This window comes from Lithobates pipiens, unplaced genomic scaffold, assembly GCF_037356315.1.
Source record: "Lithobates pipiens isolate NorthernLeopardFrog02 unplaced genomic scaffold, aLitPip1_a1.2 Scaffold_16, whole genome shotgun sequence".
NCBI lineage: Eukaryota > Metazoa > Chordata > Amphibia > Anura > Ranidae > Lithobates > Lithobates pipiens.
The window spans coordinates 221,100,741-221,389,098 of NW_027507748.1; the positions used below are offsets into that span (position 1 = coordinate 221,100,741).

Below are 288,358 nucleotides of genomic sequence, written 5' to 3' on the forward strand. Positions count from 1 at the left end.
GCTGCATTAGTGTCACTGGTGCCGCTAGGTAGCTAGTTATTTTTTTAGGTTCACTGCCAGGTTTTTATAGCGTTAGGTACCCCCATATACTACCCAATAAAGGTTTTAACCCCCTGATTTCCCCTAAAGTTAAACCTTTCACCAGCGATCACCGCATAAGTGTCACTGGTGACGCTGGATAGCCAGTTAGTTATTTAGGTTCCCCGTCAGGTTTTTATATAGCGTCCGGGACCCCCATATACTACCTAATAAAGGTTTTAACCCCCTGATTGCCCCCAGGTAACCCTTTCACCAGTGATCACCGTATAAGTGTTTTGGGTGACTCTGGTTAGTTAGTTAGCTTTTTATAGCATCAGGGCAGCCACCATTTATTACCCAATAAAGGTTTAACCCCCTGATCACCCGGCGGGTGATATCAATTAGGTTTTAGGGTCAGGGTCTGCGTCACCCCAGGCAGCGCTAGGTTAGTGCCAGTAGCGCTAACACCCACGAGCAAAGCATACACCTCCCGTAGTGGTATAGTATCTGAACAGATCAATATCTGATCTGATCAGATCTATACTAGCATCCCCGGCAGTTTAGGGTTCCAAAAAAACACACATCAATGTATGTCTGCATATTTATAATACATGGTGTGTTTTTTGTTTTGTTTTTTTTAGGTGATGTGGAAGAAGAATCTCATTGGGGAGATAATGGGGTGCAATCGCGATTTAGAGAATATACAGAAAAACATCAATGATGTTCAACAAAAAATGAAGAACATCATTGATGTTTTGGGGAGAGTCTGAAACACCCCAAACAAGCTAGCATCGTTTTAAAATTTTCAAAAACACTTTTATATTTTAAAAAAAGCCAAACAGATGGGGGATAAATGTACGTGTTTTGTGGGTGCAACCCCTTCCTTTCTACTAAACTGGCTGAGATGATGGTTTTGCACGTCCAAAACATGTACATTGATACCCCATGATGGGAGATAGCACATGTTGACATTAGGCATGGGATCACTAGGAAACTGGCCACTTTTTTATTTTCAATTTGTGTGCATCTTCCAAATTTGGCTTTTCCAGAGGTGACACCCCATCTGATGAAGGCAGTATAAGCACAGTTTCTACATACTCATGTCTGACATTGTCTTCACTTTTCAAAGTTGAACTTTGTAAGTTCCTGTGTTCTATATGTTATGCTTTGATACATGACTGTTTACACAAAAACACCAAGTTATAAAAATGTTACCCAAAATAATGTTTTCTATACACCAAATATGTTGGTTTGTTGTAAAACCATTTTCTAAACGCACATGTGAATGTGCTTTGAGTAAAAAGTAAAAAAAAGTTAAATTATCAACAATGTGTGGCTTCCTTTTTGCAATGGGCGGCACAGTGGTGTAGTGGTTAGCACTCTCGCCTAGCAGTAAGAAGGGTCGCTGGTTCGAATCCCAACCACGACACTACCTGCCTGGAGTTTGCACTAACTATGTAACTATGTAATGCGCAAAAGCAGTATTTGTAGTAAAGTTGTTGTTTTCTGTGGCAATGGGTGTTATTTACTGAAGGCAAATCCACTTTGCACTCCAAGTGCAGTTTCAGGTGCACTTGTAGTGAATAGTGGATTTGCCTTTAGCAAATAACACCCACAGTGATGTTTAAATTTCCCCAATCATGCCATTTTCTAGACCCCACATATTCTGCCATGGTGCTGAAAATTAGCAATATTTTTGTCAGTAATGCACTACATACATTATCAACAAAAACAAGGTGCGTGTGTAGCAGACCCACAACATAATAAGATTATCTGAAGAAGAGACTGCGCTGCTTTAACTGGTAATTGCGCGGTCATGCAATGTTGTACCCAAACAAAATTTGCGTCCTTTTTTTCCCACAAATAGAGCTTTCTTTTAAAGGTATTTGACTGACTCTACGATTTTTAATATTTTGCGATATAAACGTAAAAAGACTGGAAATTTTGAAAAAAAATGATATTTTCTACTTTTTGTTATTAGAAAAATCCAATAAACTCAATTTTAGTCATACATTTAGGCCAAAATTTATTCAGCCACATGTCTTTGGTAAAAAAAAAGTCAATAACTGTATATTTATTGGTTTGCGCAAAAGTTGTCACGTCTACAAACTAAGGTACATTTTCTGGAATTTACGCAGCTTTTAGTTTATGACTGCCTCATTTCTTGAGGTGCTAAAATGGCAGGGCAGTACAAAACCCCCCCAAATGACCCTATTTTGGAAAGTAGACACCCTAAGGAAATTGATGAGAGGCATGTTGAGCCCATTGAATATTTTATTTTTTTGCCTCAAGCGATTGAATAATGACAAAAAAATATTATTATTTTTTTTTACAAAAAGTTGTCACTAAATGATATGATGCTCCCACATGCCATGGTTATATGTGGAATTGCACCCCAAAATACATTCTGCTGCTTCTCCTGAGTACGGTGATACCACATGTGGTCAACTTTTTGGAAGCCTAGCCGCGTACGGGGCCCCGAAAGCCAAGCACCGCTTTCAGGATTTCTAAGGGCATACATTTGTAATTTCACTCCTCACTACCTATCACAGTTTTGAAGGCCATAAAATACCAAGATGGCACAAAACCCCCCATTTTAGAAAGTAGACACCCCAAGCTATTTGCTGAGAAGCATGTTGAGTCCATGGAATATTTTATATTTTGCCACAAGTTGCGGGAAAATTACAAACTTTATTATTTTTTTTTTTTCACAAAGTTGTCACTAAATGATATATTGCTCACACATGCCATGGGCATATGTGAAATTACACAACAAAATAAATTCTGCTGCTTCTCTTGAGTGCGGGGATACCACATGTGTGGGACTTTTTGGGAGCCTAGCCACGTGCGGGGCCCCGAAATCCAAGTACCGCCTTCAGGCTTTCTAAGGGCGTACATTTTTGATTTCACTCCTCACCACCTATTACAGTTGTGAAGGCCATAAAATGCCAAGATGGCACAAAACCCCCACACAAATGACCTCATTTTAGAAAGTAGACACCCCAAGCTATTTGCTGAGAGGCATGTTGAGTCCATGGAATATTTTATATTTTTCCACAAGTTGCGGGAATAGGACAAACTTTTTTCTATTTTATTTTTTTTTGCCCCTCAAACATGCCATGGGCATATGTGGAATCACACCCCAAAATAAATTCTGCTGCTTCTCCTGAGTATGGGGATACCACATGTGTGGGACTTTTTGGGAGCCTAGCCGCGTACGGGGCCCCCGAAATCCAAGCACCACCTTCAGGATTTCTAAGGGCGTAAATTTTTGATTGGCTGCATTCTCAGGTTCCCTGTTGGGACAGGAGAGCCTGAGAAAACCATGGAAGACGGTGGGGGGGGGGGGGAACATTCCCTCCCACTGAATGTAAAAGCAGTCTAGAGGCTAATTAGCCACTAGGATTGCTTTTAAATAAAAGCCTACCGCTGGCTGAAAAGAATGATACCAAGATGATACCTAAACCTGCAGGCATCATTCTGGTATAAGCACTCAAAGTCCAGCAACATACCAGTACGTTGCTGGAACTGGTTGGGCATATATTGTAATTTTTTTTTCATGCAGCCTGTGGGCTGAACGAAAAAAAAATATTGATTGGTGGGTATGCCCACCATTAAAATACCTCCCTTCATCCACCCACTTCTAATGGTGGGCATACATGCACCATTTATATATGCCGAAGCATGGGGGCATCCTCCCGCAAAAGTTAGGAGCAAATTGCTCCTCCACCCCTTCTGCCCCCATGCTTCGGCATATACAGGGTATGCTCTTTTTTTAACTGTGGTAGTGAAATCACCTCCGACAGTGCTGGAGTCACGGCTTTATGTATCGTGGGAGCAAACGCTGTTGCTGTCAAGATAAATAAATCCGCGCTGCAGCAGAATGGCGTACCTGCTAAGCAAATGATGGTTAACAATAAAACAAAGTAACATTACAGTATAACAGTAGGACTTACCATACCTGCAAAGCAAATACAGAAAAAAAATAAAAATAGGAAAAAATAAAACATTTAAAACGCAACCTGTGCCTAAAATATATATATGCCGAAGCATGGGGGCATCCTTCCGCAAAAGGTAGGAGCAAATCGCTCCTCTACCCCTGCTGCCCCCATGCTTCGGCATATATGCTCTTTTTTTTAACTGTGGTGGTGAAATCACCTCCAACAGCGCTGCAGTCAAGGCTTTATGTATCGTGGGAGCAAACGCTGTTGCTGTCAAGATAAATAAATCCACGTTACAGTTGAATGGTGTACCTGAAAACAAAAAATGGTTAACAATAAAACATTGCAGAATAGAATACAGTACAAAGGAGCAGAACAATAGAGAGAGAGAACAATAAAATGACAACTATTTTTGTTTTTTTTATTTTATATATTTTTGGGGTTTTTATTTATTTTTTATTTATTTTTTCTATACACTTTTTTATGTAACTTTAACAGTTCTGTTGTAACGGTTCCAGCGGTTTGGGTCTCTCAAAATGCGATGGCATCTTGGGAGACCCTGTGAACGTGTGCCTAGCCTGTGCAATGCTGTACCCTACTCTAAAACTCAACTAGTTCATGGTAGCTTTCAAAACATTCACCAATGCAAAGACCAGGATTGTCAGGACAGAGGGGACAATAATGACGGGTGTCACGCCTGTATCCGGGCTTTCTGCAGACACAACATTTTCTTTGGGGGGCTCGTTGGGTAGGGGTATGCAGGAGGACATAAGGATAATGCCTCTCATGCAGCCGGCTTACTGCATTTGGTTGGGGAAGGTGAGGTGGAGCACCGCCTGGATACAGAAGGGCTCTGACGATATCCTCCTGGAATTTAAGGAAGGATCCAGTCCGTCCTGAAGCTTTGTGTAGCACATAAGCATTCAGCATAGCAAATTAGAATAAATAAACAGACACTTTTTTGTACCAGCGTCTGGCCTTACGGGCAACTAGGTACGGCGCCAACAACTGGTCATTGAGGTCCACCCCTCCCATATTAAGGTTATATTTGTGGACACAGAGGGGTTTCTCCACAACACCAGTCGCCGTATGAATTTGGATCGTCATGTCTGCATGAAGGGAGGTAAGAACGAAAACATTCTTATTATCCCTCCACTTCATAGCAAGCAAATTTTTACACCGCAAGCAGGCTCTCTCCCCCAGCCTAAGATGAGAATCTACAAGCCGCTGGGGAAAGCCCCGGCAATTAGGTCGCACGGTGCCACATGCTCCAATCTGCTGATCAAACAAGTGACTAAACAGTGGCACACTTGTGTAATAATTGTCCACATATAAATGGTACCCCTTTCCGAATAAGGGTGACACCATGTCCCACACTATCTTGCCAGCGCTTCTTATGTAGTCAGGGCAGTTCTCCGGCTCTATGTGACTATCTTTACCCTCATAAACCATAAAACTACGTGTATAGCCTGTGGCCCTGTCACAGAGCTTATACGCCTTGACCCCGTATCTGGAACGCTTGTTGGGAATGTATTGTTTGAATGACAAGCGACCAGAAACCTTAATCAGGGACTCAAAGCAGACAACTTGATGGGGAGTAAACAAGTCTGCAAAACGTTGGTTGAAGTGGTTTATGAGGGGCCAAATTTTGTAGAGCCGATCGTATGCAGGGTCTCCATGAGGACAACAGAGTTCATTGTCGTTGAAGTGCATGAACCGCAAAATCTGCTCGTATCGTGCCCTGGACATGGAAGCAGAGAACACGTGCATATGGTGAATTGGGTCAGTGGACCAATATGACCGCAACTCACTCTTTTTGGTTATGCCCATGTTAAGGGAGAAGCGCCCAGAAAGATCTTAAATTCGGGAAACCGTAATTGGTTTCCAATGTCTGGCAAGGGCGGACCGGGGAATAGTGGCGATGTGTTGACCAGCTTACAAATTGCTTTGGTCCACAATAGATCTATAGAGATCTTCGGTGAAAAACAGTGAGTAAAAATCAAGTTTCCACGTTAATGCCAGGTTGGCCAGTGAATGGGGGAAGTACGGGTTCTGCAGAAGTGGTGGGCACCCAATCAGGATTGGAAAATTCTGCAGGAAGGGCACTATGGGTACGACGGGCCTGTCTTTGTCTTCGTCTTGGTGGCAGTGGGACACTACTTGTGCTTGCGACCTCGCCAGCTTGAACTGCACTTATGGGACTCGCCACGTCACCACGTGCTACTGCAGTGCTGGATGTACGTCCAGGGTGTACTAGGCCGCTGGTGCTTGCCAGTTCACCAGAAGGATGAGCGGCTCTAGTACGTCTCTGCTCCATACGAGGGACCTGCGGTTCCTTCACCTCAACAACAGAAGAAGTTCGGGATCGGGTACGCCTGCCCTTAACAGGGACCTCATCTCCGTCGTCAGAGCTATCTGTCATGGAGCCGCTGTCCTCTACAGGATCGTATTCTGAGCCTGACTGACAGATGAGTGACTTCCTCTTCACTATTTGTCATGCTCAGAAATGTGTAGGCCTCTTCACTAGTGTACCTTCGCTTTGCCATTTTGGGCTCTAAATTTAGTGGTACACTAGTGAGACTCACAGGTAAAAAAGCACCTAGGCTGTCAGCGACTGTATCAAAACGCTACAAAAAAAACTGTTAGCGATCGCAGGGATCAAGCCTGACTCGGTGAACGCTGCAGTTATGTGTGTTGTGTTTTGTAAGTGACAGTGATCGATCGATACTGCACTTGGGTGGGCTGGGCTGGGCTTGGCGGAGGGGCTAAACGCAGGTGCTAGCAGGTATCTGGGCTGATCCCGCTAACAATGCGTTTTTGGGAAACCTAAACTGCTGGCGACGCTAATATAGTTCTGATCAGATCAGATATTGATCTGTTCAAATACTATATTACTAAGGGAGGTGTATGCTTTGCGCGTGGGTGTTAGCGGTACTGGCACTAACCTGACGCTGCCTGGGGCGACGCAGACCCTATCTGACCCTCAAACCTAACTTATATCACCCGCCGGGTGATCAGTGGGTTAAACCTTTATTAGGTAATAAATGGCGGGTGCCCTGAAACTATAAAAAAATAACTAACCAACCAGCGTCACCCGTAACAGTTATATGGTGATCACTGGTGAAAGGGTTAACTAGGGGGCAATCAGGGGGTTAAAACCTTTATGCGGCAGTATATGGGGGTCCCTGACACTATAAAAAACTGCGGCGAACCTAAATACCTAATTGCCTAACTAGCGTCACCTGTGACACTAATACAGCGATCAGAAAAACGATCACTTTTTAGTGACACTGGCGACGGGGGTGATCACGGGGTTAAACCTTTATTGGGGGGGTTAGGGGGGTACCCTAGACCTAAAGGGGGCTAACCCTAATTGCCCTAACAGTTATTGCAGTCACAAATGACACCAATGCAATAATAAAAAAAAAAAAATGCAATTGGTGTCACTGTGACTGGGGGTGCAGGGGTGATTGGGGGGGTGATCGGGGGGTGAAGGGGGGGTGAAAGTGTGCCTGGTGTGTTCTACTGTGTAGTGTAGTGTTAGGTGCAACTCACTGATCCTCTCTCCTCAGTGCCGGAACGAAAAAGACCGACACGAGGAGAGATTACATCACTTCCTCTGCCTGTGTTTACATTACAGGAGAGGAAGTGATGTAGTGCTAGCATTTCATTCGTCAGGAGCGATTGCCGATTGCGAGGGGGTGGCCATGAATGAATGGCCGCCCCCTCATCCCGGATCGCTCCTGCACGGAATCCGACTGCTGCTGGGGGGGGGGGGGGGCCCGATCAGGAAGGCATGGACGTACCTGTATGCCAATATGCCTGCCCGTGCCATTCTGCCGACGTACATCGGCGTGCGGCAGTCGGCAACTGGTTAAATACATAGAATGTGATGTTAAAGGAGAAAACTTGCCTTCATATAGTCCTTCTGCAGAACCTGAATGATGGCAGAACAGGTCTCTGGAATAATGATTCCCAGAGCCTGGGGGGAGATGCCTGTCGAGAACTTGAGGTCCTGAAGGCTTCTCCCTGTCGCCAAGTAGCGCAACGTGGCGATGAGCCTCTGCTCCGGAGTGATGGCTTGCCGCATGCAGGTATCCTGCCTGCTGATATAAGGGGACAGCAAAGCCAGCAGACGGTGAAAAACGGGGTCCGTCATCCGGAGATAATTTCTGAAATCATCAGGATTATTCTCCCGGATCTCACGAAGCAAAGGCATGCGCGAGAACTGGTCACGCTGGCGCAACCAATTCTTGGTCCACAAACTCCTCCTCGCCCTGTTCATGGATCGGGCTTGTGTCAAAGCTAAAAGCCCAGCACCAAGCCCCTGCACAGCACAAACTCTACGATGAGTACGTACACGAAACTTGGCTTGAAAACGGTCAGCTGGTCAGAACGGACAACAGAAAGCACCGATAAAGAGCAAGGCCTGAAAGAACGAACTGAAAACCAGAAAGGAGCAGACAATAATCAACGAAAATCAAAGCGTACTATACCAAGATATAGTCCACAATGAGCAACAAATGCTAACTGACTACACTCACTGATAAGCAGATACACACCGACAAGCACAAACTGAAGAGCAGTAATGATCTGAAGCACAAATCTGAAAAGCACGAATCGTCTCTAACCAAACTTTCTACTAACACGCGATAAACACGAGATCAGCAAAAGGAGCCCAAAGGGTGCCGGACGTGGTGCTGAACTTCCCCTTTCTAGTCCCGTCGTGCGTGGCTTGCGTCACCGCGTTCTTGACAACCGGAAATTCCAACAACTTAGTCCAACCGTGTGTATGCAACACCACTTCTGGAATAAATCCGTCGGAATTTATTCGACGGATTTGGTTGTCAGAATGTCCGACCGTGTGTACAAGGGCTTACACTAGTTTCCCCTCCATACGGCACATCAAAGCCAAAGAGGAAATTAGGAAAGCTTCCATCTTCCAGCTAACCATCAAACTCAAAAAAAATAAAGACATCACGACTTTGTTTCCCAGGAGCTCAACTCTAGGCAACACCTATGACATATGGTTCCCTAGACTTTTCGTTTTTTGACAATCAACACAGTCAAGAAACCTGCATTTTTGATTTTAGGGATGCTATAGCTCAGATGGCATACCTCTGGATGCTGGAGTGTACACTAAAAATTAAGGTTAAATTTGCCCTCAGGCAGTGGCTGTGTGTCCATATAGGGCGCTGGAGTGCCGCCCCCTCTCTCCTGCACAGCTCTAATCACCATAGATAGATTCATGCGTTGCATACCCTATTCAGATGTCCAGCCCAATTTTCAGGCACCGGGCATCCGAATTACAGCGGCGGGGTGTTTTTTGGAAGCACCTGATTAGAGCCATAGGCTCTAATATGCGCCCAAAAAGGTGAACAGAGGGCTCACTCAGCTGTGTGTTAGCAAAGCAAAGGAATTCGCCTCTCAGCCAATCAGGTTGCCAGGTCTGTTACCGGTCACCTGATTGGCTCAAACGTCAGGCGCTGCGATTGGACGTCTGAGAGAGGACGGAAGAAGACATGGAGGACGCGCTGGAGACCGCTGCCGACCCGACAGGTAAAGGCAGCATCTGATGGGGCATGCTGGCAGCATCTGATGGGGCACGCTGGCGGCATCTGATGGGGCACGCTGGCGGCATCTGAGGGAGCAGACTGGCGGCATCTGAGGGTGCACACTGGCGGCATCTGATGGGGCACACTGGCGGCATCTGATGGGGCACACTGGCGGCATTTGATGGGCACAGTAGTGGCAATTGATGGGCACACTGGCAGAAATTGATGGGCGCAGTGTCAGTAATTGATGGGCACAGTGGCTGCATTTGATGGAACAGTGGCTACATTTGATGGGCACAGTGGCTGCGTTTGATCGCACAGTTGCTGCGTTTGATGGGCACAGTGGCTGCGTTTGATGGGCACAGTGGCTGTGTTTGATGGGCACAGTGGCTGCGTTTGATGGGCACAGTGGCTGCGTTTGATGGCACCGTAGCTGCAATTGATTTATTTTATTTTTTTTGGTTTGTCTGTGCCCCCAAAAATTTTGAGCATCAGCCGCCAATGCCCTCAGGGTTCTAGACTTAGAAGTCTCAATGTTTAAAACGGTTTAGCATTATCAAACATAATTTACGAGTAAGCTTCCACTTTTCACTGGTTCTGAAACACAATACATAATGGCCTGGGATGGTTCACAACTATATAAAAATAAGAATTGAACATAGGAAGGAATGACCTTGTGGGTAATGAAAAAGCTTTAATGAACATTAAAAAATATTGCATTCACAATCATAGAAGTGGTGCATATAGATAGTCTCCTGGGAAAAGAGGTCACTTCATTAGGCCTCCGTGGCCAGCAATAGGGGTGTGTGCGAGAGAGAAAAATACAAGCACATTGTCCATTAACAAGGAAGGAGGACCCGATTAAAACTGGTATTAGACATGGGCGCCGTCCAAAAATTTGTTTCGTTCTGTTCCGTTTAGTTTCGTAATAAAATTAATTCGTAGTTCGTATTTCGTGTCTGAAATTCCATTCTGTTTCGTACGAAATACGAATTTTCGTACGAACATTCTTTACGATGAATTTAAAGGCAAAAACATTGCTCATTATGCTTATTATGACTTGCAGAAGACTTCTGTGATAGAAGTCAATGTAAGGCCGCGTACACACGGGCGGACTGTCTGACGGACTTGGTCCGCTGAAACGTGTTTCAGCGGACAGTCCGCTCGTGTGTGGGCTTCAGCGGACTTTTTCAGCGGACAGTCTGGCGGACTAAGTCTTTCGGAATTTTCCCGTAATACAGTCCGTCCAACTTTGGTTTCAGCGGACAGTCCGCTCGTGAGTAGGCTAGTTGGACGGACTAAGTATGGCGCATGCTCAGAAAGGATTTACACGGCCGAAGGTTGCATTGCAGTGTATTGGACGTCGTATTTCTAGTCCCGTCGTACGTGCTGTACATGTCATCGCGCAAGCTTTCAACGGACTGTCTGTTCATCGTGTGTGGTCAAGTCTGTTCATTCAAAAGTAGGACGGACTGTCTGTCGGACTTAGTTGGACGGACAATCCTCTCGTGTGTACGCGGCCTAAGTTGCCTGAAGACATCAGTGAAGGACTTTCATCCTCTCTGGGCAGGCTGCCAAGAAAAGAACAAAATGATACAATATTTCTTCTTCAATGGGCTGAACTCCCTGTGTAGAAGTTCTCAGTTTAACCATTTAAAGACTAAATCTTTTCTGACACTTGTTGCTTACAAGTAAAAATCCAATATTTTCTGCTTGAAAATCCCTCAGAAGCCCCAAAAATTATATATATATTTTTTAGCAGAGACCCTAGGGAATAAAATAGCAGTTGTTGCAATATTTTATGTGACGCGGTATTTGCGCAGAGGTCTTTCAAACACAAGTTAGCCCTTTTTTTTCCGGTCGACCTCTAGAGAGCACTGACATTAGCAGCGTGACATACAGCAATGACACCTGCACCGTGATAAAGTGATCTGACACCAGCACCGTGACACAACACATGTATGAGGTGAATCTGGGATCGACAACTACAAGCATTCTTTTTTTATATGTGAAATTCTGAAAATGCAGGAATCTTGAGATAATGGAGGCGAGGGAAGGTCAGGGTAGGCAAAGAAAAGGGTGCAGGAGATGATCACCAGCACCAGCACCCTGATATAGAGCACTGACACCTGCACCGTGATAGAGTGATCTGACACCAGCACCGTGACATAACACATGTATGAGGTGAATCTGGTATCGACAACTACAAGCATTCTTTTTTTATATGTGAAATTCTGAAAATGCAGGAATCTTGACATAATGGAGGCGAGGGAAGGTCAGGGTAGGCAAATAATCATCTCCTGCACCCTCTTCTTTGCCTACCCTGACCTTCCCTCGCCTCCATTATCTCAAGATTCCTGAATTTTCAGAATTTCACATATAAAAAAAGAATGCTTTTAGTTGTCGATCCCAGATTCACCTCATACATGTGTTATGTCACGGTGCTGGTGTCAGATCACTATCACTCATTTGCGACCCATATCATGGCCCGCTTATCAGCAGGTATTCGCAGGTACCTACCACCAAACCGCCCCCCCCCCCCCCGTCAACAACAACTTGTTTAAATTTAATTTAATCTCTGCTATAGAGCATGTATTGTTAAATCTTCCTTGACAGGCTTTGTGAGCAAGGATTTAGAATATTTAAATCCCAAATGTATGGTATGATCACCGATCATACAGGTTGCAGAATGCAGATATATATATGATTTACAGGTTGCAGAATGCAGTAATGTGCGACTTACAGGTTGCAGAATGCAGATATGTGCGACTTACAGAATGCAGATATGTGTAATTTACAGTTTGCAGAATGCAGTTATGTGTGATTTGCAGAATGCAGATATGTGCAATTTACAGGTTGCAAAATGCAGATATGTGCAATTCACAGATTGCAGAATGCAGATATGTGCAATTTACAGGTTGCAGAATGCACATATGTGTAATTTACAGGTTGCAGAATGCACATGTGCGATTAACAGGTTTCAGAATGCAAATATGTATAATTTACAGGTTGCAGAATGCAGTTATGTACGATGTACAGGTTGCAGAATGCAGATATGTGCGATTTACATAATGCAGATATGTGCGATTTACAGGTTTCAGAATGCATATATGTGCGATTCACAGGTTGCAGATATGTGCGATTTACAGAATGTGGAAATGTGCGATTTACAGGTTGCATATATATATATGCAATTTACAGTTTGCTGAATGCAGTTATGTGTGATTTACAGGTTTCAGAATGCAGATGTGTGAATTACAGGTTTCAGAATGCAGTTATGTGCGATTTACAGAATGCAGATATGTATGATTTACAGGTTGCAAAATGCAGATATGTGCGATTTACAGGTTTCAGAATGCAGATATGTATGATTCACAGGTTGCAGAGTGCATATATGTGCGAGTTACAGGTTACCTTAGTAGAGATCTGCGTATAATGTGCAGCCTGGTATATGATGTGCAGAGCCCTGTGTATAATGTGTAGCCTGATATATGATGTGCAGAGCCCTGTGTATAATGTGCAGCCTGGTATATGATGTGGATTCTATAAGGGGAGTGGCTTGTGAGAAGTGGGAGGGACCAAATGTGGAGGGACGGGGTCTTGCGCCCCTCCATCCTAAAACTTCACTAGCCGCCACTGCCTGTATGGACTCCCTAAAGTACACAAGGAAGTTGCCCCTCTAGGACTGAATGTTGGCAGCATCAATTCTGTCACATTAAACATTGATGAATATCTGTCTATTAAGTCTCATTCACACGGGCATAACTAACAGTACACTGTCTGCATTTAGGGATATACTCCCGCGCAGCTGTAAAATTAGGACCAGCATTGTCCTTGAAGCCGCTGAGTCCCAATAGACAATTATTGGGACTGCCTACATACGGATGCATGGAACACCAGTGCATCCCGTGCAGGTAAAGATTTTCCTTCACACGACTTTATGGATAGGTAGACGTGAAAAGTGAAACCAACCGTCCCTAAACGACAGTCATATACATGTGTAGTGGTACCCCCGTATGTCACCCTGCCCAGCCAGGCACACAGTTCTCATACACCGAGACAAAAAAACAGTCCTTGAACTTTGTTTGTATTTTTATTGAGGGAATTTAACTTGGATGGGGATTGGATAATCATGAGATAATAAGAAAAACAGTGCAGCTGTTCATATGCAAAAGTATAAGCACCAAAATAAAGTGTCCATAATCATGCAAATATCTCCATGCAGGTGAATCCGTGAGAGATCTCTACCACTTGAGTCACTAGCAGCTCACCTCCCAACGTGGACCCCTGAGAATAGGGTCTTATTATGTCTTCTTATTATGTCTTTATGGGATTTGATTTATTGACCCTTATGCCCTGTACACACAATAGGATTTTCCGACAACAAAATCCATGTTTTTTTCCGACGGATGTTGGCTCAAACTTGTCTTGCGTACACAAGGTCACACAAAGTTGGTCGTTCCTCAGTCCTCTCAGACGTGCCTCCCCAAGTCCTCCCCTGACTGTGTCACTCACCAGCTCTCTTGGCTGTGACCTGTTGTTCCTCCCTGGAGACTTACCTGGCAGTGCTCTCTCCTGCTGTCCTCTCTTGCTCCTCCTGTGCCCCCAGTCCAGGACACCTTAGACGTCCAGTCTGCCACCCAAGCCCCAGGCCCAAGGTCACCCCCCCCCCCCCCCAGACTGAGGAGCTCCCTCAAAAGGCCATGACAGCCTAGCACTCCATCTCTAGCTTCCTCCCGAACAACTCATCCCCCAGCTGGGCTGACTCTGAGCATTTGCAGAAGCCTGCCCCCTGCCAATCCAAGTTGAGGATTGGTCAGGGCTCCTCAAAACACCCCAAGCAGCTTCACCTCCCCTCTCCTCTTCCCTTTCCAGAATATTCTAGAAGTACAAGATGTAAACTGACCACGCTAGCATGGACTGGCAGCTATTGTACCATGGTCAGTTTACTCTAAGGTGTAGTGGCACAGGCAGGATCAACCAGGTAAAACAGAACAGTGGCAGGGAGAAATGTATTAATAACATGACAGATCACATTAAACACAACTGGCAGTGCAATTTTTTTTTTAATTTTACAAAAGCTAAGTAAAGTAAAGTAAGTAAAGTAATTTAAGTAAATTACAGGAAGTTACTTCGAAAGATGACTGCCTCCTTATTAGAATCAATGTAGAGGGTCTCTTTACCTCTATTCCCCATGAATAGGGTAAATATGCGGTTTCAGTGATCCTAGATCAGCATTATTGGAAGTCAGGGCATCACAATGAGTTCCTACTGGAGCAAAGCATTCAGTACATTGCACAGAATAACAAATTACCCGTTTTGTCACAAGGAAAGGAGGGCACAACGGACTCTGACAGGAATAGTTATGCACTGCTAGAGCACCCTTCTGTGTGAGGAGAAAAGCTAATTAATAACCATAGCCCGTCGGTCCCAGACACAAAGAAACACACTGGATATCCCCTGGAACACAGAGGTAACGTTTGGGGCAAAATTATGGTGTTGGGAAGCATCCGCACTAAAAACAAAAATCCCTCCATTAAAGAAACCAAAGCACACACTGCAGCTAAAATGGCTTCCTCCTCAAAAAAAAATAAAAAAAAATGGCTTCCTCCTCAAAAGCCTCAGTGCTCTCACAGAAGCAGTAGCCTATACAAATAACTTCTCCTGGTGAGTCAGGCTCAGAAACAAAATGACTTACAGTCTATTCCTCATGATTCCCCTGCCTCTCCAGCACTTTTCAGGCAATTTGAAAAAATGCTTAAAGCGGTTTGGTACCTAAAAATGAAACTTCATATTATTAAAATCACCAGATATAATACTTACCTAAATGAACCCTGAAAAAAAAAAATATTCTTTACTTACCTTTTATTTCAGATGTTTCTGCTGACTTCCGGGTTGTCCTCCCGTGGGAGTAGGCGTGGTTATTGTCCTCGCAATGGTCCCTGGGAAATTTCTAAGCTATTTCCCAAGAATCCATGGGGGGACAATGAAATTGCGAAATCTCGTGAGATTTCGTTAGGACGCCGGTCACGTGATGAGGGCGTGTCCGAATTTGCCATTTTTAAAGTGGGCAGGCAGCTGTATCTGCCATTACCACCATTGCACACTGAGCATGCGCGAGATGGAGCGGAGCATGCTGGGAGCCGAGCGTCATCGAGAAACAGGAAGTAAATGCCTGTGGGCTTCAGACGCCCACACTTAAAATGGAAAACGCCAGAGCACTTTTTTAAAAGTCATCCCGAGGAAAAGAATCGTCGTGCCGGGGGTCAAAAAAACGCCGGACGTGGATGCTAAGCGAAGGTAGCAGTCGCCCACCTGTAACACAGGTAAGAAAAAAAAAAAAAAAAAGAGCGGAATCCCGCTTTAACTTCTGAGGCAAACTTCAGAACATATCACTAAAAGCCTCACAAAAGAGATAAGAGAGCTGGGTAGCCACACTGAAGAGCTGGAAACAAGAGTGGATGAAATAGAAATTTCAGCACAGGAATACATGTCTGAACTGGATAGTCTTAAGGAGGAAAATCTAGCTTTACGATCAAAATTAGAAGATTTTGAGAATAGTGCTAGACGCTTCAATATTAGAATCAGAGGTATCCCAGAGTCAGTGACAGACCTGCAAACTACCATTACTGCCTTATTTCAGGAACTTCTGCCTACATTGTCAGCAGAACGTTTTGAAATGCATAGAATCCATAGTACTCTTGCACCTAAAAAAGCAGACGGTCCCCCAGGCGATATAATCGCGAAGTTTCATTTTTATCGCACTAAGGAGAATCTGCTAGCGGCAGCAAGAGAAAGAAATGAACTATCTTTTCAAGGACAGAAGTACCAGCTATTTGCTGTTCTCTCTCAACTCACTATAAACAAACGCAGAGCAATGAAACCCCTACTACTGATATTACAAAATCATCACAAAAACTATCAATGGGGATTCCCCTTTTCTTTACGATTCGCATACAAAGGCTCAAAATTCATCTGCAGATCAGAGGCAGAACTACAGCAAACTCTACAAAATCTGCATTTAATGGATACCATGTCTGATCTTGATTCCCCACGCAGACGATCAGCGTCAGCATCTTTACAAAAATCCTCCAAACTTTCTGGAAATAACGGAAATCATTCCCACTCTCACAAAAGAAGTCGTTTGGATTTCCCTCCTCAGCAAACTGAAGAAACCATGGACTGAACAATTTAAGCTGTTCCCCTGACTCGCTATATATATATATATATATATATATATATATATATATATATATATATATATATATATATATATATATATATATATATATATATATATATATATATATATTTGAATCATAACTTACCTACCCACTATTCACCTTTTCACATACCCATTAATTTTGAAACCCGGATGAAAACTCACTTGACTTCCTAAATTCAAAACATAATATTGCAACGCCTAATATGAGTCTACTTGTTATGATATAGAACATAATTATATAATTTAAATATTAAATATATATATTTAAATATATATCCATATACTTATGTATTGAACATGTGTAGTTAAACATATAAGTTGGCTCAAATATGAACATGATCGGCTAAATGAACGTTTATTTGCTTAATGCTATGTTCACATTTAATTCCCCTTTCCCCCATATATTACATAAATATATATATTTATTTGATTTATTTATTTATTTTGTGACCAATCCCTTCCAGACTAATTGGAAGGTCTTATTTAATTTTATTCTATTTTATTTTATCTTTGGGGGTGGGGGGAGGGGGAAGGGAAAAGAAGGAAATAATGTATAAATAAAAAAAAAGGTAAAAACAAAAACAAAAAAGGGGAAGGAAAAGAAGAAAAAAATAATAAAAAAATAAAATAAGGGGAAGGAGGGTTGGGGTGAAGAGAAAGGGATAGGGAGAGGGAAAAGATGAAGGAAAAAAAAAAAAAGAGAAGGAAGGGTAAAATGAAACAGGAAAAGAGTGATCATCCAAGGTTGCCGACCGGTCTTTTCATTTAATTAAGTTATTAATAAAATTAAATAAGAATTTTTTGTTCTGCTCTGTTCTAATATATTTAGTCTCCCTTCCCCCCTTCCCCCATTCCTCCTCCTCTGTAATTAGACTCTAAAAGACAATGTGGTAGGTCTTATCTTATTTTATCTTTAAAATCATCTCCTAAGGTTACTGACTGGTCATGTTATTTTACTAAGTTATTAAGATTTACTATGAGATCTAGGTTTTGTTCTGATTTAGCATATTCAAATTTTTACTAGATGGTTACCTTAACCACTTCAATACAGGGCACTTAAACACCTTCCTGCCCAGACCAATTTTGAGCTTTCAGCGCTGTCGCACTTTGAATGACAATTGCGCGGTCATGCTACACTGTACCCAAATGAAATTTTTATATTTTTTTCCCCACAAATAGAGCTTTCTTTTGGTGGTATTTGATCACCTCTACGGTTTTTATTTTTTGCGCTACAAATAAAAAAATACCGAAAATTTTGAAAAAAAATATGTTTTTTTTTTGTTTCAGTTTCAAAACTTTGTAAACAAGTAAGTTTTTTCCTTCACTGATGGGGCTACATTGATGGGCACTGATAAGGCGGCACTGATGGGCACCAATGATGTGGCACCAATGAAGTGGCACTGATGAGTTGGCAATGATGGACACTGATATGTGGCACTGATGGGCACTGATAGGCGGCACTGATGGGTGACACGGATGGGCACTGATAGGTGGCACAAATTGGCATGGATGGGTGGCACGGATGGACATGGATAGGCGGCACAGATGGGCATGGGTGGGCACCGATAGGTGGCACGGATGGGCACTGATAGGCGGCACAGGTGGGCACTGATAGACGGCACAGGTGGGCACTGATAGGCGGCACAGGTGGGCACTGATAGGCGGCATTGTATTGTTATACTGTACTAATGGATGCCAATCAGTGCCAAACAATAATGCATGCCAATCAGTGATGCCCATTGTGGGCACTGATTGGCATCCATTGTGGCACTGACTGGCATCCCTGGTGGTCTAGGGAGGATTACCTTTTGCTGGGCATCCCTGGTGGTCTGGTGGCGTCCCTGGTGGTCCAGTGTGGGCATCCTCGGGGGGCTGTGCTGATAATCGATCAGCACAGACCCCCCCTGTCAGAGGAGCAGCCGATCAGCTCTCCTCTACTCGCGTCTGACAGACGCTAGCAAGGAAAAGCCGATCACCGGCTCTTTCTATTTACACTGTGATCAGCCGTGATTGGACACGGCTGATCATGTGGTAAAGAGTCTGCGTCGGAGACTCTTTACCGAGATCGTAGTTGCCGGGTGTCAGACTGATACCCCGCAACAACGATCGCCGCGATGCGCGCCCCCGGGGGCGCACAGCGGCTCATAATCCTGATCATGTCATATGACGTCCGATCAGGATTATGCAACCACTTTGCCACCGTCAATTGCCTATAGGGCGGGCGGCAAGAGGTTAATTGAGATCCATATTATTCCATCTATTCTAGGAATATATCCCAACACCAAGCGGGTTTTATTTGTATTAATTTTATGTCAAATAATTTCGCATTTTCTTGTTTCTTGTTTTGTTAAAATAATTATAATAGGGCTTTTCTACCTCACACAGAAGTTCAGTGTGCCCCAATTAGTCCTCCTCGTCCGCCCATACATAATATGTGGGCGGATGACACAGGCTACATTCCCCCTGATGGTGGCCTATTCCCCCCATCACGGGTAAACCCTACTTTTCATTGCATGCTTTTATGCATCTTGTCTAACTTTATCCTTTTTATTTTCAGTTTTCTCTATCTCTCTATACTCCTAACAGCTTTAGTCTCTCCTCCTTATCCCCTCTTTGGGTCCACACGGGTCAATTCATCCAGTCAGACACTAACAGACGATAGTGAGCATTACCTTTCGAATCATTTATTATGGCACCTTTAAACATTCTTTCCCTGAATGTTCAGGGAATCAACATACCACAAAAAAAGAACAAAAACATTTCGTTCTTTTCAAGCTAAGAAGGCTCATATAATATGCCAACAAGAAACTCACTTTACAGAAAATTCTACTCCTAAATATATGAGTCCTTTTTACCCTCAAGTCTTTACAGCCTTGGCCAGCGTCAAAAAAAGAGTTACCCTTATAGTCTTCCACAGATCTACCCCGTTCTTAATCAAATCAGAAATTAAAGGCCCTGAGGGGCGTTATCTCATTATTAATGGTCACATTATGGATAATGCGGTAACGATAGTATCATACTACGCTCCTAATAGACAACCAAACCCATTTTTTTCACACTTATTACAAGTAGTAAATAGTAAAATGGGTACGGTCATCACATGCAGTGACTCTAACCTAGGTCCTCCTCCCGTTTCTAGATAAATCGCCTTATATGCCCTATTGCAACTCAAGCAATCAATCATTTTCTAAACTACTCTCTCAATACTACTATTCTCACCCACATAAGATATTCACGCGTATAAATCAAATTTTTCTAACCACAGCTATGATACTGGAAATTCTTACATCCAACATAATCCCCATCCCCTGGTCAGACCACAATGCAGTATACACCACAATATCCTCTACCATCCCCAAAGCCCATGACCCAACATGGTACCTCCCTGACGTCATACTTAAAAACCTCTTACATAGTCTTTAATACCTTGTTCAATTATTTGACTATCTACAATATAACACTAACCCAGAGGTTTCTCTGCTTACCTTATGGGAAGCGCATAAGCCCGTGGTACGGGGATTGATCCAACGACAAATGGCACTGATTAAAAGAGAACGCATTAGCCTAACACGAAAATTAGAAACCAACTTTAACACTGCTTTTGCTTCATTTCAAAACAACCCTTCCTCTAAATCAAAAGAACAATTGGAAAAAGCCAGACTAGAATATGATCTATTCTCAACAGAATTAGCAGATAAGACACTACACAGATCAAAACACATGTTCTACATGAAATCAAACAAACCTAATACCCTTCTAGCAAGCGCGCTGAAATCTATCTACAGACAATCAAAGCCAATCAGACTTAAACTATCAAATAACACTTACACGAGTAATCCTCTTAAAATCGTTCAAAAATTCCGTAAATATTTATCATCATTATATTCAGAATCAAAGGAATTCAACCAGTCTGATGCTGATAACTTCTTCTCTAAAATAAATCTTACTAAACTTACACACATACACACACCCACACAAAAATCTTGCTGGAAGAACGCATAACATCAGCAGAAGTTGTGAAAACCATTAAAAAGAATTTAAAATAAACAAAAGTCCTGGCCCAGATGGATATTCAGCCTTATATTATAAAACATTTTCTGAAACTCTTTCACCTATATTAGAGGAAGCATTCAACACTCTAATAGACGTGAATCATTATCTATTATTTGCATGATCCCCAAAACCCACTCAGATAATACATCTTGCTCAAACTTCCATCCTATTTCCCTCTTAAATCAAGACATTAGAATCTTAGCAAAAATCCTAGCTACCCTCCTTAGCAAGATAATTGGTGAAATCATTCATAATGACCAAGTAGGATTTATGCCAACAAGGCAGGCAAGTGATAATGTATGTCGAGCAACCCTCTTGGCATACATAGCTAAAAAAAGACATAAGAAAAGCCTTTGATTCAGTAACCTGGCCATATTTACATTACACTCTCCAGAAATGGGGATTTGGCCCCCACTTCACTAGTTGGATAACAGCTCTTTATAACAAACCCCAAGCCTACGTAAAATATGCAGGATATAAAACGGAAAAATTTAATATAGAAAGAGGCACTCGACAGGGTTGTCCACTTTACCCCTTAATATTTGCCCTTTTAATAGAACCTTTAGCTCAATACCTTAGATTACAGCCAACAATCACTGGAATAGAACTAGGTGGAATTCATCATAAACTTAGCTTATTTGCTGACAATATTTTATTGTTTCTGTCATCTCCCCAAGTTTCAGGCCCAAATCTAATACCTATTCTCAACATATTTGCTGCCATATCAGGGCTACAGATAAACTCAAAAAAAAATGTATAGCATTAAATATATCACTTTCAACAATAGAACTAACCTCAGCAAAAGTAACACTCCCTTTCACATGGGCAGCAAATTCAATTCTGTTTTTAGGCATTCACCTTACAGCCTCTTTATCAGGCTTATACTCTGCTAATTACCATAACATTTTAAAACACATTACAATTCTAATGAACAGTTGGTCCCACCTTTATCGATCTCCAATATATTATGGTTACATTCCAAAAATCATCTTGGCTTAAGTAATCCTATTACTAAACATTACTTATCCCTCTGGGACAGGCTTAAATTCAAATATAAATTGCAATCTTCACACAACCCCCTCCTCTCCTTCTTCAAAAATCCAACATTTTACCCTGCATGGATTTATCCTCTCTCTTTTAAAGCATGGTCTTCTTTAGGTATAGTGAACTTCCACAACTTTGTTAACTCGTCATATTTTATCCCTTTTCCATCTCTCTGTGAAGCACATGGTATTCCTCAATCAGAATTGTTCCGATACTTACAAATAAAAAATTTCTTCACACCTAATACCATTTCTGATGTACCTTTGACCCACTTAACCAGTTTTGAATCCACATGCAAGAACGACCCACATGCTAGAGGACGAATTTCCTCCCTCTACTCTCAATTACTAATACATTCTGATAAAGATATACCTAGTTATGTGCAAAAATGGGAGGAGGACTTGGAATACAATCTAGACGAGGCAGAGTGGATTAAAATTTTGTCCACAATTAAATCTTCCTCCCCTAATGTACTAGCCATGGAAACCAACTATAAGGTACTAACTCGGTGGTACTTAGTACCTGCCAAAAATCGCTAAATTTACCCCTGGATACTCAGATCACTGTTTTTGGGGCTGTTTGGAAAAAGGTACATATAAACACATTTGGTGGTCCTGACCAATAGTACAGACATTTTGGAAAGAAATATTTACATATGCCTCCAAAATGTTCAATATTATCCTTCATCCTAACCCTACAACGACACTACTATGCCTAAAACCAGGAGTGTCTAACTCATGCTCAATTTAAACTATTTGTATTTTTGCTCACAGCAGCAAAACAAACTGTGGCGAAAGCTTGGAAAACCCCCTCTTTAGAGTTGGCAGAGACCAAAGAAAGAATTAATAATTTTACATGTGAAAATGGCTGCTATTGAACAAAACCAAATACCTAAATTTTGTAAATTATGGCAGCCTTGGTTAGAACATTGCTTACCATTATCATTCAATGATACTGTTTTATGGCCATGGTAGATAATTTAAACTCATGCTAACAATACTAGTTGGACTGTGACTTCTAGATCGACCCGGTGGACCCCTCTTTTCATTTATTTTACCTTTTTCACTCTTTACCTTATGCTTTCTCTCTACTTTGTTTCTCTTTACACCTTATGATTTAGCTATACCTTCGGTTACAAAGAAATCATTATTAATGTAACATATTTCATTGTATCAAGATTATTCAGGAAATCTTTATTTAGTTTTTTCATACTCTTAAATATTACATAATATTTGAATGTCTTCATCAATGTTGGTTTAATTCATAATTGTTAACCAATTACTTCAATTTTTTACAATGCTTAACCTCACGATCAATTCTATAATTGTAAGCACATATGATTACTACATAAGTATTCTGAATTGTACAATAATCAATATTAATTTATTGTACTCAATTTCATTGAACTTAATAAAGTATTTTTGACAAGGAGATAGTAACAACAAACAGAGAGGGAACTCTGGTGCAGGAAACATGAGCACACTGACTATCCCCTATTTTTTTATGCATCTGCATCATTTTTCATGTGCAGGAGTGACAGCTGCTCCAATGAGTTAAACATAACTATTGGTGCAACATTTTGCCCTGTTTGTGCTGTTTCTGTGCCAAATTTAAAGCAGAACTATACTCACCTTGAATCCATGCACAACCCCCTGCCGATCACTGACATCTCAGATTTTTTAAATCAAAAACAGTAAGCATACATACAGTCAGAAGACATGTGCAGCAAGGTATATCAGAACCACAACATTTGTAATGTGTCAGATTATAGCTGTACAGGTATAAATAATCTGGGCTACTATCAGCATGTAACCCAAATATTAAACTGTGCTGCAGGTCACAATTAATTAAATGAGCATTTATTGACCTGTGTATACCAAGTATATTAATGAACGATTGTCAAACATGGATTTTGATAAAACAAAAGAACTAATAGAGATATAACCCTACACCCCAAAAGGCATAGGGTTGTCTAAACAACCTAACTTAACAGATGCTTAATACTTCCACCATGGTACCTCCCGCAGCCCCCCCTGGGTATATGGCATATTTTGAAATATAGTACCCCCAAACCCCTCTGTCTTATAATTACATTTGCAATAATCTGTCCAACACTAATTGGGTTGGGCCTAGTCCTGGGGTATCCAACCATGGTTGCCACATCGAATAAAAAATTTTTAAGGACATTACGATGTTGGTAAGTACGTTTTGCACGGACTAATGCCGCATACACACGATCTGAATTCCGGCCAGAAAAAGACCAATGAGAGCTTTTCATCGGAAAATGCAACCGTGTATGCTCCATCGGAATTTAGCTGTCCGAATTTCCGCCAGCCAAAAATTGATAGCATGTTCTCAATTTGCCCGACGGAAAAACTTTCTATCGGTAATTTGGTAACACGTCAGAAATCACGCATGCTCAGATTCAACCTACGAGACAGAAGCTATTGGCTACTGGATATTGAACTTCCTTTTTCTAGTCACGTCGTATGTGTTGTACGTCACCGCGTTATAAACAATCGGAATTTGATGTGACTGTGTATAGGCAAGACAGCTTGAGCTGAATTCTGTCGGAATTCCGTAGGAATCCTGTTGGGAAAAGCATCAGAGATTTTTCCGACGAGAATTCCGATCGTGTGTACGCGGCATGAAAGTCTATTTACCAGTTCCACCCATTGTGCGCCAGTTGGCACCCTCGAGGTAATCCAATATCTCGCAATTGCTTTGCGAGCTATATATAATAATCGTAGCACAGCAATATGCTCGTTGGGTGATAATGAGGGTGTCTCCAGGGCACCGAGTAGGCACTCAACCGGATCTTATAGGACTGGGAACTGGTATACTTGTGAAATAGTGTTGAGGACATACTGCCAGTATCTGAAGAGCTTTGGACACTTCCACATCATGTGTAATAGATCACCATTGTGGCACTATTTCGGGCATAGTGGAGTTTCTCTAAATCCCCATTTGTGTAGTCTAGCTGGGGTTCTATATACCCTATGTAGTAAGTATAGATGGGATAGACTCTGCGATGCGGAAACTGATACTAAAGGTGCAGATGTCAGACATATTTCCAAGGTGTCTCCATCAATAGGCCCAAGGTCTCGTTCCCAACCCTTTCAGCAAGGAAGTTTGTTAGCATCATGGGTGGAGTTGATCAATCTAGCACATATCCTGGAGATCATACCCTTCCTCTCATCTGTCAGCAGTACATCATTCATCAATGGATGCACCATTGACCCGAGTGGAGAAATCCTACCCTCACATTGGATTGTGTGCTTCAATTGGAGGTATTTGTAAAATTGGTTCCTGTGAAGGGAAAATTCCTCTCTGATATCTGCAAAGGATTTGAGTATGTCCCCAGTAAACAGTTGTGTAATGTAATGAATACCTGCTTCCTCCCAGGGGCGAAAATCCTCAAGTTTAAAAATTTCTTTAAAATATATATTTCTCCATATGGGAGTGAAGGAATATACTCCCCTTATTTTAAGGAGAGATCCGATATACTTCCATAGCATATTCAGTAATAAGCCAAGGCTGACAGACTAGATCCATTGGGTACCAACAGTGATCTAATCGGGTCTGATAAATTTACACTCCCCCAATTACCTAGATGTTGTATCTGAAAAGCTATGAAATAAATAATATCTGGGGTGTGGCACTGCCCCGTCTCCCTGATCTTTCGCTAGTTGTAAGGAGTTTAGGCTAATCTGCGCAGGTTTGTTACCCCAGATTAAGTCTCTAAACTGTGCGTCTATTTGAGTGAACCACTTACCGTATATACTCGAGTATAAGCCGAGATTTTCAGCCTCTTTTTTGAGGCTGAAAGTGCCCCCCTCGGCTTATACTCGAGTCATCGCTGTCTGCCCGCTCGATCAGCGTGTCGAGCAGACAGACAGCGGCCATTCTATTCAAAAGCCGCGCCTCCGGCTCCGCCTTCGCCTGTGATAGGCGGAACACTGAATTTCCCAGCAGCCTGTGTTCCGCCTATCACGGACATCGTATCATCCTCGTACTACGGACGAGGATGATACGACGTCTGTGATAGGCGGAACACAGGCTGCTGGGAAATTCAGTGTTCCGCCTATCACAGGCGAAGGCGGCGGCGCAGCTTTTGAACTTTACAATGGCCGCCGACGAAGAGGGCACGGGACGGCACGGCACAGGACGGGACGGGACGGGGGCAAGGCAAGGCAAGGCAAGGCACGACACGGGACGGGACGGATGCAAGGAGGCAAGGCACGGCACGGGACGGAACGGAGGCAAGGAGGCAAGGCACGGGACGGAGGCTCGGGACAAAGGTAGGCTGGACACACACACACACACACACACACACACACACACACACACACACACACACACGGATGGAGACACACACAGGGATGGATGGATGGATGGATGGAGACACACACACACACAGGGATGGATGGATGGATGGATGGAGACACACACACACAGGGATGGATGGATGGATGGACACACACACACAGGGATGGATGGATGGATGGACACACAGGGATGGATGGACGGACACACAGGGATGGACGGACACACAGGGATGGACGGACACACAGGGATGGACGGACACACACACAGGGATGGACAGGCATGTCTCACCCTCGGCTTATACACGAGTCAATAAGTTTGCCAGTTTTTTTGGGGGTAAATTGGGGGCCTCGGCTTATATTCGGGTCGGCCTATACTCGAGTATATACGGTATGTGTTATCCATATAGGAAAATTGTGTAATATATATAGGAGTTGTGGGGCCCATATCATTTTAGTTAGGTTGACCCTCCCGGTCACTGTAAGAGGTAACTTTTTCCATACGGAGCATTTGAATTTAAATTTTTTAAGTAGTGGGACCAGATTCAGCACAAGGTATTGAGTAGGGTCTGGGGTCACTTGTACGCCTAAGTAGCGAAATTCCTCAACTACCACTATATCCTCAGCGCATTCAGGTAGGGGGCTCAATAAGGGGTCAAGGGGCATAAGTACCGACTTGTTCCAATTTATGCTGAAACCCGACAGCTTTCCAAAGTCAGCTATCAAGCTCATCACATTCTTCAAAGAACTGTCCGTGTCTCCCAAGTAGATCAGGGTGTCGTCCGCGTTGTCGTCCATTTATGCGCATTCTTGCTGATGGAGAACTATATAGCAACTGAACCCATCTTAAAAAAGCTGTACCTACTCCAAATCTAGCCAACACCTCCCAAAGATAGGGCCATTTGACGCCATCAAATGCTTTGGTGGCTTCCAGAGAAGATGGCCCTATTACCTGGGTTGTCAGTGGGGATCTGTAACTTAAGAAATAATATACGCAGATTCTGAGATGTGGATCTTGCCGGTATGAAACCGGATTGATTCCTGTGGATCACCAGTTGTATACATTTGGCCAATCTGTTCGCCAGAACCCTGGCAAACAGCTTGACATCAAAGGTCAGTAGTAATATGGACCTATACGAGTCCGGTAATAAAGCATCTTTGCCAGGTTTTAGCAGTACTATTATAAGGGCCTCATTCATGGAGGCAGGGACAGATCCTGTTTCAAAGACCTTATTGTAGACTTTAGAAGTGTTCGGATGAGTTGTGCATTATGCCGTTTATACACCTCCGATGGGAGGCCATCCATCCTGGGTGCCCGGCCGTTTTGTGTATGAGCCAGTGCCTCTAAGCCCCTGTACACACGGTCGGAGATTTCGACAACCAAATCCGTCGGATCTTGTCCGAAACTGTTGCATACACACGGTCGGACAAAGTTGTCGAAAAATCCGATCTTTCAGAACGTGATGACGTAATTTCATTACGATGGGACTACATTCAGGCTAGTAGCCAATAGCTTTGATGTAGGAATTTGATCTGAGCATGCGTGGCACTTGGTCCGATCAAAATTCTCTACACATGATCGGAGTATGTCCGACCGGCCCAGTTGGTCGGGAAATATTTCCAACAAGTTGGAAAATTGGGTCCGATGGATATTCAGACGGAATCAGTCCGATGCATACCACACACAGTCGGATTATCCGACAACACGGTCCGATAGGACACATTCCAACGGATTCTCCGACCGTGTGTACAAGGGCTAACAGATCCTCCTCTGTCAGAGGAGCACTGAGTAGGGCAGAGTCTGAAGCAGACAAGCGGGTATGGGATTTTTGTCTAAAAATGAGCAGATATCCTCCTGGGAGGTTTGGACCTTGGAGGAATAAACATTTTGAAAAAATTGTTTAAATACGTCTATTATGGCTTCAGCATGGTAATCCCTGTGTGTCAGTCACCACCTCTATGTGTGAGGATGACTGTTGCGATTTGGCCAGCATTGCCAACATATGTCCTGTATTCTCCCCTTCCTCAAAGTGGATTTGCCGTAAAAATTATCTTTTGTTTTCTGCTAGTTGTGAAGATAGGTCCCTGAGCATGGTTTGAGCTGCTAAACATGTTCTTTTTGTGCCATCAGTTGGGTCTGCCACATAGTTAGTTTCTGCAGACTGTGCTTCAGCTAGAACTGTCGTCTCTCATTTTTTAGTGGAGGTTTTAATCTGGGAAATCACACAATGTAGAAATGCTTTAGCTGTATCCCACACCATGTCTATAGTCGCTGAGTCTATGTTATCTCTAAAAAAGTTTGTGAGAAGTTCTGGTATCGGGTCAGGATCTGGGATAAGGGATAGCCAGAAGGGATTAAGTTTCCATAGGGTATTACCTTTAGCTATACCCGTTTGTATATCTATCGATAATGGGGAGTGATCCGAGACCTGTCTGGGGTGATATTGTGAATGTGCAACCAATGGTACTAGGACGGGCATGCACGGAAAGCGTGACATAAAGTCTCCCAAGTTTTTGAGGGGGCTAGTTGAGAATGGAGGAGGAATATACAACCCTGCTAATATACATTTAATCCCATAAAGGGACTTTATTGCTGGTGTTCTCTAATACAGGCATCTGCAGGAGCTAAAGTGGGTGTTGTGCGCCTCCAGCACAGTATACACCTGTAGCTACCCTTTATTGCTGGTGTTCTCTAATACAGGCATCTGCAGGAGTTAAAGCGGGTGTTGTGTGCCTCCTGCACAGTATACACTACCCAATTGCTAGTTTTCTCCTCTCTCTGTGGGCCATTACTATGTCTGGAAGGCCAACAAGGAGAGGCCGACAGTCACAAGCCAATAAAAGAGGGCAAGCAGGCTTTGTGTCTAGAGACAACAGTGCTGGTCGTGGACGCGGTGCATCGCCATCAGCACGTGGCCATGGGACACGCTTTTCCTTATTTTCGGCAGCTGGACATGTTGAGCCGCATCATGCCGAAGACTTGGTAGAGCGGATGACCAAGCCCTCCTCATCCTCCTCATCCTCTCTCACCCAGGCTCAAGGTACTAGCAAAGCAGCTGCCAACGCGTCCTCTTCTCTCATCTCAATGTCATCAGTCACTCCTTCCCTAGACCCACCATGTCCTCCTGAGGAGTCCCCCGAACTGTTTGAGCACAGGGTTGGGTACATGCTCCAGGAGGATGCCCAGCGTTTTGAAGGCTCTGATGATGATACCCAGCTAGAGGAAGGCAGTAGCGTGAGCGCAGAGAGAGGGGATGCTCAAGAAGGACAGCAATCTGGCAGTCATGTTCCACCAGCTGCAGCATACTGCCAGGTTTGCTCCAGTGATGAAGAGTGAGAGGACGATGAGGTCACTGATTCCACATGGCTGCCTGATAGGAGAGAGGTGGAGGAGGAGGCACATCTCCAACGAGGCAGGATGCCCTCCGGGGGCCAGCTTAGGGGCACCGACTGAATCACACCGCAGAGTTTCCCCTTTGCAGGGCACTGGCTCTGCGCATTATTTCAAAAGTTCTTTGGTGTGGGCCTTTGAGACGAGTGCATCAGATCGCACTGCTGCTATTTGCAGCATATGTCTCAAGTGTACCTCGCGTCGCCAAAACATCAGCTGCTTGGGCACCACATGCTTGACCAGGCATATATTGACCTGCCATGCAGTTCGTTGGCAAGCGTATCTTAAAGACCCACACCAAAGAACAAAGCGGACCTCTCCTTGCTCCTCATCAGCTGAGATCTCCAACCCCACTAGACCTTCAGTCCTCTCTGAAACCTGCACTGAGGGGAATGAAGGTGTAGAATTAGGTGTGTCACAGCCAAGTACTTGCCGGCACTTTGCTAGCAGTACACCCACGTCCGATTGTAGCAGGCTAATTTCCCTGCCCCAGCTGCTGGACCGTTGAAAGAAGTTCACTCCCAGCCATCCACATGCCCAGCGGTTGAATGCTAGTTTGGCTAAATTGCTAGCACTTCAACTGCTGACTTTTCAGTTGGTAGACTTGGCCCTCTTCCGTGAGTTTTGCAATGTGCGATTTTTCATTGGCAGGACCCTAAACTGCACTTTTTCTAACGGAAGGCGATTCCAGCTCTCTACCGGCATGTGGAAGGCAATGTCCAAGCCTCGCTGGATAGGGCGGTCAGCGGTAAAGTGCATATTACCGCTGACTCATGGTCCAGCAGGCATGGACAGGGATGTTGTCTATCCTTCACGGGTCATTGGGTCACTCTTCTGGCAGCTGGGAAGGATGCAGGACAAGGTGCAGTAGTATTGAAGGTTGTTCCCCCACCACGCATCCAAAATGCTACTACTGGTTGTGACACACCTCTCTCCTCCACCCCCTCCTCTTCTTCTTCCTCCATGGCCTCTTCCAGTGCTTTGTCCTCAGAACCAGCATTGCTCCGTAGGCATTCAAGGGGCTACGCAAGTGCGCAGGCAAAAAGATGCCATGCCGTGCTTGCGCTGGTTTGTTTGGGGGACAGGAGCCACACTGGGGCAGATATTTTGTCAGCTCTGCAGGGGCAGGCCGAGAGGTGGTTGACACCACGCTAGCTTAAGCCAGGAATGGTGGTTTGCAACAATGGCACCAACCTCCTCTCCGCCCTCCGACAGGGACAACTAACCCATGTGCCCTGTGTGGCTCACGTCCTTAACCTGGTGGTACAGCGGTTCTTGGGCAGGTACCCGGGCTTACAGGATGTCCTGAGGCAGGCCAGGAAAGTCTGTGTGCATTTCTGCTGATCATTTAATGCCAGTGCTTGGCTGGCTGAGCTCCAAAAGGAGTTGAACCTGCCCAAGAACAGCCTTATATGTGACATGCCCACCAGGTGGAACTCAACGTTGGCCATGCTGCAGCGGCTGCACACGCAGCAGAGGGCCATCAATGAGTACCTGTGCGACTACGGCACCAGGACAGGGTCAGGCGAGCTTGGTTTTTTTCTCACCATGCCAGTGGGGCATGATCAGGGATGCATGCACTGTCCTGTCACCATTTGAGGAGGCCACGAGGATGGTGAGCAGTGACAGTGCATGCATCAGTGACACTGTACCTCTTGTCCACCTGTTGGAGAACACGCTGCGTGGAATAATGGACAGGGCACTTGAGGCAGAACAGAGGCAGGAAGAGGAGGACTTCCTTGTCTCTAAAAGACCCCCTTTATCCAGACAGTGTTCCTGCTGTCCCACCCATCACACAGGAAGAGGATGAGGAGGAGGCTTGTGTCAGCATGGAGGTGGAGCCTGACACTCAGCATTAGCAGCAGCAGCAGTCTTTTGGGGATGATTTACAGTCCCAAGAAACACGTGGACTTGTAGGTGGCTGGGAGGAGGTGGCTGCGGATCATGTTGTCCTTAGTGACCCAGAGGACACCGGACCAAATGCCTCAGCTAAACTATGCTGCATGGCCTCCCTGATCCTGCAAAGCCTGCGGAAGGATCCTCGTATTCTTCGGATCAAGGAGAGGGACCATTACTGGCTGGCCACTCTCCTTGATCCACAGTACAAGGGTAAGGTTGCGGACCTTATCTTGCCATCGCAGAGGGAGCAGAGGATGAGACATCTCTAGGAGGCCTTGCAGAAAGGTCTGTGCAACGCGTTCCCAGAGACTGGGAGGTTACAAACTCCTGGTCCTGGACAACGTGTTGCTGAGGCTTCGGTTAGTCACAGAAGGAGCGGTGGAGAAGATGGCCATCTGACGGATGCGTTCAGACAATTTTTTAGTCTGCAGCCCCAAGGTATGATCGGTTCCAGCAACCATCGCCAGCGTCTGATTTACATGGTGCAGGAATACCTAGGGGCAAGGTCAGACTTGGACACATTTCCCATCGAAAATCCTCTGGCTTACTGGGTCTTGAGGATGGATCACTGGCCAGAGCTTGCACATTATGCAATTGAGCTACTGGCCTGTCCTGCATCCAGCATTCTTTCGGAACGCACCTTCAGTGCTGCTGGAGGCTTTGTAACCGATCACAGGGTGCCCCTGTCCACCGACTCGGTTGATCGACTGACCTTCATGAAGAAGAATCGGTCTTGGATCACCACCAGCTACCAAGCACCTGAAGCTGATGTAACCAAATTTTTTTTTAAGTGTTGCATCCCTTCAAGACTGCCTATGCTGATGCTGAGTGACTATCCTGTTATGTTGACTGACTATCCTCTTCCTCCTCAATGATCCTGCTGATAGCTTGGAAGAACATTTTTGGTTCTGGGTGACGCCACCAGCCCAATTTTTCAGCCCCTGTTTAACAGGGGCATGTAATTACAATTTTGGATGCAATGCTTTGCAGCAGGGCTCATTCTTGCACTCCAACTAGAGTATATGGGAGAGGTTGCAGTGTCATGGCACCAGCACGGGTGCCTAAGGCCCAATTTTTCAGTCCCTGTTTAACAGGGGCATGTAATACAATATTTGATGCAATGCTTTGCAGCAGGGCTCATTCTTGCACTCCAACTAGAGTATATGGGAGAGGTTACAGTGTCGTGCCACCAGCACCAGTGCCTAAGGCCCAATTTTTCAGCCTCTGTTTAACAGGGGTATGCAATTACAATTCTTGATATAATTTTTCACAGCAGGGCCCGTTCCTGCGCCCACCGAGTGTAACTGTGAGGACGGCCCAAAAAATTATACAGAAGAGGGAAGGGGGCTCTCAGTGGATCAAAATATTCTAGTGTGGTGGTCTCATCCCTGATACATTTTGAACAAAAAAATTCCCCCTATATAAATGGGATTATAAGTGACCACCAACACCACACACAAATCAAAAACATAAATATTTTATTAACAAATACAGAACAAAAGATACACATAAATACATTAAAACCAGAGGGACTAAGCAAACAGTGTCCCAATAGTGTAGCAAAATGTTATAAACACATAATTACATAAAAAAACAACCAATAAATATTAATCATACTCTAAGCTGATGACCCCACACCTGATGCGTTTCTAGTTGCTGAAAACTTTCCTCAGGGGTGAAGAGCAAAAAGTTGGGTGGTAAGTTGATAATTCTACAACATAGAAGAACACAATCTTACACAAATTTGCAAAAAATGTGCTAGCATGAATAAGAATGGGGGGGGGGAGAAAAAAAAGGGGGCATATAAAGTATAATCAAGAGATAACCCACCTGAGATATTAAATCAAAGATAGATGTATTGGGACCATTTCATACAAATGCCTGTCATTGGTTTGTGTGGCTTTGTCCCAGACTGGTATTTGGCCATGACTACTTCCCTTTTGGTCCACCCTTCCTATGCAAAATTATAAAGAAACATACAGGTGGCTACCAAAGGATGTCTAGAGGTGTCTGGGAGGGTCGCCCTGTATAAAAGAGAGCCTACACCCCATAAAATCAACAGAAGAGATCAAAAGGATTCCATAGAGCCATCTCTCAGATTCCTGTCCAAGCTACCATCAAATATTCAAATAGCCCTATACCACCTAGTAGTTTGGACAAAATAGAATGAACTGAACCAATATGATCCAGATATACGTAGATCACAGATGGCCCAGCCTCCACCATAGAAAAAAAAAAGGCCACAACATGCAGGCATAAAGATGTACTTAAGAGAACAAAAAATCAATCAGTGAAAGACAGACAGAGGTGTGCTGGATAGTGAGGATAGCCAACAAAAACTCTATTACAAACAATCGCTTACCCAATCTTCTGTGTAAAGAAAATACGGCTTGCACAAATCTGTAGGTGCCTCAATTCTCATATACAAAAGGTTTTACTCAAAATAAGCAAAAAGCCTCAATAGGCTCAAGATTTGCAAAGAGAATGTGCCCGCAGTAGAGACTGAAGCCAGAGGCTCGGCAATGCGGCCCATAGATTAATTGACCTATAAAGAGAAATAGCTTTAAAAATGTATCCTCCAGATGAAAGCACAGTGGGGCAAACAGGAATACTCCCAAAAATACTCACAAGTCACAGAGTTTTTCCATGTATGTGGCAAAGGGATGTAGAAACATTGACTACTGACCACAGAGTATAAGTATACCCCAGTGGCCCTTAATTAATTAGTTAACTAAAATCATCTGTGTGAGATGAAGTGCACAGTGCTTTGAAAGCCTATTTTTGTTCCTTAGACTGCATCCTATGCTGACACCTCGAATACATGGGGGAGGAGCCGGAGATGCCGCATCGCATTAAGATCCCACATTGTCCTTTCCATAGAGCCAATCAGCCAAAGGAGCTGCGCTAAACGGGCAGACAGCGAATCCGCCAGTGCGTTCCATTACCTGGAGCGCACGCTTCAGGCAATGGAACCAGTTACCAGTACGCGAAAAGTATACACCCCTCTATAGCCCATCATTATTTGCACTAATGTTGTCACAGAGACAGGTGAAGTGAGGAGATCTCTCTTTAATGGTGTCACTGAGACAGGAAGTGAGGGGATCTCTTCAATGGTGTCACAGAGACAGGAAGTGAGGCGGTATCTCTTCAAGGGTGTCACAAAGACAGGAAGTGAGAAGATATCTCTTCAATGGTGTCACAGAGACAGGAAGTGGGGCGGTATCTCTTCAATGGTGTCAGAGACAGGAAGTGAGGTGACACCTCTTCAATGGTGTCACAGAGACAATAAGTGAAGAGACATCTCTTCAATGGTGTCACAAAGACAGGAAGTGAAAAGACGTCTCTTCAATGGTGTCACAGAGGCAGGAAGTGAGGAGGTATCTCTTCAATGGTGTCACAGAGACAGAAAGTGAGGTGATACCTCTTCAATGGTGTCACAGAGACAAGAAGTGAAGATATATCTCTTCAATGGTGTCACGGGGACAGGAAGTGAGGGGATATCTCTTTAATGGTGTCACAGAGACAGGAAGCGACAAATAACAAAATAAAAAAAAACCCTTGCCAGATTTTCATATCCGTTTAACCGTTGTAATATTTTAGTGTAAATTACCAGTACCCGAAAAGTATGCACCCCTCTATGGCCAGGGCTGGACTTACAATTGGGCTTGACTGGGCTTAAGCCCATGGGCCCCGCCCAATAGGGGGCCCGCAGGCCCCACAGAGATGCATAGCCGAGTGTACTCAGGTCGGCTCTGCTCACAGTCACGCCCAGTCCCGCCCTATGATGGACATAACACAGGGACTGGGTGTTACTGTGAGCCGGCCGAGTACACTCGGCTACTCTTGGCTCCGCTCAGGACTGCGAGAGGACCCATGAGCCTCCGAGAGGACCCCAGAGACATTTTTAAATTTCAAGACTGCAATAACAAGGCTGCAAATGACAAGGCTGCAAATGACACCGGGGCAAGTCTGCAAATGAGAAGGCTACACTGACAAGGCTACAATGACACTGGACAAGGCTGCAGATGGATGGCCAAGGCTGCAGATGGACACTGATAAGGCTGCGTCGATGGGCATTTAAATGTAATTTTTTTCCTTAAACTTCCCTCCTAAAAGTTTTTTCCCTTAAAATTCCCTCCTAAACTTGGGGTGTGTGTTTTACGCCGAAAAATACAGTAATGTATAGAAGGTAGGGCCTGAAAGTGACTCAAGCCCAGGGGCCCCCACTACCCTAACTCCTGCTCTGTCTATGGCACACCATTATTTGCACTAGAAACAAGGCAGATAATGAGAAAGGTGGAGGAAACAGGGCCGACACGGTCAGACAAAACGCACCTCTGCACAAAAACGCAGGTCCAAAACTAAATTACACCGACTATAAGCCATCCCATGTGCCTGAGGTAAAGTCTTCCAAAAAGTGTTTGAAACTGACACATTCGTTGAGGCCTGGTGGACTAGTGGCACATAAGTCCACTATCCACCTCGTTTCTCCTTGTAGCAGGATCTTGTCCCAATCACCTCCTCTGGGATTGGGATGGACACGATCCAGCGCAATAAACTTAATCCTAGGGAAGTTGCCTGAGTGTATATCGCGTACATGGCGGCCTAGAGTCAGGTCTGGATTACAAGTGTGCATGCTTAGTACGTGTCTACTCATACGTTTGCATAGTGGCTGCTTTGTTTTTCCCACATAGAAACAGCCACATGAGCATGTTAGTAGGTAGACTACCCCGTGTGTACGGCAATTTGCAAAGTGAAGAGGCTTAAAAAGCTTCCCATTGGGTAAGTAAATTTTCTGATCCATATTAATAAATTGGCATTGGGGGCATCCTCCACATCTGAAGGAGCCCCGCCGTTTGCAAGGGTCACCTCTGAACTCCCCCATATATTCACTGCTTACCAACCGGTCTTTCAATGACCGGGAGCGTCTGAAAGTAATAGAAGGGTTTTTGGGAATAAATTGCCTAATTACGGGATCGATGGAAAGAATATGCCAATGTCTTCTCATAATTCTCTGTATGGACCTGTGTTGAGCAGTGTACGTCATGATTAACCTAGTCGGCCCAGATATCTCTTTGTTAGAAGTGGTGTTTGTCACATTGTCCTTAAGTAGATTACATCTGTCCTGTGTACAGGCTCGCCTAAAGTCTTTCTTTAGACATGTACGGGAATAACCCCTTTGTAATAATCGTTGTTGGAGCTTTTTGGATTCGATCATAAAAGTGGAGTCCTCTGTGCAATTCCTTTGAATTCTCAAATATTGAGAATACGGAATTGATCTTATTAAAGGGGCTGGGTGGGAACTGGTTGCAAAGAGTATCGTATTCCCTGCGGTTTCTTTTCGGTGTAAAGAGCTAACCAGATGCCCCTGGGAGTTCTTTGAAATAGTTAAATCTAAAAAATTAACCCTGACCCGATCGCACGTCATGGTAAATTTCAAATTGAAAGTGTTGTCCTCCATGGCCCTCATACATCAGGTTAAGGCCTCAAAGGGGTCATTCCAAACGAAAATGATATCGTCAATATATCAATACCAAATAAGTATTTGGTCACAGAGTGCCTGATCCGATGAGAGGAAGAAGTTCTCCCATTCCCCCAGATACAGTTTGGCATAAGAGGGGGCACAGCAGGTCCCCATAGCCACCCTCTGTATCTGGAGGAAATAGGATCCATGGAAAGCAAATGCGTTGTGTGACAAAATTAATTCCAGTCCCTGCAAGATAAAATGGTGTAGAGGCTTATCGTCTCTGTGGGATTGGGAAAGAAAGTGTTGTATGACTTCAAGGCCTTTGTTGTGAGGAATCAAACAGTAGAGTGCCTCCACATCCACAGTGACCAAAAAAGCATCCTCGGGGATGTGAAGGCCCTCCAACTGTTGTAGCAGATGTGTTGTATCCCTAAGGTAGGAGGGCAAGTTAGTCACTAGATGGCAAAGTTGTTCGTCAATGTACCTGCTTAGGTTTTCGGAGATACTGCCTTTGCCTGAAACAATAGGCCTACCCGGTGGATTTATAAGGTCTTTGTGGACCTTGGGGAGGCTGTAAAACGTTGGAATCTTGGAGTGTTTTGTTCAAATAAATTCCCATGTTGTTTGTGTAATAATGTTATTAACATATGCTTGATCCACTAGTAAGAACAATTTGTCGAATTTTTCAATACAGGTTTTTGAGATTGGTTGATACCATTCTTTGTTTGATAACATTTTCTGACACATATTGAGATATTGAATATTGTCCATAACTATGATATTACCTTTATCAGATGGCTTTATAGTTATTTGGTGTTTTTTTTCTAGTGTGGCTAGTGCCCTTCTCTCAGATTCGGAAAGGTTGTCTGTGCGTGATCTTTTAGGTAGTTTAGAAAGGTCTTTCGTCACCATTGTTACAAAGGCTTTCAAATTGATGTTTTGGGCCAAAGGAAGGAACTTATTTGACTTCTTCAAAGAGGATTTGCCCTAAATCCCTGTTGTAGTTGGGGGTGATGGTAGTCATTAAAAGCTTATCAAGATCGATGGAGTCAATCACCTCCCTATGCTCTTGTTCCTCCAGCAAGGACAACAGATCATCCAAAGCCTGCTTCTCCTTCTCATGAGAAATTTTGTTTGGTTGTGGTTTGGTGTACAAATACTTCAAAATCAATTTCCGTGCAAATAATTGCATGTCCTTGATGGCTTCAAAGATGTCCATGTTGGAGGAAGGGCAGAAAGTAAGGCCTTTACTCAACAAGGTCCTTTCATCCACTGATAGTTCGTATTTGAAAAGATTAATCACATTTAAAGTTTTGTCTGATATGGGATCCCCCATTTGTTGTCATTGTGTTTCTATGTTATCATTCCTCCCACTTGTATTTGGGGATTCGCCTATCGGGCACCCCAGTGTAGATGTACCACTCCTTGTATTCCCTGACCTCAAGGTACGATCCGTCCCCCCCAAGGTTTGTGTGCCTCCGGGGCCTTCCATAACTTGTTTTTTACTATTTCCCAACATGGGTTCAGGTGATCCCCCTTTTAGTTTATTAACTGCTTTCTTTGAAGTTTGAGAACATGTGGAGGATAAGGTGTTGAGAGATGAGTTAGAACCCATCTCCCCCTCCTTATGTTTGTAAGAATTTTTGATCTGTCTAGAGAATGGCTTGTTGTTGTCACCCTTGAGGTTTCCGGGGAAGCCAGCGGTAGGCCTTTCCTTCAATAAAGACGACCTTATCTCTCCAAAATTTATTTTCCTTTAGAGAGATGGAATCCTTAACCAGCAAATCTATATGTGTTTTAATGCATTCCTCCTGTTCCCTATACCAAGATGCTTCCTTAGACATTTCCAATTTTATATACAATTATTCAATCTCCTTCTCCAATACACTTATCCATTTTTGATACTCCTCCACTTTACACTGGTGTAAATTAGTTTCCCACTTCTTTTTGAAGGTATTATCCAAATTATCCAAAGTCGGAAAAATTTGGATCCTCAGACCTAGAGGATTGATATCGTCTTCTATATAGTTCTCATTCATGCTAGCACATTTTTTGCAAATTTGTGTAAGATTGTGTTCTTCTATGTTGTAGAATTATCAACTTACCACCCAACTTTTTGCTCTTTACCCCTGAGGAAAGTTTTCAGCAACTAGAAACGTGTCGGGTGTGGGGTCATCAGCTTAGAGTATGATTAATATTTATTGGTTTTTTTTTTTTATGTAATTGTGTGTTTATAACATTTTGCTACACCATTGGGACACTGTTTGCTTAGTGGTCCCTCTGGTTTTAATGTATTTATGTGTATCTTTTGTTCTGTATTTGTTAATAAAATATTTATGTTTTTGATTTGTGTGTGGTGTTGGTGGTCACTTATAATCCCATTTATATAGGGGGATTTTATTTGTTCAAAAAATTATACAGGGGTGATAACCCTTCCCTATGTTTTCCAAAAAGCTTAAAAATAGATTTTTTGACTGGAGCTACACTTTAAAAATGTACCAGTTCAAAATTACAAACAGATTCTACTTAACACAACAAACCTACACAGTCCCTGTCTTGTTTTCACCACCTGTATACTGCTGTTCTGAGTATATAGGGCCTTGGGGCCCCACGCCTTTCCTTTTTTTAATTTAGGTACGGAGTTCCCCTTAATATCCGTACAAGACCCAAAGGGGCTGGTAATGTGCAGGGGGGGGGGGCTACCCATGCCATTTTTTTCTCAATGATTTTCATCCGTATTGCCGGAACCAGACATGACATTAAAACCGCAAACAGTTTTAAATTACTTTTTTTCCGTTAAATGTCATTTTGTGCAGGGACTGTTCTAAACACGGGAAACACGTGCCACTAAACACGGGAAACACGTGCCACTTCACAGGCATACTATAGACGTCCCCCAGGCACAATATTTAAAGGAATATTTCACTATATTTTTTTCACTTTAATCGTCATTAAAATCAGTGCTCTCGAAAAAACTGCAGTTTTTAAAAAAAAAATTGGCATTGACCCATGTCCCCTGGGGAAGGAGCCGGGTCCCCAAACCCTTTTTAGGAAAATATATTGCATATTAGCCATTAAAATTAGCACTTTTTATTTTGAATGTTCGAGTCCCATAGACTTCAATGGAGTTCTAAAGTTCGCACGAATTTTCGGTCCATTCGAAAGTTCTGGTGCGAACCGAACCGGGGGGTGTTCGGCATATCCCTATTTCTGTGTACAAAAGGCACAATTCGTTTTATATACTGTTTATTGGATCTGTTCATTGCAAAAGACTGCAAATGTTTTTAATGTTTGTAACTTATTTTTATAAACACTATTAGTATTAGTGTAGCACTATTCTTTTTACTTTCTGCGGTTACTGAGGTATGATGGTGCCACCTGTATAGTATTTAGGAGCAGTCATTAGAATCTGTGATTAGGACAGGATCTTTAACAAGCGCTAGTGCCTCCAGTCAATTGAGGCTTGTGAATAGCAAGTGAAATCCCAGGTGAGAAATGTATCATCCACATGGACAGTAATCAACACAGCGTTGTATTTGAAAGTCCAGGTATTGAAGAAATAACATTCAGTGAACTATCCGACATAAGGTATTTTCCAAAGAGGTCCAGCCTGAGCTTGTTTGGCTGGGCTTTTCCTATGGGTCACAGGATTGCAATTAGTTTTGCACTCCTGTGACCCTTTTTCAGTGGAGAGCGGTCTGAAGTCTGCTCTCTGCTGACGTCACCGGAATCAGTCCATTTATAGCAATCTCAGCCTCTCAGCCAGTCTCTAAGATGGCTGCTCCCCACCCTTCCACAGCTCAGCACTCAAATGAGCATGGAGGAGCAGAGCAGGAGAGCTTCTGACTGACAGGCAGCTGCTCTCTGCTTGGGGAGGTGAGAACCCAGTGGCTCCGTTCTTAGTGAAGAAGCAGCGGGGGTACAGATGCAGCATCATCTCTTCTTGATGACCTCATCCTGAGAGAGAGAGAGAGAGAATAGAAGCCATATTGGAAAAGGGCAGAACAAGAGTAAGGCTGACCGCTTCTCCCAGGCTTCGCCAGGGTAGGGGGGGGTTTGGCCACCCAGCGAATCCTTGGGAGTGAGGGTTCGGCCGCCCGCCCGCTTCTCCCGGTGGTCCGCCAGGAAGAGGGGTTGGCCACCTGTCAGCTGCTTATTGTATGATCCGGCCACCGCCCCCCTTCTCCCGGGGGCTCGCCGGGGAGGGGGGTTTTGGCCAACCGCCGGCTCCGCTTGTTGATAGTTCAGCCACCCGCCCGCTTCTCCCGAGGGTTTGGCCGCCTGACAGCTCCTCTACCTGCACTAGGCTGCAGTGTCTGAGGGGCTTGCCGGGAATTTTCATTATTTTTTCCCATGTTATGCTTGTATAATTCGGCCCAGGGATACAGGTGGGCATATAGAGATGCATCTCACTGTACGCTTGACAGGCTCTGCAGTAGTTCACATGTGAGCAATTACGGTCCTCATGTTTTTCTCGTGCGACTTCGGTCTTGTGCGACTGCATTCTCGTGCGATTGCGTTCTCGTGCGATTACGTTCTCGTGCAATTGTGTTCTCGTGCAATTGCGTTCTCGTGCGGTTACGCTCTCATGCAATTACGTCCTCATGCGATTCACATTCTCATACAATTATGTTCTCATTCGATTTACGTTCTCATGCAATTACATCCTCATGCGATTCACATTCTCATACAATTATGTTCTCATGCAATTATGTTCTCATTCGATTTACGTTCTCATTCGATTTACGTTCACATGCATTATGTTCTCATGCAATTTATGTTCTCAAGCAATTACGTTCTCATGCAATTATGTTCTTATGTGTGATTCACATTCTCATGGGCGGTACATTTTCATGCAATGTACGTGTTCATGGAAATTATGGTTCTTAGGCAATTTACATTCCAATGTGATGTACACGGTTAGGTTCTCATGTGGTGAACATTCTCATAAGGTTACGTTCTTATGGGGGTTGTTCTTGTGCAATTTATGGTTGTCATGCAATATATATTTCGCAGGTTTTTACGTTTCTCATGCAATTTACGGTTTCTTACGCAATTTACGGTTTCGCATGCAATTGGCGTTTCTCATGCAATTTATGGTTTATGCAATTCACGGTTTTCATGCAGTTGACTTTTTCATGAAATTTACGGTTCTTACGCAATTTTGTTTTTCATGCGATTTGGGTCTTTCATGTGATTTGCTTTTCTCATGAAGTTGGAGTTTCTCATGCAATTTACGGTTTTCCATGCAATTTTACGGTTTCTCATACAATTTGCGTTTCTCATGCATTTGTTATCAGGTTCTTGAGCAAGGTGTGGTGCTCGGTGTTGGTTTATACCAGCTTCTTGTGTTATATATGTCAAACTCTGGGATGGTCCTCTGCTGCCTTTCCTAGCGCTCCCCCTTCTGCAGCTAAGTTAATACTCTCATTGCCGCCACTCCAAGTTAGACGTTAATTCATTGTGTAATCTGGTTGTTAAGCTTTCATCCTACTGTGTTATTTTTTTGCCCCCTTTTAGGCATACTGACTGGCACACTTCAGGTCTATGTTCTTTGTTCCTTTCCATACTATCCACAGAATGACTCAGAGTACAAGTGTAAGGCTGACCGCAGGGCAGCCTGTGATTGTAAGAGGAGTCAGGCTGCATAAAGCCTGCCCTCCTCTGCCTCCTCCTTTTGTGGACGCTGGCTCTCGTGTCCCACCCACCCATTCCCTTTTTTCTTTTATTTTCATTCATTACATTTCATACTTAGGTATGCCCCCTTTTAGGCATACTGACCACGTGACCCCGGTACACTTCAGGTCTATGTTCTTTGTTGCTCTTTGTTCCTTTCCATACTATCCACAGAATGACTCAGAGTACAAACAGGAGTATACACTTAGCAAATGGGCAAAGAAATTATCATCACTACACTCTCCCCCTGCTGAAAATCCTTCTGACACGGCAAGGATATACACATAAAACAGCAACAAAACATAGCAAAAGTTAACATCGTTGTCACCTTCTGCAGACCACTTCTCCAGAAGCAATCTATTACAGAGAGAAGCTGCAAAGAAAATATGGTTAGTAACAAATAGGCATCTTGCTAACCAGTCTAGAATGAGCTGCAATCATGTCCATCAGAACATGAGGTTGTACATAGTTCTGTACAGCATAGCAGGGTCTTCCCAAGGTGTCATAAGTAAACATTGGTGGAGGTCATTAAAGCGGTATTTCAGCTGTAGAAAAATGTTTTTAAAAGTCAGCAGTTAAATAAAAAAGGAGCTGCTGACTTTTAATAAGGAGACTTACCTTTCCAGGGCGCCTGCGATGTTGGCCGCCGAGGCCGACATGTCCCTCGGCTCTCGGGTCCCAGCGCCGCCGTCCTCGCTAAGGGAAACAGGCAGTGGAGCCTTGCGGCTTCACTGCCCATTTCCTACTGCGAATGTGCGAGTCGCACGGCGCTTTGTGAATGGGACGCGTTGTGTTAGGGAACACACGGTTCCCAGAACACAGCGTGCCCCATTACCCAGAAGACAACGCAGAGGAGGAGAGAAGACCGAAGATCACAGAGGAGCAGGAACAAGGCACATTAGGAAGACTGCCTAGCAACAGGGATTTCTGACCAGGTAATTTTTTTTTTCTCAAATGTTTTTTTTTACATTTTTTTAAGAATATTAATGCTCTTTTTTTTTTTAAGGGTGGCCCTCCACTTTAAACACGATCTCCTCTCCTCAAGCCCTCGGGGATTACTCCAGATAACACTGGGGCAGCATTAGTGGAACTGTAGGCACAACGTTGTGGGCTATTGGTTCAAAAACAGGAGTATCTGGGTTCAGACCTCCCCTCTGAGGGAGGCTTCTATCAGTAATAGGTGAAGGAACCTGTACAGGAGAGTCTGGTCAAGGTGTAAACCAGTCACTGTCATCACTCTGGCCTCCACTGTCTGCATAATGCACATCATTAGAATCTGTAGCAATATCAGATTGTGGCTCCTCATCAGCAGTAGCAACTTGTGGTACTGGAAGCATGTGATTCTTATGCCAGGCTTTGAGCCGACCCGCAGGCAGGGCCATCTTTAAGGCAGGGCAAAAGGGGCATCTGCCCTGGGCCCTGTCATTATTGTGGGGCCCAAAGCAGCTCCTGATACTTGCCAACTATCCCATTTGAAATTCCCTTGTCCCTTGATGTGTTAGTCCTGTGCTGTGTCCTGATATCTCAGTGTGAAGTGCTGCTACTAATGCTGCCCAGTTCTGCTCTATTGTGTACAGACGACTCACCTGCAGACCCTGTGTTTACATGTAAATAGCAGCAGCATTCCTATGTAAATAGCAGCAGCATTCATATGTAAATATCTGCATCCGGCAACATAGATAGGTAAATAAAAGTGGCATTCATATGTATATCATGCCCCCTGCAGTGAGGAAATGATGTGCTGTAACCTCTAGCAACCAATCAGTGAGCAGTGTTACTGTGTACAGTAATCTCTAGCAACCAATCAACAAGCAGAAATCATGTACTGTAACCTCTAGAAAATAATCAGTGAGCCATAATGTGTGCTGCAACCTCTAGCAACCAGTCAGTAAGCAGTAATGATACACTGTAATCTCTGGCAACCAATCGCAATTGTTGCCTGATCTGATACAGTAAACTAATTTTAAGTCTAGCTGCTATTTATTGTATGTCTCAGAGCAGGTGGAGAGCCAAATTGTATGGGGGGGAGGGGGGCCCATGAAAACATTTGCCCAGGATCCAATCAATATTAAAGACGGCCCTGATTGTGAGGGTGACAAAAGTGTCAACCCCAGGCCTTTCATCTGGCGTCTCTTAACCTTACTCCTTTTATCCATCTTGGAGCTGTTTCTTCTCGGGGTTCCCAGCTGGCTCCTTCACTGAGACCACTGAAAGTTTCCCACCTTCTGGTTTGAGAATAACTTCTGTAACACTTTCAAGAGTTCTGCATTCTCTTCCTTCTGTGGGAACTGCTCCTTGAAATGTACTGGTTCCCTACACTGGAAATACTTCCAAATATCAGTCTTCTTGGCCTGAACTTTCACTTGAGCTTCCATAACATACATCAAAGCCTGTTGTCTCAGGTCATTGAGCTTGGGCCACCTGCACAGGCAACTTGGCAGGGGTAGATTTAGGTGTAGTTTTCAGGCACTCCCCCCACTATTACTCCTTGTTGCTATCCTCTTCTTGCACACCGGTATCCACTCGAGCTGGCTGAGCTGTTACCTTCTCTGCCTTTTGGGAGACCTTCGTCACAACTCGTGACCCTTGATTTTTCTCATCCAGCAAAGCTTCTTCATCTCTGACTAGCTTCATCAACTCTGGATAAGTTGGAGCCCCTTGTGTTCCCTTTAGCAACAATTGGATGATTTGGCCTTTCAAGTCTGACTTTATCAGCTTCCCAAGGATCAATCCCCTTTTTCAGAATAATCTGACGCAGAATTCGATCCACTCTGACAAAAGATTTCTAACAATCTCTCTCCTCGACACTGGTGTGTACGTTCGAACTTGTACATCAAATCAGGTAGCTTCTCCACTCTCCCATAAATTGCCCACAAGGCCTCAATGTAATCCACAGCCACACAATCTGGTTTTCCCCTCTTCAGGCTCCGGATAATGTCAGCTGCTGAGGCTTTCACTAATTCGCTGTCTCTTTACTGCCTCAGGCACATTCCACTCTTTTGTTGCTTGCATAGCTTGGTCCATCCAACTGTCAAACTCTTCCTCTCCCCTGGGTGTGGAAACACGGCCCGAGAAGTATTGCAGTTTCCAATATCCCTGATGAGCAGAGATGTTGTGACTATCAGGCTCTCGACCAATTGGCTCACATCAGTGTAGAAGGAAGCCAGGGGCATCTCTACCGTCAGATCATCTGTAGCTGGGCAATCTGCAGCCTCTGAGGCTGGTCTCCCTGATCCCAGCTGGGAAAGGGCTTCCTCCAGGTCACTTGCTGACAGCAGTGGGATCACTTGAGCCTCTAGGCCAGTGATGGCGAACCTTGGCACCCCTGATGTTTTGGAACTACATTTCCCATGATGCTCAAACACTCTGCAGTGCAGTTGAGCATCATGGGACATGTAGTTCCAAAACATCTGGAGTGCCAAGGTTCGCCAATCGCCATCACTGCTCTAGGTCTTTTGCCAAACTGACAGCACTCTTCTGAAACCCAGCTGGAACACTCTCTCACCATTTTAAGATAATGTAAGTGTAATTGTCATCATACTCTGGTTTTAGGTCTATAAGATAGGACCCTTGCTCCGGGAAAGCTTTCCTTATCAACTGTTGCACCTCTTTGTCAGTCCACCCCACGCTGGGCATTCTCAAGACTGTGGTTTGCTCCAATCAACTCCCATGTTCTCGACCCCAGTCAGTGGCGGCAACAAGTATCAGCAAGGTAGTGAGATTGTCATGGTCTGGGGCTGCATGAGTTCATCGAGGGAACCATGAATGTCAACAATGAATGTCAACATGTACTGTGACTTACTGAAGCAGTCTTCAAACATGATAACGACCCCAATTACACCTCCAAGACGACCACTGCCTTGCTAAAGAAGCTGAGGGTAAAGGTGATGGACTGGCCAAGCGTGTCTCCAGACCGAAACCCTATTGATCATCTGTGAGGTATTCTCAAAACGGAAGGTGGAGGAGCACAAGGTCTCCAACATCCACTAGCTCCATGATGTCATCATGGAGGAGTGGAAGAGAACTTTAGTGGCAACCTGTGAAGCTCTGGTTAACTCCATGCCCAAGAGGGTTAAGGCAGTGCTGGAAAATAATGATGGCCACAAAAAATATTTACACTTTGGGCCCAATTTGGACATTTTCTCTCAGGAGTGTACTCAATTTTGTTTCCAGCAGTTTAAACGTGGCTGTATGTTGAGTTTTTTTGAGGGGACAGCAAATTTACACTGTTATACAAGCTATACACTCACTACATTACATTGCAGCAAAGTGTAATTTCTTTAGCGTTGTCACATGAAAAGATATAAAACATTTACAAAAATGTGAGGGGTGTACTCACTTTTATGAGATACTGTATACCTTTTATGTGTATATAATTCTAGTTTTGATATTATTTGTCCCATTATCTAGTTCACAGTATATTTCTTCACATAATTTTTTTATTCAAAAAATAAATTGTAACCTCCCCTGTTGTGTTACATAAGGTTGCCTGTCTATCCCATTCACTATGCTTGACAAAGACGCGTGGCTGCTGCAACACACGCAGCATACATGCTCAGAAACGAGTCGCTTTCCTCTCTGCACACAAAGCCTCGCTTTAGGTGGGAGATTCTACTGCACGGTTGTTTACAATCAGCGGATTCCAGCAAGGACTCTATGCTTTGCAGCTCCACGAGCGAAGGCACCTGACTGTTCACCGCTCTTACATTTAGGGATACCTCTACACACAGTTGTGCCTGCTAAACTCCATTCACATAAACCAGCGGAAGATTGGAGGAACCCTGACTCTTACCTATCCTTCTCCTGGGATGTTCTACTTACAGATGTGCTCTCTTTTATCTTCACCTATGTGAGTTGGCAATTGTATGTTACAATTAAAGTGTTTTCAACTTCTACACTTAGAGGCGCCTCTCTCCTTTTTTTATACATGGTATTTACAAATTACCCACAACAACCATATTTACAATACAATGCAAGTATAGCGTTAGGTTACCCATTAACTTCAGGTTTGCTCATGGTGACTGCCATGTGTTCCCATACAAAAGAGCTTGGTGACCAAGCATTATATCCTCCACCCCCCTCCTTGCTGTACTGTGGATAATATAATTCTCCCTAATTGGTCACTGTACCTAGAAAATGTATAAGGGGCACAGCCTGATTGGATGAGTCAAAAAAGGAAAAAAACAAGGAGGGGGAGGCACTGAGTGTAGTATTAAAAATTATGACTTTAATAGGATAACATTAAAAACACTTACAAGATGATAGAAGATGCAAGCTCATCAAAGTAAAGTGCAGTCCTGGCATTCCACATGGCTCTGTGGGTCCCACCGCTCTTCCGCATAGCTGGAAAGGAATGGTCAGATGGCTGGAATGGATCACAGTGTTTCTCCAGGAGCAATGAACCAGGAATCTCCACACTGACCAGCATGGACCGTGGGACAGGAATTGATGTCACCGGCGTCAGATTGGACCAAGGCAGGGCTGAAATCGTGTCAATCAGGGCTGAAGTGGTCCAATGATTTTAATACTACACTCAGGTCGGCGCCTCCCCCTCCCTGTTTTTTTCTTACATGTTTTTCAGAGTTCCGGACACACTCTGAAGGATGGCTGCCTTCCTTTTTAACCCTTAATATCCTTTTCTTCTCCAACCACCCGACCTATGGATACATCACCATCCAGCTATTACAGCTACAGACTATACTCCTAAGAATTACTCCATTTGGAGCGCCAGATAAACACTGACTATACTGCTGGATGAGTCAAAGAAGGCTGCTGTTTACTAGACATGTGCATTCGTTTTCGTCCGAATGCATTTTCGTCCGAATTTCAGGTATTTTCATTTTCGTTTTGACAAACCATAATGAAAGCACAGAATCCGAAAAACGAAAGATCCAACATGAATAAATGCTTTATTTTCGTTGTTACAACAGTTCGATATAGAATAGGAGATTCGACGTGACTCTGACAATAACAATCTGTGTCTATAGAACCTGTGGTCGAATGTGCCTAACCTTACCTCTATTAGTCCAAGATTATATAGAGAAAATATTCGACAGAGAGAAAAGATTCTGCAAGTTACTGTCCTAAAAAGTGTTTGAGGACCCGAGTCCTGCCCCAGGGGACATGTATCAATGCAAAAAAAAGTTTTAAAAAACGGCAGTTTTTTCGGGGGCAGTGATTTTAATAATGATTAAAGTGAAACAATAAAAGTGTAATATTCCTCTAAATTTCGTACCTGGGGGTGTCTATAGTATGTCTGTGAAGGGGCGCATATTTCTGGTGCTTAGTACTGTCCCTGCACAATGTGTCATTTATGCAGGAAAAAAAGTCCTTTAAAATCACTTGCAGCTATTATGAATTGTCGGCTCCGTAATACAGAAAACACTCATTGAAAGTCATTGATAAAATAAATAAATAAAAAAGCGTGGGGGTCCCCCAAATTCAATTACCAGGCCCTTCAGGTCTGGTATGGATATTAAGGGGAACCCCGCGTCAAATTTAAAAAAAAATTGCTGGGGGGGGGGTCCCCCTAAAAATCCATACCAGGCCCTTTATCCGAGCACGCAACCTGGCAGGCTGCAGGAAAAGAGGGGGGGCGAGAGAGTGCCCCCTCCCTCCCTCCTGAACTGTACCAGGCCTCATGCCCTCAACATTGGGAGGATGCTTTGGGGGTCTGTGACCCCTCAAAGCACCTTGTCCCCATGTTGATGTGGAGAACGGCCTCATCCCCACAACCCTGGCCGGTGGTTGTGGGGGTCTGCGGGCGGGGGGCTTATCAGAATCTGGAAGCCTCCTTTAACAAGGGGACCCCCAGATCCCGGTCCCCCCTGTTTGAAATGGTAAGGGGGTACAAAAGTACCCCTACCATTTCACAAAGAAAGTGTAAAAAATAATTAAATAAGACAAACACACATTTGAAAAATTCCTTTATTAAAAATAAAAAATAAAATTTAAAAAAAGATTCCAGCGGTGGTAATCCACTCTTGCTATCCAGCGATGGATGAGCATCTCTCCAGCGATGGCTGATCTGATCCAGCGCAGCGAATCCATCCATCTTCTGTCTCCACGGAGGAGACACTGTGGGGATCCCGGCAGCCTAACGTTTGTTATATGCGGAGGGCAGGGCCACCCTTCACCTGACCCCACCCCCCTCTGACGCAAGGGGAAACCCCGTGACGTATGGGTGACCTCACCCCCTCTGATGTAACAGGCAGGTTTCTGTTACATCAGAGGGGGCAGGGTCGCTCTCTCGTCCCCCCCTCTTTTCCTGCAGCCTGCCAGGTTGCGTGCCCGGATAAAGGGTCTGGTATGGATTTTTAGGGGGACCCCCACGTCAATTTTTTTTAAAATTTGATGCAGGGTTCCCCTTAACCACTTCCCACCCGGCCAATGCATATATACGGCCGGGTGGGAGCCGTCTACTCCTGATAGGACGTTCAGGAACGTCATTCAGGAGTTGCGGGATCGCGCGCCCGCGCAGCGGCGCGATCCCGATGTGCTCGTGTCACCCGGACACGGAACATCTCAGATCGGCAGGAGGGCTCTGTGATTGGCCCTCCTGATCACATGACGGCCGTGTCCAATCACGGCCGTCATGTGATGTAAACAAACAGCCGGTTGCTAGGCAATCGGCTCTCCTCTCCTCACACGGAAGTCACCGCTGAGGAGAGGAGAGCAGAACGCTGCAGCCGGCTGATGATCAGTGAGTATGGGCTGCTTTTTACAGCTTTTTACTCACTGATCATCAGTGTAGTGTAAACACACAACACACCACACAGTACAAACACAGTCCCCACATATGTCCCCAAAACACACATGTCCCCAAAACATACATGTCCCCAAATAATAAAAACACATGTCCCTAATAATAAAAACATGTCCCCCACATATGTCCCACTAAAATCACATGTCCCAATGATTATCTGCACACATATGTACGTGATCACCTGCACACATATGTACATGATCATTTGCGTACATATGTCCGTGATCACACAAACCAATTATTATACACTTAACGGAATTTTTTTTACCAAAAACATGTAGCAGAATACATTTTGGCTTAAATTTATGACAAAATTTGATTTTATTGGATTTCTTTTCAAATAGAAAAAAGAAAATATTGTTTTTTTTCCAAATTTCCGCTATTTTTGCGCTTATATCGCAAAAAAAAAAAACAGAGTCGTAAATAAATAACACCAAAATAAAGCTCTATTTGTGCGAACAAAATGATAACAATTTCATTTGGGTACAGTGTAGCATGACCGCGCAATTGTCACTGAAAGCGCTAGAGCGCTGAAAGCTGAAAATTGGGCTGGGAAGGAAGGGGGTGAAAGTGCCCTGTATTGTAGTGGTTAATATCCATACCAGACCTAAAGGGCCTGGTAATTGAATTTGGGGGACCCCCACGCTTTTTTTAAAAAAATTTCTTTTTATCAATGACTTTCAATGAGTGTTCTCTGTATTACGGAGCCGACAATTCATAATAGCTGTGAGTGCTTTTAAAGGACTTTTTTTCCTGCATAAATTACACGTTGTGCAGGGACAGTTCTAAGCACCAGAAACATGCGCCCTTTCACAGGCATACTATAGAGTAGTATGAAATTTAAAGGACTATTACACTTTTATTGTTTCACTTTAATCATTATTAAAATCACTGCTCCCGAAAAAACTGCAGTTTTTAAATCTTTTTTGCATTGATCCATGTCCCTTGGGGCAGGACCCAGGTCCCCAAACACTTTTTAGGACAGTAACTTGCATATTAGCCTTTAAAATTAGCACTTTAGATTTTTGAACGTTGGAGTCCCATAGACTTTAATAGGGTTTTAAAGTTCACACGAAGTATGCTATATACTAGCTCCGTCGAATCTTCTTTATACATTCGACAGACACCATAAGCCTTCAAAGACAGATTCGACCGTAATTCATGTGGATTTTTGGACTAATGCAATTTTTGAATGAAAAACGAAATAAATAAAAACGAATTTCGGGAGCAACTAAATAAATTAATTTTTCGGACGAAAACTAAATTCCGAAACAAAATATTTTACTCTGCACATGTCTACTGTTTACCACTCATGTAAGATGTGATAAGGGAGAACAAAAGGCCAACCCTTGAAGTTGAACTAATTACAGTAACACCAACACAACACTCAATACTTTAAATATATTTCAGTTAGAAGGAAATATATTTAATTATAATATTATTAATATCAGTTGATGGAGATTTCACATAAACTCATGCTCTAACAGAAAACCAATGCAGCCAGCATCACAAAGAACTGGTAAGCTTCAATATAATACTTTTTTTGGTTTACATTTAATTTAACTGCTCACACTCAGGTTATTGCAGTGAGAATAATAGGAAAATGTGTTGTGATTATTTGGTAACATAGATACTGCATTCATCACTGCTTTGTTAAATAAGCCTTCTAGCGTCATACACAGCTAAACATGATTAAAAAATGTAATATATTTTTTAAATGCTAGTTAAAAATATAGAAAAGGCATGCATTGTTGTAAAATGTGTGGGTTATGCTAGCAGTTTGACCTGGGGGTAAGGTAGGTCTCTCTTTGACATGTAAACAGCGACACTTGATGTGATCAGCCACATTCCTATGTTAAAAATGGCATGCCATCTACATTCTCTTAAACTGAAGACTGTTGTGACATTAACACCTGTCTGACGGGAAGTGGGCAGGAAATGGGCACAAAACGAGTTAAAAAGGTAAGTCAGCCTTGGCCAATTAGGACAGCCCTGGGGTTTTGTCATTATATTACTTTGTGCAATTTACGATCATTCGTCCTAATTTACCATTTGCTCCCACCCCCTTATCTATAAAGTCAGTTGTAGGTGAAGATTTCTGAATTTTTTGGTCTGATAAGGTATTCAGCTCATATACAGGATCAGATATACCAGCACAAATGAAGCTACTCTTTTTCATTGCATTGGCTGTTCTTGTCGACTATGCAGGTAAGTTACTGTAGATTGCAGTTAATAAGTCAATACTAAATACTTCCTAAACTACTACTGTATCTTTGAATATCACAGCTTGATCTTCAGTATTTGTACAGATAATTTAGTTACAGTATATTCATACAGAATCATTTTAATATTTAATATAAACTTATTCCAGCTTTGCTGAACAAGAAGAATGTATTGAATTTCACCCTATTAAAGCACCACTAAAGCTATAGAACCTAGTTCTAACTGGCATTCTTCCTGTGCCTATGATTCAATTCAGTAGTTACAGCAGAGGGTTTCTTCATTATGTAACTTGGATGCAAGAACTGGATGCATCCTAAAAAATGTAATGTGAAAATGGCTTAGCGTAGTTTAATATGTAATAAAGTGCCTAAACCTTAATCAATTGTCTTTGCACAACCAAAGTTCTGAACTTCCCAAACCTGTCCTAGAAGTTTCATTGATTTTGGTCTCCCACAAAAAAAAATGAGCGACATTAAGCTAGAAGATTATCTATGTCAACATATTATGAAAATGTCAGCTCATTTGGTAAATCATACCAAAAGTTAGTCACATTAAGAAAAAAAATTACAATCCTAAAACATTTAGGTGAAAAGCTTAACGTAAAAAGTTTTTAATGTACCATAATGCGCCTAAACCTCAATCAATTGTCTTGAAACTTTGCACAACCCAAGTTCTCAAATTCTAAATTCCATCCTAGAAGTTTCATGGATTTGGTCTCCCACGAGGCATACTAGAGACATTAAGCTTGTTTTTTGGCTAAACGTACAAAAAAGCTTAGATGTTAACCAATTCCCCCAAACTTTACACAATACAAGACTCTGTCCATACCAACATATTCATGTTGTAAATCATACCAAACGTTATTCACATTAAGCTATATTTTGCAATCCTAAAACATTTAATGTGAACAGCCTAATGTGCCTAAACCTCAATTGCTTTGAAACTGTTCGCAACTTCCCAAACCTATCCTAGAAGTTTCATGGATTTTGGTCTCTCACAAGATACCGTTTTGTGTATAAAAAAAAAAAATATTCCATGAGCTCAACATGCCTCTCAGCAAAAAGCTGGGTTGGGATGTCTATCTTCCTAAAAATTAATTAAATTAAATTAAAGTAATTTGTGGGGGGTAAGCAATTGACGCCCTTTGAAATACTGAAGGTGGTGATTGTTTTTTGGCACCCATATGCAGCTAGGCTCCCAAAAAGTCTCATACATGTGGTATCCCCGTACTCAGGAGAAGCAGCAGAATGTATTTTGGGGTGTAATTTCACAGATACCCATGGCATGTGTGAGCAATATATCATTTAACTGACAACTTTGTGTAAAAAGAATGTATTTTTTTGTGTCATTTTTCAAACACTTGTGACAAAAAAAAATTCAATTGGCTCATCATGCCTCTCAGCAAATTCTTTGCAATGTCTACTTTACAAAAATTGGTTATTTGGGGGTGTTTTGTACTGCCTTGACATTTTTTAACCTCAAAAATTGATATAGGCAGTCAGAAAGTAAAAGCTGTGTAAATTCCAGTATATACCTTGTAGAAGCTTTCATTTTTGGCACAAATCAATATACACTTACTGGGATATTTTTTTTTTTTTTACCAAAGACATGCAGCATAATATATTTTGGCCTAAACGTATGACAAAATTTGAGTTCATTGGATTTTTTTTATAATAAAAAGTAGAAAATATTGTTTTTTGTCTTTCAAAATTTTGGGCCTTTTTTCGTTTTTTTATCACAAAAAAAAATCCCAAATGGCAATCAAATACCACCAAAGAAAGCTCTATTGGTGGGAAAAAAAGGACAAATGTTGTTTGGGTACAGCATTGCATGACCATGCAATTACCAGTTAAATTAGTGCAGTGCCAAATTGCAAAAACTACTCTGGTCAGGAAGGGGGTAAAACCTTCTGGAGGTCAAGTGGTTAATGTAAAAAAAAAAAAAGCTTAATGTACAATAACGTGCCTAAACCTCAATCAATTACCATGAAACTTTGCACAGCCTATGTTTTCAACTTATGCGTGTAATGAAGGTTGCGCTAACTTTTGTTTGCTGCAATGGTGTCTTATTTCAAAGGGCAAATAAAATATACCGATATGATTACCAGCTAAACCACCACTTTTGCAGGTGACAAAATCAAAAAAAGAAAAAAACAATATATATATATAGATATGTCTGTGGTGGCACCACTACAGTTTGTGCCTGTTAACCAGACCCCTGACTCCTGCACCGGTGTCACCAAACACAACCTATTCTTGTTAAAACTACAAACAACTAAAGCATTCCAACCCCAATAATCATATTGGAATTTATATGCAAAACCTGTGAAAAAAACATCCACAATAAATAAATAATTTCAATAGTGTGAAAAAAAACACTTGCTGCTTACTCTAAAACAAACAGTATATGCCACAATAGGTTCCAATGTGTCATCAATATTAGAAGTGTTTAAAATATCTCCTGCAAGAAAAATTACAAGTGCTTAAATATCTCCTGTGGGAAAAAAATGCTGCGTGCATATAATACATAAATCTAAACAGTCTCTTCAGTGCTTAGGATTTTCCTGATAATGCTTCTATCTCCACCCAAAGTGTCAGCTAGGGACAAAGACCAAGTGCTTCACCACCACCGGAAAGATTGGCCACTCACCAGACCTAGTCTGTGTTATCGCCTTTGGTTCATTTAAGGATAACCATTCCTTCACTGGTCACATCAATGGTTTCTCCCCAAGGAAAGTACTAATATGGCTCAAAAAGACATGCAAAGGACCATCATAGTGTAGCAAGCAAATGCAAATTTATTTAAAATAACGTTTAAAATCAATCAGATGTGCACTCACATGGACCAGTGCCCCAGCCGGCACTAAGCTTATCTGAACCCCGCGATTTGGAAGAGAGATTTGTGCATCCATGGGACACCACTGAAGGCTGTGAACGGAGGGTGAGGTAGAATTTGCTTCCCACATCCACATATATTGCTGGATAAGCTTAGTGCTGGTCTCCCTGAGCCCCAACTGAGCTCCGTAATCCAGGTCAGCGCTTCTAGTTTGCCTTCTTCCCAGACCCCCAAACCACATCCCTCCCCTGCTCTCACTGGCTGGAGGCGAGAAGTCTGAGTTAATTAGCAGCCCGGGAAAGGAGCTTTTGTAACCCAGGTAAGAGACACGCTGCTGTGCAGGAGAGTTCTCTCAGGTGGGCACAGATTAGAACAGGCACACTGACACTGCGTCTGGCCTGCCAGCACAGACACCACACAGACAGTCAGAAAAAGTTTTACAATGTAAAAGATCCTAACATCTCCTGAGGGGCCCCCTCCCCCCACCAACCTGAAATCTGGGCTCTGATGTGATGGAGGGTGCTCTGATGTGATGGAGGGGGCACTGATGTGATGGAGGGACAAATACCCGTTCTGGCTCTGTCGGCCACGTGCATCGGGTCCTCCGCCATGTAGCTGGCACGCACGCCTCCGGCGGCTCTTAAAGGGGACATCGTACCCATACTTTGTTTTGCGGGAACATGCCACTTGCCGATCAGCATGAGCCAGTTGGCAAGTGGTTAATATGGACATGGGAAAAGAAAGAAAAACACAGTTATCTTCTAAGACATATTCATTCAAATTAATGCTTATCTTGTAATTCTGAGTAGTAAGGACCTTTGTTTAGAATTGCTATATATTTACTGCAGCATAATAATGAGACCCTTTCCCATTACCACATTTAACAATTTGAATGGTTACCCCCTTCAGCCAGGCTGTCTGATTTTGATCACCCCTATCTTTCTTCATCCATTTTCATATGCTTGCAAATCGCTCTGCCATACCTTCTGCTGGTTACCACTGTGTGTGTATGACCCTTCAAGTCTCCATTGGGGATCATGTTGCCATCACAACTCACTCATTTTACTGGAATTTGTGTCCAGTTATCCAAACCCTAATGGGCTAAAACCTTGGCTGGTGCCACACATTTGTGCACGTAGGTCCTTTGCTACCGATTGTAGCCGCTTTAGCAGGCTGAGGAAGAGGTCATACCTTTAGCAGGCTGAGGAAGATGTCCCGGAACAGAGTAGGCAGTGTCAACTAAGCAGAAAAAACAACATGATTTCAGAATACAGATAAGTGTGATGTCACCAGTTATTTGTGGGTTCTAGAAACATTAAACTAAATTACTCTTACGTACCGTTGTACTCTGCTATACCTGTTATTTTCCAATCACTATGAGTCTCAAGCCCCAGTATATCTATATGATATTCAAGCAATGCCCTTTGAAATTGAACAATGACCAAATATGATGACTGCCACATATATTAGCACTGTAGAGAGGACTGTGTGTAACATTTACAAAGTAAATCATATAACTATTACTAAAACCTTGTGTTACTGTTACTGTTGTCATGGTTGGTAATAATTGAATGACATAGGGGAGCATCAATAAATTTATATAAAAACAATTATTCAATGTTGAAAGGGAAAAAAAACTGTTGGAAATGGGCCCAAACACAAAATGCTACAGGGAAGCTTCAATATTCTATATAAAAAAAAAAATCATTTTTAAATGTTCTCCATGTAATGTTCCCCATACATTTTTTTTTCTCACCATAGCAAAACCACACAACTTATGAAAGTTGAAAAAGAGTAGAAAAAAAGGGTACAGATTTAATGCTTCCTCAACATGACAGTTGCCCTACACGTTTCTCTTTAAGTCGTTAAAGAGCATTGAATCTGTATATAGCTTCCAAAACAACATGTAAACTGCTTAAAAACATTGCAGCTATACAAAAGGCACTCCCCTCTCCTGAAGGGATTAATATATAATCCCCTTTTAAGACAAAATTTGCAAGTCAGGCAGGCAACAAAAAAAATAAATGAAGTAGAGAGAAGAACATAAACTCTGGTTTATGAAAGATAATGCAATTACTCCAATTCAGAGGCTTTTCCTTAAAACAAGCATAAAAAACTGCATTATCCACTGTCTTTACTAAAATGCAAAACCCATAAACCATGAATAACACCTCACTCTACCTCTCTGAGAGGTTTCTAATGGACTAAAGTTGTAGTGGATGCTTGGAACAGACTTCCAGCCGAGGTAATGAGTCCATCAACAGTAAGTACATTCAAAAATGTAAAGACGCAGACTAGGTGGGTTTCTGAGTACCTGAAGTCTAGAACAGCATGTAAACATATTATAACCTTCACACACATTAACAGGACATAGGCCAATTTGAAGGGAAAAACTAAACACAAAACATACTGAATACATGAGATGCAATAAGATGCACAATAATGTATTCAAATTTACTTGCCCAGTGTCAGAGTGAATGAAAACTTCACTCTCAGCCCCAGGAAGGGAAAAAAAACAAACACAAAATCCCTACTTCTGAAAGTTGTAATGATTGAGATCTCATCTGTGCACAGGTTTGTTATATGATATAAAATTTAAACTTTCTAGTACCAGTACTGAGTTAATTACAAATGGAAAATACATAAATAAATGCACACGCATCTTGCTGTCTGTGGTGCAGTGCACTGCACACCGCTGCTGCCGTTCTCTTGCTGGGGGATTTCTTAAATGAGTGTTATCTCATCTCATCAGACTACCCCTGACCCAAATTTGGTAGCATCACGATCCAACTTCCCCACCGGCTGTCCTATTTGGATCTGACTTCCATCGGGAATCAGCCCCAGTCTGAGTGTCCTATAATGGGTGATCATGGTGTTGGGGGTGCAGTAGAGCGTCCAATATTTTAGAAGACCAGATGAAATCACTGTAGATGCAGTTAGATGCAGAGCCCTGATGAAGCATTTTGCGAAACATGTTGGCTAATCCTGCATTTCTATGCATCTGATTTTCAAGCATCCATCTATGATATCAAATGTGCATTATGGATGTATTTTAGATATTATTAATACATTTATATCTTTTTATTGACTTGTTGTTCTTGGTGCTTACCTTATTAACAAACATTGTATCTCAATCTAAACATCCCATTTCTTTTGAAAGAGCTATGCCTCTTTCTTTACTTTTCTACATAAATAAATGCATTTGTGTTAAAGTGGCTGTAAACCCTTACAAACCACTTTGACCTACAGGTAAGCCCAGATTAAGGCTTACCTGTAGGTCCAAGAAATATCTTCCGAATCTATACGGTTTAGGAGATATTTGCCTGAAGACGGGCACCGCTGTCTATTGCGCATGCGCCGTATACAGCAACGCGCAGGCGCACTGAGCATGGCATCGTCGGTGACGAAGATGCCGCGCAATGCCGCGTGTCTCTGCTCCCGCGCGCATGCGCGGGAGTGACGTCATCGCTGCTCCGGCGAATCACATCGCCGGAGCAGCGAGACCCACAGAGACCCATCAAGAAGATGGACGATCGGAACTACAGGGGTGTCAGGATAGTGTCGGAACTATTATGTGTCAGGTAAGTGACACATAATGGGCTACTATGCGATGCATAGTAGTCCATTATGCTTTGTCTTTGCAGGGAATGAAAGAGGAAGTAAACTCATCAGGGTTTACTTCCTCTTTAATGTGATCACATTTCTTATTGATGGCCATCAAACAATGGTGTGTTCATACTCCTAGAAAACAGAATTATTTGTTTACACATATGTACAATTTATACATATCCATTGCATCAGACAGACACACGCATTAACTGAAATCCTTAATTGAATCAAATAAGTTATAGATAGAGAAAGCTTATGCCATTCCCAAGTGGATAACTACGCGTTTCTTGCAAACGAGAAAAGGAAAAGATGAGAAGAGAAAAAAATAGAAAACCTAATGGTAGTTTACCTATGTCATTGCTAGTCTGTTCTTTTACCAGATCTAACTTCTCTGAAAGAAAATAAAAAAAACAATTAAACAGGAGTACCTAGCTTATTATAATTTACCTTTGTAATGCACGTGTGCCTCTATATGCATACAAATGCTTTATAAGCAACTACATGAAGCACCTTCTAGTGGCAAAATAAAAATGTAGTTTTTTCCTTTGGTTAGAGTAGGTACATTTTTGCAGGCTTGGCTGGCAGCCAAGCCTGTCTGAGTTTTGTCCTGGGTTGGGCAGAAATCTAGGGAACGCTGGATGACTCACAGGCAGCATCACTGAGACCTCTCCCCTACTTCTCAAACATTCTGGTGCTTTCTAGAAGAATGGGAGGGGAGGTAAGGTGCAGCTGTCTGGTTGGGGAGAAGGGCGCCTAAAGGAAAGTCTGAGCTAGCTGCACACCCCGTGAGAAATATAGAAAAAATCAAATGAATACCCCATGGGTTTTTTTTAGCAGCAATGAGAAAACAAACGATTGTAAAAATGAATTTGTTTTATTATCCAAAACACTGGTCATACAATAATTGTGTGCACAAGAATTTAAAATATGAGCTCTGACGTACAATATGCGGAAAGTCTTGCTGGGTGAAAGGTACAAACACGGTTTAGACATTCGTTTTTGAAAAAGATAACGATACAGTATTCAAATATATATCTATAACCAATAATTCATGTGACCATCTAGAATACTTAATTCCCCAATGCATGTCAACCTTGGATAATTACACGGCCTTCTTCAGGGGGGTTTATTTTCCACATTTCTGCAGGTATATCAAGATGACAAATATTTAGCATTATATCAATATTATATTTCCTTATGCTTTGGCAAATGATATTTACCCTTTTTCACTGGAAAACCCTTTCCACATGAACCAGAGACTTTTCTTAAAAGCCAGAGACTTCCTCCCTGAAGGTAGTCCTAGGAATCACTGTATTTTGTCCACACCACACCTTCCCACCTAGGTAGGGATGAGGGGACCGGTCCTGGGGCCCACAAGCTTACAAGAGGATACAGTATTTGGGGGCCAACCCAAAGCAGAGGGAATGCTCCCTATCAGGGGAGCAACGGCACCTGAAAATGATAATCAGCATAATCAATTTATCTATTAACCACTTTACGACCGGCACACGATGATGTACGTCCATTTTTTGAAGAGGGATATCTCGGTAAAGGCAGCAGCTGCAGCTCCGCGACGGATTCGCCGTGAAATCAACGTTATCAGTGGCCCCTCTCCCGCCGCTGTCCCGCGCCCTCCGCCGCTTACCGGAGCTTTTGGTAGCGGCGGAGGCAATTGGGTCTTTTTCTCTGCTGGGTATGGAGACGAGTGAGGCTAAGATGGCCCCCACTCGTCTCTATACCATAGGAGGGCGTCAAAACGTCACTTCCGCACATACCTCTTAAAGGAACATTTTTTCAATGTCATTTTTTCAAATTACATTTTTTTTATTGCATTTAAGTCCAAATATGAGATCTGAGGACTTTTTTACCTCAGATCTCATATTTAAGAGGACCTGTCATGCTTTTTTCTATTACAAGGGATGTTTACATTCCTTGTAATAGGAATAAAAGTGATCAATTTTTTAAAAAAACTGTGTAAAAATAAATAAAATCAAGTAAAATAAATAAGATTTTTTTTTTTAAAACACCCCGTCCCCGAGCTTGTGTGCAGAAGCGAACGCATACATGAGTAGCGCCTGCATATGAAAACGGTAGTCAAACCACATATGTGAGGTATCACCACGATCGGCAGAGCAAGAGCAATAATTCTAGCCATAGACCTCCTCTGTAACGCAAAACATGCAACCTGTAGAATTTTTTAAATGTCGCTTATGGAGATTTTTGAGGGTAAAAGTTTGACGCCATTCTACGAGCGGGCGCAATTTTGAAGTATGACATGTTGGGTATCAATTTACCCTGCGTAACATTATCTTTTACAATTTAAAATTGGGCTGATTTTACTCTTTTCTTTTTATTCAAAAAAGTGAATTTTTTCCCAAAAAATGCGCTTGTAAGACCACTGCGCAAATACGGTGTAAAAAAAGTATTGCAATGAACGCCATTTTATTCTCCAGGGTGTTAGAAAAAAAACAATATATAATGTTTGGGGGCTAAAGTAATTTTCTAGCAAAAAAACTGTTTTAAACCTGTAAACACCTCTGAGTCTGAAAAAGAGGCTCGGTCCTTAAGTGGTTAATGTAAGACATTTGCACTATAAGTTTCAGGGAAGGACGGATTCATTTTTAGCGGTAAAAAAAGGGGGAATAAAGCACGAGACATAAAATCTTATCATGCATTTTAATGTTATTTAACCACTTGCTTACTGGGCACTTAAACACCCTTCCTGCCCAGACCAATTTTCAGCTTTTGGTGCTCTCACATTTTGAATGACAATTACTCAGTCATGCAACACTGTACCCAAATGAATTTTGTGTCCTTTTTTTTCCCACAAATAGAGCTTTCTTTTGGTGGTATTTGATCACCTCTGGGGTTTTTATTTTTTGCGCTATAAATGAAAAAAACCCAAAAATTTTGAAAAAAAACGCATTTTTCTTTGTTTCTGTGATAAAATTTTGCAAATTATAATTTTTTTTCATAAATTTTGGCCACAATTTATACTGCTACATATCTTTGGTAAAAATAACCCAAATTTGTGGATATTATTTGGTCTTTGTGAAAGTTAGAGAGTCTACAAGCTGTGGTGAGAATCATAAAAAATTTATCACATCTGATGTACTGGTGGCCTATCTCATTTCTTGCGACCAGAACAAGTCAGGAAAGTACAAATACCCCCCAAATGACCCCTTTTTTGAAAGTAGACATTCCAAGGTATTTACTAAGATGCATGGTGAGGTTTTTGATGTTGTCATCTTTTTCCCACAATTCTTTGCAAAATGAAGGTTATTTCTCTCACATGGCATGTGTATACCACAAATGACACCCCAAAATACGTTCTGCTACTCCTTCTGAGTATTACGATACCAAATGTGTGAGACTTTCACACAGCCTGGCCACATACAGAGGCCCAATATTGAAATAGCACCATCAGGCGTTATAGGAGCATAAATTACACATCTTATTTCTCAACCACCTATTACAGTTTTGAAGGCCCTGGAGCACCAGGACAATGGAAATGCCCACAAAGTGACCCCATTTTGGAAAGCTAACACCCTAATGTATAATCTATGAGGCATAATGAGTCGTTTGAATGGTTCATTTTTTTCCCAGAAGTTTTGGGAAAATGTGGAAAAAAAATGAAAACGCATTTTTTTTACGCAAAGTTGTCAATTTATAAGATATTTCCAACACATAGCATGTACATAGCAAAAATGACACCCCAAAATACGTTTTACTACTCCTCCTGAGTATAACGATACCAAATGTGTGAGACTTTTACACAACCTGGCCACATACAGAGGCCCAATATTGAAATAGCACCATCAGGCGTTCTAGGAGCATAAATTACACATCTTATTTCTCAACCACCTATTACACTTTTGAAGGCCCTGGAGCACCAGGACAATGGAAATGCCCACAAAGTGACCCCATTTTGGAAAGCTAACACCCCAACATATAATCTATGAGGCATATTGAGTCGTTTGAATGGTTCATTTTTTTTCCAGAAGTTTTGGGAAAATGTGGAAAAAAAATGAAAACGCATTTTTTTTACGCAAAGTTATCCATTTATAAGATATTTCCAACACATAGCATTTACATAGCAAAAATGACACCCCAAAATACGTTCTACTACTCCTCCTGAGTATAACGATACCAAATGTGTGAGACTTTTACACAGCTTGGCCACATACAGAGGCCCAACATGCAAGGAACACCATCAGGTGTTCCAGGGACAGATAGCATGCACATACCAAGAATTACACCCCAAAATACATTCTGCCGAGAAAAGAGTAAACAAAAGATTACCTGTGGTTTTAGCAGCGCAGTTGTCCACAGGGTGATAGCACTGGTCCAGGCAGCAGACAGGGACTTGGTCAGCAAAAGTGAACACAATTTTCCAGGCAACAGGCAGGTATACTGTCCATAGTCAATATTGGCAGCAGGCAGGGATACTGTCCATATACAGTCCAAGGTCAGTGCAGGCAGAGATCGTCAGCATTGCCAAAATATTGGTCCTGGTAGTAGGCAGGAACATGGTCCATCCATGTGGTGTGGTCAGTTCATGCGACAGGCAGAGGCATGATGGTATAGGTCCTACAGGCAGCAGGCAGAAGTAGGGCCTTGTTCAGGACAGAATGGGGATAACAGTCCAGGGTCAGTTCCAGATCAGGCAGAGGCATAAACAGAATCAGTAGGCAGAAGCGTGGTCAAATAACAAGCCAGGGTCAGTTCCAGATCAGGCAGAGGTATGTACAAAATCAGTAGGCAGAAGCGTGGTCGAATAACAAGCCAGGGTCAGTTACAGAGCAAGCAGAGGCATAAGGGGTTTAAAGGTAAATGGCAGGAAGTGAGGGTTAGGGTTACCATACTTCACTAATAATTCACTGAAGTATGGTAACAGCGGAAACAGTCACCTATGCAGAGGCCTGGTTGGGAAGGGCATTGGGCACAATGATAAGTGGTGTCTCTTCTCACTCCTCGTTTGCTGCACACCCGACATTTTTTCTGATGTCTTCGGCCTGTTGGTCTGGGAGGGATTTTGGCAGGAAAGTGGCGTTCAGAGAGTCTGCTAATTACATCGGATCGAATGTTTTGTGGTGGGCCGTTGGGGTATATAAGGGCAGTGGTGATTTCCTCCTGGTAGCCAAGGAAGGGTATGGGTCTTTCTGTGGACTTACGATAAATGACATACGTGTTGTATATGGCCAAATTAAAGAAATAAATTGAAATTTTTTTATACCACTTGTATGTTCTTCTTGTGGCAAGATAGGGTTCGAGAATCTGGTCGTTCAAGTCGACACCCCCCATGAACATGTTGTACTCATGGATACAAGTGGGTTTTTGTATTGGGCCATCCCTCCTGGTGATCTCAACAAAAGTGTTGTTGTGGATCGAAGAAAGCATGTAGACATCCCTTCTGTCCCTCCACTTCACAGCCAAAATGTCCTCGTTCCGTAAACTCGCCGCTTCGCCTTTTCTTAGCCTTTTGTTGACGAGGCTTTGAGGAAAGCCCTTCCGGTTCATTCTTACGGTGCCACATGCTGGAGTTTGCATTCTATGGAGGTTGCGGAACAGGGGTAAACTGGTATAAAAATTGTCCACATACAGATGGTAGCCTTTCTCCAGGAGTGGGTTTATGAGTTCCCAAACAACTTTTCCACTCGATCCGATGTATTCGGGGCAATTAGGGGGATGTAGCTGGCTGTCCTTCCCTTTGTATACCATGAAGGAATATGTATACCCTGTGGCTTGGTCACACAACATACATCTTCACTCCATAGTGGGCCCTTTAGGAGGGAATAAATTGCTTTAGCCCCAGCCTGCCAGAAAATTTTATCAGGGACTCATCCACACATATGTGTTGGTCTGGGGTAAACAACTGGGGGAAAATCTGAGAAAAATTATTTATTAGTGGCCGAATTTTGTAAAGTTTATCAAAATTTGGGTCATTCCGGGGAAGGCACTGGGTATTGTCATTAAAGTGTAGGAATCTCATTATCATTAGATATCTGGTCCGGGGCATTATTGAGGAAAAGATGGGCATGTGATAGATGGGGCGGGATGACCAATATGCACGTATTTCATTTTTATTGTTTAGTCCCATACAAAATGTGAGGCCCAAAAAATTTTTAAACTCCTCCACTGTTAGGGCTCTCCACTCGTAGGGACGGGCATAAGAGGATGTTGAGTTGCTTTCAATAAATTGTTGGGCATATAGGTTGGACTGGACCACAATGGATTCAAGCAAGTCCTCTGTAAAAATTAGGTGGAAAAAGTCCATCAGGGAAAAATTTTGTGTGTCCACCTGGACTCCTGGGTTGGCAGTGAAAGGGGGAACGTTGGCTTCTCCTGAGTTAGGAGGAAGCCACAAGGGGTTCTGGAGGGAATAGGGAAGGCTGGCATGGGACCTAACCCTTTGGGGCCGAGTTGACACCCCACTGGTACGTGGCCTTTGCCGAGGTACTGTGGTGCCGGTGGATGGCACTGGGTTGCCGGTGGATGGCTCTGCGGTGCTGGTGGATGGTACCGCCTCCTCACCAGTGCGCCTTCGTCTGACGGGCGGACTATCATCTTCCTCCTCTGAGGCTGCCATGGTACCGCTGCTGAGGACAGGCTCGTAGTCCACGTCAGAGTCACAATCTGAATATGAGGAGGAATCCGAAGCGGAAACCTCCCCGTTGCATTTGTCGGCTGCAAGGATATCATATGCCTCCTCAGCTGAATACAATCTTTGTGACATTTTTATTGATCACTGACAGGCGACGCTGATGTGGCAGGTGACACTGACAGCACTGATCACAGGTGACACTGACGTGGCAGGTGGCACTGACGACACGTGGCACTGACAACACGTGGCACTGGAGGCAGATGGCACTGGAGGCAGATGGGGCTAACAGATGGGACTGACAGATGCGGCTGACAGATGTGGCTGACAGATGTGGCTGGCAGATGTGGCTGGCAGATGTGGCTGGCAGATGGCACTGGGGCTGGCACTGGCAGATGGCACTGGCTATTTGCTCTGGCTAATTGCTCTGGCAAATGGGGCTGGCAGATGGCACTGGCGCTGGCACTGGCGCTGGCAGGTGGCACTGGCAGGTGGCACTGGCAGGTGGCACTGGCACTGGCAGGTGGCACTGGCACTGGCGGCACTGGCACTGACGGCACTGGCGCTGACGGCACTGGGGCTGACGGCACTGGGGCTGACGGATGGCACTGGCGCTGGCAGGTGGCACTGGCTCTGGCAGGTGGCACTGGCACTGGCGGCACTGGCACTGGCGGCACTGGGGCTGACGGCACGGGCAGGTGGCACTGACGCTGGCAGGTGGCACTGGCGCTGGCAGGTGGCACTGGCGCTGGCGGCACTGGCACTGGCGGCACTGGGGCTGACGGCACTGGCGGCACTGGGGCTGACGGCACTGGGGCTGATGGCACTGGGGCTGGCAGGTGGCACTGGCAGGTGGCACTGGCAGGTGGCAGGTGGCACTGGCGCTGGCAGGTGGCACTGGCGCTGGCAGGTGGCACTGGCGGCACTGGCACTACTGGCAGATGGCACTACTGGCAGATGGCACTGCTGGCAGATGGCACTGGGCTGACAGATGGCACTGGGCTGACAGTTGGCACTGGCACTGGGGCTGACAGATGGCACTGGGCTCACAGATCCTCTCTCTCCTCACACGCTGTCTCTGTGTGAGGAGAGAGAGACACGGCAATGGGAGATGATCTCATTTGTTTACATTTGAGATCATCTTCTATTGGCAGCTGCGATCGCGCTGTGAGCGGCCGCTTTGATTGGCCGTTCACGGCGATCTGTATTCGCCTGTCTCCGGGAGACACGGCGGATACAAAACTTCCGCGATGCGCGCCCCCCGCATTGCGGAAGTAAACAAAAGGACGTCCAGGGACGACCGCCCGGACGAACCCGCCTGCTCTACGGCCGTCATTCGGCTATAGGGCGGGCGGGAGGAGGTTAATATCTATTTTTGATGATCTCAATTGTATGTGTTGTGTATATATATATATATATATATAAAATAAGATAAAATCAAAATGTGAACAATATACAAGAAAAGGGGGAAAAAAATAAAATATTGGTGTTAATAATAAATGTGTGTGAAAAATAATTAAATATATGCTGCTTTGAAATAAAGATCTTAATAATAAAGAGAAATAAGTAAATAAATATTGTATCCTCATAGTGATAACTTCACGTGAGTCATTGTTATAAGTGTATGTTGATATATTTAAAAAAAAATAAACAATGTATACTTGTATATGCTCATACTTAAAGGGGTTGTAAAGCTTTGTTTTTTATTTTCTAAATAGGTTCCTTTAAGCTAGTGCATTGTTGGTTCACTTAACTTTTCCTTCAATTTCCCTTCTAAACTTCTTTTTTCTTTGTCTGAATTTCTCACTTCCTGTTTCTCCTCAATAAACTTCACACTATCATCCGAGCGGTGTTCAGTCAGCCAGAACAGCTTACTGAGGAGGAACAGGAAGTGAGAAATGCAGACAAAGAAAACAAAGAAAAAAAATATTTATAAGGGAAACCGAAGGAAAAGGTAAGTGAACCAACAATGCACTAGCTTAAAGGAACCTATTTAGAAAATAAAAAACAAACCTTTACAACCCCTTTAAAACAAGCAGTGTCTAATTGTGTATATATGTTAACCAAAGCAGAAGAGATACTTTGTGTTCAAAAGATATCTATATTGCACTTAAAAATTGTAACTTATGTAATTTACCTGATACTATAGCTTGCTGTGCTGACAAACAGGACCCATAAGAAATGTAAACAACTTCTATGGTAGTTATCTGTATGGCCGCAAAAATTATATGTAAAAAAGTTAATAAAAGATGCAAGAAAGGATAAATATGGTCTCTGCTAATAGAAGCCGTCTTACCTGTCCTTTTTGTTTCTATCACACTGCACACGCCAGAGATCAGCTGATCCAACCCAACGTGTGCTCAGTATTTAAATGCTCACTTAACCACTTCAGCCCTGGGGGATTTTACCCCCTTCCTTACCAGAGCACTTTTTGCGATTTGGCACTGTGTCGATTTAACTGACAGTGGCGCAATCGTGCGACGTTGCACCTAAACAAAATTGACGTCCTTTTTTTCCCACAAATAGAGCTTTATTTTGGTGGTATTTGATCACCTCTGCGGTTTTTATTTTTTGCACTATAAACAAAAGAAGAGAGAAAATTTTGAAAAAAACACAATATTTTTTACTTTTTGCTGTAATAAATATCCCATTTAAAAAAAAAATATATATATATATATATATTTTTTCCTCAGTTTAGGCCAATACGTATTCTTCTACATATTTTTGGTAAGAAAAAAAATCGCAATAAGTGAATATTGATTGGTTTGTGCAAAAGTTATAGCATCTACAAAATAAAGGATAGATTTATGGCATTTTTTTTTTACTAGTAATGGCGGCGATCTGCGATTTTTTTCGTGACTGCAACATTATGGCGGACACTTTTGACACATTTTTGGGACCATTCACATTTACACAGCGATCGGTGCTATAAAATTGCACTCATTACTGTGTAAATGTGACAGGCAGGGAAGGAGTTAACACTAAGGGGCGCTGCAGGGGTTAATTATGTTCCCTGGGAGTGATTCTAACTGTGGGGGGGACTCACAAGGGGAGGAGACCGATCAGTGTTCCTCTGTACTGAGAACACACCATCGGTCTCCTCTCCACTGACAGGACGTGGATCTGTGTGTTTACATACACAGATCCACGGTCCTGCTGTGTTCCCAGGCAATCGCGGGTGCCCGGCGGACATCGTGGATGCCTGGCACGCGCATCAGGTCCCAAGCGATGCCACGGGTACATGCGCCCCCTAGACTGCCGGGAATGAGAGGATGTCATATGATGCCCGCCCAGGATGGGAGATCTGCGGGCGTCATATGACTATACGCCGGTGTTGAAGTGGTTAATTGTATTAATTATCCTCAGGTGCCAATAGGTGGCTCTACCCGGTGCAATCTCATGGGGGGGAGTGGCCTCCTGAGCTGCTGGGCGCGGCTCGCCTGTCACCCCCTCGGGGTTCCGGAAGACATGCTGTGTCCCGGTCTCCACTGACGCCTCCGACGCAATTGCGTGATGTCGGTGCGAATGACTTCCGCGCATGCACACAACGAGCTCACCGCTGGGTTGCAGTGGCCCTTCCACGCGTGCACGTCAGTTCTCACAGTTCGTCTGGCGCAGATCGCGGCACTGTGGGAGCTGCACAAGGGGAGACAAACACACCGTGTCCCTCTCCCCCGTACCAGGAAGCCCGCAAGAACCCAGCCAGTACCCCCAAAGTGGGAATGGACAAATAGCAAACTCCTGGAAACCTGCAAGGAAAGAAGAGAGGCAAAAAGGAGAGAATAATAATTTATAATTAAATATTTGCAAACAACATTGTTAGAAATCATTTTGTATCAAAATCTTAACATACTTGACACCACCATAATGTTTTTATGACGCTATTTCCTCATTACAGCTAAGGCAAATGGAGAATAGTATTAAGTCCAGTGAGAATTTTCTAATAGATAGATATATTATTAATTTGAAATATTTTAAATAACTAGAATATTATTGTTACCGTTGCCCATTACATGCCAGAGGGCTCAGTATCGGTGGGAGGGTATGGAGAGAAAAAGCTGAAAAATCCCATTAAGCAGCGCAAATTATACTGATAGTTTATACATTGGTAAGTCACTTTCCTAAGCCCTTGTACACACGGTCGGACATTCTGACAACCAAATCCGTTGGATTTTGTCCGACAGATTTTGTCCGAAACTGTTGCATACACACGGTCGGACAAAGTTGTCGGAAAATCCGATTGTATATAACGTGATGACATTATTTCATTATGACGGGACTACATTCAGGCTAGTAGCCAATAGCTTTAGTCTAGGAATTTGATCTGAGCATGTGTGGCACTTTGTCCGTCGGAGTAGACTACACATGATTGGAGTATGTCCGATTGGAGCATTTTGTCGGAAAATTTTACGGACAAGTTGGAAAACTTGGTCCGTCGGATACTCCGACAGAAACAGTCCGATTGAGACCACACACAGTCGGAATATCCGACAAAACGGTTCGATAGGACACAGTCCGTCGGAATCTCCGACCGTGTGTACAAGGGCTAAGAGTATTGTTCCACTTTATATATTCGCATTCTTCTAAATGTACTAACCCTTGGGACTGCTCAGGGGGAGAACTCCCTCAAATTGCAGATAGTCCAAAAAGGTATAATTTATTATTGTACTATACAAGGAAGGTAGTACTTGAATCTACATCTTCCATGTTTTTGCCTGATTTAGCAATCCATACTCACACAACGTAACTGGTTTTACCCAAACTGTAACCCTTTAGGAAAGGTACAAAGCAAACTGATTTATTTAGGCCTGGGTATATGGTGGCCTTAAGTCGATAGATCAATTTTTGTTCAATTCGTAACAATTTCTTGTTCCAATCACCGCCTCGATTGAGAATGTGTACCCTGTCTAATGCAGTGAAGGAAATTTTTGCCATTCTGTACTGATGTTGTATAACAACGTGTCTCCCGAAGAGGAGATAGATGTTCCCTATCTCTATGCTGTAGACATGTTTTCAGGTCCTACACCAGAACCTCTGCCGGGTCTTTCCTATGTAGTAGGCGCTACACTCGCAAGTCATCAGATAGATGACCCCGCAATTCTGACAATTTACACGTGTTTGGGTCTGAAGACCTCTCCATCTGGTAATCTGAATGTGTTCTCCTTCCTAATTAGCAGGCAATGGGCACAGTGTCCACACAGATATGTGCCGAAAGCTATTTTTTTTGCTTACTCGGGAATATTCGCTATTAACTAGTTTGTCTTTTAAAGATGCTGCCCTTTTAAAGGTAATTGAAGGGGCTGGGGTTACGAAAATGCTTCACCACATCATCATCTGTGAGGATGGACCAATGCTTTTTGATGATGTTATGTATTTCCTTATGTTGTGTAGAGAAACGCATGATAATGCGGGTCACTTCTGCCTTTGTGTTTTTCGTAGAATTTGTTTTAAAGAGTAAGGTATCTCTAGGCTTTCAAATAGTTTGATTGTATGCCCTGTGTAAACAGCAGCGGTTATAGCCTCGGTCAAGCAGGTGAGTTTGAAGCCTGCCTGCTTCTGTTTTAAATAATATCACATCCAAACAGTTCTGCCTCAAACTGAGGTATTGTACATATGGGATGGAATTCTTTAAAGGAAGGGGGTGGATGGAGCTGGGATGGGATGGGGGGACGAGGCTGGGATGGTATGGGGATGGATGGAGTTGGGATGGGGTCGGGGGGATGGATGGAGCTGGGATGAGATGTTTAATTTGGGGGGGGGGGGGGGGGTGGTGATTAGAGGATATGTGCTAGTGGGTGCTTTGGAAAGGGAGATTAATTGTACTGGGGGGGGGTTAAACTTCAAATCTGCCCCCCTCCTTATAGCACAAGTCATTTCTAACCCAAAACAAAGCACACTCTAGTACATACCCTCAACCCGCCTCCTCCCCTCCCTAAAATGACTCTCCTGGCAGCATAGATGTCTCCCCCTCTGCAATGCCTTGGACCCGGGCAGGTGCTGTAGTGTGCTGTCCCTTTTCCTCCTTGGCTCCTCAGCCAAGGAGGAGGCGGGTATAGTCCAGTCTCCAGTGAGTGCAGCTGGTGGTTAGAGAGATGATTGTGATGTGTGGGACAGTCAGTGTCAGACTGCGGGCACCTTTGTCTCTGCCTCACTCCCTATTTCCCCACACATCGCATGCAGCTGAGGAGATCTGGAAGGGAAGGAGGAAGCCACAGCACCGGTGCCGCCCCCCCCCCAGTGATGCCACTGCTTGCCATGGAAGTTTCCTGGACAGGAGACAGGAGGCACGGGAGCAAGAAGGACAGTGAGAGAACAGTGCCAGGCAAGTCTCCAGGAGAAACAACAACAGCCAAGAGGGCTGCTGAGGGGCACACAGTCAGGAGGACTGGGAGGCACACCTGAGAGGACTGGGATGGAGCAGTGCGGGATGGGTGCAGAGCCCGTCAGGAGGACTGTGGTGGCACTGACAGTAGAAAGAGGCAGCTGAAGCCAGGAGAGCTGGCAGGCCTGAAAAGGTGGTACTGGAAGCAGTAGCCACATGTGGGACAGCTAGCACTAAGAAATACTACCATTTTTGCTACACCATACCAGCCAAGCATTAACACCAATAAATACCAGCAGGGGGTGCCAGTATAGTACTGTTGATGATTGCCACAATAATTAAGGCAGTGCCTGATGTCAAATAAGCGCGTTGACTCCCTGCTGGTATTTATTGGTGTTAATGGTTGGCTGGTATGTATCAAATAGTTTATTATGTACAATTTTTTTGCAAGCTTTTTGTACATTTAAATTTATATTTTTCTGTACTAATTTCAATCACATTTGTACTTTTAGACTCTGTACACACAAGATAAATCATATGCCTATGAAAAAGGACGGTTGGGCCGAAACATGACAGCATTTTTCTCCAAAGATACTTAAGTCACAAGTCTACTATTGACATATGAAAAGAAAATCAGGTATCTGATAACCTGATTTTCTTTTCATAGGGGCAGTAGAGTAGAGGCAGCTCTTACCTTAATAATCAGTTTATTTAGCACCATTCCATAGCGCAATCTCACTCTTATTTCTCTTGCAAGTCTACTATTGACACCATTTCTAATTGGTTTAGCAACTTGTTTATGTATTGCCAGTATATGTTTTTTGTTATGTATCAAATACACTTTTCTGATTAATAAATTTATTGATACTACACTGTTTCACGGCTTGGTATATCTCAAATATCCCTTGGGGTACCGGCTATGCGAATCGCATAAGGCCACTTTTTTTGTATTGTTTCTTCTGGGATTGCTATACCAGCCTTATGTGGATCACCAGCCTGCACGCATTATATTGATTGGCAAGTGGACAATACACAACTTGGTCACACGGCAGGTTATGTGGTACTTGTGGCAGGTGTCGTGGCAAGTGGACAATGCACAACTTTTGGCAGGTGATGTGGCAAGTGGACAATCCACAACTTGGGGTTCGGGTTAGGCTTAGGGTTAGGCTTGAGGTTAGGGTGTCCCCTTGAAGAATAAGGCTTGGACTCAGTGATTGGAATAGAATAAATAATAATATTTTATACTTTTCTGTTCAATTGTTTTTCTAGTCTATTCTTTTCTATTCAAATCTTTTCTATTCTAATTCATTCTATAGGAAATTCGGATTTTGGAAGATGGTTAAAGATATATATATATATATATATATATATATATATATATATATAGAGAGAGAGAGAGAGAGAGAGAGATTATATATATATATATATATATATATATATATATATGTATATATATGTATATATATGTATATATAGATAAAACCATCTTCTGGAATGCTAATTTAGTATAAAAATTTGGATCAAATTTGAATAGAAAATATTAGAATATAAAACAATAGAAAAGAATAGACTATGATAACATATAATATATATTATTTTAGTTTCCATTGTTTTGAGTTATTTTCAAATCTATTCTCGAATTCGAATTTATACTATTCAAAATTATAATTTCAGAAGAAGGTCATATTCTTCTATTGTATTTTATTACATTCTATTAAATTATATTCTGTTCTTTTCTATTCTTTTATTTTCATTATATTGTGTTATTATTTTATATTCTATTTTACTGTATTCTTTATTTGTTGTATTTTTAGAAATCGATTTATATTTTTTCGATTTTTATTTAAATTTGTTTTACAATTTGACTTGAATTGTTTTCAAATTCGATTTGACTAGAATTGTTTTTGAATTAGATTCGAATTGTTTTCAAATTCACATTTTTTTCGAATTAGATTCAAATTTCATCCGAATTTGGTCGTCCCATGCCCGAGTGGCCTGCGTGCCCCCTGCAGGGCGCGGTGCGCTCTGTGATCAGCAAGTCTATGAGGCTTGCTGGATCACAGATCAGAGTAAGGGGTCGATCCCGACCCCTTACCATGTGATCAGCTGTCAGCCAATGACAGCTGATCACGTGATGTAAACAGGGACGGTAATCGGCTATTTTTTCTCCTCATGCTGACAGCGCAAGGAGAAAAAAAAAGCTGCTGCAGATCCTTAGTGCCCACATGTGCCCCCTGCCAGTGCCACCTAGCAGTAGACAACAGTGCCGCCTACTAGTGCCCACCAGCACCACTCATCAGTGCCCACAGTGCCATCCATCAGTGCCCACAGTGTCACCTATCAGTACCCACAGTGCCACCTATCAGTGCCTCAACAAAGGTGTCACTGATGTGCAGCACTGATCAGTGCCCATCAGTGTCACCTACCAGTGCCCATCAGTGCCACCCATCAGTGCCCATCAATGCTACCCATCAGTGCCACATATCAGTGCCCATCAGTGCCATCTATCAGTGGTACCTATCAGTGCCCATCTGTGCCACCCATCTGTGCCACCCATCCGTGCCACCATCAGTGGCCATCAGTGCTGCCTTAACTATCAGCCCATCTGTGCAGCCTATCAGTGCCCACCAGTGCCGCCTCATCAGCGCATATCAATTAAGGAGAAAAATTACCTGTTTGAAAATTTTTATAACAAACTATGAAACATGATTTTTGTGCCCACAGTGCCACCTATCAGTGCCTCAACAAAGGTGGCACTGATGTACAGCACTGATCAGTGCCCATCAGTGTCACCTACCAGTGCCGCCCATCAGTGCCAGCTATCAGCGCCCATCAGTGCCACTTATCAGTGCCCATCAGTGCCATCTATCAGTGGTACCTATCAGTGCCCATCCATGCCACCCATCAGTGGCCATCAGTGCCGCCTTAACTGTGCCCATCAGTACGGCCTTAACTGTGCCTATCAGTGCCCACCAGTGTCACCTCATCAGCACATGTCAATTTCTTCAATATCATTTTTTTTCAAAATTTTCATTTTTTTTTGTTTGTTTAGCAAAAAATGAAAATCCCAACAGTGATTAAATACCACCAAAAGAAAGCTTTATTTGTGGGAAAATATGATAAAAATGTCATTTGGGTACAGTGTTGTATGACCGCACAATTGTCATTCAAAGCGCGTCAGTGCTGAAAGCTGAAAATTGGTCTGGGTAGGAGGGTGGTTTACGTACCCAGTAAGCAAGTGGTTATAGCTGTTCTAATTAAATGTTTCAGGACTGTAATAAAATAGTTAAAGATCTTGGTACAAGTGTAAGGCTGACCGCAGGTCAGCCTGTATTTGTAGGAGGAGTCAGGCTGCATAAAGCCTGCCCACCTTTGCCTCCTCCCCTCGTGGTCGTAGGCTCTCATGCGCGTCATTTCCGGGTTGCGGAACGGTCGAGGGAGACATGTGGCGGGTTGTTTCTCCCTGCTCATTTGCAGGTTTCAGCCAGCGTTCCTCACCACGTTGTTGTCGGAGTGTCAGTGCGCAGCGGGCGCAGGTAAGGGGGTATGTTCGTCGTTCCGGTTCACTGTACTCTGGGGGAGGTTGGCACTTAGTATTTAGGCTGGAAGCAGCAGGGTAAATAACCCCATTTTTTACATGCAGCACACAGGTTTGGTCAGGGGGGGTCCACAGGTGGATGGCACCCCCATCTGGACTGTCTCGGGCATCCAACTGACTGTCGGCTTGCGGTTTCGGCCCCTCTCCTCCTCCAGCGGCGGTGCAGTCATTTCCGGCTCATATGGTGGGATAGGGAGGCTCCCTCTTCTGTTCACTGAGGCACTGGGCTCCGGTACATCCCGATCCAGATGTCACTACTCTACCCATTTTAGGGGCCGGTTGGGATCAGAGCGCCTCCCAATCCTAGGTCCTAATTGCAACCTGTTACAAGAGCGCCATCATAAGTCATCAGCATTTTCAGTGGGCACAGTGCATCCATCTCACAGCCCAATCGCTCCCCCTCAAGCTGTAGGTTGCGGATGGGGGTGTCCATGGTAGTACAGTTAGCAGACAGGGCGGCCTGCGGTGTGCTGCAATTTCACCTGTATGGGGCCACACTGCTAGTAGCTTGCTACCACATGCCACGCAGGCTGTAATTTACGTTTCTCATACTATTTACATTTTCATGCAATTTACGTTTCTCATTCGATTTACGTTCTCATTCAATTTACCTTCTCATTCGATCTACGTTCTCATTCAATTTACGGTTCTCATGCAATTTATGGTTCTCGTGCAATTTAGGGTTCTCGTGCAATTTAGGGTTCTCGTGCAATTTACAGTTTCTCATGTATTTTACGGTTTCTCATGCAATTTAAGGTTTCTCATGCAATTTAACCTGGCTTTTAGGAAAAAATTCAAGACCTTCCTCTTTTAGCAGATGATCAAAGCTCGCCACAGCGCCTAGAGGCGATTCAGTTCGCATTGTGCGCTTTACAAGTATTTAATTCATTCATTCATTCAATTTATAGTTTTCTCATGGAATTTAGAGTTTCTCATGCAATTTTTCACTTCTCATGCCAATTCACGTTTTTCTTACATTTCTCATGTTCTTACGTGTCCCATGTTTCTTACGTGTCCCGTTCCTTACGTTTCCCATGTTTCTTGTGTTTCCCATGTTTCTTATGTTTCCCAGGTTTCTTATGTTTCCCATGTTTCTTACGTTTCCCATGTTTCTTACGTTTCCCATGTTTCTTACGTTTCATGTCATATGCCTTTCATGTCATTGCCTTTAGTTTGCTGCATTTCCGTTAGCTAGTGCTCACGTCTAGGATCTGTCACGTCTACAGATCTATACGGGCTGAGGTTTCATTTTTAATTGATTGTTGTCCCACTATCTTCTCATCTGTATTCCATACGTCATACATGTGTCATGGTTTTGCAATAGTTTGCTTACCTGTTTCCATGTGTTCATCTCTAGAGACCAGCCGACCCTCACCTGACTGCTTTTGTAATCCATCCTCTGGCATGACTCCACCCTAGCTCCTATCAGAGAGCTCTATATTAACCTGTGCACTGCAAGCTAACCCTGCTGATCAACCTTTGTGTGTTAGCTTCCTGTTACCTGCCGTGTGCTCTTCTGTTGTTCCGTTACCGACTTTGGCGTCCTTGACTATCCCTGTTTGCCTGTGATCCTGACCTTTTGGCGTATCCCTGACTATTTCTGTCTGCTTGTGGCCCCGACCTTGGCTTTGTCCCTCACTATCCCTATCCTCCTGTTGCCTACTGTGGGTGTGAGCTGGTGGACCCTGGGGGTCGTAACCTGGAGCCAGTTGCAGCCAAGTCCATCCTCACCACTAGAGGCGCTGGTGAACACCTGCTGGCTCTTAGACTCCACGCCCCAGGGAATCTTACGCTCTAACCCCAGTGGGATCTGTCTCCCGTCTGCAGCAGTCAGCCGTAGGGTCCACAACCTTGCGGTGCACTCCTGATCCCTATGGTGTGCATCTGTCACCTCGCTCTCATGCAATTTATGGTTCTCATGCAATTTACAGTTTTTCATGCAATTTTTTCGCTTCTCATGCTAGTTCGCGTTTTTCTTACGTTTCTCACGTTTCTTACTCTTCTCATGTTCTTAGGTGTCCCATGTTTCTTATGTGTCCCGTGTTTCTTACGTGTCCTATGTTTCTTACATGTCCCATGTTTCTTACATGTCCCATGTTTCTTACGTTTCATGTCATATGCTTTTCATGTCATTGCCTTTAGTTCGCTGCATTTCCATTATGCTAGTGCTCACATCCCGGATCTGTCACGTCTACAGATCTATACGCGCCGAGCTTTTGTTTTAATTGATTGTTGTCCCACAATCTTCTCGCCGGTTTTTCCATACGTCATAAGTGCACGTTCACCATTACACCTTTACTACTACCCACCATGGTCTGTGGGTACCTGTTTGTTTTGAATTTCCTGTCTTGGCGCTGCAGATTGCTCAGGCTCGCTTACTGCATACAGTAGGGTGGTGCTGTCATTAGGTTCACATTCATGCGCTGTTGGTCTTGTAATTTCTGCACCAACATCCTCATACTTGTCAGGTACCAGGGGTGTTATGTCATGAGCTGGTTGTCTCTTATGTTCTCTGGTCGTTTTCACACAGCTGAGTTGTCTATGTTCTTCCACTGCAGGTTAGCCATCACTTCTATGGATTTAACAGATTGAGGTGATCGTTTTTAATTGGCTTGTTCGGTGGCAAGTCTCCTCATTTGTTCTTACCCTGCTTACATATTTCGTACAAATTTCACGTTTCTCATGCAATTTACGTTTCTCATGCATTTTGTTGTTTCTATGCCATCTCACGTTTTCATGTTTCTCTCGTTTTCCCATGTTTCTTATGTTTTCTTATGTTACTCTCATTTCTCATGTCTCAAAAAGCAGTGCATTTTGGGGTCTTCGCTTCTATCACTCCTTCTCCAGCTGGTGGAGGGGGGGGGGGGCAGAGCATGGTAGCTCACCCTCTCTCAGAACCTGGACCATCCCAAGACTTCATTGTTCACACATAGCTAGCTTCAACTCTTTGCTCTGTTGGCAGTATTTCAACGCAGGGAATTGCTTTCCCGGCTTTGACTCGGTAAGCTATTTAGGTTACTGTTCCCTTGCACGTCGAGTGCAGAGCAGGCAAATCCACACTGCCTTTTATTTCCTAGCTATGTCCGTCCAGGAGTGGCGTAATAGTATGGAACTATTAGTAAGTCAGCCGTTGCAGCTCCAGCAGCTGCTACTGGCTCAAGGGTTTTGGTGGATTCTGGAACCCTCTCGTTGCCTAGGCCGGTACCAGTAGGCCCAGGTCTCGGATGCAGATGCCGACATCACGCCTTCTCTTAAGTTTCCAGCATTTGTGATGGATTGGGATTTGGCTGACGCAGCAGCCTTGATCATTTAGTCTTTATTTTGAATACCAGGTAGGCTCATGACACTGCTTGGGATGTTTTCCAGGCTTTCCGGTCAAGGTTTCCTAGTCCTGATGGTTTACATCCAGTTCCTATTTGCTTTCTGTTTTTTGCCTCTTCCAACTCGTATCAGCCCACAGCACTTTCTGGGCGTATCTGGTTCAGCATTTCATATTGTTGGAAGATCCCGACAGGCTTTTCTTTATTTTCTGCGCACTCTATTTAAGCCATCCTCAAGTGATCCAGAAGAGTAGCCCTCCTGCTGTGCTCAGCAGTCTTCCCATTGTGGGTCATATTTTTCGTGACATATCTTACATGCTGGTCTCCTTTTGTATTGGTTACCAGCTTTGTGCTCAAGGCAGCGCTATAGCTGGCCTTTTGTGGTTCCTGAGGCCAGGCGAGTTGCGCTTCTGGCCCAGGATTTCGCTTACTTTTGGCCAATCAATGTTTTGGCACATTGGTTTGGCACCCCGGCCTTTTCTGTTTAATCTGCATGCTCGCAAGACACAGCAATCGGGGAAGGCACTGTTATCGGGTTTGTGGTGCCCGGTGTTGATTTTAAACCAGCTCGTCAGTACTACATTTGTCAAACCCTGGGATGGTCCTCTGTTGCCTTTTCCAAGCGCTCCCCTCTCTGCAGCCAAATGCATACTTCATTGCCACCCCCTTTTTTTGGCCAAACAGGGTCTGTACTAGACGTGTGCAGAGTAAAATATTTCGTTTCGGAATTTTGTTTTCGTCCGAAAAATTTATTTAGTTACCCCCGAAATTCGTTTTTATTTATTTCGTTTTTTGTTCAAAAATTGCATTCGTCCGAAAATCCACATGAATTACGGTCGAATCTGTCTTTGAAGGCTTATGGTGTCTGTCGAATGTATAAAGAAGATTTGACGAAGCTAGTATACAGCATACTTCGTGTGAACTTTAGAACCCTATTAAAGTCTATGGGACTCCAACGTTCAAAATCTAAAGTGCTAATTTTAAAGGCTAATATGCAAGTTACTGTCCTAAAAAGTGTTTGGGGACCTGGGTCCTGCCCCAGGGGACATGTATCAATGCAAAAAAAAAGTTTTAAAAACGTCCGTTTTTTTCGGGAGCAGTGATTTTAATAATGATTAAAGTGAAACAATAAAATTGTAATATTCCTTTAAATTTCGTAGCTGGGGGGTGTCTATAGTATGCCTGTGAAGGGGCGCATGTTTCTGGTGCCTAGAACTGTCCCTGCACAAAGTGTCATTTATGCAGGAAAAAAAGTCCTTTAAAATCACTCGTAGCTATTATGAATTGTCGGCTCCGTAATACAGAGAACACTCATTGAAAGTCATTGATAATAAATAAATAAATAAAAAAGCATGGGGGTCCCCCAAATTCAATTACCAGGCCCTTCAGGTCTGGTATGGATATTAAGGAGAACCCTGCGTCAAATTAAAAAAATTTGACGTGGGGTTCACCCTAAATATCCATACCAGACCCTTTATTCCAGGCCGCAGGAAAAGAGGGGGGACGAGAGAGCGGCCCCCCTCCCTCCTGAGCCGTACCAGGCCACGTGCCCTCAACATTGGGAGGATGCTTTGGGGGTCTGTGACCTCTCAAAGCACCTTGTCCCCATGTTGATGTGGAGAAGGGCCTCATCTCCACAACCCTGAGCGGTGGTTGTGGGGGTCTGCGGGCGGGGGGCTTATCAGAATCTGGAAGCCCCCTTTAACAAGGGGACCCCCAGATCCCGCCCCCCCGTTTGAAATGGTAAGGGGGGTACAAAAGTACCCCTACCATTTCACAAAGAAAGTGTAAAAAATAGTTAAATAAGACAAACACACTTTTGAAAAATTCCTTTATTAAAAACAAAAAAAATAAAAAAAAGATTCCAGCGGTGGTAATCCACTCTTGCTACCCTTCTTTAGGGTGTTGGGCCCCCCGTGGTTTTGCAAATTAAGGTAGATGTCATGGGGACATGCCCAGTCCTTAAAATTAATTTGGGGAATGGTATTTGAGGAAATTTTGAGCAATTGGTTTCGCAATGTCTTTTCCTATGATGCTCGATAGGTGTTCACCGATTCGTACCTTCAGAGGCCATTTTGTTTTCATATTTCTCTTCGGACATAAGAACCACATTTCCACCTTTATCGCTCAAATTAGGTGCTTCTTTTAATTCTCTAAGGGCCTGTCTTTCCTCTTTATCCAGATTGTCTTTCATCCCTCTTGTCCAGTCAAGGTGTGATAGGTCCTCTTGTACAAGGTCCAGAAATACCTTCAGCCATTTATCTTTTTTGAATGTAGGCATCTTAGTTGATTAATCTGTATATTAGCCTGTCTTCTCCATTTCGTGAGTGGTAACCAGGTGTTGATCCTCTTGGTCATCTTCCTCCCCACACCAAAGAGAAGCCAGAGTCTACAAAGCTGCTAGATCCTGGGCATTACTCTGTTCAGACTCTGGTTCCGCTGTGTTAGGTTTCTGATGTAGCTGTCTCAAGTATACAGGGCCGGACTGGCCTACCGGGAGATTTGCCGGTAGGCCGTCTGCCCTGGGGCCGCTTTTAGTTGCGACTACACTGCTCCGCTCTCTCTTGTGTGTCATGGAGCTGGTTGGGTATGTTTTTGGCGGCCGCGCTGTAACACAGTCCCACCCCCCAGACTGGCTCTGTGATAGTAGATAGAATCAACATTCTGCCTATCACATGAGCCAGACTGGGGGGGTGGGACTGTGTTACAGCGCAGCCACTGAACACAGCCAGCTCCGTGTGATCCATAGGAGGAGTGCTCTCCCCCCCGTTCTCCCCCCCAGTTCTCTCCCCCCCATTCTCCCTCCCAGTTCTCTCCCCCCCCATTCTTCCCCCAGTGCTCTCCCCCCCCGTTCTTCCCCCAGTGCTCTCCCCCCGTTCTTACCCCCCAGTTCTCTCCACTCCCCCCAGTGCTCTCCCCCGATCTCTACCCCCTGTGCTCTCCACCCCTGTTCTTTTTGCCCCCCAGCACTCTCCACTCCCTACCCCTGTACTCTCCACTCCCCCCTGCATTTTGCCCCCACCCATGTACTCTCCAACCCTGCCAGTGCTCTCCACCCCCCATCGTGCTCTCCAGTCCCCCTTGCTTTCCACTCCTGTTCTTTCTGGCCCTCACTGGTGCTCTCAAGCTCCCCTCCATTGCTCTCCCCTTCCCTCTGCTCTTTGTACCCCCCAGCAGAGGTTTTTGTGTACTTTGACTTCCTTCTTTAAAAGCTCATTGTATTTGTCAAATTCCTATGTACTGGCATGGGGCTCCAGTTGTTTCAGGCTCTCGTCAATTTGGCTCTGTAATTCTAAAAGTTGTATCTTTTCTTCTTCCACTATCAGTTTTATGACTTCAATCGCATGGTCAATGCAGATTTGTCTCCATTTATTAAGGAATCTTTGATTATGCAGGTGTTCCGCAGGAATCACTTTCCTAATCCACGCGGCACTATCTTTCTCTCAATGCAGGTCTCCAAGGACAGGATATCCGATTCAATTGTTTAACGGTGAACTTTTGATGTTGTTTAAACAGTGTTTTAATTGTCTTATCATTAGTTGGTGCCACATTAGGTGGGTTGTTAGTGTATCTTTGTCTAATTTCCTCATCAATGTCATCACCGATAAACAATAGGGATAAAACTTTTTTGCAGAAGCGAGTTTAACAAGACTCGTGGCCACTCATTAAAATTAGAAGAAAAGAGGTTTAACTTTAAACTACGTAGAGGGTTCTTTACGGTAAGAGCGGCAAGGATGTGTAATTCCCTTCCACAGGCGGTGGTCTCAGCGGGGGGCATTGATAGTTTCAAGAAAAATAAAAAATAAAATAGTTAAAGATCTTGGTAGAAAGAGATCTCGGTACAACCCATTGAAGTAGGGGGCCACATTTTGGGAACTATTGACAGTTGGATGGGTGCATCTGTGTACGTCCACGTGTATGCAAATTCATGTGATAAATTTCCTTCCGATATATTGACTCGTGTTTTTTCTTGTTTGTTAAGTATCATGCTTTTTTCCTGAAGAAGCCCAAATGGTGAAACATGTTGAAATATAAGAGTGCCTAAAGAGAAAATGCTTCACATTTTATATGGATGATAATATATGGTTGTACAAATGTTTTTATTAGGGTGCAGATACTAAGTATTTGCACGAGTATCATACTCGTGGAAATGCGCCGATACCTGAAACCGATACCTTCAGGTTCGGTTCTTTCATCCGTTACTGGGATTCCCTCACTGACAGATGAAATGTATACAAAAGAATGAAGGCATTCATAGGTTGTTAAGGAGCGGGGCTGCCAGGTGCTTAACAACCAATGACGTTTCAGCTGCCAGTGGAATTTCCCTTCCCCGCAGTGCACCCGCCCCTTCCAGCACCAACCCCACCCCCTCCCGTGCCGACTCCACCCCTTCCCCCTTAGCTTTATTTTTTGCGTCCTCCAGGCGATGTACTTCACCTTGGGCTTCTCTGCAGGTGACAGACCTGCCTAGTGAGTAGTGTGTCCTGCACTGAGCCAGGCTTTGCTTCCCCCACCTCTGATGACTTTCCCTAAGTGTCTCAGCTACTGCAGAACTTCTTGGAGGGGGGGGGGGGTCAGGTCTGCTGGGTGTTGTAGTGCAGTGATTGACAGTGTGTGGTTTCCCAAATACCTCCATTCCCCTCCCCCTCCCGCCTATACAAACAATAACCCCCTCCCCACCTCTCCACCCTAAACAATAACACAGCTCCCCACCTCTCCACCCTAAACAATAATCCCCTCCCCACCTCTCCATCCTAAACAATAAACAGCCCTCCCTACCTCTCCACCCTAAACAATAACCCCTCTCCATCTCTCCATCCTAAACAGTAACCCCCTCCCCACCCTAAACAATAACCACCACCTCTCCACCCTAAACAATAACACCCCTCCCCACCTCTCCATCATAAACAATAACCCCTCTCCATCTCTCCACCGTAAACAATAACACCCCTCCCCACCTCTCCACCCTAAACAATAATGCCCTCTCCACCTCTCCACCCTAAACAATAACAGCCTCCCCACCTCTCCTCCCTAAGCAATAACAGCCTCCCCACCTCTCCACTCTAAACAATAACTCCATCCCCACATCGTCAAGAAAAGTTATAAAAATGTAAATAAAAAAGTAAAAAAAAAAATTTTTAAATAGATATTTCAGGGCTTCTGAGCCCTGACACTATGGTCAGTTCACATGCCTCCATCTGCAGCTCTTTTGTGTCTCCCTCTGTCCCCCTCCCCTCCCTGCCTGTCAGCTCTCAATAGCGCTGCTCTGCTCCTTCAAAACTATTTGACCTTTATATAATCTCCTCTGTCAGATAAAAAGCTTATCCTAGTGCCTGTGCTTTATAAAAAAAAACTGATTTATACCTGTTTTAACAGCGTCCCCAGCGATCACATGACATGGCTTTCGCCTCTTCTTCCCGCCTCCCTGGCTGCTGTCAGCAGGGGAATCTTGGCCCCGCCCACTGGAGCTATCAGACAGGGAGAGCTGAGAGCCTAGGGTCACATGACCATAGGGAAATGCTGTGAAAACAGGTAAAAACCTGTTTTTTTCTTTATAAAACACAGGTACTAGGATACAGCTTTTTATCTGACAGATAGGATGATATAAAGATGAGATAGTGGCTTAACAACCACTTTAAGCTCTTTTTACATTGGGCTGTTCATATTTTTTTTACTCACCTGAGTCCTTCGTTTCCTCGGCGGAGATGCTCTCTTCCTCTCTGCCTGGGGTTCTCGGCTCTTGATTGGATAGGTCCGCTTTAAGCTCTTTTTACATTAAGCTGTTAACATTAAATGTTTTAGGATTGTAACATTTAGCTTAATGTGAATAACTTTTGGTATGATTTACCAAATGATTTAAAATTTTCTGAATATGTTGGCATAGACAGTCTGGTATTGTGTGAAGTTTAAGCTCTTTTTTGTACATTAAGCCACATTAAGCTCCCCAAAAACAAGCTTAATGTTTGTGGGAGACCAAAATCCATGAAACGTCTAGGTTAGGTTTGGATGGTTGAGAACTTAGGCTGTGCAAAGTTTCAAGACAATTGATTAACCACTTACCATCTGCCTGCCGTACATATACTGCGATAAGGCAGTGCTATTGCGCAAATTCACGTACCTTTACATGATTTGGTCAATAGCCACTGGGGGGCACACAACATGCCTCATGTTTTGCTTGCATCTATCTAGCAAGGTTACTCTGTGGATAAGCAAGGAAGCTGAGACTTCTGCAGTGTGTAAATGTGCTCTTAGTATACAAATATGCTGTACATGCAAAACTATTACAATATAAGGAATACAATACAAGACTGACAGATATCTATAAAAATGCCTAGTAAAAAAAAAAAATGAACAGCCTATGGTCTATAACAGCACAAATACACTTAAAAGTTACTTATCTTCTGTTACTGTATGTTCAAGATCTCCATTGGCAACGATTCTTCTGGAGGATCAGGCAGCTTTCTTCTATCATGTGTGGCTTTTGATGTTACAGCATGATGATGTGTGTCTCCCAGTCTCTATTCACCCCTTTTTATTTGTACAAGTTTGTTGACAAAAGTTAATGGTTACAAGCTTGTTTCCATAACAACCGACTAACAGTAATTCTTTCCGTTTGAGAGAACCTCTCTTACTTGTTTACTGTAGCTATAGAGACAATAGCTTATTCAAACTGTCAATTGAATACAACAATGGTATCTAACCCCATTGTACGAAACAGCATTTGTTTGAGAAATCTACTCAAGCCAAAAAAACTGACAGTAATCTGACCAACTCACTACTGTAATATTGTCCCATGTATCTTATGTCTGATTAATATAAAAAAAAACATATTTTTAATAAACGCAAAACATTCCGCCCTAGATTTTCTTTTCTTTCAGACTTCATATAGAAAATCACTTCATTACTAAGAAAACTCATTCTAAACATGCATTTTCCTTGAATGCAACCCCTCCCATATTTCTGTCATTGAGAAGGTGTTTCAGTATTTAACTAAAAAGTTCATTAGTAAGTCCATTCTAAAGTTATTTAGAAACAAGTCCTGGCTTGTAATACACCAAAAGCTTTGCTTTCCACAGCTCTTGCATTCTTCCATCATGCTTTCCATCATGTCCTATGGAACAAATCAGAAACAGCCAGTGGAGTGGCTAAATAGAACCGTTGTTGAAGGTGATGGACTTTATAGGCATAAACACAAGTTTCTTAAAACTTTTCTTATAACAAAATTTATTTATAATAAATAGTGCAAAACATACATGCATGAAACACTAATTGCCTCAGAGCATAACGATTACACTGTCAATGTGGTCTATTTAAATCACAATTAGGAAAAAAGACTCATACATTTCCATTTTGCTATGACACATATATAACATAGGCAAAAATAAAAGAAAACCAATAATATAGACAGTGTATCATTGTTATACAAATGCTTCATCAGGAGCTTTTGGCGTTTTTCTAAAAACAAACAAAAAATTAAAACAATAAAAAATCATAAACAATTACATATAATATATCACAGAAAACAAAAATCACTTTAATAATGTGCTCCCCTTTTATCCCAGGACCAGATTTTTATTTTATTTTTTTCCTTTTGGAAAAATTCTGGTCCTGGGATAAAAGGGGAGCACATTTTTAAAGTGATTTTTGCTTTCTGTGATATATTATATGCAATTTTTTATGATTTTTGATTGTTTTAATTTTTTGTTCGTTTGTTTTTAGAAAAACTACAAAAGCTCCTGATGAAGCGTTTGTATAACGCGTAACATGTAGAACAATTCCAAGCTGAGTCATCTATGATACCCTGTCTATATTATTGGTTTTCTTTTATTTTTGCCTATGTTAAATATGTGTCATAGAAAAATGGAAATGTATGAGTCTGTTTTCCTAATTGTAATTTAAATAGACCACATTGACAGTGTAATCGTTATGCTCTGAGGCAATTAGTGTTTCATGCAATTTTATGTATGTTTTGCACTATTTATTATAAATACATTTTGTTATAAATTATTTTAAAGAAACTTGTGACATGGGAAGAGGGATCCTCCTGAAGAGTCATCACTACAGCTTTCAACTCTGCATACTGACTGGACACTCCAATTCCGGTCTCCTGCAGGACTGTGTCGGTACTTGGGTTGTAGGCAGCTGCTGTCCATTTACACCTAGAAGAGGCGACTATGGCTGAACCATCAGTGAACCACGCTGACTTCTTCATGTCTTCTGACAGAGACTCAAAGGGTGGAGCCTCTTGAATGGGTTATGACTGTAGTACAGGAATTTCTTCTTCTGGCTGGGTGCTGGTAAAAGTAACAAGCCCTGCCAACTGTTTTTAAATGTCTCTAACATCCCCAGCTGTAATACCCCCTCTTTCCTGAAGGTACCACTTCCATTTCATCAGTGTCTGGTTCTGGGCTACAGCTGCCCTAGTGGTCAGTCCATTATCTCTCACCCATCCTGCTGTTGGCAGTGCAGTCTGGATGGTGACTGTGTCCTTTGCTGTAATGGTCTCTAATGGTAATGTTGAAGTGCTGTGTAGGCCCCAAACAGGTACTTCTCTAGGGGCGTGTATCTCTTCTGTGCCCCTGTCAGTTGTTAGGACCAAAATCCAATGGGTATTGCCCTCAGTCCTTTCTTTTCATTTGGCTGCCATAGACTCCAAGATATGGTACCATTCTGCTCCACTACATCCATCTGAAATGGTACTCCTTGTCTCATGGGTCCTAATCCCTGATGCTGCAAAATAGCTTCTTTAGCAGCCAGGAATGCAATCCGCTGCTCTGAACCCCATGAGAACTCAGTCTTTTTTCTGGTGACATTATATATAGGCCTCAGAATCAGTCCAAGATGTGGGATGAACGATCTGCAGAACCCCACAACTCCAATGAACTTCTGTGCCTTCTCTTTGGTAGTAGGGGGCGACAGAGCCTGGATAGTTTGCACAACTGTCTCTGGAATTTTCCTCTGTCCCCAGTCCACATCATTCCCAGGAATTTCACTTCTGTGGCAGGTCCTTGGACTTTGTCTTTGTCGATAGCTCACCCTCTGTTCTCCATGTGATGTATCAGCAGGTGCAGTGCTTCAGTCACATCTTCTTTTGTTCCAGAGATCATGATGTCATCAATGTAGTTAAACACAGTGACTTTCAAACTCAGGGTACTTAAATCTTGGGCAATCAGTCCATGACAAATCATTGGAGAATGAACATAGTCTTCAGGAAGCACGGTGAAAGGGTACTGGCGGCCGTCCCACACCATAGCAAACTGGTCTTGACACTCTGGGCATTAGCTAGGTCTATCACAGCATGAAATTCTCCTGCATCTTTAGCAATTTTCTCAACAATTGAGATCATATCTGGTACAGCTGACTTCAATGGAGGTGCCACTTTGTTTAGACCTCTGAAATCCACAGTCATTCTATATGTCCCATCAGGTTTTCTTACTGGGAACACCGGTGACGAGAAAGGACTTATAGCAGGTCTAAGGATCCCTGCTCTAAACAGTTCTTGAATGGTCTCCCCAATTTATTTGTGGCCTCCAGGAAGTCTGTACTGCTTGAGACAGACTGGCTTCTCTGGTGGAGGAATGTAGACAAGGGTCCATTTCACATGACCTCTGACCACAGCCTTCACCACCCTTACCAGATACGCTTTATCAGGATACCGGAATGTGAATGTACCTCTTTCAGTCTGAATTGACTTATCTTGAAGTACATCCATCCCAAGAATATTTGCGGGTAACTCTCATAAATCCTGATCCCTTGCCAATAGCCAATTTCACCCTATCCTAACTGCTGGTGTAGTTTGCCCTCCCAAACCTTCTACATAAATCAATTCTCCTTTGTGATGGGAAGGATTTCCTTGCAAAAGTGTAACTTTGGCTCCGCTATCAACTAAAGCCATTAAATGCGTAGGAGAAGATGACTTCCCCCACCATACAGTGACAGGTGCATATGGGCATCGGTCTCCTGCTGTCACTGCCCCCATGGCTATTACAGGAGACTCACCTTCCCTTCATAAGGGATAATGAACCTCCCAATCCCCTTTTCTGATTCTCCTCCCCAGGATAAAGGGATTTGGGTTTGGGTTCATGTTCAGTTTTGGGAATTGGTTTGGGGCTAACAGGAGGGTCTGTTCTGTTTTCTCTAAGTCTAGGCTGATGTTATCTTAACTAGGAGTAGTGTTTCTAACCCTGACAGTTTTCTCTACTAAATGTTTGCACCTCTTCAGCATTTCTGCAGTAGAAATGCCATCTATCTCATCCTTAGGTACTCCTGCTTTTAATAGGTCCATCCACATTTCTTTCCTAGAAATAGCTATCCTGGTTTTCCATTCCCTCCTGTCTTCTCTACCCCATTCCCTTTCTTCTCTGTTCTTTTCTGCTTGTATTCTTCCTGTCTGGCCTTGACCTTATCTACTGCCCTCACAGGTTTTGTTTTAGTCTCTTCTAGCTCCCCCCAACTGGCTTGAAAGGGTTATGTCTTCATGAATCCTGCTGTTTAATCCCAGGCCTCCCAACAAGGACAATACTGGAGCCCTGAGATTAAATGGCACAGACTTCATCAGCTTAGAGAGCAGAGCAGACACAAACGGTTCCATATCTGGACCTATCCATTCTGGAAATGTATTTAATCTGGTTATACAACCCATCTCACGTAACCTGGAAATACCCTCTCCGATTGATCTCCGGGAGTAGGTATTTTCCAGGTCAGTAGGACTAGCATATACTCGGACTATTCCATCTCTCACAAGGTCTAACAGTGAAAAATTCATGCTAAACTCTCAGGCTTTTTCGCATTGCCTGGCGCATTTTTGAATCAGGGGTTAACACTCCCATAGTCACTGCTTCCTTACCTGACAAAACACTGTCAACCCCTTCATCCCATAAGTGTAGGAGCCAACTCACTAGGGGCTCCCCAGACCTTTGTTTGTATTGTTTTGCCAGCCCATGGAGTTCAGTTTGTGTAAACTCCCATACTTCTTCAAATTCAACATCTCTGGGGTTGCGATAATGCACCTCCACATCTGCCATATCCTCTCTATCATATTGCCCTTTCCTATGCTTAGTAATGAGACATCTGGCATACTTTTTCTTTTCATGCAAAATATCAAACTCTATCTCCTCATCCTCGCTATCATTTGAGGAGAGCACATCCTCACAATCCTAATTTTGGGATGTGACAATGGCACGTACCCTGGCTTTACTAGCAGGTTTACGGCCCTTCCTTTTCCTTAAGGCATTAATTGATTTGGTCATAAGGGCTGCACAGCGCTCTTGCAAATCATCAGTCTGACTAGCAGCTGAATGTACACACTCTGTAGCAACTGCTAGCTGGTCTTTTAATACCTTAACTTCTGCCTCTGCCTTCTCCCTTCTATGTGATTTGGTATAAATAGTAGACATGTGCAGAGTAAAATATTTTGTTTCGGAATTTCGTTTTCGTCCGAAAAATTTATTTATTTAGTTACTCCTGAAATTAGTTTTTATTTATTTAGTTTTTCGTTAAAAAATTGCATTCGTCCGAAAATCCACATGAATTACGGTCAAATCTCTCTTTGAAGGCTTATGGTGTCTGTCGAATGTATAAAGAAGATTCGACGGAGCTAGTATATAGCATACTTCGTGTGAACTTTAGAACCCTATTAAAGTCTATGGGACTCCAACGTTCAAAATCTAAAGTGCTAATTTTAAAGGCTAATATGCAAGTTACTGTCCTAAAAAGTGTTTGGGGACCTGGGTCCTGCCCCAGGGGACATGTATCAATGCAAAAAAAGTTTTAAAACCGGCCGTTTTTTCAGGAGCAGTGATTTTAATAATGATTAAAGTGAAACAATAAAAGTGTAATATTCCTTTAAATTTTGTGGCTGGGGGGTGTCTATAGTATGCCTGTGAAGGGGGCCATGTTTCTGGTGCTTAGAACTGTCCCTGCACAAAGTGTCATTTATGCAGGAAAAAAAGTCCTTTAAAATCACTCGCAGCTATTATGAATTGTCGGCTCCGTAATACAGAGAACACTCATTGAAAGTCATTGATAAAAAAATAAATACATAAATAAAGCATGGGGGTTCCCCAAATTCAATTACCAGGCCCTTCAGGTCTGGTATGGATATTAAGGGGAACCCTGCGTCAAAAAAAAAAAAAATTGACGTGGGGTTCACCCTAAATATCCATACCAGACCTGAAGGGTCTGGTATGGATAATAAGGGGAACCCCACGTCAAATAAAAAAAAATTGACGTGGGGTTCCCCTAAAAATCCATACCAGACCCTTTATCCGAGCACGCAACCTGGCAGGCCGCAGGAAAAGAGGGAGGATGAGAGAGCGGCCCCCCTCCCTCCTGAACCGTACCAGGCCACATGCCCTCAACATTGGGAGGATGCTTTAGGGGTCTGTGACCCCTCAAAGCACCTTGTCCCCATGTTGATGTGGAGAAGGGCCTCACCCCCACAACCCTGGCCGGTGGTTGTGGGGGTCTTCGGGCGGGGGGCTTATCAGAATCTGGAAGCCCCCTTTAACTTTGTTTGAAATGCTAAGGGGGTACAAAAGTACCCCTACTATTTCACAAAGAAAGTGTAAAAAATTGTTAAATAAGACAAACACACTTTTGAAAAATTCCTTTATTAAAAATTAAAAACAGATTCCAGCGGTGGTAATCCGCTCTTGCTATCCAGCGACGGATGATATCTCTCCAGCGATGGCTGATCTGATCCAGCGCAGCGAATCCATCCATCTTCTGTCTCCACGGAGGAGACACTGCGGGGATCCCAGTGTCCCATCATATAAGGTCCCCCATCAGATAGTGTCCGCTGTGTACTGCGTATGCGCAGTACACAGCAACACAGATTCCGAAAATAGCCGAGGATTCACGGCACCTGCGCCGTGAGTCCAGGTTTTAGCCCCACCATCCAAGTGGACATAGAGTAGGAATAAAAAAGAGCCGAGCGCAGCGAGGCCGAGCCCGAAGCGTTTATTTAAATAAAATTTTCATGTGAGATGGAATTACGCTATGTGTGCTTTTTGTAATTACCCTTCTCCGAGATTCTGAACACCTAGAGTCTATGATGTGGATGGGCTTTAGGAACCGACAAGTGTGATCTCTAAAGGCCTGTGAAACCAGTTGTATCTGGTAAGAACAATACCAAAGGGGGGTTTTCCTGTTTTGCACATATCCCCCAGTGTGATTTGTGGGCACACCATTGCACGTGTGGAGGTGTATTCTCGATAGAAAGGGCCACATAGTACACATCCAATGAACTGTGGCAGAGAACTTGAGAGAGAGCTGATGAACATTGTAGTGAAACCACAAATCGGATGCAAGGGCAGTTCTTATGAATGAATTGCACACTAATGATTTATTTGTGACTATTGTATACATATATGTTAAATCTAAAATAGAAGACTGCACTATAACATTTTCTATTGCAAACGTAGTAATACGCGCTGTCTTGTCTATTGGTGGATTGATTTATCTTATGATATATTTATTCATTTTGTAGATTGTTTTATATTTGTGTGGGTTTTAAGTTTAAAGCCTTTTTAATACAGCTGCTATTTAGAAACATATTATTAAAACATTCCACAGCCCCCAGATAAAAAGCACGCTATTTAGTGCAAGCGCCTGGTATTGTTCAGCTAACGGGCGGGTGTTATCTGTAACAAAAGCGGTGATTAACTTGTTTCCATAACAACCGACTAACAGTCATTTTTTCAGTTTGAGAGACCCTCTCTTACTTGTTTACTGTAGCTATAGAGACAATAGCCTATTCAAACTGTCAACTGAATACAACAATTGTATCTAACCCCATTGTAAGCATTTGTTTGAGAAATCTACTCAAGCAAAAAAAAACTGACAGTAATCTGACCAACTCACTATTGTAATATTGTCCCATGTATCTTGATTAAAAAATATATAATATAAAAAAAAAATCATATTTTTAACAAAAACAACACACTCCAGAGCAGCGATCGTGTGCTGATTGGCCACAGGGGGAGCCAATCAATAGCTTTTGCGCAAACCAATCAATATATTTTACCCCCCTGCCTGCAGACCCCCCCCCAACAACTGCACAAAGCAGGTAAGTATGACATGTTTTTTTATTTTATAAAAATAACAAACAAGACTTTACAATCACTTTAAGCATCATTAAAATCACTGCTCCTGAGAAAACAACTGTTTTTAAAAATAGTTTGCATTGATAATATATCCGCCAGGGCAGGGCAGTACCCGGAACCCCATACCCCTTTTATGGGCAATTACTTGCATATATGCCTTCAAAATGGGCATTTTTGATTTTTCCTGTTCGGCTCCCGTAGATTTCAACGGGGTTTGCCGTTTGGGTTAGAACTTTTCCCTTGTTTGGGAGTTCTGCTCAGAACCGAACAGGGGAGTAATCTAATGACCAGTGATACCCCCAATCATTATTTGCATTCCCAACATTTGCTCAATACCTTGATGCTCAAACTCTAGTCAATGGGGTTGTTTTACTAAAAGAGTACTCAACAAAGAAAATCTTCCCTTAGCTTAGTGAATAAATGGAAACTGCATTTACTTTAGCCATCCTACACTAGTCTGGATCTTTCAAGTTTCTTAGGTGTTATTATTTTGTTAATTTTTGCCTTTCGGTATAAGGCCAGCACTGAAAACATTACGATTTTTTGAGCTCTATTATTTAACCCAAGAGGAAACGCTGAAAGTGGAAGTTCAGTCAAATATGAACTATGCTTAAATCTACTCCCACCCATTATTCTAAGCCTATTCTATCTACAGGAAAGTTGTGAATACTTACCTATTCTGAGGGCACTCCAATCCAGTCACGTGATCGGGTACCAGCACCGGTTTCAGTGTAGAAGAGGCAGTGCCATCTTAAGAGCATTATAGGCCCCCGGGCAATACAGTGCACTGGGACCCTGTCTACACAATCACGCACGATTGCGCAAAGTTTGCACATTTTCTCTTTCTCCACTGCAGCCTTTTTCCTCTTCTATGCTTCACTAAAAACATTACGTTTCATTTCTGCTCTAAAGGTTATTTTCACCAACACGTAATAAAGTTTCTTTTTCCTCACCTTTCTTACACTTCCTCGAACTAGTGGCAACTCTAAGATTGATTTCTAAGGGGGGCACATAAGATATTACAGTCAAAACTGGACCGGGCACTAATAACTAATCACCACTAAATCAAAATAAACGAAATCATAAATGTACACACGCACACTCTGTTGCTTCTGGTGCTAGCTGGTGGGTATTAATGCTGGCGTGGGTACTGCTGGTGCTGGTGGGTATTAATGCTGGCGTGGGTACTGCTGGTGCTAGTGGGTATTAATGCTGGCGTGTGTACTGCTGCTTGGCTCCTCTGAGACGCGGAAGCGTGACAGGAAGCTGCAGCATGCGGCTGCAGTAGAGAGCAGAGCCGATGCTTCCTGTATCTGTCACAGGCGGAGTGCATTGCATATCACTCCGCCTGTGAAGAGCCTGAACTACACAGAAAGCATTGGCTCCGTTCTTCACAGTGACAGCTGGCTCACACTGCACACTGCCCGCCGCTGAGTAGCTGATTGATATCGGGACTGATCTTGTGGCACTCTGTCTCTGTGAGGGAGTCACACCACACAGCACTGGTGCAATGCGGCAGCGAACATTGTGACATTTGATTGATGCTTGGCTGGGGTCGCTGGGCAGGGGGGGCCCCCGGGCAACTGCCCAGCATGCACATGTGAAAAGATGGCCCTGAAAAGAGGGACATCCGACTAAGGATGCCCCATAGTAAGCCTATGGGTGATGTCAATGCCCAGGCTCTGTAGCTGTTGTGGGCAATCTCTCTTCTTCACTGAAGTCGGCACTGGGACCCAATCATATGACTGGCCCAGAGTACCCTCAGCATAGGTAAATATACAGATTTATAATTTAAAGAGTACACAGAATGGGCTTGGAATGAGGGTTGGAGTAGAATTAAGTATAGTTAGTGTTTGACACTTTAAGCTGGCCATACACTGATTTCAGCTGGTTCCTGATAAAGCTGCAAAATTCAATCAATGGTTGGCCCTGCCAGCCGCCTTCTACCTGACATCCCTCAATTGAAAAATTGCAGAAGCTGGTCAGAAAATTGTCAGCGGAACAGCAATTGCATCCAAATGTGATGGAACGGCTGTCCAGATATTTTGACAGCTGGTGGTACTGGCTGTCAACATACTACAGTGGCCGCTGGAGCTTCATTCATGTGTGGATGGAGAAATCTGTTAGTTGTTTTTTGTTCAGCCTGCAGGTTGGCTTTAGAGTATAGAAGAAAGTGTTGGGAGATATTTTATTGAATTAGATACTTGCAAAAGACTTGAAAGGCAGATTGTCCACAAATTACATACCAATTCTAAATAAACTGTGATTGACTATAGTTTTGACTTAAATACAGAACCAAATAAAAAAAACAAAAAAATGCCAATTGTTTTCTTATTCAGATATTTTACAGTTTGCATATACAGCTACAAACATACTGTGTATGTGTTAGTGTATATACTGTATATATATATATATATATATATATATATATATAATGTGTATATATATATATATATATATATATATATATATATATATATATATATATATATATACACGCATATACATATATTATTATTTATTGTATACATCACTTTAGAATACAGTCTTTGACTCTTCCTTCTTTTTTCCCCATTTCTAGGTGCTCAGTGCATAGATCCTCTGGACCGTAAGTACAATCCATGTTTTAAAAAGACAGGAAAACTGCATGATACGCCTTAACATTAAATGACTAAATATTATATTTTAGACCCAGATTTTTAGATGAAAATTATCATTTTGTAGTTTGACTGATGTTCATAGCCAGACTGTTAATGATAATCAGCATCAGCACTTATTCATCAAATCAATCACTTAGGCGGGCCATAGATGGTGCAAATTTCTTTCCTGTAACCACAGTCGATTCCCACATCAACACAGTCGGTGTTTTTCGGCTGGGGAGGGAGCTGTCCCTGCCGGGAGAACACCAAAAGGGCATTATGATTATTGCTAGTAGGGATGAGCCGAACACCCCCCGGTTCGCACCAGAACATATGAACAGGCAAAAATTTGTAAGAACAAGCAAACACTGTTAAAGTCTATGGGACACAACCATGAAAAAGCAAAAGTGCTAATTTTAAAGGCTTATATGCAAGTGATTGCCATAAAAAGTGTTTGAGGACCTGGGTCCTGCCACAGGGGACATGTATCAATGCAAAAAAAGTAAAACAACATTTTTTTCAGGAGCAGTGATTTTAATAATGCTTAAAAAAAACTAAAAATTAAATATTCCTTTAAATATCATGCCTTGGGGGTGTCCTTAGTATGCCTGTAAAGTAGTGCATTTTCCCGTGTTTAAAACAATACCACAGCAAAATTACATTTCTAAAGGAAAAAAGTCACTTAAAATTGCTTGCGGCTGTAATGAATTGTCAGATCCCAGCAATATAGATAAAAAATAATTGAAAAAAATGGCAGGGATCAGTATATTACCAGGCCCTTTGGGTCTGGTATGAATGTTAAGGGGAACCCCAAACCCAATTTTTTTTTAAAAAATGGCATAGGGGTCCCACACAAAATCCATACCAGGCCCTTCAGGTCTGGTATGGATTTTAAGGGGAACCCTGCACCAAAATGTAAAAAAAATGTCGTAGGGGTCCCCTCAAAATCCATACCAGACCCTTATCTGAGCACGCAACCTGGCAGGCCGCAGGAAAAGAGGGGATAAGAGAGCGCCCCCCCTACCTGAACCAAATCAGGACACATGTCCTCAAAATGGGGTGAATGCTTTGGGGTCCCCATTTTGTCAAGGGCCTCATCCCCACAATCCTTGCCCAGCGGTTGTGGGGGTCTGTGGGCAGGGGGCTTATCAAATTCTGGAAGCCCCCTTTAACAAGGGGACCCCCAGATCCCGGCCCCCCATATGTGAATGGGTATGATGTACCCCTACTCATTCACCAAAAAAAGTGTTGAAATGGTAAAAATTACAGTAGACAATTTGGTGTCCTTTATTAAAAAAAATAAAAAATAAAAAAAACGATCCTATGATGTCATTTATCTTCGATAAAACAGCACCCACAACCTGAGAAAAAAAACAAAACGCAACTACTCCACCTCCATGCGAGGTTCCCGCTGACTGAAGCCTCTTTGTATGTAAACGGGTGACCTGGCCCATTTCCGATGTCAGGTGAAGGGTCCCCGTACACTTCTTATGGCAATAACTTACATATAAGCCTTTAAAATTAGCACTTTTGTTTTTTTATGTTAGTGCCCCATAGACTTTAACGGTGTTCCGTGGCTTTTGAATTTGGTGCAAACACTGCACAATGTTCACTGTTTGACGAACATCGGGCTCATCCCTAATTGCTGGGGGCTGAAATAATTTGCATGCCGAGAATCCGACATGCTGGTTGTACCCAGGTTGGCCTGCCCATAAATGGTTTGAATCTCGGCCGATTCAGCAGGGACCATTGAACCATCTATGGCCAGCTTAAAGTACAACTACTCAACACAAACACAACAGATTGCTACACCTTCTCCCCAGATGTCTCCAATATGCATAAGATAAAAACAACACTTTTACATCAGCGATCACCCCTATTCTTGCCCAACAATCATTGTTTATCACAATTCTAATTTTGATTCCAACGATTAAAGGCCATCAAGGTCTTAGCCCCTGTACACACTGTCGGACATTCTGCCAACCAAATCCGACGGATTGTGTCCGAAACTGTTGCATACACACAGTCGGACTAAGTTGTCGAAAAATCCGATCATTCAGAACGTGATGACGTAATTTCATTACGATGGGACTACGTTCAGGCTAGTAGCCAATAGCTTTGATGTAGGAATTTGATCTGAGCATGCGTGGCACTTGGTCCGATCAAAATTCTCTACACATGATCGGAGTATGTCCGATCGAACCAGTTGGTTGGAAAATATTTCCAACAAGTTGGAAAATTGGGTCCGACGGATATTCAGACGGAATCAGTCCGATGCATACCACACACAGTTAGATTATCCGACGACACGGTCCGATAGGACACATTCCGATGGATTCTCCGACCGTGTGTACAAGGGCTAAGACAGCCAAATCAAGCAATCTCATATCCCATAAAAGGAACAACCATAAATCAATGCTCAATCTTTAAGTTATCCTTAAAATCATCGAAATTCTGCCCTGTTCAGCAGGACCGGCTCATTATCAATCAGTGTGTGTCTGTCCCTATTCAACAAAAGTCTGAATGACACATTGGGAAATTTTTCATTGATCAGCTGCTACAGGTAATTAAATGAAGATCAGTGTATTCTGACAGTGGTGGATGGCAGTAGACTTGTGCACACTGAAATATTTCGGTTCGGAATTTCGTTTTAGTCCAAAAAATAAATTTATTTACTTACTCCCAAAATTAGTTTTGTTAAAAAAAGCATTCGTCCGAATATCCAAAATAATTAAGGTCGAATCTGTCATTGAAGGCTTATGGTGTCTGTCGAATATTCTAAGAAGATTCAACGGAGCTGCTAAACTGTACAACGCTGCAATCGTACATTTACGGTCTAATGCTCTGCCTACAAGCTATAGTAGAATTCTAATTTTGCCACAATTGTCACTGCAATTGTGGCAACTTACAAAAAGCGCAACGCTGTCACCCTAAAGAAGTTCATGTTCCTTTTTGAAGCGTCATGTGTTGTGATTGCAGCATGATTTACCACGTGACAATCGTGGCAAGATTTTGCCACAATTGGGGTTCCATTAAAAAGTAATGGTATTGCAAACGCGGAACGCGTTTTGCAGCAATTTTAAATCGTGGGCAGAATCAGGGCCATTCCATCCGCAATCAGGTGTGCATGGAGCCTAACAGCTGAAGAGTAGTAGCCAGGGGCAGTCGCCAGCAAGAATCAATAGATTCTCGCCTGTGGTTATAAATGATGCCTTCCAGCTGCAACCGTCAAAGGTTTACTCTGTAAAAATAAATGTCCGGTGCCTCCACTGTTCACATGTAACTGCTCACCTGAGGGGGCAGAAAGGGGTTAAAGTACAAATAGTATTAGGATCAGTGGCCAGGGGCTTAAAGTGTCAGAACAGGGTCACTGCTAAAACAAATGACACACCTGTAACAAAAGAGGCTTTGCATTTCTGGCAGCCCTTTTATTTAGGAAAGTCGTGGTTGAGGGACAGATTAAGGCCTGATTCACAGGAGGTGGATCCATTTCAGCGGAATCCGCTAACTCAGCAGATCTCTCCGTTGATCCCCTCTGAGCTGGAGGATGACAGGTCCATCTCTGCTCACTGAGCAGGGAAAAGGTGCCTGTCAGAGCGCCGCTGATTCCTATGGAGAGATCGGACCAACATGTCAGTTTTGTTAGGTGTGACCTCAACAAGTCACCTATTTGTCAGGTTATGTTACCGTTTCCCAATTGTTAGTTAGAGTTCTTATCTAAGCAAAGAGACACGGAGGTATTCAGTATTTCTGCTCAGAAGTCCGTGCTTAACTCTGACTCTGAGGCTTCTTTATTATCTCTTTTATAGACAGAAAAAGGCAAGCATCAGCAATGTAAAAAAACAACATTTTGCAAAGAAAAGGCAATTCTCCGGGTGTTATCAGCTGATAAGACAATCTTCTGGGCGTAGACTGCTTTTTAGGGCTGATGCGGCCTCTCCTTATGCTTACGTGACTAAAGATGACGAGTCCTTATTTTACTGAGAAGTATAGAGAAAGACATGTATTTAGTAAGACATACTGTCAACCATTTTGTTTAGACATACCTTAATCCTTACATTTCCCCCTTTGACATCACCCCTCCCTCTTGCCCTGGGTCCACCTGAACAAGTTCTAGTCGGCCTATATCCAGAGTACTCTCCCTGACCGCGAGTTGTCAGAGGGGTATACACCCATCCCCCTGGACAGTACCAACATCTAAAATTCAGGAAGAGTGGCTTTTCTGCTAGATGGGTGATGTCAAGAAACTAAATCCACCTATCTTCACAAAAGTTCCATCTTTTCCGCATCATTTACCTTGGCTTTCTTGCAAAAGCACATGAGCAGTTTAAAGCATGCATAAAAGAAAAATACGAATAAGAGCACCACTATAATCGTCATTGCTGCCTTCTTAACCCAAGAGAATAACCCTGAGAAACTAAAAGTTCCACCAAACGGATCCCAGTCGCGACCAATATTTCGGGTCTTCTCTTGTAAATTCTTTACTTCCGTACGGTGTTGTGCAATGATGTCATAATAGTCAGGTACCTCAATGCTGGTGTTATGTATCCAAGTACAGCACTCATAGTCCTCAGTAGTTTCACAGAGTCCTGTCAGTGCTGCACTCATACTTTCAATTGCTAATTCATGTAATTCTAATTGTTGTCTGATGGCTCTGGTCTCCAGATTTAACTTAGTAATGTCATCAGAGTTTTTCTCCAAAACATCATTAATAATTCCTGTATAGTTATTTAGTCGTTTCATTAAGTCTATACCCCATCCTGTCCAGGACGGGAACCAAGCCCATGCCATGTCCTTCTTCAGGAATATTTCTCTTTTACTACGATACCTGAGGGGATATCTAGGGTGCATGCTAGCTTCTAATAGGTGATCACCTCGTTCATCACCTACTACTCCCATTACTGGTACTAAACTTGCGAGGTAGCACCATCCCTGAGCTCTTCTAGGTATCCAAGTATAACATTTATCCTCACAACAGATATATATACTATTTCCCAGTGCTACTGATCTACTACCGATATTATTTCTATAAAGGGAGGTGTATCCATAAAGAGATAGGTTACTCACTAACCACCTGGTGTTGTTGTCTGAAATATTACCGAGGAACTCAGCTAACGATTGGTGTGTGTGGGTTATACTAGGGTAGAAGACCGTGTTTTTCCCAGGAGTAGCTTTTGGTATGAAAATGGACAAGTTAAATTTGCTGTCTTGGCATTCTCCATTTCCTCCCGTTGTTTTCCCTAGGTTGAAACACCAATCAGGGGAAAAGGCGAGGCCATTTGACTTAAACATTACTGTCTCGCTGGTATTTGTTCTAATTATGTTAATGCTACTGTTAGCAAGATCAGTATAGTTTATAGGAACTGCCATCAGTGGTATACTTGCTGTGCTGGGGTGTAATTTGCTACAAATCCAACATTTCTCATATCCTGACTTCTGGGCATAAGCATATTTAAACTTCAGTAATAACATTTTTTTAGAAAATCCTTCATCCTTGTGTATTTTATTCTGTGAGGTAACCAAACTATTAGCCAGGATTACTGAAACAAAAAGAATAAAAAGATACATGTTGTCATTTGCCAACTGGCTCCTTTTTACAGTGAGAAGCGTGGATCCAGGTAGGTTTCCCTTCCAATTTCACTGAGGTTGCTGTAATCAATAGCACCTGGAAAGGACCTTCAAACCTTGGTTCCAGTGTCTTTCTGGTATGTTTCTTTACATACACATAGTCTCCTGGTTGTAGATCGTGTGTACCTGTGACAGAATTAGGGTCTGGAAGAGAAGAATACACACTCTTGTGGATTTTAGTCAGACGCTGTTGCAACTGTATTACATACGTAGTTAAACTATCACATTGTAATTGCATACTTTGAGGAAAATATAAACCTAATCTAGGTGCACTTCCAAACAGTATTTCATATGGGGATAACCCGGTTTTTCCTGTTGGGGTGTACCTAATAGAGAACAAAGCTAAGGGTAGGCACTCAGGCCATGGTTTGTTCAACTCCTGCATGGCCTTTTGTATTTTCAGCTTGATTGTACCATTTACTCTTTCTACTGATCCTGAACTCTGTGGGTGGTAAGGAGTATGAAAACTTTGTTGAACCCCTAACATTGCCATCACATTTTGCATTATTTCTCCCGTGAAATGTGTCCCCCTATCTGATTCTATTGTTTCTGGGAGACCAAACCTAGGTATCAGTTCAGTAATCAGTTTCTTGGCGGTGGCTTTTGCCGTAGCTGATTTTACAGGATAACTTTCGGGCCAGCCTGAAAATAGGCAGATGCACACGAGAACAAATTCAAAGGGGCCGCTCTTAGGCATTTGTATGTAGTCAATCTGCAGTCTCTGAAAGGGATATTGGGCCCGGACCTGATGTTTACGTGGGGTTTTCACTCTCTGTCCTGGGTTATTAATCAGACAGATTTGGCATGCAGCACAGTAGTTCCTTGCAGTACTACTGAATCCAGGGGCTAGCCATCCTTGGCTTACAATCCTATACATAGAATTGGAGCTGACATGAGTGGGTAAGTGGACAGCCGCTGCCATTGCGGGGTATAGAGAAGCGGGTAGACATATTTTGTCTCCTTCTCTCCATACATTGTCAAGGCCTGGTGCAGCTCCCTCCTTAACCCAACGGTCCTTCTCAATAGCCCCTGCTTGTTCCTGTAGTTCGATTAGCTGCTGCCATGTGGTTTCGGGCATACTCACCTGTACCGTGGCTAAGGTCTCAGGGCTTACTTCCCCTAGAGCTGCCTTCTTTGCAGTTAAATCTGCAAATGCGTTTCCTTTTGCCTCAGTTGTTTTTGCGCTCGTGTGTGCCGCTATCTTCATGATGGCTACTCTTTTAACCTTTTGAAGATTGTTCAGGACTCTTTTGATTCCTTCACCATGTTTAACAGGTGTGCCTGCTGCTGTAAGGTAACCTCTAGCTTTCCATATGTGGCCATAATCATGTGCCACACCGTAGGCGTATGCGGAATCAGTGTAAATGTTCCCTTCTTGTCCCTCCAAGTGTTCTAGGGCTTTCTCTAGAGCGGTTAGTTCCGCTTCTTGTGCCGACATGTGTGCTGGTAGTGACTTTGCCTCAATTACCTGTGTGTCCGTTACCACAGCATAACCTGTGTGATATTTACCTTTGTCATCGGCAAATCTACTACCATCTATGTACAGTGTGTGTTCTGCATTTGCAATGGGTATGTCTGTGACATGTGGGAACCCCGTGGTTTCTTGTTCCATAAGTTGAAAACAATCGTGTTCATCAGATGTTATGTCCTGAAACGAAAGTGTGTCAGAATCCTGAGTATCTTGTGCTGTGTCTACACCATTATCATCATTACTCCCCCCTGTCAAATCTGTCTGTAATGGTAAAAGCTGTGCTAAGTTAAAAGAAGTGCATCGCTGAAAGGTAACATTGGGGGGTAGGAGCAAGGTGCATTGTAGACGCAGCTGCCTTGCCATTGATATGTGTTTTGGCTGGACCTGTGACAAGATGGCGTGTATGTCATGTGTGGTATGTACCACTACAGGATTGTCTAAGACAATTTCTGAGGATTTGTCAATGATAATTGACACTGCTGCAACTGCTCGTACACAGGACGGTGATCCTCTAGAGACAGGATCGAGAGCCGCCGAGAAGTATGCTACCGGCCTTTGTTTGATGTGTTGTTGTGTCAACACCCCTGTTGCGTGTCCCGTGATTTCAGCAATGTACAAATGAAATGTTTTGGTATAATCAGGGATCCCGATCGCAGGTGCCGAAATTAGTAACCTTTTTAAGGTGCTAAAAGATTCATGACCTGCTTCTGTGAGTACATAGGGTACTATTTTCAAGCAATCATATAATGGCTGCATCAGAGAACTGGCATGTGGTATCCATTGTCTACAATATGACACCATTCCCAGAAACATACGAAGTTGCTTAAAGTTGCGTGGGACATTCATTTGTCTTATGGCCTGGACTCGGTCTTCAGTGAGGTGTCGAGTACCCTGGGATATACAGTGGCCCAAAAAGACAACCTTTTTCTGACATACCTGTAACTTAGTTCTATTCACCTTGCACCCTTTTTCAGCCAGGAATTGTAACAATGATAGAGTGGCTTTTAAACAAGTATCGTTATCCGGACAACATAACAATAGGTCATCTACATATTGCAACAATACACAAGTGTCAGGCGGTAGCCATTCTCCTAACACTGTCTGCAGGGCTTGTGAGTATAGAGTTGGCGAATGCGCCATTCCTTGAGGTAGGCGTGTCCAGGTTAGCTGACGGTTTCGAAGGCGGAACGCGAACCATGGTTGACATTCCTCCGCCAGGGGTACAGAAAAGAAAGCATTTGCCAAGTCTACAACTGTAAATGAGGAGCTATCTGATGGTATTTCTGACAGTAAGGTATGCGGGTTCGGTACTAATGGCGTTATTGGGGCCAATATTTAGTTTATTGCCCTTAAGTCCTGTACCATCCTATACCTTATTGGGCCATCCCCCAATGTCTTTTTCTTAACTGGATACAATGGGGTATTGGCTGGTGATTGTATTTCTTTTAATGCTCCACTTTTAAGTAGAGCCTCCACTTGTAGTTCTATAGCTGCTTCCTGGGGCGCACTGAGTGGGTACTGTTTCTGCTGAGGGAGAACTGCTCCTGGAATCAGCTGTAGAGCAACCGGGGGTATGGGCAGAAGCCCAACGTCTGCTGGATGTGTTTCCCATAACCCTTCCGGAAGGCTAGACAGAATTTGGTCTATTTCCGGTGAGGGCGTATTGGACGGTTCTGGTTCTTCTTCCAAGCATTGTATTTTACTACAGATTTCTATACCCTCTGGGTCATCTCCTATTGCTAGGGTGACCATGCCATCTGGGTGATAAGTAATGTTCGCTCCTATTTTCTGAAGAATGTCTGCTCCTAATAAATTAGTGGGAGCTCCCCTGGAAATCAAAAAGCGTGACAAAAACATGTGATTTCCTATCTTTACTTTTAAAGGTTTAGTCAGCGGGGCATCAGTCAGGAGTCCGTCGTAACCACTTATGGGTATGGTGTCACGGGATGTCATGTGTGGAGGGACTACTGAATCAGACAACAGACTGCGTGACGCTCCTGTGTCAACCAAACAAGGAATATGTTTACCTTCCACCTTCATCAACATGTGGAGCATTTTGTTCTCTGATTCAGCTAGGACTGGGGCAAGTCATGCGGTCGGATCGTCCCTATCATTGGTACGCCTCTGTCTGTAGTCCCTCGTGTCTCTGTCCGTGTTTCCTTCCTGTTCGTCTTTTATCCTTTTCCTACAGTCTCTTTTTATATGTCCCACCTTGTTGCAGTAATAACAGGTAAGAGGTTTACGGGAGGAATTCCCTCCTTCATTGACCCGGGCAACAGTGTTAACTCCCGGTGTCCTTCTGGGTTTAGTTTCTGCTAAATCAGCCTCTATGCCTTGTGCTTTCTGCAACAATGTTCCTCTGTCCCGTATGGCTCTCCATTCGGGAGTACATGCCTTCAGTTTGTCACCTATTTGGGGTACTAGTCCTTCCATAAACTGTCGATTGAAAGCCCTAATGGTGACGGGTAAGGCTAAATCTAGACCTTCGTCAGCCATCATGCTTTCCATGTTGAGGTAAAATTCTGTAACAGTCTGACCTGGGGCCTGTTTTATGGGCGCTGTCGAACCCCTTTCCTGCTGTTTCCCTTGGCAAAATTCTCGTAACTGAGCAATAAACAGGGGTCTAGAGTCTATATGACTGGGGTGTATTCCTGGTGGATCTGCCGCTGGATCCCCTTGTGGTCTATGTGGAGCAATTTCATTCATAAATTGATTAAACATTGTTAGTGTCATTTTATGTCTACATATATCTTCCCCATCTTGCCAAGTTGCTTCATGTGTGTCTAGTAATTGTGTCACGAATCTACAGAATGCGGCAGGTTTTGCTACGGGATCAGGAGCATTCTGTATTAATGCCATAAGAGTGTCAGCCGACCAAGGTGTCCATGTCCTCAGAACGACTTGTCGGGTCACTGTAGGTGGCTGTCCTGCTTGACCCGCATTTGGATTATTTACTTGTATTACCCTAGTCCGACTATGGACTGGAGCTACGGGCTCTGGTCTTTGAGCGCCGCAATGCACACATTCCTGTGCCCAGTCTGGGTTCTGGGTACCGCATACTCGGCATACCCACCCTCTTCCTCTTAAGGAAGGATAAAGTTTTGGTCTTTCATTACCTGGTGTGGTGGTGTTATAAGGAGGTGGAGTATCTCCCGTATTTACCCTATCGCCGGGAGCAGAAGGAAGACTTTTGTGTCGGACCTTCATATCCCATCCACCCTTTTCCTGACAATACTCCCATCCCTCCTCTTTAGCCCTGTTGGAAACCTTAATTAAACATTGTATTTGTGATACCCATCTGTTCTGCAGGACCTCCCCCTGTCTGTCTCTCTTTATTTTCTCCCAACCTTCTACACTTAGCCCATTTTCTCCATCCATTCCAAATTTCTTGAGAACCCTATTCGTGCCCTGTGCCTTATCCTTCCCATACAACATTGTAATTATGTCTTTAACAGCATAACATTTCTGAGATTCCTCCTGGGGTTTACCATGTGTCTGGCCCATTTTGACAGTCCTGCCTAGGTGGCGTTTGGATCACTTACTAAGTGTCTCGTTGCCTTCTCCTCCTAGGGTGCCAAAATACTAAAAACCTCTCCTGGATGAGATTTCTGAAATCGAATTACCTTATATGCTAGCCAACTGACAAATATTATGACCAGACTGACAGCTACAACATATACAAGCATTCCCTTTTGGTGGCCAAACACATATGACTAGGTCTCCGGGACTTTGTGGAGACCTTTATTCCCTTCCCATTACCATGGAATCTCTCAGCATTCGTTTCTTATTCCTGCTTTATCGAGGCAGTCAGGACTTATACTTTCAACCCGTTTTTAGGCTCATGAATCAAAAAGCGTATATCAAACTTAAGTGTCGGACCCCCAAAGTACTCTTACGAGTTAAGGGCGCATTCCGTTACCCATTGGGATGATATATGTTTCAATTCACACCATACAAACAGGGCTTATCTCAGTCACAACAGACAGATGACAAGTAGACAGACAAGAAACAACGGTAACATAAGCCAAAATATTAAGTTCAAGACCCGCTTACTACAGAGGTTGGTGTTTACCTGAAGAACAATTCAGACAGATCAGGTGGGCACAAATCTAAGAAGCACAGAGTTTATAAGAAAATAAAGCTTTTCTTACCTGCGCAGGATTTGTCTGTGGTTCTTGATGTGCCCGGCCTCTTTGTTCCGTCCTTATGTTCGTTCGCCTCTTGTAGTTTCTTTCTGCGGGTCCCTTGTTCGCGGCGCCAGAAATGTTAGCTGTGACCTCAACAAGTCACCTATTTGTCAGGTTATGTTACCGTTTCCCAATTGTTAGTTAGAGTTCTTATCTAAGCAAAGAGACACGGAGGTATTCAGTATTTCTGCTCAGAAGTCCGTGCTTAACTCTGACTCTGAGGCTTCTTTATTATCTCTTTTATAGACAGAAAAAGGCAAGCATCAGCAATGTAAAAAAACAACATTTTGCAAAGAAAAGGCAATTCTCCGGGTGTTATCAGCTGATAAGACAATCTTCTGGGCGTAGACTGCTTTTTAGGGCTGATGCGGCCTCTCCTTATGCGTACGTGACTAAAGATGACGAGTCCTTATTTTACTGAGAAGTATAGAGAAAGACATGTATTTAGTAAGACATACTGTCAACCATTTTGTTTAGACATACCTTAATCCTTACAGTTTCCATCCGATCTCATTCGATCCGATCCGCCCAGACTTATTGTCGAATGTATCGCAATACGTCTAATTTTAGCGGATTGGATGGCAGACGGGTGCCAGGAGACATATCTCCGCTGACATCCGCCTGCCCATAGGAGTCAATGGATGGCCCGCACAGATCCACCTGAAAAACGGACAGGGCGATCCGAGCGGGCTTGCCGTGTGAAAGGGGCCTTAGTGTGAATCTGATAAGTGCTGGGATAGGAGATATCAGTGAAATTAAAGCGGGGTTCCACCCTAAAGTGGAACTTCCGCTGATCGGATCCCTCCCCCCCCTCCGGTGTCACAACTGGCACCTTTCAGGGGGGAGGGGGGTGGAGATACCTGTCAAAGACAGGTATTTACACCCACTTCCGGGCATAGACTCCCATGGGAGTCTATGCCTCTTCCTGTCCTGCCGCGCTGTCTGCTGGGACACACACGGGTCCCAGAGACAGCGCGGACAATTCCTATTGCGCTGCGTGACTCACGCATGCGCAGTAGGGAACCGGGAAGTGAAGCCGATTCGCTTCACTTCCTGATTCCCTCACCTAGAATGGTGGCGGCAGCAGCCGAGAGCCAAGCGATCGATCGGCCTCGGCTGCTGGCATCGCTGGACCCGGGACAGGTGAGTGTCCATTTATTAAAAGTCAGCAGCTGTAGTATTTATAGCTGCTGGCATTTAATATTTTTTTCCCCAGTACAGTCCCGCTTTAACCACTTGCCGACCAGCCACCGTAGTTATACTGCGGCAGGTCGGCTCTATTATGCGAATTGCTTTCGGTGTACGCCACTTTGAGCAATAGATTCGTGGTGCCGGAGCCGATGCGCGTGGCCACAGGCCACGATCTCTACCAGCCACCTGCGATTGCTCCACAGAGAGCCAAAATGGGGATCTGTCAATGTAAACAAACAGATCCCCGTTCTATCAGGGGAGTGATTGTCTGTTCCTAGTGATTAGGAACAGCGATCTCTCTGTACCCTCTGTCAGTCCACTCCCCCCACAGTTAGAAACACCACCCAGGGAACACATTTAACCCCTTGATTGCCCCCTAATGTTAATCCCTTCCCTGCCAGTGTAATTTATATAGTAATTAGTGCATTTTATAGCACTGATCGCTGTAAAATGTCACTGGTCCCCAAAAAAAGTCAAAAGTGTCTGATCTGTCCGCTGCAATGTTGCAGTCCCACTAAAAATCATTGATCACCGCCATTACCAGTAAAAACAATAATAATAATAAAAATGCCATAAACCTATCCCCTATTTTGTAGACGCTATAACTTTTGCGCAGACTGATCAATATACACTTATTGGGATTTTTTGTTACAAAAAACATGTAGAAGAATACATATTAGTCTAAACTGATGAAGAAATTTGTGTTTTTACCTTTTTTATTTTTGGGGATATTTATTATAGCAGAAAGTAAAAAAAAAATTTTTTTCAAAATTGGCGGTCTTTTTTATCTATAGCGCAAAAAATAAAAACTGAAGAGGTGATCAAATACCACCAAAAGAAAGTTCTATTTGTGGGAAAAAAAAGGAGATAAATTTAGTTTGGGTACAACATCGCATGACCACGCAATTGTCAGCACAATTGATACAGTGCTGTATCGCAAAAAATGACCTGATCTTTAAGTGGGTAAATCGTTCCGGGGCTGAAGTGGTTAAAGTGTATGTGCATCCAAAAAAAAGCTGTCTCTGTAAAAAAGACAGTGTTATAAACTTAAAATGTTCTTAACCGCTTTGCGCCCGCCCTATAGCCGAAAGACGGCTACAGAGCGGACGCTAACTGCCGGGAGTCTGGACTGCCTCCTGTTTACTTCCGCAATGCGCGCTCCCGCGAGCGCGCATCGGGGAAGTTCTGTGCTGGCCGTGTCCCTCGGACACAGCCAGTCACAGATCGCTGTAAACGGCCAATCACAGTGGCCGTTTACAGCACGATCGGTCTATCCAATGAGAGATGATCTCATATGTAAACATATAAGATCATCTCTCAGCGCCGCTCTCCCTCCTCACACAGACAGCGTGTGAGAAGAGACAGATGAACGGCTGCAGCGGCCGTAAGTAAAAAAAAAAAAAAAAAAGTTAAAAAAAGTGCCATCCTCCCCAGTGCCACCTGTTAGTGCTATCTGTCCCCAGTGCCACCTGTTGTCAGTGCCATTTGTCCCCAGTGCCATCTGTCATCAGTGCCACGTATAAGTGCCATCTGTCAGTGCCACGTGTCATCAGTGCCACATAGTACCATCTGTCATCAGTGCCACATATTAGTGCCATCTGTCATCAGTGCCATGTATCGGTGCCATTTGTCATCAGTGCCACCTGTCAGTGTCACGTGCCATCTGTTGTCAGTGTCACGTGTCATCAATGCCACTTATCAGTGCCATCTGTCATCAGTGTCACGCGTCATCCGTGCCACGTATTGGTGCCATCTGTCATCGGTGCCACGTATTAGTGCCACGTATATGTGCCATCTGTCATCAGTGCCACGTATAAGTGCCATCTGTCATCAGTGCCACATATTAGTGCCATCTGTCATCAGTGCCACGTATAAGTGTCATCAGTGCCACGTATCAGTGCCATCTGTCATCAGTGTCACGTGTCATTGTCCTGGTGCTCCAGGGCCTTCAAAAGTGTAATAGGTAGTCAACAAGGTAGATGTGTAATTTATGCTCCTAGAACACGTGACGGTGCTCCCTGCATGTTAGGCGTCTCTAAGTGGCCAGGCTGTGGAAAAGTCCCACACATGTGGTATTGTAATACTCAGGAGGAGTAGCAGAATGTTTTTGGGGGTGTCATTTGTGGTATACACATGCCATGTGAGAGAAATAACCTATTACAATGACAATTTTGTGGAAAAAAAAAATCTTAATTTTGCAAAGAATTGTGGGGAAAAAATGACAACATCAACAAGCTCACCATGCCTCTTCCTAAATACCTTGGAATGTCTACTTTCCAAAAAGGGGTCATTTTGGGGGGTATTTGTACTTCCCTGACTTGTTCGGGTTGCAAGAAATTAGATAGTCCACCAGTGCATCAGATGTGATCAATTTTGCAATTCGCACCACAGCTTGTAGACTCTCTAACTTTCATAAAGACCAAATAATATCCACTAATTTGGGTTATTTTTACCAAAGATATGTAGCAGTATAAATTATGGCCAAAATTTATGAAGAAAAATTAATAATTTGCATAATTTTGTCACAGAAACAAAGAAATATGCGTTTGTTTTCAAAATTTTCAGTCTTTTTTCATTTATAGCGCAAAAAATAAAAACCCCAGAGGTGATCAAATACCACCAAAAGAAAGCTCTATTTGTGGGAAAAAAAGGACAAAAAATTAATTTGGGTACAGTGTTGCATGACTGAGTAATTGTCATTCAAAGTGTGAGAGCACCGAAAGCTGAAAATTGGTCTGGGCAGGAAGGGTTTTTAAGTGCCCAGTAGGCAAGTGGTTAAAGTGGTTGTAAACCCCATTCATGAAATTTGAGTACAGCACATTTCTGCAGTGTTTTCTTATCTCTCTTCAAAGCTCTGAGTCCCATGGCTTTCTCCTGCTCAATTCTTCTGTTATCAGCAACTGTGATAAAACCAGACTGAATTTTGTATCAGGGAGGCTGCTATAAATTGATTAGCAGGCAGCTGGTCAATTCATAGAACTGCTCTGCAAGTCTCTGCCTATGAAGAGAGCAGGTGTGTGCTTTTCCTCTAATCAGCTGTCTCACAGTGCATGGCAAGCAGGGCCGGACTGGGAATGAAAACCCGCCCTGGAAATAATTTCATACCAACCCCATAGCATTATTATACCAGCCCAGCAGCATAACGTCATTATTTTCTTGTTCATAAAAGAGAAAACCAAACATTTTAAAGCATATTTAAAAAGTGCATTATATATATACGTAGGGCACAGTGGTTGCGTTTGATGGGCATAGTGGCTGCGTTTGACGGGCACAGTGGTTGCGTTTGATGGGCATAGTGGCTGCGTTTGACGGGCACAGTGGTTGCGTTTGACGCTGCAAGGGCTGCGTTTGACGGGCACAGTGGTTGCGTTTGAGGGCACAGTGGCTGCATTTGACGGGCACAGTGGCTGTGTTTGATGGCGCAAGGGCTGCGTTTGGAACAGTGGCTGCGTTTGATGGACAAGGGCTGCGTTTGATGGGCACAGTGGCTGCATTTGACGGGTACAGTGGCTGCGTTTGACGGGTACAGTGGCTGCGTTTGATGGGCACAGTGGTTGCGTTTGAGGGCACAGAGGCTGCGTTTGATGGCACAGTGGTTGCATTTGACAGGCACAGAGGCTGCGTTTGAGGGCACAGTGGCTGCGTTTGGCACAGTGGCTGCGTTTGATTGGCAAGGGCTGCATTTGAGGGCACAGTGGCTGCGTTTGATGGGTACAGTGGTGGCAATTTATGGGCACAGTGAGGCTGCAATTGATGTTTTATTAATTTTTCAGTTTGCGCCCCCCCCCCCAAAAAAAATTGCGTTTGGCACAGTGGCTGCATTTGACGGGCACAGTGGCTGCATTTGAGGGCACAGTGGCTGCGTTTGACGGGCACAGTGGCTGCATTTGACGGGCACAGTGGCTGCGTTTGACGGGCACAGTGGATGCGTTTGACGGGCACAGTGGCTCCGTTTGATGGCGCAAGGGCTGCGTTTGGAACAGTGGCTGCGTTTGATGGGCAAGGGCTGCGTTTGATGGGCACAGTGGCTGCGTTTGACGGGTACAGTGGCTGGGTTTGGAACAGTGGCTGCGTTTGATGGGCACAGTGGCTGCGTTTGACGGGCACAGTGGTTGCGTTTGAGGGCACAGAGGCTGCGTTTGAGGGCACAGTGGTTGCGTTTGACAGGCACAGAGAATGCGTTTAAGGACACAGTGGCTGCGTTTGATGGCGCAAGGGCTGCGTTTGGCACAGTGGCTGCATTTGATGGGCAAGGGCTGCATTTGACGGGCACAGTGGCTGTGTTTGACGGAGTAAGGGCTGCGTTTGGCACAGTGGTTGCGTTTGATGGGCAAGGGCTGCGTTTGAGGGCACAGTGGCTGCATTTGATAGGTACAGTGGTGGCAATTTATGGGCACAGTGAGGCTGAAATTGATGTTTTATTTATTTCAGTTTGCGCCCCCCCCCCCAAAAAAAAACTGCGTTTGGCACAGTGGCTGCGTTTGACGGGCACAGTGGCTGCGTTTGACGGGCACAGTGGCTGCGTTAGACGGGCACAGTGGCTGTGTTTGATGGGCAAGGGCTGCGTTTGGCACAGTGGCTGCGTTTGACGGGCAAAGTGGCTGCGTTTGACGGGCAAGGGCTGCGTTTGGCACAGTGGCTGCGTTTGACGGGCACAGTGGCTGCGTTTGAGGGCACAGTGGCTGCATTTGATGGGCAAGGGCTGCGTTTGGCACAGTGGCTGCGTTTGAGGGCACAGTGGCTGCGTTTGATGGGTACAGTGGTGCCAATTTATGGGCACAGTGAGGCTGCAATTGATGTTTGATTTATTAATTTTTTTCAGTTTGCAACCCCCCCCCCCCCCAAAAAAACTGCGTTTGAGGGCACAGTGGCTGCATTTGGAGACACAGTGGCTGCGTTTGACGGGCACAGTGGCTGCGTTTGACGGGCACAGTGGCTGCGTTTGATGGGTACAGTGGTGGCAATTTATGGGCACAGTGAGGCTGCAATTGATATTTTATTTTTTTCAGTTTGCGCCCCCCCAAAAACTGCATTTGGCGGGCACAGTGGCTGCGTTTGATGGGCAAGGGCTGCGTTTGGCACAATGGCTACGTTTGAGGGCACAGTGCCTGAGTTTGATGGGCAAGGGCTGTATTTGGCACAGTGGCTGCGTTTGATGGGTACGGTGGTGTCAATTTATGGGCACAGTGCGGCTGCAATTGATGATTTTTTTTTTCAGTTTGCGCCCCCCCCCCAAAACTGCGTTTGGCACAGTGGCTGCGTTTGACGGGCACAGTGGCTGCGTTTGAGGGCACAGTGGCTGCGTTTGATGAGTACAGTGGTGGCAATTTATGGGCACAGAGAGGCTGCAATTGATGTTTTATTTATTTCAGTTTGTGCCCCCCCCCACAAAAACTGCGTTTGGCACAGTGGTTGCGTTTGAGTGCACAGTGGCTGCGTTTGAGGGGCAGAGTGGCTGCGTTTGAGGGGCACAGTGGCTGCATTTGACGGGCACAGTGGCTGCGTTTGAGGGGCAAGGGCTGCGTTTGGCACAGTGGCTGCGTTTGAGGCCACAGTGGCTGCGTTTGATGGGTACAGTGGTGGCAATTTATGGGCACAGTGAGGCTGCAATTGATGATTTATTTATTTTTTACAGAGAGACACAGAGACATACAGAGAGACACAGAGACAGACATACAGAGAGACACACATACAGAGAGACAGACATACAGAGAGACAGACATACAGAGACACAGAGACAGACATACAGAGAGATACAGAGACAGACATTACAGAGAGACACACATACAGAGAGACACAGAGACAGACATACAGAGAAACACAGACACAGACATACAGAGAGACATACAGAGAGACATAGAGACAGACATACAGAGAGACACACATACAGAGAGAAAGACATACAGAGAGACACAGAGACAGACATACAGAGAGACACACATACAGAGAGACACAGAGACAGACATACAGAGACACAGAGACAGACATACAGAGAGACACAGAGACAGACATTACAGAGAGACACACATACAGAGAGACACAGAGACAGACATTACAGAGAGACACACATACAGAGAAACACAGAGACAGACATACAGAGAAACACAGACATACAGAGAGACATACAGAGAGACACACATACAGAGAGAAAGACATACAGAGAGACACAGAGACAGACATACAGAGAGACAGACATACTGAAAGACAGACATACAGAGACACAGAGACAGACATACAGAGAGATACAGAGACAGACATTACAGAGAGACACACATACAGAGAGACACAGAGACAGACATACAGAGAAACACAGACACAGACATACAGAGAGACATACAGAGAGACATAGAGACAGACATACAGAGAGACACACATACAGAGAGAAAGACATACAGAGAGACACACATACAGAGAGAAAGACATACAGAGAGACACAGAGACAGACATACAGAGAGACACACATACAGAGTAGGGTTGCCACCTTTTCTTCAAGTCAAACCCGAACACTTTTGCGGCGCACAGCAATTTTTGTTTTTATAGTATAAACTATACATATATTTTGCTATTAAATAGCATATCTAATCATCTGAATTTAATCACAAGAGTTCCCTTTTACGTCAGAGTCCACAGAGTTCCACTTTTACATCTGAATACTCAGAGTTGCCCTTTTAGATCTGAGTTCCCTTTCACTGTAAGGGGGGACTCTGCAGACTCTGATGTAAGGGAGAACTCTGGGGACTCTAACATAAGGGATGCTCTGTGAACCCTGATAACTCTGATGTATGGAGAGGACTCTAATGTAAGGGGGAACACTGCGCCCTTTGGTGTAAAGGGGAACTCGGATGTAAGCGGTGCTCTGAGAACCCTGATATACCTTAGTGTACTCACTCAGAGGCAGGAGAGAGCAGAGGGGAGACTTCAGTCAGAGACAGGGATGGATGGTGAGCTCACTCAACCCTTGGCAATCAGCACCTTTCATCCAGATGTTTCTGAGGCTGCTAGACTTCAAATTTCTGGCCTCCACTTTCTTTTTCTGAGGCACAGCTCCGAGGAATTGAGTGTGGGCAGACACAGAGGGGTAGGAGCGGGAGGGAGAGGTGCAGATTGAGCCCTCTCTCCTGTCTATGTGTGTGTTGGGGGGGGGGGGGACTGTTAGTGTTGGCTTTGAGAAGTGTGAAAGAGGGTGTAACAGACACTATCGGCTTAGACAACTGCAGCCAGCAGCCTTGCTGGAAAGCCATAGTCCAGCCTGAATAATGTGTCCGGGTTTCAGGCAGTCTGAAACCCGGACGCATGATTCCAAACCCGAACTGTCCGGGTGAATCCTGGACAGGTGGCAACCCTAATACAGAGAGACATACAGACATACATACAGAGAGACAGACATACAGAAAGACACAGAGAAAGACATACAGAGAGACAGACATACAGAGAGACATAGAGACATACATACAGAGAGACACACAAACAGAGAGACATAGAGACACAGAGACATACATACAGAGAGACATACATAGAGACAGACATACAGAGAGACATAGAGACATACATACAGAGAGACACACAAACAGAGAGACATAGAGACATACATACAGAGAGACATACATAGAGACAGACACACACAGAGGCGGCTCTAGGATTTGTGAGGCCTTAGGCGAAACTTAAACATGAGGCACCAATCACGCCCATAATGGGAAAAAAATTCAAGCAATAAAAATGGCTACAAAAAGATACACAGATCTAGCACACAGTTCATCGGCACCACTTCCAGGGCACCCTCCGCACCCATCAGACATATGCAGCCATTAAAACATCTGGGGCCCAGCAAGGTGGCAACCCCTCTAAGAATTTCCTGTGTCTTGGGAGAATAGGGAGGGGATGTCACTGAGTCATTCCACATCCACAGAGGAAGTAGAGTGGGGGGATCCCAGCACAGTGCTGGGGGAGCAAGAGAGGGGAAGGGAGACAGAAAGGAGGGGAGGGGGAGCAAGAGATTGTGAGATATAGGTGGAGAGAAAGAGAGGGAAGGGAGCAAGACATTGTGAGTGAGAGGGGAGGGAAAGTGGGTGACCGAGAGAGGGGGAGAGGGGGGTGAGAGAGGGGTAGAGAAAGGGTGCACAAAAGGGGGAGAGAGAGGTGGAGAGAGAAGAGGGGGGAGAGATGGGGGAGGGGGAGAGAGGGGGAAGGTAGAGAGAGAGAGGGAGGTAGAGAGAGAGAGAGAGAGAAGGAAGGGAGGGAAGGGAGGAGAGGAGTAAGGAAGGGCAGAGAGAGAGGGGAGGGCGGAGAGAGAGGGAGGGAAGGGAGGGAGAGAGGAAAGGGGGGAGAGAGGGAAGGAGAGAGGAGAGAGGGAAGGGAAGGAAGGAAGGGAGGGAGAGAGGGAAGGAAGGGAGGGAGGGAGAGAGGGAAGGGAGAGAGGGAAGGGAGGGAGGGAAGGGAGGGAGGGAAGTAAGGGAGGGAGAGAGGGAGAGAAGGGAGGAGAGAGGGAGGGAAGGGAGGAGAGAGGGAAGGAATGGGGCAAGAGAGGGAAGGAATGGGGCAAGAGAGGGAAGGAAGAGAGGAGAGAGGGAGGGAAGGGAGGAGAGAGGGAAGGAAGGGAGAGAGGGAGGGAATGAAGGGAGGGAAGGAAGGGAGGAGAGAGCGAGGGAGGGAGGGGCAAGAGAGGGAGGGGAGGAAGGAAGGGAGAGAGGGAGGGGAGGAAGGAAGGGAGAGAGGGAGGGGAGGAAGGAAGGGAGAGAGGGAGGGGAGGAAGGAAGGGGGAGAAAGAGAGAGGGGAGGAAGGGGGAGAAAGAGAGAGGGGAGGAAGGGGGAGAAAGAGAGAGGGGAGGAAGGGGGAGAACGAGAGAGGGGAAGAAGGGGGAGAACGAGAGAGGGGAGGAAGGGGGAGAAAGAGAGAGGGGAGGAAGGGAGAAGAGAGAGAGGGGAGGAAGAGAGAAGAGAGAGAGGGAAGGCAGGAGGGAAGGAAGGGAGAGGGAAGGCAGGAGGGAAGGAAGGGAGAGAGGGAGAGAGAGGGGGGTGAGGGAGAGAGAGGGGGGAGAGGGAGAGAGAGAGGGGGGGAGAGGGAGAGAGAGGGGGGTGAGGGAAAGGGGGCAAGAGAGAGCTAGAGGGTGTGGTGTGGAGAGTGCTGGGGGCCTGAGAGCGCTGGAGGTGTAGGGTAGAGTGTTGGGAGCCAGAGAGTGCTGGGGATGTAGGGTGGAGAGTTCTGGGGGCCAGAGAGCGCTGGGGGTGTAGGCTGGAGCGTGCCTGGGGCCAGAGAGCGCTGGGGATGTAGGGTGGAGAGTGCTGGGGGCCAGAGAGCGCTGGGGGTGTAGGGTGGAGAGTGTCTGGGGCCAGAGAGCACTGGGGATGTAGGGTGGAGAGTGCTGGGGGCCAGAGAGCGCTAGGGATGTAGGGTGGAGAGTGCTGGGGGCCAGAGAGCGCTGGGGATGTAGGGTGGAGAGTGCTGGGGGCCAGAGAGCGCAGAAAGAATTGGAGAGCAGGGGGTGCTGGCAAAATGGGGGTGGAGCCAGGGAGGACAAGAATGGGCTGGAGAGCAGGAGGGGCGGAGCCAGGGAGCAAAAGGAGGGGCTGAAGAACAGGAGGCTCGGAGAAAGAGAGTACAAAGAGGGGCGGAGCCAGGGAGCACAAGGAGGGGCTGAAGAACAGGAGGCTCGGAGAAAGGGAGTACAAGGAGGGGCGGAGCCAGGGAGCACAAGGAGGGGCTGGAGAGCAGGAGGGGTGGAGCCAGTGAGCACACGGAGGGGCTGGGCCAGGGAGCACAGAGGGGCGGAGCCAGGGAGCACAAGGAGGGGACAAAAAGTACGGGGGATACAGAAAAAGTTAGATAAGAGAAGCGGTGGGGAGACTGCACATAGATAGTGAAATCGATTTTTCCATATTACATATATATACAGCCGCTGAATGATCACTTCTCCTCCTCTCCTCCCTGCAGACATTCAGTTGCTGTATGGAGTAATATGGAAAAATCAATTCCACTATCTATGTGCAGTCTCCCCACCGCTCCTCCTATTCAGGCACACAGGGAATGCTGTGCGACATGGGCACTCACCTTTCCTCTGGTTGGCAGCATAAGTTCCTCCCTCTTCACACTCATGGGACTATCCAACTGGGTAGTTTTTCAGCAACACCCCGCTTCGACTCCAGAACGAAATAGGAGGCAGGTGCGGAGGAGAGGTCTGGTGAGCGGGACAAGAGAGAAGCTCAAGTGCGGGTCTCACATGGACATGCCCCCCTCATGCTGTCTGTCATCCAGCCGCTGTGCCACCTAGAGGCCTCTACTGTCCCGCTCCTCGCACCTGCTGCTACCAGACCGGGATGAGACCGTGACAAGTGTGATTGATCACAGGCAAATTAGTCGATTGCGAGGCCCCTGAGACTGCGGGGCCTTAGGCAATCGCCTAATTTGCCTAATTAGAGAGCCGCCTCTGGACACACATACAGAGAGACAGACATACAGAGAGACAGACATACAGAGAGACAGACATACAGAGAGACACACATACAGAGAGACAGATATACAGAGAGACAGACATACAGAGAGACAGACATACAGAGAGACATAGAGACACAGTGACAGACATACAGAGAGACATAGAGACACAGTGACAGACATACAGAGAGTCATACAGAGACAGAGAGAGACAGAGACCTCAGGGGGGTACCTTAATTATTCTGATCCACGGGCGGCCGTCCTCCTATTCTCCTCGTGCAGTCTAGTGGGCGGGCCGAATGGAAGCAGGAGAAATCAGCGGTGCTGGCACCGCACGGGCCAAATGCAATCAGAAGTCAGCGTCCTCAGGAAGACGGGCATATCAGTGGGTGGAGACAGATCAGAAGAGGAGGCACCGGTGTCTTGTCTAATAACGTCCTCCATCGGATAGTGTCCGCTGTGTACTGCGCATGCGCAGTACACAGCAACACAGATTCCGAAAATTGCCGAGGATGAACGGCGCCTGCGCCGTGAGTCCAGGTTCTATCCCCACTATCCAAGTGGACATAGAGTTGGAATAAAAAAGAGCCGAGCGCAGCGAGGCCGAGCCCGAAGCGTGGCGAGCGAAGCTCACCCGCGAGCGGCCCTTTAATACTCACAACCCTATGTCCGCTTGGATGGTGGGGCTACCACCTCCACTCACGGTGCAGGCGCCGTTCAGCTTCGGAGATTTTCCGAAGCTTCGTCTGCTCCGTACTGCGCATGCGCAGTACGGGGCGGACACTATTTCATGGCCGGACACTATACGGCAGAACACACAGTGCATTGCAAAGTGCGGCGTTTATTATGCTGAAGCCAGCCCCAAGACAAAAGCGGCCCCAGGGCAATGAGTGCAGACGGCCTACCGGGAAATTTCCGGCCCAGTCCGGCCCTGATGGCAAGAATCTACACCCACAGGTGGATCAGGTGGATCGGAAAGAGAAAATTCTAACAGGACATGCACTTTATAAACAGTATATAACGCTGAAGACAGCAGATATATATGTAAAACTTCTGTAGGGAGATTTGTTTCATCTCTGTGTATCATCTGAGGCTGTTCAATTCACTAGGTATATGTGAGGATTTACATCCACGTTAAGTCTGAAAAAAAAAAATACTAATACTGTAGCTACTGACTTTTAATAAAAGGACACATACATGTCCAAGGACTGTACTCGGGTTTGTTCTTCACTGGCCTTCGTGATCCTTCGGGTGCCATGTATCAGTGCCATTTGTCATCAGTGCCACCTGTCAGTGTCACGTGCCATCTGTTGTCAGTGTCACGTGTCATCAATGCCACTTATCAGTGCCATCTGTCATCAGTGTCACGCGTCATCGGTGCCACGTATTGGTGCCATCTGTCATCGGTGCCACGTATTAGTGCCACGTATATGTGCCATCTGTCATCAGTGCCACGTATAAGTGCCATCTGTCATCAGTGCCACATATTAGTGCCATCTGTCATCAGTGCCACGTATAAGTGTCATCAGTGCCACGTATCAGTGCCATCTGTCATCAGTGTCACGTGTCATTGTCCTGGTGCTCCAGGGCCTTCAAAAGTGTAATAGGTAGTCAACAAGGTAGATGTGTAATTTATGCTCCTAGAACACGTGACGGTGCTCCCTGCATGTTAGGCGTCTCTAAGTGGCCAGGCTGTGGAAAAGTCCCACACATGTGGTATTGTAATACTCAGGAGGAGTAGCAGAATGTTTTTGGGGGTGTCATTTGTGGTATACACATGCCATGTGAGAGAAATAACCTATTACAATGACAATTTTGTGGAAAAAAAAATCTTAATTTTGCAAAGAATTGTGGGAAAAAAATGACAACATCAACAAGCTCACCATGCCTCTTCCTAAATACCTTGGAATGTCTACTTTCCAAAAAGGGGTCATTTTGGGGGGTATTTGTACTTCCCTGACTTGTTCGGGTTGCAAGAAATGAGATAGTCCACCAGTGCATCAGATGTGATCAATTTTGCAATTCGCACCACAGCTTGTAGACTCTCTAACTTTCATAAAGACCAAATAATATCCACTAATTTGGGTTATTTTTACCAAAGATATGTAGCAGTATAAATTATGGCCAAAATTTATGAAGAAAAATTAATAATTTGCATAATTTTGTCACAGAAACAAAGAAATATGCGTTTGTTTTCAAAATTTTCAGTCTTTTTTCATTTATAGCGCAAAAAATAAAAACCCCAGAGGTGATCAAATACCACCAAAAGAAAGCTCTATTTGTGGGAAAAAAAGGACAAAAAATTAATTTGGGTACAGTGTTGCATGACTGAGTAATTGTCATTCAAAGTGTGAGAGCACCGAATGCTGAAAATTGGTCTGGGCAGGAAGGGTTTTTAAGTGCCCAGTAGGCAAGTGGTTAAAGTGGTTGTAAACCCCATTCATGAAATTTGAGTACAGCACATTTCTGCAGTGTTTTCTTATCTCTCTTCAAAGCTCTGAGTCCCATGGCTTTCTCCTGCTCAATTCTTCTGTTATCAGCAACTGTGATAAAACCAGACTGAATTTTGTATCAGGGAGGCTGCTATAAATTGATTAGCAGGCAGCTGGTCAATTCATAGAACTGCTCTGCAAGTCTCTGCCTATGAGGAGAGCAGGTGTGTGCTTTTCCTCTAATCAGCTGTCTCACAGTGCATGGCAAGCAGGGCCGGACTGGGAATGAAAACCCGCCCTGGAAATAATTTCATACCAACCCCATAGCATTATTATACCAGCCCAGCAGCATAACGTCATTATTTTCTTGTTCATAAAAGAGAAAACCAAACATTTTAAAGCATATTTGAAAAGTGCATTATATATATACGTAGGGCACAGTGGTTGCGTTTGATGGGCATAGTGGCTGCGTTTGACGGGCACAGTGGTTGCGTTTGACGCTGCAAGGGCTGCGTTTGACGGGCACAGTGGTTGCGTTTGAGGGCACAGTGGCTGCATTTGACGGGCACAGTGGCTGTGTTTGATGGCGCAAGGGCTGCGTTTGGAACAGTGGCTGCGTTTGATGGACAAGGGCTGCGTTTGATGGGCACAGTGGCTGCATTTGACGGGTACAGTGGCTGCGTTTGACGGGTACAGTGGCTGCGTTTGATGGGCACAGTGGTTGCGTTTGAGGGCACAGAGGCTGCGTTTGATGGAACAGTGGTTGCATTTGACAGGCACAGAGGCTGCGCTTGAGGGCACAGTGGCTGCGTTTGACGGAGCAAGGGCTGCGTTTGGCACAGTGGCTGCGTTTGATTGGCAAGGGCTGCATTTGAGGGCACAGTGGCTGCGTTTGATGGGTACAGTGGTGGCAATTTATGGGCACAGTGAGCCTGCAATTGATGTTTTATTAATTTTTCAGTTTGCGCCCCCCCCCCCCAAAAAAATTGCGTTTGGCACAGTGGCTGCATTTGACGGGCCCAGTGGCTGCATTTGAGGGCACAGTGGCTGCGTTTGACGGGCACAGTGGCTGCGTTTGACGGGCACAGTGGATGCGTTTGACGGGCACAGTGGCTCCGTTTGATGGCGCAAGGGCTGCGTTTGGAACAGTGGCTGCGTTTGATGGGCAAGGGCTGCGTTTGATGGGCACAGTGGCTGTGTTTGACGGGTACAGTGGCTGGGTTTGGAACAGTGGCTGCGTTTGATGGGCACAGTGGCTGCGTTTGACGGGCACAGTGGTTGCGTTTGAGGGCACAGAGGCTGCGTTTGAGGGCACAGTGGTTGCGTTTGACAGGCACAGAGAATGCGTTTAAGGACACAGTGGCTGCGTTTGATGGCGCAAGGGCTGCGTTTGGCACAGTGGCTGCATTTGATGGGCAAGGGCTGCATTTGACGGGCACAGTGGCTGTGTTTGACGGAGTAAGGGCTGCGTTTGGCACAGTGGCTGCGTTTGATGGGCAAGGGCTGCGTTTGAGGGCACAGTGGCTGCATTTGATAGGTACAGTGGTGGCAATTTATGGGCACAGTGAGGCTGAAATTGATGTTTTATTTATTTCAGTTTGCGCCCCCCCCAAAAAAAAAACTGCGTTTGGCACAGTGGCTGCATTTGACGGGCACAGTGGCTGCGTTTGACGGGCACAGTGGCTGCGTTTGACGGGCACAGTGGCTGCGTTTGATGGGCACAGTGGCTGCGTTAGACGGGCACAGTGGCTGTGTTTGATGGGCAAGGGCTGCGTTTGGCACAGTGGCTGCGTTTGACGGGCAAAGTGGCTGCGTTTGACGGACAAGGGCTGCGTTTGACGGGCACAGTGGCTGCGTTTGAGGGCACAGTGGCTGCATTTGATGGGCAAGGGCTGCGTTTGGCACAGTGGCTGCGTTTGAGGGCACAGTGGCTGCGTTTGATGGGTACAGTGGTTCCAATTTATGGGCACAGTGAGGCTGCAATTGATGTTTGATTTATTTATTTTTTTCAGTTTGCAACCCCCCCCCCCCCCCCAAAAAACTGCGTTTGAGGGCACAGTGGCTGCATTTGGAGACACAGTGGCTGCGTTTGACGGGCACAGTGGCTGCGTTTGACGGGCACAGTGGCTGCGTTTGATGGATACAGTGGTGGCAATTTATGGGCACAGTGAGGCTGCAATTGATATTTTATTTTTTTCAGTTTGCGCCCCCCCAAAAACTGCATTTGGCGGGCACAGTGGCTGCGTTTGATGGGCAAGGGCTGCGTTTGGCACAATGGCTGCGTTTGAGGGCACAGTGCCTGAGTTTGATAGGCAAGGGCTGTATTTGGCACAGTGGCTGCGTTTGTTGGGTACGGTGGTGGCAATTTATGGGCACAGTGCGGCTGCAATTGATGATTTTTTTTTCAGTTTGCGCCCCCCCCAAAACTGCGTTTGGCACAGTGGCTGCGTTTGACGGTCACAGTGGCTGCGTTTGACGGTCACAGTGGCTGCGTTTGAGGGCACAGTGGCTGCGTTTGATGAGTACAGTGGTGGCAATTTATGGGCACAGAGAGGCTGCAATTGATGTTTTATTTATTTCAGTTTGTGCCCCCCCCCCACAAAAACTGCGTTTGGCACAGTGGTTGCTTTTGAGTGCACAGTGGCTGCGTTTGAGGGGCAGAGTGGCTGCGTTTGAGGGGCACAGTGGCTGCATTTGACGGGCACAGTGGCTGTGTTTGACGGAGTAAGGGCTGCGTTTGGCACAGTGGCTGCGTTTGATGGGCAAGGGCTGCGTTTGAGGGCACAGTGGCTGCATTTGATAGGTACAGTGGTGGCAATTTATGGGCACAGTGAGGCTGAAATTGATGTTTTATTTATTTCAGTTTGCGCCCCCCCCCCCAAAAAAAAACTGCGTTTGGCACAGTGGCTGCATTTGACGGGCACAGTGGCTGCGTTTGACGGGCACAGTGGCTGCGTTTGACGGGCACAGTGGCTGCGTTTGATGGGCACAGTGGCTGCGTTAGACGGGCACAGTGGCTGTGTTTGATGGGCAAGGGCTGCGTTTGGCACAGTGGCTGCGTTTGACGGGCAAAGTGGCTGCGTTTGACGGGCAAGGGCTGCGTTTGGCACAGTGGCTGCGTTTGACGGGCACAGTGGCTGCGTTTGAGGGCACAGTGGCTGCATTTGATGGGCAAGGGCTGCGTTTGGCACAGTGGCTGCGTTTGAGGGCACAGTGGCTGCGTTTGATGGGTACAGTGGTTCCAATTTATGGGCACAGTGAGGCTGCAATTGATGTTTGATTTATTTATTTTTTTCAGTTTGCAACCCCCCCCCCCCCCCCCAAAAAACTGCGTTTGAGGGCACAGTGGCTGCATTTGGAGACACAGTGGCTGCGTTTGACGGGCACAGTGGCTGCGTTTGACGGGCACAGTGGCTGCGTTTGATGGATACAGTGGTGGCAATTTATGGGCACAGTGAGGCTGCAATTGATATTTTATTTTTTTCAGTTTGCGCCCCCCCAAAAACTGCATTTGGCGGGCACAGTGGCTGCGTTTGATGGGCAAGGGCTGCGTTTGGCACAATGGCTGCGTTTGAGGGCACAGTGCCTGAGTTTGATGGGCAAGGGCTGTATTTGGCACAGTGGCTGCGTTTGATGGGTACGGTGGTGGCAATTTATGGGCACAGTGCGGCTGCAATTGATGATTTTTTTTTTCAGTTTGCGCCCCCCCCAAAACTGCGTTTGGCACAGTGGCTGCGTTTGACGGTCACAGTGGCTGCGTTTGACGGTCACAGTGGCTGCGTTTGAGGGCACAGTGGCTGCGTTTGATGAGTACAGTGGTGGCAATTTATGGGCACAGAGAGGCTGCAATTGATGTTTTATTTATTTCAGTTTGTGCCCCCCCCCCCCACAAAAACTGCGTTTGGCACAGTGGTTGCGTTTGAGTGCACAGTGGCTGCGTTTGAGGGGCAGAGTGGCTGCGTTTGAGGGGCACAGTGGCTGCATTTGACGGGCACAGTGGCTGCGTTTGAGGGGCAAGGGCTGCATTTGGCACAGTGGCTGCATTTGAGGCCACAGTGGCTGCGTTTGATGGGTACAGTGGTGGCAATTTATGGGCACAGTGAGGCTGCAATTGATGATTTATTTATTTTTTTCAGTTTGCAACCCCCCAAAAAAACGAAAAACAAATAAAAAAAAAAAGCACTCTTTTTTTTAGAGACACAGAGATGCAGTGAGACACAGACATACAGAGAGACGCACATACAGAGAGACAGACATACAGAGAGCCACAGAGACAGACATACAGAGAGACACAGAGACAGACATACAGAGAGACACTCATACAGAGAGACATAGAGACATACATACAGAGAGACATAGAGACAGACATACAGAGAGACATACATACAGAGAGACACAGAGACAGACATACAGAGACAGACATACAGAGAGACACAGAGACAGACATACAGAGAGACATACAGAGAGACACAGAGACAGACATACAGAGAGACACAGAGACAGACATACAGAGTGTTAGGTGTGACTACTGCAAGTCACCTATTCATAAGTTATGTTACCGTTTCCCAATTATTATTAGAGTCTTATCTAAGCAAGGAGACACGGAAAGAAGTTCTCAGTATGTCTGCTCAGACGGTCGCACTCACTCACTCTGAGGTCCTTTATTATCACACAGCTCTTTTTATACACTAAAAAAGACAGGCGTTAAAAATGTTGAAACAAAACAACTTCTATAAAAGGCAATTTCTAAGTCTCTTCTGCTTTTAGAGCTGATGTGGCAGTTGACCCTTACGACATGGTTTCCTCTTATTGTGTACGTGACTGCACCCATCCGGCCTTAAGGATGATGTCTTTAAAACAACTGAAAACAGACGAGATAAGCATTTCGTGAAACATACTGTCAACCATTTTTATTCTTATACCTTGATCCTCACAATTTCCCCCTTTGACATCACCCTTCCCTCTTACCCTGGGTCCACCTGAACAAGTTCTAGTCGGCCTATGTCCAAAGTACTCTCCCTGACCGCGAGTTGTCAGAGGGGTATACACCCATCCCCCTGGATAGTACCAACATCTAAAATTCAGGAAGAGTGGCTTTTCTGACAGATGGGTGATGTCAAGGAACCAAATCCACCTATCTTATCCAACTTATCAACTTACAAAAGTTCCATCTTTTCTACAGCATTTACCTTGGCTTTCTTGCAAAAGCACATGAGCAGTTTAAAACACGCATAAAGAAGAAATACAAATAAAAGCACCACTATAATTGTCATCGCTGCCTTCTTAAGCCAAGAGAATAACCCTGAGAAGCTAAAAGTTCCACCAAACGGATCCCAGTCACGGCCAATATTACGGGCCTTCTCCTGTAGATCCTTTACTTCCGTGCGGTGTCGTGCAATGATGTCATAATAGTCGGGTATCTCGATGCTGGTGTTATGTATCCAAGTACAACATTCATAGTCTTCTGTAGCCTCACAGAGTCCTGTTAATGCTGCACTCATACTTTCAATCGCTAACTCATGTAATTCTATTTGTTTTGTGATGGCTCTGGTCTCTAGATTTAACTTAGTAATGTCATCAGAGTTTTTCTCCAAAATATCATTAATTATTCCAGTATAGTTATTTAGTCGCTTCATTAAGTCTATACCCCATCCTGTCCAGGACGGGAACCAAGCCCATGCCATGTCCTGCTCTAAGAATATTTCTCTCTTGCTACGATATCTGAGGGGATATCTGGGGTGCATACTAGCTTCTAGTAGGTGATCACCTTGTTCATCACCCACTACTCCCATTACTGGTACCAAACTTGCGAGGTAGCACCATCCCTGAGCCCTTCTAGGTATCCAGGTATAACACTTATCCCCACAACAGATGTATATATTGTTTCCTAGAGCTACTGATCTTGAACTGATATCATTTCTATAACGAGAGGTGTATCCATAGAGGGATAAGTTGGATACTAACCACCTAACATTATTATCCACAATGTTAGTGAGGAAGTCAGATAATGTCTGGTGTGTGCTGGAATTACTGGGGTAGAAGCTTCCATTTAATACGACAATGGACAAATTAAACTTGCTGTCTTGGCATTCTCTATTTCCTCCCGTTGTGTTCCCTAAGTTGAAACACCAGGCAGGGGGAAAGGCGAGACCATTTGATTTAAACATTACTGTCTTGCTGGTATTTGTTCCAGTTATGTTAATGCTACTGTTAGCAAGGTCAGTATAATTTATAGGAACTGCCATCAGTGGTATGTTTGCTGTACTGGGGTGTAATTTACTGCAAATCCAAAATTTCTCATATCCTGACTTCCGAGCATAAGCATATTTAAACTTCAGTAATAACATTTTTTTAGAAAATCCTTCATCCTTGTGAATTTCATTCTGTGAGGTAACCAAACTATTGGTCAGGATTACTGAAATAAAAAGAATAAAAAGATACATGTTGTCATTTGCCAACTGGCTCCTTTTTACAGTGTGAAGCGTGGATCCAGGCTGCTTTACCCTCCAACTTGACCGATGTGGGAGTGGTCAGCAGTACTTGATAAGGTCCTTCAAACCGTGGCTCTAAAGCTTTTCTGGTATGTTTCTTTACATAGACCCAATCTCCGGGGCTCAGCAAATGAGTACCTGCTATTGAGTTAGGGTCTGGAAGAGAAGAATACACACTTTTGTGGATCTTAGTTAGATGCTGTTGTAATTGTATCACATATGCAGTCAAACTATCACATTGCAATTGCATACTCTGTGGAAAGTATAAACCTAGTCTGGGTGCATTCCCAAAAAGTATTTCATATGGGGATAACCCTGTTTTTCCCGTTGGAGTATACCTTATGGAGAACAAAGCTAAAGGCAGACATTCTGGCCAAGGTTTATTTAACTCTTGCATAGCTTTTTGTATTTTTAACTTTATTGTCCCATTTACTCTTTCTACTGATCCTGAACTCTGTGGGTGGTAAGGGGTGTGGAAACTTTGTTGAACCCCTAACATAGCCATTACATTCTGCATGATTTCTCCTGTAAAGTGTGTTCCCCTATCTGATTCTATGGTTTCAGGAAGACCAAACCTAGGTATTAACTCTGTGATCAGTTTCTTCGCTGTGGCTTTCGCTGTAGCTGATTTCACTGGATAACTTTCTGGCCAGCCTGAAAATAAGCAGATGCACACGAGACAAAATTCAAATGGGCTGCTCTTAGGCATTTGGATATAGTCAATTTGCAGTCTCTGAAAGGGATATTGGGCCCGAACCTGATGTTTACGTGGGGTTTTCACTCTCTGTCCTGGGTTATTTAACAGACAGATTTGGCATGCAGCACAGTAGTTCCTTGCAGTACTACTGAATCCAGGGGCTAGCCATCCTTGGCTTACAATCCTATACATAGAATTGGAGCTGACATGAGTGGGCAAGTGGACAGCCGCTGCCATTGCGGGGTATAGAGAGGCAGGTAGGCATATTCTGCCTCCTTCCCTCCATATATTGTCAAGGCCTGGTGCTGCTCCCATTTTTACCCATCTATCTTTCTCGCTCTCTCCTGCTTGCTCCTGTAGTTTACTCATCTGCTGCCATGTCGGTTCTGGGATGCTCACCTTTACCGTTGCTAAGGTCTCAGGGCTTACTTCCCCTAGAGCTGCTTGTTTTGCAGTTAAATCTGCAAATGCATTTCCTTTTGCCTCAATTGTTTTTGCGCTCGTGTGTGCCGCTATCTTCATAATGGCTACTCTTCTAACTTTTTGAAGATTGTTCAGGACTCTTTTGATTCCTTCACCATGTTTAACAGGTGTGCCTGCTGCTGTAAGGTAACCTCTAGCTTTCCATATGTGGCCATAAGCATGTGCAACACCATAAGCATAGGCAGAGTCAGTGTAAATGTTCCCTTCTTGTCCCTCTAAGTGTTCTAAGGCTTTTTCTAAAGCTGTTAGTTCCGCTTCCTGTGCAGACATGTGTGCTGGTAATGACTTTGCCTCAATTACCTGTGTGTCCGTTACCACAGCATAACCTGTATGATATTTACCTTTGTCATCGGCAAATCTACTACCATCTATGTACAGTGTGTGTTCTGCATTTGCAATGGGTGTGTCTGTGACATGTGGGAACCCCGTGATCTCTTGTTCCATAAGTTGAAAACAATCGTGTTCATCAGATGTTATGTCATGAAATGAAAGTGTGTCAGAATCCTGAGTTTCTTGTGCTGTGCCTTCACCATTACTCCCCCCTGTCAAATCTGTCTGTAAGGGTAGAAGTTGTGCTAAGTTAAAGGAAGTGCATCGCTGGAAGGTAACATTGGGAGGTAGGAGCAAGGTGCATTGCAGACGCAGCTGCCTCGCCATTGATATGTGCTTTGGCTGAACTTGTGACAAGATGGCGTGTATGTCATGTGTGGTATGTACCACTACAGGATTGTCTAAGACAATTTCTGAGGATTTGTCAATGATAATTGACACTGCTGCAACTGCTCGTACACAGGACGGTGATCCTCTAGAGACAGGATCGAGAGCCGCTGAGAAATATGCTACCGGCCTTTGTTTGATGTGTTGTTGTGTCAACACCCCTGTTGCGTGTCCCGTGATTTCAGCAATGTACAAATGAAATGTTTTGGTATAGTCAGGGATCCCGATCGCAGGTGCCAAAATTAGTAACTTTCTTAAGGTGCTAAAAGACTTATGACCTGCTTCTGTGAGTACATAGGGTACTATTTTCAAGCAATCATATAATGGCTGCATCAGAGAACTGGCATGTGGTATCCATTGTCTACAATATGACACTATTCCCAGAAACATACAAAGTTGCTTAAAGTTGCGTGGGACATTCATTTGTCTTATGGCCTGGACTCGTTCTTCAGTGAGGTGTCGAGTACCCTGGGATATACAGTGGCCCAAAAAGACAACCTTTTTCTGGCATACCTGTAACTTAGTTCTATTCACTGTGCACCCTTTTTCAGCCAGGAATTGTAACAATGATAGAGTGGCTTTTAAACAAGTATCGTTATCCGGACAACATAACAATAGGTCATCTACATATTGCAACAATACACAAGTGTCAGGTGGTTGCCATTCCCCCAACACTGTCTGTAGGGCTTGCGAGTATAGAGTTGGCGAATGCGCCATTCCTTGCGGTAGGCGTGTCCAGGTCAACTGGCGGTTTTTGAGACGGAACGCAAACCACGGTTGACATTCCTCCGCCAGGGGTACAGAAAAGAAAGCATTAGCCAAGTCTATAACAGTAAATGAGGAGCTATCTGATGGTACTTCTGAAAGTAAAGTATGCGGGTTTGGTACTAGTGGCGTTATTGGGACCAATATTTTGTTTACCGCCCTTAGGTCTTGTACCATTCTATACTTTACTGGGCCATCCCCCAATGTCTTTTTCTTGACCGGATACAATGGGGTATTGGCTGGTGACTGTATTTCTTTTAATGCTCCACTTTTGAGTAGAGCCTCCACTTGTAGTTCTATAGCTGCTTCCTGGGGCGCACTGAGTGGGTACTGTTTCTGCTGGGGGAGAACTGCTCCTGGAATCAGCTGTAGAGTAACCGGGGGTATGGGCAAAAGCCCAACGTCTGCTGGATGTGTTTCCCATAGCCCTTCCGGAAGGCTAGACAGAATTTGATCTATTTCCGGCGAGGGTGTATTGGACAGTTCTGGTTCTACTTCCAAACATTGTATTTTATTACAGATTTCTATACCCTCTGGGTCATCTCCTATTGCTAAGGTGACCATACCATCTGGATGATAAGTAATGTTTGCTCCTATTTTCTGAAGAATATCTGCTCCTAATAAATTAGTAGGGGCTCCTCTGGAAATCAAAAAGCGTGGCAAAAACATGTGATTCCCTATTTTTACTTTTAAAGGTTTAGTCAGTGGGGCATCGGACAAAAGACCGTCATAACCACTTATGGGTATGGTGTCACGGGATGTCATGTGTGGAGGGACTACTGAATCAGATAATAAGCTGCGTGATGCTCCTGTGTCAACTAAACAAGGAATATGTTTACCTTCCACCTTCATCAACATGTGGAGCATTTTATTCTCTGATTCAGCTAGGACTGGGGCAAGTCATGCGGTCGGATCGTCCCTATCGTTGGTACGCCTCTGTCTGTAGTCCCTCGTGTCTCTGTCCGTGTTTCCTTCCTGTTCGTCTTTTATTCTTTTCCTACAGTCTCTTTTTATATGTGCCACCTTGTTGCAGTAATAACAGGTAAGAGGTTTACGGGAGGAATTCCCTCCTTCATTGACCCGGGCAACAGTGTTAACTCCCGGTGTCCTTCTGGGTTTAGCTTCTGCTAAATCAGCCTCTATGCCTTGTGCTTTCTGCAACAATGTTCCTCTGTCCCCTATGGCTCTCCATTCGGGAGTACATGCCTTCAGTTTGTCACCTATTTGGGGTACTAGTCCTTCCATAAACTGTCGATTGAAAGCCCTAATGGTGACGGGTAAGGCTAAATCTAGACCTTCGTCAGCCATCATGCTTTCCATGTTGAGGTAAAATTCTGTAACAGTCTGACCTGGGGCCTGTTTTATGGGCGCTGTCGAACCCCTTTCCTGCTGTTTCCTTTGGCAAAATTCTCGTAACTGATTAATAAACAGGAGTCTAGAGTCTATATGACGGGGGTGTACTCCTGGTGGATTTGTCGCTGGATCCCCTTGTGGTCTATGTGGAGCAATTTCATTCATAAATTGATTAAACATTGTTAGTGTCATTTTATGTCTACACAAATCTTCCCCATCTTGCCAAGTTGCTTCATGTGTGTCTAGTAATTGTGTCACGAATCTACAGAATGCGGCAGGTTTTGCTACGGGATCAGGAGCATTCTGTATTAATGCCATAAGAGTGTCAGCCGACCAAGGTGCCCATGTCCTCAGAACGACTTGTTGAGTCACTGTAGGTGGCTGTCCTGCTTGACCCGCATTTGGATTATTTACTTGTATTACCCTAGTCCGACTGTGGACTGGAGCTACGGACTCTGGTCTTTGAGCTCCGCAATGTACACATTCCTGTGCCCAGTCTGTATTCTGGGTACCGCATACTCGGCATACCCATCCTCTTCCTCTTAAGGAAGGATAAAGTTTTGGTCTTTCGCTACCTGGTGTGGTAGTGGTATAAGGAGGTGGAGTACCTTCCGTTTTTACTCCATCCTCGGGAGCAGAAGGGAGACTCTTGCGTCGGACCTTCATGTCCCATCCACCCTGTTCATGACAATACTTCCATCCCTCCTCTTTAGCCCTGTTGGAAACCTTAATTAAACATTGTATTTGTGATACCCATCTGTTCTGCAGGACCTCTCCCTGTCTGTCTCTCTTTATATTCTCCCAACCTTCTACACTTAGCCCATTTTCTCCATCCATTCCAAATTTCTTGAGAACCCTATTCGTGCCCTGTGCCTTGTCCTTCCCATACAACATTGTAATTATGTCTTTAACAGCATAACATTTCTGAAATTCCTCCTGGGGTTTACCATGTGTCTGGCCCATTTTGACAGTCCTGCCTAGGTGGCGTTTGGATCACTTACTAAGTGTCTCGTTGCCTTCTCCTCCTAGGGTGCCAAAATACTAAAAACCTCTCCTGGATGAGATTTCTGAAATCGAATTACTTTATATGCTAGCCAACTGACAAATATTATGACCAGACTGACGGCTACAACATATACAAGCATTCCTTTTGGTGGCCAAACACATATAACTAGATCTCCGGACTTTGTGGAGACCTTATTCCCTTCCCATTACCATGGAATCTCTCAGCATTCGTTTCTTATTCCTGCTTTATTGAGGCAGTCAGGACTTATACTTTCAACCCGTTTTTAGGCTCATGAATCAAAAAGCGTATATCAAACTTAAGTGTCGGACCCCCAAGTACTCTTACGAGTTAAGGGCGCATTCCGTTACCCATTGGGATGATATATGTTTCAATTCACACCATACAAACAGGGCTTATCTCAGTCACAACAGACAGATGACAAGGAGACAGACAAGAAACAACGGTAACATAAGTCAAATATTAAATTCAAGACTCGCTTACTACAGAGGTTGGTTTTACCTGAAGAACAATACAGACAGATCGGGTGGGCACAAATCTAAGAAGCACAGAGTTTATAAGAAAATAAAGCTTTTCTTACCTGCGCAGGTTTTGTCTGTGGTTCCTGATGTGCCCGACCTCTTCGTTCCGTCCTTATGTTCGTTCGCCTCTTGTAGTTTCTTTAGCGAAGTCCCTTGTTCGTGCGCCAAAAATGTTAGGTGTGACTACTGCAAGTCACCTATTCATAAGTTATGTTACCGTTTCCCAATTATTATTAGAGTCTTATCTAAGCAAGGAGACACGGAAAGAAGTTCTCAGTATGTCTGCTCAGACGGTCGCACTCACTCACTCTGAGGTCCTTTATTATCACACAGCTCTTTTTATACACTAAAAAAGACAGGCGTTAAAAATGTTGAAACAAAACAACTTCTATAAAAGGCAATTTCTAAGTCTCTTCTGCTTTTAGAGCTGATGTGGCAGTTGACCCTTACGACATGGTTTCCTCTTATTGTGTACGTGACTGCACCCATCCGGCCTTAAGGATGATGTCTTTAAAACAACTGAAAACAGACGAGATAAGCATTTAGTGAAACATACTGTCAACCATTTTTATTCTTATACCTTGATCCTCACAAGAGAGACATAGACAGACATACAGAGACACACATACAGAGAGACACACATACAGAGAGTAACAGAGACAGACATACAGAGAGACACACATACAGAGAGACACACATACAGAGAGACACACATACAGAGAGTAACAGAGACAGACATACAGAGAGACACAGAGACAGACATACAGAGAAACACAGAGACAGACATACAGAGACACAGAGACAGAGAGACACAGAGACAGACACACAGAGAGACACAGAGACAGACATACAGAAAGACACACATACAGAGAGACACAGAGACAGACATACAGAGAGACACACATACAGAGAGACAGACATACAGAGAGACACAGAGACAGACATACAGAGAGACACAGAGACAGACATACAGAGAGACACAGAGACAGACATTACAGAGAGACACACATACAGAGAGACACAGAGACAGACATACAGAGAAACACAGACATACAGAGAGACACACATACAGAGAGAAAGACATACAGAGAGACACAGAGACAGACATACAGAGAGACACACATACAGAGAGACAGACATACAGAGAGACACAGAGACAGACATTACAGAGAGACACACATACAGAGAGACACAGAGACAGACATACAGAGAAACACAGACATACAGAGAGACATACAGAGAGACACACATACAGAGAGAAAGACATACAGAGAGACACAGAGACAGACATACAGAGAGACACACATACAGAGAGACACACATACAGAGAGACACAGAGACAGACATTACAGAGAGACACACATACAGAGAGACACAGAGACAGACATACAGAGAAACACAGACACAGACATACAGAGAGACATAGAGACAGACATACAGAGAGACACACATACAGAGAGAAAGACATACAGAGAGACACAGAGACAGACATACAGAGAGACACAGAGACATACATACAGAGAGACACAGAGACAGACATACAGAGAGACACAGAGACAGACATACAGAGAGACACACATACAGAGAGACATAGAGACATACATACAGAGAGACAGACATACAGAAAGACACAGAGAAAGACATACAGAGAGACAGACATACAGAGAGACACACAAACAGAGGGACATAGAGACACAGAGACATACATAGAGACAGACATACAGAGAGACACAAAGACAGACATACAGAGAGACACAGAGACAGACATACAGAGAGACACAGAGACAGACATTACAGAGAGACACACATACAGAGAGACACAGAGACAGACATACAGAGAAACACAGACATACAGAGAGACATAGAGACAGACATACAGAGAGACACACATACAGAGAGAAAGACATACAGAGAGAAAGACATACAGAGAGACACAGAGACAGACATACAGAGAGACACACATACAGAGAGACAGACATACAGAGAGACAGACATACAGAGACACAGAGACAGACATACAGAGAGACACAGAGACAGACATACAGAGAGACACACATACAGAGAGACACAGAGACAGACATACAGAGAGACACAGAGACAGACATACAGAGAGACATAGAGACAGACATACAGAGAGACAGACATACAGAGAGACACAGAGACAGACATACAGAGAGACACAGAGACAGACATACAGAGAGACATAGAGACAGACATACAGAGAGACAGACATACAGAGAGACACAGAGACAGACATACAGAGACAGAGAGACACAGAGACAGACATACAGAGAGACACAGAGACAGACATACAGAGACAGACATACAGAGAGACACAGAGACAGACATTACAGAGAGACACAGACATACAGAGAGACATACAGAGAGACACACATACAGAGAGAAAGACATACAGAGAGACACAGAGACAGACATACAGAGAGACACACATACAGAGAGACAGACATACAGAGAGACAGACATACAGAGACACAGAGACAGACATACAGAGAGATACAGAGACAGACATTACAGAGAGACACACATACAGAGAGACACAGAGACAGACATACAGAGAGACATACAGAGAGACATAGAGACAGACATGCAGAGAGACACACATACAGAGAGAAAGACATACAGAGAGACACAGAGACAGACATACAGAGAGACACAGAGACAGACATACAGAGAGACACAGAGACAGACATACAGAGACACACATACAGAGAGACACAGAGACAGACATACAGAGAAACACAGACATACAGAGAGACACACATACAGAGAGAAAGACATACAGAGAGACACAGAGACAGACATACAGAGAGACAGACATACAGAGAGACAGACATACAGAGAGACAGACATACAGAGAGACAGACATACAGAGAGACAGACATACAGAGACACACATACAGAGAGACACACATACAGAGACACAGAGACAGACATACAGAGAGATACAGAGACAGACATTACAGAGAGACACACATACAGAGAGACACAGAGACAGACATACAGAGAAACACAGACACAGACATACAGAGAGACATAGAGACAGACATACAGAGAGACACACATACAGAGAGAAAGACATACAGAGAGACACAGAGACAGACATACAGAGAGACACACATACAGAGAGACATAGAGACATACATACAGAGAGACAGACATACAGAAAGACACAGAGAAAGACATACAGAGAGACAGACATACAGAGAGACATAGAGACATACATACAGAGAGAAAACACAAACAGAGAGACATAGAGACACAGAGACATACATACAGAGAGACATACATAGAGACAGACATACAGAGAGACATAGAGACATACATACAGAGAGACACACAAACAGAGAGACACAGAGACATACATACAGAGAGACATACATAGAGACAGACACACACAGAGGCGGCTCTAGGATTTGTGAGGCCTTAGGCGAAACTTAAACATGAGGCACCAATCACGCCCATAATGGGAAAAAAATTCAAGCAATAAAAATGGCTACAAAAAGATACACAGATCTAGCACACAGTTCATCGGCACCACTTCCAGGGCACCCTCCGCACCCATCAGACATATGCAGCCATTAAAACATCTGGGGCCCAGCAAGGTGGCAACCCCTCTAAGAATTTCCTGTGTCTTGGGAGAATAGGGAGGGGATGTCACTGAGTCATTCCACATCCACAGAGGAAGTAGAGTGGGGGGATCCCAGCACAGTGCTGGGGGAGCAAGAGAGGGGAAGGGAGACAGAAAGGAGGGGAGGGGGAGCAAGAGATTGTGAGATATAGGTGGAGAGAAAGAGAGGGAAGGGAGCAAGACATTGTGAGTGAGAGGGGAGGGAAAGTGGGTGACCGAGAGAGGGGGAGAGGGGGGTGAGAGAGGGGTAGAGAAAGGGTGCACAAAAGGGGGAGAGAGAGGTGGAGAGAGAAGAGGGGGGAGAGATGGGGGAGGGGGAGAGAGGGGGAAGGTAGAGAGAGAGAGGGAGGTAGAGAGAGAGAGAGACAGAGGGGAGGGAAGGGAGGAGAGGAGGAAGGAAGGGCAGAGAGAGAGGGGAGGGCGGAGAGAGAGGGAGGGAGAGAGGAAAGGGGGGAGAGAGGGAAGGAGAGAGGGAAGGGAAGGAAGGAAGGGAGGGAGAGAGGAAAGGAAGGGAGGGAGGGAGAGAGGGAAGGGAGGGAGGGAGGGAGGGAGAGAGGGAAGGGAGGGAGGGAGGGAAGTAAGGGAGGGAGAGAGGGAGAGAAGGGAGGAGAGAGGGAGAGAAGGGAGGAGAGAGGGAGGGAAGGGAGGAGAGAGGGAAGGAAGGGAGAGAGGGAGGGAATGAAGGGAGGGAAGGAAGGGAGGAGAGAGCGAGGGAGGGAGGGGCAAGAGAGGGAGGGGAGGAAGGAAGGGAGAGAGGGAGGGGAGGAAGGAAGGGAGAGAGGGAGGGGAGGAAGGAAGGGGGAGAAAGAGAGAGGGGAGGAAGGGGGAGAAAGAGAGAGGGGAGGAAGGGGGAGAAAGAGAGAGGGGAGGAAGGGGGAGAAAGAGAGAGGGGAGGAAGGGGGAGAACGAGAGAGGGGAGGAAGGGGGAGAACGAGAGAGGGGAGGAAGGGGGAGAACGAGAGAGGGGAGGAAGGGAGAAGAGAGAGAGGGGAGGAAGGGAGAAGAGAGAGAGGGAAGGCAGGAGGGAAGGAAGGGAGAGGGAAGGCAGGAGGGAAGGAAGGGAGAGGGAAGGCAGGAGGGAAGGAAGGGAGAGAGGGAGAGAGAGGGGGTGAGGGAGAGAGAGGGGGGAGAGGGAGAGAGAGAGGGGGGAGAGGGAGAGAGAGGGGGGAGAGGGGGAGGGAGAGAGAGGGAGGGAGGGAAGAGGGTGGAAGTGGTAAGAGAGAGGAGTGTGGGGGGTAAGAGAGAGGGAGGGAGGGCGAGAGGTAGGTGTGGTGTGGAGAGTGCTGGGGGCCTGAGAGCGCTGGAGGTGTAGGGTAGAGTGTTGGGGGCCAGCTCTGCAGAGTGCTGGGGATGTAGGGTGGAGAGTTCTGGGGGCCAGAGAGCGCTGGGGGTGTAGGCTGGAGCGTGCCTGGGGCCAGAGAGCGCTGGGGATGTAGGGTGGAGAGTGCTGGGGGCCAGAGAGCGCTGGGGGTGTAGGGTGGAGAGTGCCTGGGGCCAGAGAGCACTGGGGATGTAGGGTGGAGAGTGCTGGGGGCCAGAGAGCGCTAGGGATGTAGGGTGGAGAGTGCTGGGGGCCAGAGAGCGCTGGGGATGTAGGGTGGAGAGTGCTGGGGGCCAGAGAGCGCAGAAAGAATTGGAGAGCAGGGGGTGCTGGCAAAATGGGGGTGGAGCCAGGGAGGACAAGAATGGGCTGGAGAGCAGGAGGGGCGGAGCCAGGGAGCAAAAGGAGGGGCTGAAGAACAGGAGGCTCAGAGAAAGGGAGTACAAAGAGGGGCGGAGCCAGGGAGCACAAGGAGGGGCTGAAGAACAGGAGGCTCGGAGAAAGGGAGTACAAGGAGGGGCGGAGCCAGGGAGCACAAGGAGGGGCTGGAGAGCAGGAGGGGTGGAGCCAGTGAGCACACGGAGGGGCTGGGCCAGGGAGCACAGAGGGGCGGAGCCAGGGAGCACAAGGAGGGGCCAAAAAGTACGGGGGATACAGAAAAAGTTAGATAAGAGAAGCGGTGGGGAGACTGCACATAGATAGTGAAATAGATTTTTCCATATTACATATATATACAGCCGCTGAATGATCACTTCTCCTCCTCTCCTCCCTGCAGGACATTCAGTTGCTGTATGGAGTAATATGGAAAAATCAATTCCACTATCTATGTGCAGTCTCCCCACCGCTCCTCCTATTCAGGCACACAGGGAATGCTGTGCGGCATGGGCACTCACCTTTCCTCTGGTTGGCAGCATAAGTTCCTCCCTCTTCACACTCATGGGACTATCCAACTGGGTAGTTTTTCAGCAACACCCCGCTTCGACTCCAGAACGAAATAGGAGGCAGGTGCGGAGGAGAGGTCTGGTGAGCGGGACAAGAGAGAAGCTCAAGTGCGGGTCTCACATGGACATGCCCCCCTCATGCTGTCTGTCATCCAGCCGCTGTGCCACCTAGAGGCCTCTACTGTCCCGCTCCTCGCACCTGCTGCTACCAGACCGGGATGAGACCGTGACAAGTGTGATTGATCACAGGCAAATTAGTCGATTGCGAGGCCCCTGAGACTGCGGGGCCTTAGGCAATCGCCTAATTTGCCTAATTAGAGAGCCGCCTCTGGACACACATACAGAGAGACAGACATACAGAGAGACACACATACAGAGAGACAGATATACAGAGAGACAGACATACAGAGAGACATAGAGACACAGTGACAGACATACAGAGAGACAGACATACAGAGAGACACACATACAGAGAGACAGATATACAGAGAGACAGACATACAGAGAGACATAGAGACACAGTGACAGACATACAGAGAGACATAGAGACACAGTGACAGACATACAGAGAGACATACAGAGACAGAGAGAGACAGAGACCTCAGGGGGGTACCTTAATTATTCTGATCCACGGGCGGCCGTCCTCCTATTCTCCTCGTGCAGTCTAGTGGGCGGGCCGAATGGAAGCAGGAGAAATCAGCGGTGCTGGCACCGCACAGGCCAAATGCAATCAGAAGTCAGCGTCCTCAGGAAGACGGGCATATCAGTGGGTGGAGACAGATCAGAAGAGGAGGCACCGGTGTCTTGTCTAATAACGTCCTCCATTGGATAGTGTCCCCTGCGTACTGCGCATGCGCAGTACACAGCAACACAGATTCCGAAAATTGCCGAGGATGAACGGCGCCTGCGCCGTGAGTCCAGGTTCTATCCCCACTATCCAAGTGGACATAGAGTTGGAATAAAAAAGAGCCGAGCGCAGCGAGGCCGAGCCCGAAGCGTGGCGAGCGAAGCTCACCCGCGAGCGGCCCTTTAATACTCACAACCCTATGTCCGCTTGGATGGTGGGGCTACCACCTCCACTCACGGTGCAGGCGCCGTTCAGCTTCGGAGATTTTCCGAAGCTTCGTCTGCTCCGTACTGCGCATGTGCAGTACGGGGCGGACACTATTTCATGGCCGGACACTATACGGCAGAACACACAGTGCATTGCAAAGTGCGGCGTTTATTATGCTGAAGCCAGCCCCAAGACAAAAGCGGCCCCAGGGCAATGAGTGCAGACGGCCTACCGGGAAATTTCCGGCCCTGATGGCAAGAATCTACACCCACAGGTGGATCAGGTGGATCGGAAAGAGAAAATTCTAACAGGACATGCACTTTATAAACAGTATATAACGCTGAAGACAGCAGATATATATGTAAAACTTCTGTAGGGAGATTTGTTTCATCTCTGTGTATCATCTGAGGCTGTTCAATTCACTAGGTATATGTGAGGATTTACATCCATGTTAAGTCTGAAAAAAAAAAAATACTAATACTGTAGCTACTGACTTTTAATAAAAGGACACATACATGTCCAAGGATCCAGCGCTGTACTCGGGTTTGTTCTTCACTGGCCTTCGGGATCCTGGTGCCAGCATGTTTACTGTAAGAAGCCAACTGTGACTCCTTGCAGCCTCACAGCAGGCCCCCCACTGCACATGCACACATCACACTTTGCGCTTTGTGAATGGACCTGCAGCCTCCCAGGACCTGTTATATGTTCCAGGAGGTTATGGGGGGGAAGAGGGGAACTTAGGCAATTCCAGTAGAAGTGGAAGCAGGTACCTGCTCCCTTAAAAACAACAACAACAAAAAAACTCCAAAGGGGAGGGGGTTGGACAGTAAGTGGAACTTCCTTTTTTGGGGGAAGATCCATTTTAAGATTCACTCTCAAGTCTCTGTTCTCCACAGCCAAGTGTCTGCACAGCCTTTTTTGATACCTAAAAGTAATGGTTTATATGCACATTCCTAGTTCCCAGCTAGAAGGCTCCATGTACACTGGGGGTTAAAGAAACGTCCGCTTTCCTGGCAGAAAAAAACTTCAATATAGAGCATTTTTTGTACAGAGTTTAGGCGAGTTTAGGAGAGTTCTGCACTTTTTCTGCCAGAAAACTCCAATCAGAATCGAACCAAAAAGCTCTCATGGTAAAGGGACCTTTTATATTAGGACTATAGGGTCATTGCAGTCACCAAGGGGTTAATACTTTTTTTTTTCAACTGTTTTTTTATTTTTTCAACTTTTTTAAAAGTTTATGGCCAGTTTTACAAATACTTTTTTCAGTTCTAAAGATATTGCAGGTGTTTTTAGTCATGTGACTTGATCTGAAAATTGACAAAAAAAGCTGCTCGTTTCTGACATCTTTTTTTTCTTTTCCCAGCTAATTACGCGGCTCTGACATTTTGTGACTCGTGCTCTGGGAGCTGTACTCCTGAAAATGGATGTTCATGTATTGATCAAGTTACGACCTGTGTCCCAACTCCAGGTATTGATTGCGCTAACTCTGACTTCAGCTCCTGCTGTCCAGAAGGCCTATTTCACGATATAACTCAGTCCTGTTGCACAAGTAAGTATTTTCATATGAGTTCGGAGTGTACTTTCTGAGTCTGACCATTGAGGACGTGTCATTTATGAGATATTTTTCTGCTGTGTTTTCTTCAGCTACTCCTTCCTGTGACCCACAATGTGCTACAGATGAAGTTTGCAACTTATCAGGAGAGTGTGAATGTAATACCGCCGTGTACCGAAATCTGAGTAAGACTTTGTTTATTTTCTTTACTTTGCAATGCCAGTTTGGTCAGTAAAGAGAATGTAGAGTATGTGCCCGGTGGGCATATATTATGAGTTTTTGTCAGTGTATGCTTTGCTCTGTCATGTTTTTATTATATGTAGATAAATGTGTAGATTTGTCATTAGATGGCGCTCTTAGTGGATCAGTAGTTTTATTTGCTTATTAAAGTACACCAGCCATGACAATATTATGAGGACTGACATTGGGGACCATTTTCAAAGTGCTGGTTTCTGAATCGCTGCCCCGGAACAAGCATGCAGGAAATTACAACTGGAGAAGAGTCAGAGATCCTGATATCTATATCTGTTCCTAATGCTGACTGAAGCCAAAGCATCAACATGACAGCCAGGAAACCAGCATTTTAAGCAGGCTAGCTCAGCAATGGCAGTCCACATAACCCTTAACTGTGGATTAGGATATCAGCCACACAGGGAGAGCATTGTTTTCAACACGTCATAGACTTGCAATGTGAGAAGGATCAGGAAAGCACAACTATTTTGACGCACTGCGAATAATAAAGTAGAATCAGTTTATGTCATGAGAAAATATGGCTGGGCGTACATTAAAACACTATTATATGCTGGTAGGATTATTAACATCAGGCTGCTCTTTTACATTGAAAAAATTGTAGCTCCCTTTACAGTCGATGACATTATTCTTAACAATGAAATTTAGTTTGTTAAACTTTCATCGCTGACTTGTACCTATAGGTAAGCCTATAATAAGACTTACCTATAGGTACTATAAATATCTCCTAAACGTGCGCCGCTTAGGACAAGTTTAGTATAAATGCAACTGATGATGTCACCGGCTCATGCGCTCTGAAGGAATGGCTGCATGGGTCGTTCCTTCATAACCCTGTGCCGTAAACAGCTGCTTCCTCCTGGATGCGTGGGAGTGATATCACCGTGGCTCAGGCTAGTCATACAGCCAGAGTCCGCAGTCCCGGAAGGAAGCTTGGTGAAGATGCATGCGGCCTCCACGGTGATAGCCAATCACTGAAATGCTTCATTTTCAGGTAAGTTTCTCATAATGTGCTAGTATGGGATGCATACTAGCCCCCAATACATTACCTTTCAGGTCAAAAATAAATAAATCACCCAACTGTTTGCTACCGCTTTAAAGCACAGTGTATCCTAAGTAATTGCCTTTTTTTTTTTTTTAAATACTTGTTTTCACTTTTATTTATCCTTGATGAATCTCAGTGGTGCTGATCTTTTGCAGTCTCTTTGCAGCCACTTTATTTCTATATGTATGTACTCCAGCGATCACTGCATTTCACGGGGTGGATTTCCTTATGGTGACAATGGTGGTCTGTGCCTTAAAGCGGAGGTCCACCCTAAAGTGGACCTTCCGCTCATTGGAACCCTCCCCCCCTCCGGCACCACAATTGGCACGTTTCAGGGGGGATGTGGGTGCAGGTACCTGTACAGTACAGGTATCTGCACCCACTTCCGGCGTAGATTCTGCAGAAGCTACGCCCCTTTCCGCAGAATCTACGCCCCTTTCCGAAGGTCCCCCGCTGCCTGCTGGGAAACACACGGATCCCAGAGACAGCAGGGACCATCCTTATTGCGCAGAGCGACTCGCGCATGCACAGTAGGGAACCAGGAAATGAAGCTGAAAGGCTCCACTTCCTGATTCCCATACCCAAGATGGCAGCGGCAGCACCCGAGGGACGATTGAGAGATCGGCTTCGGGTGCCGACATCGCGGGTGCGCTGGGCGGGTAAGTGTCATTATTTTAAAAGTCAGCAGCTGCGGTATTTGTAGCTGCTGGCTTTTAAAAAAAAAAAAAGGCAGACTCCCACTTTAATAATACGTGTTGAAGTGTCCCTTGCAATTTCCATCAGAAGCCCATATGGCAGGGTGACAATGCAGCATCACTACTGTTGTCACTCCATACAGGAGGTGCCTGAACCAGGACTTTTATGAGGTTCAGGAGAGCAGTTTTTTTCAATATGAAACCAAAATCAAGAACACAGGGACATGATCTCAAACTAACTGCAGGGAAGTTTAAAAATTATATTTTACTAAACGGGTAGTTGATGCTTGAAAAACACTATCAGCACAGGTAGTGAGACAGTCAACAGTAATTGGTTTCAAATGCTTGGGATAAACATAGATTTATAGTCAGACAACAAAGTTAAAGTGGTTGTAAACCCTTACAAACCACTTTGACCTACAGGTAAGCCTAGATTAAGGCTTACCTGTAGGTCCGAGAAATATCTCCTAAACCTATACGGTTTAGGAGATATTTGCCCGAAGACAGGCACTGCTGTCTACGGCGCATGTGCCGTAGACAGCGGCGCGCAGGTGCACTGAGCGCGGCATTTCCAACAACAGAGCTGCCGCGCGTGTCGTCTCCCGTGCGCATGCGCGGGAGTGACGTCATTGCGGCTCTGCCGAATGACAGTGGCGGAGCTGCGAGACCCCACCGAAAAGATGGATGTGCCGGACTACAGGGGACAGCGGCGACTTCGCTGGCTCCTGTGTCAGGTAAGTGACACATAATGGGCTACTATGCGAAGCATAGTAGTCCATTATGCTTTGCCTTTGCAGGGAATAAAAGAGGAAGTAAACCCATCAGGGTTTACTTCCTCTTTAACAAACAAAAAAAACACAACCCAAAAAAAGAAAAAAAAAAAGAAAAAGAAAATGGCAGACTCAATGGACTACTCTGTCTTTTTCTGCCATGACTTTTCTATGTCTCTATATTTGGCAGGAGCACCAAGTGTTATTTTAATGAAAGCTGCAGATATGAGAATATTAAAAATGCCTTTTAAAGTTGTATTAAATTTTAGTAGATGGGTTTTCATCCACTTTACAGCCAAACTCCTTGCAGATGTAAAATACACATATTAACAAATTTAATACCCACCACAGGTCTGGCATGTTTCACGACCTTCATTACCAAGCAATTTTTTCCATTTTTTAACATTGTGATACTTTGACTGACAAGGACACAGTTATGGAACACTGTACCCAAATTAATTTGATATCATATTCTTGAGACAAATACTGGGGAATTCACAATAGCCATAACTACACATTTCTGTCAGTTGTTCCCTACTTGCGCCAAATTCAGGTAAGCATTTGTGTCGGTAACATTACTAATTTCTGCTGCAAATTCAGGTAGAACCTCTTGCTATGGCAGCAACCAATTCCTAAAGAATGACCGCCAGTTCTAAAATAAGGAAACTGGCGGTAATTAGGACCAAATCTACAGAGATGCGCAAGGCCTGTGCTATGAAACAGTGATGTATGTGACAGCTTCCTGCACAGAGATGTATCCCCAGTCTCATTTAGCCCAAAGCTAAATGTAAACAGCAATACAGTATAGGTGATGTCATTACCCAAATATTTGTGAAATGAATTGTCACTGGGTGGGCAGAACCTGAGGAAGTAGCTTTTCAGTTCCCCATCAGGCTTCACCCACCCCTGCTACAAAACTCCTCAGCTATGTGCCTGTCAGTGTGATGGGCACAGGAGGGAGCAGTGGCGGCCCATCCATAGGGGGCGCCGTCCCCCCTCTTGTAGTAAAAAAAAAAAAAAAAGAATCCTTTAACTACTTCAACCCAGGAAGAATTTACCCCCTTCCTGACCAGGGCACTTTTTGCGATTCAGAACTGCGTCGCTTTAACTGACAATTGCGCTGTCGTGCAACTTGGTTCCCAAACAAAATTAACGTCCTTTTTTCCCCACAAATAGAGCTTTCTTTTGGTGGTATTTGATCACCCCTGCGTTTTTTTTTTTTTTGCGCTATAAACAAAAAAAGAGTGCCAATTTTTAAAAAAAAACTCATTATTTTTTACATTTTGCTATAATAAATATCCCCCAAAAAATATATATAAAAAAAACTTTTTTTACCTCAGTTTAGGCAGATACGTATTCTGCTACATATTTTTGGTAAAAAAAAAAAAATCGCAATAAGCGTTTATTGATTGGTTTGCGCAAAAGTTATAGCATTTACAAAATAGGGGATAGTTTTATGGCAATTTTATTCATTTTATTAATTACATTTTTATTTACTAGTAATGGTGGCAATCAGCGATTTTTATCATGACTGCGACATTATGGCGGACACATCGGACATTTTTGACACATTTTTGGGACCTTTGTCATTTATACAGCAATCAGTGCTATACCACCAGGGGGCAGTGTAGGGGTTAAGTGTGTCCTGGGGTGTGTTTCTAACTGTGGGGGGTGTGGCTACATGTCCCATGTCACTGATCTCTGCTCCCGATGACAGGGGAGAGGCAGAACGGGGAGATGCTTGTTTACATTAGCATCTCCCCATTCTTCCTCCCTGTGAGGCGATCGCGGGTATCCCCACGGCGATCAAGTCCGCGGGACCCGCGACCCGACTCACGGAGCCTGCCACGGGTGCGTGCGACCAATGGCCGCCTCTTAAAGGTACGAGCCCTTCTGCCGACGTATATCGGCATGAGGCGGTCGGCAAGCGATCAACAAAGTGCACTGTGGCGCCAGACGCAGTGCACTATGGGAAGCGCCATGTCAATGCGATCACGAGATTGCAGACATGGCGCTTCATTTGCAGGCTCTTAACCCACCTTATGTCTCAATACAAAGCTCTGAGTAGCTTCCGCCCATAAAATCAGTGTGATTCTACGGGCGGGGGCATTGTTTTTCAAATCTCAAGGTCACTTCCGGGTTTTGCGAAACAGACGAAAGCCGGAAGTGACGTTGGCAGCTCCGTTCTTCGGCCCAAGCGGAGCAGCAGGAGAAAAGGTAAGAGGAGGGTGAGCTCCAGCACAGCTGCATCTGCATCTGTCCCTCTCTTCCCCATTCCCCCCCTCCTGTCTCACACTAACACACGGACTGAAGCCACCTCCGAGTGCCTTCCTATATACAGACAGAGACCGAGGGGGAGGAGAATGGACACAGCATCAACAGGACGTGCTGATCTGAGGTTAGCTCTGAATGCAATATGACACTTGCAGGGGAAAGGGGTAAGTTATCAAAGAAAGATACAGAGATTTGGGGGGCTGGAAGAGGATGCTGTATGAGCTAGGGCCACTTTGGGAGCAGAGAGGATTTGTACTAGAAGGGGGGTTGAATATAAAATTGTTTGCCCCCTTCTAGCACAAATCCTCTCTGCTCTCAAGGTGGCCCCTAGCACATACAGCACCCTCTTCCAGCCCTCCAAATCACTGTATCCTTCTTTGATAACTTGCCCCCCTTCCCCCTTGTTCAGAGAGATGCTGGCTGCTATTAAGGAGACAATCATGGTGTCTGGGATCAGTGGACACAGTGGCTGCGTTTTGATGACACAGTGGCTGCGTTTGATGACACAGTGGCTGCATTTTGATAACACAGTGGCTGCATTTAATTATACCGTGGCTGCGTTTTAATGACACAGTGGCTGCGTTTGATAACACAGTGACTGCGTTTTGACGACACAGTGGCTACGTTTAGATGACACAGTGGCTGCGTTTGATAACACAGTGGCTGCATTTAATGACACCGTGGTTGCGTATTGATGACACAGTGGCTGCGTTTGATAACACAGTGGCCGCGTTTTAATGACACCGTAGCTGCGTATTGATGACACAGTGGCTGCGATTGATGACACAGTGGCTGTATTTTGATGGCACAGTGGCTGCGTTTTGATAACACAGTGGCTGCGTTTGATAACACAGTGGCTGCATTTAATGACACCGTGGTTGTGTATTGATGACACAGTGGCTGCATTTGATAACACAGTGGCCGCGTTTTAATGACACCGTAGCTGCGTATTGATGACACAGTGGCTGCGATTGATGACACAGTGGCTGCGATTGATGACACAGTGGCTGCATTTTGATGGCACAGTGGCTGCGTTTTGATAACACAGTGGCTGCGTTTTGATAACACAGTGGCTGCATTTGATTATACCATGGTTGCATATTGATGACACAGTGGCTGCGTTTGATAACACAGTGGCTGCATTTTAATGACACCGTAGCTGCGTTTTAATGGCACAGAGGCTGCGTTTTGATGACAGAGTGGCTGGGTTTGATGGCACAGTGGCTGCGATTGATGGGTTATTTTCAGAATTTTTCAGTTTGTTTGCGCCCCCCCCAAAAATTTTGAGCACTAGCCGCAACTGGGAGGGAGGGAAGGAGGACACACACCAAGGAATTAATGTCCAGTGGGAACGCTGATTTTTTGCCACAATTTTTTAGAATTGAAGAAACATGCCAGTATTGAGGGGGTTAAAATATGCCACCTGGTATTGCATAGCTCCCAACTGTCCCTGATTTCAAGGGACTGTCCCTGATTTGGAGCAATGTCCCTCACCCCCCCTCATTTGTCCCTCATTTTGGTCTGATCTATATAGTTGAATATAAATGCACCTTTTATCTATCAAAAAGTGTTTTCCAGCCCTAAATCTTTTATCTGATTTCTAAATTGCCTCATTTGTAAATTCCAACAGCCAATATAAAGGAAGAGTAGTGGTGAAAAAAGCACTTGTGGGTTTAACCGAGCTTGCTTTTTGGACAATTATTCCCTAAGGGGGCGTGGCAGGGGGTGTGTCCTATATCTGCATACTTTTGCTGATAGGTGTCCCTCATTCCCATCTCAAAAAGTTGGGAGGTATGGGTATTGTACTAGGTACATTAAATGTACAGGTAATACAGACTGGTTAGGAGGTGAAGGGGTTAATGCACAGATGTGCAGGATAAGGGAGGTGAGGAGTTAACATACAGGCAGCACAGTGGTGTAGTGGTTAGCACTCTCACCTAGCAGTAAGAAGGGTCGCTGGTTCGAATCCCAACCACTACACTACCTGCCTGGAGTTTGCATGTTCTCCCTGTGCCTGTGTGGGTTTACTCCAGTTCCCTCCCACAATCCAAAGACATGCAGGTAGGTTAATTGGCTTCTGTCCAAAATTGGCCCTAGTATATGAATGGGGACCTTGGATTGTGAGCTCCTTGAGGGTAGGGACAGACATGAGTGTGCAATGTACAGGGATAGGGACAATTGTAGACACTCACTCAGGTTGAACTGGATGGACTGGTGTCTTTATTCAACGAAACTATGAAACTCAGATCAGAGCCAGGATGGGGCTGACATATATTGTAGAGGGGAATGAAATGTGTATATTTATCATTGTTGGCATTGTACTGTAGTATATTGCACTGGTGGGCAAGAGGCTTTCTTTCCTCTCACTGATTGTCATGTGAGAGCAAACTACTTCTGGCCAGTAAGCGACACAAGACTACTAGCTTCAGCCTGTATTTATACTGTGTGATGATACACTTACTGGCTCTGTATCTTTTGCCTGTGATCCATTGTGTCCAATCGCAGCATGATCCTAGGACTGTGCGCATGCCTGTACTCAGTTCCCGAAAGACATACTGGTAAGGCCAACCATAGACAGTTTGAATTTCGGCAGGTTCCTTCTTTGCGCTTGCACTTTTTTAATGACATTGGGAAATTGCCTGATAATATGCTTCATACCATTTTATTCAGACGCTAGCTTCCTGGTGATTTTTAGATATCCTTCCCAATCTCCGTGGGAGGTTTTGCCGGGTGTGTCATATGCCTTACATACACTGAAGCATGGGTAAGCAGCCCTATATATTTGGAATACCCCCTTTATCATGTTCCCCATTTTATGATTTTGCAACACCCTTACATGAAATTTCTATATATTACTGCGTTTTTATTTATCCACAGACGTATTTCCTGATGAAGCGGCAAAACCGTGAAACTAGTTAAAATACCATGCCATCTGTGTTCTTTTAGCATCTTTTGTTGTTTTTGTAGTTTGTATCAATAAATTTAGTAAATTTTCATATTTGTTTTATATATTTCATGTGTATCTTTTCACACTCTACAAGATAGTCCGCCTGCCTTCCGTTCCTTGGTGAATCTAGGGGTCCAGACTCCTAAACCTCTATTTTATGTCTGAAAGTGTCAGTAAGCAGTAGTGACTAGTAAGAGGAATGGATTGCTGGACATCTACAGAAGAACAGTTTTCGTATGCATTACCCACTGATTGATTTACGGTTCTTCTTATGTTGAATTTTCCCAGCACTTAAGAATTTTCACCCTACAATCAAGTGTGATTACGACATAATGACAGTCACAGTCTTTCAATGTGAGCTAGAAGCACTTGGTCTTGACTATTCCACATTTCATCTGAGGAACTCATCACAACTTGAATGCAGTTACCAATATCCAGACACCGTCAATGGGCTGAAAGGGATGTCTATCCAGGCCCAAACAGCATTGGATTGGTGTGGAAATACAGTGACGGTAGAACACTATTGATTTATTTATTCATTCATTTTAGCAACTCCCGTGTTGTCTAGAACCCAACTCCAACTGATTTATTTATTTATTTGATTTAGAATAGACTGGGAAAAAATTAAGGGAATTTTTTTTTGTCATTCCAAACTGATGAAATAATGGAACTAAAAAATGTAAAAAAAAAACATAAAACATTGAAAAATGTTTTATCAATGTGTTTACCTTCCTGCCAAGGTGACAACCACATTTCTTTTATAGGCATCATAGTGATAACTTTAAGCAGTGAGAAAAAAACCTTCTCAATGGGGTCACTGTGGGATGCTGTTATGCCTCGTACAAACAAGATGGGAAATTCGGCCAGCAAAAGTCCAATGAGGGCTTTTGGTCGGAAATTCCGACCATGTGCATGCTCCATCAGACTTTTGATGGCCGAATTCCTGCCAGCAAAAGATTGAGAGTAGGTCCTCAATTTTTTGGTTGGAAAAAGTTCAGAAATTTTGATCATCTGTAGCAATTCCAATGCACAGAATTCCTACACATGCTCGGAAACAATTCAACGCATGCTCGGAAGCATTGAACTTGATTTTCTCGGCTCGTCGTAGTGTTATATGTCACCACGTTCTTGACGGGCAAAAGTTCCGCAAACTTTTGTGTGACCATGTGTATGCAAGCCAAGCTTGAGCGTAATTCTGTTGGAAAAACCATCCAAGAATTTTTCCGACGTAAAATACGCTCGTGTGTACACGGCACAAGGGTTGTTTTTTGTACAGTTAGTTACATTTGAAATGCAAGTCTCCTCTCCCTTAGAAAGCCCCCTACATTTTCCACTTACCAATCTATGACCCATGGAGATCTTATCTTTGCGGCCACTGGGTGCTACATGGTTCTTCACAAAAACTCTCCCGGTCAAGCCGTGCATGCGCAGTTGATTTTCTGTTTAGTCAAGGTTAAAGCGGGAGATCCGCCGTTTTTTTTTTTTTTAAATACTAATACAAATACTGCAGCTGCTGACTTTTAAAATAAGGACACTTTCCCACCCAGCGCACCCGCGATGTCGGCACCCAAAGCCAATCTTTCGATCGTCTCTCGGGTGCTGCCGCCGCCATCTTGGGTATGGGAATCAGGAAGTGGAGCCTTGAAGCTTCACTTCCCGGTTCCCTACTGCGCATGTGCGAGTCACGCTGCGCAATAAGGATGGTCCCCGCTGGGACCCGCAGGAAGTGGCGTAAATATCCGCAGATTCTGCGGATATCTATGCCGGAAGTGGGCACTGTACAGGTATCTGCACCCCCCCTCCCCCCTGAAAGGTGCCAATTGTGGCGCCGAAGGGGAGGAGGGTTCCAATGAGCGGAAGTTCCACTTTAGGGTGGAGCTCCGCTGTAACACTCGGGTTGCTGCAGCATGATCCGTTTTTCAGTGCGGCATTGTTAGTTTTTTTCAAGTAAAAGACAATAGAACCAGGTTACATAAGGTGTCTCTATCAGAGCACCCCCTTACATTAGATGTCGCCACCACAGGACCCCTTACACCAGATGTGCAACCATAGCACCCCTTACACCAGATGTGCAACCACAACCCCCTTGCACCAGATGTGCAACCACAGTACCCCTTACACCAGATGTGCAAACACAGCCCTCCCTTACACCAGATGTGCAACCACAGTACCTCTTACACCAGACGTGCAACCACAGCACCCTTTACACAAGACGTGCAACCACAGCACCCCTTACACCAGATGTGCAACCACAACCCCCCTTACACCAGATGTGCAACCACAGTACCCCTTACACCAGATTTGCAACCACAGCCCCCTTACACCAGATGTGTGACCACAGTACCCCTTACACCAGATGTGCAACCACAGCCCCCCTTACACCAGATGTGCAACCACAGCCCCCCTTACACCAGATGTGCAACCACAGCCCCCCTTACACCAGATGTGCAACCACAGCCCCCCTTACACCAGATGTGCAACCACAGTACCCCTTACACCAGTTGTGCAACCACAGTACCCCTTACACCAGTTGTGCAACCACAGTACCCCTTAAACAAGTTTTGCCAACCCGCTGAAGTGAAATTTACTGGCATAACACCAAAATTTACAAACTGCACAATTATTTTTACTGGCAAAAAAGTACCTAAAATTACTGTTTTTAGTGCTAAACAGTGCAAATATCAATATTTGAACTATAAACACATAGCTATTGCTATTAGCAATGTGTTTAAGTTAAACAACAGTCAAAAAACATATTTCTCAATTTACATGAAGGTCAGGATACTATAAGCCAACACAGAGTTCTCCATTACATCAGAGTCCTCAGGATGGGGACCAGAGTGAATACACTAAGGTAAGGGGGGATTACTAATATAGGGGGGAACCTTTATATCAGTGCCCCCTAACTTTAATAAATTCACTCCCCCCTTACTTCAGTGACCCCCCTCAGACTGGCCTGGCAGCACTGTCACTGACCTCCTCTCAGGTGCTCAGTCAGATGGTTCCAGTTTAGCAGCTCTGGTTTTATTCTAAGCACAGTGCTGGACTGGAGAAGTAATATGATGGTGGACAGAGCACATCAGTCTCTGTCCCCTGCATAGCATGGCTTCAGCCTCCCGACTCCCAGTAATGTTCTTCTCTCTCTCTCCCCACAGTTTCAGTCACTCTCCTCCTCCTCCTCACCATTACCCCTGGCTGCTCGGCTCCTCCGCCTATGATGAGTGCACTGCAGGACAGGAGTCGCCGGCCGCCGCGGACTCTCTCGCTTGATTGTTTATTCAAAAATGATGCCAGATGGTGCAATTATATCACTGCGCATTGTGCCGCCTGCCCGAGCGAGTACGAGCTTTCCCAAACCTGGCCAGCTTCAGAGCGGTGCATAGTCGGCTTGCAACCATCTTTTTAATGGGCACTGGTGCCCGTAACGGACTTTAACGGGCAGCCCAAAAAAGGGGTTACATTTACGGGTTGCCTGTAAATCTACAGGCGGCTGGAAAAACTGCCTTACACCAGTTGTGCAAACACAGTACCCCTTACACCAGGTTTTGAATCATGTGTCCAATTTCCCCTGAAAAATGGACACAAACCAAATCGTGGCTCATAGCTGGAGAGAGGGTTATGTGTGGCAACCCTACATGTAAGTGATTGGCTCTGGACGCTGCTGCATCCTTATTGCTATGGGAAGCCTGTGGATTGTTGGGCTCAATGGTCAACAGACTTCATTTCCACTAGAGTGAGTTTTACAAGTAACCCGTGTAAATTTTAAAGCTGTTCTTACACTGCTAATTATTGGCCTTTATCCACAGGGTGATGCCTCCAATATCTATATTTTCAACACCGTTTACATTGGAATCCTGGATAAACCCATCATCACAACAAATAATATTAGCTTTAACTTTAGCTGTGGATATAAACGGAATATGCAAACAAGTCTGAAACTGCCTGGAAATATTACCCAACAGTAAGAGAAAATATAAGACATAGAGAGTTGCTCGTGCAATATTCTATCATATTTGTTGTTTCTCCTTCACTAACCTCTCATTTCCATTAACCAGTTTATGATGTTTATAGTAATTAAACATAAATGCTATGTACACGCAACACTGAATTTTTTGAATCTAAAGCCTCATACACAGGATCGGACTTTGTACAAACTTTACCGTGGATTTTTATACAAAGGGCATCAGCCGTGAACTTGTATTGCATACAGACGGCAGGACTTTTCCAGCCAACTTTCACCAAATCACGTGGTTTTTCCTTTCTGCTCTTTACCGCCACCTTTGGCCAACTTCTGTATTGTTGTCTGATCTTTTGCATTGGTTCTGAGCATGGGTGTTTGTACGTTGTACAAAAGTACTATGGTTTTCTGTACACACGATCAGACTTTGCTCCATCAGACTTTTGTTGCCGGGAAAGTTTGTCCATTCGCACAGCCAACAAAAGTCCCATGAAAACCGAAAACGTTTGTCCGATGGAGCATACACACGGTTGGATGTTGCCTTAAAGCGGGATTCCACCCTAAAGTGGAACCTCCGCTGATCGGATCCCTCCCCCCCTCCGGTGTCACAATTGACACCTTTCAGGGGGGAGGGGGGTGGAGATACCTGTCAAAGACAGGTATTTACACCCACTTCCGGGCATAGACTCCCGTGGGAGTCTACGCCATTTCCTGCCCTGCTGCGCTGTCTGCTGGGACACACACGGGTCCCAGTGACAGCGCGGAGATTTCCTATTGCGCGGCGCGACTCGTGCATGCACAGTAGGGAGCCGGGAAGTGAAGCCGATTCGCTTCACTTCCTGATTCCCTCACCTAGAATGGTGGCGGCAGCAGCCGAGAGCCGAGCGATCGATCGGGCCTCGGCTTCCGGCATCGCTGGAACCCGGGACAGGTGAGTGTCCATTTATTAAAAGTCAGCAGCTGTAGTATTTATAGCTGCTGGCTTTTAATATTTTTTTTTTTTGGTGGAATCCCTCTTTAAAACAGCTAATTTGCATGTTTGTTGTCAGAAAGTCTGATCGGGTGTATGGGCCTTAAGTGTAACTTATCGATGGATTTATTATCCACCACAGGGATCTCAGTTGTCACCCTGACAATGCTTTTATCTGCTTTTCTCTCCAGAATGCGGGAACACCACTGTTCAGGCATCACCCAGGGTCAGCACTTGCACTTCTTGTACTGAGATGCTAGCTCTGGGATCATACAGCTTTTCTGAAAAATTATAATTGTGTCGTAATAAGCAGATGACTGCTGGTTGGGGTTAGGGGGCTTGAATCCAGCGATGTCAGCACCCCAAGCGATGTTTCCAGTGGCTCTCAGGTGCTGCTGCCGCCATTGCCTGTAAGGGAAACCAGCAGCGAAGCTTTGCAGCTTTACAGTTGGTTCCCTACTGCACATGCACGAAGTGTGCTGCACTTTGTGAAAGGCGGGGGGAGGGAGGAGGGGGGCCTTCCAGGGGACCCCGCAGCATCTCAACGCCACCAGGTCTCCTGGAAGTGGAGGTACCTGCCGCCCCCCCCACCCCTAATGTGGCACCAGAGGGTGGGAGGAAGCAGATAATCAGAGCTTCAACTTTTGGGTGGAATTCCACTTTAAGCTGGCCAAACTATGACCAAAATTTGGCTGGTTCAGCAGGGACCAGCTCAGTTTTGGTCAGTGTGTGGCCATCCCTGTTCAACAAAAATTGATGTGTAGGTTCATAATGAAAATGTGAACTAACACCCTATGCCCTCCCCACTGCCTGCATCCCTCTGCACTCACCCCCATGGGAGAAACAGTTTCACCACTCACACAGCCTAGTGCAGCAGTCCTGGGGTTTGAAAAATGCTCTGTTCCTCTTCAATGCTGACCAATCAGAACCGCTCTGTGCCAACTTCCCTGAGGATGGGGAGCGTGTAGGGTGTTAGTTCACCCTTTTGTTCTGTAAAAGTGAAATTACAATTAAGGCTGGCCATACACTGTCAAATTTCGAAATAATTTTTGTGCGTTTTGTGATCCAATGGTGCCATCATTGATTTCGAAATTTGACGAACCAAGCCTTCAATTTCACCTCATGTTGCTACAGAAAATAATTTTCGTGGCTGAGAATCTTCTTTTCTTTCCGAGAATTCTCTTTTCTTGCACATGCGCATTTCTTTTTTGATTACATTTTCCACACGATTCTCCCATCATTGATTAAAAAATAGTTTGTTTTTAAAAAAAATTCCAACATGTCCGATTTCTCAAATTCGATGGCCGCACGAAAATCGGCTGTTGCTCCAGCCCACTAATGGTGCAAAATACGAATGAAAATTCTTAGATAAGATTTGAGGCCCGCCTAAAGACCAACAGTGAGATTTCCCTATCCCTATACGTTCTGTGCTGGTGACAGGAACAAAATGTCATGGGAAAACTCTCCAATGGATATGGAAACTGGAACAAAAACAGTCTGGGGAAGGTTACATCCTCTGACAGATTTTTTTTGCTGTATGTGTCTGTCCCAGTGACACCTCTTTCTTTACTACTTGCCTAAGTATAACACCCCTTTCACGCTGGAGTGTTTTGCAGTGTGTTAAAAATAGGGCCTGCAAACCACCCTAAAACAGCTGCTCCATGCACTCCAGTGTGAAAGCCCGAGGGTTTTCACACTGGAGCGCTGCCCTAGCAGGGCGTCAGAAAAAGTCCTCATAGCAGCTTATTTGGAGAGGTGAAGGACCGCTGCTCCCCATTGAAATCAATGGGGCAGCTCTGTGATACCGCGGGCAGATTTAACACTTTTTGAGCTGCTAGCGGGGGGTTAAACTGCCCCGCTCGTGGCCGAATAGCACCACTAAAACGACAGTAAAGTGGTGCTAAAAATAGCGTCGCTTTACCGCTGACACCGGTGGCTTCTTAGTGTGAAAGTGGTCTAAGAGTGACAGAAACCGAGGGGAAATTTTCCTTGCAATTTTGATGTTTTCTGGCTGGGACATGCGCGGTTATGTGAACAGATAACTGTTTTTACCTCTTGAACTTTATATTGTATATTAAAGTGTAATATATATATATATATATATATATATATATATATATATATATATATATATATATATATACATACATATCCTTTAACCCATTATCGGCAGCTAGTGGGCGTCAAAACTGCCCTGCTAGCGGCCAAATAGCTTCGCTAAAACGATGGTATAGCCGCGCAAATACCACCAACGCCCGGGCACTTTCAATGTGAAAGGGCTCTTAAGGCCACAGTGCGGGTGTACCTATGGTTTTTGTGCTGTTAACCCATGGTTTCCCATCGATTTTTCTATTAGGTTACATGTTGTTTGCCATATTTTCTGACAGTGCACCTTTTGTCCTGCATACATCATCTTTGGTGCACTTTCAGAAAACCCACAACCTATTAGAAAGTCTATGGGAAGCCATGGGTTATCCACATGAAAAAAACAGGTACACCTGCGTAGCAGTTTGGCTGCAGAAACTGGCCTTAAGTTTTCTCTTGCTTTCCTAATGAATTAAAATGTAACATTTTAGATGGACATTAGTGTTTGAAAGCTATTTCTGCTTTTTAGGAAATAAATTGTGATTTAAATTGTTATTCGTTTTGTTACCTGAACATGTGTTTGTTTTCTCAGGACGGTATTACTATCTGGAGCCAATGGGATTGGATTATATCCCGTTACCATGGCTGCTTATAAAGATTCATCATTCACAGAACCATATGAAAATAATGAAGACGTGGCTGTTGGATCAATTATCTATGTGGGAATATTTGTGACAGGCGCTGATGGAAAACAATATGTTCTCCGGATAGAGACATGTGTTGCAAGTCCTACAGATAATCGTAGTGATGTAAATGCTTTTTATCTTATAAAAGATGGGTAAGTTTGTAATTCTTATGCAACCTTTTAAAACTAACCTTGCACATATCTTCCTGATTTAGCTGGAATCACTATAAGCAGCCCTAGTGTCTTAAGCCTCATACACACAATGAGAATATCAGACAATTGATCTCCGTTTGTTTGGTTTTTTTGCATTTTAGTCTCATATAGAAAAGGAAAAGGTTACTAAAGTTATTAAAATTCTCATGCTGCGTACACATGATTGCACATTCTGACAACAAAATCCATGGGATTTTTTCTGACGGATGTTGGCTCAAACTTGTCTTGCATATACACGGTCACACAATGTTTTTCGGAAATTCCAAACGTCAACAATGCAGTGACGTACTGTGAGCCGAGAAAATTTAAGTTCAATAGCCAGTGCGGCTCTACTGCTTGATTCCGAGCATGAGTGGAACTTTGTGCGTCGGAATTGTGTACACACGATTTCCAACTATGGATTTTGTTGTCGGAAAATTTGAGATCCAGATCGCAAATTTTGTGTGTCACAAATTCCGATGGAAAATGTCCGATTGAGCCTACACATGGTCGGAATTTCCGACAAAAAGCTCCCTGGAACATTTTCCTTTGGAAAATCCAACCGTGTGTACACGGCATTATACGACGGAATACAACTTCGGAAGCGATCTAATGTGTTGTATTGTATAGTAATGTATTCTTTCATTTCCCGTGCATGCGTTGTCTTGCTCTTCAGATTTTTTTCATACAAATACTATACGGATTATCACGGATTTTCTGGTATCATACAATAAAAATGTCAGTGTTCCTTCGGATAATTTGGGTTGAACAATCGTGATCGGTGATGTGTACTAAAGATCAAATTATCGTACGATCGCTCCGAAATCTTTATTTTTCATCTGATTTTCTCATAGCACGTACTAGGTTTTAGACCAGTGTTATGGCCTTCACTTGTAGAAGCAACATTTTACAGAAAATCTTGGTGGAATCTCAATGTGCCTACTCTACATTGCATTTTTAGAAAAATAGCCACCCATAAAATAGATAATTTTTGCCCTTGACTGCAGAACTGTTTTAGCCAAAAATAAAATGCTTCATGTCCCGATTAGTGCAGTATGGTGCCATCCATTTTGTGTAACACCCCAAGGCACCGAGGCAACAGACCTGTATTTCATCATACTGCAATGCACAGTAACACACTGGTGTATTGTGTTCTTAAAAACAAAGGACAGCACATGTGTATATCAACATAGTTGCAATCCACCATAGTGAATAAACAGATGCATAAAATAGATTGTTAGCATAGATAAAAAAACATCCATCCATGGAATTGTCCATATGAAGATTAAAGGACATCTCCATATTGAAGCACTTTATTGGTGTTGGGAACAGTCACACTGGACTTTATTTATTCATCATTTTGTCATTTTTTTATATTATGTTCATGTTCTAAATGATTGTTTGTTGATGTATTTTTATCTATACTAACAATCTATTTTATGCATCTGTTTATTCACTATGGTGGATTGCAACTATGTTGATATACACGTGATATGTGAGTGCCATCCTTTATGTTTGTTTTTATGATTAGGTATAATTCTCACTTTTGCAAAGGGGCAGCTGCATTTTTAAATTTTATTTGTTTATCGGGGTGCCATATACTGGCAATATATGTTTTTTGTTGCCAAAAAAGGCCCAGGTCCAATTTTATGTGTGATGAGGTGCGTTGGCATTGAAAATAAAATGGACCCCCTTACACAGCATGTGTTAACATGCCTCTAGTAACCAATGCTGGGATAAGGTCATCCAGGGCCAAGATGACAAACTGACCAATCCCCACGTGATTTGCATACTCCATTAGACATGTGCAATTCATTTCGGTCCGAATTTGTTTTTTAATGAATTTCAACAAGATTCGTTAATTGGAACATGTCCCAATTAATGAAAACCCATTTAACAAACTTTTCCGAATATTCGTAAATTAGAATATTCGTAAATTTTAAGAAATTCGGAAATTCAAAAAATAATTGTCAATTTGAAAAAAAATGTAAAATTTGAAAGAAATTGTAAATTCAGAAAATTCGAAGAAAAAAAAAACTGAAATTTGGAAATTCAAAAAAAAATCTGAAATTCGAAAATCTGAAATAATAACTAACTAATAATAGCTTAACTATTACTAGCTATTAAATTATAGGTATTTGAATTTCTTTTCAAATTTAGGATGTTAGTGAACGTAACAAATACAAATTTATCCGAAGTTACAAATTAACTGAAATAACGAATGCCACATCTAAAACGAATGGAATGTAATTAATTAATAATAATAAATTACAATAATAATAAAAACATTTTATTCTTATTTGCTCCATTCGTTATTTCAGATAATTTGTAACTTTGGATAAATTCGTATTTGTTCCATTCACTACCAGCCAAATTTGAAAGGAGATTCCAATACCTATAATTTAAAGGGTAAGTTCACCTTTACAGAAAACTCTGTAAGGTGAACTTACTCAGGTCTCCCTCCTCGCTCCCCCCTCCCCCGATCCTGCTGACCTGGACCGTCACAATCTCTGGCTCTAAGCCCCAGTATATCAGTCAAGTTTTCTGTAAAGTTGAACTTACCCTTTAATGGTTAGTAATAGTTATTGTTAGTTATTATTTTAGATTTTCGGGTTTTCGAATTACCTTTTTTTTTTTAAATTTCCGAATTACCGATTTTCTTTTTGAATTTCCGAATTGCTGATTTTGTTAGAATTTCAGATTTATTTCGAATTTTTGATTTTCTAGAATTTCAGTTTTTTTCTGAATTTCAGATTTATTTTTTTCGCATTTAATAATTTCTTAATTTTTTCAAATTTACAAATTTTTCCAAAATTCTTTTCGAATTTCCATTTTTTTTAAATTTACAAATTGCGATCATAACGAATGACAACAAAAACAAAAGGGAATGAAGTGAAAACGAACACATTTTTCGGCAGTGCACATGTCTATACTCTATCGCCTTCTCATATGGGCCCGGAAGTGTGTTGTCACATTTGTGAGACCTGCTGTGTGTTTTCTGCCTGTCATCTCATGCTGATTGTGGATAGTGTCAGACCAGCAGGAGGCAAAACACAAGCCAGGGCACCAGGGGTGTTGCTAGGTTTTTGAAAGGCACCCCTGGACAGTGACACTAGAAACAAGGTGTGGTGTACATAGTGCTTTGTATGAAACTAATGGTGTGGCCACATTGCCTTAGGAAGGACATATAGGGGTATAGGTAAATAGGACCTGGGCCTGTGTGCTGTACACATAGCACACCAATAAAGTGCTCCATGATTGTATAATTGTTTTAAGTTAAATTTGGCAAACTCTAAGGGCCGGTTCACACTGCGGGCGATGCGAGGCGACACCGACTTGCCTCGCCGCGACCTGCCGCGACCTCAGCGGCGATTTGCAAATGACTTCTGTATAGAAGTCAATGCAAGTCACCCCGAGGTCGCCCAGAAGTAGTACAGGAACCTTTTTTCTGAGTCGGAGCGACTCGAGTCGCTCCTCTCAGAACGGTTCCATTGTACAGAACGGGGGCGACTTGTAAGATAGCGGTGAGGCGAGTCGTGTTGCCTCGCATCGCCCGCAGTGTGAACCGGCCCTAACAAAGGCAAAGAAATTAAATGTATATACACAAAGGAACAATGATCATGGTGCTTGAAATAAAATGGTTCATTAAGATCATCGCTGATTTAAAATTATGGCAAAAATGAAAGCTTAATTATGAAAAGTAATATTTAATTTTTCTGAGTCATGTAAAACCGGCCAATTTGGTCAGCAGTGTAACCAAAAATATTATTTTTTCTTTTTTTTTATTATATACAGCTGTATCCAGGGAACTGTTGCCACAACTGTGTTAGATAATAGCAAATCATTAGAAGCCGCTTTCAGCATAAACGCATTTCAGTTTCAAAATCAGGCTTATGTAAACCTTTTCTGTGATGTACGTTTGTGTGACAACACCACTGCATCATGTGCCAAGGTAAGTGATCAATACATTTTCTCTGATAAGAGGCTGAGGCCGTTTGGCAGCAACGATTGTCTACTGGCTAGGAGCAACACGCATACAGTATGGATGAGGATCATTGTGGGAAACAGCTATTATTCCCTCCTAAAAAGCCAGTGCTAGGGGTGTCTGCAGTTTGCCTTCCCACCGATGTATCATTAATGTTAACCACTTCCAGTCCTAAGTTTGAAGAGATATAATATTATTTTGGCAGCAGCTAGCTGCCATAACACACCGGTATCCTCTTCTTCGTCCGGCGGTCCGGTTTCCGATAAGAGTGGTCTCTGTGGCAGATTCGTCTCAAGATCACTTTTATCAGTGGTGGGAGAGCCCCCCCTTCCACCATGCTCCGTTGCCCTCAACCGCTTCCCGGAGCCTTTATCATTTTTTTTTAAACGACAACTGTTTTTTTAATGCATTTTAGTGTAAATATGAGATCTGAGGTCTTTTTGACCTCAAATCTCATATTTAAGAGGTCCTGTCATATTTTTTTTCTATTAAAATGGATGTTTACATTCCTTGTCATAAGAATAAAAGTGACACAATTATTTTTTTTAAAGAGCAGAGTAAAAATAAAAGGTAAAATAAATAAGAAAAAAAAAAAAACATTTTAAACGCGCATATGAATATGGTGTTCAAACCACACATGTGAGGTATCGCCGCGATCGGTAGAGCAAGAGAAATAATTCTAGCTCTAGACTTTCCTCTGTAAGGCCCCTTTCAGGCTCAGCCATTTTTCAGGCACTACAGCGCTAAAAATAGCGCCTATATAGCGCCTGAAAAAAGCAGCTCCTTTCACTCCAGTGTTTCACTCCAGGAGCGGTGCGCTAGCAGGACGGTAAAAATAAGTCCTACTAGCAGCATCTTTGGAACAATGAAGGAGCGGTGTATTTACCACTCCTACACTGCTACTACCCATTAAAACCAATGGGTCAGCGTGGCTTTAACTCTTTTTCGGCCACTAGCGGGGGTTAAAACCACCCCGATATTGGCCGAATACCACCTCTAAAACAACAAGAAGCGTCGCTAAAAATAGTGCTGCTCCCTTTCACATTGAGGTGATGCGGGTGTCGGCGGTAAAGCACCGCTTTACCATTGTTTTAGCAGCGGTATTAGAAAAAGGTTTATAGCCGCGCTGCCTTATTGATTTCAATGGGTAGGAGCAGTGTAGGAGCATTGAATATAACGTTCCTTCACTGCTCCAAAGATGCTGCTAGCAGGACGTTTATTACCGTCCTGCCAGCTTTTTTCAGGCGCTATACTGGCGCTATTTTTAGTGCTGTAGTGCCTGTAAAAGGGGCCTAACTCAAAACCTGCAACCTTTTTAACCACTTCAATACAGGGCACTTAAACACCTTCCTGCCCAGACCAATTTTGAGCTTTCATCGCTGTCGCACTTTGAATGACAATTGCGCGGTCATGCTACACTGTACCCAAATGAAATTTTTATAATTTTTTTCCCACAAATAGAGCTTTCTTTTGGTGGTATTTGATCACCTCTACGGTTTTTATTTTTTGCGCTACAAATAAAAAAATACCGAAAATTTTGAAAAAAAAAATGTTTTTTTTTGTTTCAGTTTCAAAACTTTGTAAATAAGTACGTTTTCTCCTTCACTGATGGGCACTGATGGGGCTACACTGATGGGCACTGATAAGGTGGCACTGATGGGCACCAATGTGGCACCAATGAAGTGGCACTGATAGGTGGCACTGATGGGTGACATGGATGGGCGACACGGGTGGGCAACACGGACGGACACTGATAAGTGGCACAAATTGGCACTGATAGCTGGCACGGATGGGCGGCACGGATGGGCATGGATAGGTGGCACAGGTGGGCATGGATAGGCGGCACAGGTGGGCATGGATAGGCGGCACAGGTGGGCATAGATAGGCGGCACAGCTGGGCACTCATAGGCGGCACAGGTGGACACTTATAGGCGGCACAGGTGGGCACTCATAGGCGGCACAGGTGGGCACTCATAGGCGGCACAGGTGGGCACTCAGGCGGCACAGGTGGGCACTCATAGGCGGCACAGTTGGGCACTCATAGGCGGCATCGGTGTTATAGTAATGGATGCCAATCAGTGCCAAACAATAATGCATGCCAATCAGTGATGCCCATTGTGGGCACTGATTGGCATCCATTATGGGCACTGATTGGAACCCATGATAATCGATCAGCACAGACCCCCCCTGTCAGAGGAGCAGCCGATCGGCTCTCCTCTACTCGCGTCTGACAGACGCGAGTGAGGGAAAGCCGATCACCGGCTCTTCCCATTTACACTGTGATCAGCCGTGATTGGACACGGCTGATCACATGGTAAAGAGTCTCCGTCGGAGACTCTTTACCGAGATCGTAGTTGCCGGGTGTCAGACTGACACCCCGCAACAACGATCGCCGCATAATCCTAATCACGTCATATGACGTCCGGTTAGGATTATGAAACCACTTTGCCGCCGTCAATTCCCTATAGGGCGGGCGGCAAGTGGTTAAACGTCGCCTATGGAGATTTTTTAGGGTAAAAGTTTGTCGCCATTCCACAAGCGGGCGCAGTTTTGAAGTGTGACATGTTGGTTATCAATTTACTCGGCGTAACATCTTTCACAACATAAAAAAACTTTACTGGTGTCTTATTTTTTAAAACAAAAAAGTGTATTTTTTCAAAAAAAGTGTGTGCTTGTAAGACCGCTGCACGAATACAGTGTGACAGAAAGTATTGCAACGACCGCCATTTTATTCTCTAGGGTGTTAGAAAAAAATATATATATAATGTTTCGGGGTTCTACGTAATTTTCTAGCAAAAAACAAACAAACTGTTTTTAACTTGAAAACAACAAATCTCAAAAAGAGGCTCGGTCCTTAAGTGGTTAAGAGATCCAGCAGTTGCCAATTATGACTGGTTGTCAGATCTTCACTACCTGTGCAATTGCATATTACTTTCCATGGCCACCTGAAAGTTATTTTGCCATGAGAGAAATACGAGGGTTGCCATTGTTGGCAGCTTCCTAAAAATTCTATCTGCCTGGCTATATCTGATTAAAGCAGAATTAAACCCAAAAATGTTATATATTGCAACTTACCAATAATTAGATGTGGTCGCTGCATTTGTTTTTCTTTTCTTAGACTTTTCTCCCTCTGTTTTCACCTGGTGATCTGGCCAGCAACACATCTCTTGTATTAGAGTGACCCCACTCTGGATGAAGGAGTACAGGGGGCACATTTGGACAGCAGCGTTTGCAGTCTGGGGGGAGGAGAGTGTTGGATTGACTAGCAAATTTAGATACACTAACAAATTGAAGCCAAATTTTGGCTAATACTTTAAAATCAGTTACAGCAAACAGTTGTTTTGCCTTTTGGGATACGTTTTTGAATGAAAAAATAAAAGCTGATAATTGGAAGCACCCCTGCCAGTGGTAAATGGCTTGTCTCATCCCTGTAACTGGCACATCTGTGGGAGAGCTTGTTCTTTTAAAAAACAACAAACCTGCTGGCCAGATCACCAGATAAAAATAAAAGAGATAAAAAGACAAAAAAAAACACAAAGGCAGACACAATATCATAGAATTGGGAAGCTGCAATATAATAAATGTTTGCTTTTGGGTTTAATACTGCTTTAAGCACTTTTAAAATTAACATAAATGCTGTAATTGAGTGTCAGAAAAGTGTCAAAACTTGTTGCAGGTTAGCGACTCAGAAAGTATGTATTCAATTTCGCTCACATGTATAGATGTATTTTTTCAACCTTAGAATTTTCGGTTTTAAAAATCATGCCTAAATGCATGTATGAATAGATACTGGTACTGGCAATTACATTTGCTACACTATTTTTGTATAATAAAACTCTAGAAACTCAGCAAGATTTGCTATTTACAATTAAATATCACACGTTAACAGTTCATGATTTTTTATTTTTTTTGCTTGTTCTCCACAGTGCGGCACTGCTAATTCTAAATCCTTCAACACAGACACTAATGAAGTCAAGATAGGCCTAAACCTTGGCGGTATGTCACTATAACTATCATATACATATGCACAGAAATGTTTTTTATTTGTCATGATATTATCATAAGACAGTCTTTAAATTTACTATTCCTATTTTTTATATTTCCTGCACATACAGTATATGGGCGTTTGTCAGCAAGAGTGAAAATAACATCTATAGTAAAACAACCCCATAGTGTCAGTTGTAAAGTAGAGGACATGTCATAAAATCCAATCTCATTCACATTGGCATCATCCCATAAACAAACATGGTATTTTTGAAAGAAAGGATAGCGGGATTTTAACCACTTGCTTACTGGGGACTTAAACCCCGTCCTATCCAGACCAATTTTCAGCTTTCAGCGCTATCGCACTTTGAATGACAATTGCGTGGTCATACAACACTGTACCCAAATTTTTATCTTTTTTTCCTCCAAACAGGGCTTTCTTTTGGTGGTATTTGATCACCTCTGCAATTTTTATTTTTTATTAAAAAAAAAAAGTAAAAAGACTGAATTTTTTGAAAAAAACATCTTTTTTTATTTTGTTATAAAATTTTCAAACGGGTCATTTTTGTCCGTCATTGATGTACGCTGATGAGGTGTCATTGATGGGCACTGATGGGTGTCAGTGATGGGCACTGAATGGTTACACTGATCGGCAGCACTTCTATGTGGCACTGATTGGCACCACTGGTGGGCATAGATAGGTGGCACTTGTGGGCATAGATAGGTGGCACTTGTAGGCAGATAGGTGGTACTTGTGAGCATTGATAGGTTCAAATTATGAGGTATAATTGCCTCTTAGTTTCGGGACTGTTGTCCCTTTAAGCTGAGCTGGTAATCGCCTTTTTTTTTTCTCCTCCGCTGTCAGCGTGAGGAGAAAAAAAAAAACGATCACTGAACTTTTGTTTTGATCATGTGATCAGCTGTCATTGGCTGACAGCTGATCACATGGTAAGGGGCCAGGACCGGCCCCTTACTCAGATCGGTGATCACCCAAGTCTCAGTGACTCATGATCACAGTAAGCGTGCATAGGGGATGCCGTCAAAAAACGGCCTTCCGGGAACTTACATCCGTGCTGTGGCCGTCATCCGTGGATGTCAGATGGTTAAATATGGCAAATAAGAAAAGAACCAAAATAAAAATCTATATACATTTTATTACAGATAAAACATTGTCATCGACAATATTAAAAACATAGATATGCATAGAGAAACTTTGCAATAAATACAAAAATCTGATGGATACATGTACTTGTAACTGGTCTATGCGTTAAGCTGGATCCCCCTTGCTTCTTCAGGACCATACATATGTATCAATGTGTTCTTATTAAGAACTTTAATTACTATCAGGACAAGACTTGTCCAACAGGTTTGACTCTGGGGCTGTAGAAAAATAATTCCACTTAGGCTACATTCACACCTCTGTGTGTTTAATGCAGTATGTTTTAGGCAAAATTTACTTGCATTTTGATGTGGTTGATATGTGTTATCATTCATCCCCATGGAAGCTGAATTTTTCTCAGGAAACCACAACATGCAGCAAAAAGGACTTTTCCTTACACACCCTTGTCACACAGTAGAAAAAGCATAGGTATGAATGTGTCCCTTATAAGAAGACATTGATACGCAAAGCCCAGCGAGATTTTCCACTGTTAGTGCTTGTTAAGGATGAGCCGAACACCCTCCTGTTCGGTTCGCCCTAAAACCTGCGAACAGACTTAAACTTCGTGTGAACTTTAGAACCCTATTAAAGTCTATGGGACTCGAACGCTCAAAATCTAAAGTGCTAATTTTAAAGGCTAATATGCAAGTTATTGTCCTAAAAAGTGTTTGGGGACCCGGGTCCTGCCCCAGAGAACATGGATCAATGCAAAAAAAAGTTTTAAAAATGACAGTTTTTTCGGGAGCAGTGATTTTAATAATGATTAAAGTGAAACAATAAAAGTGTAATATTCCTTTAAATTTTGTACCTGGTGGGTGTCTTTAGTATGCCTGTGAAGGGGCGCATGTTTCCTGTGCTTAGAACTGTCCCTGCACAAAGTGTCATTTCTGCAGAAAAAAAAGTCCTTTAAAATCACTCGTGGCTATAATGAATTGTCGGCTCCGTAATACACAGAACACTCATTGAAAGTCATTGATAAAAAAAAAAAAAAAAAAAAAAGGGTGGAGTTCCCCAAAATTCAATTACCAGGCCCTTCAGGTCTGGTATGGATATTAAGGGGAACCCCGCATCAAATTTAAAAAAAAAAAATTGACATGGAATTCCCCCTAAATATCCATGCCAGGCCCTTCAGGTCTGGTATGGATATTAAAGGGAATCCCGAGTCAAATTAAAAAAAACGTCAGTTTTAAAAACTTTTTTTGCATTGATCCATGTCCCCTGGGGCAGGACCCGGGTCCCCAAACACTTTTTAGGACAATAACTTGCATATTAGCCTTTAAAATTAGCACTTTAGATTTCTCCCATAGACTTGTACAGGGTGTTCCCGGCTTTTCGAATTTGCCGCGAACACCCCAATTGTTCAATGTTCGCCGAACAGGCAATGTTCGACTCGAACTCGAAGCTCATCCCTAGTGCTTGTATAAGCTAACACATTGGCCTTAGTATTTGGCTTTCTTCACCTTCATCTTTCTTTATGTGTGATCCAAACATTCCAACCTGCAAAAACGAATTTCAGGGAAGTGGCACTCCACGCAACCCTCCCTGGTGGCAAAATATGGGCGTGGCTAAAATTTCGCTACATGTTTGTTGTGGTTTAATAGAGCCTGCGATGACTTACATAGAGCAGAATTCAGTAATGTTAAATAAGGAATGTACAGTGCGGAGTGTATGGCCGTGAGTAGTATGTGCAGAAGAGGAGTATGGAGTGTATGGTGGTGGATATTATGTGCAGAAGAGGAGAGAAGTGCAGAGTGTATGTAGGCGGGTATAATTTGCACCTAAGGAGTGTACAGCATTGGGTAATATGTGCAGAATGGTGGCAGTGGACAGTTTTTATTTTTTTATTAAATGTTTTAGTATTTATTTTTTTTCAGATTCAGATGCTTTGTAGGGGCCAGTGGATGAATTTTCTTTATTTTTATTTTTTTTAATTTTTTTTTACAATTACATTTTTTTTATTTTTTTTTACAATTTATTTTTGCATTTTTTGTTTTTCACAATGATTGGAAGTGGGGGGGGGGGGTGGACAGTGTCAGTAGAGCAGTGGGTGATGTCAGTAATTTTTTTTATTATTGTATCTATTATTTTTTTACAATTTTGTTGTTTATTATTGTTGTGAGACAGAGAAAGGGACTAAGGACACCCCAGATTCCCCAGTCCCTTTCTCAGCATTGAAGATGAATGAACAGAGACAGAGGCTCCTGTCTATTTATAAACTGAAGCAGAGTAAACACAGTTTACTCTGCTCATTTTCTCAGTGTCCAATTTAAAAAAGGAAGAGGCCGGTAAATTACATATTTATCTGTCCCTTCCGCCGCTCTGCATCCTGACACATCCCCTGCAGCCTGCAGGAGAGGAGGGAAGTACACTGCGGGGGGACAAGGGGGGTGGATGAGGAGGACAGGGGGCCAGAGGAAAACACGGGGGAGGGGTGGAGGAGGACACAGAGGGGGTGAAGGAGGAGGACAGGGGGTCAGAGGAGTACACAAGAAAATGGCCTGGGAGTGATCAGTGCGTTGGGAGGGAGAAGTGGCTGTCAGCTAACAAGCAATACAGGGAGATTGGTGCTCACAGCTGTCCCTCCCGCCACACCGATCATTCCCAGCTGTCAACCAGCGGACCATCCATGTCGCCCAGGATCAGCCCTGCAGTCGGGATATCGGGCAGCACTCGTGGGTGTCCGGGAGCCACAGCCGAGATATGGGAGACTTCCACACCTCGCAAGAGACTTGGGATGTCTGCATCTCCATGGTCTGTCTAATGTATCCATATGGTAGACATTTTCTAAATCGTGACTGAGGGCTCGTTCACGCTAGAATGAAGTGGGGGAAACTCACGTTCCATACACATTTTCCGCAGTGCAGTCAAAACACACTGGGTGTGTGATCTGCTGCAAGTGCTAATATAATTCTAATGACACCCCAAACACAGAGTGCTTGCCTGCCCCGAATTAAATGATACCATGCGATCCAGTACAGTGCGTTTTGGCATGCACTACTTTTGGTTTGATCCAGTGCAATCATACCACACTGAGTCACATCAGAATCACACAGGAACGAGGACTGTGTTCCTGTGCGATTCAGGTGTGAACAGGCCCTAATGATTTTGATAATATGAACCTGTGTTTTGTTCAAATACCCAGTTATGCTGCAAGGGTGGTAACAAAATATATTGAAGACTTTTCTACTGTGCTGTAGGCCACTTGCAGGAGCTCTAAACAGAGTGATACGATGCAGCATGTATTCACACACATGTATGGATTTTTTCAATCTTAGAATTTTTGGTTTTGAAAATCATGCATATATGCATGTATGAATAGATGCTGGTAGTGGCAATTACATTTGCTATGCTATTTTTAGACTTGACAAACTCTTTATTTCCTGTAATGGAGATACAATAGAAAATGTCAGTAAATCTCTCCAAAGTGAATGGAATTCCTATACTAGGGAGTTGTTACTGGAGCAGGTGTCCCATGGGAGGATATTTCCTCACGTCTAGTTGTGACAGCTCACACTTTTTGGATGTTCCCTCACTTTCTGTCTCCGACAATGGTCAGCAGGACAAACCGAGAAGGAAATCTCCCAGCAGGGACATAGCTATAAAAACTCAAAGGGTCCAACACTTCTTTATTGAAGACTGAGACCCCTTTCACACTGAGCTGCCCCAGGCGTCAGCGGTAAAGCGGTGCTATTTTTAGAGCGGCTCTTTACAGGTGCTATTTTTAGCGCTGTAGCACCTGTAAAGTGCCTTAGTGTGAAAGGGGCATTAGTATTCCACTTATTGGTTTTGATATTGAATAATATTAATCAACATTTCTTTAGCATTCCATTAATTATTATTTTGCATTTCATGCAGATAATGTGGACTTTGCGAACAGTGCTGGAAAACATACAGGTAAGATTTACAGATGACAAAGATATATATGATAATGCAGCATAGCAGAATTAGCTGTCAGTTTAGAAGTCTGACAAGGCTTCCCCTGCAGCTCTTCTGCCGCAAAGAATCTTTTAGTAACTACCGTGCTGTTGCCCAATGTAGCTAGTCATTTTCATCTGAATTCTTAGAGAAAATGATAGAAGAGGTATTGCTGGTATATACTTTTATTCCACTAATTCTATATCAACCCTTGCATTTCAGATAGTTTATATATGAAATAGCTTTCTACTGCTATAGAACAATAGTTACTGTATACAGTACTGTAATTCATTATGCATTGGCTAGGTATTTGTTTCCCCTTGATGTTTGGTCAGGAAGGACCACAAAAATAATTTTCATCTCTAGCATTTATACTGGCTGAGGAAGCCAAACTGTTTAGCATATTAGGATGCTATTAAAAACTATAAAAAAAAAAAAAAAATAATAATTAAAAGGATGTTGTGTTGCATTAACTGCTTGAACCATTGTAGAGAAAATCATGTATCTCAGTCCATTAACTTTAAAAAAATCGAAGACCATTGCAGTGGGGCCCCCATGTACTTCTTAGCACAGCATTGAGGAAGGCTCATGAAATAAGTATTACAGTTTATTCCTCAAACCCTAGACCGACAGTTAATCCTTGAAAAGCAGGGAGGCCCCATTGCAAGGGTTTTATTTATTTATTTATTTTTTGCACCCAAACAAAATTGACATCCTTTTTTTCCCACATATAGAGCATTCTATTGGTGGTGTTTGATCACCTCTGCAGTTTTTATTTTTTGCGCTATAAACAAAAAAAGAGCGACAATTCTGAAAAAAAAAAAAACGCAATATTTTTTTATTTTTTGCTATAATAAAAATCCCCCAAAAAATATGTAAAAGAAACACTTTTTTCCCCAGTTTAGGCCGATATGTATTCTTCTACATAGTTTTGGGTAAAAAAAAAATCTCAATAAATGTATATTGATTGGTTTGTGCAAAAGTTATAGCATATACAAAATAGGGGATAGTTTTATGGCAGTTTTATTATTCTTTTCTTTTTATTAGTAAGTGCAACAATCCGCGTTTTTTATGGGGACTATGACATTATGGCGTGCGCATCGTACATTTTTGACACTATTTTGGGACCACTGTCATTTATACAGTGATCAGTGCTATAAAAATGCATTGATTACTGTGTAAATGACACTGGCAGTGGTTAACCACTAGGGAGCGATGAGGGGTGGGGTTCAAGTCACATGACAGTGATCACTGCTCTCGATGACAGAGAGCAGTGATCTCTGTCATGACACAAGCCAGAACGGGGAAATGCCTTGTTTACATAGGCACTTCCTCATTCTGAGGCTCCGTGACACAATCACCAGGAGACACTGTACGCGGCAGGCACGCACGTGCCTGCTAGCCTCGGCTCTTAAAGGGGAAGTGCAGGTGCGCCCCTTTGCCCACCGCTACCATTGTGCCGACGTACATTGGCATGCAGTGGCCAGCAAGTGGTTAAATTCATTTAAGTAGCTTTCCAAAAGAAGATATATGTATGAATACTAAAGACACATAGTTTAAGACATGAAATAATTTTTTATGTTTTTAGTACGCTAAACATTTTTTTTCTCTCTCTCTAGCTACATCCTGGGCTCTGCTGGCTGGAATTCAACTAGCTATTTTGTTTATTAAGTTATTTTAAGAAGATCTAAAATCATCTCTTTGTGGTCAGCCACAGCCTATATACTTAGTTAAATCTTAAGGCAAATCAGCTGGATTATTATTTTCTGTACTGGACTGTGATATCGGACTCTATCGTGTTTATGCTCTTGTATTGTATGTCTTGCTTTAATGAGGTGTCCATTCTAGTGCCTGAGCTAGTAGCTAATAATGTTGTCTTGTATTTAAACAAAAATAAAAATCTACAATGGGGTGATTTACTTTAGCGCCGCGGCGATACTTAGCGCTAATTACGACAAATTTGTGCTAATAGCAGTAATTAGCGCTAAAACAGTATTCAGTATAGCACTAGTGAGAAAATACTCCCAAAATCAAATTTACTATAGTTCCCTGAAACAAAATAGTGCCCAAACCCTTACTCTGCTAAAACCTGGAGAATTGCACATGGAAATATTGTTTAGAGCACAATATAATTGCCTAAATAGTACTGAAATATGCGGTATATTATTTAAAGATAATCTGCTTTTAAACTGAAGTGAAAAAGTGATTTCTACACTGAAATATCTTTAAAAGTCTGAGAAGAGATACATTCCCCATTTTTTACGAGGTGCCAAAACAACTGAGCATGCTCAGACCTGCAAATAGCTCTCATTTTAGCTCCAGTATCTTTTTTACGGGGCACTTTATTTTGAACCCTATGGACTAAGACTGGGTTGCCATTATAGTTCATGTGTGGCAGGTGTCCCAATTCTTAGGCCAATATATTGTATATTGCTTATGAGGCTGAGCATAGCTATGGACTTAGGGCTGGTTCACACCACAGACAACATGTGTGAGGCTGCCTGCTGGCTAAGTGGGTAGAAATTCTGTCTAGCAGCACTGGGGTTCCTGGTTCAATTCCCCAACATGCTAATGTTTGTGTTGAAGTTCTCCCTGTGTGGGTTTCTCACCACAAGCCTAAGACATGCTGACATGTTATTTGTCTCCTGTCGAAATAGTCTCTAATATAAGAAAGTTAGTTTTGGACTTTAGATTGGAAGCTCATTGCAGCCAGGGACTGGCTATAATGTTTGTTAGCACTAATCATGCCCAGGGACTTGGACATTTAAAATTGTAGGGTTTACACTGCACAGGTACATATGCTTAGAAAACTGTTGCTTTATGTGCATGCAAATGGACTTTGATCTTTGGTCTGTAGTTGGAGATTTGATGCACAAGGGCTAACATATTTGCAAATAGTATTGTGTTCCTGCTCATCAGATGCAATCACTTAAGACATACAAGAAGAGACAGATTGAAAGATACTGGTGGGCACGTGCTTCTATTGGGCGTGGGTCAGTGTGCTAACAATACAACCTATCTTATATAAAGGGCTGCAGTAGGGTGGTTTGTTTGGCCTGAGAAAGCCAGTTTTTTTTGCTGTGATTTGTGGTGAAGGAATGATATTGTGCCTATTGACAAACGCCCAACTAGGGCTGTTTGTTTTCTGAAATTCTTGTGCATTTTTTCAATCAAAAGTGGGTTTTTGTGGCCATGCTGTCAATGTTGGGAGCTTGCTTAAACACAGAAATGCAGCTTCCAGCAGAAAATGGTCACCAATGTATATATTTGTGTGGATTTGTGGGGTGGTGGTGGGTGTTATATGTTGAACTTTTTTTATATTACGTTCGAATGCTTTGTAAGAATAATGACTGTTAAGTATGTTTCTATACTCTTGCAGCTAAAAATGTGATGTGTTGCCCATTATACAGTGAAAGTAAAGCTGTGCCTAAGGTTTAGACACATTTTAGATTGTAAGCTCCTATGAGCAGGGCCCTTAAAACCCAATTGCTAACCGCTTTGCTAAATGTAGCACCATATATCCTGTAGACATTTTTTGATGCTAATAAATTAATGTCCATCATTTTTTTTTCTGCTGGCAAAATAAAAGTACATTATTAAGCTTTTGGTGTTTGTGTTTTTTTTCTCTTTTCTATCTTCTTTTTAATTAGTTTTATTTTTTGGGGGGGTGGTGGTTTTGGGGAAGTGCAATATCTTTTATATCTTATAATTTATATATGTATTTGTGCACCAAAAAATCTATTCAGCACACCTGCAAGTAAATGATAAAGGTGGAGTCTTTATATATAACAGCTGTGGAGAATTGCAGGTAATGAATTCAGATGGTGGATAGGCAGTGTTGTATGTGTCAGCCCTTGTTCACATTGGTGCTATTTTACATGTTAAATCTGTAGAAATTGCACCATTCTAATTGGTTTGGCGCCGCAATTTCTAAAAGTAGTTTCTATACTACTTTTTGGTGAATTTGGGTGCGATCTTTATTGACATCAGTGCAGAAACCTGCACAGATGTCTCTGAAATTCCCCCCACAGTCGGGACTGACATGCGGTAATGGAACAGTGTGAGTTCAGCTGGGCCTTTGTCTTTGTAATTCACCTGCTGCAATCTCAGGGACACCATTACTTATTTAAATATTATATAAAGCCGCGCTTAGGTAACACAGAATTGGTTGCAGCCTACCCAATGAAAAAAGCCCCCAGAGGAGTTTTTGCAAGAGATTGGTAATATATTAGAGTGGGGTAATTGGCGCTACCTCATAAATAGTCCTCGATTTTAAATTATAATTTTTCTAGAACCACAGTACAATTAAGGGTCCAAATGCCCCATCTATTTGTTATGATGCAGTATTCTTCCTTATTATGCCTATGCAAGGTCTATATCACAATGATCACATATATAGGAGAAAGGGTCAATGATATGCAATTGTATATTATAAGTGAAAGTTGATAGGATAAAACTATAATAAAATGTTATTTTACAATAAAGTGCAAAGTAGTAACAAAGTGTCCAGTGATAAAGTGTGATTGGTGCCTACAAACCCTATAGGTGCTGAAATATACTACGTTCTAACTGGACCATTTATATTATGTGACCACATGAAAAAAATTAATATCCATCCAGAGTGTATATAAAAATATAAAAATTATAAAAGATCAATTAATACCCTTAAAGAATATAGAGGGTATAAAGAAAAAAAATTAATCAAGCTATACAAAAACCCATATATTACCATTACTTATCAAACTCCCTTAAGTTTACCTTCAAATATCATTATATGTAGAAATATAAACAAAAAACAAATAAAAACATAAACAAATAAACAAAAAACAAAATTTGAAATGTGGTTTCGATCAAAAGAGCATGGTTTCACCCAGAGGCGGCTCTAGGCTTTGGAGACAATGGAGCAGCTGTTTGAGGGCGGATTGCAGGCGCTATTTTTAACGCTATAGCCCCTGCAAAATGCCCCCAGTGTGAAAGGGGTCTAAGACACAAATCAGATTTAAGGCATCCATTGCAACAGAAATGTCTTCTTTGGTGAGTTACTTTCAATAGGAAATCATGCCTAAAGGCATGCAGGCCCAGCAGATACCCTCATTAGAGCCCTGCAGGTGCACAGCTGATAGATAATTATGAAACCACTCCCATTAGACCCACTTAGCACAGAGGAACAAACAGTGATTTCTTCAGAATAACAAAAGGTAGGAATCTGCAACAAAGGTTGTTATAATGCTTGCAATGTACACAGATCACCCAAAGGGAAATATTTTTTCTTCAACAAAAGTGGAGTTACAACCAACCAACTGCTGTCATTATAATGCGGCAGGTCAGATCATTCCCGCAAATCACCATATGTGTACGTTTAAGAGCTATAGCAGGCGCATGCCTGCTGCGGCAGCTGATGCGCGCGGCCGGTGGCCGCAATGTCTGCTGGCCACTCTCGATCGCTCCACAGAGACAAAGGATCTGTCAGTGGAAACACACCGATCCCTGTTCTGACATGGGAGGAGAGAGAGAGATATGCTGTTCCTAGTGATTAGGAACAGTGATTTCTCTGTACTTCCAGTCAGTCCACTCCCCCCCTCACAGTTAGAAATACCTCTCTAGAGAAAACTTAACCCCTTGATCGCCCGCTTGTGTTAACCCCTTCCCTGCCAGGGTCATTTATACAGAAGTCAGTGCAATTTTTATAGCACTAATCACTGTATAAATGTCACTGCTCCCAAAAAAGTGTCAAAAATGTCCGATCTGTTCACCGCAATGTGGCAGTTCCGCTAAAAATCGCTGATCATCGCCATTACTAGTAAAAAAAAAAAATAATAATAAAAATGCCATAAATATACCCCTATTTTGTAGACGCTATAACTTTTGCGCAAACCAATCAATATACGCTTATTTTCGATTTTTTTAACTAAAATATGTAGACGACTACATATTGACCTAAACTGATGAAGAAATTTTTTTTTTGATATTTATTAAAGCAAAAACTAAAAAAAAAAAAAAAAATATATATATATATATATATATATATATATATATATATATATATATATATATAAAAATTGGTCATTTTATGTTTATAGAGCAAAAAATAAAAAAATAAAAACCGCAAATACCACCAAAAGATAGCTCTATTTGTGGAAAAAAGCACGTTAATTTTGTTTGGGTGCAACATCGCATGACTGTGCAATTGTCAGTTAAAGGAACACAGTGCCATATCGCAAAAAATGGCCTGGTCATTAAGGGGGAAAATCTTCTGGGGCTGAAGTGGTTAAAGTGATTGTAAAGGTAATTTTTTTTTTTTAAATAACCAGCATATCATACTTGCCTACACCGTGCAGCTCGTTTTGCATAGAGTAGCCCCAGAACCTCGTCTTCTGAGGTCCAATGGCAGCTCTGGCAGCTCCTCCCCGCATCATATAACCCTCTAGAAGAAGCGCTCTCCCAGGGGATTACCTTGTGGGCGCACTCCCTAGTCCAACATTTGGCGTCCATAGACCGTCCATCTCCTGTGTCATTGAATTTGATTGACAGCAGCAGGAGACAATGGCTGCGATGCTATCAATCTATCTAATCAAGAGTCGGGAGCCCATGGGAGTGAGAGACAGTGCATCCCCACTGACTGAATGAAGGGGTTCAGGTAAGTAAAACGGGGGGGCTGGGGGACCCGTGACTGTCAGGTGTTTTTTCACTTTAATGCATCCTATTAAGGTGAAAAAACACCTGACAGTCACCGGTCCCCCAGCCCCTCCACCCCCGTTTTACTTACCTGAACCCCTTCATTCAGTCAGTGGGGATGCGCTGTCTCTCACTCAATGAGCTCCCGATTCTTGATTGGATAAATTGATAGCAGCGAACCTTTACAACCCCTTTAACCTCCCTGGCGGTGATCCCGAGTCTGGCTCGGGTTGGGATTTCAGTACCATAAGCGGTAACCCCGAGCCAGACTCGGGATCGCATCGCTGGATACAAGGAGGACACAGGGAGAAGTTACTTACCTTGTCCCCTGGATCCAGCGATGTCCTCCGCGCTGTGTGATCGAGCTGTCCTCCGCTCGATTCACACAGTGCCCAAATGCTGCCGAGCTCCGTTCCCTGCGACGTTACGGTGCACGGGAGTGGAGATCAGCGCTAAATTCAAAAATGGAAAAACACACAAAATACACACAGTACTGTAATCTTACAGAATACAGTACTGTATAAAAAAATTACACACCCCCTTTGTCCCTATTTATTATATTATAAACTTTATCATACCTGGGATGTCTGCTAGACTCTGGTTTGAACAGATTTAAGAGAGTTATTCCTAAGAATTACAGGACTACAATATAAAGCGCCAAATTTCCATGCAAAATAATTGTACCGCTTTGAGCACCTAAAACCAGAACTAATCATACTGCCAGGGAGGTAATGTTAACAATAGAGAATACAGTAATAATGGAACATATCAGAACAATTCTAAAAATGGCCGCTAGATGGCAGTAGAGTTCCAGAGTTCAGTTCAGCTTATGAGTAGGGGATAATAGGGTTGATTTAATAAAGTTCCAGAGTGTAAAATCTGGTGCACCTCTGCAAAGAAACCAATCACCTTGCAGGTTTTATTGTCAAAGTTTAATTGAACAAGCTGAAGTGAGAAGCTAAGTGTACAAATTCTTTAACCACTTAAGGACCGCGGCATGGCAATGAACGTCGGCGCAATGGCACCGACAGGCACAAGCATGTACATGTACGTGCTCGCCTTCCAGCGGGTGGGGGGTCCGATCGGACCCCCTCCCGCTGGATGCGGCGGTCCGTTTCGCTGCAGGAGTGATCCAGGATGAGGGGATGGCCGTTGGTTTCTGGCCATCCCCTCTCGATCGCTCCTGGCAAATGAGAAGCTTCCCCCGCTGTGTATAGTAAACACAGGCAGGGAGTAAGTGATGTCATTCTCATCGGGGTGGTCTTTTTGACCGGACTGCGAAGAGAACAGAGAAAGTAAGTGTGCACCAACACTACACTGACATGTAGGTACACATAGGCACACAAATCCCCCCCCCCAGTCACAGTGTCACTGATTGCAGTGACCATTTATTTACTGATCACTGCATTTAGTGTCAGTTGTGACAGTAAAAACTGTCAGGGCAGTTAGTGTTAGGTGCAGGGTAGCCCCCTACCCCCCAATAAAGGTTTAACCCCTTGATTGCCCTTAGATTTAACCCTTTCACCCCCTTTTGCCAGTGTCACTAAGCAATCGTTTTTCTGATCGCTGCATTAGTGTCACTGGTGCCGCTAGGTAGCTAGTTATTTTTTAGGTTTACCTCCAGGTTTTTATAGCGCTAGGTACCCCCATATACTACCCAATAACGGTTTTAACCCCCTGATTGCCCCTAATTAACCCTTTCACCCCCTTTTGCCAGTGTCACTAAGCGATCATTTTTCTGATCGCTGCATTAGTGTCACTAGTGTCGATAGGTAGCTAGTTATTTTTTTAGGTTCACCGCCAGGTTTTTATAGTGCTAGGTACCCCCATATACTACCCAATAATGGTTTTAACCCCCTGATTGCCCCTAGTTAACCCTTTCACCAGCGATCACCGTATAAGTGCCACTGGTGACGCTGGTTAGCCAGTTAGTTATTTAGGTTCCCCGTCAGGTTTTTATATAGCGTCAGGTACCCCCATATAATACCTAATAAAGATTTTAACCCCCTGATAGTAAACCCTTTCACCAGTGATCACCGTATAAATGTTACAGGTGACTCTGGTTAGTTAGTTTGCTTTTTATAGCATCAGGGCACCCACCATTTATTACCCAATAAAGGTTTAACCCCCTGATCACCCAGCGGGTGATATCAATTAGGTTTTAGGGTCAGGGTCTGCATCGCCCCAGGCAGCGCTAGGTTAGTGCCAGTAACGCTAACACCCATGCGCAAAGCATAAACCTCCCGTAGTGGTATAGTATCTGAACAGATCAATATCTGATCTGATCAGATCTATATTAGCGTCCCCAGCAGTTTAGGGTTCCAAAAAAACGCATTGTTAGCGGGATCAGCCCAGATACCTGCTGGCACCTGCGTTTTGCCCCTCTGCCCAGCCCACCCAAGTGCAGTATCGATCGATCACTGTCACTTACAAAAGACTAAACACATAACTGCAGCGTTCGCAGAGTCAGGACTGATCCCTGCGATCGCTAACAGTTTTTTTTGGTAGCGTTTTATATTTAAATCCGGAAGGCAGTGCTTGGTTTTCGGGGTCCCGTACGTGGCTAGGCTCCCAAAAAGTTCCCCACATGTGGTATCCCCGTACTCAGGAGAAGCAGCATAATTTATTTTGGGGTGTAATTTCACTCATGCCCATAGCATGTGTGAGCAATATATCATTTAGTGACAACTTTGTGCAAAAAAAAAAAAAAAAAATTTTAATATTCCTGCAACTTGTGGCAAAATATAAAATATTTCATGGACTCAACATGCCTCTCAGTAAATAGCTTGGGGTGTCTACTTTCCAAAATGGGGTAATTTGAGGGGGTTTTGTGCTATTTTGGCATTTTATGGCCTTCGAAACTGTGATAGATAGTGAGGAGTGAAATCAAAAATTTGCACCCTTAGAAATCCTGAAAGCGGTGATTGGTTTTCGGGGTGCCGTACACGGCTAGACTCCCAAAAAGTCCCACATATGTGGTATCCTCGTACTCAGGAGAAGCAGCAGAATATATTTTGGGGTGCAATTCCACATATAACTATGGCATGTGTGAGCAATATATGATTTAGTGACAACTTTTTGTAAACTTTTTTTTTTTTATGTCATTATTGAATCACTTGGGACAAAAAAAAAAATATTCAATGGGCTCAACATGCTCCTCAGCAATTTCCTTGGGGTGTCTACTTTCCAAAATGGGGTCATTTGGGGGGGAGGTTCTACTGCCCTGCCATTTTAGCACCTCAAGAAATGAGATAGGCAGTCATAAAATAAAAGCTGTGTAAATTCCAGAAAATGTACTCTAATTTGTAGACGCTATAACTTTTGCGCAAACCAATAAATATACGCTTATTGACATATTTTTTACTAAAGACATGTGGCTGAATAAATTTTGCCCTAAATGTATGACTAAAATTGAGTTTATTCGATTTTTCTTATAACAAAAAGGAGAAAATATATTTTTCCATTTATATCGTAAAAAATAAAAATCGCAGAGGCAATCAAATACCATCAAAAGAAAGCTCTATTTATGGGAAGAAAAGGACACAAATTTAGTTTGGGTACAACATTGCATGACCGCGCAATTACCAGTTAAAGCAGTGCAGTGCGAAATTGTAAAAAGACCTCTGGTCCTTAGGCTGACAATTGGTCCAGGGCTGAAGTGGTTAAACAGCGCTAGTGGAGTGATTCAAACAAGTATCAATCACAATATAAAGTGCACAAGTGATACAAACATATACCAATCCCAATTTAAAGTGCACAAGTGCAATAACATAAATAAACAATTTATATAACGGCAAAAATTACAGCCAGGTGAAGAAAAATCTCAGCCAGGTGAAAGGAAATCTCAGAGACCATAAGTAGCCAAGGACACAGGGGCGGACTGACACCTCATGGGGCCCCCGGGCAATAGGGGATCATAGGGCCCCCTTTGTCCCCACCCACCCACACACAAGCCACACCCTCACAAAGTCCCACGTATATATTGCACTGCTACATTACATGCATTGGTCACAGAATTTATCTACTGTATGTTCAAAATAAATGTTTAAAGAGTTAAGAAAATAAAGAAAAATAAACTCACATTAACCACGTACATTTACTGTGGGGCTGCATCTCCTGTGAGCAGAATCATGTACAGGTACTTGATTCTGCACTTGCGGGTTTGCGGGCTGTTTGATTGGACACACCGAGAGCTAATCACTGCGTCCTGTGGGCCCTGCCCGATCGTTTCCAACAGAGGCAGAATGGTGGTCTGCCGATGTAAACAAGTCCCCAGAGAGCCTCCCCCACTTACATCAAGGTCCCCAGAGAGCCTCCCCTTACATCAGGGTACCCAGAGAACCCCCTCCTTACATCAGGGTCCCCAGAGAGCCCACTCCTTACATCAGGGTCCCCAGAGAGCCCCCTCTTTACATCAGGGTCCCCAGAGAGCCCCCGACCCCCCTTACATCAGGGTCCCCAGAGAGCCTCCTCTTTACATCATGGTCCCCAGATAGCGCCCCCTTACATCAGGGTCCCCAGAGAGCCCCCTTACATCAGGGTCCCCAGAGAGGCCCCCCATACATCATGGTCCCAGAGAGCCCCCTATAGATATGGGTCCCCAGAGAGTCATCTCATAAATCTGGGTCCCCAGAGAGCCCTCCATACATTAGGGTCCCCAGAGAACCCTCCATACATCAGGGTCCCCAGAGAGCCCCCCATACATCAGGGTCCCCAGAGAGCCCCCCATACATCAGGGTCCCCAGAGAGCCCCCCATACATCAGGGTCCCCAGAGAGCCCCCCACCCCCATACATCAGGGTCCCCAGAGAGCCCCCCATACATCAGGGTTCTCAGACTTAACCCCCCCAGAGGTTCCCCTGTACCTGACTGTGCACCTCCAACCCCCAGCACAGGATTTTTTCTCACAAACCAATGGCAATCAGGATATCAACCAAGATTTTAAACACCTGAGAGGTGCTTTGGATAAACAGTTGAAAACTTGGTGGGATACCTTTACATTGGGCAAATATGTTACAGATAATATCACCCCCAGGAGACTGAGGTGGGATATTGCACCCAATGATGGGTTGGTTGATAAGGATCTTGAAGATGGTTTTCCGTTTTCAACCATACAGAGAAAAAGTTATTGGAGATATTAATCAGTAGGAAGGAAAGGAAACTCAAATTGTTGGAGGCTAATATTAATGCTATAAAATCCAAATTAGGACCCTCTATAGCATCAGGAGAACATAAAGAAAAAAATAAACAGTTACAAGATTTTGTAGAAAAATTAGATAAAGAGACACAAAAAAAAAAAAATGAAAACATTTATCAGAGACACCAATGACTATAAGTCAAATAAATTTTATGTGGCAGGACATGAATGATGAGCAGGTCGGGCACCTCTAGTGTCTCTACGGAGGGAAAAGGTGGTGGTCCTGCTTATACCAAAATCCCCACCAAATATGAAGGACAATGGAGAGATCAGGATGGGAATGATTATTATGGTGGGGGGAGGGGTACACCTTGTCCAGCAACTCCATATTATGGAGTCCACACACACACAATACCACTCAGCTACGAATATTCCCATCAGCCCTCCAGGTGTTCCCATAACACTAGGGGGTATGATTATAGGGGTGGAGTACAATTTTGGACTCCACAGCATCACAATCAATATCGACCAAGGGAGAGAGGAGGCTATCCAGGTCATAACAATCAGAGGGGGGGTTTTCAAAGGAGGGGATATGGTGGCCCGCCTCGGAGAGCAGGGGGGGGACCCAATCTCAGAGGACGTGGGAGAGATCCATATCCTCAGGATGGGAGGGAGGAGGAATAGAGACCCTGGCATCCCATGCTACCTCCTCTCCCATCCCAAGAAGGAACAGAGGATGTAGATGAGGTAAAAAGCAAAAGAAAAAGACTTAAATGGAGGAATTTTTAATCTGAGTAATGTGTTTCTTTCAGAAGATGAAAATAATACAGGCAAAAGAGGGGTGTTACAATGGGGGCTAAGTATGCCCCCTTAGTGGCAAACCTTTTTATGAGCTGGTGGGAGTCAAATCAAATTATGGTAAAAATATACCACAATTGAGCTTCTATAAAAACTATATAGATGACATTTTTATAATTTGGGCAGGATCAAGGGAATCATTTTTTGAATTTTTGAAGGAAATAGGTAACAACCCTTATGGTATTTCTTTTTCTGAGACATTTAGCCATGACTCAGTTAAGTTTTTGGATTTAACCATTTTTAAAGAGGGTGATAGATTATTCACCCATACCTTCTTCAAGTAGGTTGATAGAAATGGTTATATACCATTAGGGAGTTGCCACCATCCCAAATGGTTGAGTGGCATCTCCAAAATCCAGATGTTTTGAGTCAAAAGAAATTGTAACAAACTTGAAGATTTTGTTATACAGTCGCAAATTATTGTTGATAGGTTTCAAGAAAAAGCATACAAAAACAGAGATCTCAATAAAACAAGAGATAACATAAGAAATATGGATAGGAAATCTTTGAGAAAAAAACACAAGAAAGGAAAGATTATGGTGTGGCTTTCCTAACCGGATTCACAAGACAGAATAAACAATTTGAGAAGATTTTGAAAGAACATTGGTCTTTATTACTTAAGGATGGAGATTTACATAATATCCTACCATCCCGGTCTCAGTTCATCTACACTAAACCACCAACTCTTAGGATGAAATTGACACATAATCAGTCCTCCTAAGAAAACTGTTATGTTTTTAGATCAAACCATTTTTTTAGCTGTGGTAAATGTATGATTTGTCGAACATCTAAATATAGAAGTAAGAAAAAAATGAATTTTACCTCTTTTTCCCAAGGGAGATCTTATGAGATCCAAAAATTCATTACGTGTGGCACCACCCATGCCACCTACCTCTTGTCCTGTCCTTGTGGTTTCCAATATGTTGGGAGGACAACAAGGCCACTGGGCATTAGGCTTAGAGAACATGTCAATAGAATAAAAAAAGATTTTAGGCAGTACAGTTTATCCAACCATTTCAGATTGTGCCATAACCGGGATCCTAGGGCTCTCAAGTTCTGTGCAATAGATAGGGTGGAGGCACATTGGAGGGGCTCCAACCTTAAGAAAGCTGTCTCACAGAATGAGACCCAATGGATACATAGGTTGTGTACTCTCAGTCCACACGGTTTAAATATAAAAATAGATTTGAACTGTTTTTTGTCCAATTGGTAGATGGTTAATTATAATGTTTACTTTTATTTTTAATTTAATTTCATTCATTATTTTTTTATATATATTCATTTTTATTTTTTTTATTTTTTTATTTTATTTTCATTTTTTTTTTATTTATCTTTTTATTTTTATTTTCATGTTTATTTTATTTTATTTATTTTTTATTTAAATTTTTAAATTTTTTTATATTTATTTTCATTTTTACTCTCTTTTTTCTGACCGTCTTACCGTCAACAATTTAATATAACATATGAACTTCTATTTTAAAATAATTTAAACCATTTGGTTTTTTGTAATATTCATTGTTTGGGATAAACTTTGTATATTATTAAAGATTTGTTAATTTTGTATGGCTTTCATCTCAAGAGAACCGGAAGTGATGTCCTTGATGATGCCCTGGAGGAGGGGCGAAACGCGTCAATGCACTTCCAGTTTACGAACCAGTGATGCAACTTCCAGTGTCCATGGAACGCACGCCGCACATGCAAACCCGGACCTACACTGATGTCTGTTTTTATCATCTGTCCCGTGGCATTTGTAAAATGCGCAGCTTCTAAAGTTCCAGCAGTACTTCACAGTTTTTTTCCTCTTGTTTTCTATATATTTGATCCTCTGTGGCCCGCATGGAAACAGTTTGTGGTAGCCTCCTTGAGATTCATTTGACACATTGTTTCAAGTATTTGGAAGAACTTCTCAGAGTCCTGGTTGCTTTCCTAACACCACAACAAGCCTGTTTGACCCCCAGACTGTAAAGCTGAGGGTACATGTGTTCTGGTGAGTGGGGTGACAAGAGGGGAGTGTGTCCTTGGCTACTTGTGGTCTCTGAGATCTCCTTTTCACCTGGCTGAGATTTTTCTTCACCTGGCTGTGATTTTTGTCGTTATGTAAATTGTTTATTTATGCTATTGCACTTGTGCACTTTAAATTGGGATTGGTATATGTTTGTATCACTTGTGCATTTTATATTGTGATTGATACTTGTTTGAATCACTCCACTAGCACTGTTTAAATAATTTGTACACTTATTTTGCAAGGTTTTAGGACCTTTGTTAATTGCTGATGTGGTCCTTATATATATATATATATATATTGTAAGGGATCTTCCCGGGATAGGGTGTGTTTGGACACAGTTCACAGCAGACTTGGAATTTATAAAGCAGATCTTGGCGTTTATTCTTGGTACAAACAGTCCAGCAAACAAAATATACAGCAACACCGTGCTTTCTAAGTACAACAAAAATAAAAGTCCTAGCCCGGCTGGGCGCTTACTAACAGGTTCTGCTCACCTATCTGACACTTACAAACACAGCGTCTTTCACCTGGATATCGCAGGGTGAGTTTTAGCTCCAGCAGTGGCTGTGCTTGCAGCTTCCTTCAACACACAGATTGTTCATTCCCTGGCTGAGAGCGAACACCTGCAGACTCTGCAGAGCCTTTAGCTTCCCAGGCTAATTAGGATCAAAGCTCACCTGATCCCAAACCCAGAACTGGATCGGGGGATGTGGAATGACAGGTCCCTCTACCAAACCTACCTGCCATTCCATATAAACCCAGGCCCGGCAAAATTAAATAACAACTCAGTAGCATATCGCTGCTGAGAAACTGATCCATCCTGGATTTACCATCTCACACTGTGTAGCAACCTAGGTGAGATGTACACCCCCTCGATCACTTCTCCAGTGACATGTCTACATATCCCCCCCCTCTTTTTCAGACCGGAGGGCTGAGCCTTTTGTCCCCACAGACAACTCACCCTCGACAATGCGTCAGCATTTGCCTGTAATTTCCCTGGCCTGTGTTCCACAGTGAAATTAAAGTTTTGTAGGGAGAGAAACCATCTAGTCACTCTCGCATTTCTCTCCTTGTTTAACTTCATCCATGTTAGGGGGGCATGGTCTGTCACCAACTTGAATTTCCTGCCTAGCAAGTAATACTTTAACGATTCTAGGGCCCACTTTATTGCCAAACATTCTCGCTCCACAATGGCATAATTTTTCTCGGCCGGGGTTAGTTTTCTACTCAAGTACGTCACTGGATGCTCCTCACCATTCACTACTTGTGAGAGTACTGCACCTAAGCCTGTGTTAGAGGCATCTGTCTGGACCAGAAATTCTCGCCTGAAATCGGGGGTGACTAACACAGGTGGTTGGCACAAGGCAGACTTAAGGCTTTGGAAAGCCTTCTCGGCCTCTGGGGTCCACGTGACCATTGCTGTCTTTCCGCCCTTTGTCAAGTCAGTTAGCGGAGCAGCAACTGAGGCAAAGTTCGGCACAAATCTACGGTAATAACCCGTAATACCCAGGAAAGCTCTAACCTGTTTCCTTGTCAGGGGTCTAGGCCAATTCTGTATTGCCTCAATTTTATTTAGCTGTGGCCTAACCAATCCTCTTCCAACAATGTAGCCCAGATATTTGGCCTCTTCTAGGGCTAGAGCACACTTCTCGGCATTTATGGTCAACCCTGCATCACTTATGGCATCCAACACGGCCTGTACCTTACAGAGGTGACTTTCCCAATCAGGGCTAAAAATGACCACATCATCGAGGTAGGCAGCTGAGTAATCACGATGTGGTCGCAGAATCAAGTCCATCAACCTCTGGAAAGTTGCAGGCGCTCCATGTAACCCGAACGGCATCACTACATACTGGAATAGCCCATCAGGGGTGGAGAAAGCAGTTTTCTCTTTAGCCTCGTCAGAAAGTGGAATCTGCCAGTAGCCCTTTGTGAGATCGAGGGTGGTTATGTACCTGGCATTACCTAACTTCTCAATCAACTCATCTACCCTGGGCATAGGATAAGCATCGAACTTGGAGATCTCATTCAACTTTCTGAAATCGTTACAGAACCTCCAAGTTCCATTGGGCTTTGGGATTAGCACAATCGGGCTGGACCATTCACTCTGTGACACCTCAATTACCCCCAGATCAAGCATACGTTTTACCTCGGCAGATACGGCTTTCCTACGTGCCTCCGGTATCCTATAGGGCTTTAGGTTTACTCTGCTTCTAGGCTCAGTTTCAATGTGATGATGGATGAGGTGGGTACGCCCTGGGAGGTCAGAGAACTTGTTTTTGTTTTTCTGTAAAAATTCCAGAGCCTCCTGTTTCTGTGACACTGATAGAGCATCACCTACCTTGACTGGAGGGATTGGTGGTGACAAATTATTAACAGTATTTGTCTCCACCAAGGATTCCCTGTCTTTCCAGGGCTTGATCAAGTTTATGTGATAAACTTGGAAAGGCTTCCTTCTACCTGGTTGGTGCACCTTGTAGTTCACCTCACTGACCTTTTCAACAATTTCATAGGGACCTTGCCACTTCGCCAAGAATTTACTCTCAACAGTGGGGACTAGTATAAGGACCCTATCGCCTGGGTTGAATGTCCTGATTCTTGCGGACCGGTTGTAAATTCTACTTTGTGCCTCATGAGCCCTCTGAAGGTGTTCCCTTACCAGGGGCATTACAGTGGCTATACGGTCCTGCATTTGTGCTACATGCTCAATAACACTCTTGTATGGGGTGGACTCATTCTCCCATGTCTCTTTTGCAATGTCTAGTAGACCCCTAGGGTGATGACCATAGACCAACTCGAATGGTGAGAACCCTGTGGACGCTTGGGGCACCTCCCTAATAGCAAACATGAGGTAGGGTAATAAATGATCCCAGTCACGACCATCTTTTGCCACCACTTTCTTCAACATATGTTTCAAAGTTTTATTAAATCTCTCCACCAATCCGTCCGTCTGGGGGTGGTACACAGAGGTACGGATGTGTGAGATTTTAAATAGTCTGCATAATTCCTTCATTACTTTCGACATAAATGGCGTACCTTGGTCAGTTAGGATTTCTTTGGGGATCCCAGTCCTAGAGAACATATAAAACAACTCACGTGCAATTGTTTTAGATGCAGTGTTTCTTAAGGGTACAGCCTCAGGATAGCGGGTCGCATAATCCAGGACTACCAAAATATACTGGTGTCCTCTAGCTGACTTTACAATGGGACCCACTAAATCCATGGCAATACGCTCAAAAGGCACCTCTATAATAGGGAGCGAAACCAAAGGACTGCGAAAATGTGACACTGGGGCACTAACCTGACATGTGGGGCACGACTCACAGTATTTTTTAATGTCATCATATATGGCCGGCCAAAAAAACCTCTGGAGAACCCTCTCTCGCGTTTTGTCAGTCCCCAAGTGTCCCCCAAGAACATGGTTATGTGCCATGTCAAGCACCTGACGCCGGTACGGCTTAGGTACCAGAAGCTGTTCCACAATCTCATCCTTAACCTTATTAACTCTATAGAAAAGATCATTAGTCACCGAAAAATGTGGAAATCTTTTTTCAGCATCTGGTTCCTGAGGTACCCCGTTCATAACAGCAACCTGCTCTCTCGCATTTTTGAGAGTGGGGTCCTGTAATTGTGCAGCCCCAAAATTATCGCTAGACACCTCTAAGTCTAGTATATTTTGCTCAGTGGGAGGAGCCTCCTCCTCCCCAGCCAGGACCTGCAAAGGAAAACAATCATTTTCATCCTGTACACTTTTATCATTCACAGTGGACAAGGCAACCACCTTAGAGGTATCCTCACTCCTTTTGGGGATTTTTCTTTTTTCCCAGAGAGCCCAGAATAAAGGAAAATCGCGCCCCAATATTACATTATGCATGAGGTTTTTAACCACACCCACTTCATATTGTACTGTGCCTTGTTCAGTCCCGACTTTAGCCAGCACTATAGGGTACACTTTTGTATCACCATGTATACACACAACGCTCATATGCTTTTTAGACTCTAAGTCCCCAGTCACCAGGCTAGCATGCACCAAGGTTACAAGGCTTCCTGAGTCCATTAACGCTTTAACAGGAAAGTCATTGATTGTAATATCGCAGATTTGCGGTTCAGTCTCTAGTCCAGGAACTGCAGCACAAGATGGTTCCGCAAATAGCGACTGACGCCGGCTAGCGTCACATTCCATGGGTTCAGAGGTAAGAGGGCAATGGGCCGACACGTGTCCCGCCTCATGGCATCTCCAACACTGGATAGGGCCTGGTCTCTTTGGCAAGGAGTCTTTTCGAGAGCCCCTTAGCCACCCGGGACCATCACCAGTCTTTTGTCCCTGAGACACCACTTGAGCCCTTTTCCCCCCATCAGCACCCCTCCACACTCCCCCAATAGATGGAAGTCTCTTACCAGCTGACGGCACAGATCTGGCGCTCCGGGGAGGTGAAGATGCTGCAGGAACATCACGGAGGTAGTCCTCAGTCGCCTGGAACCTCTCCACAAGGTTGACAAGTTCGTTTGCATTCTTAGGATCACCTTGTCCCACCCAGCGTTGCAAGTCAGTAGGAAGCGCTCGGAGGTAGCGATCCATCACGACCTTCTCTAGGATTTGTGCAGGAGCAGAAGTGTCTGGCTCCAACCACTTTCTTGCCAAATGGATTAGGTCATACATCTGGGACCTCGCTGATTTGTCCAGACTGTAGCTCCAGTTGCGTACCCTCCGGGCACGGACTGCAGTAGTAACTCCTAGTCGGGCAAGTATCTCCTCTTTTAGCCGAGTATAGTCCTTAACCTCTTGCTCACTGAGGTCATAGTAGGCCTTTTGGGGTTCACCTGTTAAATAGGGCGCAATTACCTCTGCCCACTCAGCGGCTGGTAACTTCTCTCGCTCAGCCACGTGCTCAAATACTGTTAGATAGGCCTCAACATCGTCCTCAGCAGTCATCTTTTGCAGCGCTTTCTGCACAGTCCTTCTCCCAGAAAAAATCTCTGGAGCGGCTCCCATCACCACAGGCGCCTCTCGATTTGCTATCAGGTGCTCGATAAGTTGTTGTTGTGCAGCCATGGACTGTTCATGTCGTCTATTGGCCTCTATCTGAGCCTGCTGTTGTGCAGCCATGGACTGTTCATGTCGTTGCTGTTGTTGCAAACTCACTTGCATAAACTGCTTCAGCATCTCCTCCATGTTGCTGGACTGTTCCTGGAGTGTCATTGCAGCTTTCACCCAAGACATAAGCAGCTGTAGCCAAGTCTGTCCACACCGTTGCCCCTAGCAACCGACTTTGCCCGCATTCGAACACCAATTGTAAGGGATCTTCCCGGGGTAGGGTGTGTTTGGACACAGTTCACAGCAGACTTGGAATTTATAAAGCAGATCTTGGCGTTTATTCTTGGTACAAACAGTCCAGCAAACAAAATATACAGCAACACCGTGCTTTCTAAGTACAACAAAAATAAAAGTCCTAGCCCGGCTGGGCGCTTACTAACAGGTTCTGCTCACCTATCTGACACTTACAAACACAGCGTCTTTCACCTGGATATCACAGGGTGAGTTTTAGCTCCAGCAGTGGCTGTGCTTGCAGCTTCCTTCAACACACAGATTGTTCATTCCCTGGCTGAGAGCGAACACCTGCAGACTCTGCAGAGCCTTTAGCTTCCCAGGCTAATTAGGATCAAAGCTCACCTGATCCCAAACCCAGAACTGGATCGGGGGATGTGGAATGACAGGTCCCTCTACCAAACCTACCTGCCATTCCATATAAACCCAGGCCCGGCAAAATTAAATAACAACTCAGTAGCATATCGCTGCTGAGAAACTGATCCATCCTGGATTTACCATCTCACACTGTGTAGCAACCTAGGTGAGATGTACACCCCCTCGATCACTTCTCCAGTGACATGTCTACAATATATATATATATATATATATATATATATATATATATATATATATATATATATATGTTATTATTTCACTTTTCATTCCATTATCGCTAGTTTTAGTTTGTTTTATATGAAGTCAGAAACTGATTGGCTAACATGCACAGCTCCACCAGATTCTGAGTGCACCAGTTTTAGTAAATCCCCCCCACTGTCTCTCACATGTACACATACTGAAGGAAGGTTCTGGAAAGCTAATGGTTGGGTGCATCTGGGTTGGCACAGGCACAGTAGATCTGTGAAGATATCATACAACGCATACTGAATAACAAAGTTAATTATAGACTGAAACATGAATGTAGCAAGTCTGTTGCAGCACCCTTGGGTCACCTGTAGACTAGGAGGTACTTACAAATGCAGTCACCCACCATGTGTTATGATATGCAAATGTGTCTGCAAACAGAGACAGTATAGAGCAAGCGTGTCCAAACTTTTTTCAAAGAGGGCCAGTTTTGATGAAGCGAATATGCGTGGGAGCCGACCATTTTGTCTGACATTCTTTGAACCATTAAAATTTTGTTTAAAGCCTTGTACACACGATCAGATTTTCCAACGGGAATTGTGTGATGACAGGCTGTTGGTGGAAAATCCGACCGTTTGTACGCTCCATCGGACAATTGTCGGGTTTCCACGGACAAATCGCTGTTGGACTTTCCGAACGTGTGTACACAAGTCCGTTGGACAAAAGTCCAAAGTAAAAACATGTATGCTCAGAAGCAAGGACAAGCCAGAAGCGGTTGGTCTTGTAAACTAGCATTCGTAATGGAGAATTAACATACGTGACGTGGCAAATTACGAAATCTCCAAATGCCAGCGCACCAATCCAGTGTGAAAGCCTGAGTGAATGGAGCAGCTGTTTTGGGGCGGTTTGCAGGCGGTATTTTTAATGCTATAGCGCCTGCAAAACGCTCCCCGTGTGAAAGGGGTCTTAAGGTATATATTCTTCTCACCAAGATACAAAAAAATACATATTATGAAAATTTAACATTTAAAAGATAGTTCAGAACACATTTTCTGCTCTCAGGCATGCCTAGTGGTTGAATGTGATATTACCTGAAATTCCCCAAAGTAAATCATTAGTTTTTGCTTAACCAATAGAAAAGAAGCCATACCTTCAGGGCTGAGCATATTATAATTTTTATGATCTTATTTTTGTAGATGGTATTTAGAAGCAAGAAAGATGCCATAGAGGGACTCAAGAACATTCAGAAACACTTGATTATTATCAATCATACACGCAGACACATACACATCTACTCACACTTTTACATTCATGGAAATTCCTAAACACCTTAAGCTTTGGAACTTGGAGGCAGTGTTGGTCATCTTACTTTAAAAAAGTAATTAGTTAAGTTACAAATTACTTCTCCCAAAAAGTAATTGCGTTAGTAACTCAATTACTACATTGGAAAAGTAATTAGTTACTCAGCAAAGTAACTGTGACTTTTTTTAAAATATTCTATAATGCAATTACGTTCTATAACATCTTTAATAACAAAGATGCTTATATTAACTGATTGAAGAAGAAAAACACTATATATACAGTATTTTAGAACATTTGGTATTGATTTGAACCCAAATGTTGAGGGGTGGCAGCGGGGGTACTTGAGGGGTGGCAGCAGTGGTACTTGAGGGGGTGGCAGTGGTGGTACTTGAGGGGGTGGCAGCGGTGATACTTGAGGGGGTGGCAGTGGTGGTGCTGTACTTGGGGGGGTGGCAGCAGTGGTACTTGGGGGGGTGGCAGTGGTGGTGGTGTACTTGGGGGTGGCAGCAGTGGTACTTTGGGGGGTGGCAGTGGTGGTGTACTTGGGGGGGTGGCAGCCAGAGTGGTACTTGAGGGGGTGGCAGCGGTGGTGGTGCCATCCTCTCCTACCACCACCACCTCTTACTGATCTCATCCCCCACCACCACTGATCTCATCTCTACCCTATCCCCCCCATCATCTCTGTTGTAGAAGTGATGGTGGGTGGGTAGGGATGGGATCAGTTAGAAGCAGAGGTGGAGGAGGACTTGGGATGGATCGATTGCACTGCAATTTGAATCATCAGTCACTTACTTGAATGCCTCCAGGGATGCCTTTCCTCATGGGGAGAGAGAGAGAGACCTTCCCCTTCAGTGGGTTACCATGAGGGGAAGAGTAATAAGTTAGATTACTTGCAACTGCGTTACGTAACTCCGTTTATTTTAACTCAGTTACTTACATCACTGCTTGGAGGTCGCAAGAAGTAATTCCTCTTTAAGGCTGGGTTCACACCGCTGCGATGCGGGAACGCTGCGAATCCGCGGCGTTTTCCCGCATCGCACGACTCCCGCCGGCAGTTCACACTGCCCTATGCGAACGGCTGGGAGTGTCAATGATATGTTAATGACACCCCCAGATCCGATCGCATATCGCAGTGCGATCTGCCGACTCGCACAAGAATCGGATCGCATGGTGTGAACGCCCATGCGATCCGATTCTGTTGCGGACGAAAAAAAGGGTCCCGTGCGAGTTTGCTGCGGGACCGCTGCGAGTTCTGCCATACTATCTGTATGGCTGAACTCGCAGCGCTACGGAGATCGGATGTGATTTGCGGTGCGAATCACATCCGGATCTCCCCCCGCAGCAGTGTGAACCCAGCCTAAGAGTATCCATCTTGAATGCCACGGCAGCCATTCTAAAAACTCTGGTAACCAGCAACTCGGACCAGTAGCCATTGTCGTGTTGATTTTATCATATATTCATTGGTGTTGTCTTAAATATCGATTCATTGTGTATTTTACAATTGATAATTGTTGAATCAATAACCACCTTGTAGATTTTTCTCTAAAGATTCTATTTTCAATATATTTTTCATTTTGTATAGCTGCCATTTTATTACATAACAAAAGTCTTATTTTATTTCACGCTGTTAACCACTTACTTACCTGCAGTATAGTAACGGTTGAATTTGTGAAATATAGACGTTCTGTCTAATTGTCATTTTACAAGGTTATTGATTCTACAGGGAAGTTTATCACTGTTGTATCACATCAAAGGTACTACACTCCAATTTAGCGGGTGTTTCAAGTGACATTCAAGATTTTATGTAATGTATTCAGTATTTTAATTTTATGTAGCGTTTGTTTATGTCAACCAATATATACATAACTATCATATTTTTAGACTGTGGTCATAATCAATTGAATCTGTAACTTAAAAATATAATTGTTAAAAATTACTTAATTACTTCCTTAATTATAAACACTGTGCAGGAAAACTTTCCTTAATAAGCACAACAATTCCATCGGACAAAATTGAGAGGTTTTGTCTGCGGAAAATATGATTGTGTGTACGAGGCTTTAGTGTGTTCGTCCAAGCACTAATACACTGCCCAACAAGAATTCTCTTGCCTTTGTGGCTTTGTGTGGTGAAGAGATGAGCTTGGGCGTGTTATTTGGATATGCCGTATTTATCGGCGTATAACACGCATCTTCACTTTAAGAGGGAAGTTTCCGTAAAAAAAAAAGAATTTTAAATAAAGAACTTTGAAGCAAAATAAGGGTCAGTGTCCATCAATGCAGCCTAATAAGTGCCCATCTGCAGCCTCGCCATTGCCATGAATGTAGCCCCCACCATTGCCATGAATGCAGCCCCCCAACATTGCCATGAATGCAGCCTCACCATTGCTATGAATTCAGAACCCCCATTGCCATGAATGCAGCCCCACCACTGCCATGAATGAAGAACCCCCACCACTTCCATGAATGCAGAACCCCCATTTGCCATGAATGCAGCACTCCCATTTTCATGAATGCAGCACCCCCTTTGCCATGAATGCAGCGCCCCCCATTACCATGAATGCAGCTGCACCATTGCCATGAATGCAGCCCCACCATTGCCATCAGGGCACTCTGATCTATGCCCATCTGCAGCCTTGGAGGGGGGGGGCGGGATGAGCGCCAACAGATTACATACAGGAGAACCTCCTGTTTTCTCGACTGCCTCTTTAATACAAAGTCCTGCCTCCTATGGAGGACAGAACAGTCGTTCAATGGCAACAGGACTTCCTATTACAGAGGCCGCTGCGTAAACAGGAAATTTTCTTGTATAAACAGCATTTATCTCGTCCCCTGCCTGCCCCCTCAGAGGCAGCAAGAATATATCTCTTTTGTGGCACCCGCGCTCAGAGATTCGTTGGGGGCCACAAAAGATATGCATGTCCAAATTACCAGACGGCCGCTCAAAACCAGAACGGACGGACTTTGGACATGCCTGGCATAGAGACTGTATACGTATAGCAGAGCTCAAAATTTCAAGCCCTTAGCTACTAGCCAGGCCTCAAGCATTACTCGCCACCAATTGCCCTGCCCAACTCCTACCCTGCCCCTAAACCCGCCCTCATAAATTATCTCATGAAATGACACTTTAATCTTTTATGCAATTAAGTTATAAAAATATTAACAACTTTATCCATGCCCATCAATACAGCTTGTCTGTGCCCGCCAATGCAGCCTGTGTCCCGTGTGCAGCCTGTGTGCCGTGTGCAGCCTGTGTGTCGTGTACAACCTGTGTGCAGCCTGTGTCCCATGTACAGCCTGTGTGCCATATGCAGCCTGTGTGCAGCCTGTGTGCCATGTGCAGTCTGTGTGCAGCCTGTGTGCCATGTGCAGACTGTGTACAGCCTGTGTGCCATGTACAGACTGTGTGCTATATACAGCCTACCTGTGGAGTGGAAGAGAGGAGAGCCGCCGCTGGTTGATCAGAGCAGGGAACATCACAGTTTTCGTTTCAATAGCTGTGTGTTCCCCCGCCGCGTGCCATCACATAAGCCCCTCCCATTGTCCAAGGAACTTTGATACATGTCACCTGTCCTAGGATTGGATGGGTGATCTGTCTTTCAAAGTCCCAGAGAAAGAGGAGGGGCTTATGTGACAGCGCACAGTGGGGGAACACACACCTATTGAAACGAAAGCTGTGATGTTCCCTGCTCTGATCATCCAGCGGTGGCTCTCCTCTCTTCCCCTCTGTGATCGGCGGTGCTCGCCCCCCACACCCCCTTCCCCGCTCCCAGGCAGGCCTTCTTGGCAGCCCTCAAAATCCACTCGCAAAATGCAAGTGGAATTTTTTAGGGCTGCATATAGGAATATATTTTCACTAAATATTTTCATTACACAGAGTTAAAGCTGAGTTCCTGGCTAAAATCCAACTCGGTTCTAAAACAAGAATCCTCCCCACCCCCCTCGTTTTTAGATATCTTTTTTTTTGGTTGTTTTTTTGGTATTTGTTCTGCTGTTTTTTATCCGGACTTCCATCCTATCTCACTGCGGCTATTATTGCATCTGGCTCTCCTCCTCCCCCCCCCCCCCCCCCACTGCCTTCTGGGACCTGTGTGTGTCCCATAAGATGATGAGACCATTCAGAAAGCGCTGCTCAACTCGCACATGGACAGATCGGCTTGGGGTGCCGACATCATGGGCTCCCTGGACAGATAAGTGACCTTATATTAAAAGTCAGCAGCTACAGTATATAATCCTGGGGGTCTACCTTAAACTAAAGGCCTCATGTCATGTTGTTGTGCAAATTTTTCCTCCATCTTCATCAAACAGCACATGCTATCAGCATGAACTACTTTTGACAAGTTTTCCTGACACTAAGAGAAAAATGGTGCTGGAGAGGGAGCTGACAGCTTCAGCTCTGTTCCTATGTGCTGTGTGGAGGGGGGGGTGTCTCTTCCCTCCAATCAGCTCCCCTCACTGAGCTCTGCAGAGTATAACTTCAGCTCTTCACCCTCCTTTTTTCTGAACCCTTACACAAGCATTATAATTTAGCATTTTGAACAGATGTAGAGAAGAGAGGGTTCCATATAAACAGGTACAACTTATATAGTAGGATTTGTTTCATCTCTGTATATCAGCTGAGGCCAGTTCACTTCACTTGGTATATGTAAGGGTTTACAACCACTTTAACCTCTTACCGATCAGTTTTACTGTGGCAGAATGTCACGGCTGGGCAAAACAACGTTATGTTATGTCGCTTTGCCTTTTGGCCAATAGAGGCTCGCGCCTGTGGCGTGTACACGGAGCCGATGCGAGTGTCCAGCGGTGGCGCCAGGGATCGCTTGTGACAGGGCGAGAACCTAATGGCCTTTGTCAGAAAGACATGACTAGGGCAGTGAGATAACTTACTACCCCAAACCACACATGCATGCAACCTTACCATTACTATTGAATAATGACACTGACACCTTATTGGATTCAAATGGCCTGTTGGGTCTTTTATTAACAAAACCAAATAAACTATAACCATTATTTAAATATTCCAGCTCCAAAATACTTGGTTGCCGATCCCTGACGACCCCATCTTCAACTTTTGAGTCTGTGATACCTTTTAATTGGCATCTGTCCCCAGCCGCCAAAATCACCTTGAGGACTCCCTAACTGACCACAGACTACTACCAACTTATTACCTGGTAGTCTAGGCTGAAACCAGACCAATGGGAGGTCTCCATACCTGAGATGAGTCCCACTGTTTTATCACATACCGTGGTGGTGGTTGGGTCCTTGACGATAGGTATAAAAAAAAGAGGTAAGTGTTAAACCTTACACTTGCGCCCGCAGCCACACCAGCAATGCCCTGCAGATGCCTTCCAGCAAGCCCAATGCTCAGAGGTCAGTCCTGACTGGGTTGAGATGTACCCCATCCCCTCTCAAGTACCTCCAGGTGTTAATCTCCAACTCCAAATACCGGACCACCACCCGACCATTAAGGGCAATAAACCTACACACCTCCTTGTAAACCTTAATATGGCCCTTGTTAAGTCTGTCAATTGATCGGGCCCCCCTTCATGATGTGCGGGCCACAATGTCAGACCAAACCACAATCATGTCAGGGAAAGAAGCCCACAACCTAAGAAAATCCCACTGAATGTCTTTTATGGCCTGGCTCATAGGTCGAATGCCCAAATCATTGCATTCCACGTGTAGGACCAAAATATCCAAAGGCTGGTCCAGCCATGAGAAATGATGTACCTCAGGGACAACCTTGTGCCACATCATACCTGGCACCCCAATCCACCTGATCCTGCCCTCCTCTCTTGCCAACCCCAACTGTCTGCCTTCTACCTAACATCCTCCCTTTTTGCCACCCAAAAAAACGTATGAATGTCTGAGTATCCAGATGAGACCTCTCAGGGAATCTGAAAAGACACAACAAAAGACATACTCAGCAAGAGACAGAACAAACAATCAGAAGAGAGACACCTCGGTGGCTGCCCCAATACGAAAGGAATGTGCTGCATAATCCCCCGGGACCAACCCTCCCGCCTCTAGGCACTTATGGAAAACCAACATAAATTGAAACCTGGACAGACACGAGCCATCAAGGTGGACAAACAACGCACCGTCCTCCTGTGGGTGAAGCACTAAGCACCAACTGCCCTAAGGCTGCCACTGGACAGAACTGGGTGCAATAGCCCCTGAAAAATTCCACGCGGATCCCCTTTCCATGCTGGTCCATGTTTGAGTGCCGAATCAAAATCTGAACTGACAATTTAGAGCACTGAATGTCCCCAAACCGCAATCCCCCCACTACCCGCTTGGAGGGGGACCCAAACTCATTGATTCTGAAAGCTTCAAAAATTGCCAGCACAAAAGCAGCCCAGAAAAGGCTGAAGGAAGAACACACCCTCCCTAGACTTGACAGAACTGTACCCAGCACCTCAAATGAAACCGGCCACCTGGAATCCATGTTGGAACTTCCTTTCCGATAGCCCCTTAATGCCCGGGGAACCACAAAAGATTTGGTGAAATCCCTGTGACCCGCCAACTGAAACAAGAAAGCCAAGGCCACCATCTTTTTTCCCATCACAGCCCTCGAGACACCACTTGAATAGTTACTGCAGTTAAAACACAACACCCAGGCCTGTATATCCTTCGAGTCCTCCAACCCGCCTACTTCCTCCATCAGAGCAAACCATTCCTGACACACCTTATAATATAACTTTCCACGTTCCAGCACTAAGGGACTGCCGTATCAATCCTAGCGGCAGCTCCAGTGCAATTTTCCATAATCATGGAGGACATGGCTTCCCCAACTGGTCTGCCTCTGTTGCCAGCATGCAAAATTCTTCCTACTGGAAACGAGACAGAGCATCCGCTAATTTGTTGTCAACCTTGGGGATATGTACCGCATAAATAAAAGCATTTATCCATAACCGACTGGGCACCAGATGCCTTAACAATCTGACCATGGGGGGGGGGGGGGGAGAAGCTGAGATGTTGTTAATCTCCGTCACCACCCCCATGTTATTGCAATTGAACCATACCTTTTTGTTTCGAAAAGCCTCTCCCCAGAGCTGCACAGACAGTACAATGGAACCCAGCCTCCCGCCAAGTCTCAGGCCATGGCTCCACACTCCATTGCCCAAAGATCCTGCCGCATCCGTGAACATTACCAAATCAGCACATTGCTGACCGGCCCCGACTGCCACAGTGTCAGAAACCATTAATCAGACCGAGACAGAGGTACAATTAAATCACACTTGTTCATTAATAAAAAAATAAAAAGGTAACTAGAGTAAGCGTAGTCAAAGCATAGCCAGAGTCCAGTAACCAGATCGAGTAGTCAGCCAGTCCACAGTTCAATAACCAGCCCTGAAACACAGTGAATGACCATTGACCAATGACCATTGACAGATTCCAAAAACACATCCCAAATCCTCAAATCATCCTGCAGCTTGCTGGTCAGTTGTACAAAGTGATTAGGGACCCGTACCCCAGACGTGGCCGTCGTCAGTCACCTACAGAAAATGCGACCCATGGGAATAATCCTACAAGCAAAATTCAGTTTCCCCAATAACTCTTTCAAACAAATGTCACGCTTGCCACTCACCAGACTCGCCTCCCACCGCAGGGCCACCAATGGGATCCCGAACTGCTCTGCCAAGTGCTGTACTGTCCCCAGCAAAACCAATGGAGGACCAATGCACAGGAGGTCACCCAAATAATGGATGACCGAGTTAACCCCAGCAATCTCCCTAACTGCCCACTCAAAGATGGAACTAAAAGCCTCAAACAGGGCACAGGAAATTGAACAGCCCATTGGAAGGCAACGATCTACAAAGTAAGACCCCTGCCACCAACACCCTAACAAGCGAAAACTTTGGGGATGTACTGTCAGTAGCCTGAATGCTGATTCCACATTGGTTTTCACCATGAGGGAACCCCTGCCAAACTTCCTAAATGTTTAGACTTTAAAACCACCTTAATTAAAACAGTTAGGGACTTCAAAGCAACCAGCAACTGCAGAGACAGTAAAATTCTTTGATCAGGTGTATGTAATTACAATGTAGCAAATAGAGTTCTGGGGTCAGGAGTATGCAATGTACGACATAGTGTATAGTGCAGGTGTCAGGTGTATGTAACATATAGCCCAGTGTAAGAAGTACATATGTCAGGAGTACTTAAACCCAGAACCTGCAGTCACTTTGGTCTCCCACAGTTCACAGAACAAATGCAATATTTTTAGTAAATATAAACTGATAAATACCTTTTTTCATCAGCTTTATATAGCAGTTGGAGCAATAGTGTGACTTGTATCAGTCTGTGCTGATAGCTTGTAGGAGGAGTTTTCATTTCTCCCATGATTGTCCTTCAAGACCCCTGATCCTCTGTGTGGATGTGTCTGGACAGTACTGATTGGCCCTGTGCTGATCACATGCACCCTCCCAATGAAAAAAAAAAACTCTCTAGCAATACACCCCAAACTGAGCAGCCTAACTCTATAGAATCTGTAAATATTAGGTTATTTTTTGGAGTCTGTGGAAGAAGAAGATTCTCAGAGAAGGCAGGATCGAACAGCCTTTTAACACAATGCAGATGATTAACCCCATTAGGTTCCACACTAAGGGGTTTAACAAGCATGCTTTACTGCATATACAGACTGATTTTATAGTTGTGAGTTTAGTAACACTAAGGCTACTTTCACACTGGGGTGGACGGACCAGTAGCGGTAAAGCGCCGCTAGTTTTAGTGGTACTTTAATGTCATTTTAGCAGCGCTTTTCAGCTGCTAGTGGGGTGCTTTTAACCCCCACTAGTGGCCAAAGAAAGAGTTAAAAGTGCCCGTGTTGTGGTACTGTCGAATCGCGTGTGCCAGGTGTGATGAGGATGAGGATGACAGGAGGTAAGTTGTTATCAAGGTGACAGTGGTGTAATGAGGATGGGATGTTATCAAGGTTGCAGTGGGGTGCCAGGTGTTATGAAGATGAGGGTGAGGATGATAGGGGTAGATTGTTAGCAAGGTTGCAGTGGGATGCCAGGTGTGATGAACATGAGGATGAGAATAACAGGGGGTAGGTTGTTAGCAAAGTTGCAGTGGGGTGCCAAGTATGATGAGGATGACAGGAGGTGGGGTGTTATCAAGGTTGCAGTGGGGTACCAGGTGTGAGGAGGATGACGGAGGGTAGGTTGTAGGCAAAGTTGCAATGGGGTGCCAAGTGTGATGAACATGAGGATGAGGATTACAGGGGGTAGGTTGTTAGCAAGGTTGCAGTGGGGTGCCAGGTGTGATGAGGATGACAGGGGCTGGGGTGTTAAAAATGGCACCTAGGAGCAAAATGCACCAGAGTTCCATGTCATATAAAAGGCATATAATTAGTAGAACAGTATAGCATGTAACTAATACAAGTGTCATGTTTTTGCTTTAAAAAAATAAAAATAAAGCAGTTCCTTATACATTTAGATTGATTGTCATGTCTTAGGACAAGTAATAGGTTTGTTACCTGAGTTAGGAACAACCAAAAATTCAGAAAAAGGAAAAAGCTCCTTAATAAAATGCTAAAGAGAAATGTGCAACAGGCATGATATGGCTTAGATATATTGTGTGATTGATTTAAGTGAACATTAATATTTATCTAGTGTCACCATCTCCGCTATATTTTATCTGCTGTCCTGGTGCCCCGAAGGGGTCCTCCTCATCACCCTCTCTCTCTCTCCACCTCACAGACAGACACCGCCCTGGACCAGGGAAAAGATGCAATGCATTAGGCTCCACCTCTGCCCCCTCTGACATCACGGGAAAAGCTATAGGGAAGTCCCCATGCATCAGAGGGTGACCCCGCCCTCCGTTATATAAGAAGTGTCAGAAGAACCAAAGCGTCACATGGCGTAAGACTCCCACTGAAGTTCGTGCGGACGGAGCGGAGAAGAAGCCGGAGCTAAATGCAAGACAAGAAGAGTGGAGGAAGAAGGAGAAGAAGAAGATGGAGAAGAAGATGGAGGAAGAAGAAGAACACAGAAGGAAGACTAGAAGAAAGAAGATGCAAGAAGAAGCGGAAAGAAAACAGAAATTAATAAACGACTTGTCAAAAACCGTCTGTGTTTAACCTTTTTGACACTTTTTTTGTGAAATGGTAGGTACCCCATTACCAATTCCCACGGGGGGGTTGGGATCTGGGGGTCCCCTTGTAAAAGGGGGCTTGCAGATTCCAATAAGCCCCTTGCCTGCAGACCCCCACAACCACCGGGCAAGGGTTGTGGAGAAGAGGCCCTTCTCCCTATCAACATGGGGACAAGGTGCTTTGGAGGGCCTCTACCCCAAAGCACCCTCCCAATGTTGCGGGCATGTGGCCTGCTACAGTTCAGGAGGGGGGCGCTCTCTCCTCCCCCCTCTTTTCCTGCGGCCTGCCAGGTTGCGTGCTCAGATAAGGGTCTGGTATGGATTTTTGGGGGGACCCCACGCCCTTTTTTTTTTGATTTTGGCACCGTTTCCCCTTTAAATCCATACCAGACCCAATTTTGAGGGGGACCCCATGCTGTTTTTTAAAAAAAGGTTGCCGTGGGGTTCCCCTTAATATCCATAACAGACCTGAAGGGCCTGGTATGGAATTTAGGGGGATCCCCACACCATTTTTTTTTTTTACATTTTGGCACGGGTTCCTCTTAATATCCATACCAGACCTGAAGGGCCTGGTATGGAATTTAGGGGGACCCCCACGCATTTTTTTTTTTAATTTTGTTTTTCGGGATTCGCCTGTGGGGAAATCCCATGCCGTTTTTATCAATGAACTTTTATGAGTATTGTCTAATGACAATTCATTATAGCCACAAAAAATGAAAAGAAAAAAAGTGCAGCGCTTAACCAAGAAATATTACTGTGACAATTGAAAAAGTGCAAAGAAAAAATACCCCAAAAAAATTGTGAAAATAGATACACAAAAATTATTAAAGATGAATCAAAAAATTCAAGTGTCCATATATAAATGCATACAAAAAATATGTGAAATATAAACTCAAGTGTCCATATATGAATTGATACAAAATATATATATAAAATGTCCAGTGTATGTATAATGATAATTGAAACTTGTTCAATCAAATTGTATTTGACCACGTGGACCCGTCACCTCTAAACACTACTATTGGATGGAGGCTTACCAGATCCCCAGTGACCCCCCTATTAGGGGAGGTCAAACTGCGTGAATTCGATCTCAGGTCCCATAGACATCCAGATACCCAGATGCCGGAGATTATCCCGATCTTTCGGATGTCTCACAACCTTCGGATTTGCACAACTGCTCTCAGCAGGCCTCCAAACGAAGTGTCACAATAAGGAAATAAAAATGTGCCAAATCATGTGATATGGTTTGTAAGGAATGTAACAGATATGATACATCAATTTTTGTTACAATGTTCTTGTATTGTGAGTTAAACCTCATCAATGGGAGAAATCTTTCATTATTTTTATATGATTATTTGTTTGTTTGTTAGGCTGTTTTGGAAGTAGACTGTTGGTAATGATGGGTAGCTGGCTCAAACATAAAATTGTTGTTCAATTGTAGATATTTTTTGCAACCACTAGATGGTGGCATATTTTATTTTACATTTTTCATTTTATTTTTTATTTTTAAATAATTATTGAATATAAATTTAAATATTTATGGATTCCGATCGGTTTGCATTGTTATACGGACGTTTTTTATTAATTAGGTTTTTTAGGATATTGACCCCTTCCTTCGAGTGTTTAGTTCTTCCGAGGGTTAGTATAGTAAGCCCTTGATAGGGCATTCATTTTAACCTATGACAGGGCTCATTTCCTTACCAATAGGCTATAAAAAGTTTAGGCGCAATGGTGTGAGCGTACCCCTGATGACGTCTGACCTTTGACGGAACGATCGTCAGGTAGCCACGCTCACACCCATTGTGCATATGCGATCGCAATACAAACTCTTGTTGAGGAATTTTTCATTTTTGTTTATTTTTGCTAGCATCTCTGTTTGTTTTTAAACGGTATTTGTACTTTTTTTCTATGACTCGGTGGAGTCATTTTATGTGCGCTTGAGCATTCGGCACTAATACATTTTTGTTGAAACCATATCACACGATTTACCGCATTTTTGTTTCTTTATGGTGGCACTTCGTTTGGAGGCCTGTTGAGAGCAGTTGTGTGAATCCGAAGGTTGCGAGACATCTGAAAGATCGAGACAATCTCCGGCATCTGGGTATCTGGACGTCTTTGGGACCTGAGATCGAATTCACGCAGTTTGACCTCCCCTAATAGGGAGGTCACTGGGGGATCTGGTAAGCCTCCATCTAACAACCATGTCCTAACCTCAATAGAGGGTGGGGAGGCAGGGGAAATTCAAATCATTATCATCACTCACTGCCTGGAGGTCCTCTCCCACCTTGGAGACATAGGGGTGAAATTTTTTTTTTTCGTAACAGTAGTAGGAGTAATGCTATGAGGCGATCCCTTGATATGAGGGACTTAGGTAATCATTACAGAGTTGATACCTCTAATAGATATGCCCCCCCCTCATCAGTGAGGTAGTTAGGCATCCTGGGTCTACCAATAGACGTGCGGTTTCACAACCCCCGTATGAATATCCCTCAGTAGGAAACCATTATCAACAGGGTTTTCAGGAAGGAACATGAGGGGGACACAAAAGAAATGGGGATGCAAGAGAGGGTGTAGAGGGGGCAAACGTCTTCACTCCAAAAAGGAGAAGGACGTAGACAGTAGTGGCATCATTAATCTTAGTACCAAAGAGTTATCGAATGAGGAGTTGGTAACCATTAGCAAAGGTCTGAAATTTGCACCTCCGCGTCATCTTAATAGATTTCAGACCTTTATTGATATTCAAAGATACACGCGTAAACTGAATATAAAAAGATATATCATGAGTAACCCCACGCGACAACTAGCTAGGGAATCAACGATTGTTCACTCAGGCCTGTCAAATGCCTCCCTCTTTGTAATGTTACAGATATAATACATCAATTTTGTTACAATGTTCTTGTATTGTGAGTTAAACCTCATCAATGGGAGAAATCTTACATTATTTTTATATGGTTATTTGTTTGTTTGTTAGGCTGTTTTGGAAGTAGACTATTGGTAATGACGGGTAGCCGGCTTAAACATAAAATTGTTGCTCAATTGTAGATATTTTTTGCAACCACTAGATGGCGGCATTTTTTATTTTACATTTTTCATTTTATTTTTTTATTTTTATTTTTTTAAATAATTATCGAATATAAAATTTAAATATTTATGGATTCCGATCAGTTTGTATTGTTATACGGCCGTTTTTTATTAATTAGATTTTTTAGGATATTGACCCCTTCCTTCGAGTGTTTTAGCTCTTCCGAGGGTTAGTATAGTAAGCCCTTGATAGGGCGTTCGTTTTAACCTATGGTAAGGCTCTTTTCCTTACAAATAGGCTATGAAAAGTTTAGGTGCAATGGTGTGGGCGTACCCCTGATGATGTCAGACCTTTGACGAAACGATCGTCGGGGGAAGCCACGCTCACACCCATTGCGCATATGCGATCGCAATACAAACTCTTGTTGAAGAGTTTTTCATTTTTGTTTATTTTTGCTAGCATCTCTGTTTGTTTTTAAACGGTATTTGTACTTTTTTTCTATGACTCTGTGGAGTCGTTTTATGTGTGCTTGAGCATTCTGCTCTAATACATTTTTGTTGAAACCATATCACGCGATTTGGCGCATTTTTGTTTCCTTATGGTGACACTTCATTTGGAGGCCTGCTGAGAGCAGTTCTGCGAATCCGAAGGTTGCGAGACATCCGAAAGATCGGGATAATCTCCGGCATCTGGGTATCTGGATGTCTATGGGACCTGAGATCGAATTTGCGCAGTTTGACCTCCCCTAATAGGGGGGTCACTAGGAATCTGGTAAGCCTCCATCTAATAGTAGTGTTTAGAGGTGACGGGTCCACGTGGTCAAATACAATTTGATTGAACAAGTTTCAATTATCATTATACATACACTGGACATTTTATATATATATTTTGTATCAATTCATATATGGACACTTGAGTTTATATTTCACCTATTTTTTGTATGCATTTATATATGGACACTTGAATTTTTTGATTCATCTTTAATAATTTTTGTGTATCTGTTTTCACAATTTTTTGGGGGTATTTTTACTTTGCACTTTTTTTGTGCCTAGTATCTTGGTTATGGTGTTCAGCTGCTGATTTCTTTATTGTTTTTTACTAAGCGCAGATTTTTTTTCTATTTTTTTAAATTCATTATAGCCGCAAGTAGTTTAAAACTCCTTTAGAAATGTAATTTTGCTGTCAGACTGTTCTAAACACGGGAAACATGCGCCACTTTACAGGCATACTATTGACACCCCCCAGGTACGAAATTGAAAGGAATATTTCACTTTTATTGTTTAAATTTAAGCATTATTAAAATTAGTGCTCCCGAAAAAAGGCAGCTTTTCAAACTTTTTTTTGCATTGATACATGTCCCCTGGGGCAGGACCCGGGTCCTCAAACACTTTTTATGACAATAGCTTACATATAAGCCTTTAAAATTAGCACTTTCGATTTCTCCCATAGACTTTTAAAGGGTGTTCCTGCGGCTTTCGAATTTGTTCGCTATTCAGTGAACGGGCAAACAGCCAACGTTCGAGTCAAACTCATGTTCGACCCGAACATAAAGTCCATCCCTGGATTGACACCAGCACCCGCCCTTTATCATTTTATGCTAACACTGCTAATATACAGCCACTTACCTACCTTGCACTTTATATGTTTATATGGACACTACTTATCTTTTTTTGCTTTCACCTATAAGAACATTTGTGGCATATACCTATATGGAGGAAACTTTTTTGTATGCTTTTATATGCCGTTTAGGATTTTACCTATTCCTTCAGGATTTATTGCAATAGTAGTGCACCTACTTTTTGAGCACCGTTCTTTTCACTTCATGTGCACACCATATGAATATATTTCCTATCACTGTGCAATGAAGAATTATTTGAATGTTTGATATACTTTTATTGTCTTATCAATACACTTTTATTGTTTTATCCAAAGAAATCGCAGGGAATGCGATTTCCTATGGATATAGTTCCTATCAGAGGGATGCCATTTAATAAATAGCCACTAGGGGGGAGTAGAGGACACTTTAATATTAGAACCATATAGGAATACATAGTGAACTAAGTATAAATTATGTGTTTTATAAAGGTACCATATTTTATGTATTTTAATGGAATATTAATTTTGTAGATATGTTTGTTATATATAAAACTGTAGTTGTGCTGGATAGGTTTGTAAGGGGCTACGTGAATCGGATGTTGTTAAATAAGAATTACATTTGGATTGCAAAACAAATTCCTGATGACGCCTTTTTAGTGAAATGCATTGAGGTCTGACGAGTGGTGGAACTTCCGAGTTTTCACTTACATTACGTCCAGCTCAGGTGGAACGCACATTGGCTCAAACAAGCAGAGTTTTGTAACCATTCAGGCTTTCTATAGTGTGTGCCGCTTCATGGCACAAGGAAATGTGACTGTACTAACATGTTTTTTAATGATCAATTTGAAATAAACGTAGTGTACATTTGTTGCATTGTTGCTTTATAATTCTGGGATTTCCCTGATGGAGACATTGGATTTAAGAAGAAAGGCCCATAAATTTTGGGACATCGACAATTCTAATCTTTTTGGCTCTATACACTACCACAATGGATTTGAAATGAAACAAACAAAATGCAGACTTTCCGCCTTAATTTGAGGGTATTTACATCCAAATCAGGTGAACGGTGTAGGAATTACAACAGTTTGTATATGTGCCTCCCACTTTTTAAGGGACCAAAAGTAATGGGACAGATTAACAATCATCCATCAAACTTTCGCTTTTTAATACTTGGTAGCAAATCCTTTGCAGTCAATTACAGCCTGAAGTCTGGAATGCATAGACATCACCAGATGCTCGGTTTCATCCCTGGTGATGCTCTGCCAGGCCTCTACTGCAACTGTCTTAAGTTCCTGCTTGTTCTTGGGGCATTTTCCCTTCAGTTTTGTCTTCAGTAAAATGCATGCTTAATCGGATTCAGGTCAGGTGATTGACTTGGCCATTGCATAACATTCCACTTCTTTCCCTTAAAAAACTCTTTGGTTGCTTTCGCACTATGCTTTGGGTCATTGCCCATCTGCACTGTGAAGCGCCGTCCGATGAGTTCTGAAGCATTTTGCTGAATATGAGCAGATATTATTGCCCGAAACACTTCAGAATTCATCCTGCTGCTTTTTTCAGAAGTCACATCATCAATAAATACAAAAGAACCAGTTCCATTGGCAGCCATACATGCCCATGCCATGACATCATCAATAAATACAAAAGAACCAGTTCCAATGGCAGCCATACATGCCCATGCTATGACACCACCATGCTTCACAGATGAGGTGGTATGCTTTGGATTAGGGATGGCTGCGACTGGATCTGGTGAGAACTGCACATGCGCACGCATTTCCGGAAATCCCTGAGACAATCCGATCCTGATTCTGCACCACCTGACCCGCCGACGCCCGCTAATTATTTCATTCCGCAAGCTGATTGCTAGGAGCCGAGTGGGCCGAAGGAGGGGCCTCGGAGTGGTAAGTTCAGTGGAGCCGGCGAGAGCTGGCAGCAGCACCAGCAGCACCGTCCACGAGAGAGATGGACAGCGGAGACCTGACCTGTCAGACTCACCCCCTGGACAGACACACAAGGCCCTGGCCAGTGCCACTGGCCAACACTGAGCACACCCTGTCCTGGTCGCAATCCCCGGTGAGTAAAATATGAAAACATTCACATAACCTGTCCTTGCCGTTCTACCAAATAATTGATAACGTGTCTTAATTTAGTGAATAAAAATATGAATCATATTTTATTCACTAAATTAAGACACTTTATTATTTATTTCGTACAATCTCATCACTGTCATTTTTGTTTGGTAACTGTTGCCTGTGCCTGTCTGTGGCCATCACATAGCTAACAGCTAAAGTGACCAATGGTTTTCTTAGGATTTTGGACCATCTTATATATTATTACAATAATTTTTATTTCCATCAATTATGTATTTCCTCTTATATATTTACTCACTATTTACTCGTATATAATTTGGTCACATTAGTGAGAGTTTATTATTTTATCATTGAACATTTATTTTCATTTTTTTTTGTTTACAAAAGTTTTATTTGGAAGACTGGAGAATGACAAGTTTTCAGTATAAAGTGAGACATTATATACATTGATGAGGTATCTTACATGAGTTAAGCAGAAGAAAGGCATCAAATATTAATTAAGCGATATGTTACAATGATGATAAAAGATACACAATGAGTAAAAGGCAAGGTATCTTGAACCATACATACAGGTATTCTAGCATAACACAGTCGATTAATAGGGGCCAACAGAATAGTGAGGGAGTTTATAGGAGAGGCTGTGAGATGGGTTACCTAATTTTTGAGATTTATTGTTGTGGTGGAGTCCAGTAGATCCATTTTTTATGGGAGGATTGCATAATGTCTGAGAGTGTGTGATGGATCCTCTCAGATAGTCTAAGAGCATCCATTCTGGATAAGACCTGGGACCAAGGTAGGTTATGTGATTTACAGTTCAAGGCTATCATCCATTGGATGGCGCTGATTAGCGAATGAAGCAGTCTATTGCATGGTGGGGGGGGGATATCTGGAACCTCAGCATACAGTATGTAGACTTGTGGTGAGAGGGTGATTTTCATTTTGGAAGTGGCTTCTAGTTTAGTTATAGCTGCCTGCCATATGGGTTCTAGAAGTTTACAGCTCCAAAAGATATGAAGGTAGTTACCCTCATCAGAACATCCTCTGAAGCAGGCAGGGGAAGCTGGGGGGTAAAAAGAGTGGCTCTTGGCAGGTGTTATATACCATCTAGTAACCAGTTTTAGTGGGGATTCTCTAAAAGCACGATTGCTTTTGCGTAGGTTATCTATCATCTTATACCAAGTTTCAATGGGGAAAGAATAGTCTAGATCAGCCTCCCACTGTAGCATTGGAGCCGGTTTCTCCGGTTGATGTAAGTTATCCAAGAAATGATATATTTGTGAGATTAGTCCTTTGTCTCTAGAGGAGGAGAGGCAGATGTGTTCGAATAAAGTACTAGGGGGTTTAATAGTCAGAGAGAGGTGGTTAGCAAAAAAGTCCTGAATTTGGAGATATTAAGGGAGTTCTGAGGTGGGGAGTTTATATTTGGGTTGTAGCGATCTGAAAGAGGGGAATTTCATATTTATGACTAAAGATTTAAGTGTGATTAGATCTTTTTGAAGCCATTTGTGGAAAAGTGTGTAATTCGGATATGTGGGAGGGAATCTAGGGTCTCCTATATATGAGGCTAATGGGGGGGTTTCTGATATAAGATTATAAGGTTCTTTGTTCCACAGTTGTATGGAGTGGGCCACTATCATGTTTTTTTTCAAGTAATAGAGGAGGATTCAAACATGATCCAGGGGATATGAATGTCTGAGGATAGCCATTGTGCCATATGTGTGACTCTGCCTGCTACAGTGGTGTGAAAAAGTGTTTGGCCCCTTCCTCATTTCCTGTTCCTTTGCATGTTTGTCACACTTAAGTGTTTCGGAACATCAAACCAATTTAAACAATTGTCAAGGACAACACAAGTAAACACAAAATGCAATTTGTAAATAAAGGTGTTTATTATTAAAGGTGAAAAAAAATCCAAACCATCATTGCCCTGTGTGAAAAAGTGATTGCCCCCTAAACCTAATAACTGGTTGGGCCACCCTTAGCAGCAACAACTGCAACCAAGCGTTTGCGATAACGTGCAATGAGGCTTTTACAGCGTCCTGGAGGAATTTTGGCCCACTCATCTTTGCAGAATTGTCCTAATTCAGTTACATTAGAGGGTTTTCGAGCATGAACGGCCTTTTTAAGGTCATACCACAACATCTCAATAGGATTCAGGTCAGGACTTTGGCTAGGCCACTCCAAAGTCTTCATTTTGTTTTTCTTCAGCCATTCGGTGGTGGACTTGCTGGTGTGTTTAGGATCATTGTCTTGCTGCAGAACCCAAGTTCGTTTCAGCTTGAGTACATGAACAGATGGTCGGACATTCTCCTTCAGGATCTCTTGGTAGACAGCAGAATTCATAGTTCCTTTTATCACGGCAAGTCTTCCAGGTCCTGAAGCAGCAAAACAGCCCCAGACCATCACACTACCTCCACATTTTACTGTTGGTATAATGTTCTTTTTATGAAATGCAGTGTTCCTTCTACGCCAGATATACTTGGACACACACCTTCCAAAGAGTTCCACTTTTGTCTCATCGGTCCACAGAATATTGTCCCAAAAGTCTTGGGGATCATCAAGATGTGTTGTGGAGAAATTGAGACGAGCTTTGATGTTCTTTTTGCTCAGCAGTGGTTTTCTCCTTGGAACTCTGCCATGCAGGCCATTTTTGCCCAGTCTTTTCCTGATGGTGGAGGCATGAACGCTGACCTTAACTGAGGCAAGTGAGGCCTGCAGTTCCTTGGACGTTGTTGTGGGGTCTCTTGTGACCTCTTGGATGAGTCGTCGCTGCGCTCTTGGGGTAATTTTGGGCGGCCGGCCACTCCTGGGAAGGTTCACCACTGTTCCATGTCTTCGCCATTTGTGGATAATGGCTCTCACTGTGGTTCGCTGGATTCCCAAAGCTTTGGAAATGGCTTTATAACCCTTTCCAGACTGATAGATCTCAATTACTTTCTTTCTCAATTGTTCCTGAATTTCTTTGGGTCTCGGCATGATGTGTAGCTTTTAAGGATCTTCTGGTGGACCTTACTGTGTCAAGCAGCTCCTATTTAAGTGATGCCTTGATTGTGAACAGGTGTGGCAATAATCAGGCCTGGGTGTGGCTAGAGAAATTGAACTCAGGTGTGGACAACCACAGTTATAGTATGTTTTAACAAGGGGGGCAATCACTTTTTCACACAGGGCCATGATGGTTTGGATTTTTTTTCACCTTTAATAATAAACACCTTCATTTACAAATTGCATTTTGTGTTTACTTGTGTTGTCCTTGACTATTGTTTAAATTGGTTTGATGTTCCGAAACACTTAAGTGTGACAAACATGCAAAGGAACAGGAAATGAGGAAGGGGACAAACAATTTTTCACACCACTGTAAGTAATAGTACCAGAGGTGTGGGAGACCAAAACCTCCTTTGTTTTGTGAATTATGCATTAGAGTGTAGTTACATCTGTTTTTTTTTGTTTTTTTAAAGCCTGTGGCATACAAAAACACACTCAAAAACTTCACTCGGTGCATAAAAAATGTGCACACACATAAAGAGTGACACAAAAAAGTGCAGTTGGGTACACAAGCCCTCTAAAATCAGAGAGCCTTGTCCTGAATCTCCCGGGGCATTAGGCTCCTGACAGGGACAAGGACACTTAAAACTTGGTCTTCCTGGCTGAAACCAGTCAGACCCCGTTCTTTGGAAGGTCTGCTGAAACAGACCCACCCAAATACTAGGTGAGGCTCCCCCAAAGGGAGACCCCAACCCTAAGGAAGAGGGCGAACTAAGCCAGAAGGCCATGTCCACCCCCTCCCCAGACTTTCAAGACAGGCCCTGGGACCTGTGACCCTACTCATCACAGCAAACGTGCAAAGTGACAAAATAAGACGTGACAAACACACACAAAAAATAAATAAAAAGTGGGGAAGGGATAGTGAAGAGGCTAGTGAAAAGCTGGCCATTGTGTGAAACAATGACCAGGCCCTCTGGCCAGGAATAAAAAATTCCTCTGGTCCCAGCCAAAAAGCCCGGCCCAAGAGGCAGGTGCTAAAAAAGCATGTTATGGTGCAGTGACCTTGGTGCCCAAAATCAATGTGACCCTTACTCACAGTGATTCTTAGGCACCCCTGGATTGCCACTCCAGGGGCACATACTCCATAGGCTTTCAAGTCTACCCACAGTCCGGACCACAGCAGTCCCCACCCCAGACAGGAAGGCATGAAGATCAGGAAGCTTGGCGAGAGCCCTTTGCCATCAGGCTCCACCGTCGCTCCCATCACTCCTTCCTAATTACATTCGGGAAGTACTAACCGCTCCTCCCCCTCAGCATAGTGAGGAGCCAGTATTCCCTCCCAAAAGACTTCCAGGGCTAGAACTACCCCAATCCAGGCCAGAAGGCCAGGTACTCGACCCTCTGGGTCAGACCAGTAGCAGCACCCATCCTCACCAGGAGCACCCTTCTAGACGGCTCAGACTCGACCAATGCATCGGCCCCCAGTTTACTGTCGGATGGCACGACGTGGCCCCTACCGAAACCGTCCTTCCAGATGCTAATTACGCCATCGGAGAGTGCTGACCAAACCCCCTCGAATAGGGATGGAACAGCGCCTCCTTTGGCAACTGATAAGAACAGATACTACACTTGATCTTAGCCAAAAGGCGACATCTGTTTTTTTTGTGTTTTTTTTTATTGAAAATGTATACTTTATTTTGCAAAAAAATACAAAAAACAAAATACTTTGAACAGGGTACATTCCACTCTGTACTGCGACGCAGCACATAAATACACTACATAACAATACAGTTTCCAAGCATACAAATAAAATTACATTCATCCTGCGGTATGATGCCTGATGTGTTGCGCAGAGTAATAATACCCCGAAACATCACATCATGCATGACGCCGCATTACCCTGAAAGCATTACATGTCAAAAAAACAAGTCATACTGTCATAGTCAAGTCAAATCAAATCAAATCAAATCAAATGGCATTTCAATGAGCAACAGGTGTGATGAGGGGGGGGGGCGGGGTGAGGGGTTGAGAAGGTGGGGTAGGGAGGGGAAAAAAGAGTTCACAGGCCCAAAGCTTTATTGAACTGCCAAAGGATACATACCGGTAGTGGTGGGGGAGGGTGGGGGGAAGGGGAAATCAGACCTCCTCTTCCTCCTTAAAGTCCATCAGGTGATAGTCTCTGAGCAGACTGTGAATCAGTCTGCCACAGTCCTCAATGGACATCCTCTCCTCTGGTGGATGAGGTGCTTTCTGGCACACCAAACAGCGTCCTTAAAGCAACACTGCACCCGCCAGGCACTATCAATGTCCTCCTGTGAATGAATTACACAAAAGAGTCCGTTCAACACACCAAAGTGTGTGATAGCAGTCTGTGGAACAAAGTCTTTGAGGTCAGGTTCCAGAGCCCTCAACAGGCCCTGTGCAAAGGGACCCTCTCAGAAAACATGCAGAGCAGTTTCCTTCTGGATGATGCAAAAGGGGTAGTGTCTGTATCTGCACAGGTTTCTGGCATGAATGTCCTGAGTGGCAACCCCCCTTGGATTGCCATCCATGCCAGATCTTTTTGCCTGTTGGCTCTTTGAAGAAACAGATTTTTAAAATTAAATCCGGGACATTTTTATTATTTTTTTACTAGTAATGGCAGCAATCAGTGACTCATGGCGGGACTACGATATTGCGGTGGACAAATCGGACACTAATGCGTATACATGACCGGTTTTCCCGTCGGAATAAACTCAGAAGGTTTTTCCAATGGAGTTCCGATGAAAATGTCTTGCCTACACATGATCACACCAAAGTCCGACTGCCGAGAACGCGGTGACGTACAACACATATGATGGGACTAGAAAAAGGAAGCTGAATAGCCAGTAGCCAATAGCTTCCGTCTCGTACTTTCTTCAGAGCATGTGCCGTTTTTTGGTCCGTCTGAACAGCATACAGACAAGCAGTTTTCCCGATAGGAATTGGTTCCGTCAGAAATATTTAAAACATGTTCTATTTCTAGGTCTGTCAGAATTTTTGAAAAAAAAAAGTTACATGAGGCATACACATGATCGGAATATCCGATAAAAATACTTTTTCTGTCGGACATTCCGCTCGTGGGTATGCAGCATTAGTGACACTTTTGACACCTTGTGGGAACCAGTGACACTAATACAGTGATCAGTGCTAAAAATATGCACTGTCACTGTACTAATGACACTGGCTGGGAAGGGGAAAACGTCTAAGGCAATCAGTGGGTTAAATGTGTGCCTAACAAGTATTTTATCACTGTGGGGCAGGTGCTTTTACTAAGGGAAGACATAGATCCATGTACCTGCTTTGCTCTGATACCCAGAAATGCAGGATCACATATATAAGTGATCCTGTGCAGCGCGACTGCCCTGTAGCAGTAAATCTGCTATCAGGTGATCAGCAACTGGTTAAGATCATCAGCATTATGATAACTCATAGGCAGTGGGCACTCTATCATGGCTCTGGCTGGCTCTGTCACAGTGTGTCCCATAACATGGCTGCTGGGTGCTGATTTTGTTAACTTCTGACCAATAAGTGCCTGCTGCCTGTGAGTTCTGATACCATCCATTATGCCAGAGAGACAGACACAGTGCAACGTACTCTATTCACAGACACCCCCAAAGCACACCTGCGTTGAAGCCTTGAAGGCACTGGCAGCCCCACATTTGGATCTGCTTCCCCCTCTATTCCTGCTGCTGGACATCGTCAGCTGGGCTCAGCTGCATCTCTCTGCCCATCGCCACCACCGCCACCTGCTTTACAGCCTCTCAGGTCTCACTCTCTGGGCCCCGGATACTACTGGGTGGGGAGCAGAGGAAAATGACTCTGCTATGGAAGACAAGGAGATAGGCAGGTGGCTGGCTGGGATTTGAGCCAAGGCAGAAGAACATGTGAGCAGAGCTGAATGGGGCATGTGATTTTTTTTTTTTATTCTGCACTGACTGAAAATTGCCCCAGCTCCTGTTGAAGTCAAATCCGGGGACAAAACCAGGGACAGACTTGGTCCGGGGACAGTGTCTTCAATCCGGGGACTGTCCCCTGAAACCGGGGACATCTGGTCAGTTTAAGCTAGTGCATTGTTGGTTCATTTACTTTCTAAATGTTTTTGTCACATTCAGTGTCACTTCCTGTTTCTCCTCGGTAAATTTCACACCATCATCCGAGCGGTGTTTAGTCAGCCAGAACAGCTTACTGAGGAGGAACAGGAAGTGAGAAATTCAGACAAAGAAAACAAAGAAAAAAACCTTTAGAAGGGAAATCGAAGGAAAAGGTAAGTGAACCAACAATGCACTAGCTTAATGGAAACTATTTCGAAAATAAAAAACTAACCTTTACAACCCCTTTAAGGGAAAAAAAAGTCAGAATTATTGCCTGAGATTTTGATTCTGGTCTGAGGAGAATGGTAAAGGGCATTAAAGCCATGGATGAACTTTTCAGATATGCAGAATTTGGGAAGAAGGGGATTTAAATATGACCAACTGACACTGTCAAAGGCCTTGTGTATGTCAAGGCTTAGGAGGCATACCGGTTGGGAATAAAGGTTAGCATCTTGTACAATACTAGTGACTAGTCTAATGCTATCTATTAATTGTCTGCCTGGGATAAAGTCGGTTTGGTCCGTATATATCAGTGATGTGATGACAGAGGCAAGCCTGTTTGCCAAAAGTCTCCCATACAGCTTAAAGTGGAGGGTCACCCTGAAAAAAAAAAAATACATGAAAAATTAGAAAAAAATCTGAAAAAAAAAATGAAAAAAATATTTTTTTTTTACTTACCAGAAATGCCTGTTGCTAGGCACATAATCCAAATCTGCCTCTTCCTCCTCCGCGGAGATCTTCTCTCTTCTCTCCTCGTCACGTTATCTTCTGGGTAATGGGTCACGCTGTGTTCTGGGAACTGTGTGTCTCAGAACACAGCGCGTCCCATTCACAAAGCGCTGCGCGACTCGCGCATGCGCAGTAGGAAACGGGCAGTGAAGCCAAAAGGCTCTACTGCCTGTTTCCCTTAGAAAGAATGGCGGCGCCGAGGGACGGGTCGGCCTTGGGCGGCCGACATCGTGGGCGCCCTGGACAGGTAAGTCAGCTTATTAAGTCAGCAGCTGCAGTGTTTGCAGCTGCTGAATTTTAATTATTTTTATTTTTTTTAAACGGCCCTCCTCTTTAAGCACCTCAATACAGTGCAGTTACACCCCCTTCCTGACCAGACCAATTTTCAGCTTTCAGCGCTCTCACAGTTTGAATGACAATTACTCAGTCATGCAACACTGTACCCATATGAAACTTGCGTCTTTTTTTCCACACAAATAGAGCTTTCTTTTAGTGGTATTTAATCACTAGTGAGTTTTTTATTTTTTGTGCTATAAATAAAATAAAACTGCATTTTTTTTCACAAAATTTACTTTTTCTTTGTTTTTGTCATAAATTTTTGCTAATTAGTAATTTTTCTTCATACATTTTGGCCCAAATTTATACTGCTACATATCTTCGGTAAAAATAACCCACATTAGTATATATTATTTGGTTTTTGTGAAAGTTATAGAGTCTACAAACTATGGTGCCAATCGCTGAAAATTGATCACATCTGATCAGGCCTTCAGTACATCAGGTGAGTCTCATTTCTTGAGACACTAACAAGTCAGGAAAGTACAAATACTCCCCAAATTACCCCTTTTTACAAAGTAGACATTCCAAGGTATTAAGTAAGTAGCATGATGAGTTTTTTTAAGTTGTCATTTTTTCCCACAATTCTTTGCAAAATTAAGATTTTTTTTTTATTATTATTTTTTTTTTTTAATTGTCATATTATCAGGTTATTTCTCACACACAACATATGCATACAACAAATTACACCCCAAAATACATTCTGCTACTCTTCCCGAGTACGGCAATACCACATGTGTGAGACTTTTACACAGCCTGGCCACATACAGAGCACCAACATTGATGTAGTACCTTCAGACGTTCTACGAGCAAAAATGACGCTTCTCATTTCTTAACCACCTATTACACTTTTGAAGGCCCTGGAGTACCAGGACAATGGAATTGCCCATAAAATTACCCCATTTTGGAAAGCAAACACCCCAACGTATAATCTGTGAGGCATAATGAGTCTTTTGAATGGTTAATTTTTTTCCAGAAGTTTTTGGAATATGTGGAAAAAAGTTAAAACGCATTTTTTTTTTTACACAAAATTGTCAATTTATGAGATATTTCTAACACATAGCATGTATATAGCAAAAAATACACCCCAAAACACATTCTGCTACTCCTCCCGAGTATGGCGATACCACATGTGTAGGACTTTTACACAGCCTGGCCACATAGAGAGGCCGAACATTGAAGTAGTACGTTCAGGCGTTCTAGGAGCATAAATGACACATCTCATTTCATTCCTACCCATCACACTTTTGAAGGTCCTGGACCACCAGGACAGTGAAATTACCCACAAAATGACCCCATTTTGGAAAGCAAACATCCCAACGTATATTCTATGAGACATGGGCTGCAAATAGGTACTGGGGTACTCTGATGGCCTGGTGACAGGTACTGGGGTACTCTGATGGCCTGGTGACAGGTACTCGGGTATTCTGATGGCCTGGTGACAGGTACTCGGGTACTCTGATGGCCTGATGACAGATAGTCGGGTACTCTGATGGCTTGGTGACTGGTATTTGGGTACTCTGATGGCTTGGTGACTGGTATTTGGGTACTCTGAAGGGCAGTGACAGGTACTCAGATGAACTGGGACAGGTACTCGAGTACTCAGATGGACTGGGACAGGTACTCGGGTACTCAGATGGACTGGGACAGGTACTCGGGTACACAGATGGACTGGGACAGGTACTCGGGTACTCAGATGGACTGGGACAGGTACTCGGGTACTCAGATGGACTGTTACAGGTACTCAAATACTCTGATGGACTGTGACAGGTACTCTGATGGACTGTGATTGACAGGTACTATGAGGGGTGGTGACAGGTCCTCTTTATTGGGGGGGCGCAATCAGTGTGATTGGTGTACACTAGGCGGTAACGAGATGTTTCCGCAATCTCCTCCTCACACACGATCGGTGTGTGAGGAGGAGAACAACCGGGTAACATCTCGTTACCGCGGTTTGTTTACATTTTAGTGATTGGCTGTGATCCTTTCACAGCCGATCACGTGGGTAAACAGCGGGCCAATGGCTATTTACCAGCGTCGGTGATGAGCAGTGTTCCCGGGGAACACCCTGCCACCGACGTGCACGCGCAGCGGGCTCGCGAACGCGCGCATGCGCCGTGCACTGCCGGGGGGGGCCATCTGTGATCGGCCGTGACTTCGCGGCCAATCACGTGATAAACAGCCATAACCAATGTCTGTTCACCCCCTTCGGTGGCGAGCGGTGTCTCCGTGACACGCCGCCACCGAAGAAACAGGGATGCGCATGCCCGATCACGTGCATTCCCTGTTTAAACGGGTGGCCGTCATATGACGGCCTCCCGCCACAATAGGTGCGCCGCCTGACTGTCATTTGACGGCTGGCGGTCAGCATCTAGTTAAGATCATTATTGAGAACTGTGATGGGACAAAAATGTTGTGGCAGGGAATGATCCTTTTGAGGTTTCGGTATTAGGGAGAGGTTAGCCAACAGCATCTCATCTGGGAAGTGGCCTCCAAATAGGATGTGGTTAAATAATGTTAGGTACCTGGTGTTGAGGCCCGACTTGTAGGAGGAGACCTCTCTTATGCCGCGTACACACGGTCGGAGAATCCGTCGGAATGCGTCCTATCGGACCGTGTCGTCGGATAATCCGACTGTATGTGGTATGCATCGGACTGATTCCGTCCGAATCTCCGTCGGACCCAGTTTTCCAACATGTTGGAAATATTTCCCGACCAATTGGGCCGGTCAGACCTAATCCGATCATGTGTAGAGCATTTTGATCGGACCAAGTGCCACGCATGCTCACATTCAAATTCCGAAATGGAAGCGCTCGTTCAGGTAAAACTACTGCTCGTAAGCGATATAGCACATTCGTCACGCTGCAATGTTAAAAATTCATTCATCAAGCGCATTCTCTTGTTCTTTACAATGCTGCAAGAACCAACTTCTTTTGATGCTCATAGTCACACACACTTCTCCTGAACGTATTTCATTACTCTTTTTTAACCATTTCAGCAATACAATTTTAGTTTGTGTCACATCTACACAATTTTTGATTTGGTGTATTCTTTTTTGGATGGTTTTGAGGGAGGATTCCCTAAAAATCTCCTTTAAAGACACTTTGCTCATTTCTCCTTATTTTTTTTTTTTGTTTTTGTGTAAACTTACAACAACAACATTATTCTATTTTTTAGATTTTCTTTTTCTTTTTAAAGCTACAGGAGGTTGTTTAGTGTTAACACCCCTTGTTGTTTATTTCACTTTGTTTTTTGGAAATGTACCTGCCTGCTCACAAATAAACTGTACTTTTGGAAGGAAAACACATACGCAAGTATTTCATCAAACAAAAAATCCCTTTATTTCGGTGTCAGTAACAGATAAAGACGGAGGCAGCAATGTTGAAACTGGGGAGATTTGTAAAGCCTTGGGCCCCCAGGGCACACATCAAATATTTCAACACAAAAATTGGTGGCCTGAGGAGTACATATCTGAGGGAGAGAAGTCTGGTCCTGAAGTCCATGAAACCCGGAACAGCAGCAGATGACATCTATGTTCCCAGGCTGTGGTACTACAACAGGCTGCATCTTCTGGCAGACCAGAGTGAACCCAAGTCATCACACTCTGGTCTTCCTTCCACGCTTCCTTCCAGGCTGTGGCTGTGGTGCTGGAGGTGTGGCAGAAAGAGGAGGAGGAGGAGGAGGAGCAGGGGCATGGGCCAAACGACACAAGTGTGTTTCTGGTGTCATTTGGCCCAACAGACCTGCGTTGAGGGTTTGTATAATAACCTGCTCACAAAAGATCTGTTGCCCCTGCTCCATTTTATCAAGCTTGCATACAACCAAGGCGACAAAGGCCTCTTGGTAGGTGGGTTTGGCTTGGAGTGCCGCAGAAGCCTCATCAATCAGCCTCAGGGCCGACTCCTCAACATTCCCCCCCTTTCTCGCCCTTTTGCGTGGAAGGCGGAGGGGAGGGATCTGGCATTCGGTGAGGTTCCTTTGGCTGCCCACCGCCTGGCTGCCGCTTACCCCCGCATCCTCCTGGCTGCCACTTTCCACAGCCACCTCCTGGCTGCTGCATTCCACACCCTCCTGGTCCTGGCTGAGTTTTTCCTGTGTATGAAAAAGGGACATGGTTTGAGTATTTGGTTCATCAAACACACACAATTTTCACATCAACACTGTTGCAAATTGTTAACTAATAGAAAAGACTATCATTCTTAGCCCAGCATTTTTCTTTCTTGTCCCAAAGGTTTTGGCCACTACTGTCTATTGATATGTGAAACACTTTATAAACTCCCCAATTAGGGATCTGAAATAAAGTTAACATCATTCATTTTGACTCCACAAATATGTACAACAACATTATACCTGGCTCAAGCTGGGCTCCTCCAGTTCTTCATGAGTGGAAGGCCTAGGTTGGGCGTCGGAAGACTCATCAGGTGTGGAATGGAGCATAGGACGCGTGGAAGGAAGAGTAGAGAGGGATTCCCTGGCCTCAGCCTGGTCTGCCAGAAAATTCATCCTGTCATAATACCACAGGGTGGGGACATAAACCTCAGCTGCTGAAGCTCCAGATTTCATGGACTTCAGCACCTTATTCCTCTCCTTCAGATATGGACTCCTGAGGTTCCCAATTTTCTTTTTGATATACTTCTCATCTGCCCAGGGGACCACCGGCTTCACAAACTCAACCAGTTCCAACAGTGCTGCCTTCCTCTTTGGTCTGTTACTATACAAAGGGTGCTTGTTTTGACACAGGATTGGCATGTCTCGGTATTTATCGATGAACAGAGGGAGGAAGCTATAGTCATTAAACCCGTCCATAATGTCTGCAAGACACAACACAAGACAAACCCTAATTTCAGGCTAAACTCCACTAATGCAGGCCTCAGTCTAGAAGCAGTGTAGCCTAGTGATGTGCCAAGTTCAAAATTGTACCTTTGTTTGCGCGTTCGTCGCCTCAGCTTCTCCCTCTGTTCACAGATCGTACGGACGACACACTCGTGTTACGTTTTATATACAGTGCGCATGCGTGCAATTCCGCCCGCCCCTGAAGTTCTTTCCAGACTATTCCCCGCCCCTTCGCTTCCGGCGCAGTGGGGAGAGCACATGGCGGAGAGAAGACAGGTGCGCACTAATAATTACACTAACGAGGAGCAGGGTGAGGAAAGCCCGGAGCCTGAAATGTCACGATCCAGGAAGACAAGATTTAAGGCCGCAAATATGTCTTTTGGAGAAATGTTGGAGATGGTCGACATATTGAACAGGACCGACTATGATGGAAAATTATGGACCTTACCCAAACCCAAATATCATAAAGGCCAAGATCATGAATAAAGTTGTGAAGAATCTTCTGCCTAATTTTGGGGTACACCGATCCATGGATCAACTGAGAAAACGCTGGTCAGACCTGAAACTGAGGGAGCACGAGCAGTACATAAGGATCAAGCGTGTTCTTGACAAAAGTAAGTAGTTGTCGTGTGTTGAAATGATTATTATTGCTTGCATACTGCTCCATGTGCTTTGAGTTCATGTTGTGCATTTTAAAATGGCCACTTTCAAGTTCATGGTTTCATTCGTTCATAGGAAACATCGTTCTTCCGGGAAGTATTCTAGCTGAACACAGTGTCCCCAATAATGTTATGACCTTGAATCTCGGCCAAAAAAGACAATTGAACAACACTTACAAACAATGTTTCATATTGTTAATTCTTCCCTCTGTGTGCTAATTCTTTATTTTTTCGAAATCTCATAGAGAGAAGACTCGGCAAGTATGAGGACACCAGGGACCCCACCCCTCACAAAGAAGGACAACTTCCAAAAGCACAAACAGAGGAGCAGGAGGAGGAGGAGGAGGAGGAAGGAGAGATCGTGCATGTTGGGCAAATTGTCACCACAACAGGTGAGTGTCGGAGAACACAGCTTCCGGTAAGCTCATCAATGTATGTCACCATATTTATGTGACATGTTTTTTTTAGTTTTGTTTTGTTTTGTTTTGTAGGTGATGTGGAAGAAGATTTCCGTTTTACCAGTGAAAGTGCCCAGATCGGGGAGATAATGGGGTGCAATCGGGATTGGGAACATATCCTGAAACACATCAATGATGTTAATTGAAATTTGAAAAACATCATCGATGTTTTGGGTAGAGTGTGAAACACCCCAAACTAGATAGGGTCTTATTTTTTTAATTTTACTTCCAAAATGTTGTATTTCTCCAAATTAAAAATTTGGAAGATGCACAGAGTGTGTAAACATGCGCTCCCATCATGGGGGATCAATATACGTGTTTTGTGTAAAGTGTCTGAGATGAAGGGGTTGCAGCCCCAAAGCATGTACAATGATCCCCCGTGATGGGAGATAGCACATGTTGACACACTCTGTGCATCTTCAAAATTTGGATTTTTCACGGGTGACACCCCATGTGATGAAGGCAAGATCAGACCAGTTTGTACATACTCATGTCTGATATTGTCTTCACTTTTCAAAGTTGAACTTTGTAAGTTCCTGTGTTCTGTATTTTACAGTTAGATACATGCAACACAATTTCTTGGTTGGTTGTAAAAAACCTTTTCAAAACGCACATGTGAATGTGGTTGGATTAAACAGTTCAATTAGCAACAATGTGTGGCTTCTTTTTTCATGGCAACAAAAATGTATTTGAAGTACAATTTAAGTTTGTGCTGAGAAGGAGTGTGATTTAATAAAGGCAACTCCACTTTGCACTCCCAGGGCAGTTTCAGGTGTACTTTTGCAGTGCACTTGTAGTGCATAGTGGATGTACCTTTACTAAAAAAACACCCACAGTGATGTGTAAATTTTGAAAATCATGCCATTTTCCTGCCATGGTGATGAAAATGAGCACGATTTGGGTCAGTAATGCACTACATACATTAGTTACCAAAAAAGAAGGTGTGTGTGTAGCAGACCCACAACATAATAAGATTATCTGAAGAAGAGACTGTCCCCTCATCTCACTCTGAACTTGGGTTTGCACTGTTGGTGAAAAAGGCACAACTTGATAAAACCTAATTATACCTAGGAGACACATAAAACCAAGCCAAGCAGGAAATGAAGGAGTTTCAAATAAAAATTTATTTTTAAAATGCCGCTCAGACATTGTCTGGCATATCAATGGCCCCCCTACCCACAAAGTAGTCCATGTATTGTGTTCTAACCTCACGGGCGCTTTGGGGGGGCAAGCCAGGATGAGCATGTTGAAGGCCCGTGAGGTTATCTGCATTGTCCATCAAGTCTGCTTCTTGTTGGCCAACTGAGACCACATAGTTCGCAGAAACTTTTTTCAAAAAATTGTGAAGAACACAGCACGCCAGCCCTATGTGATTCAGTTTGTATTCCGCCATGTGAATAGGCGTTAGAAAAAGTCAGAACCGGCTGGCCAGTATACCAAAAGTGTTCTCCACCACTCTTCGGGCTCTGGACAGGCGGAAATTAAAAATCCTCTGGTCTGGGGTGAGGGTCCTCATGGGGAAAGGCCGCATCAGATGGTTCCCCAGGGCAAACGCCTCATCCGCGACAAAGACGAACGGGAGTCCTTCCTGATTCTCCTCTGGGGGTGGCAAGCCCAGACTGCCACTCTGGAGACGCCAGTAGAAACTCCATCCGTGAGAACACTCCACCATCCGACATCCGTCCATTTTGCCCCACGTCCACACAGAGGCGTAACTAGAAACCTCAGGGCCCCGATGCAAGAAATCAGGAAGGGCCCCCCCCCCCCCCCGAAAAGCATGATTTTGATACTATATTTTTTTCCACTGTAGAACAAAGTAAAACATTTCTGTGCAGCCTGTGTCCCGAGTGAAACCTGTGTCACCAGTGCAGTGGTGGTACTGGAGGGGGGTGGCGGTGGTACTGGAGGGGGATGGTGGTCCTGGAGAGGGGTGGTGGTCCTGGAGGTGGGTGGCGGTGGTGGTACTGGAGGGGGATGGTGGTCCTGGAGAGGGGTGGCAGTGGTACTGGAGGTGGTGGTACTGGAGGTGGGTGGTGGTGGTGGTACTGGAGGGGGGCTGGTGGTGGCACTGGAGGTGGGTGGCGGTGGTGGTACTGGAGGGGGATAGTGGTCCTGGAGAGGGGTGGCGGTGGTACTGGAGGGGGATGGTGGTCCTGGAGAGGGGTGGCGGTGGTACTGGAGGTGGGTGGCGGTGGTGGTACTGAAGGGGGGTGGCGGTCCTGGAGAGGGGTGGCGGTGGTACCGGAGGTGGGTGGCGGTGGTACTGGAGGGTGGGTGGTGGTACTGGAGGAGGGTGGCGATGGTACTGGAGAGGCATGGTGGTCCTGGAGAGGGGTGGCGGTGGTACTGGAGGTGGGTGACATGGTGGTGGTACTGGAGAGGGGGTGGCGGTGGTACTGGAGGGGGGGTGGCAGTGGTCCTGGAGGTGGGTGGTGGTGGCACAGTCTGGAGGGGGGGTGGTGGCATTGGAGGGAGGGGTGGCGGCAGTCTGGAGGGGTGGTGGTGGCACAGTCTGGAAAGGTGGAGGCAGTCTGGAGGGAGGGTGGTGGGCTGGTGGCACTGGAGGGGGGATGGTGGCATTGGAGGGAGGGGTGGCACTGGAGGGCGGTGGTGGAACAGTCTGGAGGGGGGGTGGTGGAACAGTCTGGAGGGGGGGTGGTGGTGGCACAGTCTGGAGGAGTGGTGGTGGTGGCACAGTCTGGAGGAGTGGTGGTGGTGGCACAGTCTGGAGGAGTGGTGGTGGTGGCACAGTCTGGAGGGGGGGTGGTGGTGGCACAGTCTGGAGGGGGGGTGGTGGTGGCACAGTCTGGAGGGGGGGATGGTGGCATTGGAGGGAGGGGTGGCAGCAGTCTGGAGGGGTGGTGGCACAGTCTGGAGGGGTGGTGGTGGTGGCAGTCTGGAGGGGTGGTGGTGGTGGCGGCACAGTCTGGAGGGGTCTGGAGGGGTGGTGGCACAGTCTGGAGGGGTGGTGGTGGCACTCGAGGGGTGGTGGTGGCACTAGAGGGGGCTGGTGGCACAGTCTGGAGGGGGGATGGTGGCATTGGAGGGAGGGGTGGCACTGGAGGGCAGTGGTGGCAGTCTGGAGGGGTGGTGGTGGTGGCACAGGCTGGAGGGGTGGTGGTGATGGCACAGTCTGGAGGGGTGGTGGTGGTGGCACAGTCTGGAGGGGGGGTGGCACTGGAGGGGGGGGGGGGGTGGAGGGCTGGTGGCACTGGAGGGCGGGTGGTGGCACTGGAGGGGTGGTGGCACAGTCTGAAGGGGTGGTGGTGGCACTGTAGGGGGGGTGGTGGGCTAGTGGCACTCGAGGGGTGGTGGTGGCACTAGAGGGGGCTGGTGGCACAGTCTGGAGGGGTGGTGAAGGCACTAGAGGGGGGGTGGTGGTGGCACTGGCACAGTCCGGGGGGGTGGTGGCACAGTCTGGAGGGGTGGTGGTGGCAGTCTGGAGGGGGGGCGGTGGGCTGGTGGTACTGGAGGGGGGGTGGTGGCACTGGAGAGGGGATGGTGGCATTGGAGGGAGGGGTGGCACTGGAGGGCGGTGGTGGCAGTCTGGAGGGGGGATGGTGGTGGCACAGTCTGGAGGGGGGTGGTGGCACTGGAGGGGGGATGGTGGCATTGGAGGGAGGGGTGGCACTGGAGGGTGGGTGGTGGCAGTCTGGAGGGGTGGTGGTGGTGGTGGCACAGTCTGGAGGGGTGGTGGTGGCACTGGAGGGGGGGTGGTACTCTAGTGGCACTCGAGGGGTGGTGGTGGCACTAGAGGGGGCTGGTGGCACAGTCTGGAGGGGTGGTGAGGCACTAGAGGGGGGGTGGTGGTGGCACTGGAGGGGTGATGGCACAGTCCGGGGGGTGGTGGCACAGTCTGGAGGGGTGGTGGTGGGCTGGTGGTACTGGAGGGGGGGTGGTGGCACTGGAGGGGGGATGGTGGCATTGGAGGGAGGGATGGCACTGGAGGGAGGTGGTGGCAGTCTGGAGGGGTGGTGGTGGCACAGTCTGGAGGGGTGGTGGTGGTGGCACAGTCTGGAGGGGTGGTGGTGGGCTGGTGGCACTGGATGGCGGGTGGTGGCATTGGAAGGGTGGTGGCACTGGAGGGGGGTGGCGGTGGCACTGGAGGGGGGTGGTGGGCTAGTAGCACTCGAGGGGTGGTGGTGGCACAGTCTGGAGGGGGGGTGGTGGCACTGGAGGGAGGTGGGGGTAGCGGCACTGGAGGGGGATGGTGGTGGCACTGGAGGGGGATGGTGGTGGCACTGGAGGGGGGGTGGTGGGGGCACTGGAGGTGGGGGGGTGGCACAGTCTGGAGGGGTGGTGGTGGCACAGGAGGGGGGATGGGCTGGTGGCACTATGGTGGCACTGGAGGGGTGGTGGTGGCATTGGAGGGAGGGGTGGCACTGGAGGGGCGGTGGTGGCAGTCTGGAGGGGAAGTGGTGGAACAGTCCGGAGGGGGGTGGTGGAACAGTCTGGAGGGGTGGTGATGGCACTGGAGGGCGGGTGGCACAGTCTGGAGGGGTGGTGGTGGCACTGGAGGGGGTGGTGGGCTGGTGGCACTGGAGAGGGTGTGGTGGCACTGGAGGGAGGTGGTGGCACAGTCTGGAGGGGGATGGGGTGGAACAGTCTGGAGGAGGATGGGGTGGAACAGTCTGGAGGGGGATGGGGTGGAACAGTCTGGGGAGGGGGGGATGGGGTGGAACAGTCTGGGGGGGTGGGGTGGAACAGCCTTGGGGGTATGGGGTGGGTGGTGGGCTGCTGACACTGGAGGGGTGGTGGTGGCACTGGAGGGGTGGTGGTGGCACTGGAGGGAGGTGGTGGCACAGTCTGGAGGGGGATGGGGTGGAACAGTCTGGAGGAGGATGGGGTGGAACAGTCTGGAGGGGGATGGGGTGGAACAGTCTGGGGAGGGGGGGATGGGGTGGAACAGTCTGGGGGGGTGGGGTGGAACAGCCTTGGGGGTATGGGGTGGGTGGTGGGCTGCTGGCACTGGAGGGGTGGTGGTGGCACTGGAGGGGCACTGGAGGGCAGGTGGTGCCGTGGTGGCACTGGAGGGGGGTGGCGGGCTGGCACAATCTGGAGGGGGGATGGCGACTTACCGCCAATCAATCGATGATGATCGATTCCCCCTCCTCAGAATCCTGCAGACTGCAGAGTGACACAAAGTTCCTCCACAAAGCGTGCCTCCGCTCCTCCAGGAAAGCCTTGCTTCAGAGAGCTCCTCCCCCGCCTTCACTGAATTGGCTGTTTTTTTTGTGTTCGCCCCGCCTCCCTTACAGTCGCTCTGGATAGGCGGGGGCGGAGCCAACGGAGCACTTCTCTCACGCTGGTGAAGGAAGCCCCCCCCCCCCTCTCACCACGGCATGACAAGCGACAATGAATAACACCACACACGCACACCCCCGGCCGGACAGTCAGGTGGGCCCCTCGGGCGTCGGGCGGAGGGCGGCGGGCGGGCTGCCGGTGGGCCCCTGAAGTGGCAGAGAATTACAGGGCCCAGTCGCACTTGCGACTGTTGCGACCCTGATAATTCCGCCACTGCGTCCACATACAAAAACTCATATGTCGCAGACACCACTGCCAACATCACAATACTATGAAACCCCTTATAGTTATAATAGTATGACCCCGAGTTGGGTGGTGGGACGATGCAGACGTGCTTCCCATCTATTGGTCCTCCACAATTGGGAAAGTCCCAATGACTGGCAAAGTGGGAGGCCACAGTTTGCCATTCCTGTGGCGTTGAAGGACACTGTGGAGTGAAGCAAGAACAAAAATTAGTAATTTGCCAAATCAACATTCCAAGCAGATTACACACAAACATTTTGTGACAAAATTAGTTAAACCTTTTGGGAACTGAGTATTTAAAGCCTAAAGTCTAATGTCCCCTTATGAGAGTCATCACCCCCCCCCATCCCCCCCATCTGATGGGCCCTTGCTAAAAAATGAGGGGGGGATGTTTAGGACAGGTAACCCTCTCCACTTGATTGAGAGCTGAATGCCTAAATAATGTGTGATACTTTGGGAAGCCCCTCCTTAGTTACACTATTGGCAGCCCATGGGACAGGTAAGAAGTGTCAGAATAACAAAAATTAACCAAAATGTAAGCACTTTTTGACATTCTGATATTACATATCCAGATAATTCATATGTTAAAACCAAAAAAAAAAAAAAAAAACATTTGAAAGTATTGAGGCAGGCCCTTGCACTACATGCTTAGGTGAATTCATACATAAATGTGAGCATCAAAAAGGTAGGTATAGTGTGTATTGAGTTTGGTAAAGTCAGCAGATAGAGTATTGCTATCAGCTGAGCTAGAAGTTGGGGGGAGGGGGGTTCCTAATGAGTTTGGCACAACCCCCCCCCCCCCCCCAAAAAATAAACTCTGCATGAATTGAAGCACACACATAACATTTGTAGACATTTTAGGGGGTGTTTAGGGTAAAGCAATACTATGGAGCTGACAAAAGACATTGTTAAGTGACTAGACTATAGTTTTATGGGCCAAGAAGAGCATGGTGGGGAAGTTAGTGAGGCAAATATGCCTGAGGACAAAGGGGCAGGGCATATGAATTAGAGCATATTGCAATGATGCAAATTAGGGAATGAGGAAAGAAATGCAAGACATTAGCAATCATGAAATACATAGAATGTGATGTTAAAGGATAAAACTTACCTTCATATAGTCCTTCTGCAGGACCTGAATGATGGCAGAACAGGTCTCTGGAATAATGAGCCCCAGAGCCTCTTGGCCAATTCTTGGTCCACAAACGCCTCCCCTCCCTGTTCATGGACTTGGCTTGTGTCAAAGTAACAACCCCAACACGAAGCCCCTGCACAGCAGAAACTCTACGACGAGTACGTAGAGGAAACATGGTTTGAAAACGGTCGGCTGGTCAGAACAGACACCAGAAAGCACAGATAAACAGCAAAGCCTGAAAGAACGACCTGAATAGCAGAAGCAAGCATTCAATAAGAAATGCCTTTCAAAGCGTACTATACCAAGATATAGTCCACATTGATCAAAAAATACTTACTGACTGAACGCACTGATTATCAGATACGCAAAGACAAGCAGAAACTGAAGAGCTGTAGCGATCTGAATCACAAATCTAAAAAGCGTGAATCGTCTCTCACCAAACTTCTACTAACACGCGATAGACACAAGATCAGCAGAAGGAGCCCAAAGGGTGCCAGACGTGGAGCTGAACTTCCTTTTTCTAGTCTTGCCGTACACGGCTTACGTCACCGCGTTCTTGGCAACCGCTAAATCAGACAACTTGGCCTGACCGTGTATATGCAACAGTTTCGGACACAATCCGTCGGCGGTCTAAATGCGACGGACAAAATCCAACGGATTTCGTTGGCAAAATCTCCGACCATGTGTACGTGGGCTTACAACGCTGGTTCAGGAGCCACTGGAATGGGAACAGTGGTCTCGAGAGCACAGTGGGTAGGAATGCCTGCTGGAATAGGGCCGTTGGGCTGATAGCAGAGAAGAGATCCCTCTGGATGGCTGGGTGGCTGGCGGACCAGGGCTGGAAGTTGATAGAAGAACTGAGGAATGCAAGCAGCAGTTACTAGAGTCGATGAGAGGAACCACTGGCACAGCAGAACACTGAACGGGTAGCAGGCTGGAGCAGGGTCGGACGGTCCGGGTCAGTAGGCAAGCAGACAGGTGGAAGCAGCAGGCAAAGGCAGCGTCGGTAGAACTGGCATAGGTCGGCCATGGAATTACAGGCAGAAGTGGTAGCTAGGTCAGGCGGGCCGGGGCAGGTTTGGAGAAAGCAGAGAGGTCAGACGAAGCCGGGTCGGTAACAAATAGCGGATGATCAGGTTCAGGTTATCAGATACACAGGAGCTGAGACGAAACAGCGCCGCACCAGCGCACTTGGAGAACCTTTAAGCGTTCAGTGGTGGCAACAGCGCTATCGCGCGTACGCATCTAACGCACGCGTGTACGCCCGCGCATCAATCGCGCATGCGCGCGCGTCGGCAGCATGCGCCAACGCCCGTCAGTGTAAACACGCTGAGGCTCAGTTTGAGAAGAAGCACGCGTTCGCGCACGCGTTCGCGCACGCCGCTGTGCATGTCTATCGCTGGTAAGTCCCTGACAAATAACCTGGTGAGATTGGGGACCAGCATGGGGGCAAATTTTTTATAGTAGGATGATGAGAATCCGTCAGGACCTGGGGCCGTTGAAGTTTTAAGGGTTTTTATTATGTTTGTGATTTCTATGTCTGTGCAGGGTTCATTTAGGGAGGAGATCTGTTTTTCATTAAGTGTGGGGGGTTGAAGGTTGTTCAGCCATTCTAAGGATGAGGGTTGAGGGTGTGTTTGGGTACCCGAAAGAAGGTTTTTATAAAAAGAAGTAGGGCTGTTACTGATTAAAATTTTCATGTTCGATTCATCGTTTTTTTTTGTTTTTTTTAAATCGATTAACCTACTCATTTTGATTAATTATAACGCACATACATCTAACTACTTTTAGCTGATCTGCTTGCATTGCAACTCTGAATTAGTCAGTGGTAAATGTGGTATACACTATATACAATCACCCGAAAGTTAGTTTCCACAATCCATGACTTAACTTCACAGTCCACAGAAATACGTTTTAAATTCAAACTGTAGCACTGACGTAAGTCATTTTTTCCCCACAGTAGCATGACAATCCCTCTCCCTCCGGTCTAACTAATCACTCTCACCTCATGGCATGGACCCCTGTGCAAACAGGTGGTCATGCAAGCGGGTATCAAAAGGGTTAACACGGACCATAAACTTCTCTCACGTCTCCTTAGATCTCAGCAAAGACGGCAGGTCATGGATAGAAAGAAAAGATTGAAGTGTTCACCGCTTAAGTATAAGATTTACTTTTTGTGTTCAAACACAAACGACTCACATAAAGATGATAAAAACACAGCATGCAAAGCCGACAATCGTGTTAGTTCTGTAGGGCAGCAGGGGGTGACGTCATGTGTAACTCCTCCCCCATACGTGTTACGTTCAATCAGAACTTCGCCACTGACTCCTCCCCCTTCCCTTCATTAGCAGATGGAGGCACTTGGGGAAGGGGGAGGAGTCCAGTTACGTCGTTGTCCGTGACATCACGGGAACTCCGACGGAACTCCCTGACCCGGAAGCCGGCAGAGAGATGAGTACCGATTAAAAGAATTTTGATCAATCAAATAAATTAATCAATTAATCGAGGAATTAATCTTTAATTTTTACAGTCCTAAAAAGAAGTAAAACTTTGTAAGACATCCTGGAGGTGAGTCACTAGGTTTCCTTTTTGATTTTGTAGTTTATAGACGTATGGAGGATAAGAGTCATGGTTTCATTTCCTAGCAAACATTGCTGAGGCGGAATTGCTGTGTAATAAAAATTTAGCTTTTGAAAATCTCAATGATTTTTCTGTATCTTTTGATAATAATGTGATCAATGCTTGACATTCGATTTGAATAAGTTTGGTTAACTCAGGAGAAATTGAGTGGTTCAATTTGTTGTACAGATCATTTAATTTCTTAGTGAAATATTTAATGTCTTCTAGTTTAACCTTTTTCCTAGCCGCAGCAATATTGATAAGATGGCCCTCCATAAACGCTTTGTGAGCAGCCCAAATAGAGGTAGGGAGTACCTCATAGGACTTGTTGTCTGTAAAGTATTCCTCAATATGCGTACTAAATTAATCTGTTGATGAATGGAGGGATCAGTAAGGAGTGAATCATTTAGACGCCAATTGAAGGTGGTGGTGGCTAGTCCTATATGGGAGGTTTCAAAGGCAATCATGTCATGGTGCGACCATGGGCAAGGGTGTATCAAGGCGGTGGAGGAATTCGGTAAAAGTATAGGTGTGCTAAATATATAATCCAGAGGAGCGTAACAGTTGTGGGGATGGGAATAGTGGGTGTATGCTTTAATGCCTATGTTGTGTGCTCTTCAAGAGTCAATCAACTGGAGTTTGCTCAAAGAGCGGTTAATATATTTGGTAAAGGCTTTGGGGGAGGGGACTATTTTGCTTCTATCTAACGTAGGTTGAGCTGCTAAATTAAAGTCTCCTCCTATTATCATATGAGATGAACTATATTGATATAGAGTGTCAAAAAAATCTGTTAAAAAAATGAGGATTGTGATTCATTCAGGGCATATACTGAAGCTATTATAAGGGAACGCCTATTGATACTGCCTTTCATAATGATAAAGCGGCTGTCTACGTCTTTATATATGTTTTGGAGCTAAAAAATGATTGAGTTACGAATAAATATAGCGGCACCTCTAGATTTGTTAGGAAAAGTTGTGTAATGGAATTGGTTAAAGGTTTTGTCAAAATACTGTGGCTGTTTGGCTGAAGAAAAGTGGGTCTCTTGCAACATTATAATATCCGCGCCCAGTCTCTTATAGTGTCTGAAGGCCTTCTTATTGGGGGAATTAAATCCTTGAACATTGTGAGAAAATATTTTAAGGCCCATTGTCAGAGGGGGAGGGGGAGCTAGGTGAACTATACCAGCTATAGGATGACCAACTAGTGCAACTCATTGAGCAGGGGTATACATTGTGCCAAGGGAGGTAGTTGAAAACCTCATCACTTATAAAAAATTTTGTGTTTAAAACGTTTATTGTAATAGAGCATTGATGTATTTGTGTTATACTATAACTCTTTGTCATTGTACCTGTCTTGAGTGAATCATAATAAGAGGACAGAGAAAGTCTTCCATTTAAATTTTTAACTAAAATTGTAGCAAAAAGGGCAAAATTCATAATCAAAAAAAGTACAAAAAAAAGGGGGGCTAGGGGACAGAAAGTCACCTAGCCTATCAAATTCAACCTGAGGACAATTCAATCCTGATTCCACCAATGAAGCCCACCATGCCATCCCAATGGGGTGAAGCAGCAGACCCCAGTGGTAGAATGGGGAGGCAACATAATAATACACATATATAACAAAAAGTGTACATGGTTATAAAAGTATGCAACATTGTGTGATATGTTACAGTTAGATATAAGGGTAGTTAGTTCCATAGACCAAAGAGTAAAATAGCTTGGGTGTTACACCAAACAAAGTGTATGCATCAGAACAGATGAAGTTACACAAACTAAAAAAGGGGAAGATTTCAGATAAAATAGTGTATCTCACGTGCAACCCCACATGCCCAGCCTCAGGGGGTGTATACTTCGGAAGTACATAGTGCCCAAAATTCAGTCAAGAGGGTGAAGGCATTTAAAAGGACTAGATGTTATCCACCTGTAATGGATGCAAGCTGAGGAGTGTGTTAGTGTCCTTTTTAATAAAAGTCAAGAATAATCAGCATAGATAATATGATATCAAAAGTTGTAGTTATGTATGTTATTTATAAATATAATGGTTTAGGAATCCTGATAAAGAAAGGGGGATGTCAAAAAACAAACAAAGAAGACCCCAAAGTAGTCGCTTAAAAGTTTTTCCTTTGACCAACTAGTTTGGCTGGAAACTATCTATATACTCCCAAATAGGGGAATAAACAGACCCACAGCAGAGGTAGACTTATGAACCTGAAAAAACAAAAGGGGGCATCAGCCCAATGATGCTACCTGCCTTAACAAGGGTCGTAACAGACATATAAAGGATCCATATAAGTCTGGTAGGAAAGGGTTGATTCCATCTTCTTTGATCCCTCTGAGAGCGCCAGGGAGTGGACCAAATGGGTGATGATCTGGGTGTGGAAGGAAAGCGGTGTGGTGGAGCTTGTTCCAGTAGGCCCAGCTTGACTAGTAAATCTTTTTCCTTAATGACATTGTATACCATATAGGTGGTACCATTATCCATGATAAATCATTTCAAGGGGAAGCCCTTCTAGCAGACTGGAGGATGTTGGTGACCTCCTTCATCCTGCATCTTATGTCCAGAGTCGCAGGAGAGATATTGGGGTATATCTGTAGTTTGATCCCATCCAGATCAATATTAGGTGTATTTCTAGAGGCTCTCATTATGTCTTCCTTAGTGACAAAGTCCTTCATACACATTATAATATCACGTGGAGGTTTGTCTAGGGTTGGTTTGGGACGTAGTGATCTGTGCAGTCTGTTGCAGGCAAAGGCAGACAGAGGCTTGTCAGGGACAAGGTTATGGAACAATTTAGTCTGATTCAAATCTGTAATGGATTCAGGGACACCACACACCCTTATATTGTTGCCAGGGGCGGACTGACAACTCATTACGGGGCCCCCAGGGAATCAGAGATTATGGGGCTACACAGTATACACAAACACACACACACAGTATACAATCACACAGTATACACAGACATGTTTCTATTGGCTGAGAAGGTACTGGAGAAGTGGGGCAGCTATAATCTCAGGATTTTTAGACCAAAAGGGTTTCGGTAAGGGACATTTCAAAGACAGATGTAAAAAAAAACAAACACACATTTTTACATACTGTCCCTGGTTTTGCTGAGTCTGGCAACCCTGATGGGGCCCCCTAGTGGCATGGGGCCCTCGGGCAGTGCCCGAGTGGCCCAATGGTCAGTCTGCCCCTAAATGTTGCATCTGTTTCTGTTGTCCGAAGCTGTCTGCTAGAGTCTCGTAGTCTTTTCTTAGGTCGTTGTGGGCTAGAGAGAACTCATCGTGCTTAGTTTCTAAAATGTCAGTGTGGCCTCCAATACTGGCTATCTCCTGTGATAAGGCGCTTGTAGATTTATGCAGCTCAGACTCTAGCTTCCCCACTAGCTTCTCATATATGGCTGTTAAGCTGGCACCTAGATCTGCTTTAGTAAGGGGGAGAGCGTACTCACAATCTGTGGCTGCCAGAGCTTGAGTCTGTTTGGGTAATTTTCCCTGCTGTAATGGAGCACTCCAAGTCCAGGAGAAAATTTGTCAGCGAGTTCTGGGAGCGACTTTTGCACCCTTTTTTTCTTTGTTGGAATGTACCAGGATGTTCCACGGGGGTGCTGAGGATTTTTGGGTGGTTTTGGTGGTAAATTACCCCGGGATTCCTGCCTGGCAGACCCGTTTAGACGGAGTTCTGCTCAGAAGCCAGTATTGGCTGTTATCTATGTGATGGCCACAGACAGGCACAGGCAACGGTTACCATACCAAAAATTACAGTGATGAGATTGTACAAAATCATTGTATACAATCTGTCTTGCTATATCCTGTATCCTGTCCACCTCCTGTACCCTGTCTGCATCCTCTGACCACCTCCTGTACCCTGTCTGCATCCTCTGACCACCTCCTGTATCCTGTCTGCAGCCTTTAACCATCTCTTATGTCATGTCCGCAATCTCTAACCATCTCTTGTATCATGCCTGCATGAACTGCTTACGCTCAGGTTATTGCAGTCAGAATAATTGGAAAATGTGTTGTAATTGTTTGGTAATATAGCTTACTGCATTGTGCACTGCTTTGTTAAACAAGCCTTCTAGTGTCATACACAGCAAAATATGATTAAATTTTTTTTTTTAAAGGCTTGTTAAAAATATAGAAAATTTCCAGAGACTCACACATTGTTGTGTGCAGGTTATGCTAGAAGTGTGACCTGGGGGTAAGGTAGGTCTCTCTTTGACATGTGAACAGGGACACTTGGTCTGATCAGTCGCATTCCTATGTTAAAAATTGCAGGCCGTGTACATTCTCATGAACTGAAGACTGTTGTGAAATTAGAACCTGACTGACAGGAAGTGAGCACCAAACAAGTTAAAAAGGTAAGTAGGCCTTGGCCAATTAGGACAGCCCTGGGGTTTGGCATTATATTACTTTTTTGCAAATTCTGATCTTTTGGTCTAGTTTATGGTTTGCTCCCACCCCTCATCTATAAGGTCAGCTGTAAGTGAAGATTTCTGCATTTTTGGTCTGATAAGGTATTCAGCTCATATTCAGGACCAGATATACCAGCACAAATGAAGCTACACTTTGTCATTGCATTGGCTCTTCTTGTCAAGTATGCAGGTAAGTTTCTGTAGATTACAATTTATAAGTCAGTACTTAATAATTCCTAAACTAGTACTTTATATTTGAATATTACAGCTTAATCTTCGGTATTTGTACAGATAATTTAGTTACAATATATCCCTCACTCATACAGTCATTTTAATATTTAATGTAAACTTGTGTATTTCCAGCTTTGTTGAAACCGTGCAGACTGTTGTGAATTCTGCCCTTTTAAAGCACCACTAAAGCTGTACAACCTAGTGTTAACTGGCACGCTTCCTGTGCATATGATTCAATTCAGTAGTTACAACAGTGGGTCTCTTCTTTATGTAAACTGAGTGCAAGAACTGGATAAAGTGGGCACATTATACCAGTACTATAGGTGGCAAAGTAAAGAGGGACCTTTCCCTGTATAAGTATGAAGCACATTTTTTCCATTATCAGAGGAAAATGCAGTCTTTTAACTAAAGCTAATTTTACATGAATTTATACTATTACACATTGTAACAATATTCTAAATTAGGATCAGTAATTTACAGAAAATATTCTGTGTAAAAAAAGATCCTAACAGAGGGATGTTGCTTTGGACACCTAAGGTTGTGTGCCTACAGACTCCAATGTAATGGTTGTGTGGTGATGCAAATGACCAGTGATACTCCCACTCGTTATTTACATTCCCAACATTTGCTCAGTACCTTGATGCTCCATCTCCAGTCAATGGGGTTGTTTTACTAAAAGAACACCCAGTAAAGTAGATGTTCCCTTAGCTTAGTGAATAAATGGAAACTGCATTTACTCCAGCCATCCTACTATGGGGTGGATTTTCTAAAGGCAAATAGTCTCTGCACTACAAGTGCAGTTGCTCTAGATCTAAAGAGAACATGCAAGGTATGATTGGATGATATAAATCAGCAGGGCCTCCCCTCATTTCAAAGCTTCCCCGCAGATTTAGAGCAACTGCACTAGTAGTGCACAGTATATTTGCCTTTAGTAAATAAACCTCCCTGTGTAAGGAAATACCTGAATTTTACTTCCTTTACACATGATAGGGTATTCAAAGTTTGCTTTATTCACTAAGCTAATTGAACATCACTTCTCTAAATAGACATTCTCTATACCTTATTAAAAGGACCACAAAACAGCTATTTCTGGTATAAAGGGAGTTTTATGCCGTGTACACACAATCAAACTATCCGGTGGACATGGCCCGTGTGTGGGCTCCGGCGGACTTTTTTTACCCAAAAGTCCGGCGGACTTAGAAATTAGTTTTGACTCAAAAACTGTCTGCCAGACTGCGAGTCCGGTGAAAATTCAGCTGTGTGTCTGCTAGTCCGCCGTTCTTTTGAAATGAACTGACTTTCCCACTCACGGAGGAAAGTCCGTTCATTTTGAACATGGCTCCAGGTAACTGGGACTAGCGAAGGAAGTCAATGTCGCCTCCTACGGCAGCGAGATTGACACGTCGCTGGCCCCATCACCTGGTATGGACTTAAAAGAGAAGCCCTACCCCGAAAAAACGGCGTGGGGGTCCCCCCCTAGGTCCATATCAGACCCTTATCCGAGCACGCTACCTGGCCAGTCAGGAAAGGGGGAACCAGGCCTCGTGCCCTCAACATGGGGGGTGCTTTGGGAAAGCACCTTGTCCCCATGTTGATGAGGACAAGGGCCTCTTCCCGAAAACCCTGGTCGTTGGTTGTCGGAGTCTGCGGGTGGGGGCTTATCAGAATACGGGAGCCCCCTTTAATAAGGGGACCCCCAGATCCCAGCTCCCCACCCTATGTGAATGAGTATTGGGGTACCATGTACCCCTACCCATTCACCTGTGAAAAAAAAGTGTAAAAATAAAACACAACATATGTTTTTAAAATGATTTATTGCACAGCTCCGGTGGTTTTCTTCCGTATTGGGGGGTCTTCTCGCCGGACTCCTCCGCTATCTTCTGCTCTTTTACTAGCTCTTTCACTAGCGGAGGAGCCCGGCTTTCTTCCGCTCTTTTGGAAAGTCCGGCGGACTTTCCGGCGGTCTGTCCGCCAGACTAAGTCCGCCGGATAGTCTGATCATGTGTACGTGGCATTAGTCCTCCAGTGAACAAGCACTAGTCTGGGTCCTTCAGGTTTCTTAGGTGTTCTTTGTATTTTGTTCATTTTTGCCTTTCAGTACAAGGCCAGCACTGAAAACATTAAGATTTTGAAGATTTTCTATCACTTAAACCATGAGGAAAACGCTGAAAGTGGAAGATCAGTCAAACACTAACTATACTTACTGTGAATCTACTCCCACCCTTTATTCCAAGCCTATTCTATCCAAAAAAAAAAGAAGGATCTGAATACTTACCTATTCTGAGAGCATTCCAGTGCAGTCACGTGATTGGGTACCAAAACCTGCCTCAGTGTATAGGAGGGACAGCCGACTACAGATGCCCCATAGTAAGCCAATGGGTGACGTCATTGCCCAGGCTCTGCAGCTGTTGTGGGCTCTCTTCTTTACAGATCTATCCTTTGCCGCAGTGGTCCCCAAATTTTGGCATCGTTGACTGGCCTTGTGGAAGAAAATTATGCCAATGCCCTGGGGGAGGGTGTATGCTGCTTTTTGCGAGCAATTTATCAGGACAATAGTGTCAGGGCTGGCTTAGCCCTTCTTTCTCTGGGCTGGCTGCTCAGCTGTCGGCTAATTGCTGGCTCTCTTCTCTTTCCACAGTTACCATCTGTTCCCGATGATGCTGGTCTGACCTGCCTATTTAAAGCCTTCCAGCTCACTTTTTCGTTTTCTTTGCCTCCGCGTGATCACATCACAAGGAACCATCTCCTGCAGTTTGTTTCAAGACTGGCTTGCTGACATCCCTTCTTATCCTGCTTGCAGTTGCTCTCCTTGGATCCCTGACTTCTGGCCTGGCTGACTACCCGATCTGGCTACTGAACTCTGGCTATGCTTGACTAAGCTTTTTTCTATTTACCTTTTTATTATTATTAATATTAATAAACAAGTGTGATTTGATTGTACTTCTGTCTCAGTCTGTTTCATGGTTTTTGACAGTATGCGGAGGCAATGAATTCAGAAGATACAGTCAATACACTTGTTGGTAATATTTTATCCAGATTGGATGAGCAAGATCACCGCATAGATCAGTTTGCCTTAGCACTACAAACGCACCTGAATCGCACGGCTCACCTGGATTCCCCCACGGCGGCTGCTCCGGTACAACCTGGGTTGCAGGCCGTCCCTGCTGCTGCGCCAGCCTCTGTGCAGGCACCCACCTCGGGTATTACTGCTATAAGAGGTATGTCTGGTTCTGCTTCGCTTCCCCAGCGATTTCGGGGCGATCCAGTTCAATGCAGAGGGTTTCTCAATCAGGTTGAGATATACTTGGAAATGCTGCCCCAGGCGTTTCCCACAGACAGAAGCAAAGTAGGTTTTGTGATATCTTTGCTTTCTGAGAGAGCCTTGGCCTGGGCTAACCCTCTATGGGAGACGCAAAAACCTGTTCTCTTGAGTTACCCTCAGTTTGTGGCCTCCTTTAAAAGGGTTTTTGACGTTCCTGCACACTCCGCTTCTGCTGCCAAGTGCCTCATGTCCATCAAACAGAGTACGAGAACTGCTGCCAACTATGCCATTGAATTCCGTACTCTGGCAGAGGAGGTTGCTTGGAACAATGAGGCCCTCGTGGCTGCTTTTTCTCATGGTCTCTTGGATTCCATCAAGGATGAGATAGATATACCCACTGAGCTGGAGAGCTTGATCTCGTTTGCCATCCTCATTGACTCCAGACTCAGAGAAAGACTTTCTCTTAAGGAGCGCTTGAGGAAGTCTCCTGTACGTTTGCCTCCGAGCTTTGTAGTCCCATCCATGCCTCCCTCACCTCCCATGCCTCCTGGTACCAAGCTGGTCAGTGAAGATGAACCCATGCACCTGGGCTTCACGCGCCTCTCTGCGGATGAGAGAGCCTTTAGGAGGAGGGAGAGATTGTGCCTTTATTGTGGCCAGGGAGGTCACTTTTTGAAGTCTTGTCCTACCCGTCCAGGGAACGCCTGAACCTTGAGGTCCTGTCATGGACAGACCTTAGGTGGCATTGTTTCATCCCCAGTTATCCAGAAGGATAAGCCCCTGGTTTTGGTCACCCTTTCTTGGGCTGAGTCGTCCATCGAGATACAGGCTCTAATCGACTCTGGGGCTGCAGGCCTGTTCATTGATGCTGCATTTGTTTCTCAGCATTCGATTCCACTGCAGCTGCGTGGCACTCCACTTGCCATTGAGGCTCTTGATGGGAGACCTTTACAGCCTGCCCATGTGACTCATGAGACAGTTCCGTTGTCCATGCACATAGGGGCTCTTCACCATGAGATAATCCAATTCCAAGTTATTTCCTCACCCAGATATCCCCTCTTTATTGGTTATCCTCGGTTACAGAGGCACAACCCCTCTTTTGATTGGCTCCGTGCTGAGGTTCTCTCCTGGTCACCACAATGCAGTGAGACATGCTTCCTGAAGGTATCCAAAGTCCTGTGCACCGCTTCACTCCCCTCCCTGCCGGAGGAGTACCGTGATTTTGGCGATGTCTTTGATAAAGTTCAGTAGTTTGCCTCCACACCGGCCTTATGATTGCGCAATTGACCTTCAACCCGGTGCCATACCTCCTCATGGCTGGGTTTACCTTTTGTCGGTCTTGAAGGATAAGGCCATGGAGGAGTATGTTGCTGACGCACTTTCTCGAGGTTTCATCCGCAAAGCCTCGTCTCCTGCTGGTGCTGGTTTCATCTTTGTGAAAAAGAAGAGCGGTGAACTGAGACCTTGTATAGATTATAGAGGTCTCAATCGTGTCCCGATTAAGAATGCCTACCCGATTCCATTGATTACAGAGTTATTTGACTGCTTCAAGGGAGCAACGGTTTTCACAAAGCTTGACCTGAGAGGGGCATAAAATCTCGTGCGCATTAAGGAGGGCGACGAGTGGAAAACTGTGTTTAATACCAAAACAGGCCATTATGAATACCTGGTAATGCCTTTTGGCCTTTGTAACGCCCCAGCAGTTTTCCAGGAATTTATTAACGATGTCCTCCAAGATTTGTTGCAATTGTGTGTGGTGGTTTATCTCGATGATATCCTCATATTTTCCAAGTCCCTGGAGAGCCACCATTCAGATGTCTGTCGTGTACTTCAGAAACTAAGAGAGAACAATCTCTATTGTAAACTGGAGAAGTGCGAGTTCCATTGTGAACAGGTTACATTCCTGGGCTATGTCATTTCCACTGCTGGTTTTTCGATGGACCCAGAGAAACTGTCGGCAGTCCTACAGTGGCCTCAACCCGTGGGTTTACGTCCTCTGCAGCGTTTCCTGGGCTTTGCCAAGTACTATCGGAAGTTTATTCGTAACTTCTCGTCTCTGGTCAAGCCTCTGACTGATATGACCAGAAAGGACGGTAACCCACAGGGTTGGTCTCCGGAGTCCATTAAGAGACTCTCAAGGCTGCCTTTGTTTCTGCTCATCCTCATCCTACGTTGCCTTTTATCCTAGAAGTTGATGCTTCTGAGACTGGAGTTGGCACCCTTCTGTCTCAACGTCCTAATTCTGAGAGCGCTATGCATCTGTGTTGCTACTTTTCCAAAAAAATTGTCACCTGCTGAGTGCAATTATGAGATTGGTGACAGAGAGCTGTTGGCGATCATTTTAGCCCTGAAAGAATGGAGACATCTCCTTGAAGGTACCACTGTGCCCGTTCTTATTCTTACTGACCATAAGAATCTTACATTCTTGTCTGAGGCTAAGCGACTCTCTCCCAGAAGGGCGCGATTGGCTCTTTTCTTGTCGAGCTTAAATTACGTTGTCTCATTCTTACCTGGTACTAAGAATGTAAGGGCTAATGCCTTGTCACAACAATTTTCCTCCACTTCCAAGTCGGAGTCGGTTCCGGTTCCTATGATTCCTCCTGATCGTATCTTGGCTACGGTTCGCACCAGTCTTACTTCTCCTTTGGGTGACAAAATTCTTGCTGCTCAGGTCCATGCTCCTCCTGATAAACCTTGTGACTGCTGCTTTGTCCCAGAGTATCCGTACTGCAGTGCTCCAGACTTACCATTCTCCCAAGGCAGCTGACCATCCTGGTAAGAATCAACTCATTTGGGCCATCTCCCAACAATTCTGGTGGCCTAGTCTATGGGCTGATGTTACTGCCTTCATAGTTGCCTGTCCCGTGTGTGCTCAGAGTAAGACTCCACGACACCTTCCAATGGGCCTCCTACAACCCATACCCAATGGAGAGAGGCCCTGGACTCACCTGTCTATGGATTTAATTGTGGAATTGCCCAACTCCCAAGGCAACACTGTTATCCTTATGGTGGTTGACCGGTTCTCAAAGATGTGTCATTGTATTCCACTTAAGAAGTTGCCCACCTCTAAGGAACTGGCTTCCATTTTTGCTCAGGAGATCTTTCGCTTACATGGGCTACCCAAGGTGATTATTTCGGATAGGGGCAGTCAGTTTGTCTCCCGGTTCTGGCGAGCCTTTTGTGCACAGTTGGGAATCCAGCTTGAGTTCTCTTCTGCATATCACCTACAGTCTAATGGGGCAGCAGAATGAGCCAATCAGTCCTTGAAGCAATTCCTATATTGCTATATTTCTGGCCATCATAACAACTGGTCTGACCTATTACCTTGGTCAGAGTTTGCTCACAAAAGTGCTTTGAATTCTGCCTCCCGATTGTCTCCATTTATGGCGAATTATGGTTTCCAACCATCCATGTTGCCTGACTTGTTTATTCCGCAGAGTATTCCTGCGTTAGAGGAGCATCTCCGTGGTCTTCGTTCCACTTGGGTACAAGTCCAGGAGGCTTTGCGTCATGCTAATGATAGGTACAGACTCCATGCTGACCGCAGACACCTGCCTGCGCCTTCCTACCAGGTTGGGGACAGGGTCTGGCTGTCATCTCGCAACCTCCCGCTTCGTGTTCCCTCACTGAAGTTTGCATCTCGGTTTATTGGGCCTTTCCGTATCCTTCGCACGATTAACCCAGTAGCTTATGCGTTGGACCTTCCTCCTAGTATGCGCATCTCTAATGTGTTTCATGTCTCCTTATTGAAACCATTGGTCTGTAACCAATTTACCACCTCGGTGCCACGTCCTCACCCTATTCAGGTTGAGAACCATGAGGAGTATGAGGTACAATCCATTGTTGACTCCCGTAGGTTCTGTGGGCGCATACAGTATCTGGTGCATTGGAAGAGGTATGGTCCGGAGGAACGCTCTTGGGTTTCATCCTCTGACGTACATGCCCCTGTCCTCCTCTGCAAGTTCCATAGGGTTTCCCCTCAAGCTCGGTGGCCCTCCGAGAGAGAGGGGTCATTGAAGGGGGGTACTGTCAGGGCTGGCTTAGCCCTTCCTCCTCTGGGCTGGCCGCTCAGCTGTCAGCTAATTGCCAGCTCTCTTCTCTTTCCACAGTTACCAGCTGTTCCCGATGATGCTCATCTGACCTGCCTATTTAAAGCCTTGCAGCTCACTTTTTCCTTTGCCTTTGCGTGGTCACATCACAAGGAACCATCTCCTGCTGTTTGTTTCAAGACTGGCTTGCTGACATCCATCCTGGCTTCTTATCCTGCTTGCAGTTGCCCTCCTTTGATCCCTGACTTCTGGCCTGGCTGATTTCCCAATCTGGTTAATGAACTTTGGACTGGCTGACTACCCGATCTGGCTACTGAACTCTGGCTATGCTTGACTAAGCTTTTTTCTATTTACCTTTTTTCTTTTTATTAATAAACAAGTGTGATTTGATTGTACTTCTGTCTCAGTCTGTTCCATGGTTTCTGACAAATATCTGGTGTTGCCACTTCAATCATCACAGCACCATGGTTGATATGGTGTCAAAATGATTGAAGCTCATTATTTCTATTATTACATTCATAGAATGAAATAGTTCAACTCACCATAATGCAGAAGCAGTGGGTACCCTGAGCTTGTCACCTGCCACAAAATGCAGAGTGTCATTTGCCACGTTGCCTGCCACCAGGTGCGGATTGTCACTTGCCACGTTGCCTGCCACCAGTTGCGGATTGTCACTTGCCATGTCGCCTGCCCCTAGATGCGGATTGCCACTTGCCATGTTGCCTGTCACCAGATGCAGAGTGTCACTTGCCGTGTTGCCTGCCACCAGATGCGGATTTTCACTTGCCACGTCACCTGCCATCAAATGCAGCTTGCCATTTAAAACATCACCTGCTACCAGATGCAAATTGTCACTTGTCACATTGCCTGCCACCAGTTGCGGATTGTCACTTGCCACGTCGCCTGCCTTCAGATACAGCTTGTCACCTGCCACACATCGCCAGATGCAGCTTGTCACTTGAAACATCCCTTGCCACCAGATGCGTTTTGTCCCTTGCCACATCACCTGCCACCAGATGCGGATTGTCACTTGCCATGTCGCCTGTCACCAGATGTAGAGTGTCACTTGCCGTGTTGCCTGCCACCAGATGCGGATTTTCACTTGCCATGCCACCTGCCATCAAATGCAGCTTGCCATTTACCACGTCACCTGCTACCAGATGCAAATTGTTACTTGCCACATCGCCTGCCACCAGTTGTGGATTGTCACTTGCCACGTTGCCTGCCTTCAAATGCAGCTTGTCACTTGAAACGTCGCTTGCCACCAGATACGTTTTGTCCCTTGCAACGTCGCCTGCCACCACATGCGGATTTTCATTTGCCATGTCACCTGCCACCAGATGCGGATTGTCCCTTGCCACGTCGCCTGCCACCGTGTGCAGGTTGTCACTTGCCACGTCGCCTGCCACCCTATGCAGATTGTCACTTGCCGCGTTGCCTGCTACCAGATGCGAATTTTCATTTGCCATGTCACCTGCCTCCAGATGCAGATTGTCACTTACAGCGTCGCCTGCCACCAGTGCGGATTGTCACTTGCCACGTCACCTGCCTTCAGATGCAGCTATTCCCTTGAAACATTGCTTGCCACCAGAAGCGTTTTGTCCTTTGCCACATTGCCTGCCACCAGATGTGAATTGTAATTTGCCTTGTCGCCTGCCACCAGATGCGGATTTTCACATGCCACGTCGCCTGCCATCAGATGCAGATTGCCATTTACCACGTCGCCTGCCACCAGATGCGGATTGTCACTTCCCACGTCACCTGCCCCCAGTTGCGTATTTTCACTTGCCATGTCGCCTGCCACCAGATGTGGATTTTCACTTAACACGTCGCCTGCCTTCAGATGCAGCTTCTCAATTGAAACGTCGCTTGCCATCAGATGTGTTTTGTCCCATGCCACGTCGCCGGCCACCAGATGCGGATTATCATTTGCCGCGTTGCCTGCCACCAGATGCGGATTTTCACATGCCACGTCGCCTGCTATCAGATGCAGCTTGCCATTTACCATGCCGGCTGCCACCAGATGCAGATTGTCACTTGCCACGTTGCCTGCCACCAGTTGTGGATTGTCACTTGCCAAGTTACCTGCCTTCAGATGCAGCCATTCCCTTGAAAAGTTGCATGCCACCAGAAGCGTTTTGTCCCTTGCCACATTGGCTGCCACCAGATGTGGTTTGTCATTTGCCACGTCGCCTGCCACCAGAAGCAGATTGTCACTTGCCACTTTGCCTGCCACCAGATCCAGATTTTCACTTGCCATGTCACCTGCCATCAGATGCAGCTTGCTATTTGCCACGTCACCTGCCAACAGATGGGGATTGTCACCTGCCACCGCATGAAGATTGTCACTGCAGTGGTGGCAGCACAGGCATGCGCATAAGTTCAGAGGCAAGCCTGAAGTAGTAGGTATTGAGGGAGAACAGTGGTGATGGGCGGGTGGTGAGAGATCATCTCATCTCTCTGCTCGCTCGCCTCATCTTTAACAATGTAGCTGCCCCGCTGTGAGGGCGGAACAGCGGTGATGCGGACGAGCAGTGAGAGATAATGTAATCTCTCTGCTTTGCCCGCTGCTGCACGTCAGACAGTGCAGCCTTCGCGGCCCGGCTGCAAACAGGCCATGGCCTGGTAGTGGGCGGCGGCCTGAGGGTTGATGACCCCTGCTTTACAGGATACACAGAATAGACTTAGGCCGCGTACACACGGGCGGACTGTTCGCCCAACTTTGGACAGTTGGACGGACAAGGTTTTTCGGAATTTCCGAAAAACTGTCCGCTGAAACCTTGTTTCAGCGAACAGTCCGCTCATGTGTAGGCTTGTTCGTCAAACAAAGTTGCGCGCATGCTCAGAAAGGATTTTCACGCCGAAAGCTATAATGCAGTGTATAGGACGTCGTATTTTTCGTCCCGTCGTACGTGCCGTTCACGTCATCGCGCACGGTTTCAGCAAACTGTTCGTTCGTCGTGTGTGGCCATGTCCGTCCATGCTAATTTTGAGCGGACTGTTTGCCGAAACTGTTGGACGGACAAAGTTGGGCGAACAGTCCGCCCGTGTGTACGCGGCCTTAGAATGAGGGTGGAATTAGAATTAAGTATAGTTAGTGTTTGACTGAACCTCCACTTCAAGCTGTCCATACACTGATTTCAGCTGGTTCCCGATAAAACGCCAAAATTCAATCAGTGGTTGGCCCTGTCATCTGCCTCTTGAATTTGGAAGAAATGGCCGCATACCACTGATTCCTGTAGTTTTTGGGATGTCCAAATAAAAAGGATTTTGATCTACAGTGGTGTGCGGCCATTTCTTCTAAATTCATTGTGTGCGGAGGGCGAGTCGAGGCAAGCACCTACTAGATCATTAGGCTTCCTGGTCTCACTGGTGTGTCTTTTTCCACAGTTGCCTCTTGCCTGACATCCCTCGACTGACAAATTTTAGAAAATTGTCAGCGGAACAGAGACTACATCCAAACAAATGCAGCTGATGTCCAGATATTTTGACAGCTGGTGGAACTGGCTGTCAAAATACTATGGCAGCCGCTGGAGCTTCATTCATGTGTGGATGGAGAAATCTGTTAGATGTTTATTGTTCAGCCTGCAAGTTGGTTTTAGAGTATAGAAGAAAGTGTGGGAGATATTTTATTAAATTAGGTACATGCAAAAGACCTGAAAGGCAGTTTGTGCACAGATTACATACCAATTCTAAACAAACTGTGATTGACTATATATAGATCACAGGAAAACAAGAAAACAATGGAAGTTATTTATTTCGATATTTTACAGTTAGCATATACAGCTAAAACTTTACAAAATGTGTGTGTGTGTTATATATATATATATATATATATATATATATATATATATATATATATATATATATACATATACAGTGCCTTGCGAAAGTATTCGGCCCCCTTGAACTTTTCAACCTTTTGCCACATTTCAGGCTTGAAACATAAAGATATAACATTTTTATTTTTTTTGAAGAATCACCAACAAGTGGGACACAATTGTGAAGTGGAACGAAATCTATTACTGCAAGTCGCTTGGGGTATGTCTCTATCAGTTTTGCACATCGTGAGACTGAAATTCTTGCCCATTCTTCCTTGTAAAACAGCTCAAGCTCAGTCAGGTTGGATGGAGAGTGTTTGTGGACAGCAGTTTTCAGCTCTTTCCACAGATTCTCTATTGGATTCAGGTCTGGACTTTGACTTGGCCATTCTAACACCTGGATACGTTTATTTGTGAACCATTCCTTTGTAGATTTTGCTGTATGTTTGGGATCATTGTCTTGTTGGAAGATAAATCTCCGTTCCAGTTTCAGGTCTTTTGCAGACTCCAACAGGTTTTCATCCAGAATGGTCCTGTATTTGGCTGCATCCATCTTCCCCTCAATTTTAACCATGTTCCCTGTCCCTGCTGAAGAAAAGCAGGCCCAAACCATGATGCTGCCACCACCATGTTTGACAGTGGGGATGGTGTGTTGAGGGTGATGAGCTGTGTTGCTTTTACGCCAAACATATCGTTTTGCATTGTGGGCAAAAAGTTCGATTTTGGTTTCATCTGACCAGAGCACCTTCTTCCACATGTTTGGTGTGTCTCCCAGGTGGCTTGTGGCAAACTTTAGATGAGACTTTTTATGGATATCTTTGAGAAATGGCTTTCTTCTTGCCACTCTTCCATAAAGGTCAGATTTGTGCAGTGTACGACTGATTGTTGTCCTATGGGCAGACTCTCCCACCTCAGCTGTAGTTCTCTGCAGTTCATCCAGAGTGATCATGGGCCTCTTGGCTGCATCTCTGATCCGTCTTCTCCTTGTCTGAGCTGAAAGTTTAGAGGGATGGCCAGGTCTTGGTAGATTTGCAGTGGTCTGATACTCCTTCCATTTCAAAAGGATCGCTTGCACAGTGCTCCTTGGGATGTTTAAAGCTTGGGAAATCTTTTTGCATCCAAATCCGGCTTTAAACATCTCCACAACAGTATTACGGACCTGCCTGGTGTGTTCCTTGGTCTTCATGATGCTCTCTGCGCTTTCAACAGAACCCTGAGACTATCACAGAGCAGGTGCATTTATACAGAGACTTGATTACACACAGGTGGATTCTATTTATCACCATCAGTCATTTAGGACAACATTGGATCATTCAGATATCCTCGCTGAACTTCTGGAGTGAGTTTGCTGCACTGAAAGTAAAGGGGCCGAATAATTTTGCACGCACCACTTTTCAGTTTTTTATTTGCTAAAAAAGTTTAAATTATCCAATAGATTTTGTTCCACTTCACAATTGTGTCCCACTTGTTGGTGATCCTTCACAAAAAATTAAAATTTTATATCTTTATGTTTGAAGCCTGAAATGTGGCAAAAGGTTGAAAAGTTCAAGGGGGCCGAATACTTTCGCAAGGCACTATATATATATACACACATATATACATATACACACACACACACACACACACACACACACACATACATACACACACGTACTTATATATATTTTATTGTATACATCACTTTAGAATACAGCCTTTGACTCTTCCTTCTTTTTTGCCCCTTTTTAGGTGCTCAGTGCATAGATCCTTCAGACCGTAAGTACACTCCATGTTTTAAAAATAGGAAAACTGCATGATAAGCCTTAACATTAAATTATTAAATATTACATATTAGACACAGATTTTTACATGATGCAGTTTGACTGATGTTCATAGCCAGATTGTTAGGCCCCTTTCACACTGGAGCGGTGCAGGCATCGGCTGCTTTACCATTGTTTGTGCTACGAGGTTTTAACCCCCGCTAGCGGCCGAAAAAGGGTTAAAACCGTCCGCAAAGTGCTGCTTTGCCGACGGTATAGCTGCGCTGCCTCATTGATTTCAATGGGCAAGTGCGGTTTAGGAGCTCCTTCACCACTCCAAAGATGCTGCTAGCAGGACTTTTTTCACCGTCCTGCTAGTGCACCACTCCAGTGTGAAAGCCCTCTGGCTTTCACACTGGAGTGAAAGGAGACGCTTTTTTCAGGCGCTTTACAGGCGCTATTTTTAGCGCTGTAGCGCCTGAAAAACACCTCAGTGTGAAAGGGGCCTTAATAATAATCAGCACTTATTTATTAAATCAGTCACTTAGGCAGGCTATAGATGGAGCGAATTTCTTTCCTGTAACCACAGTCAATTCCCTGTGCTGGGAGAACACAGAGAGAGCAGTGATTATTGCTAGTGGCTGACAATAATCACATGCCGAGAATGTGACATGCTGGTTGTACCCAAGTCAATCTTAGCTGGTTCAGCAGGGACCATCGAACCATCTATGGCTGCCTTAAAGGGGTAAAGTACAAATACTCAACACAAACACAACAGAATTTCTCTGCTAAAAAAGCGCAGCTCCTCCACTCTGTCTCTGTTACCTGTCTTGCGAGTACCTTTTCAATACATTTTTTAAATACATTTACATACGTACTTCACCAGCGGAGCCTACCTCTCTCTTTTCTATGAGATCCTTGTGGAAAATATTGAGCAGTAAGATCTTTGTGGAAGCTACTGAGGTATAAAACATCAGCCGTGGGGGTCAGCACCTACCTGCCAGGAGTAGGGATATAATCCCTGGATCTTGTCACTTGTTTGTTCTGCTGTTTACCTTACAGCAGTAAGGTAAGGGGCCACTCCACCTGGTGTGCCGTGAACACTGGAGAGATACAAGAGTTAAATACACGGTTTTTGGCACCTTTATCTGGAGAAGCACTGAATAAGTCACTGGTCACTTTATTCATTTATGTCCACATAAAGACTCTATTCTCCCATTTTTTGCTTATTAATTAATCTTGCACTGTGTGTTTCACGTTTGAATTACAAAAAGTGTTTTATGTATTATATTTGATTCTACTATTTTTGAGATATTTGGTTATACTCCACTATTGCACTATTGGAGGTTATGGATTAATCGATCTATGAATATTTAAAGCACGAGACACTTTATTATCTGTTTGCTCTTGCTGCTATGTTTAAGCACTGGACACTTTATCCACTTATTTGATTGTTCACGATTCAACTTGTCTGAGGCACTTTATACTTTTTGAACCATTATGTAATTGCCTGGTTTAGGGCAAATTTGTTACACTTATATAATAGTAGGAGGTATTATCCCTGCTAGCTGGTTATTTAGCACTATTGATAATATACACTCATGCACTAGGCACTTTAGTTTAGTTTAACTTCTGAAGGTAGCGCAACACCATTTATTTGATTTTCACTTAATTTTTTTGGGGGGTAGGGTATATACCCCCGTCGGTGGTTTGCTGCAACCTATCCTTAGTGATAATCTATGCCCTTGATGATAGCGCGGGGATACCTTAACCTATTCAACCATAAATCAATGCTCAATCCTTAAGCTAGCCCTACACTGTTCAAAATGTGGCCTGTTCAGCAGGACCAGACAATTATCAATGAGTGTGTAGCTGTCCCTACTCAACAAAAGTCTAATGGACACATTGATCACCCAGACTTCTGTGTGAGCATACCCAGCCCCTAATCCAGGTAGGGAGCCTCCAAAGGTATTAACATTGGCAAATATGCAAAATTAAGGCTTCTTCAGGAGCATAAAGGGTTAATTACCGTTTCAAACCCTGTTCAAAAACAAACACAAACAGAGTTTTAATAATAACAATTTCACGAAAATACTAACCTATTGTATTAAAAATCAGCAAACCTGAATACTTACAAGCAATATATGTGGATCACGGAGAGTGAGGAACAGAGCCAATGGCAAATTTGGCCCCCCCCCTGGGTAGGTAGATATTGGGATACACCTAGGTAGGTAGCGTATAGATTAGGTGTATTACTCAACATGTATACACATATATAACACATATATAACCTAGAGTATACATATACTCTCTGCACTACATAATGGAACCCATAATTGTATATAACACTTACAGCAAGAAGTTGTTTTATGTCGTTTTGCGGGGTATATTGGAAGCCTGACTGACTTTCAGCATAGTCTTGGTCATTCCAGTTGGATTGTCCCAGAAGAGTGCATATGCTCTCTATAATCCTCCCTCTGGAGGATTTTTCTGTCCCAATCACCTCCTCTTGGTCTTTGTAAATGTAACCAGCGAGGTGTCAAAGCCATGGTACAAGTCAAGATGTCTACTGACTGGTGTGATCACTTTATTGCTTGATGTCAGTAGATATCTTGACTTGTACCATGGCTTTGACACCTTGCTGGTTACATTTATAGTCCTCAAAAGGGTCCCCAAAGACCCAAGAGGGGTGATTGGAACAAAAAAATCCTCCGGAGGGAGACACTCTGGATAGAGAGGCGCAATGCTACCCAGCCCACTGGCTTAAATGAAGTCTGTTCTTATAAACCATTCCTCTAATGATCCTGTGTTTTTTGCTAATTTGTTAGCTATCCATCACTCTAGCTGTTGTTCATAATATATTCAAACTTTATGTAAAAAAAAAAAAAAAGTATTAAAGTGGGGTGCCCCTAAAAAAAAAAAAAAAAAAATTATTAAAAGTCAGCAGCTACAAATACTGCAGCTGCTGACTTTTAATAATCTGACACTTACCTGTCCCAGGGTCCAGCGATACGGGGAAACGAAGCCCCCCCTCGTTCCCCACTCCGCTCGCGGCACCGTCATTCATACTGTGGACACCCGGCCGTGATACGCCGCACAGTCATCTGGGACACGTGACAGGTCCCAGATGACTGTGCGGCATGAGGGGAAGTGATGTCACCAGCCTGGGCAAGGAAGAAGGTAGACTACGAGGGACCCCCTAGCAACAGGTATTTAGAGGTGAGTAAAAAAAATTTTTTTTTTCCCCAATTATTTTTTATTAATTTTTTTTAAGAATTTTAAACACTTTTTTATTTTTTGGTGGCAACAGCACTTTAAATTGCTTTCTATGTTGTTTTTCTGTCTTTTTGGTACCAGATGTGGACCATGGAGGAGTATTGGGACTACTGAGTGGCTCATTGGTTCCCCCATCATTCTCCCCCTTATTTAGTTATTTGGGGTGGGTAGATATGCGGCTAAAGATGCCGTTCTTGTTTACCGGCGGGGCTAGACTCAGTCATGTCCTGTTATGGTTTGTGGTGTGGCACCTCCAGATGCCACCAGGGGAAGCTCCTCTTTCCTTGGCTCTGGAGATTGCATTGCTGCACTGGTTGGACCGTGCCATTTGCATTGCGCATGCACGGCACGGCCGCCTGTGTGGGTGTGCACCCTCGGCCAAGCTGTTTCATGCCAAGTGGTGAGCTTATTGCACACATCTGGTGTGGCGGTTGGAATATACTTTACAGAGGAAGATGAAACTTTATAGAGGGAGATGACCAGCAGGGTCTCATTTTGACCCACTGATCATCTCCAGTAGCATACCTCCCAACATTTTGAGATGGGAATGAGGGACACCTACTAACAAACGTATGTAGGCATAGGACACGTCCCCTGCCACACCCCCTTAAAAGGAGAATTAACCTAAAAAAAAGGTTAAATAAATCCACAAGGACTTTTTTTTACCACTACAATTACTTTATATTGGCTTTTAAAATGTACAAATGCAGCAATTTAGAAATTGGATGAAAGGTTTAGCACTGGGAAACATTTTTTTTTAAATAAAAAGTGCATTTTATATACAACTATATAGATCAGACCAAAATGTGAGACAAATGAGGGGGAAAGAGGGACAGAGGGACAATCAGGGACAGTCCCTCAAAATCAAGGACAGTTGGGAGCTATGCAGTAGTGGGTCAGCAGCTTACAGACTAGGAGTAGTACTAACTACACCCAGAAGATAATGTAAATTTCACCCTGCTTAATATAACATAATACTTTTGTGCCCCTTTCTCCCTGGAGGATCTCTACAATTTAAAGTGCGTGTCTGTGTATCCCTTGTCTAGGCACCTTGGGAACTCCAAAGAGAAGGCTATGTTTGTGCTTTTGCCCTAATTGCATGAGGAAGAGGTTGTGATACTGCATGTGGAATAAAGGCTGCATACAATCAGTAATATAGACAGTATATGCACTCTTCTGGGACAATCCAACTGGGATGACCAGGACTACGCTGAAAGTAAGTCAGGCTTCAAATAAACCACAAAGAAATACATAAAACAACCTCTTGCTGTAAGTGTTATATACACATATGGGTTCCATTATGTAGTGCAGAAAGTATATGAATACTCTAGGCTATATATGTGTATATATATTAGGGCTGCGGAAATTAAAGATCCATTTTTCGATTCATTTTTTTGATCGATCAAAATTATTTTGTTCGGTACTCACCTCTCCGCCGGCTTCCAGCTCTTCAGGGAGCTTCGTCGGAGATCCAGTGACATCACGGACATTGACTTCACAGGACTCCTTCCCCCTTCCCAAGTGCCTCCGTCTGCTAATGAAGGGAAGGGGGAGGAGCCCGGTGATGTTGAAGTTCTGATTGAACGGAACGCGCACGGGGGAGGAGCTACGCATTATGTCACCCGCTGCTGCCCTACAGAACTAACACGATTGTCGGCTTTACATGCTGTGTTTTTATCATCTTTATGTGAGTAGTTTGTGTTTGAACACAAATTAAATCTTATACTTAAAATGGAAGTAAACCCTTCCAAACAACTTTGACCTACAGGTAAGCCTAGATTAAGGCTTACCTGTAGGTCCAAGTAATATCTCCTAAACCTATATGGTTTAGGAGATATTTGCCCGAAAATGGGCACCGCTGTCTACGGCACATGCGCCGTAGACAGCGGCGCGCAGGCGCACTAAATGCGGCAAGTCCAAGAATGGATTTGCCTAATTTGTCGACTCCCGTGCGCATGCGCGGGAGTGACGTCATCGCGGCTCCGCCGAATGGCAGCGTCGGAGCTCCGAGACGCGACTCCCGTGCGCATGCGCGGGAGTGACGTCATCGCGGCTTCTCCGCTGTCATTCGTCGGAGCTGCGAGAGACGCCACAACCAAGATGGATGCGGCGGACTACAGGTGACAGCGGCGACTTCGCTGGCTCCTGTGTCAGGTAAGTGACACATAATGAGCTACTATGCGATGCATAGTAGTCCATTATGCTTTACCTTTGCAGGGAAAAAAAGAGGAAGTAAACCCATCAGGGTTTACTTCCTCTTTAAGCGGTGAGCACTTAGATCTTTTCTTTCTACCCATGACCTCTCTTCCTTGCTGAAATCTAAGAAGACATGAGAGAAGTTTATGGTCCGTGTTAACCCTTTTGATACCCGCTTCCATGACCACCTGTTTGTACAGGGGTCCATGCCATAAGGTGAGAGTGATTAGTTAGACCGGAGGTGGAGGGATTGTCACGCTAATGTGGAAAAAAAAAAAATTACTTACATCAGTGCTACAGTCTGAATTTAAAACGTATTTGTGTGAACTGTGAATTTAAGTCATGGATTGTGGAAACTAACTATTGTCGGGTGATTGTATATAGCAGTGATGGCGAACCTTTTTGAGTCTGAGTGCCCAAACTGAAATAAATAAGTTGGTTTTGTGTTGTAAAGTGCCAACACGGCAATTCGCGAGAGAGGGGTGCTGAGCAAAAGAGAGGGGGTGTGTGAGAGAGATGGGGGTGTGTGTAAGAGAGAGGGGGGTTGTGAGAGAGAGAGAGAGAAAGGGGGGTGTGTGAGAGAAAGAGGACACATAGCGAAAGGTGACAGAGAGTGAGGGGGGACAGATAGATAGAGATAGGGGACACACACAGAGAGGGGACACACACGGGGGGGCAGAGAGAGAGGGGGGGCAGAGAGGGGGAGGGGTGTGAGATGCTAAGAGAGATGGGACAGAGAGAGGGAGAGATGGGACAGATAAAGGGGAGGGCACAGTGACAGAGAGAGAGAGGGGGCAGAGAGAGAGAGAGAGTTGACAGAGTGAGGGGGGGACAGATAGATAGAGATAGGGGACACACACACAGAGGGGGGACACACGGGGGGCAGAGAGAGAGGGGGGACAGAGAGAGAGGGGGGACAGAGAGAGAGGGAGGACAGAGAGAGAGAGAGAGAGGGGAGGACAGAGAGAGAGAGAGAGAGGGGAGGACAGAGAGAGAGAGGGGATGACAGAGAGAGAGAGAGAGGGGATGACAGAGAGAGAGAGAGAGAGAGGGGATGACAGAGAGAGAGAGAGAGAGAGGGAGGACAGAGAGAGAGAGAGGGGAGGAGAGAGAGAGGGGGGAAAGAGAGAGAGAGGGGGGAAAGAGAGAGAGAGAGGGGAGGACAGAGAGAGAGAGAGAGAGGAGGACAGAGAGAGAGAGAGAGAGGAGGACAGAGAGAGAGAGAGAGAGAGAGGGGAGGACAGAGAGAGAGAGAGAGGGGATGACAGAGAGAGAGAGAGAGGGGATGACAGAGAGAGAGAGAGAGGGGAGGACAGAGAGAGAGAGGGGGGACAGAGAGAGAGGGGGGACAGAGAGAGAGGGGGGACAGAGAGAGAGGGGGGACAGAGAGAGAGGGAGGACAGAGAGAGAGAGAGGGGAGGACAGAGAGAGAGAGAGAGAGAGAGAGAGAGAGAGGGGAGGACAGAGAGAGAGAGAGAGAGAGAGAGGGGATGACAGAGAGAGAGAGAGAGGGGAGGACAGAGAGAGAGAGAGGGGAGGACAGAGAGAGAGAGAGGGGAGGAGAGAGAGAGGGGAGGAGAGAGAGAGGGGAGGAGAGAGAGAGGGGGGAAAGAGAGAGAGAGGGGGGAAAGAGAGAGAGAGGGGGGAAAGAGAGAGAGGGGGGAAGAGAGAGAGGGGGGAAGAGAGAGAGGGGGGAAGAGAGAGAGGGGGAAAGAGAGAGAGGGGGGACACAGAGAGAGGGGGGACACAGAGAGAGGGGGGACACAGAGAGAGGGAGCAGAAAGAGGGGGACACGGGGACTGAAAAAGAGGAGAGCTGAGAGAAAGGGAGACCTCTAGCTTTGTCCTTATCTGCAATCCCTGCCCCAGTCTTTGTCTGCAGGTATTCAGTGTATAAATTGTGCCCGGTACCTGTCTCCATCCCTGTTCCATCCAGCGGCTCCCTTACAGCCTGCGCCTCTCGCCTGTCCTTGTCTTCTGGGCCCATGGTCAGTCTGTTCTCCGGGCCTCACTGTTGAAGGAGGTTTGAGGAGTCCAAGCTCCGGAAGGTGCCAGGGATGCTGTGCCCCTCTTCAGCCATACAATGAAGCAGTGAAGCTCTTCTCTCCCTCCCGTGCGTGCTGTCAGGCCTGTAGCCTACTACGCGGAGAATGTGGGGCCGCCCACTCACTTGTGCAGACAGTTTCCCGCACATCGCCGCTGCTTGCTTCTCTCCCTCGCATGCTTTCAGGTCTGTAGCCTTCCGCGCGGAGGTTGCGGAGCCACCCACCCACTCGTGCAGTTAATTTCCTGCACCTCGCCGCTGTTTGCTGCCATGTTCTCCCCACCATGAACCAGGACCCTCTCGCGTGCCCACAGAGATGGCTCTGTGTGCCAGCTGTGGCACGCGTGCCATAGGTTCGCCATCACTGGTATATAGTATATACCACATTTACCACTGACTAATGCAGTGTTGCAATGCAAGGGGATCAGCTAAAAGTATTTGGATCTGTATGCGCTTTATAATTAATCGAAATTAGTCGATGAATCGATTTTAAAAAAACGATTACTCGAACACGAAATTTTTAATCAGTAACAGCCCTAGTATATATGTTGAGTAATACACCTAATCTATATGCTACCTATGTAGGTGTATCCCCATATCTACCTACCCATTGGCTCTGTTCCTCACTCTCCGTGATCTGCATATGTTGCTTGTAAGTATTCAGGTTTACTGATATTTAATACAATGTTAGAATTTTCGTGATATTGTTATTATTAAAATTCTGTGTTTGTTTTGAGCAGGGTTTGAAATTGTAATTAACCCTTTATGCTCCTGAAGAAGCGTTAATTGTCAACGTGAAACATGTTGAGCACCTCTTTGTTCAACTAGTGTGAAGCTACGCACCCCTCATAGCTCCCTGCTTTCTACCGACATTTGGTGACTTTGATTATGTTACATATTTGCCAATGTTAATACTTTGGAGGCTCCCTACCTGGATTAGGGGCTGGGTGTGCTCACACAGCAGTTTGGGTGATTACTGTTGATGTTTTTAACTATTTTCAATAAATGACAATATTTACCTTTTCTACATGTTTCTTTGTTTCTGATACAGTCCCACTCTCAGTGGTCTTCATCTCTCTCTTATACTTCATAGGGATGAGGCATAGTAAATCTTCCTTATGTTCTTGGTAGCCATGCCACAGTGACATAATTAATTCAATTATTAACCACTTGCTTACTGGGCACTTAAACCCCCCTCCTATCCAGACCAATTTTCAGCTTTGAATGCTATCACACTTTGAATGACAATTACTCAGTCATGGAACACTGTACCCAAATAATTTTTTTGGCCTTTTTTCATACAAATAGAGCTTATTTTGGTGGTATTTGATCACCACTGGGTTTTTTATTTTTTGCGCTATAAATGAAAAAAGACCGAAAACTTTCAAAAAAATGAATATTTCTTAATTTCCATGAATTTTTTTTGCAAATTAGTAATTTTTCTTCATAAATTTTGGCCACAATTTATACTACTACAAGTATAACAAGATATTGTGCAAATCACAAAAAAATGATCACATCTGATGTACTGGTTCCCTAATGGTGGTCTAATTTCATGAGATCCTAACAAGCCAGGAAAGGACAAATGCCCCCCAAATAACCCTTTTTTGGTAAATAGACATTTCAAGGTATTTAGTAAGAGGCATGATGAGTTATTTGAAGTTGTAATTTTTCCCACAATTCTTTGCAAAATTTAGATTTTTTTTTTTTTCATAAAATTGTGATAGCTTATTTTTCTCACATGGCATGTGTATACCACAAATGACACCCCGAAATACATTCTGCTACTCCTCCTGAGCCACAGCATGCAGGGAGAACCATCAGGTGTTCTGGGAGCATAAATTACACATCACATTTCTCAACCACCTATTAAATTTTTGAAGGCTATGGAGCACCAGGACAATGGAAACACCCACAAAATGACCCCATTTTGGAATGCTAACACCCCAACCTATAATCTATGAGGCATAATGAGTCTTTTGAACAGTTCATTTTTTCCAGAAGTTTTTGGAAAATGCAGAAAAAAAATGAATTTTTTTTTTTTTTACATAAAGTTGTCCGTTTATAAGATATCTCTAACACATAGCATTTACATTTAAATGACACCCCAAAATACATTCTGCTACTCCTCCTGAGTATGGTGATACCACACGTATGAGACTTCTACACAGCCTGGCCACATACAGAGATCTAAAATGCAAGGAACACCATCAGGCATGCACATACCAAGAATTACACCCCAAAATACATTATGCTGAGCAAAGCGTAAACAAAAGATTACCTGTGGTTGTAGTGCACAGGAGGATAGCACTGGTCCAGGCAGCAGGCAGGGACTTGGTCAGCAACGGCGGACACAATTGTCCAGGCAGGAATACTGTCCATATAAAGTTCAGGGAACATGTGGTGTGGTCAGTGCGACAGGCAGAGACATAATGGCAGTAAGTCCTACAGGCAGCAGGCAGAAGTAGGGCCTCGTTTAGGACAGAATGGGGACAGGGATAGAGGCTTCTCCCACCCAAATCTCTTTGAAGCCTCCAAGTCTCCAGACCCTAATCTAGGACTGAGAAAACAAAACAAAAAAATGTCTTTATCCAGAAAAACAATTCTGGAGCCCCTCACATATGTGAGACCCCTGTGTTGAATCCCACTAGCCCAGTAGCAGGGTACAAGATCAGTCCATGAGGCAGGCAAAAAACATGGTCAAACAGTCCAAGGTCAGTTCAAGATCAGGCAGAGGTATGTACAGAATGGTTAGGCAGAAGCATGGTCAAATAACAGTCCAGGGTCAGTTCTAGATCAGGCAGAGATATGTACAGAATCGGCAGAATCAGGAAAGTGGCGTTCGGAAGGTCGACTAAGAACATCTGATTGGATATTTTCTGGTGGACCGTTCGGGAATATAAGGGCAGTGAAAACTTCCTCCTGGTAGCCAAGGAAGCATTTGGGGTTTTGGGTGGAGTTGCTGTAAATTACATATGAATTGTAAATAATGGCCAATTGGGGAAAAAAAAATTGCGACTTTTTTTTTACCAATGGTATGTCCGTCTTGTAGCAAGGTATGGTTCCAGCATTTGGTCATTGAAATCAAATCCCCCCATGAACAAATTATAATCATAGATGCATTTAGGTTTTAGTATGGGGCCATTCCTTCTGTGGATTTCCACAAAGGTATCATTGTGGATTGAAGACAACATGTAGACATCCCTTTTGTCCCTCCACTTCATTACCAAAATCTCCTTGTTTCGCAGACTTGCCATTTCTCCTTTTCTCAATTTCTTATTGACAAGACTTTGAGGAAAGCCCTTCCGGTTCTTTTTACAGTGCCACATGCTGGCATCTTCATCCAGTGAAGGTTGTGGAACAGGGGCAGAGATGTGTAGAAGTTTTCTACGTATAAATTGTAGCCTTTCTCCAATAGGGGTTATATGAGGTCCCAAACAATTTTCCTGCTTGATCCCAAGTAGTCTGGGCAATTGGAGGGGGGGGTTGCAGCTGGGTGTCCTTCCCTTCATACACTTTGAAGGCATATATGTACCCTGTGACTCAGTCACATAATTTGTATACCTTCACCCCATAGCGGCCCTTTTGCTGGGAATAAATTGTTTGATTTTAAGCCTGCCACTAAATTTAACAAGGGAATCATCAACACATATGTATTGGTCCGGGGTAAACAGCTGAGGGAATACTTCAGAAAAATTATTTAGAAGTGGCCGAATTTTGAAAAGCCTATCATAATTTGGATCATTTGGAGGGGACGGACTGGGTATTGTCATTGAAGTGAAGGGACCTCATTATCATGAGGTATCTGTTTCTGGGCATTACTTTCCCATACTGTCCCATATTAAATGTGAGGTCTAAAAAAAACTTCAACTCCTCTACCGTTAGGGCTCTCCACTCGTAGGGATGGGCATAGTAGGATGTCGGATTATTTAAAATAAATTGCTGGGCATGAAGGTTGCACTGGGCCACAATTGTCGATAGCATGTCCTCGGTAAAAATGAAATAAAAAAATGTATTGGGGAAAAATTCTCTGTGTTCACCTGTACTCCTGGCTGGGCAGTGAAAGGGGGAATGTTGGCTTCTCCTGAATTAGGAGGAAGCCACAAGGGGTTCTGAAGGGCATAGGGAAGGCTGGCATCGGTCCTTGGCCTTTCTTGCCGAGGTACTGTTGTGCTGGTGGATGCCACTGCGGTGCTGGTGGATGCCACTGCCTCCTCACCAGAATGCCTTTGTTTGGCGGGCCGAATATCTTCCTCCTCTGAGTTACTCAGTGTTCCACTACTAAGGACTGGCTCATAATTTATGTGCGACTGAGAATCGAAGACTGAAGGGTAATCCGAAAAAGAGAGCTCTCCATTGCTCTCATCGGCCTGGGAAAGTATTTGGTATGCCTCTTTGGCGGAAAAGCCTCTTTTGGTTTCTAGTGGTGATGCGACTACACAGGTGTGTGCTAAGCCTGCACTGATGAGGCGGCACTGATGAGCACAGATGGGCACTGAGGTGGAACAGATGTGCACTGATGAGGTGGAACAGATGTGCACTGATGAGGTGGAACAGATGTGCACTGATTGGCACAAGTGGGCACTAATGAGGTGGCACAGGTGGGCACTGATGAGATGGCACAGGTGTGCACTGATGAGGCAGCACAGATGGGGTGGCACAGATGGGCACTGATGAGGTGGCACAGGTGGGCACTGATGAGGTGGAATAGATGTGCACTGATGAGGTGGAAAAGATGTGCACTGATGAGGTGGCACAGGTGGGGACTGATGAGGCGGCACAGGTGGGGACTGATGAGGCGGCACAGGTGGGCACTGATGAGGTGGCACAGGTGGGCACTGATGAGGCCGCACAGGTGGGCACTGATGGGGCGGCACAGGGGGGCACTGATGAGGTAGCACAGGTGGGCACTGATGGGGTGGCACAGGTGGGCACTGATTGTGAAGATGTGCAGATGGACACTGATCAGCGATGGCAGACAGGTGGGCACCAATTTGCACTGATGGGGCACTGTACTGATGGGGCACTGTTTGGGCACTGTTTTGTGTATTATCACACTCACAAATGCTGCGCAGATTCTCTCTCTCCTCACATGCGGTCTCTGTGTGAGGAGAGAGAGTCGGCAATGTGAGATGATCTCATATGTTTACATTTGAGATCATCGCTCATTGGCCATGGTGATCGAGCTGTAAATGGCCGCTTTGATTGGCCATTTACAGCGATCTGTGGTTGGCTGTGTCCAAGGGACACGGCCAACACAGAATTTCCCTGATGCGCACTCATAAGCGAGCACGGGGGGCGAGGAAAGGAGAGGCCGTCTTATGATGGCCTCTTGGGAATTGACATCCGCGCCGAAGCCATCATTCGGTTACAGCCGGTTTTCAAGTGGTTAAAGGACACATTGCAAATTCATTGATCAGCTGCTACAGCCAATTAGGTCCAGATCAGTTTATTCTGACAGTGGCGGGTGCTATTGCCAGAAACAGGATGTCCCAGAAGGGAGGAATGCTCCATCCACCCATTTGTATAGATGGAAGAATATTTTAGTTTTTTTTTTTTCCTTCAGCCTGCCGGGTGAATAAAAAAAAAGATGAACTATGTATAGCCAGCCTTTAAAACAGTTGACACAATGGGGCTGTTTTAATAAAACTGGAGAGTGCAAAATCGGGTGCAGTTCTGCATAAAAACCAATCAGCTTTCAGGTTTTTTGTCAAAGCTTAATTGAAGAATCTGAAGTTAGAAGCTGATTGGCTACCATGCACTAGACATGGGTGCCGTCAATAAATTTGTTTAGTTCTGTTCCGTTTCGATTCGTAATAAAATTAATTCGTAATTCATATTTCGTGTCCGAAATTCCGTTCTGTTTCGTACGAAATACGAATTTTTGTTAACGTGTACGAACGTTCTTTGCGATGAATTTAAAGGCAAAAACTTTGCTCAGTATGCTTATTATGACTTGCAGAAGACTTCTGTGATAGAAGTCAATGTAAGTTGCCTGAAGGCATCAGTGAAGGACTTTCATCCTCACTCTGGGCAGGCTGCCAAGAAAAGAACAATTTTTCTTCTTCAATGGGCTGAACTAAGTGTGTAGAAGTTCTCAGTTTAACCATTTAAAGACTAAATCTTTTCTGACACTTGTTGCTTACAAGTAAAAATCCAGTATTTTCTGCTAGAAAATCATTCAGAAGCCCCAAAAATGATATATATTTTTTTAGCAGAGACCCTAGGGAATAAAATAGCGGTTGTTGCAATATTTTATGTGACGCGGTATTTGCGCAGAGGTCTTTCAAACGCAAGTTAGCCCCTTTTTTTTCGGTCGACCTCTAGGGAGCACTGACATTAGCAGCGTGACATACAGCAATGACACCTGCACCGTGATAGAGTGATCTGACACCAGCACCGTGATAGAGAGCACTGACATCAGCAGCGTGACATAAAGCAATGACATCAGCACCGTGATATACAGCACTGACACCTGCACCGTAAGCAGCCCCAGGAGGAAGTCAGCATAGCACAGGGATGGTGGGAGCCCCTCATAATAAGCAGCCCCAGGAGGAAGTCAGCACAGCACAGGGCTGGTGAACTGTACAAACCTACAGGTCATATTTGCAGCCACAAAATAATTACTAGCTGTGCACACATAGTCCCACCACATGGCCAATGACATAACACATGTATGAGGTGAATCTGGGATCGACAACTACAAGCATTCTTTTTTTATATGTGTAATTCTGAAAATTCAGGAATCTTGAGATAATGGAGGCGAGGGAAGGTCAGGGTAGGCAAAGAAGAGGGTGCAGGAGATGATTCTGTGCCTACCCTGACCTTCCCTCGCCTCCATTATCTCAAGATTCCTGAATTTTCAGAATTTCACATATAAAAAAAGAATGCTTGTAGTTGTCGATCCCAGATTCACCTCATACATGTGTTATGTCACGGTGCTGGTGTCAGATCACTCTATCACGGTGCAGGTGTCAGTGCTCTATATCACGGTGCTGGTGCTGGTGATCATCTCCTGCACCCTCTTCTTTGCCTACCCTGACCTTCCCTCGCCTCCATTATCTCAAGATTCCTGAATTTTCAGAATTTCACATATAAAAAAAGAATGCTTGTAGTTGTCGATCCCAGATTCACCTCATACATGTGTTATGTCACGGTGCTGGTGTCAGATCACTCTATCACGGTGCAGGTGTCAGTGCTCTATATCACGGTGCTGGTTCTGGTGATCATCTCCTGCACTCTCTTCTTTGCCTATCCTGACCTTCCCTCACCTCCATTATCTCAAGATTCCTGAATTTTCAGAATTTCACATATAAAAAAAGAATGCTTGTAGTTATCGATCCCAGATTCACCTCATGCATGTGTTATGTCACGGTGCTGGTGTCAGATTACTCTATCACGGTGCAGGTGTCAGTGCTCTATATCACGGTGCTGGTGCTGGTGATCATATCCTGCACCCTTTTCTTTGCCTACCCTGACCTTCCCTTGCCTCCATTATCTCAAGATTCCTGAATTTTCAGAATTTCACATATAAAAAAAGAATGCTTGTAGTTGTCAAGGCCTCATGCACACGTGACGTTATAATAACGTTATAAAAACACCAGTTGCTTTGCAGTGAGTTTTTCAAGGTTTTTACAATTGAGTTTTTTAACATGTTTTTTATGGAATCAAAAACTTTAGAAAAAATGCTGGTGAACCGCGTTTTGATTGTTTGTGTTTTTCATTGTTTTTTGGCATTAGAGTATTTTTACAGCTGAAGAACCCTGCTCGAAAACCCACTAGTTTTGGATTTTTTTTTACAGCCAAAAACTGCTGATAACAGCCTATGTGTGCATGGACACATAGGATGACATGCTGGAGAGTTTATTGACTGTAGAAAAAAACAACTGAAGCCAAAAACAGCAGCTGTAAAAACATCCAAAGTGTACACAAGGTCACAATAAAAGGACACTTATCTGTCGAAGGATCTGCACTTACCCAGGCCGGGTCTTCGGGACCCCGGTGCTGGCATGTTTACTGTGGGAAGACATCTGTGACTCTTTGCAGCTTAATAGCCAGTTCCCCACTGCACATACACGCTGCACTTTGTGAATGGATGACCTGCTCCTGGGACCTGTTACGGTATGTGTCCCAGGAGGCTGCGTGGGGGGGGGTGTATTTAACTTCTACTGGGATCGCTTAGGCAGTTCCAGCAGAAGTGGAAGCAGGTACCTGTCAAAACTGGGTACCTGCTCTCTAAAAAAAATAAAAGTAAAAAACCTATGGAACTTCCCTTTTTAGGTGAAGTTCCAAAGTTCCACTTTAAAGGCTACGTTTTTTTTCTTTCTAAATTCCAGTTCCCCTATGCACCAATATAGAATTCATGTACCTTTTTTGCAAAAATATCAAAACTTTCCAGAAAATCTACAGACACGTACCTTACTGCTGCATCCATGATTCCAAATGTATCTATTGCTTCTGTCTTACATCCTTACAGACTGTAGGTCATGACACAGGAAGGAGTTGACCAGCTGATCTCTTTAGCACACACCCTGCATCATCCACCCTCCCACTCCCAGCTGCACGTTTTTTAAATGAAATGCAATCATTGATCATTTTTTTCACTAAATACACAATCATATGGCCATCTTTATACATAGGTACATAGGAGGGAGTGGACAGAAACACTCAGCATTCAAGCCCCATTCACATCTCTGCATAGTGGAAACTCGCATTCCCACATGTGTTTTCAGTCATCACACATGAATGGGCTGCCCTACATGCAGCAATCGCCCCAAAGAAGCTTCCGACCTTTTTTTTAAAGAGTCTGGTGCATTTTTTACTGTGATTTTTGGTGCAGCACATTTCTGAAATGCAAGGAAACACACAGATGTGAATGGAGTCTCACTGTTCTTGTGTTATCGAACCAATTTCACTTTCAGGCCCCATTCACATCTAACATTTGACACCTTTCGAGGGGGGGGGGGGGGGGGGGTGGACAGGATATCTGTCTTTTACAGGTATTCTGTCCCCACTTACGCACTTCCGGGAGCCTCAGCTGCGAGTATTTGCATCATCGCTGGGGCTCCTTCTCCAGCCACCAGGCCAGTAGGAGAGAGGAGCGGAGTCTCGCGCATGCGCAGTAAGGTTCCTGGCGCAAAGGCATAAGGCTACACTGCCGGGTTCGCTTTCTCACAGTGGAGGCGGCATGCACCCGACAGTGGATGGAAACATCAGTTGCGGTGCTGACATCGCTGGACTCCAGCACAGGTAAGTGTCCTATTATTAAAAGTCAGCAGCTGCAGTATGTGTAGCTGCTGTCTTTTAATTTTTGCAATGGTGGGCAGACCTCCGCTTTAACATGCCAAAATGTGTGTTTGCTTCTGTGTTTGGTGTGTTGTTAACAGTAATGGCACTGAAAGCTCAACTAGTAATTTTACATGTATAAAGGTGGCCATACACTATACAATCTGATTGTACAATCTTCTTTGGATCTGCCATCAATGATGTAGTGCAAGGCCCTGCCTGATTGGATACAGAGTGATTGGCTAGATAGGTGTTTCCTCCTATTATATAAATTTGGTAAATCTAAAGAAGATTGTACAATGAGATTGTATAGTGTATGGTCACCTTTATACACCTAAAATTACTAGTTGTGCTTTCAGAGCCATTAATTGGTAACGGCACACCAAACACAGAAGCAAACACACATTTTTCCATGTGAAAAAACAAGTGGCAAATGCTGCAAACACGCAGCCCACAAAAAGCCAACATGTCCCATAAGCCACATATAACACAGCCCACTTAAATCAATGGGCTGCCCTATGCGTGTCACAGGAAAAACGAGACACAAAACGTTCACTTCCACTCTGCTAGATGTGAATGGGGCCTGAATGTGAAATTGGTGCGATAACAAAAGAACAATGAGGCTCCATTCACATCTGTGCGTTTCATTGCATTTCAGAAATGTGCTGCACCAAAAGTCACAGCAAAAAACGCACCAGACTCCACTCTTAAAAAGTTTTGAAGCTTCTTTGGGGTGATTTCTGTAGGGCAGCCCATTCAAGTGAATGATCTGCTCTATGTGTGATGAGTGAAAATGCTCCAAAATACCTCCCCACCTTGCAAAAAAAAAGAAAAATGCATGTTCCCGTTATGAGATATGAACGGGGCTTGACAGCTGAGTGTTTCTGTCCACTCCCTTCTATGTACTTGTATAAAGATGACCATAAACTGTGCAATCTGATTTTGTATTTAGTGAGAAGGGTGATCACAGATTGATTGCATTTCATTAAAAAAAACGTGCACCTGTGAGTGGGAGGGTGGATGATGCAGGGTGTGTGCTAATGAGATCAGCTGGTCAACTTCTTCCTGTGTCACGACCTACAGTTTGTAAGGACATAAGACAGAAGCAATAGATAAGTTTGGAATCATGGATGGAGGACAGTAAGGTACGTGTCTGTAGATTTTATGGAAAGCTTTGATATTTTTTACAAAAAAAGTACATGAATGCTATTTGGCTGCATAGAGAAGCTGGAATTTAGAAAAAAAAATATGAACTTAGCCTTTAAGATTCAGTCTCACTTCTCTGTTCTCCACAGTAAAGTGTCTGCACAGTGTTTTGGGCACCTAAAAGTAATGGTTTATATATATTTATAACGGTTTTGCAAGGTTATTTTTTTGGATCTAGCAGCGTTGGTATGTATCACTGGACAATATCTCTAGGAAACATTTTTCTTACTGACAACAGGTCTGAGAACTAGGAGCACACACAGTTGCACATTCCTAGTTTTCAGCTGGGAGCATGGGATAGCAGATAGCAGGAATTTAGATAAACAATAAACACACTCACACTACTTTGGATAAAATTATGGCCGCGGCCTTTATTATTATTGGCTTTAATAAATAAAATAGACTTTTATTTCCATTTAAAAACATGTAAACAGCTCAGCCACTACGACTCGAGCTGTATCATCAAAAGAAGAGGGGAATCACCCAGAAGACAGGTGGTAAACCATGAACAATATGTTATAAAGTCTTAAAACAGGTCATTTTTCTCCTTCATTGATGTATGCTGATGAGTTGGCAGTGTAGGACACCGATAGGTAGCATTGATGGGTGGCAGTGATGGGCACTGATGGGTGGCAATAATGGGCACTGATCGGTTACACTGATAGGCAGCACTGCTAGGTGACACTCATGGGCATTGATAGGTGGCAGTTGTAGGCACTGGCAGGGGTACTAGTGTGCACAGATGAGGCATAATTGCCTCTTTCTCTTTGGGACCGATGTCCCTTGCAGATGAGCTGTGGTAGGCTTTTTCTTTTCCTCATGTTGTCAGCGTGAGAAGAAAAAAAAAATTACCAAGCTTTTGTTTACATCATGTGATCAGCTGTCATTGAATGACAGCTGATCACATGGTAAGGGGCTGAAACTGGCTCCTCACTCGGATCGGTGATCACAGCTCGCTCCGCAAGAGCAGGGAGCGTGCACAGGGGAGGCCATCATATGACGGCCTCCCGGAAATTCAGGTCTGCGCTGTGGCCGTCATTCGGCTATGGCGCAGATGTCAAGTGCTTAACCTCCCTGGCGGTATGATTATTTCAGATTTTAGGTGCTGTAAGCGGTACAATTATTTTGCATGGAAATTTGGCGTTTTATATTGTCTAGCAGACATCCCGGGTATGATAAAGTATGATAAAGTTTGAAAAATGAAATCCTAAATTATAATATAATAAATAATTATACCAAATAATAATATAACAATAATAAAAATGATTCAATAATGTAATCAAATCAAAAACACTGAAATTTGCTCAGTTGCAGAATTGTCACTGTCATTACTTTTCAGTATTTGATGACGGATCTCCCCACAAAACACTATCGCTCAATTCTGCGAGTGATTCTTATTATTATCGCTGTTTTCTAGCTGCATGCAGGGCACTGCGCAGACCACTAGGGACAAAGGGGATGTGAAATAATTACACACAGCAATGTAATCTGTAAGATTCCATTGTACTGTATGTAATGTGTGTGTTTTACTTTTTGAATTTGGCGCCGTTCTCTGTCCCTGTGTGTTGATAGATCAAGCAGAGGACGACTCGCTTGTACAGCAGGGGGACATTGCTGGATCCAGGGGACAAGGTAAGTAAGAGCTCCCTGGATTCAGTGATGCGATCCCGAGTCTGGCTTGGAGTTACCGCTAATGGTACAAAATTTTCACCCCGAGACAGACTCGGGAATACCGCCAGGGGGGTTAAGGAGCAACCCGCCGGAAAAGATAAATGGTGGATAAGCCAATATGTATTTGGTTCCTTTTTTGGAACTAAGACCAATAGGGAAAAGGGGATCCATACAAAGGCCTGCTACTCTACCTAACCAAATTTCACTATTGATTTTATCTTCTACTACTCTCTCTAAACCTACTGTAGATTTAAGGTTTTTCTGTATCGTACACCCATAACCATCAAATTTAGGCAAAGAAAAACGTGAATAAAAACCTTTAAACAGCAGAAGGGCTGTAACCATTGGGCCATGATGAGAAGACTCACTAATGACTCCTCTTTTAGAAAAGGATTCCCTGCCAGATGGCTGATTTGTACTGGACATTCTTTTGAAACATTTGAAAACGGGGTGTGTACCTGCACAGAATGTGCATTCGTGTACTTACAGGTGTTCAGCCATCTGCCTTGGCTTTCATTGTCTAGATGTGGGTGTTTTTCGCATAATACACTTGAAAAAATGCAGAAAGCCTGCAACCAATTGTTAAATGATTTATTGACAGGTCTTCTATCCTCCTCTGACTTTTCCTCCCTTCCACCGTATTTATAAGAAAACTCTTTATCGGAGGGAATCAATGAAAATAGATAAATAAAATTCTTTTAGTTCCGGTGGGAAGGTGAAAACTAAGAGGAGATAAAATACATGGTAGAGCTACTTTTCTACATCTACCAGGGATGATACAATGATTTAAAATGTTAGTATCTGCTGAAGAAAAAGGCTGTGAATTAACTACAGAAGAAACCTGACTGTTAGCATTAACTAGATGGTGCCCATACTGCAGCCACAGTCTCCTCTCCAGCAGATGTAACTGGCACAACCTGAGCTGTATCCAATACAACTGGTGCTAACAAATCAGGACCTAAACCCTCCCTAACTACATGTAATTCCCCAACTGCATAGTTGCCAACATTGTAAAAAAAAAATTCAGGACACTTTTTTGGAAGTAGGCAGAGTCGTGGTATAATTAGGGGGCGGGACATGCGTTTATAGGTGTGGCATAGGAAAAGGTAAAAATGCGGCGTGGTTTATGTAAAATCGTGGGCGTGGCTTACATGGGGCGTGGCTCAAAGGGGTGTGGTTAGAGTTTGAGATGAATGCGGGATGGAGGGAGGGAAAGGGAGGGGGGGAGAGAGGGAAAGGGAGGGAGGGAAAGGGAGGGGGGGAAGGGAGGGACAGCAGCCCTCCGATCCTACACCACAATAGCAATATGTGTTTTCCAGAGTTTGACAATCAGCAGATAAAGATACTCCAAATACCTGGTATTGGCGCTTCAATCATCCCAACGCCATGATTGTTATGGTGTCAGGATGATTGAAGATTATTTCTATTATTACATTGTAATATAAAATGAAATCATTCAACTCACCATAATGCCATCAGGTGTCCCATGCCGAGTCTGTCCTTACATCAGGTGCCCCATCAGAGGTACCTTCCTCACATCTGTGTCCATCAGCGGAGCCCCTCTTTACATCTGGTGCCCCTCTGAAATCCACAGGCCTGCCCCCACATACTCCACAGACCGGCCCCCACATCTCCAGACCGGCCCCCACATCTCCAGACTGGCACCCGACATACCACTGGCCCCCGACATCCAAAGACTGTCCCCCGACATCCACAAACTGGCCCCTGACATCCACAGACTGGCCCCCGACATCCACAGACTGGCCCCTGACATCCACAGACTGGCCCCCGACATCCACATACCATGACTGTCACTGGCCCTCGACATCTGACTGGCCCCTGCCCCGACATCCACATTGACAGACTGGCCCCCGACATGCCGCCGTTGCCGCGCGCAGACATTTAACTGTGGCGCCGCCCATCGCCCTTTACACTGACACAAACACACACTAGCAGCGGGGGTGGGCGGTGCCACAGGTGTAGACCAACTTCTGGTCTTCTTAAAAATGGCCAGCGGCCGGTGGCAAAAAAACAGGAAATTCAATTTCCCGGGACAAACCGAATTTCCCGGGACAAAATTAATTCGGGACAAATGTCCTAATCCCCGGAATGTCCCGCGATTTCGGGACAGTTGCCAACTATGCTGACTGTTTTAACTAAAACGGAATAAAAAACTTAAATCGTGTGTGGAGCCAACTCACCAGACATTGGTCCAGCATATGGAGCTCCTGCCTGCGGGTCCCTTGAGGCACAGACCACCAGGATAGGTCTGCCCACTGTCTGCTGCTTTTCTTCCTAAGGGGTTTGACACGGCGACCTGGATTCAGCTTCCTCAGCTCTGGACTCTTCTTGAGCCCCCATCCTGCTGAGCAGCGCTGTTCTCGCAGTGGATCTTCTTCTTGCGTCCACATCCCCCACCCTGCTTCTAGTCGTGCTGCCGGTGTCTTGCCGAGAAAGTTCCCTCCTGCAGATAAGGACCCCTCTGTACTGCGCAGGCGCAGCTCTTGCACAGTACAAAGCACGATGGAGTCTCCGAAAATAGCCAAAGCTGAACACAGTTGGTCAGCTGTACACGGCGCCTGTGCACTACATTCTAATCTATATCCAGGTTCGAGCCCCACCATCCAAGTGGACATAGAGTTAGAATAAAAATATGCTGAGCGCAGCGAGGCCGTCCCCCGAAGTGTGGCGAGTGAAGCTTCCATCCGAACAGGAAGCCGACGAAGTCCAGGCACCTCCGGTTCCATTCTTACCCCACTTCTTCTCCAGCTCTCTCTATCAGGCGCTGCAGTATGGACTTCCTCTTCAGCCAAAGTAGCGCTGTTTGCTCTGAGGAGAAAACTCCCTGAACAACACAACTTGCTGCTACTGAGATGGCTGAAATCTGGGGCTTGGAACCCCCTTTTTGTATCTGAAATTCTCCTCACAGATCCCCCTAAACTGCCCAGATACCATGGTCAGCTGACCTCTGCAGCAAAGAAGGGGCCAATCAGAAACCTTGCTGCATTTTTTTCAACCTTAGGTGATCCTAGCAACCCCCCCCCCCCCCCCCCCTTTTACTTTCATTCTCATAGTAAATGGGCATTTTACATCAGGACTATAAAGTCATTGCCATCACCAAGGGAATAATATACATTTTGATCACAAGTTGTTTTTTTTTTTACTGTTTTCAAACGTTTATGGCCAGTTTTACAAATATTTTTCCAGTGCTCAAAAAATTTTGCAGATGTTTTTTAGTCATGTGATTTGATCTGAAAATTGACTAACTACAAAAGCTCCTGGTTTATGACATCTTCTTTTTCTTCTCTTCCCAGCTAAATACGTGAATATGACATTTTGTGACTCGTGCTCTGGGAGCTGTACTCCTGACAATGGATGTTCATGTAGTGCTCAGGATACGACCTGTGTCCCCACTCCAGGTATTGATTGCATTAACTCTGACTTCAGCCCCTGCTGTCCAGAAGGCCTATTCTACAATACAAATCAGTCCTGTTGCTCAAGTAAGTATTTTCAAATGAGTTCGGAGTGTACTTTCTGAGTCTGACCATTGAGGACATGTCATTTATGAGATATTTTTCTGCTGTGTTTTCTTCAGCTACTCCTTCCTGTGACCCACAATGTGCTACAGATGAAGTTTGCAACTCATTAGGAATATGTGAATGTAATACCACCTTGTACCCAAATCTGAGTAAGACTTTGTTTATTTTCTTTCCTTTGCAATGCCAATTTGGTCATTAAAGAGAATGTAGAGTATGTGCTCGGTGGGCATATATTATGAGTTTTTGTCAGTGTATACTTTGCTCTGTCATGTTTTTATTATATGTAGATAAATGTGTAGATTTGTCATTAGATGGCGCTCTTAGTGGAGTTTTATTTGCTGATTAAAGTACACCAACAATGACAATATTATGTGGACTGACATTGGGGACCATTTTCAAAGTGCTGGTTTCTGAATCGCTGCCCCGGAACAAGCATGCAGGAAATTACAACTTTTTTTTTCATTCTTGTTGCATCTAAGTGATGCTGATCTTCTGCAGGCTCTTTGCAGCCACTTTATTTCTATATGCATGTGCTCCAGGGATGACAGCATTTTACAGGGCGGCTTTCCTTATGGTGACAACAGTGGTTTGTGCCTTCATAATGCTTGTTGAAACGCCCCTTGTCATTTCTATCAGACGCCCATGTGACAGGGTGACAATGCAGCATCACTACTGTTGTCACTATGTGACCAGCAGTGCCTGAACCAGGACTTTTATGGCAGGAGCACCAGAAGTTATTTAACCACTTAAGCCCCAGACCATTTGGCTGGCCAAAGACCAGAGCACTTTTTGCGATTCGGCACTGCGTCGCTTTAACTGACAATTACGCAGTCCTGCAACATGGCTCCCAAACAAAAATGACGTCCTTTTTTCCCCACAAATAGAGCTTTCTTTTTTTTTGAAAAAAAAAACAATATTTTTTTGCTTTTTGCTATAATAAATATCCCCAAAAAATATTTTTTAAAAAATTGACAATTTTGGCGTGATTTTGGGACCATTCACATTTATACACCTATCAGTGCGATTAAAATTGCATTGATTACTGTGTAAATGTGACTGGCAGTGAAGGGGTTAACACTAGGTGGCGCTTTAGAAGTTAAGTGTGTCCTAGGGAGTGGTTCTAACTGTGGGGGGGATGGGCTACGTGTGACACATAACTGATCATAGCTCCCGATCACAGGGACGAACATTTGCGCAGCCGTCTTAACGAAGGGAAACAGGCAGTGGAGCCTTGTGGCTTCACTGCCCGTTTCCTACTGCACATGCGAGAGTCGCTCTGCGCTTTGTGCATGGCCACGTTGTTTTCTGGGACACATACATGTCCCAGAAGGCAACAGGGCTGCTCGCCGAAGAGGAGGAAGCGCCATGGAATAGAAAGAGGCAGATTAGAAAGACTGCCTAGCAACAGCGGTTTCAGGTAAGTTGAAAAAAAAATGTTGAATTTTTTTTAAGAATTTTAATGCCATTTTTTATTTTAGGGTGGCCGTCCACTTTAAGAACCTGTTTCTATGGCAGTGACTAATTCCTAAAGAATAAAAATCAGCTGGCAATGTGTACCCCTCCAAAAATGCACTGCCCCCACTGTGCCAATCAATAACCAGTGACTCCTAACACTGAACAGTCTTACCGATCGGACCGTTTTGTCAGATATTCCGACTGTGTGTGGTCTACATCGGACTGTTTCCGTTGGAGTATCCGACAGACCAAGTTTTCCAACTTGTTGGTAAAATTTTCCGACAAAATGCTCCGATCGGACATACTCCGATCATGTGTAGAGGATTTCGATCGGACAAAGTGCCACGCATGCTCAGATCAAATTCCTACACCAAAGCTATTGGCTACTAGCGTGAACGTAGTCCTGTCGTAACGAAATAACGTAATCACGTCAGATTTTCCGACAACTTTATCCGACCGTGTGTATGCAACAGTTTCGGACAAAATCTGTCGGACAAAATCCGACGGATTTGGTTGTCGGAATCTCCGACCGTGTGTACAAAGGCTTTCTGAAAAGCATTAAAAAAATATATCAATATCATGCGCAGTAGGGAACTGGGAAGTGAAGCAGCTTCATATCCTGATTCCCTTACCGAACATGGCCGTGGCAGAATCCGAGGACCGAGGGGCGGTTCGGCCTCGGTTGCCGATATCGCGGGCATGCTGGACAGGTAAGTGTCCTTATTTTAAAAGTCAGCAGCTGCAGTATTTGTAGCTGCTGACTTTAACCACTTGCTTACTGGGCACTTAAACACCCTTCCTGCCCAGACCAATTTTCAGCTTTTGGTGCTCTCACAATTTGAATGACAATTACTCAGTCATGCAACACTGTACCCAAATGAATTTTGTGTCCTTTTTTTTCCCACAAATAGAGCTTTCTTTTGGTGGTATTTGATCACCTCTGGTGTTTTTATTTTTTGCGCTATAAATGAAAAAAGACCGAAAATTTTGAAAAAAAAACGCATATTTCTTTGTTTCTGTGACAGAATTATGCAAATTATTAATTTTTCTTCATAAATTTTGGCCACAATTTATACTGCTACATATCTTTGGTAAAAATAACCCAAATTAGTGGATATTATTTGGTCTTTGTGAAAGTTAGAGAGTCTACAAGGTGTGGTGCGAATCGCACAAAATTGATCACACCTGATGTACTGGTGGCCTATCTCGATTCTTGTGACCCGAACAAGTCAGGAAAGTACAAATACCCCCAAATGACCCCTTTTTGGAAAGTAGACATTCCAAGGTATTTAGTAAGAGGCATAGTGAGCTTTTTGATGTTGTCATTTTTTTCCCACAATTCTTTGCAAAATTAAGATTTTTAATTTTTTTTTTTTCTCCACAAAATTGTCATTGTAATAGGTTATTTCTCTCACGTGGCCTGTGTATACCACAAATGACACCCCCCCCCCAAAAATTCTGCTACTCCTCATGAGTATTACAATACCACATGTGTGGGACTTTTTCACAGCCTGGCCACATAGAGAGGCCCAACATGCAGGTAGCGCCATCATGTGTTCTAGGAACATAAATTACACATCTAACTTGTTGATTATTTATTACACTTTTGAAGCACCAGGACAATGACACGTGACACTGATGACAGATGGCACTGATACGTGGCAATGATGACACTTATACGTGGCACTGATGACAGGTGGCACTGATGACAGATGGCACTAATATGTGGCACTGATGACAGATGGCACTTATACGTGGCACTGATGACACGTGGCACTTATACGTGGCACTGATGACACGTGGCACTGATGACAGATGGCACTAATACGTGGCACTAATACGTGCCACCGATGACAGGTGGCACTAATACATGGCACAAATGACGCGTGACACTGATGACAGATGGCACTGATAAGTGGCATTGATGACACGTGACACTGACAACAGATGGCACGTGACACTGACAGGTGGCACTGATGACAAATGGCACTGATGCGTGGCACGGATGACAGATGGCACTAATACGTGGCACTGATGACAGATGGCACTATGTGGCACTGATGACACGTGCCAATGATGACAGATGGCACATATACGTGGCACTGATGACAGATGGCACTGACGACAGGTGGCACTGACAACAGGTGGCACTGGGGTGGATGGCACTGGGGGCAGGTAGCACTGGGGTGGATGGCACTGGGGGCAGGTAGCACTGGGGCGGATGGCACTGGGGCGGATGGCACTGGGGCGGATGGCACTGGGGCAGATGGCACTGCTGGGGGGAGGATGGCACTGCTGGGGGGAGGATGGCACTGCTGGGGGGAGGATGGCACTGCTGGGGGAGGATGGCACTTTTTTTTTTTTTTTTTACTTTTTTTTTTTTTTTTACTAGAGGCAGAACGGCTGCCGCTGCAGCCGTTCATCTCTCCCCTCTCACACTGTCTGTGCGAGGAGGGAGAGCGGCGCTGAGAGATGATCTCATATGTTTACATATGAGATCATCTCCCATTGGACATGCCGATCACGCTGTAAACGGCCGCTGTGATCGGCCGTTTACAGCGATCTGTGTTTGCCTGTCCCCGGGGGACACGGCGAACACAGAGCTTCCGCGATGCGCGCCCACGGTGGCGCACATTGCGGAAGTAAACATCAGGACGTCCAGGGACGACCACCCGGACGAACGCGCCTGCTCTACGGCTGTCATTCGGCTATAGGGCGGGCGCGAGGTGGTTAAACAAAAATAATTTTTACGGGCCTTCTGCTTTAATAAATAGAAAAGACTATCATTCTGACCCCAGCATTTTTCATTTTTGTCATACTAATTTTTGGCCCCTACTGTCAATTGATATGTCAAACACTTTTTGTTAAATCATTCATTTGTTAGCAAGAATAACATCTAGTTAACAACAATTATTTTTGGACAATAAATATGTTAAAAAATACTATACCTGGCTCCAGCTGGGCTCCTCAACTTCTTCCAGGATGGAAGGCCCAGGTTTGGTCCTTCGGAAGCCTCAGCTGGTGTTGAGGGAAGGGTGAATTGAAATGTAGAAACCGATTCCCTGCCTTCAATCTGGTCTTCCAGAAACCGCATCCTGTTGTAATACCACAGACTGGGTACATACACATCATCTGCTGCAGCTCCTGATCTCATGGAAGCCTGGACCTTATTAACCTCCTTCCTATATGTGCTTCTCAAGCTACCAATTTCCCTCTCCACAAACTCAATGTCTGCGTTGGGGACCTGCGTCTTCACATATTCCAGCAGTTTCTCCAGCGATGCCTTCTTAGCTGGTTTATTTCGATATAAGGGGTTTTTAAAGCGGGAGTCCACCGGGACTCCGCGTTTTTTTTTTTTAAAGCCAGCAGCTACAAATACTGCAGCTGCTGACTTTTAAAATAGTGACACTTACCTGTCCAGCGCGCCCGCGATGTCGGCACCCGAAGCCGATCTCTAGGTCGTCTGTCGGGTCCTGCCGCCGCCATCTTGGGTATGGGAATCAGGAAATGGAGCCTTTCGGCTTCATTTCCCGGTTCCCTACTGCGCATGCGCGAATCGCGCTGCGCAATAAGGACGCTCCCCGCTGCCTCTGGGATCTGTGTGTTTCCCAGCAGGCAGCGGGGCACTTGCGGGAAGGGGCGGGCACTTGCGGAAAGGGGCGTAAGTTACGCCCCTTTCCGCAGAGAGCTATCCCGGAAGTGGGTGCAGTTACCTGGATTATCCAGGTAACTGCACCCCCCTCCCCCTGAAAGGTGCCGATTGTGGCACCGGAGGGGGGGAGGGTTCCGATGAGCGGAAGGTCCACTTTAGGGTGGACCTCCGCTTTAATTTCCCACAATTTCGGCTGTTTGCTGCAGTTCCAGTGTACACCAGCAGGTGTCACCAAGGAGCCAGCAGGCTGGTGTAATCAAGCTAAATAAATTTTCAGCTGCCTAGGGGCTACTTAAGGCTTTTCCTCCCTTCCCCTGGTGCCTTCCTTGCAGTGCCTAGCTTGGTTCAGTCTATGATGCGGTGCCTTGTTCCTGCATTGCTTCTGTTTGAGTACCCTGTTTAGAGCCCCCGTCCTTGCATTCCCTGTACCCTTGTCCTTTAGATGGTTTTTGTATATAGTTTGTAGTTAGGTTCCTTTGTTATCTGTCTTTTGGGGTTTGTTCATGTTCATATTTACTGTGTGCTGTGTTTTCACTATAAATAAATATCACTTTAATATATATATATCTCTATCCTTTGGTCTCAGTTCCCTTGTGTAGCTACGTGTCTGGTCTCCCTAGCCACTGATACTGACATAATCGTGACGCCCACCAACGACCAGATCAGCTACACCTGGGAACTGGGAGCCAGTTGCTTTGGATTTTTGCTTTTCCTTTCACAATGCTGAGAGTACAGGTTATTTGCTGTGTGCAACTTGCAGTAGAGGATAAGGATTTGTGTCATTCACTTTGGCAGGATCTCACTGAAGAAGAGCTGCTTGAAGGGATTTTGACTGCACAGGCCTTATGCCCCGTACACACGTTCCGATTATCGGACCACAAAAGTCGCTTTCGGACAGATCGTTCGATAATCTGATCGTTAGTACGCAGCTTTCGACAGCCGATCACGACAGTCCGTCCAACTAAATCCGAAGGAACAAACAGGAAAACTTTGGTCGGATGACAGCCCATCGTACGACAGTCGTGTAGTCAGTACAGTATGCGTCCGATAAAAGTCATTAGACAAACACCACGCATGATCGGAAACATGAAAATAAACCAGAAGGACACACAGGTCACACGTTTTTGACATCATTTAAAATACGTAGCTACGCACGACGGAAGATTTTTCCAGAATCGTACGACAAAAGTCTTACACACATTTTGCACTGTTGTATTCAATCTTAGTTGTATACAACAAAATGTGAACGATCGGTCTTACGATAATCGGAACGTGTGTACGGGGCATTAGCCGTTAAGGGTAGATTTTCACTTTGTGAAGTACAACCTTTCATTCAGGTCTGTTCTGAGCTACTATTTCAGGTTACGCCTCAGGGCCATGATATATTCACTCCTCCATTCAATTTGTACCAGGCTAGATTTTTGTCATGGTTGCTAAAACATTGTGCAGGTTTGTTTCTCCAGCAGTATTCAGCCTATCCACAACAGGTGGTGGTGGAATGTATTGCTTCTTTACACCGTTTAATTGAGCAAGGGAGAGACAAACTAACTTTAGTTCAAGAAAAAAAAAAGAAAAAAAGAAAAGAACTCCGCAATCCCTAATATTTCTATTAGGATGTAAGCCACCCCACCTTAAAAAAAGTGTTTCTTATGACTTATGATTCAAAAAACAAATCTCATAACTAAATATGACATAAAACATTGCTTATAACTTGTGAAATAAACATATGTATTAACCCTCGTATGTTGTGAACCCAAAGGTGAGATATGCAATACTGGGTCAATATGTGCCAAAAAATTCAGAAAAGAAAACATGTGAGGGAACACCCAACAGGACTATAAAAATTGTAAAAAGTAAATCAACATAAGTGTGGCAATACTATAAAGTCCATTATGAGTCCAACTGAAAAACACCCCGTGTTCAAAGGAATCTGTCCAATCCAAAACCCTTTAATTAGCGTGAAGCAAGACCAGGTGCACCTCCACCAAACAAATAGCACTAGCCCCTTACCAGATGCCCCAGTAAGGAGCGCTTTATCACAGATCAGGTCAGAAGATAGGTCAATCTTGAGCCATCCAAGTGGAGCACTCTATCCTAAACCAGGTTAGGGGATACGCCAGTCATGAACCATCCAAAATAGGGAAAACGCTTTTTGGAGCAGGACTCAAATATGTTCCATTGGAGAATCAAAAAAGGTCCACCATAGGAAGGAAAAAATACTCCAAATAGTGTAAAATCATTTAATAAAACGCAAATGTAAAAAGGGAAATACACTTACAAACATAAAAGAACATAGGGCATATCATCAAATGGGCAAGCGTCGGCCGATCGCGAACTCCAATCGATATCCCTTCTGGTACCAGTTTAATTGAGGCAAATAAGCGTGTCATGCCACCCAACGCGTTTCGTGAAAAATTCACGTCATCTGGGGTATGGGTGACACGCCATATTGCCTCCACTATATAATAAATGTCTAGCACAAGCCACCTCCTCCGTTACACAAGAGCCTACTCCACTTCCGGGATCATCCCGGAAGTGTGGCATGTGAGTTATAAATCACAACCTGTAAAGTATCAATCCAATCCTTGAACTGGATGATATGAATCAAGTGGATGTAAAAGAGGAAAACAATCATAAGTGTATATCCTAAAAATAAAAATAAAACACACAAGGGCAGTGTCACTGTCGGCCAGCGGGCCACCTCCTCTCGTACCCACGGAGAAGGACCAAGCCTCGCTTTCACATCCAATGACGTACGGGGTCAGAGGGCCAGAGCGGCGGAAGTGACGCATATCCGTGCAGTCACCCGCCCCTCTCTGGTCCGCGGCCGAACAGCGACGCCCCCTGTAGCGGCGTGACACCACGCCGTGCGTGCCAGGCGGATAGACAGCGCGCGCCACCCCCAACACGGAAGTACGTGCGCTCCATCTAATACCATGCCTCACTTACATTACAGAGATGTAGCGGCTGAGAACATCTATGCCAAATAGATCCTCCTTAAAAACACAAAAAGGGGAAAGGATAAAATCAAAAATGGGCATAAAATAAATTAAGAGAATCAGGGAGGAGGAGGGGACTTGTCCACACAAACAAAATATACAAGGATTACAATAACAAATGACAATTAAGAATCAAAATGAATAAAACATAAAAAGGCACTTTGTGATAAATGCCTGACTCACTATGTGGTTAAGCCCTTCCTGATATTGTGATAACAATGTTGACTAGAATGCAAAGCTCACCCACAGCTATAAAATAAGGGGGGCATCAACAACTGTAATACAAGTACCCCAATCCCCATCGAACTACCTGGACACTCCAAACCCAGAGTTTTATTGGGGGCTATCTCATCCATTTAAAAGAAAATAAAAAAAATCTCAGAGTATTGTGAGAAAAAAGATTCAGTGACGTCCAGGGTGGGCAGGTATATAGGCAGGTATATAGATTTTTTTCTTCAGCCACTTGTGAAGAAAATTCCATCATACGTGAGGGACACCAAGCAAATCCTTAATATGTTAAGTACCATCAAACCAACACCAGGTTTATGGCTTGTGACAGCTGATGTCACATCACTTTACACTATCATTCCCCACGAACTGGGCTTTGAAGCCGCCAGAGTTTATTTGGAGTGAAACTCCGGTTTAACTCAGATCCAGATTGATTTTATTTTGGCCCTTTTAGATTTTGCAGCAAAGCACAATTACTTCTGGTTCGATAACCAGTTTTATCGTCAGGACAAAGGGGTTGCCATGGGAGCCAAATATGCCCCTAGTTTGGCTAACCTATTCATGGCCAAATGGGAGGAGGACGTCATCGATTCTCCCAGACGATCGGAGATAGTGCTGTGGGCACGATATATTGATGACATCCTCCTCCTTTGGGATGGCGATGAACGGGAGCTCCATGACTTTATGGAAGGGTTAAACAACAACACGAGAGGCATCAAATTCAGTTATGAAGCCAGCAAGGAAGGGGTGAAGTTTTTAGATCTAAACATCAGGGCTAATGGTGACAGTTTCATCACCTCTACTTTCTTCAAATCCACAGATAGGAATTCTTATATTCCTATGGGCAGTTGCCATCTGGACTCTTGGTTAAGGTCGGTCCCTTTGGGACAATATCTACGCCTAAGGAGAAACTGTACCGATATCATCGAGTTTGATGAGCAAGCTAAAATACTATCTCAGCGTTTTCTGGAAAAAGGGTATGCAGCAGATCTGTTATCCGAGGCATGTTTCAAAGCGCGGAATAGAGACAGGTCTAGCCTGCTGGCTGATAGGGAGAGTAAGGATGATGTGAATCAGCTTTCATTACCCTTCGTTACCACCTTCTCGATGCAACATCAGAAGGTCAAACAGCTTATCCGTAGACATTGGCATATTCTGACCACTGACCAGACTCTAGGAACTATTCTACCGGAAGTCCCTAGGGTGATTTTTAAAGGAGTTTCCACATTAGGCAGTAAGATTGCCCCTAGTGTGCAAAATCCCCCTGTAAAAGACAGATGCTTTTTTCAGAACCTCAAAGGGTTCTATAGGTGTAGGAATTGTCAAGTGTGCTCTTATAATATGAATAAAAATTCTAAGATCCTTGAATTTGTCTCTACTAGTACCCAGAGGAGATATACAGTAGAGCCGTTCATCACATGCTCCTCAGAAGCAGTGGTTTATCTCATCCAATGTCCTTGTGGGCTTCAGTACGTGGGGAGAACCAAGAGGGCCCTCAAGGTCAGATTGAATGAGCATATCGCCAACATTAAACGGGGCTTTGACAAACATCCCCTTTCTAGGCACTATGACGAAAAACATGGTAGGGATCCGTCCAATACTTTGTACATGGGGATCGATAAGTACAAACCCCATTGGAGGGGTGGAGCTTTAGTTAGAGAGATTTCACGGTTGGAAATGTCTTGGATCCATAGGCTAAAAACTTACACCCCTTATGGTATGAACACGGATACAGACGTTAATGCATTTATCAATAATGCTTAATGGGATGTTCCTGCCAATTTTTTGGTTTATACGTGAATGTGTTCATTAGTTTTCAATCGGGTACTGTAGGGATTGGTTTCCTGTAGATTCATCTATTCTTGTGTAGCGTTTGATGTTTTCCTTCTTTGCAGCTCTGATTTTTTTCATTACAAAAAAAATCTTTTTTCTCACAATACTCTGAGATTTTTTTTTTTTTTTTTTTTAAATGGATTAGATAGCCCCCAATAAAACTCTGGGTTTGGAGTGTCCAGGTAGTTCGATGGGGATTGGGGTACTTGTATTACAGTTGTTGATGCCCCCCTTATTTTATAGCTGTGGGTGAGCTTTGCATTCTAGTCAACATTGTTATCACAATATCAGGAAGGGCTTAACCACATAGTGAGTCAGGCATTTATCACAAAGTGCCTTTTTATGTTTTATTCATTTTGATTCTTAATTGTCATTTGTTATTGTAATCCTTGTATATTTTGTTTGTGTGGACAAGTCCCCTCCTCCTCCCTGATTCTCTTAATTTATTTTATGCCCATTTTTGATTTTATCCTTTCCCCTTTTTGTGTTTTTAAGGAAGATCTATTTGGCATAGATGTTCTCAGCCACTACATCTCTGTAATGTAAGTGAGGCATGGTATTAGATGGAGCGCACGTACTTCCGTGTTGGGGGTGGCGCGCGCTGTCTATCCGCCTGGCACGCACGGCGTGGTGTCACGCCGCTACAGGGGGCGTCGCTGTTCGGCCGCGGACCAGAGAGGGGCGGGTGACTGCACGGATATGCGTCACTTCCGCCGCTCTGGCCCTCTGACCCCGTACGTCATTGGATGTGAAAGCGAGGCTTGGTCCTTCTCCGTGGGTACGAGAGGAGGTGGCCCGCTGGCCGACAGTGACACTGCCCTTGTGTGCTTTATTTTTATTTTTAGGATATACACTTATGATTGTTTTCCTCTTTTACATTCACTTGATTCATATCATCCAGTTCAAGGATTGGATTGATACTTTACAGGTTGTGATTTATAACTCACATGCCACACTTCCGGGATGATCCCAGAAGTGGAGTAGGCTCTTGTGTAATGGAGGAGGTGGCTTGTGCTAGACATTTATTATATAGTGGAGGCAATATGGCGTGTCACCCATACCCCAGACGACGTGAATTTTTCACGAAACGCGTTGGGTGGCGTGACACGCTTATTTGCCTCAATTAAACTGGTACCAGAAGGGATATCGATTGGAGTTCGCGATCGGCCGACGCTTGCCCATTTGATGATATGCCCTATGTTCTTTTATGTTTGTAAGTGTATTTCCCTTTTTACATTTGCGTTTTATTAAATGATTTTACACTATTTGGAGTATTTTTTCCTTCCTATGGTGGACCTTTTTTGATTCTCCAATGGAACATATTTGAGTCCTGCTCCAAAAAGCGTTTTCCCTATTTTGGATGGTTCATGACTGGCGTATCCCCTAACCTGGTTTAGGATAGAGTGCTCCACTCGGATGGCTCAAGATTGACCTATCTTCTGACCTGATCTGTGATAAAGCGCTCCTTACTGGGGCATCTGGTAAGGGGCTAGTGCTATTTGTTTGGTGGAGGTGCACCTGGTCTTGCTTCACGCTAATTAAAGGGTTTTGGATTGGACAGATTCCTTTGAACACGGGGTGTTTTTCAGTTGGACTCATAATGGACTTTATAGTATTGCCACACTTATGTTGATTTACTTTTTACAATTTTTATAGTCCTGTTGGGTGTTACCTCACATGTTTTCTTTTCTGAATTTTTTGGCACATATTGACCCAGTATTGCATATCTCACCTTTGGGTTCACAACATACGAGGGTTAATACATATGTTTATTTCACAAGTTATAAGCAATGTTTTATGTCATATTTAGTTATGAGATTTGTTTTTTGAATCATAAGTCATAAGAAACACTTTTTTTAAGGTGGGGTGGCTTACATCCTAATAGAAATATTAGGGATTGCGCAGTTCTTTTCTTTTTTTCTTTTTCTACACGTATATAACACTTTTGGTATGTACTAGAATTGCTGCATCACAAAATTCTTTTTGTTATACACTGTAGCGCGGATTTCCTCTCTCTTTTTTCTTTAACTTTAGTTCAACCTTTACTACAAGCTTGGTCAGAGATCATATACCCAGTGCAAGATGAGTCACATAAGTACCCTGCCACCAGTAAGCACACTTCCCCTGTATGCAATCCATTGAAAGCTCCCCCTGCAATGCCGTTACCCATAGCAACATCTCAGGCCTCTTCCTTCCTTTCTAATACTCTTCCTTCTATTCTTCCTAGTACTGTTACTACCTTCCCATCAGCAGTACAGTCTGGTCAGCACAAGGCAACTACGTGCAGGACTCCAATATCTAAGCCAAAGAAAAAGAAACAAAACTCGTCTCCTGCTCTTATACCTGTGCCGCTATCCATGTTGCCCGCTGATGCGATCCAGTCCTCATCCATGCAGACTGCTGATGCGATCCAGTCCTCCATGCAGATGACTGTTGCTGATGCGATCCATTCCTCCTCCATGCAGATGACTGATGCGATCCAGTCCTCCTCTATGCAGACAACTGCGACTGATGCGATCCAGTCCTCGTGCATGCAGACGCCTGCCGCTGATGCGATCCAGTCCTCGTGCATGCAGACGCCTGCTGCTGATGCAATCCAGTCCTCGTGCATGCAGACGACTGCTGCTGATGCGATCCAGTCCTCCTCCATGCAGACTGCTGCTGCAATTCAGTCCTCCATGTTGCTGCCTGCTGTTGATGTCCATGCCTCCTACATGTTGCCGCCTGCTGCTGATGTCTATGCCTCCTACATGTTGCCGCCTGCTGCTGATGTCCATGCCTCCTACATGTTGCCGCCTGCTGCTGATGTCCATGCCTCCTACATGTTGCCGCCTGCTGCTGATGTCCATGCCTCCTACATGTTGCCGCCTGCTGCTGATGTCCATGCCTCCTACATGTTGCCGCCTGCTGCTGATGTCCATGCCTCCTCCATGTTGCCACCTGCCGCTGATGTCCACGCCTCCTCCATGCTGATGTCGCCTGCTGATGGGGTCCATGCTGATGTTGCCTGCTGATGGGGTCCATTCCTCTTCCATGCTGCTGCTTGCCGATGGTGTACATCATTCCTTCTTCATGCTGCAGTCTGTTGCCAAGCTTGCCACGGCGGGTTCCCAGGCTGCTGCTGCCCCACTGGACTATGCTAGTTCCCGGGCTGCCGCTGCCCAGCTTGACTATGCTGGTTCCCGGGCTGCAACCCAGTCTGATGTGCCCGCTTCCCAGCCTGTTTATCTGGTGCCACCGCCCCTCTGGACTATGCTGATTCCGGGGCTGCCGCCCCTCTGGACTATGCTGATTGCAGGGCTGCCACCCCACTGGACTATGCCAAATCCCTACTTGCTGTTAAACTGACTCTGACGGGTTTAAACTCCCACTTACTGATGTGTCTGTGGCTTCTAAAAATCCAGTGTTATGTGGCCTAAAGGGGTTGTCTGGGTGGGTCAAGATCCCTACATTTGCTCATACCTGCTTTCTTTTTGCAGCCAGAGGAGCCTTTGAACCTGTCCCATGGGAAAGGACAGTGTTCCATTTGATCTTTGTCCTGACCCAGGAGTCATCTCTTCGATCTCTGGTGCATTTGGGGACCTGAGTGGGGTAACCTATGCACTGGGCAGACCTTAGGGACAGGTACCGTGCAGAGCAGCCACTAGCAACAGAGGGAGAGAAGGTCCAGTCGTAAAGGAATGCCTTGGTATCAGGGTACCTGCACAGAACAGGGACTCTGGCATTGGGCCTTTGGGTGTCCTTTGGTGTCCCAGAATAAGCCTTTGATGTTGCGCCTCCTTGGGGATCTGACAAGCAGAAAACCCAGCCAGTATTGGGACCCGGCGGCGGGGTTCTCACTAGGCCTTCAGACATGGACAGTGGAGTACACAGTCAGCTTGCAGACTAGAGCTGCCACGACGCGTCAACGTAATCGACTATGTCGACTAAGAAAATACGTCGACGTGCGTGCAGGTCGTCGATGCGTCACAGTGGGGGCAGTGCTTAGTATTTACCACTGCCCTCCGTGCCGCCGCCCCCCTCTCTTCTCCCCTTCCGTGCCGCCGTCCCCAGCGGTGCAACGGATTGTCACCGATCCGTGATCTGAGCGCACATGCCGCGATCCGCGGAGCAATCCGCGGTCTCGGCCTTAGGAGAGGCCGCGGCTTCGGCCTAGCTCCGAAGCGGCGGCCATCTTTCTACACCCAGGCGTTTACAATGTTAACAAACCGGCGTCATGTCATGGTTTCTCTCTCCCCTCTCTGTACTGATCTGTGCAGTGGAGGGGAGAGGTCGGATGGAAGCAGCCATCCCTCCATACCCAGCCCGATACTCTGCCGGCCAATGCAATACTCTGCCCGCCTGATACTCTGCCAGCCAATGCAATACTCTGCCCGCCAATACTCTGCCAGCCATTGCAATACTCTGCCTGCCAATACTCTGCCAGCCAATGCAATACTCTGCCCGCCAATGCAATACTCTGTCATACAATACTCTGCCCGCCAATACTCTGCCAGCCAATGCAATACTCTGCCCGCCAATACTCTGCCCGCCAATACTCTGCAATACAATGCAATACTCTGCCAGCCAATACTCTGCCCGCCAATACTCTACAATACACTGCCCGCCAATACTCTACAATACAATACTCTCAAGGTTATCCAAAGGATTAATTAGCTAATCAAAAAAAAAACACTAGATTCATTTAAAAATAAAAAAAATAATCGGATAGTCGTTGACTAATCGAAAAAATAATCGATAGCTTAGTCGACAGACAAATTAATCGTGTTGCAGCTCTATTGCAGACCCTGGTGGTGGGGCCCTATGGAGCGTCCAGAGGCCGCTCCTTAAGGGGGGGAAATCTGTTAGGATTAAGTTCGCCTGCTGGTGGCACTATCCTGCTGTGGGCTGTTTGCTGCAGTTCAATTGTCCACCAGCAGGTGTCACCCAGGAGCCAGCAGGCTGGTGTAATCAAGCTAATTAATGTTCA

At 44.5% G+C, this 288,358-nt stretch overlaps 2 protein-coding genes across 3 annotated transcripts in view; both read left to right on the plus strand.

Annotated features, from left to right (window-relative positions):
* The first annotated feature begins 52,435 nt into the window (after positions 1-52,435).
* LOC143982408 (uromodulin-like) lies at positions 52,436-174,025 on the plus strand. The gene is made up of 11 exons (XM_077481078.1): positions 52,436-52,567; positions 95,554-95,580; positions 141,326-141,511; positions 141,607-141,699; positions 149,780-150,003; positions 153,298-153,452; positions 157,097-157,342; positions 161,177-161,333; positions 165,293-165,362; positions 170,365-170,403; positions 172,044-174,025. The coding sequence occupies exons 1-11, from the start codon at positions 52,519-52,521 to the stop codon at positions 172,103-172,105; spliced, it is 1,308 nt and encodes a 435-aa protein (XP_077337204.1). The 5' UTR covers positions 52,436-52,518; the 3' UTR covers positions 172,106-174,025.
* Positions 174,026-236,930: 62,905 nt separating this feature from the next.
* The window catches only part of LOC143982409 (uromodulin-like), a 140,541-nt gene continuing 89,113 nt past the window's right edge, over positions 236,931-288,358 (plus strand). The window contains exons 1-4 of one of the 2 annotated variants that reach the window (XM_077481081.1): positions 236,931-237,094; positions 249,996-250,022; positions 272,998-273,183; positions 273,279-273,371. In XM_077481081.1, the coding sequence (XP_077337207.1) occupies positions 237,046-237,094; positions 249,996-250,022; positions 272,998-273,183; positions 273,279-273,371 (355 nt within the window). In that variant the 5' untranslated portion in view covers positions 236,931-237,045. The remainder of the gene's footprint in view (positions 237,095-249,995; positions 250,023-272,997; positions 273,184-273,278; positions 273,372-288,358) is intronic. The other variant, XM_077481079.1, reaches the window with a different exon arrangement.

Bases quoted from the DNA above. Each gene is read 5' to 3' on its own strand.
- LOC143982408 (XM_077481078.1), top strand. From the start codon at position 52,519: ATGAAGCTACTCTTTTTCATTGCATTGGCTGTTCTTGTCGACTATGCA. The intron at 150,004-153,297 runs GTAGAACACTAT...CTTTATCCACAG, and splicing joins GGTGTGGAAATACAGTGACG to GGTGATGCCTCCAATATCTA. The intron at 157,343-161,176 runs GTAAGTTTGTAA...TATTATATACAG, and splicing joins TTTTATCTTATAAAAGATGG to CTGTATCCAGGGAACTGTTG.